The sequence below is a fragment of the Felis catus genome, chromosome C1 (assembly GCF_018350175.1).
Source record: "Felis catus isolate Fca126 chromosome C1, F.catus_Fca126_mat1.0, whole genome shotgun sequence".
Classification (NCBI taxonomy): domain Eukaryota; kingdom Metazoa; phylum Chordata; class Mammalia; order Carnivora; family Felidae; genus Felis; species Felis catus.
This window is the reverse complement of record NC_058375.1, coordinates 71,793,633-72,017,771: the sequence shown is the minus strand read 5'-3', so window position 1 is coordinate 72,017,771 and position 224,139 is coordinate 71,793,633. Positions and strand designations below refer to the sequence as shown.

The window sequence follows — 224,139 nt, the reverse complement described above, 5'->3', positions numbered from 1 at the left end:
ATATTCATTTTGCATCCCCAATGCTGGCATCCAGTAGGCATGTGATGGTTGAATGAATGAATAAATATACACTCTGGCCAAAATGTTAAAGACAAAAATGTCATAGTAGCCTATAATAAAATCCGAACCAATGCTTAGGGAAAATGCCTCACAGGAGGATTCTAACTCTCTGCACTGCGATTGTGTTATTCAGGTCCTGATTGACTTATAAGAGCTGAATTCTGTCAGGACCATTTTTCCATTAGCCTTTTGCAGGGGGTTGGGGGGCTTTCAATTTTGTGGATATTTTGTGCATGTTTTGAAAACTCTGCTGGGCATCCCCCTACTAAGGTATCTCTTTGAGGATTTCCTCTGTTTAAGAGCATTTTATTTCTAACATTTTAAAGTATAGATGGCAGCTCTCATTCCAGTGGATTTTCATCCTTATCTCCAGAAAACCATATTTTGTATGCTTTGTGGCAAAGTAAGTTATGCATCTATAGAAGGTCACCCCGTGGAAGTGAGCCTTTGGATAGAAGGCTCAGCTCCACATTTGCTTGCCAGAGAGTAGGTGATCTCTGTCACTTTGTAGTAGGTATCTTTCTCATGTAACTTTCTCAAAGATGCTCTTTTAAAATATTGAGATATTTGCAGAAAACAAATCATGAATATTTTCTAGCTAAAAGAATTCACTTGCCACCTTTTGGAGGGTTTCAGCTGTGTCAATATGGTACTAGGGAGACAGATATTAGAATTAGGCCCATTATCTTTTTTTAATTCAGTTTACCCTGGACAAAGTAAATTAAATGCTTGAACTCCAGCTATTGAGACATGCTTGTATAAACATGGCCTCATAATAATTTGCTCTCAAAGTTCATTGACTTTTAAGTGTCTTACTGATGCTGCTAAAATGTGTCCATTTATATATCTAATGTATTAGCATTTATTTTCTATATTATCTTGAAATCTCGTGTATAGCATGATGAGTGTAGTTAACAAAACTTTATTGTATACTGGAAATTTGCTAAGAGAGTAGATTTCAGGTGTTCTTGCCACACACACACAAAAGAAAATGTATTTGGGGTTGCCTGGTGACTCAGTCAGTTGAGCGTCTGACTTCGGCTCAGGTCATGATCTCAAGGTTCATGAGTTGGAGCCCAGCATCGGGCTCTGTGCTGACAGCTCAGAGCCTGGAGCCTGCTTCGAATTCTGTGTCTCCCTCTCTCTCTGCCCCTCCTCTGCTTTCTCTCTCTCTCTCAAAAATAAATAAACATTTTAAAAATTTTATTAAAAGAAAATGTGTTTGGAGATGAACATGTTTTTTAGGTTAACTATAATTATCTCACTATGTATATTTATATCAAACATCACGTTGTACTCTTTAAATATATACAATCATTATTATTATTCTTTTTTAGAGAGAGAGAGAAAGAGAACATGAGCAGGATAGAGGAGCAGAGAGTGGGGGGGGGGAGAGAGAGAGAATCTTATGCAGGCTCCATGCTCAGTGCAGAGTTCAACACAGGACTTGATCCCACAACCCTGGGATCATGACCTGAGCCAAAATCAAGAGACTGAAACTAAACCAATTGAGCCACCCACTCACCCCTATACAATCGTTATTTTTTAAAAAACAAGATTTGCAATAGATTGCAGAAGATAGAGGAATCCAGCTGTCCTCCATTTGCAAAAATGTAAAATAATGCCACTCAGTATATATTTTTTGTTTTGGAGATTATGGTTACTTTTTCATAAAAATACATCATTTGTGTTCGCTTAAAAAAATCCAAAACATTTTCTATAGTAATGAGCACCATTGAAGTCTGAGTCCGATATACATTTGAGCACAATCCTTACACTTTTCTCCATATAAATAGAACATTTGTTCTTAGTGACATGTGGCTGAAGGCAAAACTTAAATCCAACAGAATTTGCTGGATCTTAGTTCTGATGCCATTTCTTGCAACCTTTGGATATAAAAATGACAGAAGTCTTGGAATATTTCTCCCACTCCAGAATTTTAGTTATTTTGCAGTCACAAATCTGCAAAATCTCTAGATTTTCCCTCCTCCAGGAAAGAGAGTCTTAATTAAATAATTAATTAAGCCTTTTAAAAAACAAGCAGTTCCCTGTGGATTGCTTTTATAATTGCCTCTACACTCCTCAGCTAAAGGTCTACCTAAGCGAACTGCCTCATTTGTTCTCAATATAACATTTTACCAATTTAATTCATCCCATTGTTTACTATAAAGCTCATGTGTCTCTGTTGTCATCATCTGTTCAAAGCCATAAGGTCCCAGAAGAACCAAGTATCCTTAATTTATTTTCTATGGGGCCTAACCAGGATTATGTGATATTAAACAGGTAATAATTATGTTTAATGTGATGGTGATAAAGACAGGAATCTATAGTAGACTGATAAAATATGAATTTAACATGAAAACAGACACTTATTAAAGCTCTAGTGCTTTTTATAGCATACAGTAGTCTATCAGTGGCTCGGAAGAATTTAGTATGATGTGAAAACATGGATGAAAAGGTGCAAAATAGCCAACTTCCAATGACTCATAGGGTACATGTGTCCCTTAAGTTGCTCGCCTGCCTTTGCCCTATGGCCATGTTTCCATTTTTATGATTCCAGCCAGAGAAGGCATAGAGGAGGTCAAATCAGTGAATTCTCTAAATAGTGATAGTTCTGGTAATAACGTTACTCCAGGAGGGGCACCTGGGTGACACAGTTGGTTAAACATCCGACTTTGGCTCAGGTCATGATCTTGCAGTTCATGAGTTTGAGCCCCGTGTTAGGTTCTGTGCTGACAGCTCAGAGCCTGGAGCCTGATTCAGATTCTGTGTCTCCCTCTCTCTCTGCCCATCCCCCACTCAAGCTCTGTCTCTCTTTCTCTCTCAAAAATAAATATTAAAAAAATAATGTTACTTGAAGAGAAGGTGGTAATGACTGCTAAATCATTATTTTGAGGGATTATTGTAGAATTAGATCTTGATGGAATTAGATCTGGCATTAATAAATCAATATTCATTGAATGTTTAGTTGGTAGAAACATGGAGGAATTCCTTTTTCTGTCAGAGGCTCTGTATGGCAAGTCTGACTGTGGAAGATCTTGTATCCATGGGAGAAAGTCAAATGGTTGATCTTCATGAACTAGCTGAGCTTGGAGGAGCAAGCCTGAAAGACAAAGTAGTTTTCTAAAAATGAAGGATTTAACCTTTGTTCTAGTCCTTTCTGTCAGCAAGAAAACTGTCAAGGTTGATTTCAAATAAATCATCATCCTTGGCATTTCCCCCCCAAAACTGCCCGTCACTTCATAGAAATCGCTACTTGTCCTCAGTTGTATGTAGTATTAGCTCAGACATTGCACACAATTCATTATACCACAGAAATTGAAAAAAAACCACATCATATATTATAACATTATAATATAATATAATATAATATAATATAATATAATATAATATAATATATTTCCCCTGAACTGGCTATGTATCAATAAACTCAGGAGTATTAGAGTTAAGGTCTGAAACCACAGCCACTTTGTCACTTAGCGGTCAGTGTTCTTCCAAGAGAGATTAGGAAGTGTTTGGCTTAGAGACAAGCTTTAAAAATTACTGAGAAATGCATTTTTGCCAGGTCTATTAATATTACTTCTACTTAGATCATCATATTTCTTCACATCTTTTAGATGTTTGTGAAGTGTGTTTATGATAACATTTCTTTCACCTTTAAAACAACCTCAGACCTCTTAAGTACATGTGTCTTCAAGACAGAATTAGAGCATTTTCACTCCTGGAGTGCATGTATCTATGATCAGATATGATCACATGCTCTAACAGTGAATTGAAATCAGTTTTATGACTCCTACCATCAGAGCAAGTGCTGGGCCTAACGAACTGGGGGCAGAGAGGTAGATGACCAACACCACCCTGCATGGGGTGTGGTGCCGAGCCCCCACATTTCCCATCCGGGTCCACAGTCTGCAATTCAGAAATCCAAATGGCTCTGGAAAACGGGACTTTTTAGTAACAAATTTGGTGGCCTAGACTCATGAGAAGCCTTAGAGTTCTTATTCTAATAATCCCACCTCACTAAATGGGACTATCAATATGTTAGATTATGGAGTGCTGGCCCAGGCCTATTAGGGGTGTTATGTAAGTGCATATACTCACATTACCTTTCTAACTGCGCCCCCCCCCAAAAAAAAAAAAAGTCTGAGTTTTGAAACACACCTGGCACCAAAGATTTGTATCAGGAATTGTGAGCTGTACCTTTCCTTGTGCTAAAGTCTTTAACACAAAATCATTATGGGCAGTCGCTGTTAAATCCTCTATCACCTGTGTATATGGGTGATTAGTTGCTCTTACAGAAAACTATAACACTTATCATAACATACTAATAGTTTGTTTTCAATCTAGTATCTTCTGGACTAGACCGACAACTCTTCCAGAGAGAAACTGCCTTTAAAAAATAACGTTTATTGTTTATTTTCTGATTATAACACAAATGTATGTTCCTTAGTGAAAATTTGGGAAGTACAGAAACATGTACAGAAAATAAAAATAATATATAATCCCACATATTAAGGACAAAGTTCCTATTATATTTCATTATGTTTTTTCCTATGCATATTTTTAAAAATAAAACTGGGACCATACTAAAGCATATTCTTTTTTCCCCCCAGTTTTATTGATATAATTGACATACAGCTCTGTGTAGGTTTAAGATGTATGACATAACGACATGTGTACAGATTGTGAAGTGATTATCCACAATAAGTTTAGTTAACATCCATAACTAAATGGATGGAAGCATTATTTTCAAAATCTTTATTTCTAGTGGCTGCAAGGTATTCCATAGGTATGGAGAACCATGATTTACTTAACTACTGCCTTATTGGAGGACTTCCTACTCGTTCCCAATTTTTTAAATGAATAGAGAAACAGTTTATTTCTTTTTTTTAATTCTTTTTAACATTTATTATTTTTGAGAGTCAGAGATAGAGAGCAAGAAGGGGAGAGGCAGAGAAAGAGAGAGAGACACATACACAGACACACACACACACACACACACACACACACAGAATCTGAAGCAGGCTCCAGGCTCTGAGATGTCAGCACACAGCCCAACGTGGGGCTCGAACCCACAAACCATGACATCATGACCTAAGCTGAAGTTGGTTGCCTAACTGACTGAGCCACCTAGGCACCCCTAGAGAAGCTGTTTCTTAAACAGATTGTTAGGCACAGTGCCTAGCACTTCCTCACTCAATAAAAAAGTATTGAATTGATTAAAGCTATTTTCATCTACTAAGATCCTAGCACAAATAGGCTTATTAGGTTTAATCAGACCCTTAGGAGGAATCTGAAAGAATGAACTCCAGAGCGAATATATTTTGATTATGAAGGGAGCAGTTTAAGCCTGACTGAGAGAGGCAGTGCAGGGATAGGAGTTGCTAACAGTGTGTGGGATGGGGAGAGGAAGCTTTGAAAAACTTCTAAGATGAATTTTGACTATGTCACAGTTTGACCCACTGAGGGAAGTGTTGAACCATCTGCAATGGTTTCATTCTCCCATGCTTCTCAACAAGTGGCTGTTTTGTCGCGTGTTTCTGTTTTCTCTTTTAATTGCTCATAGTCGTTCCTTTGAGGGCAGACATGTGCTCTTTGAATTTAATTGAATGTCTGCTTTAGAATAATATGACAAGGGGAAATAGCATCTTCTTAGATTCCAGTATGTGTTAAGATGGGTATCGTCATTTCTGGAAACTCCCAAATCAGATCTATGTGATGTCTTCCAGGAAATGTAATTAGGCCAGCTCAACAGGACTCTCCCCCAAGCAAAGTCAAGCAGATGGAAGCCGGAAGCACCATTTTCACTCTAACATGATTGAGACAAGACCCAGCAAACTGGACTAGCAATATTTGATGGTCTGCTGGTGTTTTGATGATATTCGCATGGGCTCCTCCAGAATGCCTGTTCCCATACCATGTAGAACGAACACTGCCTTTTTTGATTTGGGGCCGAACCTACTCTACATTCAGATTATCTGAAAACTGTCAAAATACTCAATAAGCAATTAATGGTGCAAATACTGGAGCACCTGGGTTGTTTAGTTGGTTAAGCATCCAACTCTTGGTTTCTGCTCAGGTCATGATCTCACAGTTCATGAGTTTGAGCCCAACATGCTGACAATGTAGAGCCTGCTTGGGATTCTCCCTCTCTCTCTGACCCTTCCCCACTCGCGCTCTGTCTCTCTCAAAATAAATAAATAAATACACTTTTAAAAATGGTGCAAATACTAGTTATGGTAATGCTAGCATTCAGCAAATTTGTTTAATTTAATTAAGCATTTAATTTCCTTCTGGTGTTTTTTATAAAATAAAAGAGGGAGGAAAACTAATCTCAGTTATTAACTACTTAAAGCTTTTCAGTTACTACCTCTTGGGCTATAGCAAACCATGAATCTTTTAAAAGCAAGACACTAGGGTGCCAGGGTGGCTCCATCGGTTAAGCATCCTGCTGTTAGTTTTAGCTCAGGTAACGATCTTGAGGTTTGTGAGATCAAGCCCCGAGCCCTGCGTAGGATTCTGCACTGGTTGCACTGAGCCTGCTTGAGAGTGTCTCTCTCTCTCTCTCTCTCTCTCTCTCTGTCTCTCCTGTCTCTGACCCTCCCCTGCTCATGCTCTTGAGCTCATGCACTCTCTTTCTCTCAAAATAAACTTGAAAAAAAAAAGCAAAGCACAATTTAAATTACAATAAAAATTGTTTAAACTTTCAAAAGGCAATGGAAATACAATTCCTTTGAAAGGGTATTTACTTTCATATTCCTTAGAATAAATATTATCAGGTAATATAAAGCTATATAGAATACAATATTACAGAGTGATATAAATCCTGAGGACTATTCCCCAAAATGTTAGCCCATTCATCATCAATTGACATTCATCACTCTTTCCTGACAATGCCCAGCCTCTTCCCTTGATCTCCTCCTTACCAGTCAATGACCATTTCTGATGAGGATCAGAATATTACAGTGAGGCAGTCAGTATTGTAAAGCTCAGGAAATATTAAGTCAAAAGGAAGGATACAACTAAAAGGATAATCCCTAACATTAATTAGGATGTCAGAAAGAGTTCTTGGCAAAAAGTAAATTAGAATTGAAGCATCTTTCTTTTCTTCTTAAAGATGCATAAAAATACAATTCTGATTTTTCTATATAATATGCTTATCCCCTTTCCCCCTAAAGTGATGTAGCTGTCACATGATGTATGCCCACCAGGGGCAGGGGGCAGGGAGGGAATGTTTTCCAAGGTAATCTTGCTTTTGTTTTTCTTTCTGTATTTTTGAAAAAAATCTTTGTTTAAAAGCCCAATTTTTTTCTACTTCTGAGTTGGCAGATGACATAGTTAATTAATTTTTTCTCAGTTATAAGTACATTAAAAGTAATTTAAGAACTGAACAGAGAATTGAAGCCCACATGTTAGGATATAGAAGCATAAAATATCCTAGACTATCAAATTATTGATGATCTGTGCAGCATTTTATACTGATGCATATATTGATTTGATGGAATGTTTAAATAAATTCTCAGGAAAATTGAATAAGTAGCTACATGTATGACCTGTATGAACACAAATTTCCATTTTTCTCTAGCTTTCACATAGAAATTGAAATTATACATATATAACGGGGATAGTGTGAATCATGAATCACATTTAGAGTTAGATAATCTTGGCATGACTTAGTCTTGATTTACATTTAAACTATACTTGTATCTGTGATATCACCAGGATGTATTATATTTTCTGCAGATGTTTTCTTAGGGTGATTTTTCATGCTGTTTTCTCTGAATCTGGGTGATTCTCATGTGAGACATCATTAGGTTTGTAGGGAGTGCTTTTCTAGTTGTAAAAGGCTGTAAAAGAAGCCTGAAGGCAGGTTGCAAACCATTGGCAAACTCCCCATTATTGAGGAAACACACTTAGTGGAGCCCTTAACCTTATATGAGCCACCCAGCTGGGCACTGACACTCAGTTTCCTCACTTTTAAAGTGAGTTAACACTATCACCCACATTCCAGCTGTAGTACATGGATTTCTTTTCTGTTTCCTCAAACACATTAAGCTCCCTCTCACTTTTTATCTTTGCTAATATGATCCCTTAGTTTGGAATATTCTCTCCAATCTTAGTTCATACTTGCCCATCCTTCAAGTCTCATCTCAAAATTCACCTCCTCAGGGGAATCTTTCTTGATCCCCCAGATATTTCTGTCATTGTATGTTCAGGGAAACCAGTCCTTTGCCTGTATAGCACTTATTTTATAAATATTTAATTGTATGATTGATTAATAGTTATCTTCCCTGCTGGACAGTAGTAGTGTCCAGCACTAGTCAGTAAATAGTGCTAGTTGCATAAGTAAATGTATATGTATGGACCCTGATTTTAATTCAGGAAGTGAAAAAAAACTTCAGGAAATTGAAGGCAAGTTATATAAGTACTTTCCGGAATAACAGAACTTGGAGAATAAAAATGTGGCTGATTAATAATGGGCACTCCTTCCATCAGGAGGTAGTGTCTATTTCTCTTCTGTTTGATCTGGACAGGACTGTGACAGCTTTGACCAATACAGGATGACAGAAATGATGCCATGCTAGTCTCATGTGTAGCCCTTAAGTGGCGAGCCCCCCCCCCCACTTCTTACCTCTAGGAAGCCAACTATCAATTAAGAAGTGAGACTACTCTGAGACTACCATTCTGTGAGAAGCCCAAGCCACCTGGAGAGGCCCTGGAGGAAGAGACTCAGAGGAGAGAGAGGTCAGACAACACTGAGGCATTGGAGATGTGAGTGAAGAAGCCATCTTGAAAGTACATCCTCCAGCTCCAACTGCCCCAACCAATTCCACATGGATAAGACATGAACCACCTAGATTAGCCCTTCCCAAATTCGTGACTTACAAATCATTGGCAAAATAAAATGATTGTTTTAAGCCACTAAGTTCCAGGATAGTTTATTATGCAGCAATAGATAACTGGAACAAAGAATAAGAAAAGCAGTTCATGATGATGAGGAACTGAGGAAAGATGATTCAGAGGAGAAAATGTGTAAAGGGTAAAATAAGGAAATGTGTAACAAGCACCTCAGAAGTAAAAGTTCAGGTAATAGAGATGGTGAGGCTTTGTCCATAAAAACCACTGGAAGTTTGCAAGCTACTCATTTATACACAATGCAGGTCCCAATTTAAGAGACCTTCTACTATAATTTTATAATGGTGCTGGCAAGTAAAAAGTGTGGGGAAATAATCTGACACCATTTTTTACATGACTTTATAAGGATTGTCCCTGTATATCATCAAGCACATGGAATATAAACTAGTTCATTTAAAATGCAACAAATTTTCACCCAATATTCAACATAAGTTTCCCATTTGTCAGGGGAAGTTGGGCAACAATTTTGTTATAATGAGATTTGGCCCTGGAATGGGTATATAAAGCTTTACCCAACCATGAATGGAATGAGGAAAAGGAAAAGGAGTAACCTTCATTGAAAGCTAATTATTGTCAGGTTTTGCATATTTTTTTTTTCGTCTTCTTCTCCTTCCCCTTCTGGTTCTTCATCATCATCATCACAGAAGCTGATAATATTTGTTTATCAGTGCTTACTCTAACTATATTCTATAAAGCTTTATTTACATGGATCATCTCAATCTTTTAAAACCATAAGGTAGGTGTCTATATTCATTTTATAAATTAAAAACTCAAAGCTCTGTGTGTTAAGGTGATTTATCAGGATTGTACAGAAGCCAGGATTTGAACAAAGAGCTATCTGAATAAACCAGTGAGAAGGACAGGGAGTACATGTGTCCTATTTGTTTAAGGTAGTTTTTTTTTAATGTTTACTTATTTATTTTGAGAGAGGGAGGATGTGAGCAGGGAAGGGCAGAGAGGGAGAGGGAGAGAGAGAGAGAATCCCAAACATGTTCCATGCCACCAGCACAGAGCCTGATGTGGGGCTTGATCCCATGAGCCATGGGAACATGACCTGAGCTGAGATCAAGTCAGATGCTTAACCAACTGAATGACCCAGGCACCCCTAAGATAATTTTACTTAATCCTCTTAATACCCATCTAAGATGAGTATTACCATTCCTATTTTGCATACAAGAGTCTGAGGGTCAGAAAGGTTAAGCAAACTGTGCAAGATCACACAGCTGTAACAGAGCCAGATTCAAACTCAGACCATGAACTCTACTGCACAGCAAGTAGCAGGCATCTGGAGCAAAAGAATCATAGATTCTTGAAGCTGGAATAGGGCCTGGTATAATTCTCTTATTTTATAAGAGCTGAAAACCATTCTTATAAAGGTGGGCTGATGGAAATACGGAGAGGTGCATGCTATCCATTGCTTTAATTAAGCCATTCTCTAAACACCTGAATTAAGGGCTCGGCAATAAAAAGATGTGTCTGTCTGCCAAGAGATCCTCAATTAGCAAGTAATACAGTATTGTGATGGGAGTGAAACTGGATATAGGTTTACCACATCTAGCCTAGGGGTTCGGGGTAGTCTTCTTACTGGGGGTGATGCCTCCACTGAGTCTTAAAGGAGGATTAGGAGCTACCAGAGCAGGGATGGGATCAAACATATTCCAGGTGTTAGAACACCGTGTACAGAGGCCCACATAAGACAAAGGAGGGGGAAGTGACCAGAATGAGGTTGTGGAGGGGTGTTTTGCAGGCCATGATAAAACAATGGGACTGAATTCTGAGAGTAGGAGTGGCCACTGGAGGATTTAAGCAAGAGTGTCATGGTCAGATTTGCATTTTAGAAATACCACTCTGGATAGGACTGTTGCAATAATCCAGAAGACCAATAATTATATTCTGGACTAGGTGGTGGCAGAGTAATTGGAGAGACATGGGTGGATTTTGAGCCATTTTATGAAGACTGATCTGTCAGAATAGGATGTTTGATTAAATGTGGAAGCAAAGGAGAAAGTTAAGCTAAGGATAATGTTCAGATTACTGGCTTGAGCAGCTCTCTGAGTGAATGAAAGGGGAGACAGATCCTGGGAGGAACATGATGAATTCAGAGGTGGGCATGTTGACTTTGGATTTCCTGTGGGACAGCCAAACATGGGTGTCTTCTAGGCAGTTCTGATGCTCAGTGGAGATTGCAGGACCAGAAATGAAGGTCTGGGCATTGTTGGCATTGAGAAGATATTTGAGTCACGGGTGTAGATTAGCTCCCACAGGAGGGAGCATATAATGTTTGAGGAAAATAGAGTGAGGGTAGACAACTCTGGGAAACACTAACATTTAAAAGCAGTGGAACAGAAAAAGAAGAAGGAGGAGGAAAGAAGGAGGAGAAGACAAGGATGAGGAGGAGAGGAGGAGAAGCAGCAGCAGCAGCTAGGAGAGAGCAGTACCACTGACGCAAAAGAGGAAGCAGGAAAGAAGACTCCTAGGACATGTGTGTTCTGATGTAATGCTAAAACAGGTGTGGATTGATACCACAAGAGCAAGCATGACCACTCCCTGGAATCACAGCTCTAGCAGTTCATTGTTTTTCATCAGGGAATGAAGCAACTTCATTTCATAAAGAAATGAAGAGGGCTTATCAAAGCCCTGGAGTGTGTGTGTGTGTGTGTGTGTGTGTGTATAACAATTTCAACTAGAGAAATGCTTTTCTTTTCTTGAACACTTAGATTGCCTAAAGTTTGAAAAGGCTTTTCTCGCAATCTTTTTGTGCCCCCACAGACATACATTTAAGTATGAAATAACCATACAAAGTAGTTCTGGAAAGACAGTGTTGCAAAAAGCTCTGAGAAATGGAAAATAAAAGGAATTATAAACGTTCAGGGCCACAGTAACCTTTGCAAATCATCATAATACATCACAACTTGTTCAGACTCAATACACTTACGTAGTATTCTGTACTGTTGAGGATACTTTGATTATCCCATTAGCTCCTAATGTGGTTGTAATGAAGTAGATGACTCTGGCATCAATGGGTTATTATGCGGCTAAGAGAAAATAATAAACAGCATAAGAGAGGAATAGAAAGGGTTACAGAGGTTTAGAAAGGCGAAATGTTCCTTGTATGGGAGGGGGGAGGGAGAAGAAAAAGTAGAGCTTTGAAGAGCCAAGAGCACCTATTGACTGCTTACAGTGTCCCTGTTACCGAGGTAAGCACTTTATATGTTATCTCATTTGAAGGACTTGGGTATTCGTCACAGTGCCTGACACAAGAGCAGAAGAGCTATATTAGTGGTTATCATTAATTGAATACTTCCTGGTGCTGGTCACAATAAGACCGTTTGTACATGCTATCACATTTCAGCCTCAAAACAACCTACAGATTAAGGTATTATAACTCCTACTTTACATATAACTCCCATTTACATAGAAGTTTAAGTGAGTAACCCAACAAAGCTCCCTGGTAAAAAAAAAAAAAAAAAAAAAATGGCATACTCAACTAAGAATTTTGAAGAGAATGTTTAATAAAGAAAATGTTCTTAGAGGTATGGGCAGGTTAAAGACAACCAACAAGGGATGTTGAATTATCCAGGGACTAGCAAAAATGGGAAGCCATTACCACCTCCAGATGTAGATCATTTAAGGAACACCGTTAAGCGGTTCAGCTGACTTGCAGCAAATTAGCTGCTTCTTTCTAGAAAATGGGAGTTAGGAATTCTAACTTTGCTGCTTTCATTGACATCTTTACATTAAACACATATGTAATGGTTGTTATGTTGGGTGGTTATGTTATGCTGGATCCCTTCTGCAGCTACTCTGATCAACATTCACAATTCCAGGAAACACTTTGAAAAACTGGAGAAAGTGGATGGCCCCAAACACAGCCTCCTTATACATTAAATATTGCCAAATGCTCTTTCTGAAAATGCTGAATTGACTTTTTTTTTTGCAACTTGTTTTTATTTATTTTTTTTTTAATTTTTTTTTTTAACCTTTATTTATTTTTGAGACAGAGAGAGAGAGCATGAGCGGGGGAGTGTCAGAGAGAGAGGGAGACACAGAATCTGAAACAGGCTCCAGGCTCTGAGCTGTCAGCACAGAGCCCGATGCGGGGCTCGAACTCACGGATTGCGAGATCAGGACCTGAGCTGAAGTCGGTCGCCCAACCAACTGAGCCACCCAGGTGCCCCTGCAACTTGTTTTTAAAAAGTATTCAATGTCATGTGCTTAAAAGTGGGTTTTGAAATGTGTGCTGTTTATTACTTCCATGTAAGTAGTTATCAGAATCCAGCCAGAACCTGGAATCACTCAGAAGGGGCCACCAGACAGAAGCTATGATTATAGAAGTGTGTGCATGGTACAGGACCATGAAAAAGTAGGAAGAGAGTGAGAGGAATCAATATGTTGACCTCTCTCTCCTCTTTCCCTCCAGTCTCCTGTAAGTGCCTCCCATTGGCCAAAGCCAGCAATAACGGATCCCAGGTGGTGCAGTCCATGCAGGTCAGTCCTCCAGGACTTAGAGCAAGACAGAAAATGGTGGAGCATGATTCTAGGGCACACCAAGTTTACACAACTAGAATGCGGGAAGGCCAGGAGCCAAAGTCAGGTTTATCACGCCTTAGTCACTGCTTATATATATTCCTCTACCACACATTGCAGGTGCTTGGTAAATATTTGTTTAGTGAATGAGTTCCCATATGAAAGTTGAAGAAACTGAAGTTAGGGGGCTACACATCTTGACTTTAGAAACCAGAGCCCTGACTACCCGGGAACCATCTCCCAGTCTATAACTTACTGCCTGCCCTCTTGATCAAACATCATTTACTCCTTGGATGTCAAGGAAACTCTGTAACAATGGGTGCCTTCCACAGTAAACCTTTTCACATAAAATTTAATGATTGCTATGTGTAAACACTCAGGACCTATTCTCAGAATATAGACTTATGGATGGTACTTACTTGATCCAGTATTCCTCGCACTGGAATGGTCAAGGACACCCTTGAGCCCTCATTCTCTTTTAGAATTCCCAAACACCCATCCCTAATGAAAGTAAATCTTGGGGCGCCTGTGTGGCTCAGTCAGTTGAGCGTCCGACTTCAGCTCAGGTCACGATCTCACAGTTCGTGGGTTCGAGCCCCGCGTTGGGCTCTGTGCTGACAGCTCAGAGCCTGGAGCCTGCTTCACATTCGGTGTCTCCCTCTCTCTCTGCCCCTTCCCTGCTCATGCTGTGTCTCTCTCTGTCTCAAAAATAAATAAACATTAAAAAAATAATAATAAAAAAAATTTAAAAAAAAAGAAAGTAAATCTTGAATCTTCTAAAAATAGAGTAAGAAGGGACTAAGGCAGGAATGTCTGTTTTAATCCTGAAATAATTGCTATCTAAAATTGACTTCAAATGTACGTACCAGCAATATTATCAATGGGAAAGAAAAGTTGCCTTTGTATCAGTGTCCACCTGGAGAACAGAAACAGCTCTAGGTATTTCAAAGGAATTAAACCAATTTCAACTGGTTATAAAAATCTGAAAATGTGTGGAAGAGCAAAAAGAACAAATTGACTATAATAAATCCTACATTCTCGTTTATGATTACATCTCCAGTGCCTAGCACTATACTTAGTATGTAGCAAGGGTTCAATAAATATGTACTGAATCTATGACTATACTTGTAGGTGAGACTTGGTCTGTCAACCTAGGAAAGCCATGGATTCAATTGGAAAGCATTAGGATACCTGTATGACTCTGGTAATTCAGTGAATATGGATATGTGGTTTGGCCTTTGGTACGAAATCACATTCAAAGCCTTCTGTTCACAACCTGCCAATGGATAATATTTATTAAACATCTACTAGATGCTAGATACTATTCTGGGCACTTTTCTAAGTACTTTGCATTATTAATTTACCTTCATAGTAGCCCTGTGATAATGAATTCATTGTTTCCCATTCTACAGATGAAGATGAAACTGTGGCAAAGAGCGCTTTTTTAATGTTTATTTATTTATTTTGAGAGAGAGAGAAAAGAGAATGAGGGAGGGGCAGAGAGAGGGAGATAGAGCATCCCAAGCAGGCTCCATGACAACACAGAGCTCAGTGCAGGACTTGATCTCACAAACTGCAAGATCATGAACTGAGCGGAAATCAAGAGTCAGATGCTTACGCTACTGAGCCACCCAGGCACCCCAGACAAAGAGTTTTTAAGTAACATGTCTAAGATCATACAATGAAATAGCAAAGCCATGCTTCCACCCACAAAGTTTGACTCTAGAAGCTACACTCAATCTCCATGTCATTTGTCTCTTCATTGCTCAAGTGAGGAAAGCTTATTCTCCCATTCTACCTTTATTTTCCATTTTTCCCATTGTGCTCTGAGGCAGAACCCAGCTAGGTGTTTCTGCAACCTGTTTCCTCTTCTTTCTGGGCCCACAGATTTTACTTCCTAGTTTTTCCCTGTGATTACTGTAGCTGTGTGACTGAATTCCAGCCAGAGGAACATGAGCAGAGGTGATATGCATCACTTCCTGGCCTGGCCCATTAACCCTCTCGCATATGATGCTGTATGTGCTTTCCCTTCCTTTCAGCTTAAGGAAGGTAAGCATGGTGAGCTTGGATGTCATATTTTGAAGTGTTGGAGCCACAAAATGGAAGAAGGCTGGATCCCTGCATGTTTGGGGGAAAAGAGTCAGGAACCAGCTAGGAACATCTGTGTTAGATTTAAGGGAACAAAAGATAAACTTATGTCAACTTTGTGCCGCTATATTTGTTGGGGGTGTTTGTTGTAGCAGCTAGAGTTATCTTAACCAATATATATGTGAATTGAGCTGATCTGTTATCCCTGGAACATGTGTCTCGCTTCTGCACATACTTTTCCTTAAAATCTCTTTCTCCCATTCCAGTTATTCACATCCTAAAAATTATTCAAGGCCTAAACCAAGACCAATTGCCTCTAAGCAGCTCTCTTCCACACCCATCAGCCACAGTGATATCTCCTTCCCTCAATGCCTATATCACTTTGTTGTCTATGCCTTTCATGTGCCCTTGTCATAGCTTCAATTTTGGATGTCTTGTTTTCCCAATGCGGTTGTAAGCTCTTCAAGGTCAAGGATCATGTTTTTATGCTTCTTGTATGTCTCTGAAGTATGTAATACGGTGTTGAGCCTTGGGAATTTTCAATAAATATGTGTGGGGGAAATGAATTTATAGATGCATTAGGCTCAATAAAATCTGCTTTCCTAAAAACGACCCTTCATTACTTCAAGCAGGAAGGCATGTAAACTATAATTTACTGGAGTTGGTGTTTTTATTCTTTTCACTGACATATACATTCTAACACTTTTTGACAACTGCTTAGAGGAGACAGAAGGCATGCTCATCAAATTTCAGTTGACACAAAACTAAAGGTAATAAATAATGCACAAGATGCCAGAATCAAAAGTAGGCAAGTGGGAATGAAGCAGATAGCATTTAATAAGGATAACTACAAGATTAAATTTTTAAAAACCAACAGCCCAGGGGCACCTGGGTGGCTCAGATGGTTGAGTGTCCGACTTCAGCTCAGGTCAAGATCTCACAGTTTGTGAGTTAGAGCCCTGCATCAGGCTCTGTGCTGACAGCTCAGAGCCTGGAGCCTGCTTCGGATTCTGGGTCCCCCTCTTTCTCTGTACCTCCCCCACTCACTCTCTGTCTCTCTCCCAAAAATAAATAAACATAAAAAAAAAAAAAAAAAAAAAAAGGCCAGCAGCCCAATTTCAGTATGGAAAGACATGGCTAACAGAAAAAAACTTTTTAAGTTTTAATTGGCTGCTGGGCTGACATGAGCCCAGGGTGGTATAGAAGACGCCACGCTAAGTTAGGCTCCCGGCACCGAGTGGCAAAGTATTCAGGTTTTAACAGGGCACTGGTTTTAACAGGGCATGAATAAACGTCACTAGGTGGAGGCCAATTAGAAGCGGATGTAGCATCAATGTTGGGTAAAGGAGGGAACGAAGGGCAACGTCAGCGCATGGGTTAGCTTTCAGCTGTAGCATTAGTGGGAATCTCCTAAGGCCGCCATTAAGTGATTTCTGACACTAAGCTACCTGGGGCCCCTAAGAGTTTTGCCCCCAAGTAGGTCTTAAAGGTTTGTTATTTTACTTTTGGCCACACTCTCCTGTGTCAGAGTCAGAGCTGCCCTTCACTTAAGACACTTCACTTTTGAAGCTGAGAAGTACGTCATCTGGGTAAATTCAAGTCAGCTTTGAGACAGGTGAGAGAAAGCAAATCACATCTCCTCCAGGCTCAGTTGGGACAATCATTCCAGGATCCTCAGATCTGCTTCTAGAAACCCACATTTGCTAAAAACTTGCCAGAATTCTGGCAAGAAGCCTATGGCCTAAGCCTTAGCACTGGATCATTTAAGAAGTGAATACAATCTTAGGCAGTGCTAACAGAAGCATAGCATCTGGAACAAGGATCCTGCTGTCATCTGTGCTGGTCACAACACACAGGAAGAATTGTTTCTATTCCAGATACCATGATTTTTTTTTCTAAATAACATTTATTTTTGTTTATTTTTTTTAAATATGAAATTTATTGTCAAATTGGTTTCCATACAACACCCAGTGCTCATCCCAACAGGTGCCCTCCTCAATACCCATCACCCACCCTCCCCTCCCTCCCACCCCCCATCAGCCCTCAGTTTGTTCTCAGTTTTTAAGAGTCTCTTATGCTTTGGCTCCCTCCCTCTCTAACCTTTTTTTTTCTTCTTCCCCTCCTCCATGGTCTTCTGTTAAGTTTCTCAGGATCCACATAAGAGTGAAAACATATGGTATCTGTCTTTCTCTGCATGACTTATTTCGTTTAGCATAACACTCTCCAGTTCCATCCACATTTATATAAAAGGCCATATTTCATATAGCAGCACTTTCAACAATAGCCAAATTATGGAAAGAGCCTAAATGTCCATCAACTGATGAATGGATAAAGAAATTGTGGTTTATATACACAATGGAATACTACGTGGCAATGAGAAAGAATGAAATCTGGCCAGATACCATGATTTAAAGGGATACAGGCGAACTGGTGTGTGTCAAAAAGAAGATGACCAGAATGTTAGAAACCAAATCACTAGTTACTTTTTGGTGGTTCTGGCTCAAGGCCTAGAAGGGGTCAAGATGGTGGGTGGGAGGGTGGTGTCAGGCAGTGTAGATATTAGAACTGTCTTCAAGTGATGTGAAAGAATACTAGCCTATTAGGTAAGGCTAGAAGACAGAACAGGAACCAGTGGGTTTTAAGCCCACAATGAAGATTTTAACCATTATAGCTCTTCAAAAGTAGAATACGCTTTGTAAGTAAGAGAGGTTTAAAATGTTTTAAGATCTGGGGCACCTGGGTGGCTCAGTTAGTTGAGCATCTGACTTCAGGTCAGGTCATGATCTCAAGGCTCCTGAGTTTGAGCCCCATGTCGTTGGGCCCAAAGCCCGGAGCCTGCTTCAGATTCTGAGTCCGACTCTCCGCACCCCTCCCCCCACTTGCGTGGGCACTCGCTCTCTCACTCTCTCTCTCTCTCTCTCTCTCAAAAATAAACATTAAAAATTTGTTTTAAATAAAATGTTTTAAGATCTGATGATTTTCATAGATGTTCTAGCTGGAATTCAGGACCACTGGGTGGGAAGTTAGAGGATTTCTGATGTCTCATTCAAATCTATTGTTCTATGAGCTAATCAATCTTTAAATTAGAAATGTGCTACAGAATATGAGGAAACAAGATTATTACCTGAGATTATTTTGGAGCTAGGGTCTGGGTTTTGAAGTGGATCTTCCCCTCAAAAGAAACAGAATTCATGGATGATTTAATCTACGATATGCAAGACGAGAAAAACAGACATTAAGTGCCATTAAGAAGAGAAAGACACTCCCTAAGGTGTATGGAAAAAGAAACATTCAACAAATATCAGGAGAAATTGCACGGAGCCTGTACAGGCGTGAGGGGAAGGCCAGGGCCTTTTCCAGGGATGAGAAGTTGTGATACTATGTAGTCTGACGCTGCGCAAGGTGAGCGCTTCTCTGTAGTGGGGAAAGCGTGCTTGGTCTTTGCCTCCCCTAGTCTGCGGCCCCTGGAGACAAACACACCAGAATCACATTGTTCGTGACAACGGACTGTCCTTGAAATACTGTGAGTTTCTATATGTCTCTTTTTCTCTACGTGTGTTTTTGGACTCTTCCTCTTTCTCACAGACGGGAAGAAACGCACTCTTTTTATAATCGCGAGTCTCACCTGGGGTGAGGGGTCATTGGCGGACTTGGGTACGAAGAGAGAGAGATTCTCACGCCAGGAAGTGGGGGTGGTACCACGTGCTGGGCAACCTGGGACCAAGAGAGTAGGGAGAGAGGTCAAAGTATTTAACCACAGAGGCATCATCCTATCCTTTGCCTCTTGACCCCCGAGAAGCCCTCCAGTGACTCTGCCCAGAGCACTCACTGCACGCTCTCCACGTGCGCCTTGGGGCTGATGTGAGGTGTGCACCTGCGGCGGAATACAGGTAACGTCAGGGCCGGGTCCACCGAGGTCCACCGAGGTCCCCCACCTGCGCACGGCTCGCTCGCTCCCCGCTCCCTCCGCCGCCTCCGCGAGCCCACTCCTCGTGCGGTGCTCGCCACTACAACCCCCACCTAGGCTGCCGCAAAACCCGAGAGCGCCGGGGTGGGCGCGCGGGCTGCGCGCGGGCCGGCGCCGGGAGCTCTGGGCATGCTCAGTCGCGCGGGCAGGGCTCCGGGCGCGAGCGGGGCTCTTTCTGCATCACATTCATCTGCTGCCAAGGGAAGCCGCCGGGCGCTCGCAGGCTCTGCGCGCTGCCCGCGGGAGGACCCGGCCGCCGCGCCCCCGCCGCCGCCCCGCAGCCTCCTGGAGCCATGGCAGCGCTCGGCCACCCCGCCGCCTTCGGCCGGGCCACCCATGCCGTGGTGCGGGCGCTGCCCGAGTCCCTCTGCCAGCACGCGCTGAGGCGCGCCAAGGGCGACGAGGTGGATTTCGCCCGTGCCGAGCGGCAGCATCAGCTCTACGTGGGCGTGCTGGGCAGTAAGCTGGGGCTGCAGGTGGTGAAGCTGCCAGCCGACGAGAGCCTCCCCGACTGCGTGTTCGTGGAAGACGTGGCCGTGGTGTGCGAGGAGACGGCCCTCATCACCCGACCCGGGGCGCCGAGCCGGAGGAAGGAGGTGAGTGCCCGCCCGGCCACGCGAGGGGCGCGGCCGGGGACGCGCACCGGTCCCTCCCCCGCCGCCCGCGCCCCAGTTGCCAGCGGAATCGCGGAATTGGCCCCCGGGCTAGTTTAAAACTTCTCATTTGGGGGAGAGGGTGTGTCTGAGAGAGAGAGTCAGAGAGAGAAAGAGAGAGAAGTTCATTGTTCACGCCTCCGGGCTGTCGGCACAGCTTGGGTGCCTCCAAGACGACCCGACTGAGTGTGGTTGTGCGGACTCCGGCAGGTGGGTGGGGTGGGGAATCCACCTCACAGACATTTTTATTTGGAAAGATTAAACAGTGGCAAAGACGATGCAACTCGGAGCGTTTCCGAGGGAGCAGGGGCAGGGAGGGTGGCTGTTCCAGGCGGGCGGGCGGATGCCGGGCGAGGACTCCCGGAGGGGGTGGGGGGCAGCGTCAGTTGGTGACACTGAAGCCCCCTAGCCTTGCCTAGGGTTTTCGGACCAGCGCGGGGCAGATGAACTAAGCGGGTGTCGGCGCCCACAGACCTAGGGCGTCCCGAGTTACTTTTGAGTGGTGAGGAGTGAGTCCAGCAGATTGTAAGGAGAATGGTTTGTTGGTGAGCTGTGAATAATGTGTTCGTGAATAGGCTAGGTGTGAAAAGCTGTACTCAGGGTAGAGTGCTGGGGGTGTGTGTCTGTGTTTAATTAGAAATGGTTGTTTCACAGATTCCATGATCTTTATTCTCTGTGTTTTTAAACTTCTAACAATTAGAGCTTTTTGTGTTCTCAAGGAAAAGAGACTCCTTTAAAATATTGCAGCTTGGGAAAATGGCTGTGATTGCTTTAAACCCGAGGTAGGTTGGTGGAGAGAGACGGAGTGAGAATGGATTTTAAAAAGCCATCTGGCCTGGGATTCCCCTTATTGCCCGGCTAAGAGCCCAGGCTCAAGACTCTCCGTTGCTATTGCATCGAGCGGCAGTGCAAGAAGCTGGTGTTTTCTTTCATATCTGGGCGGTTCGGGATTTTTTTCTTCTATTTTGTCTTTATTCAATTCACATTGGAAATGCCCCCATAGAGCTTATGGTTAAAATATGCTTGTTCTAAGGGCGCCTGGGTGGCTCAGTGGGTTAAGCCTCCGACTTCGGCTCAGGTCATGATCTCAAGCCTCGCATCAGGCTCTGTGCTGACAGCTCAGAGCCTGGAGCCTGCTTCGGATTCTGTGGCTCCCCCTCTCTCTGCCCCTCCCTGGCTTGCTCGCTCTCTTTCTCTCTCAAAAATAAATAAACATTAAAACAATTTTTTTTGAATATGCTTATTCTACACATGCTTCGCTAGTTAGTTGATAGAACCATACATGGGCTGAAAGAATAAGCATATTCCACTTAATTCTTACTGAGACAATTTATCTTTTTTTCCACCCTGCCTTAGCAGAAAACAAAAAGAGTAATGGGTCTTTTTCACTTTACCTTTTTATTTTCTTGCCACACCTTTGGGTTTGTGGCCCACTCTATTTTAAACCGATAAGCATGTAACGCCATTTGAATACTAGTATATCCTAGGCCATATGACACAATTGTGGTTTGTGCTTAAAAGAGTAAAAGATTTCAGAAACCTTTTCAAAATCGTACTCATTTGATGAAAGTAATCCAATTTCCTGTCAACATACTGTCACATATTTAATCATCCATTTCATTTTATTCCTGTAATAAAACCTTCCCAAGTTTGGCCTTCCCAATGCTAAAGTGGGCAGTGATCTTTCTCTGTCAGTTTTTGAGGCATACATTTTGGAACGGCTTCAGTCTTATATCGGTCTGGTGGCCCCCTGCCAGAGGCCACATGGTGTAGTGGGTAGGATCATCAGACTGCATCCAGTTCTGTGGCCTTGGGTAGTGTCTCTTGCCTCATTTTTCTCACCTGAAAAGTGGACATAATAATACCTATTTCATAAAGTGGTTGTAATAAATTTATTAATCTATCTGAAATTTATAGGATAGGACATTTCATGAATGCTGGTTATTATTCACTTAATATTAGGTCATGGAAGATTTGCTTCTTCTTGAGCAGTGAGAAGTCTACTATATAGTGATGTGACATTACAGTGACATTTCTCCTTCCTAGGGTGAGGGGGAGTCATCTGCATACCTTAGGATCCATCCTAATCTGCTTTGTAGCACTTCCTCCCAGCTTGAGCTTCCTGCAGGTACACGTGGTCTCCCAAAACACCTTTGCCATTGCACATGATCTGAATCAGCAGACTAGCAGACCTTCCAGCTGGAGAGAGAAATATGGGCAGTTGTATTAGATGGGGTGCTTCTGGAAAGCAGGGCTATGCAGGGTGACTAACACTCTTTGAAACTGCTCACAATACCAGTTTACTGCCTTAGTTGTTGAGTGAATAAATGAATAAATGAAATCCTAACTAGCCGATATTAACAAGCTGATAATAATTACTTCAAGGCCTTCTTTGTACTGTTGTATATATTTTTCATGCGATACTTGACTCTCTAACTGAAATTCCACAACGACTAAGGCATTATTTTAAGATTATTGCCACTGATATCCTTGCCTTCTGTCTCCTTATTCTCTATTCCGTTCTTCACACTGTGACTAAGCTGGTCTTTCTAAAACTCAAATCTGATCCTGTCCCTGCTACGATGAAACTTCTTGAGGGACCCCTATCAAGCTTTATGAACCCATTGAACTGGACTCTCTTGCTTTTCCAGCTTCAGTTGCATCTCTGACCCTATCCCAGGTGCCTACCAACCCTTTGGCTCAAGCCAGCTTCTTTCACTAAAGCTCACCATGCTGTTGCTTTTCTAGGCATACATTTCTCCTTTTTCTGGGACATTCCGCCTCTTTCCTCTTCTCCATTTTACCTAGCTGTTCCTATTCAGGCAGCACTTCTCAGCTTACTGGTATCATTAATATTACTAGCTATTCTCTCTCGGGTGCTTGCCATCTGCCAAACATTGTGTCAGATTTATGTCACAGGTTTCACTGAATGCTCACATCAACTCTTAGAGCTCAGTGCTGTCACTATTCTTACTTTCAAGTTGATGGAATTGAGGCTTAGACGGATTAAATCATTGGCCAGGATCATAGAGTAGAACCAGTGAAACCAGGATTTGAACCCAGGTTTGTAGGACTCAAGCTCTGTCACAACCACTGTGATACTAGACAACCAAATCTAGGGTTGGCTCTCCTTTTATGAGAGCCTATGACTCTCTGCAGTCCCTTCTGTGGTATTTGTCGTACGTTATGATAATGGCCTGTTTTACCTTTCTGTATCCCTCCACTGTTATGAAAACTGTCAGGGCAGGGATCACATCTACATTCTTCAACATTTTATAACCAGGACCTTGCACACAAGAGTCATGCAGCAAATATCTTTTTGAACAAGTGTGTCCATGACTTTAGGTCAACCTTAGATTTCCCTCCTTATGACATATTTGGTGTTTTGCAAGCATTCTCAATTAATAGAGCCCCAAAAGTTTCATTATAAGTGCAGGTGACTTATAACTGTTTTACTCTTCCTCTCCTTTCCCCTGACTCTGTCTCTTATTATTTTGCTTGTTTTTATAAAAATTCTGAGAAATCCTTCTTTATCAAAGCATCATGTTATATTTAATGACTTTTCTTTCTTGGAAGAAAGGACTGAGAACCGAACTCAAGAAAATAACCCTCTGTGAAAGCAGTGTTTGCCACAATGGGGCCTCCCAAGATTAATAAAACACAGACACTATCTGCAGGAAGCTTAAGTTTTAGTGAAGAAAACTGTGTACAGAGTCAGCAAATAATGTTAAGTGTCTCATAATTCTATGTCTTCATGAATAGGAATATTTTAATGTTTAATACTTTAAAGACAAATAAATTAGCTTTTAGAACTAGTCTTTTTTTTTTTTTTTTTTTAGTTTTTGAGAGAGTGTGTGTGTGCATGCTCATGTATAAGTGGAGGAGGGGCAAAGGGAGAGGAAAAGAGAGACTCTTTTTCCATGCCCACCGTGGAGCCCGACCAACACAGGCTCCATCTCGTGACTGTGAGATCATGACCTCAGCTGAAATTAAGAGTTGGATGTTTAACCAACTGAGCCATCCAGGCACTCGGAGAACCAGTCATATTTTAAATGAATCCAGCTTAATTTCTGAAGGAAAAAAAGTCAGTTTACAAATGTCAATGTCCTGTAAACAAATACCTAAGAGCTAATGTAAGACAAGTGACAGGGTGTGAGAATTGGGTTTTTAAAAAATTAAAAATTTTGGATAAATTATACACTTCTGCAATACCAAAATGAAAAGGTGTAAGAGGATAAATATGCAGTGAAGTTGTCTCCCTGCTCTTGTACCTGACTACCTGGTTCCCTTTCTTAGAGGCAACTTTTAATACCATTTTCTTGATTTTTCCTTCTAGCAGGTTTTTAGTACCTAATAAATGATTAACTGACAAAGGCTACTCAAGCAAAATTGTAAAGTATATCCTGTGCCCTTTAACCCCTCTTTGAGAGTTATTTTATCCTTTACCAGGTATCAAGGATTGGTATGTGGAATATTTTGTCTAGGAGAGAAAAAAACAGAGACTCATTCTCACAGTGTGAGAATGGCTTTAATTATCCTTTCCTGGACCATTTGCATTTTTAGGGACCTCTTTAGGAAGGCAATGCATAGCACAGTAATAAATCTCAAAAGTGGAATTAAACATTAAGGTAGGGCAGGGAGGTATAAATGGAAAGAGTGAGCAATACATATTTCGATAGAAATTCCCCTTTTATTAGAGCACTTAACTGTTTGGATCTACATATTTTGGCCCTGGGTATATTCTTTGGTTAGGCTAAAAGCATAACCCTTTTGATCCCAGAGGCAAATTGAATATGAAGCCAATGTCTAATGACTAGCTAACATGTGCCAAGTTATGTGTGTGTGTGAATTGCAAAACATGGTATTATTATTAGCTCTATTTAAAAGAAGGAAACTGAGGCTTAGGTAACCAGAGTTAAGTAAGTTGTCCAAAGACACACAACTAATAAGTGACAAAACTGAGGTTTTCATGAAAATGTGAAGGTCATTTTTGCTTGAAGTGCTTGTAGCCGGTTGTGGTTAATCAGAACATTAAATCAATACAAAACAACTACCTGAATCCCATTTTATACGGCTAACAATACATAATCTCAGTTGGCTATTAACGAAGTGAATGTTTTACTTCCGTCATCTCATAAATGAGAGTAGATTATTTTCATTTTAGTTAAAAAATAATTATCTGGTCATTTACATGAAACCCCAGAATTATTTTATTTTATTTTATTTTTTTATTATATGAAATTTATCATCAAATTAGTGCTCCTCCCAAAAGATGCCCTCTTCAATGCCCATCACCCACCCTCTCCTCCCTCCCACCCCCCATCAACCCTCAGATTGTTCTCAGTTTTTAAGAGTCTCTTATGCTTTGGCTCTCTCCCACTCTAACCTCTTTTTTTTTTTTTTACCTTCCCCTCCCCCATGGGTTCCTGTTAAGTTTCTCAGTATCCACATAAGAGTGAAACCATATGGTATCTGTCTTTCTCTGTATGGCTTATTTCACTTAGCATCACACTCTCCAGTTCCATCCACGTTGCTACAAAGGGCCATATTTCATTCTTTCTCATTGCCACGTAGTACTCCATTGTGTGTATAAACCACAATTTCTTTATCCATTCATCAGTTGATGGACATTTAGGCTCTTTCCACAATTTGGCTATTGTTGAGAGTGCTGCTATGAACATTGGGGTACAAGTGCCCCTATGCATCAGCACCCCTGTATCCCTTGATGAAACCCCAGAATTGCCTAGGCACAATTTGTCCAGAATTGTGTTGTTTACCAGGAGGCTGGACGATTGCTTTTTTGAAATGCACACATTTCCTCAAACTTCTTTTTTTTTTTTTTTTTAATTTTTTTTTCAACGTTTATTTATTTTTTTGGGACAGAGAGAGACAGAGCATGAACGGGGGAGGGGCAGAGAGAGAGGGAGACACAGAATCGGAAACAGGCTCCAGGCTCCGAGCCATCAGCCCAGAGCCCGACGCGGGGCTCGAACTCCCGGACCGCGAGATCGTGACGTGGCTGAAGTCGGACGCTTAACCGACTGCGCCACCCAGGCGCCCCCCCTCAAACTTCTTTTTAACATCAGGTGAGAAAACTGCCCTAAGCCATAATTAGAAATTACTCTTACTCTCACCAAGATGGAAGGTGAATGTGCTGGAGGCTCTTTCCATGGCAGCGGATTAATAGTTCGTGATAAACTGTCACCTCCAACTGGATAGAACAACTGCTCCTTTTCAGGATGTTTCTTTTTTGACTCTACTTGGCCTTGGCAATGAATGTTTGGAAATTGATATGTCTTGGAAACTGGAGTACATCTATTATATAATGCAATCTATTCCCATGCAGTTGATCTTGAAAGCCTTGAAAATAAAGAACGTAATGATGAGTAGGGAGTGACTTCTATTAGATACTATTAGCTGAAAATGAGCTTTCTGCAGAGATTCCTAGAATCATTAGAGAATCGTTATAAAACTAAGAAGGCAGAGATGGATCCCTATAATTCAGATATGCTGGAAAATTGCTTTTGCATGTATTTAAATTCTTGTTGAGCTCATATTTCTTCAAAATTAGTTTTATTAGAGTAATGATGTGTATCTATCCATTACTATATGCCTCAACACAGAAAAATGTACTTAAGACTTTCGAACAAATAGATTTACCTTCCATTGATTTTGCCTCATAAATAAATTATTCATGGCCTCTTATGAATCTCACTATAAATTTGGAGATGCATGTTTAAAAACTGAGTGCTGGTTGTTACTTATTTTACTGGCATTTGCTGTTCAAGTCTGTAACGACTTCAGAAAGCCTCATTTTCTAACTGGACATGTGGTAGAGTTCATTCCCCTGCTCAAGGGGTATCATAATTAAAGTTAAAATAACTGAAATTTTAATGAGAGAAAGAGAAGTTTCATTCGTATCTTGTATAGAACATGGCGTGTTGTTCATTCCAGATAGTCAATAAATATTTACCATAGGGGCGCCTGGGTGGCGCAGTCAGTTAAGCGTCCGACTTCAGGCAGGTCACGATCTCGCGGTCCGTGGGTTTGAGCCCCGCGTCAGGCTCTGGGCTGATGGCTCAGAGCCTGGAGCCTGTTTCCGATTCTGTGTCTCCCTCTCTCTCTGCCCCTCCCCCGTTCATCCTCTGTCTCTCTCTGTCCCAAAAATAAATTAAAAAACGTTGAAAAAAAATTTAAAAAAATAAATATTTACCATAAATAAATCCCCAGTGTTCCATCACAATGCTCCCCTCACCTTTGAAGTTAGCTCTTATTGCTTTCCCTAAACTGATATGAGGTATTAAATCTGTTAGAGTCCTCAGGTCCATTTCATAAGTAGGCACTTTTCATCCAAATGGACAAGCAAGAGTAGTCTCAAACAACAAATCCCATTTAAAATGCGTGCATATGATGCCATCCTAGTTCACTTCATCATTGTCAAACAGTTTAATAATGTACATTGTCTTCCTGAAGCTGAGTGCTGAAGGAGCAGTAGTATCACATGGAAAGAATAAATCATCAGACTTTAGACTCCTGTTTCTAAATGTTTAGGTCATCCAAGCAAGTATGACCAGAGGAAAAAGCACAGCAGACTAAAAAGATGAAAGTATACATTATTACAGGGTCGGTTTAAATCACTGTGGGCAAACTTAACTTAGTTTATGTTAGCAAATTAAAGAGAATACAACCTCTAAGCTGCTTTTGCAAGTAGGTGCGCTCATAGGAGGAAATTGTTATTATAGTGAAGATGAATACATCAGTATGTTGCTTTATTTGAATATGTGTGATTAAATAAACCTTTGCCTTAATTAAAAATATGTATTTGATTTCTTTGTTCTTGTTTAAGAAATATTAGAGTTTTCTAATTTGCTTACAGGTCCTGTTCAGATGGGACATGGAGGGTGAGAGAAGGATAAGAGATGTGGAAAAATTGTTGGGGCAGTGTTGATAACTTACATTTGTGAGATGAGATGAGGGTTTGATGAATAAAAAATACTGGTTTTTATTCAACCTGAAACATTATACTTGTCCTACTTAATTAACCAATCATATAAACTCATGCCTTGCTAATGATGATCCATTATGAGATGAAGCTGAATTATGAGTGCATGATTGCATTAAAAATGACTGTGCTTTTGAAGGTAAAGCAATAGTAGTTACATGACTCCTGTATGTTTATGCATTCAACAACTGTCTCCTACATGCCAGACCCAACGTTTGGTGCTAGGGAGACAGAGATGAATTAGATCTCACTGCTGCCCTCAGGATCTCACAGTTCACCAAGGATGCAGACTGGTGGCAGATGCTTGCAGAACAAGGGGAGAGGTTTCACGACAGAGTTCTCTCTGGTGCTATGGAAACTCCGAGGAGGTATATCTGACCCACACCAGGACTTCTCAGAAGAGATTATTGAGCTAGAAGTAATGGGAGAAGTCAGAGAGGACAGCCTTCCAGAGATAGAGAGCACTATGAAGTAGAATGAGGGTGATACTCCAGTAAAAATTAATTGCATTAATGTTGAAAAAGGATGCAGGATTGAAAAAAGCCCACCTATGCCCTCAGAACTTTGAGATTTTGGATCTGTAGCTCCAAGTTCACCAAGAGAACTATATCCTTAACTATTTCCTGTTTGGGGCCTAAAGGGATTTGGTTCCCTAGCACAACCTATTCCTAATTGTCCACTTATTTCTTGAGGTTGCTAGCATGCCATTTTGCAGACGCAGTAATTTTTCCTCTTTGGCCCCAAATTTGTCACATTAGGATGTATCAGGCAAATATGACATTCCCATAGTATATAGATATATATAACATTATCCAGTCAAGATAAGAGAAAACTATTTCCTCTTTGCTGTCAAAATGTGGTTTTATTCACAAATCTCTCCATCTTGGCAGAGTTGAATTTTGTACATGCTGTGAAAGGCAACGTGGTAGGGATATAACGCCATCCTAGAGGCTAGGGGGTGCCGGTTTTGACTTTTCGCCTTGATATGAATATCTAGTATTCTTTACAATTTGGAGATGCTCTGCTTTCTTTCTGGATCTCAGGTCATGTTGAGATGGGACATGGTGGGTGAGAGAAGGATAAGAGATGTGGAAAAATTGATGGGGCAATGTTGATAATTTACATTTGTGAGGTGAGATGAGGGTTTGATGAATAAAAAATACTGGTTTTTATTCAACCTGAGACATTATATTTGTGCTACTTAACTAACCAGTCATAAAACTTATGTCTTGCTAGTGATACTCCATTATGAGATGAAGCTCAATTTACTCTGTTTCAAAAGCTCAGCTTCCTTAACCATTCATAACATACTTGAAAAGTAGTTTTTTTGTATAGAAAGCTTTAGATAAAAGCCATTGGAAGAGTATAATGTCCCTAGACCCACACAATTTCTATCATCCCATGACTTTCATCAGTGTCTGCTAGTTGATGTGTCTGTGGCAAACGTGAATCAATGGCCTGAAGAAATGAAGAGCAAGTGGATATGAAATATGTTCTGGAAGCTGTGTTTTTTGCTAGACATGCCCATGGCAGTTCTTTCCTATAAACTCTTCTTACATATGTGTTGACTTCCACTCCTGGTGCTACATTTGGAGCTCTGTTTTCTAAATTTTGACTTTTGTCTTCCAAAACTGCATGTTATTTTTCTGAATAAAGAAAGAAAAAAGATACCCGTTTAAATGTAGCTTTTCTGTAGTTACCTATGTATAATTTTTAAAATATAATTTATTGTCAAATTGGTTTCTGTACAATACCCAGTACTCATGCCAGCATGTGCCTTCCTCAATACCCATCACCCTCTTTCCCCTTTCCCCCACCCCCCATCAACCCTCAGTTTGTTCTCAGTATTTAAGAGTCTCAATGGTTTGCCTCCCTCCCTCTCTGTTTGTAACTATTTTTTCCCCATCCCCTCCCCCATGGTCTTATGTTAAGTTTCTCAAGATCACACATGAGTGAAAACATACGGTATCTGTCTTTCTCTAACTGACTTATTTCACTTAGCATAGTACTCTCCAGTTCCATCCACGTTGCTGCAAATAGCCAGATTTCAATCTTTCTCATTGCCAAGTAGCGTTCCATTGTATATGTAAACTACATCTTCTTTATCCATTCATCAGTTGATGGACATTTAGGCTCTTTCTATAGCTATGTATAATTTAATATTGTTAACAGTAAGATATTGATGTAATTATTTTTAAAACTTGGAGATATGCTTGTGGTAAACTTGGACATTCTTTGTCTGAAATCATTCAAAGAGCTAAAATTAATAATCTTGGTGCAGTTAAAAGATACTAATGGAAGAAAAACACATCCACTTTATTCTCTTAATTGTTACTTTTTTTTTTAGTCCTAGGGAACCATCATTTTACAAAGAAAGAACTATAGTTCAGCTTTGGGTCATATTTTAGGTCACTTGTGATATAAACATATTTTCCAATTCAAGAGTTTTCTGTGGAGAAATTAAAATCTAGTGGTTTATTTTGAGGTAGTGAAACCATTTTGCTCTTGCTTTTGGTATTCTTCTGACTTTTCTTATGCCATCTTAGTCCTCTAGCAGGGACCCAGGTTTTCCAGCTCCTCTTTCTGCAAAAAATACAGTGTTGAGAGAGAGAAGTACCCTAGTCACAAAGGGTACTGATTTCATTTTTACATTACGCTCAAACTAAGCATGTCTAAAGCTTTCAGCCTCCCCTAGTCTCCAAGCTTCCCCAGGCCACCCCATGTGAGTAGTTTAACAATGAATAGAGCACAGCTTCAAGACAAGGCTTCTTGTATAGTTGTGTGTGTGTTTTCAAAGTGCTGCTCTCCAGCCATCATAGAGGGGTCATGAAATCAATTCAGTGGGTCATGACCAGCCCTTTTATTTTTATTGTAACGGAATCAATAGAAAATGTCAGAGTGCACTGCAACATAGTAGGATAAATACAGTGTCCTGAAACTTTTTTTCATTTTGATACATTTGTGTTTGTATGTATACTAATTACGTATATAAAATACATTCCTTGCTGTAGATAATTGGCAAAAAAAAAAAAAAAGGTGAAAACCCACTGTATCTCCTTTCAACCAGATTGCACCTTTCAGCCTCTTCATAGAAATTCTGGAGGACCATGCCTGTTGTCCAGTTGGGATCTGGGAATCATGGCAAAAATCCCAAATGTTTATGTATATCAAGTCACATTTTATTTCCATTTACCTAGGTTAGAAATTGAACCTTCTGGCTATTTGGACCCCTGTCCATTCAGGGGAGAAAAAAAAAAAAACTTACTTGAGGAACATGAGGAGGAGAAAGACTGTCAACTCCACCATTCTCTAGAAACTGATTCTGCCTCTCCTTTGGTAACATTCTAAGCCAGTTAAGGGAAGGTTACATTGATTAAAACAGGCAAGCATGGTTTCCATTTGAATGGGCACCTTTTTCATTTTTTTGAGAGTGGATTCTGTGGTGGCAGCACAGAACTGAACCACAGAGTTCCTTGCGTCCAGAGGGGTGACTCCTGACATTTTCCTGCCAGCAGCCTCCAGGTGAAAGCTATCTGCATTGACCCCAGGAAGCCTCAGTGTCTAATGTCAGGATTTCCATTCCACTAGAGATGGAAACTCAGAACACTTTTTTGTTGTTGTTGTTCAAAGAACCCCAGAATATGTCAAAACACAGAATGTCCTAAAACATAATTTTAATGTTCACATCATTTTCAGACCACTGACTAAAGGCCTAGCAGGGACCTTGAAAATCACTGGTTTCACCATTTTTCTTTCACACTTGTGCAACACTGAATAGGTGTAAATCCAGCCTTTACAGAAGAACGCCCAAATGAAATTTAATTTTCTTCCTCAAGTAACCCATTTCAGCAATATTTGTGAGTGTTGGTGCTCATTAAGTATGAGTCATTTGGACTGACATACAGGTTTGGGTTCATTCTGACAAAGTGTATTTGGTTAGGAACAAGTTAGTCTGTGATTACAGGAAAATGGTATCCGATTTTCAATGGTAAACCCCACCCCCACCCCCTTCACAGCTGAGCAGCCTAGTCCTGAGAGTGGAGTGTACTCTCACACCTGCTCTTTTGTCCCCCTCAAAAGGAGTGCTGTCAAGATTTCGGTAAGGGAATGATAATAGAGGCAAACAGTGTGTTGCTGTGACTGGAGAAATTGTGTGTTTGTAGAAAAGGGGCTTGGAATTGTGCATCTTGGAACTATGTTTACGTGAGAAAAAATGGGTAGTGCAATTGTCATGTCTATGACAACATTTTTCTTTGTGAGCACTGAGCTGGATAACTGAAGCCTCAGAGTGGTTTGCAAGAGAACTGAGGACGAATATTGCTTCTAATCTGGTCCCCAGAGAGAAGCTTCTTGGTGAGGGGGAGAAGGAATGGGGATTTAGGCTGGAACACTTTTTTGAAAGTAAATGACGAAAAACATACAAGACATTGCCCGCTGGCCTCAACGTGGCTGAGGGCTCAATTAGGATTCGATCCACGCTCCCTGAAAACACTTGCCTGCCCTGAGGTCAGCCTAATGACTGGAAACTCTGCAAATGTAACAGCTACTGTCCCTTGGACTGTTTTCAACACACAACATATGCACATACAGTTTATACACACTCAGTATCAAGTTGGGATAAAATCAGTTTTCTAACAATGTCTTCCTTGTGTATAATGCTTAGTAGTGATGCAGATCATCAAAACCGATTAGAGAGATTCTTGAGTTACATTATTTTGGTGGACCACTATCCAGGAGAAATATTTTTTTTTAATGAATTCTGCTTTTTCACTGGGCTCTCTCAGCCCAGGATCACCTCCATATCATCCTTCCTTCCTCTTGATGTCACCCCTTTTTAGAGCTGTCAATGGAGGAGAAAGGGTGTATGCAGTTCCTGGAACTTTCTTACCCTCCCTTACCCTCCTCTTGTTGGGGAGTTCCTTTAACACCATGGATTTATCCTCATATTCTGGGTCTGGATAGTGATTTTCATATTGCAAGTTTCAACTCATAGGTGGATCATAAAGTCCACCTAACAGGTCACTCTACTTTTTGTTTGCTTTATTCCGAACGAACTAGAATTGAAAATACCAGAGCACGTTCATTACCCATAAGACAGCCAGGTGTTTTTTTCATTTATATACATACAAATATATACATGTTCACTAGTGTGTTGTGGGTTGTGATGTAAGATGTATTTGCCATTGAAATCTGCTTATCTAGGAGACCAAGATAAAACTTTAAAAAAGTACTAAAATTACCTTTTATTGATAGTCTTTGCTGTTTGCAGCAACAATAGAATTTTGGCATGTGTCAGAGGCACTGACTTTCATTGAGCAAATAGGCTGTTTGTCTCCTTTTATTACCTAGTAGGAAGGTAAAGCCACTTGTGTAAATGCAGCAAAATGCAGGAGATGGAAAGGAAGGGAAGAAAAGTAAACAGTGTAGATGGTAGGTTTTGAGTTCTTCTCAGTAAGTAGGCATTTCAAATATTAAGGACTCCTTCACATAAATGCTATAGAGTATTTCCGTATTCTTAGACATATCTTCATTTGTACACCAAATTATGATGATGTGTTATTACAGGCCAGGATGGCAGGTGTTTAGAAAGCACACCTGTTATTAAAAAAGCCACATTAGGGACGCCTGGGTAGCCCAGTCAGCTAAGTGACAGACTCTGGATTTCAGCTTGGGTCATGATCACATGGTTTGTGATTTTGAGCCCCCACGTTGGGCTCCACGCTGACAGTGAGGAGCCTGCTTCAGGATTCTCTGTCTCCCTCTCTCTCTCTCTCTCTCTTTCTCTCTGCCCCTCCCCACTCACAGTCTCCCTCCCTTCCCCCCGCCCCAAGAACAAATAAACATTTTTAAAAAATAAATAAAAGGGCCACATTAGAACCCAGTGCATTTTTATGTTTTGTTGACCCCAGCCTCACTTCTACCGATTCTACTTTCCCATGCCCCGCACTGATCTGCCCATCGGCATCTTCAGTGTGCCCCACTCCCTAAATCCATCATCGCTTGAGGTGCCAGATCATCTCAGGTGCCTCAGTCATTGTCATTCCCAACATACATACCCCTCACACAAAATCCGGTACCTAGAGACATGTACTTTTAAACTGCCTCAGGAGGCAGACTGATTCCTGTGACATTCCTTGAGCTGTGCTTTTTCCTCCCTTCCATTGCCTTCAGGGGTGGAAGAGGACAGCTATGAATTTAAATTATGGTTCCACTGCTTATTAGCTGTGTAGCCTTGAGCAAGTTGAGCTTCAGTTTCATCCTCTGTAAAAATTGGGGGGGGGGCTGACCATCTGTAACTTTGTTAGGATGCCTATATGCATTAACATGTTAAAGTGCCTAGCAGTACTGTGCACAGAGTAGCTCTTCTGTCAGTGATAGTCCCTCCTCTTATGTTATCTGCTTTCTGTATTTCTAGAGAGAGCTGTCAGTCATTTAAGCCCCTGAGGTGGAGACTGTGCTTTACTCTTGCTACTTTCCACTCTGAAACTAAAGATCTGCATCCCTTTGGCTTCAGCCTTGCTGCCGTAACCCTTTAGACAATAAGACTCTGCCTAGCAATTGGGATTTGTGGCTCTTTTTGCACCCCTATGCTGGCTTAACCTGAAACATGTCAGAAGGTTGGGAATACCATTAGAACATATGCTTGAGCCTGCTTGGGCAGCTGGATCAATCCCCCAACACCTATGTAGCTACTGTACAGGCAGGTCTGATGAGGGCACTAGCTTTCTCTCCACTTCACTTTTGTAGGAGTAAGTCATCCTTAACTGAATCAAAAGATACTGCCCTTTCCATAATGCTTCTTCATCCCCTGATCTTCTAGGTAAAAGAATACTTAGAGAATCTCTTCCTTTCAATTTACCATTTGATCCTGAACTATTCATTTATGGGTGTTTAGATTTGAATTCACATTTCTAGTATCTGTATATTTAATATGTTTTCCATTTTTAAGGACTTTATTTTTTTTGTTTTCTTAAAATTGTTTAATATTTTTATAGTATGTTTTTCCACCTGTTTTTATTTTTTTATTTTTTTTATTTTATATATGAAATTTATTGTCAAATTGGTTTCCATACAACACCCAGTGCTCATCCCAAAAGGTGCCCTCTTCAATACCCATCACCCACCCTCTCCTCCCTCCCACCCCCCATCAACCCTCAGTTTGTTCTCAGTTTTTAACAGGGACTTTAAATTTTTATTTTATTAAATTTTTTATTATTACCCTTTTTATTGAAGTATATTTAACATAGAATTTTATATTTTAGGTGCTACAACATAGTGATTCAACAACTCTATATATTGCACAGTGCTCAAGAGGAGAGTAGCCACTATACAACATTATTACAATATTGTTATTATTATTTTTATTTTAGAATAGCTGACACACAGTGTTACATTAGTTTCAGGTATCCAACATAGTGATTCAACAACTCTATATATTGCACAGTGCTCAAGAGGAGAGTAGCCACTATACAACATTATTACAATATTGTTATTATTATTTTTATTTTAGAATAGTTGACACACAGTGTTACATTAGTTTCAGGTATCCAACATAGTGATTTAACAAGTCTATATGTTATGCTATGCTCACCACAAGTGTAGCTACCATCTGTCACCATACAGTGTTCTTACGATACTATTGACTGTATTCCCTATACTGTACCTTCTTTCCCTGTGAATTATTCATTCCTTAAGTGGAAGCCTGTGTCTTCCACTCCCTTTTACCCATTTTGCCCATCCCTCTACTCTCCTTTCTGGCAAACATCAGTTTGTTCACTGTATTTATGGGTCTTTATCTGCTTTGGGTTTGTTGTTGTTGTTGTTGTTGTTCATTTGTTTGGTTTTTTAGATTCCACATATAAATGAAATAATGTGGTATTTGTTTTTGTCCGACTTACTTCATTTATCATGAATGATACCCTCCAAGGCCATCTGTGTTCTCACAAATAGCAAGATCTCATTCTTTTTTATGACAGAATAATATTCCATTATATATACACACATACACACATATACATTATATACCTTATACACACACACACACACACACACACACACACACACACACACACACTTCTTTATCCATTCATCTGTTGGTGGTGACTTGGGTTGCTTTTATATCTTGGCTGTTGTAAAGCTGCAATAAACATAGAAGTGTGTACATTTTTTTTGAATTAGCATTTTCATTTTCTTTGGGTAAATAGCCAGTAGTGGAATTACTGGATTATATGGTAATTCTGTTTTTAATTTTTTGAGGAATTCAACTGCTTTTCACAGTTGCTGCACCATTTTACATTCCTGTCAACTGTGAAGCAAGAATTCCTTTTTCTCCACATCCCTGTCAATACTTGGTATTTCTTGTCTTTTTGGTCTAGCCATTCTGATATCTTATATTGTGGTTTTGATTTGCATTTCCCTGATGATTAGTGATGTTGAGCGTCTTTTCACGTATGTGTTGGCCGTCTGTATGTCTTCTTTGGAAAAATGTCTGTTTAGGTTCTCTGCCCATTTTTTTGATCAGAGTATTTGTGTTTTGGTGTTGAGTTATATAGGTGTATATCTTGGATATTAACCCCTTATCAGATATATAATTTGCAAATATCTTCACCCATTCAGTAAGTTGCCTTTTTGTTGTTGATGGTTTCCTTTGTTGTGCAAACCAAAATAAAAAGCTTGAGCACATTGAGCATGATGTTAGCTGTGGGTTTTTTATATGTGGCCTTAATTATGTTGAGGTATGTTTTCTCTAAACCCACCACTTTTTTGAGAGTTTTTATCATGAATGGATGTTGAATTTTGTCAGATGTTTTTTCGGCCTGTATTAAGATGATCATGTGATTATTATCCTTGATTTTGTTAATGTGGTGTGCACGTGGATTGATTTGCAAATATTGAACCATCCTTGCATCCCTGGAATAAAATCCACTTAATCATAGGGAATGATTTTTTTAATGTGTTGTTGAGTGTGGTTTCTTAATATTTTGTTGAGGATTTTTACATCTATGTTCTTCAGGGCAATTGCCCTGTAGTTTTTGTTTGTTTTGAGTTTTTTTTGTTGTTTGTTTTGTTTTGGGGAAGTTTTTGGCAGTGTCTTTGGTTTTGGTATTGGGGTGATACTGACCTTATAGAATGTATTTAGAAGCTTTCCTTCCTCTTATGTTTTTTGGAATAGTTTGAGGAAAATTGCTATTGACTCTTCTTTAAATGTTTGGTAAAATTCACTTGTGAATCCATCTGATCCTAGACTTATGTTTTTTGGGAGTTTTTTAATTACTGATTGATATGTTCACATTTTGTATTTCTGATTCAGTTTTGGAAGATTGTATGTTTCTAGAAATTTTTGCATTTCTGCCAGGTTGTCTCATTTATTGGTGTATAATTTTTTGTGACAGCCTCTTATAATCCTTTGTATTTCTGTGGTGTTGATTGTTACTTCTGTCCTATTTCTGATTTATTTATTTATTTATTTGGGTACTCTATTTTTTCCTTTAAGAACTTTAAAAATTCTTCTTTCATTGCAAGGTGAAATTACACCTGGAAATGAGTCTTGGTTTCACTTCTTAGTTATATCATCTTTGGCAATTCACAAGTTTTAGTTTCTACTGAAATATTTCTTCTTCCTTCCCAAGGATGTTGAAGACCAAAGTATACTGAATACTATGATGCCTTATAAAAATGTGATTACACTAGTAACATTGTTATGGTAAATGATAGACTGTACATAATGATTACAGTAACTTTATTACTTATGGACTAGAGATGACTAGCTTATTCTTGAAGATGTCTCTGACTAGATCTGAGCAGTGTCACTTGCACTGTGACCACTAAGCCCTGATACCCTTTTAGGAGGAGCCCTGATAGAGGCACTCTTAAAAAGCTTTAGTCAACTCTAAAAACCCAGATCTACTCTGGAAACTCTGAACTCAGGCAGATAAACTTTGGGTACAGTTTTGTCATTCTGTAAAAAAAAGATAGCATGCCTCTTATTCATTTAATTGTTGAGTGCCTGCTGTATGTAAAACTGATAAAGTAAACAAATATGATGTCCACCCCAGTGGAAACTTATCAGGGAGTCTAAGTGGGGAGATAACCATAAAATAAACAATCACAAATATATGCATATTTAAAAACAGTAAATACTGTAAAGGAAAAGGATGTTTTACTTCATAAGGTTGTAAAAATAAGAGACCTTTGCTGGAAAGGACTTGAGTATCAGTTTTTACATACACCTCTTATTAAATAGTAGGTAGTAAATGTTCATTGATCAAATGATAAATAACTGGTCTAATATAATGTTACCAGAGATACTCCCTCAGGCAGTAAAGAGGTAGATTGGCATTGAGGGGGCACCTGGACTAGGAAGTCTTAAAACGTCTCTACTTAAAAGCTGTGTAGCTAAGAGCTAGCAGATGATTGCTGTGGACTTTAGGGTTCCCATCTGTTAACTGGGGATAATGCTGCTCTTTGTCATCCTCTATTGTCTTGAGCTTTAAACAGAGAAGTGGGGGTGCCTAGGTGGCTCAGTTGGTTAAGTGTCTGACTCTTGATTTAGGCTCAAGTCATGATCTCATGTTCATGGGATCAAGCCCCATGTCGGGCTCTGTGCTGACTGTGCAGAGCCTGCCCTGGGTTCTCTCTTTCCGTCTCTCTCTGCCCCTCTCCCACTCATGCATACACCTGCGCAAATGTTCTCTCTCTCAATAAATAAATAAACTGTAAACTTAGCACCTGTAGGAATTGGGCCACAGCCTGCCCTGCCACAACATCACAACATCTGGAGATGGGTCCCTAGTCCCATGGTCCTCTCTGTAGAAATCTTAGAACCAGCTCTTGAGGGAGTCCCATAGCTTGCCTGATGTGGGTCTCAGACCTTTGATAGCAGGATCTATAGCAATGGCACTGCGTATGGCTAGCTTTTTGCCACGTGTTAAAGGGTTACCTATTTTATGGAATTTCTAGGGAGAGCCCTCTGTTAGACCCAGGAGACTAATTGTGTGAGAATATGCACCCTATTAAAGAGTTTGGGAGCTAGATGGGTTTCAAGAACACATGTAACCACCACTTATTGTGTACTATGTTTGCCACTTTGTCTACCCCACTTCATCTTACCCGTACAGTTTCCTCCATTTTATGAATGGAGAAACTGAGGAGAGGCTATATGACTTGCTTAAGGTTACATAGTTACTAAGTAGTGAAACTGAGATGGACAGCCTGGTGTTTCTGACTCCAGGGCCTGAGCATTTGGCCACTATACTACAGAAAACACACAAGCAGCCATGCCAACCATTAGAGGATTTGGGTTAGTGAGACCCTCCCTGTTGATATAAAAACCAAAGTCACAGGTTTGATATCTCCAAAGGGCAATTGTCTAATCCACCAGTGAGGGCACCAAGAAGAATGAGAGACAAGGGATTCTGTGGCTGAAGACAAGGTTTCAGCTCAGCAACTACCTATCCTTCTATCCCTCTACCCCCTAATCCATGAGGCTAGCCCAGAAACCTTGCCCACCTAGGAGAATCACAGAATCTGACCAGCATCTCCAGCCATGGACTTAGTCTGGGCTTGATATTTGTTGGCAGGGTTCCTCACCAAATAGTTAAGCAACCCATGGAGAACCTTGATCTTAACTTACAAACACAGAAAGGCATGCTGAGTAAGAGTCTGAATAGGAATCCTAAGATGGCCCCAGCTCAAGGAAGGAAACTCCCCTGCCTCTCTAGAGTAAAAAACAAGGGTTAATTCTATCCATACACCCACACTAACTCTTGCTCTTCCTGGAGACAAATCAAAGGAAAAATTATGTGAGTTATGCATGAAAGAGACAGATTATCACTTTTATTGACACAGATGTTATTCTAACTCTGTGTGTGTCTCAGCTGACCCCAGGTCAACAATACAAACAATAATTAACACAAGCAGGCTGCAAACCTGTCTCATTCCTGTGCACCTGAGTTTTAGTTGAAGGAGCAGGGATACACATAGAAGCATGCCTGGATCTTACTGTCTTTGTATCTTAGAAGAGGGAGGGTAGGATGACATGCCTGGCTTTAGGTTCCAGCATCCCTTAACCCCATTAACTAAGACACTTGACTTCTGTGATGGCTTAGTTAAGCCATTGGCTCCTTACCCTTCCTCTCTCTCCAGTCTTGCTCTTGGGACTAGTGTAACCCATATTTAATAAAATGAATACATTACCCACACTGTACAGCTCTGATTTTGTTCTTTTGAATATTCCTTCTCCCCTCTGTAGAGGACTTGAGTCCTGGCCTTGTACTCCATCCCCATGGGGACTTGCCTCTGGACTGCTCTGACTTCTGCACCCCGCAGTGTCCATCTCTCCACCACCATCACACATTTTTCCTAACCCTCGACCTCACCACCCACTTGTTCCTGCCACCATGCTTTCTGGATATCCATTCTGTCCACCTGCATAGATTTCAACCTACCAAATGTGTGTCTCTTCATGCCTGGAACTAGTTTTCAGGTTTATAGGTTCCTTCCAGTGCAACCTGCCTTCTCCTGGTTAATCCTTTCCCCCACAACAAACAACAGCATAATAACATTTATCATGTGTTTATTGTGCATCAGCACTTTAAATCCATCGTTCTCATCAGCAGCCTTGGTCTTGTTCCTAACTCTTGGAGCAGTCTGGCTATTAGCTGAGGAATTAGAAGACTCCTTAGTCAATAGGTCAATAGTCAGTAGTGAGTCAACCTCATCATTTCTGCTGTTGGCCTTGTTCTGACATGACCCTTGCTTAAGTTGTGCCCCAGTTCCATTAACTGCATTTATATATTGATACCCTTTGCTGATTTCCTGCCTGGATCCCCGGTGAAAGACTTCAAGACTGACCTACAGTCCTATATGGGAGGCCTCCTTAAGCTAACTGCCAAACCCTTTGGCTCCATGTTGTGCCAGCCTTCTCATATATCTGCCTGGTAAATGTCAGGCCAGACACGAGCCTGCCTTATGCTGGGGTGAGCCCATGAGCATGCTCCCTTTTGCTGGAGTCTCTGATGCCACTGCCATTATGACTCTTCTTCCTTCTGCTCACAGTTAGAACCATCCCTGGTCACTGGTCTTGCCCTGGGGGACCATTCTACTCTCTGGACCTCAGATGGAACACATGCTCTTATATTTTAAAGTATCTGTTAGGTCCAACCTATTGGGAAGTTTAGGGTAACATGACTTAACTAGGGCACACTCTTAATTTTCCTTCTCCCTTCCCACCTCCTATAGTAATTAGCTATCAATAAATGCTACTTTTCTGACTCAATTTAACAAATCAGTCTGTTCTTGGAATTCTCACTAAACTGACTTTAGTATGATTTAGTAAAATGGCATTTGCTGGTAGGAAAGTAATGTTACAGTGTTTAAGCAGATTAAAATGTGATTATCTCAATTGTCAAAACTGTTTTTGTAGATTTCCTGTGTTTTCTGTTGTTTTCTGTAAAAGAAAGATTATTCACATTATTGTAATTCCATACAGTGCAAAACTAGAACAAAGGAAGTGATGCAAATCCTTTAGCAGAAAGGTCATTTGAGTCATTGGAGTGTCCTGAACCATAGAGGGCACTTAGAGCCATTGTTGATGCACAGCACATTTCTTCAGATTATGACACCACTCATTTATGTAGAGGTTTTTCATGTGAATATTGGCACTCGAGACATACACTTGTAAACAAAGGCAGGTAGTGTGAGGAGGAAGTGAATCCTTTGTAGAACTCTAAAATAAGCCAGATCCTCAGAACATCTCACTCTTAATAATTCCTGACATTCTTTATCTTTTAGAACAGAGAGGATGGGGAGAATTAAAAAGTAGGATTAACAATGCTAGAAACGTGAATTCTGATTGATAATCCAGGATAACAACTTCAAACTAACAGATCTTGATGTTCTCACAAGAAAGGATGATGAAGATTCTGGCTCCCAATCACAATTGGTCGATATTTGTTGCTGAACACAGCACTGCACAAGCTCTCCATGTCTTCCTTGGGTTAGAGAAAGTGATGAATTCAGGGGCACAGCTGGCTTGTTTTGATGATTGACTGTGAGGAAAGAGGGTAATTTTGCAAAAGAGAAATCTTTCCAGAGTTTCCATTGAGGATTAGCCTGTTGAAATTCAGAGAACAAAGGCCGTGTAACTTTTGGTTAGCATTTTGCATAACTCAGAGTGACTAAATCTACAATTCCTGGTAACTCAATTTGAATCTTTGGCAAGCTTTGGAACTAGATAGGGAGCTATCAGATCTACCTCCAGGCTAAGATTAGCAATCATATTACTGGGTCAATGATTTTGCATTCTAGTCAGATTATTTAGATTGTTAAAAATCAATCATGTCTGCTGAATGAAAAAGGAGGAAATTGTAAGAATATACTCAAACTGAAATCCCAAAATCATTTGGAACAATGGAATCCCTCTTTTCCTCATGCTCTCTATTTTCTCTGTGGGTCTGCTGTATCCTATCATGTTTTCTAATAACTTTAGCTTGCTTGTGGTCCAGAATTACCTTATATCCCCTTAACGTAGCTGCTGTATCAATGTAACTCAAATTTCTATTTCTCCGTTTCCAACTCCCAAAGGGGGAGTCTCATGGCCCATATTAATTTTTTGAGCCAGGCAACCAAGTAGGTAGGTAGTTGGCCAGCCTGAGAATAGACTAGTTTTGTGTCAGGTGCCCATTATTGGTTCGTTCAGCTGTGTTTTAGGGTCAAAGACCAGAGTAGGTTTGCTCAGAGCAGCAGAGTCTGTAGACAGGGCAGATTCAGGCATATAAATAGGCAGTGGTTGGTGTCTCATATATGACTAGCTACCACCTGCTTTAAGTGAATCTGAACACTAAACTGTAGTGAACGAAAAGTGCTCTGGATGAGGAGACCCCCAGTCTGGTCTTTTTTCCTTTTGAATTTTTAAATTCAATGAAGATGACCTCCTTTTCTCTCCTGGTGAAAGGTGGCCTGTCCTATATCCCTTCTCTCCTGCCTCCAAGTGAAAATTAAAACATAATATAAAAAACTATTGCTGCAAAGAGAGTGGCAACTGAGAAGGAGAAGAGCAAATGGGAAGAGAGAAGGAGAGAGTGGGGGAAGAACTGACTAGAGATGGGATCTTCACTTTGCACCCATAAACTTAATACATTTCCATGACGCTAAGCCATAAACTAGATGATTAGGGCTGACGTTGGGAGGTTTGAAGGAGATGGAGAGGGAGGGAGATGGAGTTTAAATAAGGGCGGAAGAATATGAAGGAGACAGTTTGGGATATGGGGCCTTAGTAGGTGGAAATTCCACCTTGGTGTCTTTGAAGTGCGATTACCAAAGGATAGGATGAAAGGGGGACTAGAAACGAAGGTGAACCAGTGAGCAGGGCTGGTTTTCATCTTTCCCTCTTTCTGAAAGCACTCCAGGAGCCAAGTTCATGAGCAATCTCTAGGGCCCAGGGCTCAGCATGAGTGTCTCAATTTCTAACCAGCCCCAAAAGAGATGCACCAGACAACAAGCATCTGGGTATTCCAGACATCTTTACTGGGCTGTAATGTTTCGGTTTGCCATTGTAACAAATGGCCAGAGTTGCAGATGACATTTAACTGTTGGGAAAGATTTATTTGACTTTAAAATGTAACCTGATCTTTTCAATTAGCATATCCCCTTTGGGAAGGAGAAAAGAACCTTTTTATTCTTTGGTGTATCTTCACTTGCTTTTTTTTTAATTTTTAATGTTTATTCAATTTTGAGAGACAGAGAGAGACAGAGCATGAGCAGGGGCGGGAACAGAGAGAGGGAGACACAGAATCCCAAGCAGGCTCCAGGCTCTGAGCTGTCAGCACAGAGCCTGACACGAGGCTCTAACCCACGGAACCTGAGCTGAAGTCAGACACTTAACTGACTGAGCCACCCAGGCACCCCTTCACTTGCTTCTAACATTAACCATCTCTCCTAATTTGCTATCCTATGGTCTGGCCTGCAAAACCACATATATCAAGCTTCCTAAATATTTGGTCTTGAATGCAGGGCTTACATTGCACATATCAGTAATCTTTTACCTTTCTTTCTTGGTGATTAAAAAACAGGGCCTACTGAACTCCTGAACTCATTCTACTAACGTAGCTCAGATGCCTTATTCCTTGAAACTTTCACAGATTCTTAGAGTTATTGTGTCCCCTATACTTGGGTCAGCACATACACTCTTACCGTAGTTACCTATTTGCATGATGTTCTCCCTCAGTAATCCATGAACTCCTTTCCTGTATCACCACTTCTCATTTTTTTCACTTCTGAGCTTCCAGCCCTGAGCACAATAACTGGTACACAGTAGATGCTCAATGAATGTTCATTGAATTGAGTAGACTGTGTTCAATACAGTTTAGCATGCATAGTATTCATGGGAGCCATTCTGTAAGGCCATGCAATAGGTGACAACTTTGGTGTGGTTGGAAGAACAAAGGAGTTGGAATCAAGACACCTGTGTTCAAGCCCTCACCTTGTTCTTTATGGATATGTGGCTTTGGTCACAGTCTCCCTGAACTTTGCATGTAAAATACAGATAATGATTCCTGTTCCTCAAGGCTTTTGTGAAGAAGAAATTTTAAAAAATATGAAAAGTCTCTGTAATGTTAAAGTGCTATATATAAACATGATATCATCAAAAGATAACATCCTTCTGAAAATTCAGAAAATAATCCCCCTTAGATATGTGATTCAAGACAGACCTTTATTCTGTAGCAGACCAGCTACCTTTATTCTGTATACAGACCAGCTCTGTAGCAAACATGTCATAAAGTTAAAAGCTATACTGTTGTGAGAATAATAAATACGAAGCATCTAGTATAATGCCTAGCATATAGTAATCATTCAGTGAATGATAGCTATCATTACTGTTTTCACCCCTACTGTTATTAGGATAATGTAGCATTCCCTCAGCTGGCTGGCTCAGAAGAAAGCAGTTGGGCTATCAAGGAAGGGTAATGAATCTTCAGTCCTCGTACAGTTCTATAACCCTCTATTTCTGAACGAGCATCTGATTTCTTGTCTTCTTTAAACTCTAATTTTCACTTGTGTACTGTAGGATGGCTTCAAGCTCAGAGAAGAGGAGCTCTAAAAATTGAGGTGAGCATAGCTATCCTCTTGAGCATGCACTTTAATTCTCTCATTATCTGTTTGTCAGATAGCAGAACCTCTACTGAGAATGGCAAGGCTATAAAAATGTCTGCATTTATCTACAAAGCCAATATCCTACTTTATTTGGAAGTTGAGGTGGAGATGGAGACCTTTCAAGTACTTGATGCCATTGAGCCTTGTTAATTTGTGAAAGGGTTTTGTACTTGCCCTCTTTTTTTTTTTTTAACCATTCTTAATTTTCCAGTCCTACTTTCTTGTTGGCTTCAAATGTGCTCATGAGAGTCCTGCCAGCTTTAGTTGGAAGGAATATATTTCCGAGCTTAGTTGGACATCAGTTTTTTTTGGGCCCTGCCCAGACTTTTGACAGAGAAGGTAGTGTTAAGGGGGTTGATGGTGTCTAGACAGTAAAATCAGAAACTGTGTAATTTATGTTCTATTACAGACATCCACTTCCCGGATTGGAAAAAGGAAACTGGTTTTTATCTAAGGAAGTTACATTAAAAACCAAAGCCCCTGGGTATTTCTGACCTATGAAAAGTTGAAGCTTGAATAGTTTTATATAACATTCTTTAGTCCCTTCAAAGACAAGAGTTATTGAGAGTATTACTATGTAGATGAGAAATAAAACTTCTAAGTTCCAGGAGACAGTTTGTAGAACTATATAGTGATCCTTTGCTGCTGCTTACCACAGGTTGAACCCCTATAAACTCACAGTACAGTTTAGGTATTGCACATCAGTTTTAGAGGGATGTGGGAAAGTTAGAGAGGAGAAAGGCTAATAGCCAAAGATGATGGAGTTGTTCAGACCTGTAAAGAAGATTGCAGATCTGACTCAGGAATTTAAAAAAAAAAAAAAAAAAATCAAACTTTGCTTTAAAGAAAAAGCATGCTCTTGATTAGGAAAAAGTATAATAGAAATTTAAAATGTCTTAAATCCACAGTATTTTGTATTTCTTTTTAGATTACTTAATGCTCAATGATAAACTAATAATGTTTATAAACTAATGATGTTTATCAGGTACTCAATATTCAGTAATGTCAAAAGTAATGGGATGACAAAAATCTTAATAAGCTGGGCAAAATCTATGTGGAATTAAAGGATTTTAAGGCCCATGATAGCTTTTGTTTTATTTAACCTGGATAATTATCCAGGTTTTTAATGAAATCTCTCCATTTTTTTTCAGAAAAGTATAAACTCCTCTATGTAGCACTATGAGACATTATATCAAATTCTGCTCTCTGAACTGTTCAGAACACATGCATTTAAAATGCTGTAGTCTTGGGACACCTGAGTGGCTCAGTCGGTTGGGCGTCCGACTTCGGCTCAGGTCATGATCTCACGGTTCGTGGGTTCGAGCCCCACGTCAGGCTCTGGGCTAATAGTTCAGAGCCTGGAGCCCACTTCAGATTCTGTGTCTCCCTCTGTCTGCCCCTCCGCTGCTTGCACTCTGTCTCTCACATTGTCTCAAAAGTAAATAAACATTAAGAAAAAAATTAAAAATAAATTTTAAAATAAAAAAATTTAAAAAAGTAAAATACTATAGTCTTATTATTATTTTTTTAATGTTTATTTATTTTTGAGAGATAGAGACAGAGCATGAGCAGGGAAGGGGCAGAGAGAGAGGGAGACACAGAATCTGAAGCAGGCTCCAGGCTCTGAGCTGTCAGCACAGAGCCTGACGCAGGGCCCAAACTCACAAAATGTACAATTGTGACCTGAGCCAAAGTTGGACACCCAGATCACCTTAGCCATCCAGGCACCCCTAAGTTGCTTCTAAATTTTACATAGAAAGAACTTTTTAGTATGTAGTAATTAGGTAATTAAAATTTGTTTTAAAGAGCAGATCATTTCAGAAATTATATATTAATATTAGATATTAAAATTAGATATCAGAAAACAGAGAAGAGTATCAAATGTGTAATGTATTGATTGCTACATATTCATGATATGTGTAATATGCAGAAATCTCTGTAGCAGCCAGAGATTGTGATAAAAGCCTTTTCCACAGCACCATAGCCCTTTGGCAGGAAGACTCGGAGGGTCGTAACTGCATCAAATACTTGGGAAGCTCAAGTCAGTTGTTCAACATGCCACTCCAGTCTAGGATGTTTAGCTTGTCAGCTTCCCAGGGTGAGAGTCTACACCTTCTGCGGTTTCCATGGTTCTGGCACAGTGGTGAGAATGTAGAGGACACAGTGGGAAATTCTCAATTAATTGGTGGAATTGTCTGTGTAGAATGTGTTGGTAACCAGCATACACTGGAACATTGTATCCCACCACTGCTAATTATGGTCAAATGCAATTATCGGAAAACTGCATAAATAATAATAGTAATAATAATAGTGACCATTAATTAATGGTAATAACAATTACCATTAATTAAGCACTTACTGTCAGCTCATTTAATCTTTCCAACAACTTTATGAATTTGATTTTATTTTCACAGTTTTCTAGATGGGCAAGTTGAAGTTAAGTAACTTGACTAAGATCACAAACTTAGTAAAAATTGGAGTTGTTTAGATTCAGATTTGTCTGTCTTGAGTCCAAAACCTATCCTTTTCATTATCATCCCATTCTAGAACGTTTTATTCATCTTTCCCACTAGCTTCTCATAAGTTATAATTTGGCCTACCCTAGGGTGCTCAACAGAACTTTCCAGATGTCCATGTTTCATACCTCACAGCTAAAGACCCTTTGAAAATCTTCCACCATCATCCTGATCCTTGTTCTGATTATTTCATGCTGTATAACAAACTATTCCAAAACTTAGTGGCTTAAAGCAATAACAGAATTTAATTTGCTCATGAATCTGCCGTTTGGGCCGGACTTAGAGGGGATAGCTTGTCACTGCTTTGCTTGGTGTCAACTGGGGTGGCTCAAAAAGGAATAAATAATTATTTACAATTCTGGCAGTTGGTACTGGAAAGACTCAATAGCTTCTGGCTGCCACAGCTGAGGCTCCACAGGCTTCTCTCCCCATCTGTATATGGATTTGCTTGTGTCCTGTATGGTGGTACCAGAGTTGCTGGGGTTCCTATATGTCAGCTCAGGACACCTAAGAGAACAGGGCGACAGAGAGAGAGAGAGGGAAAGCCAGATGGAAGCCATATTGCCTTTTTTAACCAAGTCTCAGAAATCATGCAATATCACAGTTTATTCGTTAGAAGTAAGCCACTGAGCCTGGCCCATATTCAAGGGAAAAGAAATTAGATTTTACCTACTGCTAGAGGAATATCAAAGAATTGGTGAACTTGTTCATCATGGTACCATGTGCCTTTCCTAAGTAGGTTCACTCCTATCTCAATTCAAGGCAGTAGGGCTGGGCCTGGGCTCAAATGTGCAAGAAGCGCAAGTTGTCAACAACATTCATTGCTTTGCCTCTTTTAGAGCCTCTTTTCCCACCAGTAATAGCACTGTACAGCAGTACAGCTCCTCTGCTCTCCCAAGCCCGGAACTTTCCAGCTCTCCCACTCCACACCCATCCTCATCTCCATCCTAATACTTATCTAGATGATCAGTTCACCCAGGATAGTGAAGCCCAGAGAGGTGCTAGGCACCATTACCAACCCAGCCAACAGAACTTATACAGTGTCAGCACTGCCTGGTGCCTGAGCCAGCTCTGACCAAGGTTCACAGTGTGCCTGTATCGCTATAGCACATATCTGCACATCACCAATCGTACATTATTGCTTCCTCATCATTTGTATTAATGATCTTTCCCAAGATGTTTCTGCCAAAACCTTCATTACCCACATTATACCACACTTTTGTGTTCTCTGAAATACTAAATCAACATGGATGGCATTAATAGAACACACTAGCTCTGGTGTAGCGAACACCTGTTTGATGGCATAGGAAAGAGTGGGTTCACCTTCCTAGGAAGAGTACAGTGGTTGTAGAGACAAAGCAGGAGTTTTCTTTGGCTGTCTTAGTGATTTTCATGTGCTAGAAAATAAAATATAGTATCTCAGTATTTTCATAAATCTTGCTGCATATTTTTCTCAGGTTTATGAAAATGCACTTCTAAAAAATTAAATTTAAATACTAAAAGCTTCTTACATCTTTGAGAGATAATAGGGAATATTATTTTATGTGCTAGTAAAATAAATTATTGTAGTTTTGTCTGGATCTCCTCTGCCTTGTTTCCAAAATATCATATTTTCACTGTGTTCTTAAAGTTAAAATAATCTGCAGGATTTATAGTGTGAAGGCCAAGGACTCTGTACCTTGTTTCTAATCGTCTTATCAATTGCATGGCTGTCTATAAAGGCACCAGCAAAGTACATTTTTTGATTTTAAAATATGGTGCATCATTTGGGGAATGCAGATGTGGCCCTTAACTCCTAATTCTGAGGTTACTTCATCTTACATGAGCAGTGGGGTCTTATGCTGCTTAATCTTACTTCCATAAGTAGCTGTCTCCAATCTTTGGTCTCCAGGAGGATATAGTAACCAGTACCAGGGATCCTGGTACATTACTGCATGCCAGGTTATAGGGCTAAACTCAGACACTGTTGACTATGACAATCACCAGTGGTCATTTAGGGAGTGTTTACTGTGTGCCAGTGACTTGAGAGTTCTTATCTCACTTAATCCTTGGAGACAGTTGTTAATATCTACATTTTATAAGCATCAAAACCAAGACTTCAAGAGGTTAAGTAATTTGACCAAGATTGCACACTAATACATGCTGAAAACTTGATTCTAAACTGGGCCTTTTTTTTTTTTTAGCTTATTTATTTATTTATTTATTTATTTATTTTGAGAGAGAGAGAGAGAGTGAGTGAGCAAGTGGGGGAGGGGCAGAGAGAGAGAGAATCCCAAGAAGGCTTCACACCGCCATCAGTGCAGAGCCCGATGTGGGGCTCGAACTCACGAACTTAAAGATCATGACCTGAGCCAAAGTCAGACGTTTAACTGACTGAGCCACTCAGGCTCCTCTAAACTGGGTTTTTTGACTCCCCAGCTCTTGCTTTTGGCCTAATTACTACAACCATTGTTTGCCATTCTTTTTCCCCCCTCCCATTACCTTATTGAAATTCAAAAAAGTCTCAGTTGCTAGAGGATGCTTTTTCTTTCCAGTGGTATTGCTGTGATATGAAATTCTTTTCTCTCATGCACTGTGAAGTACCATGTATAGTCAGAAGAGAATGCAAATAGACATCTGAGAGCTTGCAGAGTTTCTGTTTGCATGTGAATCAAATGAGCCTTGTAGGACTCAGTGACATTGTGTTACCACATAATGAATATCTTTATATAATTGAATTGAACTCACAGGAAACATTGGAATTGATGACCAGCCCTAAATTGAGATTGTGCGGCAAGGAGGAAGGACCCAGGCTGCCTCCCACTTTCCTGTGTTCATTGGTCTATTTTATGAGCAAGCTTCTGGAGGGCTTGTGTAGAGCTCAATGAGATGATATACTATGAGATACGGGAAGAGCAACCCTTATAAATGGAGTAACACTAAGCAAGAAATGCCTATAAAATTGCGAACCTAGAGGGTGAAGGGCACTGCTTGCATCTCACATGAAAGCTACTGAAGAAAGGAAGGAGGAGAGACTCCCAGAATGGTACCCCTGTAGAAACAGTGACAATCAAGATTCAGACTTTGTCCACTGACTCTAAAATTGGTGGCAATGAAATTAGTTTACTCCACAAGTTCATGGTAGTTGAGGTTCTGATGACAGTTCCCTTTTGACTTTAGATTGTGTTGTTATCCAGCCAACTCTTAAAATAAAACTCCTACTTACATGAGGTCAGTGTGCTAGACACTACACCATAGTCTACTGGGATTAAGGGTAGGAAAAAAATAAACAGACAAATGTAGCAGTGATAAGAATTATGACTGAGAGAAACACTGAGCACAGTGGAATGGGGGCCCTTGTCTAAAATAGATAGGTCCAGGAAGACTTACCAGAAGTGGTGACATCTGAGACAAGATGAGCATTTATTTGCTTTTTAAGATAATTTTATTGCTTTTAGGGGTGTGTGTATGTGTTGTGTATGTTTGTATGCATTTATCCCAGATGAATGAAAAACCTAAAAAAAACTTATGTAGTGCTGTGTTAAATAAGAATGAGTGGTAACAGTGAATACCCTTGCTTTGTTCCTGATCTAAGAAAGAAAAGTATTGTTTAGCATTGCTTTAGCTGTATCCCCCAACGTTTGATATTTTATATTTTCACTTTTGTTTATTTCAGTGAAGTCCTTTCACTTCTCCTGAGACTTCCTCTTTAACCCATTGACTATTTAGAAGTATGTCATTGGGTTTCTACATGTTTGAAGCTTTTCCTGTTATCTTTATGTTACTAATTTTTTGTTTGATTCCATTGTGGTCAGAGAACACACTGCATATTTTCAGTTCTTTTAAATTTGATGAGGTTCGTTTTATGGCCCAGCATATATTAAGTTTAACATATCTTAGTATATGTTCTATGGGCACTTGAAAAGAATGGATATCCCACTGTAGTTAAGTGTCCTATAAATGTCAATTATATGCTGTTGGTTGATGGTGATATATTCTTCTGTATCCTTGCTGTTTTATGTCTTATTGTTCTATCAGTTGCTGAGAGCAGGATGTTGAGTCTCCAACTATAATTGTTGATTTGTCAATTTCCCTTTTCAGTTCTATTAGTTTTTGCTTCACATACTTTGCCACTGTGTGGTTTGGTGCACAGCCATTTAGGATTGCTGTGTCTTCTAGATGGACTGACCCTTCTAGCATATTGTAATGTCTCTGTCTGTGTTTCTTGTAGTTTTCTCTGCTTTGAAGTCTACTTTATCTGACATTAATATAGCTACTATTTTCTTTTGACTAAGGTTTGCATGATATATCTTTTTCTTCCCTTTTATTTTGAACCTACCTGTATCATTATGTTTGAAGTGAGTTTTTAGTGGACAGCATATAGTTGTGTTACTTATTTTTTTATTTTTTATTTTTAATTTACATCCAAGTTCTTTAGCATACAGTGCAACAATGATTTCAGGAGTAGATTCCTTAAAGCCCCTTACCCATTCAGCCCATTCCCCCTCCCACAATCCCTCCAGCAACCCTCTGTTTGTTTTCTATATTTAAGAGTCTCTTATGTTTTGTCCCCCTCCATGTTTTTATATTCTTTTTACTTCCCTTCCATTATGTTCATCTGTTTTGTATCTTAAAGTTGTCATATGAGTGAAGTCATATGATATTTGTCTTTCTCTGACTGACTAATTTCACTTAGCATAATACCCTCCAGTTCCATACACATAGTTGTAAATGGCAAGATTTCATTCTTCTTGATTGCCAAGTAATACCCCATTGTGTGTGTATTTATGTATGTGTGTGTGTGTGTGTGTGTGTGTGTGTGTGTGTGTGTATACACACACACACACACCACATCTTCTTTATCTATTCATCCATTGATGGACATTTGGGCTTTTTCCCTACTTTGGCTATTGCTGATAGCACTTTTATAAACATTGGGATACATGTGCCCCTTCGAAACAGCATACCTGTATCCCTTGGATAGATACCTAGCAGTGCAATTGTGGGGACATAGGGTAGTTCTATTTTTAATTTTTTGAGCAACCTCCATACTGTTTTCCAGAGTGGCTGCATGAGTTTGCAGTCCCACCAGCAGTGCAAAACAGATCCTCTTTCTCCTTATCCTCACCAACATCTGTTGTTGCCTGAGTAGTTAATGTTAGCCATTCTGACAGGTGGTATGAGGTGTGAGGTCGTGTATCTCACTGTGGTTTTGATTTGTATTTCCCTGATGATGAGTGATGTTGAGCATGTTTTCATGTGTTGGTTGGCCATCTGGATGTCTTCTTTGAAGAAGTGTCTATTCATGTCTTTTGCCCATTTCTTCACTGGATTATTTGTTTTTTGGGTGTTGAGTTTGATAAGTTCTTTACAGATTTTGGATAGTAACCCCTTAGCTGATATGTCATTTGCAAATATCTTTTCCCATTCTGTTGGTCGCCTTTTAGTTTTGTTGATTGTTTCCTTCACTGTGCAGAAGGTTTTTATTTTGGTGAGGTCACAATAGTTAGTTCATTTTTGCTTTTGTTTCCCTTGCCTCCGGACGTGTGTTGAGTAAACAGTTGCTGTGGCCAAGGTCAGAGAGGTTTTGCCTGCTTTCTCCTGGAGGATTTTGATGGCTTCCTTTCTTACATTTAGATCTTTCATCCATTTTGAGTTTATTTTTGTGTATGGTGTAAGAAAGTGGTCCAAGTTCTTTTTTCTGCATGTTGCGGTCCAGTGTTCCCAGCACCACTTGCTGAAGAGACTGTCTTTATTCCACTGAATATTCTTTCCTGCTTTGTCAAAGATTAGTTGACCATACGTTTGTGGGTCCATTTCTGGTTCTCTATTCTGTTCCATTGATCTGAGTGTCTGTTTTTGTGCCAGTACCATACTGTCTTGATGATTACAGCTTTGTAATACAGCTTGAAGTCTGGGATTGTGATGCCTCCAGCTTTGGTTTTCTTTTTCAAGATTGCTTTGGCTATTCGGGGTCCTTTCTGGTTCCATATAAATTTCAGGGTTGTTTGTTCTCACTCTGTGAAGAATGCTGGTGTTATTTTGATAGGGATTGCTAGTTCTTCTTTCCAAAGATTTCAAAATTCCTTCTTTTATTATTACCTTTTTACCTAGAGAATCTGGTTTAGCCATTTTTTAGGGTAGGCCTGCTGGTGACAAATAATCTTAGTTTTCATTTACTTGGGACTGTCTTGATTTTCCCTTTATTCCTGAAGGACATTTTCATGGATATGGGATTATTGATTGACAGTTATTTTTTTCATCATTTGAAAAATGTGTCATTTCCTTCCAGCCTCCATAGTTTCTGATAAAAAATTCATTGTCATTTGAATTGTTTTCCCTCTATAGATAAGTTGTTATTTCTCTGTAGCTGCTTCTAAGACTTTTTTTTTCCTTTAGTTTTCAGAAGTTTGTCTATGATGTATCGTGGTTTGGATTTTTTTTTTTAATTTATCTTGTTTGGAATTTATTCACCTGCTTGAATCTGTAGGTTTATGCTTTTGCCACCTTTAGGAAGTTTTCAGCCATTATTTCTTTGAGTGCTTTTTCAGCCTTGCCTTCTTCTCTCCATCTGGAATTCTAATGACAAGAATATTATAACTTTTCTTGAGTCAGTCTCATAGGCTCATTTGGTCCTTCTTTGTATCTTCTGTTTCTTTGATGCAACTTTCTATTTTCTCATTTGTTTCCAGCATGTTTGTAATTGCTCACTGAAGTATTTGGTGCTGGCTGCTTTAAAATCTTTGTCAGGGCACCTGGGTGGCCCAGTCAGTTGAGCGTCCAACTTCTGCTCAGGTCATGGTCTCGCAGTTCATGAGTTTGAGCCCCACGTCGGGCTCTATGCTGACAGCTCAGAGCCTGAAACCTGCTTCAGATTCTGTGTCTCCATCTCTCTCTGCCCCTTCCCATTCATGCTCTGTCTCTCTCTGTCTCTCAAAAATGAATAAACGTTAAAAAAAAAAATTTAAATCTTTGTCGTATAATTCTAACATCTCTGCCATCTCAGTGTTGGTATCTGTTGATGGTGAGTATCTGTTTAATGTAATTAAAATTGTGGTTTTCCTTGTTCTTAGAGTGATGGGTGATTTTGAATTGAAACCTGAACCTTTTAGGTATTATATTATGAGACTCTGGATTTTATTAAACCTTCTATTTTAGCTGGTTTCCTCTGACATTCCTTTGGCAAGGGAAAGGTGAGGGCACTGCTTAATTATTGCCAGGTAGGAGGTTTTGTATTGGCTTATTTTGCTCAGCATAACCTTTTGAAATTACTTCATGCTGTTGCCAGTATTGGTAGGTTGTTCATTTTTATTTCTGAAAAATATTATGTTACATGCATCGTATGCCTCAGTACCTTTGAAAATTTTTCACAATTTTTTTCTCATTTACTGTTTATACATTGTGTTTATTGTATTGAATCTGTACATCAATTTTGGGAGAAATGTAATCTTAGCAATATTGAATCATACAAAGAAGACCCAAATGCATATTTAGGTCTTATTTAATGCCTCTCTGCAATATGTTGTAATTTTATAGTCTCCTTAACTAGTTGATTTTTGGGGGTTCTATTATAAACGGTATTTTTTATTTATTTTCCAATTATTTATTGCCAATACAATAGTCCCCCCCTTTTCTGTGGTTTTGCTTTGCATGGTTTCAGTTACCCAACAGTCAACCATGGTTCAGAAGTAGACGATCCCATTTCTGACATATTATCAGGTCATTAGTAAACTAGCACTATGTCATACTGCCTGCATCATTTACCTCACTTCATCTCATCACCTAGGCATTTTATCATCTCACATCATCACAAGGAAGAGTAAGCACAGTATAAGATATTTTGAGAGAGAGAGGGATATTTTGAGATTTTTGAGAGGCAGAGACCACATTCACATAACTTTTATTATGATATATTGCTATAATTCTGTTATTTATTACTTGTCCCTTACCGTGCCTAATTTATAAATTAAACTTTATTATAGGTATGTGTGTATAGGAAAAAAACATAACATATATGGGGTTCAGTATATTCAAGGTTTCAGGCATCCACTAGGGATCTTGGAACATACCCCCATGGATAAGGGAGACTACTGTATATAGAAATACAGTTGATCAATTGCATCTGCAGTCTTGCATCGTTTATCTGCAGCCTTGCCAAATTCACTTATTCTCGCACTTTTGTTTTTTGTTTTTTTTTTTTTTTTAATTTTTTTTTTCAACGTTTATTTATTTTTGGGACAGAGAGAGACAGAGCATGAATGAGGGAGGGGCAGAGAGAGAGGGAGACACAGAATCGGAAACAGGCTCCAGGCTCTGAGCCATCAGCCCAGAGCCCGACGCGGGGCTCGAACTCCCGGACCGCGAGATCGTGACCTGGCTGAAGTCGGACGCTTAACCGACTGCGCCACCCAGGCGCCCCTATTCTCGCACTTTTGTGTGTGTACTTTCCACATACATGATCATGTCATCTGAAAAAACAAGTTTTACTTCTTCCTCTCTGAATATGCTTTTCTTTCTTTCTTTCCTCCCTCCTCCTTTCTTCATTTCTTTCTTTCTTTTCTTTCTTGTTTTTATGAGAGAACATGGATGATTTTAATGATATTCTTATCAAAGAATGGTATAAAATATAGAAGAATGAGATTTTTTTAATTTGCTGTTTTTTTCTCTAGCTTGAGAATTTGGAACAAGGTTTATGTATATTATTTATTTGCCTAGTTGTTGAATTGACAATACCTGCGAATATCCTTATAATTCTGTATGCTAATTAGATTTGTGTAGAACATCCTAATTATGTCCTCAGTCTGTATACTAGATGTATATTATTGCAGTTATCCTTGTTGTTTAGCATTAAGGACAGGAATCTCTACAAATATCAACCAAATAATGCATTTTTCTGAAGCCATTAAGGGGAGGTAGATTTCATATGCAGAGGTCAAGAAAAAAAAAAACCCTGTCTTCGTCCCTTCAGCCAAGCTCAAACCCACACTTCTCCTCTGTTGGCCCAGGTCCCCTCCCAGGTCTTTGGTGTTTTATTTCCTAATTGTACCTCTTCTTGGTACCTCAGCCATTCCATGAAAATCCCTAAGTGGCACCTACAGGAACTTAAAAACAAAAACAAAATTGAATATTGTACACACACACACACACACACACGTCTGGCATCCTGGCCCCAGACCAGTTTTGTTACATAGATTTGTATCACACAGTATAAATATCAGTGTCACAGAGTAGATCTCATAGTTTGGAGTCATCTTCTCTGAACCAATAAGTTTAAGCCAAAACTGAATGGGGAATTATAAGGTCTAGAGTATTGTTTGTTTTACTGGTTTTGGTTTGTAGGAATCAGCCCAGGTCTTGATCATTTCAGGCCCCTAATTTGCTTTCACCACATTGTACCTTCAAGATGCTAAAATACCAGAATGAAAAGTGAAAAATTCTGTTGTTTTTATAGATGCCTTAAATACTGAACATTTGAATTAACTAATAGAAGATTGAATGGGTGAACCAAATCATCAAGTAAACTATAATTCATTTGTATTTGCTTCTGGAGTGTGTCATGTGATATTTTCCTGGGAAGATTCATATTCTTAATTATGTTTGGTTTACAATAATATTAAAATAACCACATTTCCTGAATACAATTCAATTGTGCCATTAAGGGATATGGTGTTCCTTTATCATTCCAGTTAGGGTAGAATTTACTGGAAATAAAAATTGGCCATGAATAATCCATACAAAAATAAAATAGATTTCACTATATCTAGAAGCCTCTATACCAACAGAATTTACATTATTTCTGTGTGCCAGTGTTTCTCAGAATCCTAGCTTTGGGAGGGATATGGGGTGCCTTCTCACTGGTTTAGCATAGGTTAGCCAAGGGTCTGCTTTATTTCATGCACTGTGTTAGCCCATGGGGAAAGGGAAATGGGACCTGGAGGAGAGGTCATGCCCTCAAAGAGTTCTCTGTTTGGTGATGCTCAGTCTGGCTATCTTGAGCCTTTGCTTGATCATCCTGAATAAAGCACTGTTTTCTTTGCTGTCCAGGCAAGCAGGAGTAAACAGGCAAGCTGGTGGCTGTTTGTGTTGTCTGGGGTTACTTGTCTTGAGTGTGCTGCAGGAAGCTGGTGGGGAACAGACCATTCCCACTGCCTTCTCAGATATCCGTTCACAGACCTGGCAACAACCCTACCCTTCTTGAATAGTGTTTGTCTCTGAGAAAACATCTGCATAGGCAATAATATCCCTCTCCTGAGCCTTGATTCTAAGAAGTCTGGAAAGGCAGATGGATAACTTAAAGGGTCTTGGGTGACACAAACTACTTGGGCTCTTAATATGGGTAGACAAGGTAGTGGCAGTTAGCTAGGACTCAGCTAGTTAAAATCTAACTGCCAAGTAGTTTATAACCTTCCCCAACCAGTAAGACTGGAATAGGGGTTGGTGCCAAGAATGCTGTAAGGGTTGGGCCTCAGTACCTCGGCTTATAGTTCTTTCATTCGTGTTCAGATCTCAGTGTTGGGGGAGATATATATGACAGCTGAAGGACAGCCTTTCCTACCCCCTCCCTCATCTAGGATATTTGGGAGGACAGTTCATTAGGAAATACTTAAATGTTTATGAGGTGGGAGGGGTACTAAAAAGAAAAAAAAATATGCCCAAATATCAAGGACCCACCCCTGTTATGACCTTTTCTATCCCATACACTTTTTCTCACTCTCACTTCCGTAACATCCTTAGACAGAAACAAGGTATTCCACCATGTTTATTTGTTTGTTTTCCAAGAGCAGTTGACAACAGACAGTCACGTAAACACACCCAGTTTAACAATCATGTAAGGAAATAGATGACTATTCCTGTCTGTCCCTTTGAGTTGGCCCTACATGGACCGGCAGGACACAAGCATTTTGCACATGTCATTTCTATATAGAGGTCTTACAGCTGTAAAATTCTTCTTTGAATCCAAGTTACCATATGAACCAATTAGAATAAAACCCCCAAACAAAGTTCCGTAACTAGCTTGTTTGTTCTGAGCAGGCTTCTTGATGACTAGAAGTTTGGAGCTTCACATAAAAAATTTCAGAAAATCATTAGATTTTCCAACATGCCATAATATAGAATGCCCTCTTTTCTAACTTGCTTTCCGTTGTCTCTTGCATTTAAAGAAACAGAACTGAAAACAAAACCAGAACCACAAGAACTTTACACACTGTAAAGTGTAAGCTCTTTACACACTGCAGAACCAAGTAGGGTTTAAATAAGAATTGGAGACCTGTATTCTGTTTTATGTGTGAGCGTAGCATGTACTTGTCTTTGGTTAAATGTGAAATGGAAACTAACTAGCTATGATCCTGAGAAATTTACCTAACTCCTCTGAGCCTTGTTTGCCTCAGCTGTAAGATAAGGAACTTGAACTAAGATCATTCATAAGGTGTAGTAAGAAGGTTTCAAAATTTTAGCCCAAGTGGGTGTGCAGAGAAAAATATGTTTTTCAACACTTTTAAGATATCAGGTAACTTACTGATAGCCAGTATTAAATTAGCAGAACTTGTTTGAGTAAACGAGTAGCTAGTTACCAAGTTGTAAGTGTCTAGTATCTTGGGTCTTAAGCATTTGGGGATTTCTTGATCAGTGGCTATGCAGGTACATAGGCAATAAACTGACATCTAATTCAGTAAATGTATATTCAAGGACTTCTGACTGCATGGACTTACTTACTCTAGGAGGTGAATAATGACATCTTTAATCTTTAATGACAGCTTTGATAGTTTATGAAGCCCTTTCATGAGTTGTCTCACTTGATTTTTATACCAACACTATGGAGTGGAGAGGGCAAGTATTATCACCATTTTACAGATGAAACTGAGGCTCAGTGATGTCGCATAGAATCCTAATTTCAATCTACTGTTCCTGGGTTCCAAGGATACGAGGGATGGAAAAATATAAAAGGCAAACTTTTTTGAAAAATAACTATCTGATGATGATGATGGCAGTTAACATTTAATGAGCTCTCACTGTGTGCCAGACATTGTTCTAAGTGTTATATATATATTAACTAATTTAATTCTCACAACAATCTTATGAAGGAGATACTGAAATTATTCCTACTAGTGATAAATATAACGTGGAATTGAGTAGGGCAGGATTTCTTTTAATCTGCTTTGTTCACTGTTATAGCCCCAGCAGTTAGAATAGTGCCTAACACAAAATGGACACTCTGTAAATATTTTTTTAATGGTTACTTATTTTGACAGAGAGAAAGAGCACATGTGAGCGGGGGAGGGGCAGAGAGAGAGGGGGACAGAAGATCCCAAGTGGGCTGTGCACTGACAGCACAGAGCCCAATGTGAGGCTCAGACTCACAAACCATGAGATCATGACCCGAGCCGCAATCAGATGCTTAACTGACTGAGCCACCCAGACACCCCCGTAAATATTTTTTGAAGGAATGAAAGTTTCTGAATGATTTGAATGAACGAGTCTCTGTTCTTCCAACAGAGAAACTGAGGCTTGGAATAACTGGGTAACTGTTCTTGACTAAGATCACTCAGCTGAAACAAGGTAGATGCAAGACTTGAATTTAGCTAATCCAGAATTCTTTAAGGCCACAAGCTATCCTTGTATTGAAACAACCCACCAACTATACTAACTGTATGTGCTTTGGGGGAATTTTTAAACTTCAAAAATCATAATAACTTTACTTATCCTTGGATTTAGGTTCTTTGCAAAGAAACATTTAATTGATGTAAAATCCTAGATTTGATATAAAACCCTTATATTGTATTGATACTGATCAGGCTTGGAAGACAGTTGTTTAACTGAGTATTTTGATATTTCTGCTTAAGAATGCATTCTCTAATTAAATGTGTGATGTTTCGTTTGTGTTGCCTGAGGCACTCATTACAAACTGGGAAAGTCTAGTTCTGGTTTATCCATCATAGAAATATAAATGTCTGAGAAATGGTGTGACTAGCCACAGAAGCTTGAAATGGGAGGGTGTTAGTGGGTGGGGGGATGGGTATGATTGCAAGTTCAGGTTAGTTAGAATAAAATACTTAGGAAAAATTGAATTACTAGAAGGCTGCCAGCTTGCAAAGATGAACCTGTAAAAATCTAGAGGAAAATAAGACACGAAGTGATACATTACTTTTGAAAAGTACAAATGTAAAACATACAATCCCAATGTGAGATTTTGGCTTCACAGTGAAAGAATTGCAGTGTGAAATGCAATGCCTAACTTCACCCAGTAGTTAATGTGACATGACAGCTCACCTGGAAATGAACTGTAAAGAAATGCTTAATTTAAAAATTATATTGTATGATTTCCATAATCGAAATGTTAAAAGCTTTTTAGCAGAGCATAAGTAAATGTTTCAGTAAAAAAAGTGTACTCTTAAAGTATACTCTTTCCTTACAAATAGCATGCGACAATAGACTGAATGATAATTTTCATTATTGTTTGCGTATAACTAATGTAATTCTTACCCATTTCTTGTGTGTTTACACTTGCTTCTTGTTTTACATTGATAAACTAGAAAGGAAAGCCAAAGATGGATTTCTCTTTATTTTGCAATGTTTTCTAATCATAACACTAATTAATACATATTCATTGCAGAAAATTTGGAAAATACAGAAAAATTTAAAGTTTTTAATATCAGAGCTTAGAAATTTCCTTTAGAGGGATAGTGTATATGCCTATGTTCAGTCCTTTAAGAAATCAAAAAAATTGGTATTTTCTAATTATATACCCATGTGAACTAAAGAGGAGAGAGATGATGGTACTCATTTTATATTTGAAAAAATGGAGATGCTGGCCAAAGAAAGAAAGAAAAACAGGTGGAGTTTTAAAAAATTATGCAAGAGTCGCCTCGTGGCTCCTTTGGTTAAGTTTCCAACTCTGAATTTCACCTCAGGTCATGATCCCACGGATCATGGGTTCAAGCCCCACATTGAACTCTGAGCTGCCAGTGAGGAGCCTGCTTGGGATTCTGTCTCCCTCTCTTTCTGTCCCTCCCCCTCTCTCTCTCTTTCTCTCTCTCTCTCAAAATAAATAAATGCACATTTTTAAAAAATGAGTTAAGTACAATATTTAGCACATGTTCACTTTATATTTGTGAGTCATGATAAAAAAATAAATAAAAATTATGTTCGCTAGATATCTGCATATATAGAGAGCTTCTTTTCTGTACTTATAGCTATATTATGTGTTGACAGATGTCACTTTAGTTCACATGTGCGGAGTAAGACGTGGGTGTATCAGTTTGCATCATACATACTATACCCTAGTCTCATTAGTCTCATAGTCTCTTTTCCATCTTGATCCCAGTGTGATTATTAACCTTCAAAAACAAAATAAGGGATGCCTGGGTGGCTTAGTTGGTTGAGCATCGGTCTCTTGATTTCAGCTTAGGGCATGATCCCAAGATCATAGGATTAAGCCCCGCTTTGGGCTCTGTGCTGAATGTCGAGCCTGTTTGGGATTCTCCCTCTCTCTCTCTCTCTCTCTCTCTCTCTCTCTCTGCCCCTCCCTCTCTAAATAAATAAATAAATAAGTAGACATTCAGAAAACAAAACAAAATAAAAGCAGAGTACCAGCCCCAGTTAGTTTAATTGGTGAATTCTCTTCTACTCAACATTTTAGGAAAAAATGACACCAATTCTCCATAATCTCTTCTAGAAAATAGAAGCAGAAGAAACACTTTACAACTCATTTTATGAGGTCACCATTACCTTAATACCAAAACCAGGTAAAGTCATTACAAAAAGGGAACTCTATAGGCCAATATATCTCATGAACATAGATATAAAAATTCTCAACAAAATATTAGCAAATTGAATCCAACAATGTAGAAAAAGAATTATACAGCATAATCAAGTGGCATTTATTTCAGTTATGCAAGGATGATTCAGTATTTGAAAATCACTCAGTATATTCGGGCATCTGGGTGGCTCAGTTGGTTAAGCGTCCAGCTTTGGCTCAGGTCATGATCACACAGTTCATGGATTCGAGCCCCACATTGGGCCCTGTGCTGATAGCTTGGAGCCTGGAGCCTGCTTCAGATTCTGTCTCCCTCTCTGCCCCTCCCTGGCTTACTCACTTGCTCTCTCTCTGCCTCTCTCTCTCTCTCAAAAGTAAATAAACATTAAAAAAAAAAATCACTCAGTGTAATCTACCACATGAACAAGTTGAAGAAAGAAAATCATATGATCATATCAATACATGGAGAAAAAGCATTTGACAAAATCCAACACTCATTCATGATAAAAGCTCTGAAAAACTAGGAATAGAAAGCAACTTCCTGAACTTAATAAAGAACATCTACAAAACAAAACAAACTTAATGGTAATAGCCTACATTTTTTTCCCCTAAGATCAAGAAAAAGGCAAAGATGTTCTTTCTCAGCTCTGCTATTCATCATTATACTGAAAGTTCTAGCTAGTGCAGTAAAACAAGGAGATAAAAGATATACAGATTGAGAAGAAAGAAATAACAGTGTTATGTTTGCAGATGATATAATTATTATTATCTAGGGAGGAAAATCCCAAAGAAACCAAAAAATAAAAACAAAACTCCTAGAACCAATAAAGGATAGCATAGTCTTGGGCACAATGTTAATGCACAGAAGTTAATTGCTTGCCTATATGCCAGCAATGAACAATTTGAATTTGAAGTAAAACAAAAAAAAAATTTACAATAGCAAAAAAAAAGAAAGAAAAATGGAAGGAAGGAAGGAAGGAAGGAAGGAAGGAAGGAAGGAAGGAAGGAAGGAAGGAAGGAAAACCTACATATAAATCTAATAAAATATCTATAGGATCTATATGTGGAAAACTACAAAATTCTGAATAAAAAAGTGAAAAAAGACCTAAGTGAATGATTCCATGTCCATGGATTGGAAGATTCAATATTATTAAGATATTAATTATTCTCTAATCTACCTAAATATTTGATGCATTCCCAATCAAAATCCCAGCAAACTATTTTATAGATATCAACAAACTGATTCTAAAGAATGTATGGAAAGGCAAGAAACCTAGAATAACCAACACAATACTGAATAAGAAGAACAAAGTTGGAGGACTCACAATACCTGATTTCCAGACTTACTATAGATAATAGATAATAGATAATAGAACCCAGTAGGAAGCCTAGAAATAGACCCACACAATTATAGTCAACTGATCTTTGACAAAAGAACAAAAGTTACTTGTCTTAGTGGGTCGCCATGACAAATACCATACATTTGGTGGCTTAAACAACAGATGTCTATTTTCTCACAGTTCTAGAACTGTAAGTCAGGGTGCCAGCATTGGTTCAGTTCTGGTGAACTGTGCTCTCACAGCCTTTCCTCAGAATGTGTGTGGAGAGAGAGAGAGTGCAAGGTCTCTGGTATCTCTTCTTGTAAGGGCACTAATCCCATCATGAGAACCTTATCCCCCAATAATCTCATTAAACCCGCATAAAGACCCCATCTCCAGATGCTACCACATTGAGAGTTAGAGCTTCAATGTATGAATTTTAGGGATATGCAATTCAGTACATAGCACTATTCAATAGAGAAAGGATAATTTTTCAATAAACAGGATGGGAACAGTTGGATGTCCACAAGCAAAAACTGAACCTAGACGTAGACCTTACATTTTTCATAAATATTAACTCAAAATGTAGAATGTAAAACTATAAAACTTCTTGAAGAAAATATAGGAAAAAACATAAGTGACTTCAGTTTGGCAACAAATTTTTAAGCACCACAAGCATGATTCATGAAAGAAAAATGGGATAAATACACTTTATTAAAATTAAAAACTTGTGCTTTGTGAAGCTGTTAAGAGAATGAAGAATAAGGCACAGATGGGAGAAAATACTTGCAAAACATGTCCAGTAAAGAAATTGTGTCCAAAACATACAAAGAACTCTTAAAACTCAACAATAAGAAAACTGACAACCCAGCTAAAAAGTGGGCAAAAGGTCTGAAAAGACTCCTTACCAAAGAAGATATACAGATGGCAAATAAACATATGAAAAGATGCTCAATATTATTTGTCATTAGGAAATACAAATTAAGACGAGATACCACTACCTACCTACTAAAATGGCTAAAATCCAAAACACTGACAGTGCCAATTACTGGCAAGGATATAGAACAACAGGAACATTTATTTGTTGCTAATAGGAGTGTAAAATAGCACAGCCATTTTGGCAGTTTCTTTCAAAGTTAAACATAATTTTACCATATAATCCAGCAGTGATGGCCTGGGTATTTACCCAACTGGCTTGAAAACTTATGTCCACACAAAAACCTGTATGTAAATGTTTATAGCAGCTTTATTCACAGTAACTCCAAAGAAGATACCAAGATGTCCTTATTAGGACCTTTTTATGATATATTCATATAAAGGAATGTTAGTTCTCAATATGGAGACATGAACTATCAAGCCATATAAAGCCTTGGATGAATCTTGAATACATACTGGTAAATGAAAGAAGCTGGTGTGAAAGGGCTACATGCTGTATTATTCCAATTATTTGACATTCTGGAAAAGGTAAAGCCATGACAGTGAAAAGATGTGGTTGCCAGAAATTCCAGGAGAGAGGAGGAGGGTTGAATACATGAAGCACAGGACGATTTTATGGGGCAGTGAAACCCTTCTGTATGACACTATAATTATGGACACATACACTATGCATTTGTCAAAACCCATAGAACATTGCAACACAAAGAGTAAACCTGAATGTATGCAAACTTAAAAAAATCATTTAGGAGATTGGGAGTCCCAGGATGGAAAACAGTATGATTAAAACAAACAAACAAACAAACAAACAAAAAATCTAACCATTATAAGGTATGAAACCACCTCACTGAAGGAGGTGGGGGGGAGAGCTGCTGACCTGTGTAATTTTGGAAATGTGTGGAATCTGTAAGATTAAAAGCAAAGCAGGGACGCCTGAGTGGCTCAGTCAGTTGAGCATCTGACTTCGGTTCAGGTCATGATCTCACAGTCCATGGGTTCGAGCTCCGCGTCGGGCTCTGTGCTGACAGCTCAGAGCCTGGAGCCTGTTTCAGATTCTATGTCTCTCTCTCTCTGCTCCTCCCCTGTTCATGCTCTGTCTCTCTCTGTCTCAAAAATAAATAAACGTTAAAAAAAAAAAAAGGCAAAGGAAACAGTACATACACACTGAACCATAGTGGACAAAATTGTTTGCCTTGAAGATGCAGGTTAACAATTCTGATATTTCTATACTGGAACTGAACAATTAAGTAAATGGATGGCAGTTGGTAGAAGCTGGGTTTCTCATTGTTGGAGAGTTTACTGGTAACAAGAAAAGCTAGAATGATCTCTATGGTAATAGATCAGAGTTGGAGACATCAGTATGAATTCATGTTTAGCATAATATAAATACAGATGGTTACATATAGAAATATTTATAGATATGTGTATATACAAGAGCTAATATATGCAAATATATTTTTTGCTCCTCAGCAGAAAGGGTCTGGAAATAACAACACTCCAGCAGTAACAAGCATACTTAGCACCCAGATCTTGGTTTCTTACACTGTTCTCCTATAAAAGGAACCAGGACTCTTTGGAGAAATATCTGATTTTAGCACTAGATCAGGAAATATACAAGATGAATCTGGAGCATCTTATAGTGCCAGAAAGTAAGGAAGTATTTTTAAAAATGCACACATGGAGGGATGCTTGGGTGGCTCAGTTGGTTAAGCATCCAACTTCAGCTCAGGTCATGATCTCATGGTTCATGAGTTTGAGCCCGGAGTCAGGCTTTGTGCTGACAGCTCAGAGCCTGGAGCCTGCTTCAGATTCTGTGTCTCCTTCTCTCCCCTGTTAATGCTCTGTCTCTCTCTCTCCAAAATGAATAAACATCAAAAAAGTTTTTTTTAATAAATAAAAAATAAAAATGCACAGTGGGGACGCCTGGGTGGCTCAGTCCGTAAAGTATCCCACTTCAGCCCAGATTATGATCTCCCAGTTCGTGGGTTTGAGCCTGGGCCTGGCTGTCTGCTGTCAATGCAGAGCCCGCTTCAGATCCTCTGTCTCCTTCTCTCTCTGCCCCGCCCCTGCACGCGTATGCAAGTGTGTGTGTTACACATGTGCACACCCTCTCTCAAAAATAAACATTAAAAAAATGCACACAATGATAGAGTGTGTCAAAGGGATACAAAAAGCAGTTGAAAGAGCTCTGAATGGCTAAAGATGGAACAATTTGAGCAACAAAGTAAATAAAACACTATGGGATTATAACCCCAAGTATAAAATAAATACCCTTGAGTCTGCACTGATATAAATAAATGATTGAATAAATACTTGTGGGAGAAAAGACAAATCGTCCATGCAGAAGAATTCCAAATAATTTATGTAGATACTCTGCCTTCAAGGAGATAGAGCAAAACTTCCCATACCTTAAGTGTGACTGTACAAACTGACTGTCTTCCAAAGAAAGGGGAGAAAGTAACTTCACCAGGGAGAGGCCTGACAAACACTGAGCCAAGTGATCAAGGTCAATACCAACAGTGATAAGTCATGCTGATAGTATGTACACTTGATAAAATGTAGCACTTTGCCTCAGCAGTCCTGCTCCCCCAGACCCATAAACCCAGTCTAATCATGATAAAAACATCAGACAAATCCAAGTTGAGGAACATTCTACAAAATACCTGACCAGCCCTCTTCAAAAACACAAAGGTCATCAAAAATAAGGAAAGTCTAAAAAATTGTCACGGCCAAGAGAAGCCTAGGAAGACAGGGTGACTAAATACAATGTGGTGTCCTGGTTGGGATCCTGAAACAGAAAAGTATGGGTTTTAATAATTAAAACTCTGCCAGTATTGGTTCATTAACAGTGTACCAATATACGGTAACAAATGTGCCATGCTAATGTAAGATGGTCGCAGGGATACATGGGAAATGTCTGTATTAGCTTCACAGTTTTTTCTGTAAATCTAAAATTGAACTAAAAACAAAGTTTGTGGGGGGGGGGGGGTTGTTGTTTTTTTTTTTATTTTTATTTTTTTTCAACGTTTATTTATTTTTGGGACAGAGAGAGACAGAGCATGAACGGGGAAGGGGCAGAGAGAGAGGGAGACACAGAATCGGAAACAGGCTCCAGGCTCTGAGCCATCAGCCCAGAGCCCGACGCGGGGCTCGAACTCACGGACCGCGAGATCATGACCTGGCTGAAGTCGGACGCTCAACCGACTGCACCACCCAGGCGCCCCAGTTTTTTTTGTTTTTTTTTTTAATGTTTCGAAGACTTTCTTGCTGTTGCGGCTGTCCTCATGGTCACTACATTGCACAACTCCAAGAAACACCACTCATATAAAATTCAGTGCGAATGGTTTCCCCTAGAGTTGTGCTAGGCTGCAACTTCAACGGTTTTTTTCCTAAGAAAACTTATCATGTTTGCCATGTGTCAACTTATGTGTTCCCAGTGAAACTTTCCCTCCATTGATTATAGATCCTGTCCCACTGGTTTCCTCAGAAGGGGAAGTTTGGACTGGATCAGTGACCAACCTTTTTCACACGGAGGTAGGGAAGGCACTTTCCCTCTTGTTTAAGCAGGCATCAACCCAACTAAATGTGAGCAGACAGGGAAGATGTAGCCAACTTGGGTAGATCTGGTTGGCTTCTCCTGTCCTGGCCTATGATCTATACTCCACACTTTGACCCACTTCTGACCTTGGTTATGGGGTAGGAAGCACAGCATGGCAGACATGACGATCCTGGTGCTTCAACCTCCTGAACCAGGAATCAACCCAAATGGGCCAGGAAAGCCCAGGGAATGTAGTAGGAATTGTGTTGAAAGTGGCAGCAGAAGCATTTTTGAATAGAGAAGGGCTTTTCCAACATCCAAAGAAATGCTACATTTTCTAGCCTGCTTCAGTGAGAACCTGAAATACAAAAATTGTTGTTGACTACTCTGAAACTCGGGCATTTAACTGAGATATGCAAATGAAATATTCAATCCCTATGAAATGTGAGGCCTTCCCCTGGCATTTAGTCCATAAGTTGTGTTCCACCAGATTTTATAGCATCAAGTTCCCCCATTCGAAACCAATGGTCTTTCATTTACTTTCTTGTAAATTATAAACCAAATTATGTAATGCAAACCATATAAAAAGAAATTTATTTTTTGAAAGAACTTCATACATTTCTTAGTTTACTGAGGTTTATTGGTCCTGTTAATGAGACAGAAGAAAAATTGACCTTTCATGTTTTTACTTTTTTCCACACTGAAGGGAGACCTTGAACTGTTAGGGCAAAAAGGCAAAAATACTTGACTTGGGCCAACTTTTTTTAACAGAGTAGGTCCTGTTGCTGAGATAAGCCTCTTGCTAAATTAAATGTGTGTTTTTGTGTTTGGTCTTGGATCTTATCTGCCTGCAGCAGCAGCAAAGCTTAATAACAAATGAGGTTCAAAGAGGTGAAGCTGCTGTCTCAGCCTCTTACACCAGTGTTTTCAAAGAGTTCTGTAGATTTGGTCACTATGCTCATCCTAATCAAACTCTTTGAAAGCTTATCTTCTGCCACCGTTTCCTACAGTCTTTCCGCAAAGCAACCATTATTTGCCATCATTAGTAGAATGGTATGTGGTGCATAAATGTACTTAACAGTTAAATGTCTAAGACATTGTTTAAGACCATCTTTTAAAGAATCTCAGTTTGGCATGATTTTTTTTTCTAGTTTTAGTTTTCAGATTGGAGTATTTTGCAATTATTTTCCACGCATTGCAGTTGATTTCCTAAATTTGCTCTTCAGTTCATGAAGGATATGGTTTCTATCGCACAAATAAGTTAAGTAGCTGCCATTTGGTAATATAGGTAACAGAGATGGTTTTCTTCTTTTTGTGCTGGGTAATTCTATTTAAAAAAATTTTTTTAACCTTTATTTATATTTGAGAGACAGAGAATGTGTGAGCAAGGGAGTAACAGAGAGGGAGACACAGAATTCAAAGCAGGCTCCAAGCTCCAAGCTGTCAGCACAGAGCCTGACATGGGGCTCGAACTCATGAACCACCGTGAGATCATGACCTGAGCCGAAATCAGATGCTTAACCGACTGAGCCACCCAGGCGCCGCTGGATAATTCTATTGATTACCGGAAGTGTTATGTATATGAAGGTTGATAAAGAGGAACATTTTTAGGGCTGTAAGATCTCCCTAGAACAAGATAGGATTCACAGTCTAACCTTGGTTTTCTTCAAAGGTCCCTGTTGGCTGGAACTCTCAGAAAATATGATTGTGCTCCTCGGTCAATGAAATTGTAAAAGTGATCAGGAGCCCTGTCCTGAGGAGGAGGGACTGTCTACATTTGGAGTGTCTGAGGTGGTAATGTTGAGACTCAGACTGGCATGATGTAGGGATGGGGACCAACATTCCTAGAACACAAGCAGAATGAGCCCACTTGCCTCTCTGTGAGTGGGGCTCTTGACCACAGGCCTGGCTCCCAGTCCCCTTCCTCTCCTCTCCTCCCCCTCACCCAGCAGAGGTCTGACCCATCCCTGCGAGAAGGCAGCTGTCCTTGGCTGGAGCCAGCTCTTAGCTGCACGCTGTGCTCCACACAGCCTTCCAGCCCAGCCAGCTTGGCTACAGACGCCTCAGATTTCATCTCCCAACTAAAGACAGTTCAAACACTAAAATCAGATTTTCTCACCTGGTAATTTGATCATTTCTCAGTTGGTAGATTTCATCCATAAAAATTGTCTTCCTGACAATAAAATAAAATCCAATGTTATCTAGCATGGTGTTACATGTAGGAACACTATCCAGTGAAAGCTCTTGAGAAAATGAGAATTAAAAACAGCAGTTTAGGGGTACCAGCCTGGCTCTGTCAGTAGAGCATGCAACTCTTGATCTCAGGGTTATGAGTTTGAAGTTTATGTTGGGCATAGAGTTTACTTAAAAAACAAAAAAAGTTGTGGTGCCTGGTGGCTCAGTCAGCTAAGTGTCTGACTTTTGATTTAAGCTTGGATCATGATCTCACGGGTTTGTGAGATCGAGCCCCACATCAGGCTCTGCACGAACAGTGTGGACCCTGCTTGGGATTCTCTCTTCCTCTCTCTCTACTCGCCGCTTCCCTGCTCTCTCTCAAAATAAATAAATAAACATTAAAAAGAAAAAGAAATCAAAACTTAAAAGGCCCCTGGATACCCCTTCTCAATCACAGTCCTCCCAACAGAGGTAACTCCTCATCTGAATTTTATGTTAGCCCATTCCCTTGTTTTTCTTTATAATTTAATCACCTGTGTATTTTCCTTCAAAACAATATAGTGTTTACTTTTGTCCTTTTTGAACTTTACACAAAGAGAATCACAACTCTGTATTTTTAGTGTGACTTCTTTTGCTTAACACTACTGTGTGCTGTATTCCAGTATATGAATATATCAAATGTATCCATTTTACTGCTGATTTACATGTGAGCTGTTTCTAGTTTCTTGCTATTGTAATGAGCAATCCTGCAGTTAGTAGTCTTAAACATGCCTTCCAGGCCACATGTGCAAGAGATTCTCTCAGATTGATACCTAGCTGTAGAGGTGGATTGTAAGGTATATATATTTCCAGCTATACTAAGTACTGCCAAAATGTTTCCCAAAGTAATCATTGCTATTTATGTTCCTACAAGCAATGGATGAAAGTGCTTATGGCGTTACATGTCCTCCAACATGTGATATTATTTGATTTTAATTTTTTCTAGTGTAATGAGTAAGAAATGGTATCCCACTGTGATTTTCATTTTTATTTTCCTGATCACCAGTGAGGTTGGATATCTTTTCATATGATTATGGGCTATTTGTGTTTTCATTCATTCTGTTCGAGTACCTCTCATGTGCCGGGCACTGTTAGTGTCTCCTACTTCTTTGAAATTTCTGTACCTATTGATTGCCCATATTTTCATTTGTGTTGTTTTCTTTTTTCAAAAGAATTCTTTATATGCTGTGGAAACATCCCTTGTTGGATACATGTTTTGCAAATATTGCTTCCAAGTTTATGGCTTGCCTTTTTACTCTATGGTATTTTTTGATGAACAGAAGCTCTTAACTTTAATATAATCAGATCCTTTTTCTTTATATTGTTTTTTAAAACTTTAGAGTTTTGCCTTTCAAATTTAAGACTTTCCTACTATTTGAGATGTATTCTTATACATTATATGAGGAAGGGATCCAGTTTCTTTCTATTTTTTTCCCCATATGGGGAACTAACTCATTGTGACATTATTAATGAGTGGTCTCTCCTTTACCTACTAATCTATAGTCGTCTTTGTTATGAGTCATGTCTTTATGTATATGTGTAGGTCACTGTTCTATTTGTCTTTCTCTGTGCCAGTTCCACTGTATCACTGTATGCATTACTTACCATTTAAAAAAAGATAATACAGTTGATCCTTGAACAACATGAGTTTGAACTGTATGTGTCCACTTATACATGGATTATTTACAGTATGGTACTGTAAATGTACTTTCCTTATGATTTTCTTAATAACATTTTTTGTTCTCTTGCTTACCTTATTGTAAGAATACAGTATATAATACATATAATATACAAAATATGTGTTAATCAACTGTTTAGATCGTTGGTAAGGCTTCTGGTCAACAGTAAGCAATTAGTAGTTAAGTTTTAGGGGAGTCAAATGTTATGCACAGATTTTCAATTGCACAGTGGGTCAGCACCCCTAACCCTCACATTATTCAAGGGTCTACTGTAACTATTTTGGAAGTTAAATGCACAGTACATGACACATGTGAAGCACTCAGTAGATGTCATCTATTATTATATTAGTAGAGAACACATTTTGGGGGAGAATATATTTCAATATAGTTTTTCAACAATATCCAAAACTCTGTAGAAAATTAGTGAATGTTCGGTAGAAATTTTTTTTGCATTTGATCCAAGTTACCTGGCTGTCCAGAGACTGAAGAAATACACGTGCTCTGGGGTGCCTATGTGGCTCAGTCAGTTAAGCAATCAGACTCGATTTCGGCTCAGGTCATGATCTCACGGTTTGTGGAATTGAGTGCCATGTCGGGCTCTATGCTGACAGCAAGGAGTCTGCTTGGGATTTTCTCCCTCTCTTTCTGTCCCTCCCCTGTGTGTGGGCACGCTCTTTCTCTCAAAATAAATAAACATTAAAAAAAAGAAAGAAAGAAATACACCATCAGTCATTGTCTTTGCCTTTTTCTGAAGCATGTAGGAAAAGGTGAAAGGTGAACTCTCTAGATTCTCTAGTTATCCTCACTCAGAGTCTCTTAGGAAGGCTAAATGAAGGAGGCTTTACTTTAGTAGTTTGTTTCTTTTTCAGAATTGAGTTTTGGAAGAGAAAATGATGTGAAAGAATATAGAAGCATATGCAGGGGAAACTTCCATTGATAAATATCTACAGCATCCAATTTTCTACACCTTGCTTCTATTCCATACTTTTCTTATTATAAACCACCTCAGAATCTTTATAAAATAAACCCATTTAGTTGATGAAGAAGAAGGAAGTGCCACATTTTAACTGTTACTGAAAGAAATGTTCTTTGCTCTGTTGGTCTTGGACTTCCACAAAATACTTGATTCCAGATGTTAAATTGTTTTTTCAGAAGCCTTGTTAAAGTGCCAGAGCATTAGATTTTTGAAGGCATTTCCAAACCCCAGCTGATTATCACAACACACAGGAATCCAAACTTTCAAAGCTCAGCTTTGGCTCTGAAGTATATCAGCAGCTGCAAAAAATATGTGCAAAGGCACAGGTTCACAGGACTGAGGTTCAGTATCCGTATATGGTAAAATTGTAAGTAAATTTCCTTTACTTCCTGGTTATCAGAGATTCAGCTCAGTTGTTTAAAAGGCTCTAAATTTCCTTGATCCTATAAAAAATAATTGTAGCTCAATAATGGTAATAGTCATGTAGCAAGGTGGTATGTGGATTCATTCCATTAGCTAATGTCATATGGGTTTCTCAAAACTTCCTTAATTTTATTTTCCCACCAAAGCATTGACAGTGATGAACTTATTTTACATCTTACTCCAGCTGTATATTTCAGAATATATTAACAAAGTCACCTTTCCTCCAATTATTTTATACATATTCACTATTTGTGTTCTTCTTAAGAGGCTTGCTTCATCATTCCCTAGGGAACCAACCCAAGAATGGAGAAAAAGTCCTCTCCATTCATCTTATCTCCCTCCAGCCTAAGGCAGAGGGATGGATCTTCAATAGAGGCTGGAACCTGACGAAGGTGGGGAGGGGAGTTTAGGAGAACCAAACGGAGATGTTTGAGCTACATCTCTTAATTGTGTTCCAACAGCAGACTGATGATCTTTGCATTCAAATCATTTAACAAATAGCATTAGAGCATCTAGCATAGTATAGTAGACTCCACACTCAATAAATTGTTATCCTCAGATAGAGTAGAATTATAAAGACAATCTATAATAAATGAGAGATTGTCCTGGGCCCTAAAACAAAATGTTTCAAATTAATTAAAAAAAAAAAAAAAATATATATATATATATATATAATATATAAATATAAATATAAATATTCATTCTATTTCATACCCCTGGCACTACACCTGGAATTTGGTATAAGTAGGAATTAAAAAATCAGTCCAATGCCTTTCTCTCCTAAATCCCACAAGTACATTCTACATTGGCTTGATCATTTAGGAGGAAGTCCTGATGCTGTCAGTGTAGAACATTCCTCCAGGCCTGGGTGGGGTAGAAGTTCTGCTTTCATCCCTTTCTAATTCCTTTTCCAGCTATTGATTGGCTTCTGCAGTGCTAAGGGCAGAGGTGTCAGCTGATCTTTCTCTGATTTCTTAAGATTCCTCCCTTTCAGAGCAGAAGCCAGCAGGGCCAGAATACTTCTAAGGAATCTTCGGCAGCAATCTCCATGGGGAGCCTCAAAATGAGAGTGAAACACAGCATTTACCCTCAAATGGCTCAGCAGTTGTCATCATGGCAGCTATCAGGAGCTACAGATGTCTCTTTCACAGTCTTTATATTTAGGGCCCAATAGAATTAATTGTCTGCTGTCTTGGCATCTGGATCTAGACAGATGTACACTGAGCAGCCATTTTGCTAAAGGCTGGGATGCTGAAATGAAAGACACAGTGATAGCTTGATGTGATAATCAACACTGCATCAATCCCTGCCCCCGCCCCCAATCAAGGTCCGCATTTACTTTGTCAGGCAAAGGAGCATTTTACTTAAGGCAGGTCCATTACCTTTCTAATGGCTCTTCCAGTGGTGTGAAGTCTTTTCTTTGTCTTATTTGACCTCAATACTTCTAGTTTGTTTTTAAAATCTTAATTCTAAGCTACTTATTGCAATTGTGCCAGATGTTTAATTCATAATTCTTTGTTCCAGCTCCTCTACTTTGTGAAGGTTAACTATTTATAAAACCATGCCAAAACAACAACAAAAACTCCAGCCTACCTTTCTTGAAGCAATAATTCTATTCTAAAAAAAAACATGTGAAAATTTAATTCAGATAATTTATAACAGTTTACTGCTGTCTCTTAGACTCCTCCTCTCTGTCAAACTGCTATTGGTCTGTTTCATGGATAATGGTGTCTGAATATTTTCACATGCACTACAGTGGTTTTTGTGATGTTGTAATAACTTGTGGGCTAGACCAAGACTGGCTGGTCGAGGTCCTGGCCAGACACACTTAGTCAGAGGACCTATGAAAAATATAGTTAGATAGAGTTGGATCTCACGACATCATTTCAGCCCCATAGGCGATATCTACAACAGCCTAACCCCACTTTGGTGGTGACTCTCCACTGTTATAATATCTCCCTCACACATCAGAGTGTCTGCTCCTTGTTTTGGTCCGTATTTCCAAAGGTTGTTATACCAGATGCAAGGGGATATTTCTCATTGGTTTGCTTGCTTCAGTGTTCCATCAGAGAAGCAAAGACTTAATTATTTATGAGATAAAGTTAAGTAAAATCGACAATCAGAATATCCTTGGGACTAAGCCATGCCTACCACTACAAAATTATCTTTTAAAATGAATTTAACTTATGCATTCTAAACTGAATCATATTCACCTAAACCTAAAAATACTCATATAATCTCACTTTCCCTTTTCTGAAAAGGAGATTAACATTAATTTTGAGGAAATTTTTTCAGATCTATCTTTTTGTAATCTCTCCTGGTATACACATAAAGAAAATTGTTATGATTAAATAGGCATTGAAATGGCCTAGTTAACTTTTAGTACAACATTTCAAGTAGGGAGTGAAGACTAGTGAAGCTATGAGTTTTGACCAATAGCTTGGGTTTTGGTAAAAACTTTAGCATATGGCCCTCAAAATTGGTTTTAACCAATAAGTAGCATTTGCTATACACAAAGTTGAAAGCTCATCTATGTATTTCATTAATGCTGTTACAGCATGAAATGCCATCATAGCAGTGAATGCAAACTGCTCTGGGAGCACAGAGCTAAATACCTGCTGTGGAGTTAAGTAGCCCTTCACAAAAGGTGCAGTGTTTGAGCTGGGTCTAGAATGAGGAGTTGGGAGTTCAGATGGAGAAAGGTGAAAGATATTGTAGGCAGTATGTGAAAAAGCATAGAGGTGTGACAGAGGATCTCTGCAGACCAGTAGGGAAGTTTGATGTGACTAGAAATTTAAGTGACAGGAGAAACACTGGGAGGTTACACTATGAATGCCAAGCTGAAATGGTGGTGCTTCATCCAGTATTATAGTTTAATGGGAAATAATGAAGAAGGTGTTTTATTAGGGCAATGATGTATCAGATCTTGATGTTTGGGGATATCTCTGTGTAGATTAGAAGTTCAAAACACCAAACTCAGGGAAACCACTTAGGGCTTCTACAGTAGTTGATGCCAGCCATGTTGTGATTCTGGACTCACAGTGACCATGGGAATGTAGAACAGGAGATGAAGTTGGAAGGTATTTGGAGTTAGGTTATTAGCTCTGTGAGAGCAGGAATCATGTGTGTTTTATTGGATTTTGCCCCATAAAGCTCTCTGTACCTGTTGTGTGATCCCAGAGTCGACAAGACCCCTTTCTTCCAAGATCCCCACCCTTTCCACTTTACTACTCAGTTTTTACTAGTTGGTCCAAATTGTTCACTGTAGTAACCCCACTCATTGTTCCTGCTGCTGTCAGATATATAGACTTAACATCAATGAATTGAGTAAAAAATTAAACTAAATATCCTCACTCATTTGTACTTTTTCATATATTTCTGTTTCATTCTGTTTGTCCATCTAGCCTATGCTGGAAGAACAGCTACATTTTTAGTGGATGTGTGTAATTAGCGCAATCAGAAAGGAAGGTACATATTATGAGATACTTTTTAGCCATTTTTAAAATGAAGTAGATGTACAAATATGGAAACATTTCTAAGAAGTGTTTTTTTAAAAAAGGAATTTATAGAATAATGTGATAATACATTAAACAGAGAAACCACAAATCAAAATTGTAGATCTTATTTTATATGTATATATTATTACCCAGATAACGGTATGAAAAAGAATACTCCAAATTGATAACGGTGGTTACCTCTCAGAGAAAGACCAGAAGTAGAGGGGAGAGGTGAATTTTTTGGTTAATCTTTACATTTGAATATTCCCCTCCCTCCCCTAAAACAAATGCAAGAGAGAGGGAGAAGGAGAGGAGGAAGAGGAGGAAAAGGAGGAGGAGGATGGGGGCCCCTGGGTGGCTTAGTTAGTTAAGCATCCAACTCTTGATTTGGGCTCAGGTCATGATCTCAAGGTTCCTGAGATCGAGCCCTGTGTTGAGCTCTGCCCTGTTTGGGATTCTCTCTCTCTCTCCCCCTTTCTGTGCCCCTACCACACTCCTGGCTCTCTCTCTCTGTCTCTCTGTCAAAATATATAAACACTTAAAAAAAAAAAAAAAAAAAAAGAGGAAGATAAAGTAGCCAGAGCAAAACTCTTTCAAAGCAGAAAATTCCTTGTTCTGTACTTATGTTTGTCAAGAGCAAAAGAAACTGAGAAACATGACTTTTTCCAACACTGGGAGAAAAAAACAATTTGATTTCATGAATTATTTTCCTTACTGAGGCTGAAGTTGTGATTGGTGAAGTAGTGCAATGAATCTGATACCCAATTTTAAACTAGAAAAATCCATATTGTAAACCTGGACCTGCCTTTGCATAGCTATGAACTCAAGCAAGCAATTTAAATTCCATGTGCATTGTCTTCTAACTCTAAAGCAGGAGAAATAATACCTATTTCTAAAATGGATGTTGGAAGAGACAAATGACAAATGCAAGCAAAAGAATTTAACTCTTTTGAATTTTATGTAAGCATAAGATAGGATGTTCTGGTATAATCTCTACCTATATACATATACTGACAGACACTGGGTATCTGTTGCATACTGTTTACCAATTTTAAATGTGCAAATTATTGTTTAAGATAATCTTGCATAATCCTTGGGTCAATATTACGGAAAAACTAACAATCAGTTCTTTCAGTTTTCTGATTTCAAAAAGCCTCCTTTCAGATTTAAATTGAATGGGCAACCATTATTTCTAGTGCTTAAAAACACAGTGGCATCCCCTTGGAAATCCCTAATTAGTAGTAGCTGTGGTCTAATTAGGTGAAAATGATAATCTAAGAAAGTCCATTGATTGTTTTAAAAGCAAGATATTGTAATTCAAGCATATTTCCAGATGCCAGTGAATTGCTGGAAAGCTGCAAGTTTAACTTTCCGCTCTGATAGAGTTTTAAAAGAGGTCAGAGTACGTTTTACCATAGTGTCTAGCAATGTGAGTTTGTGCAGACCTTTTGGCAGACATTCCTGCACACTCAAGCTAAATCAATGAATCATCCATTGTTGGCCGGCCCCGCTCTCAGTTGCTAAGAGATTTTTCAAGCATACTGAGGCTGCTTCATTCTACATGGTCTGTAAAAAGAACAAAATGTATTAAATTTGTAAATGTCTCCTCTTTCCTAATTAAAACTTTGCCCAGGACTTTAATATTTGGGGCAAAGAGAAAGTCAGTGTGTAGCTGGAGGGTTTCTACTGGGGAAAAAATAGGAGAAAACTTCCTGTTAATAGCTCTTCAGAACTATGTGTGTGGAGGAAATGGAAATATTTAAAAAGTGGACGCAGACACCAAAAACAAAAACTCAACTAGGAAGGTCTAAACTCTTTTAATGAAAAATTGTGTGTGTGTGCGTGTGTGTGTGTGTGTGTGTGTGTGTGTGTGTGTGTGTATTATTATGTTTCAAATGAATAAGGTTTTCTTCCGGTTTTATTAAATGTACTTTAATTTTCATTTCTCTGAATCATACAGACTTTCTTTCTAATTTAGCCTATAATTTTAAAGCTTTGATGTAATAGTTTTTAAATGTAGAAATTTAAAAATACCATAAAAATAAAATGTAGCTTTTTTCAACTTACTATTTATGAATGTATAAAGTCTATTATGCTTTATATATATCCTTACTGATATTTCAAGTTTTAAAATATATAATAATTGTTTTCCTTATGTTCTTTTGGGACTCTGATAATTTCACATTATTGAGAATCCCATAATTTATCATAGAGGCTAGTGATTCATATGATGAGAGGAAAAGGATGTTTGGACTACAGATTTTAAAAGAGAAAGAAAGAGAGCATAACAAATCTTAACTTAAAAACAAGCTATTTTTTTTTAATTTTTTTTTTAAGTTTATTTTTGAGACAGAGAGAGACAGAGCATGAACGGGGGAGGGGCAGAGAGAGAGGGAGACACAGAATGGGAAACAGGCTCCAGGCTCTGAGCCATCAGCCCAGAGCCCGACGCGGGGCTCGAACTCACGGACCGCGAGATCGTGACCTGAGCCGAAGTCGGACGCTTAACCGACTGAGCCACCCAGGTGCCCCAAAAACAAGCTATTTTTAAAGTTATTGGATTTGAGTCTGTTCTTTAGTTTCCCAGGATAAAATGCTATTCCAGAAATCTCTCATAAAGATGAAGCTTTGGAGATAAGAATGTGGGCTTTGAAGTTGGACAGGCTTGAATTATGATCCTGGCTGCTCTGTGTTCTAGATGGTGTGACTTTGGGCAAGTTACCTTCTTTGGGCTTCCACTTCCACATTTGTAAAATAACATAACAAAGTACATCACAACAGGTTGCTATAGGATTCAAGTGAGGAAACGTCATAGCCTTGTCACATAGTGGGTACTCAGCTCTCAGCTTCTCTAGAACTGTTGGGGACTGGTTATTGATATGCTCTTAAATGCTCACAACCAAACCTTGTTTGTTTTAAGTTGGCAATATTACTATTTGTTTTACTTCTAATTTCAACAGAGATGTATTCAGATGAGTGGATGAGAACATTGATCTCATGTTGCGGAGCTTGGGATAAGAGCGCATGAAAAGTCTTACACCTTGGCCTTCTTTCTTGCAGAGAAACAAAACATTTGTGATTCGTGGCTTCCTGCCTCCCCTCTCTCTATGAGGTCCTCTTTTTGTGGACCCCACCTTCTTTCAAGACCTCTATTCCAACATGCCATCTCCAGTTTACTATTCACTGCTATAAAGCAGGACTTCATCGAGGGCACTTGCGTTTTAGCCAAAAACCAAGTATTACCCCAGCCAAATGCAGAGTAAGGAATGAACTGTACCTTAGTACTACTACCAGCCCTGTTCTGTTGACCCAGAACATTACTTTTTAAGACTTCAAAGCAAGCTTACAGAAAAATAAAGACTGACCCTATTTATGTGTTTAAACTTCCTGACACCTGTGTTTGTGTAGAGGAAATAACTCAATGTCTGTACTAACAATTTGATGACATACACCCTTTATAGAACCAAGTACATTATTTTTACAGTAAGTTTTTTTAATGTCAGGGAAAAACAGTATCTTTTCCTCAGGTGTTTGAGTGTTTTCCCTCTGTAGTCTTAGATACAGTTTTAATCCTATTTCTTTTAGGTAATCTTTGTTATGCTTGATTGTAGATCAAATGGAAACGAACCCATTTGGCCTATCATTGAATTAAACTGAAGAGACTTGCTAGCATCTCTGCTCTCAGAATAATATGAAGTGGCAGCTGTATAGAACTGATAGAGAATCTGGTAGCCCCCGCATAAAAAGAGAAGTCCTAATGTAGCTGAACAGTATCCACAAAAGAACGTGTCTGTCCCTGCCCAGAGAGGATAAAACAGAGGTAAATGACAGAGTGAGGATGTAATGCTTAGGCTGTCCTAGGGCAAATGGTAGAGCTGGACATTCCCTGGCAAAAATGAAGCAAAATAAAACCCAAAGGAAAGAACTTTAGGTTTAATACATAAAGAGATTATGGTCCCCCAAAATAAAAATTAAAAAAAACCAGCATAAACTGACTTAAATTGCAGGGGTGGCATTCAGTAAGCACTACAGGGTAAAACTCTTGTGGTTTCCTGTTGGAGTTTCACTTTGCAAATACTTTTCATACAATTCAACTTGAGGGAGAGAGAGAGAGAAGGAGGGAGAGGGAGAATTTCCCTCACTTTCTAAATCATGGCTCAGTAGTGTGTTATAAAATACTGAGAACGGAAAAGCCATTACGTGGAATATAAAGAAATACTTGAGTCTACAATATCATTGAACTCTTGGATTCAGTTTCAGCAGACATGTTCTGTATTCCCACAAGAGTCTGGAAAATTAACTTCTATTTTTTTCTGTCTGGAGTTGCAGTTAGTGTTATTATTTGCTCCATGGCTCAATCCGGGTCAGACTGTTCTGCAGTAACACAGGTGGATGTTAAAACAGGGAATCTGTTGAAAAGATTGTGGAGGAACTGCTTCCCTAAAGCAGTTTTGGATGGCAGTTTGGTGGCAGTCAGCTATGGTAAGGACAAATGAAGCCTAGCAGTACCTTCTAGAATGGGGTCTTGCAAGGTTTGTCACCTGCAATCTTTAGGGAGAAGTTTCATGTAAAATGGGTCTTTAGGACCAGGTGGCATCCTCTAAGAAGTGGATCCTAGAAGTGGAGGTTGTTGAATTCTCTTAATATTTGTGAATTGTAATGTTGTTCTGCATGTCTCTAATTAGCCTTATTTGTGAAATACAATACGCATTTCTTAAAGGAAAATTCCATAAATCTTTTGTGTAGGATTTAAAATATTGTAGAAATTTACTGTTAAAAACTAGTTGTAGAAAGATTTCTTATCCTATTGAAGGTAGCAGAAAGAATATAGTTATGATTTAAGGTATAGAAATTGTTTTGTATTACATAAAGTGTTTTATTGTCAGCAATTACATTGTTAAAATGTAACATGTAAATTTTGCCAAGGGTACATATATCTACTTGTAAGCGATCACACAAGGGAAACTATGTTTTATGTGTTCAGCCCATTGAATTATTTTTCTAGTAAACAACCTAACATAAAATAGACTGAAACATCCATTTATTTTAGCAACTATGTTAAATTACAGATTAATGGTCCAAAATAAAATTTGAACTGATTTAATACATAATTCAGCATTAGGGGGGAAAATAGATCTTTTTCCAACTGAGAATAGACATTTTTTTTTTCTTTTGTGACTAACTTATTTTCCCCTTAATAAGTTTAGGACATGCCTGAACCACAGCCAGCCTTAAGAATCCCTTTGTTCAGAAGAGTTCAGTGTTATATTGACTAAGGAGCAACTTGGGGGTTGAAAAATAGATCAGTGTTTCAATTTCTGACTTTAGACTATTTTTAAAGTGCGGAGAGTTCCAACTGAAAAATTGCAAATGCTCCAGGACACTGGGCCTGGAAATAAGATTCCTGAATAGTAGAGCTTGGGGATGTTTAGGCGGCCCTTACAGAAATGAGCCTTCAAGTACATTTTAAGTACACGGTGTCTCGCACGTTTTGAATGGTTCTTCTCAGATTTTTCTTGGATATAACGATTTCATTTTGTTTTGCTTCTTTTCTGTAATTCTATTTGTTAAACCCAGGAGTTTCCATGCCCAAGGGAAAAATTTTCCTCAAACTTGCTATCATTCCTCTCCAGATCAAACCCCAGAAGCCCTAGGGAGGGTCCCAGCTCACTGCCGACTCACAGATTCCCTTCTTATCACTTGGAACAGACACTCCTCTGTGGGCACATACACTGCTGTCTTAAGAGAGCAGATATCTGTTGAGGTTAAACTAATATTTTTTGGAGCAAAAACAAGAATCCTGAGATTTTTATTGGTTAATTGTGTTTTCTAGAAATGGAACTTGAGGTCAGTTGTATTTACCAGAAAATCCAGAAAAGCATTTGATATCTTGGTATTTGTAAGAAATTACAGATTTCAGAAGAAAATATCAAATTAATCTGAGTCTGAAACAGTGTGGGAAGTTCATATATACTATCTTTTCAAAATATTTTGTCAATAAAAAATTTGGATGGCAGTCTCATTTGTTATTAGGTGAAAGACGGGATTGAGGAGAAAAAAAAATTCACACTTAGACCCTAGCTGGAAAAGAGAAACAGGAGGTGAATTTTTTTTTAAAATGACACTTTCAGGGAACATTAAAAAAGAACTAGGTGCAGAACAGTTTATGAAAACATTTTCTTTCAAATAAGATAATAGTGTTTCTTTTTAAAAATTTATATGTAACAATATCTGATTCTATAGCTAAATGAAAGGAATTTTAAAATAGCTCAAAAGCTGCTTCTCTTAAAATTCAAAGTAAAATTATATTTCAGCCTCATTGCAACCTTTTTTCCTTAAGGTAGTTATGAACCATGCCCTTCTGTATATGCTTTAAAACTGTCATTAGTATTTTGGATATATTTAGTAGTTCTTTTCTGCCCCATGAAAAGTGAATAAATACAAATAAAAAGAACCTGTTGGGGCACCTGGGTGACTCAGTAAGTTGGGTGAATGACTTCAGCTCAGGTCATGATCTCACAGTTTGTGAGTTCGAGCCCTGCGTTGGGCTCTGTGGTGACAGCTCAGAGCCTGGAACCTGCTTCGGACTCTGTGTCTCCTCTGTCTTTTCCTTCCCCCTGCCCCCCTTGTGTTCGCTCTGTCTATTCAAAATAAGTAAACAGTAAAAAAAAAATTTTTTTTTAAAGAACATGTCAATAATGGAGGATTTCACTTTGAATGAATTTCAAGTTTTCACAGTAGTCTCTCTTCTCTCTTAGCTCTAGACCTGTGGAAAACGGGAACATTGTCATTTTATTGTCAGATGGAGTCAACACAGTTTATTATCATAGGTACTTTTAAATACCCAAAGGCAGTTTCTACACAGAAATTTACTGATGAAAGAATAGCAAGTTAGTGTTCTGAGAAGTATTGACTTTTCAGCTCATTGTTCTAGAATTGTATAGATAAAACTTTAGAAATCCCAGATATTTGCTTGCTGTGTCTTTGAAGAGTATAATCGCATTGTGGGTGTGGATGATGTGTCTGCTTACATTTTTATATGTTTTCCATTTTTGCATCCTCATGCTGCTGAAGGAATAGAAGACAGCTTAGTAGGATATATAAAATGCAAAGTAGAATCAATCAGAATACTGATAAAGGAAGAAAATAAGAATAATTGCCATCAGGAAGAGCCAGGAATGCAGTTTATGATACACATGGTCTAGACACTGTTACAGATGGGCTACAAATTCCACTATAAGCTTTCTACTGCCAGCAGTAAGAGGTGGACCTTGTAGGTGCTTCAGTCTGAGGACACAAAGATGCAGGCAAATCAGTTCATGAGAACTGATAGTGTTCTTACTACTAAGCTCAGAATTTCCTCTTGGGGCCCCATGTGACCAGAGTGTGATGATGTAAATACCATCATCCATCACTTTTCTGTGGTAGGTGCAACTCACTGAGTTCAGTATTACAGTAGGTAAACTCTCTTGATTTGGGTGTACATTTTAGTATTTCTGGAAGAGTAGTAGACTGTATGTTCTTCAGGCAGTCCTCCCTGATTGTTTTTAATAAATTGTGCCAATGAGCACATGATTTTATTATGAAAAAGTAGCAGAGATACAGCAAAACAAAGCCAAGATTTTCCTGAGCAAAAATTTTGGGTTTACTCAGGCACATGGACCAAAAAACAAGAACAAAAAACAAAAGTAGGCCTTCACAGCTCCCTAGTTCTGTTCCATTATTAACAGGGCTGACATAAATACCATCTCTAAAAACTGTGAGGTCCTATGGGGCGCCTGGGTGGCTTGGTCGGTTAAGCATCCGACTTCGGCTCAGGTCATGATCTCACGGTCCGTGAATTCGAGCCCCGCGTCGGTCTCTGTGCTGACAGCTCAGAGCCTGGAGCCTGTTTCAGATTCTGTGTCTCCCTCTCTCTCTGCTCCTCCCCTGTTCATGCTCTGTCTCTCTCTGTCTCAAAAATAAATAAATAAATAAATAAATAAATAAATAAATAAATAAATATTAAAAAAAAAAAACAAAAAAAACCAACTGTGAGGTCCTATATCTACACTCCTTATGACCAAAATAAAATCTCAACAAAACATGTATTAAACATGTCTTGAACTTGGGTGATACTGTTTCCTTGCATTGACTTCAAGATGAACTATTTGAAAACTGCACCCCCAGGCAACTAACAGATTTAATTTCTCCCAAATTATTACTTATAAGACATATAAACAATGGAATAACTTTGGTTTTAGGATATTTGAGTTACAAATATTTGAGTCGTTTTTTTTTTATTTCTCTGTTTTGGTAATTATAGGTTATAAGCTTGTCTTATCAGGCCATTCCTAGTGAGAGGTAAAATAAACCAAATCAGGAAGCTTGGCTTTCTGCTGTCTATAGCACAAGAACAAGAATCTATTTCATCCAAATAGCATCCTCTCTTTCCTAAGTAAAAAGTTGCACGTGGAGTACAAAATTCAGGAACTCTTTATTTCTTTTCCTCGTGTTTCCTGAAAGGAGCCCATTGCACTGAACCATTCTGGTCCTCTGATCCTTGTCAGCAAGTTGCTAATCCTGTTGTTGGTCAGCCACATTTTTTAGTGGATTTGCAGGTCACTTTACTCAAAGTAGGAAGCAGATTCTACCTTTCTCTCTTTGCTCAACAAAGCATGCCCCTGTGTTTCCTCTTTCCTTATGGAATGTCTTGGGACAGGTGGGTGAGGTGAATATTGGTGCATTGGGTTTTAAAATGACATTGGCCCAGCTCATGGATCAGGTTGTTCTCAGTTCTGATTGGAAAGCAGGAGACCTTGCCAGTTCTACAGTTAGATTCTTACCAGGGGACCCCGTATAAAGTTCATATCTGATCCCCATTTCCCTTTGTTTCTTCCTAATTAGCCATAGTGTGGAGAAGAGGATGGGGTAGTAATTGATACCCCTAACCGCTTGCAAATAAGGCAAGGACACTGAGGTAGGATTAGGCTTGACCAGACCTAGAAAAGTATGTGACAGTATATTCTTTTCTGTCCTTTGACTTCAGATGTAAAGTTGGCCAGAGTTTCCTTTCTCTATGGTAAGTAATAAAGATATTTCTTGGGGTTTTTGTTGTTGTTGTTGTTGTTGTTGTTGTTGTTGTTGTTGGAAGTTAAAAGGTCTAGAAATGACAAGTTCGGTTACACATTCTTTTGTCATTACTGCTGAATTATATTAGCATAACTGTAATAGAAATTTTAGGTATTTTACTCCTGGTGATCCTGCTACCTGCAATATCCTCCTTAGGCCCTCCCCGCTTTCATTTTCCTTTTGGAGGGCTAATTCCGACTTTAGCTAGAATGTGAGTTCTCTGAGGTCAAAGAGTTCATCTTAATCATTCTTGTATCCTGTCATTCGGTTCATTCATCCCTTATGTATATATTCATTTAAAACAAACAAACAAACGAACAAACAAAAAACAACTAACTTGTTGGCATCTCCAGTGTGGTAGGCTTGCACCAGGTCCCACAGTGATGTAGCCACCAACATGAGAGCAGAGATGCTGCCCTCACAGTTTCTGGTAAAGCCCCTCATGACAAAAGGATTTCAAATGAGTAACTAAAACATTGAGCACAGGGCCTCATGGCATCTGTCACTCAGCACACATCTGTTCAGTGGATGAATCCATCAGTAGTGATGGAAGTGGCACATAGTCAGTGTCCTGAGTTTTTTGTACGGATCTTATGGATTCCAAGACTAGAATTTAACACAGAGTGAGTAATTAATATTCAGTAAATAACATTTACTGTGGGTAGGGCACCATGCTAAGTGCTTTATATATACCATTTTCTTCATCACAAAAACCCGGTCAGGTACAAACAACTTTTAATGTCCATTTTACAAATGAGGAAACTGAGGGTCAGAATATAAGTAACTTGCCCAGTCAACTAGCAACTATCAGAACAAGGATTCGAATGGAGTTGTTCAATTCCAAAGCTAGTGAACCTAAGCATTTTGCTGTACAACTTCCCAGGGGTTATCTATTTCTATTCCTTTTAGTGAAACTTGGACCAGTGGGACCTTAACAAAGAAGCCATCTATCAGTCAGGAGACCAAATATTCCACATTAAAAGCAGATAAAAATAGCTTCATCAGGAGCACAGTGAAGGTCATGCTTTTTTTCTTTTTTGTCATTTTTTTCAGAGAGCCATTGATGGTCTTAGAGTGGTAGTATGTACCAGGACTTTCCTGAATGCTACATCCAGCTAAGCTAAAGAGGAGTTGCCTATGGATTCTTATAATGAAATTTCTATGAATTTTAATATAAAATGTAATTTTATAGTTTACTAAGGGATCTAATGATTCTGGACAACACATTTAGAAATGGAATAAGGGAGGGGGGAAGTGAGACAAATTAAATATATTGTTCCCTCCCACTGTGCCTCCAACTTTACTTCTTAGGGGAAACAGTAAAGATAGGTTAAAATTATGTAATTACTTTTCATTCAAACCATGCAGATTATTTCCATAGTCTCATAGTTTATGACATTTACTGTCTATGTAACTTGTATTTACAGAGCTAATGTTCAAGAAGCAGTTTGGGGTTTTTTTTCTTAACAATAGTAGCCACAGTAACAATACCTAAAATTGTTTGCTGTGTGCCAGGCTTTGTGCTGAAGCTTTTACATGCATTATTTCACTTTATCATCTCCGCAACCCTAGGAGACAGTTATAATCTCCACTTTAAAAACAAGGACCCAAAAGTTGGACAGATAGAGTAATAGCTCAAGGTCAAGGAACCAAGATTTGGAGAGGTTGAGGATTGTCTCAGGGTAACCGACCTAATAAGTGCCTGATTCCAGTGTCCATGGACTCAGTTACTCTACTGGCCCACCCTCTTGAGAGGTTAGCCTGACTGCTGGCTAAACTGCCATCAGGTAAAGCCTTGCAGTCCATACATAGGAGTTTCCCAGGGCAAAGTGATCTGGAGAAGAGAATGACCCATTTTCCAACTTGATAATACTCTCGTAAAGTGGTTTTTAAAATGAGATAGTCCTCCTAAAAGCAAATTATTAAGGAACACCCGTCATTGAAATTATATTTAATACCTTTTTACTACTTATTTTCTTCTAAGAGGATCCTGGTTTCCTTCTCCAGGCCTGAATTTTATGTTTTTTCCGAAGCCATTCTGAATTTTTGTTTGCTTCGGGTTAGAAAAGCTCCCTGGGTATAGCTGTGGTTCGATGTTTTCAGCTGCTTTGCTCTGTGCTGATGGTTTTGACTCCTTCAGTAAAGGTACGCTGGCCTACCATCATGGCTCTCTTATATAGGAGCTCAAATAGATATTGCAGAGGAGAAGAATCACAGCAGTTATGAATTGTGTTTCTGGGTCTCTGTAAATTTTAATATAATGGTTACATTTTCTTATTAATCATTTTGCTACAGGTTCATCTCCTAAACACACTCCAGAAACACACTGCTGCATAGTTTCAAATGGCCTTCTTAATTAGTTTCCAAGCTCTATTAGAGTTAATAGCTATATCAAAGCATAGCACTTAAAAAAAATTTTTTTTAAGTTTATTTGTTCTGAGAGAGAGAGAGAGAGTGAGAGAGAAAGCACACACAAGCAGGGGAGGGGCAGAGGGAAGGAGAGACAGAATCCCAAGCAGGCTCCAGGCCATCAGTACAGAGCCCAATGCAGGTCTCAAACTCATGAACCGTGAGTTCATGACCTTAGCTGAGATCAAGAGTTGGCCACTTAGCCAACTGTGCCATCCAGGTGCCCCCCAGAGCATAGCATTTTAAATAACATTTAAATAAATCCTAAAGGAGTTTTATCACACTTAGTAGTCTGTTCCCTTTCATGCCATTGTCACCAAAATCATCAAGAATCATTATACTTGTTCTTACAGAAGTATTTTCTAGACCATCCATTTATTTGTTAAAGGGGAGGATGTTGGTCCTCACTGTTTTAATGAGAAAAAACAATCACTTGAGTTAGGAGAAATTACAGAATGTTGTCACATAGGTTCAGGTAAGTAAAGTTACAATGTTTTAGTGTCTGGGCTTGAGCCTTTTACTTCTAGCCAGTAAAGCCTCCAGGAATTTCTCTTTTGCTGTAAACAGTTAGAAAACTGGACCAATTATGTGAAACACTAGTTTTCAGACAATGTACAAGAAGAAGTATAGGACTGTGATCCTTAAACGGATGGAAACAAATGAAGTGAGATGTCCGGTTGCCCCAGGTCACTGTCTGGAGTCAGTTTCCAGAGGGAGGGGGAACAGAACAGAGCCCAGGGATCTTGCTGAGTTCACAGGACAAAGATCAGAGTATGGGGAGATCAAGATGGTAGAATTTTCAGGACAAAGTACTGGGGGTGAGGGAGCTTCATGACGAGAGCATTCTAGACATCTGCAGAATTGTTCCTTCAGTCTTGGGCTGCAAATTTATTAGTCTATGCATACTTAAGGGCAACTACTTAACACTGGAGAGAGAAACACTAGAAAATAGACCAAAAAATTCCTGGAACTCACAATACATGGGAATAGTTCATATTCATATCAGCCAGCATAGAGAGATCTCAAAACATGTATATGAATGAGAGAGACAGACAGACAAAGGAGAGAGTCAGTAGTGCAAAGGGATCTTATGATCAGGATTGGAATAAATGGCCAGAGAAGTCAACATGGACAATGTAACCAGTGACCAGTGGGAATATGACCATTTCAGCTATGACAGCGCCAGTGATCAAGAATCTAGGACCATGGTGACATGATTGTATATCCTGGAATATTCCAGCACAAGACTCTCTATAAATGCTCAGTGTGAATGTTGCCTAGAAAGAAAGGTGGCAGGGTGCTCTAGTGGCTCAGTCAGTTAAGCGTCCGACTCTTGATCTTGGCTCAGGTCATGATTTCATAGTTTGTAAGCTTGATCCCCACATCTGACTCTGTGCTGGCATTGCAGAGCCTTCTTGGGATTCTCTCTCTCTCTCTCTCTCTCTCTCTCTCTCTCTCTCTCTCTCTCACTCCCCTTCTCTCTCTGCCCCTCCCATGCTCTTTCTCTCTCTCCCAAATAAATAAACTTTGAAAAAAGAAAAAGGTAGAGAAGAAAAGGAAAGACCTAAATTTAACTTAGTTTGAATTTTAAATGATTAAGAAGTTACTGGATTTGACTACATGTATCTGAATTGTTTTCTGTCTCTAGAAAATGTGTTCAATTATAGGAAAATAAAATCATTTATATATAACAATTTGTAGTTTTTAAAATTGTCTACTGGCATATTATTTAATGTCATGGGACCTGATTGATCATCTCTGAAATAGGGAAAATAATATAAACCTCATACAACTGAATAAGATTTCAAAGGATAATTTATGGTGGCGGCAGGGGGGGGGGCGGGCATTTATACATTTAGAAGAAAATTTCCAGTGTGAATGTTAGGTAAGCTTAGGTTTTCTTGGGTTATTTTGTGGGTTTTTAAAAAATTTTTTTTAATGTTTATTTATTTTTGAGAGAGAGAGAGAGAGAGGCAGACTACAAGGGGGAGGGGCAGAGAGAGAGAGGGAGAGACAGAATTGGAAGTAGACTCCAGGCTCTGAGCTGTCAGCACAGAGCCCAACTTGGGGCTCAAACTCACAAACTGTGAGATCAGGACCTGAGCTGAAGACGAACGTTTAACCGACTGAGCCACCCAGGCGCCCCAGGTTATTTTGTTTTTTATGTGAGCTCTACACCCAGCACAGGGCCCAGATTCATGACCCCCAGATTAAGAAAGAGTCTCATGCTCCATGAACCAGCCAGGTGCCCCCAGGCTTAGGTTTTTAAACCAATGTGATTTCTGTTATTTCAAGAGGCTTGCTCTGGCTACCATGAATATGATAACTTGAAGAAAGGAGGGCCATTAGGAGGAGACCAGTTAGGAGGCTTTGTTCAGACAACAGGGAATGAGGCCATATTTAGGAAATTGCCGTGTTTTGGGTTCAAGAGCCTTTCCAATGGTACAAATGTGAAGAAGGGTAAGGAATTAGGGAGGAGTCAGAGATGACTCCAAGGTTACAGGCTTGATGACTAGGAGGACAAGGATGATATTAACTGCGTTCAAAAGTAAGGATGTCAGCAGGTTTGAGAAAAAGATGAGTTCAGTTTAAAGCACACTGAACATTGAGTACAAAGATGCCCTCCAGAAAAAGAAGTCAACAGTATTGTAATGGTTAAGAGTGAGGGTGTGGTGTGGCTCTGGAGGCAGACTCTTGGAAAAGTTACTTAAGCTTTCAGTGCCTCAGTTTCCTTTTGTGGAGAACAGTGGTGAAAATAGTGCATACTTCATGGATTTGTTAGAAAGCTTGAATATAAAGTCATCCAGGAGGAATACTTAGAAAGGCACCATCTTTGAATGTAGCTACTTTGGCCACTGTTGGTGGGAGGATGGTACAAAGGGCATGAAGAAAGGGCACTTCCCACTGCTGTGGATGACAAGAGATACAGCTCTGAACATTTAACTAGCTGGTGACTTTGAACAAGGGATTCAGCCAGACCTCAGTTCATGTGTGAAAATGAGGGATTAGGTAATTCTCTATAAGGCCTCTTAGAGCTCTTACCATTGTGTGATTGTGTTGAGGCTGAAAGTAAAATTTGTCACAGATAAACCATAATGGAAATAATTTATTCACAGATAATGGAGCAGTCAATGGTGTTCATCGCATTTTTGAGTACCTGTGTGTCCGTAAGTCATATTTTTGCATTTAAAGCACATTAGAAATTTAAACATGGTAAAGGTAAAAAGCTTTTTGAAATTTGCCTCTGGAGATTTTTTTTTTTAATTTAGAATTTCAAGTGTGCATTGTTCTAGTGGCTTTTCTATTTACCTGTCACTGTAAATTTTCTGCAGAGTTTCTGGTAAATGTATGGAGTCTTCTCCTGTTATGCTTGGCTTAGTGATGTCACAAAATAGCTGTCTGGACGCTTACTTCATCTGCAAGAATAGGGTTTTTCATTTGCCAGGATTTTCACTTGTTAAAAAGAGTCTCAGTCTCCATAGACAGGGTATTAATTTGCTGTTTTTAGATAAGCCTTCTAGAGCAGAATGCAATCCTCTTCCCATTAGGTTACTAGAAATTTTTATTAATAGAAACATGCTAAGCACATAAACAAAGTTAAGATTTGCATGTGGCATACACAGGGGAAAGTTTATGAAGGAGGAGCTATGAGGAAAAGATACCAAAGAACTCCCTCTTAATAGCTTATACCTCCCCTATCATTTTACCTTTTAATAGGGGAGGTTTTCTTCACCCTTATTTTCTTTAACCCTTTCTGGTTTTCAAAATCTGATACCTACCCATATGTATTGAACAAAATCATTTTTCACTTATGTCCTTTTTAAATTACAATATGCAAAATATGGCTGAAATAATAGGATGAAGTCCAGTTAAGTCACCTGTAAAAATCAGCCTAAATTACTTTATTATCTCATATTCATGCTGAAAACTTTCTTCATATGACACATGTTTAGTATTCACTTTAGATACATTTTCAAAATGTTCGGCTATCAGAATAAGAAATCAAATACAAAAACTGTATCACAGTTTATACTACATATTTTCCAGTTTTTCATGTGAGTAGGCTTCAAATATTAATAAGAGGAAGAGAGGTTGTTAACTTATTTGGGAAGCCAGATATTCAATTCTCAGATTACTCAAAGGTCTTATTGTACATGGGTGTGTATGTATCATGTATGTATGTTGGCGAGGAGGGAGTTATGTTTTGCTTTGGGAAAGAACCGTTTAGGGAAAATCTGGCAGACACTGTAAATAGCTATGATTTAAAATTTTTTCTTATCAGTTGAAAAATACCTGGGCCACTAACTGTGCATTGTTTGGAAACTTGTAAAAATGTGCCCACCTGGATAATGTCACAGAGGGCTATGGTCCCCACTCTTGTCTTCCGATGCCAAGCCACATGTATTCTGTAATCTTGGTTTTGTCAGATGACAGATGCTTCCTCCTTTCATGCCACAAAAAGTGAAATTCAGCTAATATGAAAACTTTATAAATGAAGTCTGGTAATTGTACTTGAGTCTAAGAAGACAATTTAAATTTATATGTATATATAATTAATTATGTATTAATTATTTTCAAACTGTTTAAGTAGAAACTAGTTTACATTAGTAGTCTTAACATTGACTTTTTGTCTTAAAAATTTTTTACTTAGTCAGGAATCTTGTTATAGTATAAACATGGGCCTTGGGTCCTAAGTCCTGCTTTTGCCCCTATGACTGAGAAAAGTTAATTAAACCTAATGGAACTTGGTCCCTTGATCTGTATGACTGCTAAGACCTCTTCTGATTTTAATAGTCCATGATTCTATAAGTTATATGATGTGCTAGTTTCTTTCCATTTAGTTCTCCAGTTCAGAAATTTATCACACATATATCTGCATCTAGCTTTGACATCTATTAGGTGATCAATAAATATTTATTAAAGTAATGGTATGTGTATTTTGCCGTTTTTGATGGGTTGTGAAATTACTGTAATTTCACAGCTTTTTATATCGGGCTGTTACTCATCTTTATTTTTGCTGAATGATATTATTGCTGCTTTAACATTTACTTACTCTCTACCATAGTTTTGTGCATGATGTAGAGTTGTTTTTATGTGTTTCAGAGAGGAAGCTGGAGGAAAAACTTTTTCACTACACCTAATCTTAGTCAACCTAAAAAGATAGATACAAATACTATCATAATCGTAAAATAATCCAGAAAGTAAAGTTTACTTTTATTCAGCTTGACTTTACTAGTGAGGAAAACAAAAAACAAAACAAAACAAAAACAGTCTGTTACTGGCCAGTTGCCCTATGGAAAGAAATTGGAGATACCCATGCTTTCTTCTAAGGCTCTTAGATGGATATACTGAATAGAAAAAAAAAATACTACAGGATATAAATTGTTTCCTGTTTAATATAAGAGTTTTTAAATTAAAACATTTGTTCCCTTAACTTTGATTTTTTTTTCCATCATAGATTTTCAATCAGTCTTTAAATGAGGGATAAACTATTTAACTCAGTCATCAGATAGTACACATAGTATATTAGTTCTTTAAAAATGCCTAGTTCTACGGGATATATATTCAGCTTCATATATTTTCAGTATTTAACACTAACACCACAGTGGCTTAATATCCCATTTGTAATGCAGAGAGAGTTAATGAGTTATGCTAGTAAAAAGCAAACTTTAAAGCATTTAATACATTTCATATTATTATTTGTTCTGAGAGACTAACTCAAGATTTATAGGGTTCAATTTTGAACCTCAGAACAAATAAAGAGAAGGAAAGCCAAAACTTCCCTGGTGTTGAGGAAAAACCCTTGCTTTCTAACTTCCTATGAATGGCAGTATTGTTCCCCACAGTATAGGGGAGCCGGGACCTTGCCATTCCATACTAAGGCTTGTTTTTATTTTTAAGGAATGTCGGAAAATTGTGGAAATGAATGTTTTTTCTTTTTCTTCTTTCCTTAATACCTCATGGATCCTGACCTTTTCCTTTAAACTGGTTTAGTATGTGTTTCCTTTAAAACTGGTCACTGACCCAAAAATAAGTTTTTCTTTTTCCATGATCTTCTCTAAAGAATTCTGTTAATAGCACACTAAACTGGATTACAAACTTACTGAATAAGTGCTTTGAATTCTGGGCAACCTTGGAATAAAGGGCACAGAAAGAGTAATACTGCATAAAACAAAATTGAGCAAGTTAGTATAAAGGAAAGGAATGCAACTGTATGGTTGATGTGATCAACATCTTCTAGTAGGTTTATTAGCAATTTAATGGAATATGGTTATTCAAGCATAATAATAGCCTCAGTTGAAATGTCTGCTCTGCTCTTTTTCCCATACACTTTGGAATGAGTCGAATGTGACAGTTGAGCTTTCAACGAGCTTCATGAATTTTAAATCCTTTTGAGTCATAAAATGGGTTACATGGCATGTAGTCAGTGTGGACAAGGAGTTGGCAGCCTCGCTGGGTGTTATGGGATATCAGGTGTCTTCAACATACTGAGGACCTGGGTTCACTAGGTGCATTCAGAGGTCTGCTCTGCATATCCACAAAGAACAGAGGACCTCTTTCTGTCCAACATTTAATAATTAATTATTTTGCAATTGTAAAGTTACTTTCCCAGCAATTGGTTCAAGACTTAAACTTCATGCCATCACAGAAGAAAATCTTTACTACTGTCTCAGAACAAATTATTTTGGGGCAGCTAAATATTTCTATGTTTGTTTCCTTCTCCTGTCTGATTCATGTATATTTAAAGAAGAAAACCTCTGTGAATTGTGACATGGATTTGTACCCTCAAATTTTAACACATATCCTAATTGGTCCTAAAGTTATTCTCAATTTCTGTTACCACTGTAAAAATCTGATTCTTTGCTTAGGGATAAAAGTATTGAAATAATCTGAAATTCAATACAGGGAGCTTTACTATTTGTATCTGGAGCTACCTTACAACAAAAGTCTGTTTTCCGAAGATAATTTTTCAGGAAGTCCATTTTAAAGCAATCTCAACTTGAAGTGTGAGTTCATTTTTAAACTACCTTATAACAGTGCCCCATATTTTATTTAAATGTGGCATGTGGGTTCTTCTAGTGTAATTTTATAATAGCATGAGGGAAAAAAACAATTTCCTTAACAATTTCCGATAGGAAATTTTGGAAGTTTATGTGACAGATTATTAGTAGTGGTATCTATACATGGTGTTGGGATTACAAGAATTTTTAATGGTTTTATTTTTACTGATCTGTAATTTCTAATTTTTTCTGCATAGAATGTGTGGGATGGGATGTACTACCTTTTTCATCTTGAGACTAGGGAGAGTGGGTTTTACAGAGACCACTCAGAGTTGATAGATATTCCCTGTATTTGGGAAATGCCCTGGGCACTGGTCTAGGAGATCTGAAGAGCAAGAAACTCAGTAACTAACGGCTTAGATATGGAGCCAAGAAATTGCTGCTTTGTTGGGCACAGATACACTGCCAGAGTTTGTGGAAGTGTTTTCATGGACTAGAAATGTAGGAGCTAAAGCTAGGCTGGGGCTGTTTCAAGTCCAGTCCAAAGGTATAGATAGCTTGGTATACCAAGCAAGGTAGCCCCACAGTGAGAGCCTGAATGGAGCAAACCACTAGTGAACTAGGGGTTGGTAACTCAGGCAAAAAAGACTTCTGAAATGTGGCTACAAGTGGTCTGCTCTTCCTTACCCAGAGTCACATTAGTACTTGAACGTTTAGAATAGTAGAAAGCATGCATTGACAAGCCATGTCCTCTATGCATAGATCTGCCTTGGCATCTGCCTCGGGAGTGATTACTACAGTTGTAGATAGGTAGACAGAGTTTTAGGCATTCAGCTTTTTCCACCAGTGACAACAATCATTATCCACTGACCAAGCAGGGCCCTAAATCATTTTTGCATATTTCCTTTTAGCCTTTGTTAACAATCATACTCACAAAAAAAATGTTGCAATCTAGTTTTTTGCATAGTCTTCTAACTGCTAAATTTATCCATGTTCTTATTCTTAGAAGTATCTCTTCGTTTCTCCCTGGGTATTTATAAGGATATGCTTCATTCAGTTCATTGCACAAATTCTAAATGACGTTAGTCACTAAAGACACAGTATGTGAAATTACGCTCTTAAGATCTGAAAGAGTTAATCTACTTTTCAGAGTTCCCGAGGTACTATCTGAGAGAAGCTGAAGCAACAAGAAAATCTGGCTAACTATATAATGTCAACAAGAAATACTTAAGGAGTATATTTGCATAATACTAAAATACATTTAGCTTTGCGTTTAGCATAAACATTACTGTGTTCACTTGGTATTTACTTCAAGATCTGAGTGTCAACTTCTGTGATACTAAATTTAGTTCAGATACATTCGAAAACTTTACAAACTATACCCACTATTAAACAAAGTGGTTTTTGCCAACAGATTGTGTGCTTTGTTAGACTATAAGCTTTGTACATTTTATAATAAGCACATTCCTGTTGTGAAATGGAATGCGTCTGATCCATAATAAATCTAGTTGAGAGACAATGGAACTTAGCCAGCTCAGCCCTGGTTCAAGGAAAAAGACAATAAATAGGGGTAATGACATTTATGAGAATCTAATTTCATCATGCACTGCCTCATAAGAAGAGAATCTAGATGGCATTAAGGTTATTGTACTTTGAGAATTACTCAAAACCAGATACAAAGTGCCTTCCATCTTATAGAAGGGACTAGTAGCTATTCCTCAGATAAATGTTTTATTTAAAAGTTAGTTAATACTCAGTGATAATTGGAAACATAAATAAACTTTTTCTTAAAAAAAAGAAAATCATAAGGATAAGAATTCTACCATATTTTTCCCTAAAACAATTTGGGAAAGGCAAAACTCACCAGCTAGACAATAATTAGTTTTCCTTGGTAAAACGTTGACTGGAATGTTTCTATTAGGAAAATATTATCAAACTGTTCCAGTCTCAGTCCAGCCAAGGATGCCCAGATTTGATAACAGAGAAGAAAAATTATTCACTATTTTTGTTACCACTGTGTTAAAATTTGGACAGCTGTCAAAAACAAGAACAATTTCTTGAAACTAGCCATTTTGTACAACTACGGTTGGAAATAAGCCTTTACTTAATATTCATAAGCATACAAATATTCAGCTGGTGGTTTTTCAGTAACACATTTTAAATAAGCTCTAGGAGAAGCAAATGTTTGAACATATGACAAAGGGTGAATATTTACAAAATCACTTGCCATGCTCCAGCCAGGAATCAGAAGGCAACTTCTCAGAATGAATTACTATGTCCTCTACTAACAATGACTGGAGCCTGTCAAGCCATTGCTAATGAAGGCTTCAATCAAAACACATAAAGTAGTCTAGGACTAGGAAGGAAAAAAGAAAAGCAGTATTCCCAAAAAAATCATCCCAGCATTCCAAAAACCATCCTGAATATTGTGTTCAAACACTGGGCAATGTGGTACAGTTAAAAAAGCACCAGCTTTGTACCAGTTGTGAAGAAAATTAGTTTCAATTGGTAAAAAATTAGTAAGTACAATACTTTTAAAAGGTATTCAGCCTTATTCATTTTTAGCACATACAACAGTCATTTAGAATATACTAATGGTTTCTAAATTATATCAAACCAGATACAAATCACTTGAATAATTGAATAAGAGTATTTTAATTAGCACAGCAAGCATCCATTTAGTCCTATAGTTGCTTTGGTATGAATTATTTTGGACTAATTGATCTAAAATGTGTTTGAAAGTTGTTCTTCCTATAGCCTTGCTAACTCTATTTGCTTAATGAACTTCACCCTGTCGCCTGTTCAAAGTGATCACAATTCCAAAATTGATGGTTTCTGAAAGAATGAAATCTTATACCACTGTTGTTTTATAGCTTCCACAAAATTGAATCTAACAAAAAACATACCGATGTTTAACAAGTATAGCATTTGAAGCCTTAACATACATTACATCCAGAAAGTTCATCTCAATCCACATGTGTTCCAGACCCTTTATCCTGGTGGTATCTGTGCAGTCATAATGTATGTGCATTAAATAGTCTTTTCCTGCCAAAGGGGGATTATTCCTTCCATTGCTGCAAACAGCCACCATATTGTGCAACAGCAATGGCCCAAAAATATCTCCAAGAGTCTGTTTCTTGGAATACAGTTGTTAAGAGGAATTGTCAAGGCCAGATTTCTCACATCACTTCCTACAGAACATAGTTTGAGATAGTTCTAATTTCCTTTGGTTTAAATACTGTTTTTATGTCTTACTTCCAGTTCTGACTACCCTCCCAGAAGTCTGGATTAATATAGTCAAATGTGTTGATCTCTCCATATCTAGAATATCTGGAAGATATTTCAGAATCAACTTAGCTAAAACAGAACTCATATTTTCTCCCTAGATTTGTTCCTTTCCTCTGACTTTACTGTATCAGAAATTAGTACCATCATCCACCCAATTGCTCAAGACAAAAATCTAAATAATTTTTGATTTTTTTTTTGCTTCACTCCCATATCTAATCTATCAGAAAGTCCTGTCACCTCTCCTTCAAAACACATTCCAAATTCTTCCCATTTTTTTTGTCTCCACTATCATCACCTTGTCCAAGCCACCATTATATTTTGCTTAGACTACTACAAATGCCTCTCAGCTAAATTCTCTGCTTCCATTCTTGCCTTCCAATACATTTTCCACAAAGCAGCTAGCCAGAATTATCTTTGTAAATTAGATTATGCCACTCTCCTCCTTCAAATTTCCAGTGGCTTCTAATAACACTTAAAATTCTAACCCTTTATGCTAGTTTACTAAGTTTGGTATGGTCTGTTCCCTGCCTACATCCCCAGTGTTATCTACCACCTTGCTGTATTAGTTTTCTAGAGTTGCCATAACAAAGTACCACCCGGTGGCTTAAATAATAGAAATTTATTTTCTCACAGTTCTGGAGCCTAGAAATCTGAGATCAAGTTATGGGCCAGGTTGTTTCTCCTGAGGACTCTCTCTTTGAGTTGCAGATAGCTACCTTCTCCCTATGTTTTTACATAGTGTCACCTTTGTACCTGTATACTTCCTAATCTCTTTTTATAAGGATACCAGTCATTGGATTAGGACCCACACTAATGGCCTCATTTTAACTTAATTACCTCTTTCAAGGCCTTAATACAATCACATTCTGAGATACTGGGGGTAAAGACTTTAACATATGAATGGCAGGGGGTGGGGGGGAGAGAGTTCAGCTCATAACACTTGTCCTATCCATTTAGCTCCATACTGACTATCTTTCTGTTCCTTGAACAAATTAAGCTTGTTCCTATCTTAAGACTTGCACTGGCTCTTGTTAGAACATTCTTCTCCCTGATGGCAACAGTGTTGGTCCTCTTGGTCGACACATACATGTCACATGTTCGGAAAGGCTATTCCTGAGCTCCCAATCTAGCCCATTCATTTTACAGGCATACTTCAGAGATGTGGCACGTTCAGCTTCACATCACAATACAGTAAGCCAATTGAATTTTTTGGTTTCCCAGTGCATATAAAAGTTATGTTTATATTATACTGTAGTCTAATAAGTGTGTGATACCATTATGTGTAAAAAATATGCATACTTTAATTGAAAAATATATTATTGCTAAGAAAAAACTGCTAGCCATCATCTGTGCTTTCAGTGGGTCATAGTCTTTTTGCTGGAGGAAGATCTTGCCTCCGTGTTGATGGCTGCTGACTGATCAGGGTGATGGTTGCTGAAGGTTAGGATAGCTGTGGTAATTTCTCAAAATAAGACAGAAATGAAGTTTGCAGCATCGATCGTCTCTTCCTTTCACCAACAATTTCTCTGAGCATGTGATGCTGTTTGATAGCATTTTATGGACAGTAAAACTTTCAAAATTGGAATCTATCCTCTCAAACCCTGTGTCTGCTTTATCAACTAAGTGTATGTAATATTCTAAATCCTCTGTTGTCATTTCAACAATCTTCACAGTATCTTCACCAGAAGTAGATTCCATCTCAAGAAACCACTTTCTTTGCTCATCCATAAGAAACAACTCCTCATCCGTACAAGTTTTGTCATGAGATTGCAGCCATTCAGTCACATCTTCAGGCTCCACTTCTAATTCTAGTTCTCTTGCTATTTCCACCATATCCACCACCATTACTGAAATCTTTAGCCCCTCAAAGTTATCAATGAGAGTTGAAACCAGCATCTTCCAAATTCCTGTTAATATTGATATTTTTACCCTTTTTCCACGAATCACAATGTTCTTAATGGCATTTAAAGTAGTTAATCCTTTCCAGAAGGTTTTCAATATATTTTGAAAACCTATTTTGAAAATATATTTTGATCCCATCAGAGGGATCACTATCTTTGGCAGCTGTAGCCTTACAAAATGTATTTTTTAAATAATAAGACTTGAAAGTCGAAGTTATTTGTGAATCCATGAACTGCAGAATGGATGTTGTGTTTCGCAAGCATGAAAACCATATTAACCAATTTGACAATAAGTTATATTAAAAAAATAATAAAATTTTAAAAAATGTTTCTTCACTTTTGAAAAAGAAAAAAAAAGAAAACCATATTAATCTCATTGTCCATCTCCATCAGAGCTCCTGGGTGAACAGGTGCATTGTTAATAAGCAATAATTTTGTTAAAAGAGTCTTTTTTTCTGAGCAGTAGATCTTAGTAGTGGGTTTAAAATATTCAGTAAGTCATGTCTTAAACAGATGTGCCATCATCCAGGCTTTATTGTTCCATTTATAGAGCATGGGCAGAATATATTTAGCATAATTCTTACGAGCCCTAAAATCTTCAGAATGGTACATGAACTGGCTTCAACTTCAAGTCATCAGCTGCATTGGCCCCTAATAAGACAGCCTCTGCTTTGAAGCTTTGAAGCCAGGCATTGACTTCTCTAGCTAAGAAAGTCCTAGCTGACATCTTTTTCCAGTAAGCTATTTCATCTGCACAGAAAATCTGTTGTTTGGTGTAGCCACCTTCATTAATTATCTTAGCTGGATCTTCTGGATAACTTACTGCAGCTTCTACATCAGCACTTGCTGCTTCATCTTGCACTTTTATGTTATGGGGAAGCCTTCTTTCCATAAACCTCATGAACCCACCTCTGCTGGCTTCAGACTTTCCTTCTCCAGCTTTCTCACCTCTCCTAGCCTTCAGGGAATTGAAGAGAGTTGGGGCCTTGCTCTGGATTAGGCTTTGGCTTAAGGGGATGTTGTGGCTGGTTTGATCTTCCATCCAAACCACTGAAACTCTCCATATCAACAATAAGGCTGTTTTGCTTTCCTTTCATTTGTGTTCACTGGAGTAACACTTTTAATTTCCTTCAAGAACTTTTTCTTTGCATTCACAACTTGGCTAACTGGGTGGTACAACAGGCCTAGCTTTCTGCCTCTCTTGGCTTTAGACATGCCTTCCTCACTAAGCTTAATCATTTCTACCTTTCGATTTAAAGTGAGATGTGTGATTCTGCCTTTCACTTGAACACTTAGAGACCCTTGTAGAGTTATTGATTGGTCTGATTTCAGTATTGTTGTGTCTCAGGAAATAGGGAGGCCTGAGGAGAAGAAGAGAAATGGGGAAACAGCTGGTCAGTGGAACAGTCAGAACACACAGAACATTTATTAAGTTCACCGTCATATATGGTGCGTTTCATGGCTTCCCAAAACAATTACAGTAGTGACATCAAAGATCACTGATCATAGATTACAGTAACATATAATAATTATGAAAAATTTTGAAGTATTATAGGAATTACAAAAATGTGACACAGAGACACAAAATGAACAAATGTTCTTGGTAAAACAGCACTGATAGACTTGCTCGATGCAGGGTTGCCACAAGCCTTCAATTTATAAAAAAATGGAATAGAAGTGAAGCAAAATAAACTACCATAAAAAGGGGTATGCCTGTATATCACATTCCCTGAATTCTCTGCCTAGTACCTACTACTACTTAATATTTTTTCCTATTTATTATTTATGATCTATCTCTTCATATCCCCACCAGAATATACACAAACATCTTCTCTCTTCACTGATGTGTTTATAGGACCTAGAATAGTGCCAGATGTGTTAAAAATGTTGAATCAATATTATTGAATGACCAGAAAAATGAATGAAATTATTAGAGAAGGTAAAGAGAAGAGTGGCAGTTCAGTTAGTGATTATTGTGACAAATAGACCAAGGATGGTTTTCTCACTTGGGGGTCTTTAGAAATAAGATGAATCTGCTTACCCTTGAAATGTGGTAAGAGCTGTCTAGAAGAGGTCACCTCACCTTGCTACTATGCCTTAGCTAGACAAAGTGGATATTTTTAAAGGAAGCATAAGTTTATTATAACATTTCTAGAAATTATGTGTAACTTGCAGAGTTTTTCAGCTACTCATTCACTAAATATATGGAGAGTCTATTGTGGCCAGATCTTTTGTTAGTAGAGTGCCCTGGGAAACATGGCAGCACACAGAAGGCATATGTAACCCAGCCAGGGCCTGCAGTTGGCGTGGGCCCAAGGGTCTCTTGGAAGGCTTCTAAGGCAGCTTAATACCTACAAGGTATTAATTGTGTTCTGGACATACAAAATATTTGTCACGGTTTACCCCTGTTTGCCTTTATAATGGCAGCTTGCAGCTTCTCTGAATTTACAAAAAATTATGGGCCCTTCAAGCTCTATGTCTGGTGCTTATTTTGAATGGTGTGCACAGCAAATTTTTATGGTTCTTGACTTTTGGGAAAATTCCTTTAAAATTTTAGAACCTTGTCAGTTCCCTAGTTTTTAACATACTAGATTTTGCAAACCTTTTGGCAGCTGACACTTATTTTTATTTGGTATTTGGTGGTAAATCATATTTCTGTTTGTTCTCTGCAGATAGAATGTCAGTGGCTCTTAGACATTCAGTACATTATCGTCAACAAGGAAATGGGCCACTTGAATTAGTGCATTATATGTCAGGAGAGTGACAAGACCAGCGGAGCTTCTGCCTTGTTTTTCATTTTAAAAGTTAAATGTTGCTTCCAGCCTTCTTCTGGGAAACTCTCATGTTGGCATCTTTATCAAGGGGCCTCTGTTGTGTGTGTGTGTGTGTGTGTGTGTGTGTGTGTGTGTGTGTGTTGAGTTTTGGGGTTTTTTTTTCTTTTAGCATAGTTGACACACATGTTATATTAGTTTCAGGTGTACAACTCAGTCATTTGACAGGTTTATACATTATGCTATGTCCACCACAAGTATAGTTACCATCTGTCCCATTACGTCCCTGTTAGTGTCATTGACTCTTCCTTTCATTCCCATGACGTACTCATTCTATAACTCAAGGTCTGTATCTCCCTCTTCCTTTCATCCATTTTGCCCCATCCTGCCACCTCCCTTACCTCTGGCAACCGTCGATTTTTTTCTCTGTATTTATAGTTCTGATTCTGCTTTTTGTTTATTCAATTTTTTAGGTTTCGTTTATGAGTGAGTGGAATCATACGGTATTTGTCATTTTTGGTCTGACCTATTTCACTTAGCATAATTCTCTCGCGGTCCATCCATGCTGTTTCAAATGGCGCAGTCTCATCCTTTTTTATGGCATGTTTGATTTTGTGTGTGCACGCACACGTGCATACCACATTTTCCTTATCCATTCATCTATTGATGGATACTTAGGTGGCTTCTATGTCTAGGCTATTGTAAATAATGCTGCAATAAATGTAGATGTGCATATATCTTTTTGAGTTAGTGCTGTGATTTTCCCTGAGTAAATATCCATTAGTGGAATTATTGGATCATATGGTATTTCTATTTTTAATTTTTTGAGGAACCTCTATACTGTTTTCCACAGTGGCTTTACCCTTTTACATTCCCACCAATAGTGCACAGGGTTCCTTTTTCCTCCACATTCTCACCGACACTTGTTTCTTGTCTTCTTGATTTTAGCCATTCTAACAGGTGTGAGGTGATATCTCATTGTGGTTTTGACTTGCCTATCTCTGATGATCAGTGATGTTGAGCATTTTTTCATGTGTCTGTTGGCCATCTGTATATCTTCTTTAGAAAAATACCTATTCAGGTCCTCTGCTCATTTTTAATTTTTTTTTTAATTTAAGTTTTTATTTAAATTCCAGTTAGTTAACATACAGTGTAATGTTAGTTTCAAATGTACTATATAGTGACTCAACACTTCCATACATCCTCTGATGCACCTCACAAGTGCACTCCTAAATCCCCTTCACCTATTTAAACCAACTCCCCTCTGGTAACCATCAGTTTGTTCTCTATAGTTAAGAGTCTGTTTCTTGGTTTGCTTCTCTCTCTGTCTCTCTCTCTCGCTCTCTTTTTCCCTTTGTTCATTTGTTTTGTTTCTGAAATTCCACATACAATTGAGATCATATGATTTTTGTCTTTCTCTGACTGACTTTGTTTAGCATAATATTCTCTAGCTTCATCCACGTTGCTGCAAATGGCAAGATTTCATTTTTTATGGCTAATATTCCATTGTATATATACCACATCTTCTTTATCCATTCATCAATCGATGGATACTTGAGCTCTTGAGTAATCCAGTTTCATTCTTGTATGTGCAGGTTTCCAGTTTCTGGGAGGGGCCTTTGAATATCTATAACTTTCCAGATAATGAGAGCACTCGTTCCCAGTTTTCTTCAGAGATGTTTTGTTTTAAGATTTTGTACCCCCCTCCTTCTTTTATAAATGTTTTTATTTTTATTTTTGAGAGAGAGAGAGCATGCGGAGGGGCAGAGAGAGAGGGAGACACAGAATCTGAAGCAGGCTCCAGGCTCTGAGCTGTAAGCACAGAGCCCAATGCGGGGTTCAAACTTGTGAGCCACGAGACCATGACCTGGATTGAAGTCAGACGCTCAATCGACTGAGCTACCCAGGAGCCCCATTGTTTTGTTTTTGTTTTGTTTTGTTTTGTTTTGTTTTGTTTTGTTTTGTTTTGTTTTGTTTTGTTTTAAGTAGGCTTCATGCCCAGTGTGGAGCCCAACACAGGGCTTGAACTCATGATCCTGACATCACAAGTCGGATGCTTAACTAACTGAGCCACCTAGGTGCCCCTTCAGAGCTGTTTTTAATCTTTCCTGCATACTCTGGCCCTATCAGTTTTCCTTCTGCATTTCTGCCAAACCTTTGCATTCACATGTCCTCCAGATCTGAGCACTGGTTCAGAGATGAGAGTGTCAGAACATCAATTTCCCACTCTGACATATGAAGCTATAACAATTATGCTTAATCTAAAGAATTGAGGCAGTATAATACTTCTTTTTGGCTTTAAAAGTTATTATTTACAATCTGCTTTCTTCTATAAACAGGATGGTCTTAGTGTCACTAATGGCATTTAGTCAAAATTCTTGTCAGCCACAATAGCAGTTATTATCAGTTAAGATAACACCTTACATAATTGTGTACTTTATTGAATGGCAAGTCAGGTGTATTTCTAGAGAAAGAAAAACCCTCCATTTAACAGTTGTTTCTACATCAGAACTTAATGAATTTTAGTAATGTAGCCTATTGTTATGAACTCTTTGGATATTGCTTGTCAGGTTTGTTATATAAGTAAATGAATTGTTTTTAGCTGCAACTAACAGAAACTCAATTCAAATTGATTAAGGAAATGAAGGATCTCATATGCCAAGAATTTCTGTGCTCCAGAGTTGGTTGATTCATCAGCTCAATAATGTCATCAAGGACCCAGGTTCTTTCCATCTTTCTGTCCTGTCATCCTTGATGACGGTTGGGCTCTCAGACTAGCACCAGTTCCACGTACCATATCCAGACAGACAGTATCCAAAGGAAGAAGTGAGATTATGTTTCTTTCTGTACCTCCAGGAACTGTCAACAGACTTCCTCTCAGTGGCCCAAATTAGGTCATGTGTACCAGTCCCTGGCAAGAGGGATGAAACTACCTTGACTGATTCAGACTAGGAGGGATATGTTATTATTAATATGAGATAATCCATGTAAAATCAGTTAGCACAATGCTTAGCACTTAGCAAGAACTTAATAAATTTTATTTATTACTAATGATGATAAGTCTGTGGCATTAATATTGTAAAAGAGGGCCAGAGTTATGAGTGATTAAGAGGTAGATTCCTCAGCCCTTGGGGTTACTGATTCTATGTTGAGGAGATAGAGAGAGGTGACCAGTACCACCTATGTGTAGTAGGTACACCTGGAAAGGCCATCTACAGTGCAGGGTTGTAGTTTAAGGCTCAGATCTTTAGAGAGAGCACAGACGAGGTCCCTACTCATAGGAAGAGATTGGGATAAGTTACTGCCACAGGACTCCAGGGAAAAGAACCAAAGTCACACCTGGGTTTATAGTCTAATGTGGAACAAGGTATAAAGAATGACTTAATGCTGAGCCTCAGAGGATTGGCCTGGAGCTTGTTAGATCCTCCTTTTTTAGATGACAGTTGATCCTGGTAGGGATGAACCCAAAGTTGAAGTTTCCTATCCTCCAAATGGTTAGTATAAGAAAGTGTGCAGAGGTTAGCAGCTAAGCAGGCCCTGATATGTGTTTTCTCATAAGAAAGGCATTATTGACGCTCTACATGTGTAATTATTATCATTGTTGGCAGTAACCTTGGGTTACTAAGAAACAAAAAAACAAAAAAACATGAAGTATCATAAGTTAGTGTTGATACTCACACACCTTGTTTTTTAGATACAGCTTTTCCCACTGCAGCAGAATCCTTCTGTTGGCCTCTGAGGGTTTGCATCCTTCTCAGATTTTTTCATCTACTTTTGGGTTTCCCATGTCTTCCCACCGCCCTCCTCCCCATCCATATACTCAGCTTCTTGCTTCTGATTGAATTTGGTTAAAATCTAGAATACATTATTCATGAATAACCATCTGGAATGTTTTCAGTAAACTATCTTGGAGGGAAATAAAATTACAGTTAAAGTCACATTTATGAATGCCAGAAACTGTTTTGAGATTCCAACTCTTCGAAATGTAGAGCTGGAATGACTTCATTTTTAAGCTGACCTGTACCCCCTCATCTTACAAGTATGGGAACCAAGATGCTAAATATTGTGGTTAATTTTTAGATCTTGTCACTAGAGATAAGCCAATAAGTTTAGAAGTCTATATCACAAGATAAACCAATAAGTTTAGAATTCCAAGAAATCAATGGTAAAAATACAATGGATATTAATTGTCTTTGGGAAATGTTTCAAGAGATCTTATTCGTGTAACAGTTATAATTATCAAAGCTCAAAAAAAGGAAAATGAACTAGGTAGTTATAAAACTTTCACACATGTTGACCACGAATATCATGAGTTCCCAGAATAATCAAAGGATTAATGACATTTACTTGACTCTTCCTGATAACTTCTGAAGATTTTAATGCAGTGAATAATTTCCAGTTCTGTTGACCATATTCTTAGTATAGTAAGGCCTTAATTAATTTTTCATAAGTTAAAGTGAGCTGTTTGTGATCTGAGAATTATCCAGAAACCTGTTTGGTTTCTAAGGAAGAATTCCAGATGACCCACCAGCAGGAAAGATAACCATTATAAACATTTTTATTTCTTAGTTTAAACGTTACTTCCTCAAAGTGACCTTTCTTGACCCCTGAATCATGTACCCTTCTTATTTCTCAAAGCACACTATTGTTTTCCTCCATAACCCTTATCATAATGTGTAAACTATATGTTGATTTGGGTGAATCTTTAATATCTGTTACCCTAAGGGCACTATATAGCAGGAGTCATGTCTATTTTTTGATGACCGCTCATTACTGTCTATTGTGGTATCTAGCTCAGAGCAGATACTCAATATTTACTGAATGAATGAAACTGAGAATAAGATTGGGATGGCTCAAGGCACATTTGTGTTCTGCATTACTACTTAGGTATATACTTCTATCATTTTCATTTCTATGAGCATGTATTAGATTTGTAACTTTAAAAAAACAGTATTGCAACTTGCTTTCTATATTTTAAAATCTAACTGTACAACATTTTAGTAAATATTGGATTAAGGAAGTTGGTGGATCTAAAACTTTAAACTCCGTTAAAACATTTTCTTTTTCTCGGGAATTTCTTAGGAACATCTTAAGAACTTTTGCATCTTATTCTGAATAAACAACTTAGAGATAAGTTCAACATTTTGCTTCTGACCAAAGGCCTTTATAGATAAATTTTTAAAGTAAAATGTTTAAATTAGGAACTTTCTGTATTAGTTTTCCATTGCTGTGTGACAGCTTACCATAAATATAACACTTAAAAGAACACCCACTGGGGTGCCTGGGTGGCTCAGTTGGTTAATCATCTGACTCTAGATTTTGGCTCAGGTCATAATCTCATGGTTTGTGAGTTCGAGCCCCACATCGGGCTCTGTGCTGATGGCATGGGGCCTGCTTGAGATTCTCTGTCTCCCTCTCTCTCTCTCTGCCCCTCCCCCACTCTCACTCTCTCGAAATAAACAAACATTTTAAAAAAATAAAAATAAAAGAATACCCACTATAATATTATCTCTCAGATTTTGCAGATTGGAAGTCTGGGTGTGGCATACCTGGTTGTGGTTGTTGGCTGGGCTCTGTTCTCACCTGGAGCTTAGGTCTTCTTCCAAGCTCATTCAGGTTGTAGTCAGAATTCATTTCCTGTGGTTGTAGGATCAAGGTCCCTGTATTTTTGCTGGCTGTTGACTACGGGTTTCTCTTAACTCCTAGAGGCAGCTCTGCGGGCATATCTCTAAAGGCAGTTCCCAACATGGCTGTTTGCTTTTTTTTCCAGACTAGTAGGACATCTCTCTGACTTCTTCCATCTCTGACCTCTAAACCCCCGTTTAAGGGCTCATCATATTAGGTCAGGCTCACCCAAGATAATCTCCCTTTTAATGAACTCAAATCAATGGATTAGAGACTCAGTTGCATCTGCAAAATAACTTTACCTGTGCTATAAAAATGTGCCTAATCATAGGAGTGATATCTCCTCACATTTATAGATTCTTTTAACACCCAAAGGGAGAGATTTGCACATGGTATATACATCAGACAGTGGCAGTCTTGGGTATTGTAGAATTCTTCCTCCATAGTTCCCAATGTGGTAAATTCTCAGAATCTTTCCCAGTTGATTGAACTGGTTTGAAATGTGTGTGGTGACTTGGTTTGGAGTGTATCTTCATGTCTCTGTGCTTTTGTAATCTCATTGTAATTAAAATGCTTTTGTTGACTGTCTGAAGATTTCTCTACAAATAACTCCTTCTCACAATCTGATCTAGGAATTGGAAAGATGAAGTAGTGGTTCTCAAAATTCATTAGTTTATATATATGCTTAGGAAAACAAAATTTAGGGTAGGATCTTTAAACCAAACCTAAGTTCACATTGCTGCAATTTGTAGCCTGTCCCTCCTACCCCCGTTCCTCCAGCCTGTCTGAGTTCACATTTTTGTTCATACAAATAGAGTGAACATAATCTGGTTTTTTTTTTAATGTTTAGTTATTTCTTTTTTTTTTCTTTTTTTTTTTCTTTTTTCAACTTTTTTTTTTTTTTTTAATTTATTTTTGGGACAGAGAGAGACAGAGCATGAACAGGGGAGGGGCAGAGAGAGAGGGAGACACAGAATCGGAAACAGGCTCCAGGCTCTGAGCCATCAGCCCAGAGCCTGACGTGGGGCTCGAACTCACGGACCGCGAGATCGTGACCTGGCTGAAGTCGGACGCTTAACCGACTGCTCCACCCAGGCGCCCCTGTTTAGTTATTTATTTTGAGAGAGAAAGAGAGCAGGAGAGAGGCAGAGAAAGAGAGACAGAGAGACAGAGAATCCCAAACAGGCTCCACAATGCGGGGCTCAAACCTGTGAACCGTGAGATCATGACCTGAGCTGAAACCAAAAGTTGGACGCTTAATGGACTGAGCCACCCAGACACCCTGAACATAATCTGTTTTTTTTTTAATCTTTTCTTTTTTTTTTTGTTGAAATTTTTAATGTTTATTTATTATTGAGAGACAGAGAGACAGAACATGAGCATGGGAGGGGCAGAGAGAGGAGGAGATACAGAATCCGAAGCAGGCTCCAGGCTCTGAGCTGTCAGCACAGAGCCTAACGCGGGGCTCGAACTCACAAACTGCGAGATAGTGACCTGAGTCGAAGTCAGACACTTAACCAACTGAGCCACCCAGGCGCCCCCATAATCTGTTTTTAAGAGTATTATAAATGCTTACAATCTCTTCTAATATTTATTTTTGTCTGACTGCATAGTAGATATATAAATTATCTTGTTAGTGACAAGTTGTACAGGAGAGAAGAACACAAACTGCAGAGTAAAGTTCCCTAAGTTCATATCTCAGCTTTGCTGCTGTAAGACCTTGGTCAAGTCACTTACCGTGCTTCTGCTTCCTTGTCTCTAAAACAGATAATTCTTGTATGACTTTTATTGGGTTATGAGGGTTAGATTATTAAAGATGAATTCTTAAGATAGTGTCTGATACAGGAAGACTATACAAATGTTTGCTTTTATCATTGCTAAGTAAATTCCTCCTAAGAGTTTTGTCCTAAAATTATAGCAGAGGATTCCAATATGTTTTTATTTAGGAATTTTTCAGACTCAGTCATTTAGTATGTTATGCCTCTCTCTGATCTTTTTTTTTTTTTTTTTGGTAGTTCTGGTTAATTTTAGTAATTTAATTAGCACACGTGGGAAAGTTAAGGAATAAACCACTGAACAAACCTCAGGCATCCCAAAGTTGAAGGGTGGTAATTAATATGCAGGCTGTCATTGGTGAACATTCCTGATGTGGTTTATACATTCTGTTCATATTACTTAGTGTTTTAATTGTACTGCACCTTAGCATTCTAAGACCCTAGTATACAGAAATATCACCCATCTCTGAAATGAAGAGGCCATGGAATCTGGATCCTCTTAAATCGGATCTTGTAATACCAAGTGGACTTGAGTGTACAAAGTTGGAAAACAGAAGGCATGAGCTTCATTTCTGATGTGGGCTGTGCTTTGTGTGGAGGCTTTGGGAAAATCATAATCACACAGTGCAGTGAATAGGAACACAAAACAGGAGCATGGGCTCAGAAAGCTTGACTCAGCAAGTCAGTCAACTTCCTTTAGCCTTAGTTTACTCATATGTAAAATGGGTATACTGATGCCTGCTCTTACTTCCTTTTCAAGTTAGTGTGAGCATCACAACAAATATTTCATTTTATTATCACTATATATTCATAAGGTATATCTGCTCTGCTGGCTTGTTAACTTCCCAGGAACAGGGACTATGGTTTGGTGTTTAAATATTTGTAGCCGGGTTAAAAAAAAAAAAAAAAAGTTGGCATCTACTAAAAGTTTGCTGAACTGAAATGTTGACTAACTGAGAAAAGATATATAAAAGTATGATAGAGACTTGAAGTATTGTTATAAAATCAGCCAAATGTACACTAGTCCAAGTGGCCACAGGATCAAAGATGTGCTGATTGACAAAGAACATTAAAGTGGCATAAACAAATGGAATGTGACCTTTTGAGTGTGACCAGGGACAACACAGTGTAACTTTGATGTATCAACAAGTTTCAAGCCAGCTGTGCCTTGACATGATAGAGGCATCACATCAGCTTCTTGAGTGGCTTCCTCAGCATTATCTATGACTACCAACAAAGCTATGTTGCTGCTATTCAGCTCTTAAGAGCTAGATAAGAGTGTGAATAGGATGACAGTGTAATTTTAAAGCTCTTATAATACGATGAGTACTTGGAACATTGAAATGGGCACTGAAAACCTAGTGGTGATAGTACAGCTCCTAGCACATGGCAGATCTGGGGGGAACAGAGTTATGTTGGCCACAGACAAGCCAATGCCAGTGTCCTCATTCGTGGTCATAACATCTGGCACCCCACTGAGCAGAGCACCTAAAGGGAAGCAGCTTGGCAGACAGGTCGGTGCGGACTCTTAATGGGACTGCAGCACAAAACTGTTCATCAGGCCTTGTGAGCACATTCACCACATCCAGATGGAAGATATGAAACATCAGAGTGGTCATTGTTGAAAATAGGCAACAAAAGCAACTTTGGACAGGGCCAACGTGAAAATATTGGCATCTACGTAAAGAATACTGAACTAATGACAGTGCTCTTACAAGCTATTGGGAGTATAAATTCCCAATACAATGTGTAAGGTTTTATAATTATTTTAAAGATAGACTTTTTTTTTTTTCAACGTTTATTTATTTTTGGGACAGAGAGAGACAGAGAGAGACAGAGCATGAACGGGGGAGGGGCAGAGAGAGAGGGAGACACAGAATCCGAAACAGGCTCCAGGCTCTGAGCCATCAGCCCAGAGCCTGACGCGGGGCTCGAACTCACGGACCGCGAGATCGTGACCTGGCTGAAGTCGGACGCTCAACCGACTGCGCCACCCAGGCGCCCCTATAATTATTTTAGTATTTTGTATTTGGGGGAAATTTTGCAAGAAGAGTTGGGATCAAATGGTATATTTGTATCTTTTATTTCTTTTTGAAAGGTGGCCAGAATCCAAACCAAGCACTGAGTTAATTTAGGGCAAAACAATAACATCAGCAGCTACTGGTTTTGACCACAGTGTGCCAGGCAGTATATATTAGCTTATTTGTTACATAATTCCTGTTAGAGTGGAAGCACTATCCAATTTGCAGATTAGAAAACTGAGGCTCAGGAAGTATAATTCGTCCCAAGTTGCATACCTAATAAGTGGTAGAGCCTGAGTTCAAATCCCCAGTTCTTTCCATTCACCATGAGAACCCAAAAGGGGTAAGATGAGAAGACAGGAAGATGATGTAAACATGAAGGACACAGGACACATGAGGGAACAGAAATGAGGGCCATGAAAGAAGGTAAGAGAGTAGAACACAAAGGGTAAGAAAAGGGACCAGGCATTGAGAAGGAGTGGGAGTTCTTTTGACTGAGTCCTTTAGAGTGGTCATGTCTTCAGGAACTGTCATCATTCTGTATCATCTTGGCTGATGCCCCTTTGAGTCCTGTGGGACAGCTTAGCAGACAGGTCCACTTACCGCCTTATCTAGTACATCCAGCGGGGCGGTTTTAAAGCAGAGATTAGACAAGAAAGCTACCACATAGCCTGACAGCTTCCAGGAGCTGGAAAGAAATTAAACTGGAATGATTCAAATTTAAATGTGTCTTCAGTGTATGTGCTCTAACTTTACGTTGGCTTTGCAGAAAACACGTGTCATTTTAATTCACTGGAAACCAGGTGGAATCTGTCATGGGGTGAAACATAAGAAATCTGTCCAAATGTAAGAAAAAGCAACAGCTTCCTTTTGTGCGTCAGCTTCATAGTACAAGTATATGTCACTCGGTCCACATAAGCTGATATTCACCAAAATAATAAAATTCGCATCTAATAGTCATTGAGCAATTATAGTGTGCCCAGCGCGTTACATGTATTTAATCATCAGGAGGAGCCTAGGGGATTGGTACTATTATGACCAACCACCCATTTTAAAGATGAGAAAACTGAGGCTCAAAAATTAAACAAGCTATCACTGGCTAATAAGTAGCTGAGCTGGGATTTGAATTGCAGGCCCTTGATCATAACACTACACTATGAAGTGCCTGTGACTTGTGTCACCCCATGATGATATGAGTACTCCAAAAAAAGAGAGAGAGAAGGAAAGGGAGGCAGAGAGGGCACTAAGAAAAGGAGAAGATAATGACCTCAAAACTAGTACCAGCTCTGAGGAAGACATGTGGGTTGGATGGTTGGAAGCCATAGAGGTGATCTGAACCTCTGACCTCTGTGGTCAGAGAAGGAATCTATAGCGAAGCAAAGGGTAGGAGGAGCCAAAGGGGGGCAAGAAGAAATGGGAGTACAAAGTAAAAGAATGAAACCAAGTACACGCAGAGTGGAAAGGGGAGGAAGAAAGTTCATGTAAATCTTTGGGGTATGAAAATAACGTAGTTAGATTTTAAATTAAAGTTGTTTCTCTGATTTACCCTTTTATTTCCAATTTCATGGGTGAAAATGACCTATTCAGCTCAACCTTTAGAATTAATACTGTTTGTCTGACAGTTTCTCTCCACCCTGAGTAACACTAAGTTCCACCCTGCAAGGTTAGCATCTCAGTAAAAGGTGGGTGTGCTGTTTAGTTGGGTTTTTTTTTTTCCTCCTGAAAGTTAATTAAGTCAACATTAACCATGGCTATGTAACCACAGAATGGGCAGTTTCTTTGAAGGCTCATGGTTTGGATCTTTTCCTGCAAAACTTCCCACTTCTATAGCGATATTTAGTGTGCTAACTGCCTGAATAACTGGCTTGCTGTGGGTCCCTGTGTCACGGCAATACTGGGCCTTGTTTGCCTCCAAGTTTGCTTTGTGGAACCATGATGCCAAGAGTTTGCAGTTCTCAGTCGACAGCCTCTGGGTTCAGCCTCTCCTGTTTCTTCTCCAGAAACTTCGCTGGAGTTAGCATTGCCGATTTGATGCCATATGGTTCTATGATTCTCAAAACTATTTACTTAATATTTAATAAATTTTTAAACTTGTCCATACCCTTAACTCTGAAAGTAATATGGTATCATCAATGTTTGTATCCTGACGACTTTGTTTATATAGATGTGACTGAATATTTAAGGAGAAAAAAATAAAGTACTGGCCTTGCGCAAAAGCCAGTTTTCTCATGTTGGTGCAGCTGTTTTAACTTTTAAGAAACCACAAGCATTTTATCCTCTAAAACTTTAATTTGAAAGACACAGGACTTTTAAAGAAATACAGTGTTTCTGAAACTGGTATATATTAGCCTCCCTACTTCTGTTCTCTTTAAACTCTTAAGAATTGAATAAAGTTCCTGAGTTGATATTACATATACATTTTTCAGAAAAATACATGTAATTGCTGTATTCCTAGTAATCTTTGAAATGTTAAGTTATAGTAGAAGCAGTAGCATCATAAGAGAGACAAAATGTAACAATAGCTGCTTCATTCTCTTGACCTCTCTTCAAGCTCAGAGAATTTTCCATAGACCCAAAGGGAGATGCCAAAAGGAAACAGTTGTGTGTTTTCTTGGGTTCACTGTAGCCCAGCAAGCCCTGGTAGTTGTTATTCGGCTTCTTTTTTTATGCTACAGCAATGATTCTCCTTCCTGTTACATAGAAAAACCTATTCTCCTGTTAAAAGAGAACACTAGATGTGTTTATTACAACATTAAGACCGTTTGTCCATGGAAATAATTTTTTATTGTTCTGAGTCACTCTGGTTTGTGGAATTTTTACATGAGTTCCAGCACAGGGATGAGATGATATATTTATTTTAATTTGTATCCTCTTTTTTTCTTGACTGCATGAATGTCAGGCTTGTTGTCAGAATATCCCCATATTTTTATTACTTTAGAAGTTACACTGCTGTAGTTGTGTCTCCTAAATTCTTCATTGACAATTCACTCTGTGTCCTGGGCATGCTGAATTTTGGCAGGACTACCTGCTTCTCTCAGTGTCATGGGATCTTTTGTTTTTCCATTAGCCCCATTCATGTTGTCTCGACATATGTCTTTACCATGTCAAAGGTTATACAGACCTTCAGAAATACTTGAATTGTTTTGTTGAGAGGTGGCTGGGTGACTCAGCTGGTTAAGCATCCGACTCTTGATTTCAGCTCAAGTCATTATCTCACGGTTCATGGGTTCAAGCCCCAGGTCCGGCTCTGTGCTGACAGCAGGGAGCCTGCTTGGGATTCTCTGTCTCCCTCGCTCTCTGCCCCTCCCCCACTCATTCTCTCTCTCTCTCTCTCTCTCTCTCTCTCTCTCTCTCTCTCTCAAAGAAGTAAACATTTTCTAAAAATTGTTGAGCAGCTGGAAAGACTTGAATTAAACTGTGAACTTCAAAGGGCATTTGTTATGCCTTAATTTTTTTTTTCTTGCGTTAAAATAAACCTCACTTAGAAGTATTCCCTAACTCAGCTCAGAATACCTCTGCTTTAAACTATACCCTGGAATCATAGAAAGCCCCTAAAATTCATTTTCAACCATTCTTTGTTTTGATTGCAATTATTGTATGTGTTAATCACCTCTAGGATCATAGGTTAAATTTAACTAACAGTTCAGATTTACAGAGTAGTCTTAGATGTTCTGACATTTTAGAAAATATTTGAATAGAAAATAATGACTATCCTGTGGGCTGAGATTTCAAGTTACTGGTTATTGTCATTAATATTTCTTCCATATATTACTCTGTGTGTATGCAATTCTGACTGACTTACTAACTGACTAACTGACTGACTTAAGATTTAAAATTAAATCTTGTACTTTCTGGCAAGAATTTGAGGATTGGGTGTTGCCTTCTACCTTTTTTGACTCATATGTCCTAACTAGTCGGCCTCCAAAAGAAAAAGGGGCTATAATACTGACGTGAGCATAGACTAGACAGAGACAAATTGGACAATTTCTAATAGATAATTTCTTCTCTTACAATAATTTCTCTTACAATAGATAATTTCTTCTCTTTGGTCATGGCTGGTCCAAACTATACTACCTATATTCATATATTCGCAAGGGTTTATGTGTGTGAGTGCGTGCACACGGGAGCATGATTCAGCATTCATAAGTTTTAGGTGATTTGTTTTCTTGTCAGAAAATGGTAGAATATTAATCTGAATCACTTTCTTTTCAACAGGTTGACATGATGAAAGAAGCGTTAGAAAAACTTCAGCTCAATCTAGTAGAGATGAAAGATGAAAACGCAACCTTAGATGGTGGAGATGTCTTATTCACAGGTATCCTAGTCCTTACTTTCTCCTATCCAAAACTATTTCTGATACCTGGCTTGTATGCACTTGTTTAACTATAGGTTTTTTTTAATTACCAAAGTAAAAATGCCAAATGCAGAGAAGCTGGAAAATACAGGAAAGCACAAAAGAGAAAAAAAAAATGACCTTTCATCCAACATTTGGGTGTATGTCCTTTTAGGACCTTTATATGCATGTAGTATTTGCATATTTTTTACAAAAATGTTATCAGGGTGTAACCTATCACTTCATAGGTTGCATCTACTACAGTCTGCAGGGTGCATTGTTTTGCATTGTGATATAATATCTGGTTTGTATTTAAAAGATTCTTAATTCAAGATGTGTCATTTACACATAATTTTCTTCCTGGACAGCAAGATGAATTTAAGTAATTTTCAGTGTAAATTGATTTGGCTTCAGTGCCAGATGAATAATAGCAGAACTCAGCCAAGTATAAACAGCTAATACTATTATTGATCTAACTAGAATCAGTTTTTATAGTGGGTATAATATGGCTGCTAAAAAAAACAGTAATTGTAGCATTTAATCTTTCTAACTCTTTTATGATCGTATTATTGTTTTGCAAAAGTCATGTGCTAAAATTTGGATCCCCAGATTGATTCTACTTAAACTGACAATTTGTAACTTATAGTGAGAGTTTACTTTCACTTGAATGTCAGAGAATAAATACCTGTTTCACGGATGGATCCCTACCAGCAAGGACTGGTTCCTTGGGAATGTAGCCCAGGTGCCCCACTGAAAGCATGAAGTTTCTCAGAAGTCTAAGGTTTTAGCTGATATGAATTTTATATTGAACCCCTTGTATATAGGCAAAATATAGCCATCTTCATTTTAATGCAAAGATAATATTTTGTATTACATTTTGATACAATGAATTTTCTTGGAGAAGAGGTATTTATCCTGTGACATTTGAGGAGTTCTTTGCTCAGTGTCACATACCTTTAGGTGGAGCCACTGTGTTGCTGAGCTCCAGGGGGCACCTTTCTTATCACAAGCTTATGCATAGTACCCCCTGGAGTTGTGCACTGCACAACCTGTGCTACCACTGCCTCTGGGGCATTGTATGTACACCCATTGAGCCATAAGAATACAGAAAAGGGGGTCAAGGAGGCCTACGCCACATTCTCAGCTCTGGCCATGTCTGAGCAGACTCAGGCTTTCTTTCGAATCTGCCTAGTAAGTTCCCCTGAGAATATTCTTTGTGCCTCCCATTGACGGCACTTTCATTCTTTTTGGCAGCACAGAACAACAGCCTGTTTCTCTTAGAAAATAGGCTTTTGTGAGCAGCTAGATGTGTAAATCACACTTCTTACAATAAAACTCTTCTTTACCAGAACACAGCCATATAATAAATAATGTGTAAGCAGGTACTGATAATATTTGAAGTATACTTTAAAACAAGCTGTGCTCACAGCCACCTAGTTATCTCACCAGCTGAACTGAACAGATTCCCTGAGATTTTCTCAGTGTAATGGCACAGTTTATGCCAAGAACCTCTTCCTCTGGTCAGAGGTCTTTCCACAGCATTTCAACCTTAACGTTTTTGCCCCAACTTCTAATTAAGCACCTAAGCATCGAGGCTTGCCTCTATCACTATCTGTAAGCACTTTTTTGGTAACATTCAATCCTTAAGTTAATATCTTGAAAGTTATTTTATTCAAAACTGAGATCCTGTTGGGATATTAGATCTTTATCTGCTTGGCACCTCATTTACACCTGATGTCTGGTCCTGCCTTCTATTTCCTACCTCTCAATTAGTTTTTCCTTTTTTAAATTGTGGTAAAATATATATAACATGAAATTTGGCATTTTAAACATTTTTTTAAGTTTCTTTATTTATTTTGAGAGAGAGAGCTTGAGCAAGAGAAGGGCAGAGAGAGGGACAGAGAGTGAGAGAATCCCAAGCAGGCCCTGTGCTGCCAGCACAGAGCCCGACCTCACAAACCATGAGATCATGACTTGAGCTGAAACCAAGAGTCGGACACTTAACTGACTGAGCCACCCAGGTGCCCTTCAATTTTTGGATTCAGCGGAGTCAGGTAGCACTTTCCACATTTTCTGGGTCCTCTTCCTTCTGTAACTCAGAGCTTCATTAACAATTGATTGAAGGGTGCCTGGGTGACACTTGATTTCAGCTCAGGTCATGATCCCAGGGTTGCAGGATGGAGCCCTGTGTCAGTCTCCATGCTGGTGTGGAGCCTGCTTGGCATTCCCCCCGCCCCCTCTCTCTCCCTCTCTCTCTCTTTCTCTCTTTCTCTCTCTCTCTGTCTCTCTGCCCCTCTTCCCTGCGCACACTCTCTCTCTCTCTCTTTCAAATAAAAATTAAAGAAAAAAACAAGGAACTAAAAAACAAACAAACAAAAAAACCCACAACTGATCAAGAAATGGACAGAAGGAGAGCAGATTTCCCACTCCAGTTCTGCTGAGAATCTTGTCAGTCAGGCGAGCAGCTACTGGAAGAAATTATTTCAATCCTATTTCTCTTACATAATCATGAACTTACCTCTACTTTAATTTTTCTATTTTTATGGAATATGGAGCAACTAAAGAAGAGTTATAAATGTTTATGTACAACTTAAAGACTAACGATAAAATGAGCACCCGGTGCCTGCCACCTGGCTTAAGAAATTGCCAGGACCATAGGAACCCCACTCCTCCTCTTTTTTTTTCCTCTTTGTTTTGCTTGTCTTACAGGTTTGTATGATTAGAGTCCTACTATAGGAACTATTCTGTGATTTGTGTGTTTTTGATTCAACTTGGTGTGTGTAGCTAGTGTCTTCACTGCTATATGGTATGCCATGGAAAAACTACACCACGATGAATTTATTCATTTTACTGCTGATGTATATTTGAGTGTTTTCCAGTTTTTGTCTGTTGTCTTCAGTGCTGCTATGTACATTCTTGTGTGTGTCTCCTGGGAATGTGTATAAGAGTTTCTCTCAAGTAAACAACTAGAAATGGAGTTTCAGGTGATAAACTTTTTACTCCAGTGAAATGTGTGTGATTTTTTTTCTTGCATCTACTGATGTGATTAATTGCACTAATTAATTTTCTGATATTGGTTAGTCTTGCATCCCTGGGGTGAAGTCAAACTCCATTGTGATATATTCTCTTTTTACTACAATGTTGGATTTAGTTTGTTAATTTTTTTTTTCAAGACTTTTGTTTCTGTGACCTGTAATTTTTCTTGCTTGCTATCTTTGTCTGGCTTTGGTAAAAGAGTTATCTTAACCTCACAACATGTATTGGGAATATTTCCTATGTTTCCATTCCCTAGATTCAGTACTATTTGAATTGTTCATTCCTTGAACTTTAGTAGAACTTACCTAGAAACAGGCCCTAGTTTTCTCTGTCGGGAGATTTTAAACTGATTTAGTTCCTCAAATGATTGCATGACTGTTGAGGGTTTTCTGAGTCAGTTTTCGAGAGTTCTGTTTTCTAATACTTTGTTTTTATCTAACTTCTCAAAATGTGGGGTATAAACTTATTCATATCTTCTTACTATCTGTTTTAAGCTTCATAGCACTATAGCTATGTCCCCTTTTCATTCATAATGTTTATTTGTGCCTTCTCTTTTTTCTTTTGTGTCTGAGATCTGTTGATTTCATTAATCTTTTCAAAGAACCAATTTGGGGTTTTGTTGAATCCTCTTTCTTGTATATTTCTTTTTCTCTTCCTGTTTCTATCTTTAATTCCTTCCTTCAAATTTCTTTGTTTTTATTCTGTTCTTTCTTTCTTATATTTCAAGCTAGAACTTTGTCTCTTTAATTTTGAAACTTTTCTCATCTTTAATGCAAGTAGTTAAAGCTGTTGTAACTTTCAAGTACTGCTTTAGTGGAATCCTTCCTGTTTTTATATATATTTGCTATCATTAAGTTTTAAATGTTTTCTGATTTCCATTACGATTTATTCTTTGACTCGTTTGTGTTCTTTAAAAAAATGTATCGATCATTATTGCAAGTTGCAGGGACACCCACCTCATTACCCTGATAGTTCATAAGGGAAGGAAAGATTCAGGCATTTAGCTGTGTTTCCTTTATGCATTCTATTTCAAGTAAACCAAATACTTGGCTAAGAAAGTTTTTCTTTTTAGAATTCTAGCCCGTAAATGTAGATTCCTAATAAACTAATGGATCTGTGTAATGATGGTCACACGATGTTAAAACCTTTATATGAAAGCTTGATGGAGAACTTTATAATGTAGGAATCAGGCTGACATTTATTAAGCAGAGAATTTTTTGTTGGCCTTTCCAAAATACCACTGGAACACACAGATTATTCTAGTATCACTGAAAACGTGGCAGTCAGTCATGTGCCTCATGATGTGCTGCAATAGTGCAGCCCCACCTCAGAAGTAGTCCTATCCAAAAAAAATCTTTTGAACAAGGATCTAATTAAGCATCTACATGAAACTATGAGTTTACTGAAAATACAAAGGGTAAAGGAACATTTTCATGTTAGATGATACATGAGGAAGCAACCAGCCGAATCCAGGCTGTAGGATCATCAATAGGACAAATGACCTGGCTTCTTCTGTAAAAGAATAAGGTGAGAGGGTGAGTTGATACAGAAAAAAAGATGACATAAGAAACGTAACGACAACAACAATTTTTTTTTTAATCTTGCAGTTCTAGAAGTTATTACTTACATCAGAAAGGCCATTTAGGGGATATAGTCTACCATACTGCTAGAAACAGAAGTCCAACTTACTTTTTAAAGAGACAAGTTTGCTTTTCTTTGTACTTTGCTACCTTAGTCTTTTAAAATAGAAATAGTATGCAAGCCCCATTATAAATTTGTTTAAATTTGCTTAATCCGTTAGATGTTTTTCCTAAAAATTGTGTATAAATCTAATTTATAAATCTATTTTTGTCTTGAAAGAATTAAAGAAATTTGCTTTTTAAATTTCAGCTGACTTTTTTAGTAAAGTGAGTAATACTTTTGTCAAATAAAAGACCCTTTCCCTTAGTTAAGTTTTGATTTGTATGTAGCGAGTTTTCTCAAGGGACAACATAAACATACCATTACAAAAATGAACAAACAAACCAAAACATACATGTCAGTATACCACCAATGAATCTTCCCATCTTCCAACAGAATAAGCCATTAACTTGTCATAACATCATTTGACCTATGTCATTTACCTATTTTATAAGGACATCATGAGGATTAAAGTTGTAACATTATAAAGTCTATCAAGCAATTCTTTTTACATGGTTTCTCTTCTTATACTTTACCCTAATGTTCTGGATCAAACTATATACTGATTTCAATTTGAATATTTTTTCACATATTATGTATAATTCTTTTTCAAAGTATTCAGGGAGATTAAAAACCCCCACAATTATATATTGCCTAATGCAATCTACTATAATTGTTTGCTTGCCTCTAAGTTGGAGACCATTTTTATTTAGGGTTTTGCCTTCTGAGAAGAATATTTATGGAATTTCAGAAAAGCCAAATAAGTAGAACGTTCCATTCTCCTAAACTGTAGTACTTTGTAGATAGGCATTTTGATTTGAAACGAAAGATAAAAGTTTTAAGGACATCTCTTAGAAGTCAGACCTGAAGACCAGTCAGCCCTAAACTTGCTTTACCCAGATAGTTTCTTCAGCCTTTACATCATCATTATAAGACAGGGAATCCGACTTCATCACAAATGCCTAGAATTATTAATTGGGGGTGGGGGGAGGGGAAGGAAGCATTCCTCACATGCCATTGCTATTACTTAATTTTTTATTACACATTAATATGTTTAATTCTATTATTTCCTAAGTGAAAATTTTATTCTTTTGTTGTGGTAAAACATACATAATATAAAATTTGCCATTTAGCTATTTTTAAGTGGACAGCTCAGAGACATTAAGTACATCCACACTGTGTTGCAACCATCACCACCATCCATCTCCAGCACTTTTTCACCTTCCCAGACTGGAACTTCATAGCCGTTAAACACTGACTTCCTAGTTCCTCCTCCCCTCAACTTCTGGCAGCCACTGTTCTACTTTCCACATCTGTGAATTTGAAAAAGGTTTTTCTAAGGACAATATGGGTTTGCAAGCATAATTCGTTCTGGAAACATGCTTATAATCCAAAGCACTTGTATATCAAAGGGAATTTCGAGAACCATTGGCTCAGTTGCGATCATGACATTCAGCGTCTTGTACTGCTCATATTGCAAGACATCACTAGTTTATCAAATTAAAATTTATTAGAAATGTTTGCTCATCTTACAGAACACTTGGCAGAACAAGCTTCTTGCAATCCAAGGTTTTACTGTGGTTTGAAATCAGTTTAGTGTAAAGAGAGCAGGGGTCAGAGTACAAGCAGAGCTGCCTTCTGTGATAGGAAAGAACTGTGTGGTGCTTTAAGGTCATTATTTACAGATAAAGAAATAGTGTGCCGTCACTGGTGCCACATACTCACTATGTTCCATGACATTTATTATAGGCAGAGAATTTTTTGTGGGCCTTTCCAAAAGGACAAATCAACGAGGTGCTGAAATCTTGGCTGATACTTTTAAGGTAGGTAAAGGATAATTTATGCCCAGCATACAGTAATTATTTAATAAATATTCATAGACACATTGAATCAGTATGTCATGAATAATGGTATCTATATGTCACCAGCTTTGCAAAATAATGCCTAATATTTGTACATTTGCTAGAAGTTTTAAGAGTTATCAAATTCAAATTTCTCAATAAATAAGCTGCATTGGGCTACCATAGCCACAAAAGACAAAGTTATCATGGACGTCTTCTGTTTTCTCTCAGTGTATAATCATGCAACCACCTGGCAGATTTCCTGGCACAATAAATGACTTGAAAAAAATTCTGGGGACCCAGCTAACTCTAACATGAAGTGTAGATTTTTCGGATTGGAATCAAGGATCACTTGTACTCGGGTACCTATTATGTGCTGGAAGCTGTGCTAGATATTACACATACATCCTCTCATGGTCCCTTTACTCTATTGATTATTAATAGATTGACTCACCAGATGGCTTAGGAAGGGATATAACCCCCAAGAAGCTCTTTCCATCTTGAGGGTGTGAGGTTCTAGTTTGCACAGGATTTTCAGACATATCCTTCCAGAGTAGCCCACTCCGTAGATCAAGCAGCAAAGCTAGGTGTTGACACAGTCACACATGTGAGAGAAGTCTCTGCACTTTCTTCTTAAAAGTAGTCTTTATTTAATTGGCAATACCAAAACCTACAGGTCCCAGTTCTTCTTCCAGATATTCAGGGCCCCTGGCACCCTCTTTAGAAATAGGCATATTTGAGGCAGGTTTAAATCGGTTTTAGAATTATTCTGCAATGCCAAACTGCTTGTTTCTATTATACGCATAGGACTATGCAGTCTCCACAGTCCCGGTGGCTGATGCTTTGCATTTGAAGAGTTTCTGCAGCATGGCTGGGCCTAACCTAATCGCAATTGGATCCAGTGAATCTGCACAGAAGGCCCTAAAGGTAGAAACAAAACTATGCTTCTTAATGCAACAGGCAATGCCTACCACATGTTTTTTTCTAATTCTGTCTACTGGGTGAGCAGCAAGCAGGATTGGGGGGAAGAGAATAGGCTGGTACTGGAACTTTCTCAGATATACTATCGTGACCTCAGATTCATTGAGAACCAGCAACACCTAAGTGTTGGAAGAACTCATCACTGGTGAAGCATTCTTACTCATCCACCAGGTTTCCTAGGAAGGCCGTGATTCAGACAGAATAAGAAATACCAAACTCAGGGCGTCTGGGTGGCTCAGTCGTTTAACCATCCGACTTTGGCTCAGGTCATGATCTCACCGTCTGTGAGTTCGAGCCCTGTGTCAGGCTCTCTGCTGTCAGTGCAAAGCCTGGAGCCTGCTTTGGATTCTGTGTCTCCCTCTCTCTCTCTGCTCTTTCCCCACTCATGCTTTGTCTCTCTTCCTCTCTCAAAAATAAGTAAACATTAAAAACAATTAAAATAAAAAAAAAATACCAAACTCATCACAATTATTTCCTCCTGAAAAAAGGAAGGCATGCAGCCAGTAGCACTTTTCCTAAGTAAGATAGTTGGTACACAAGGGGTTGTTCTATTATTCTTACCCTTTTGTATGTCTGAAATATTTGATAATGATCTTTTAGAAAGGCACGATTGGGAAGTACATAAAAACCATAACTTCTTTGTTTGCATTTAGAACACTTAAATTTTAGGACAGGAATTTGTCTCATTTCACAGGTGAGAATAGGAAAGCACAGAAAAATTGTGATTTGCCCAAATCACACAGCTAGGTCAATAGTGGAAGTCATTGATAATGAAGAAAACCTTCCACTGCTACAGTGCTTTATAGTCCAAAGACCCATTCCTTCTCTGTAACTAACAGCCCCGTGAGATCATCTGGACGCTCTTTCAGGGCAAAGACTATGTCTGTTTTGCTCACTATTGTTCTCCTTCGTGCTTGGTCCATTGTGGGCCCTTAATAAAAATCAGGTTAATGGATGAATAAATAAGTGAGAGAGGCGATAGTATCTCCATTTTGCAGATGAAAACTAGATCAAATGACTCACCCCAGGCCCCGAGGCTAGCACTAAATGGTGGGCTGGCATTACCACCCCCTCCTCATGATTTACTGAAGGACTAAAGAGAGTTCTTCTCAGGCAAAGAGAGGAAGTCTGTGCCCCAAGGTGCACAATTAATCTTTGTGCCCTTTTAGGTCTTTACTTGTCTACCTGAGTGCTAGACTTGGCGCAGTTTGTCTCAGAAGAAATCATTGCCTGCCATTTACTGAATTTTCCCCCTGCATTTTCGGCAGCTTCTTCAGCCAGCTCTGCTGGCCTTTCCATCCTCCTTTTCTCATACCATATCTTTGATTGTATTTCTAGGACTTTAACAATTGTTGCTAAACAACCTGCCTCAGAACTTGAATTTGGTGGCTTTTTCTATGCTCCCTTTTTTGTTCTGCTTCATCTGGATGGCTATGTCAACTTTACACGTAAAGAAGGTGGTGCCTTGAAAGAAAGTATTTGATGGATGGTATCACTGAAAGGATCTAGGAAGATTATTTTTCTCCTCAGGGTCTAACTGTGGTGTTTATCCATGGCAACTGGGTTGGTCAGCACATGTCTGAAATTGAGTATAAGGGAGGGAGAGGGCTGAAACTGGTTTATACTGTGCTCTTGTGTTAATTAGCAGAAGGAACCTCTTCTGGGTAGACAAATTACAAAAAGTAGCCCCATCTGCCATTCTGGGTAGACTAGATCCCTAACTCAAGTAGCTTGGTCCCTAATTCAGATAGGTCACTTACTCAAATAGTCTGGAGAAGCAAACATCTAACAAATTAAGAAATAATACAATTATGGTTAAGTAACAAAACATTCTATGAAGTAGTCCTGACTGCTTTCACAAGACAGGATGGAGCTCCTTGAAGCCTAGATATTGGGAGAAAACTTCACAGACAAAAATGGGCCTAGATATGGGTCTTAAAGGATTTGGCAGGGTGGGATTCAGTGAGACAGTGTTCCAGGTGGGGACACAGTATAAGTAAAGACTGAGCCAGACACATACAAACTAGTCTAACCAATGAAGAGTTTTCCTGTGAGCTCCGGGAGATACAACTGGACGGAGCAGATGAAGTCTGAAGAAGTAGGGACTTAAAAGTGAGGAAGAAGATGAGTTTTTCTCCATGAAACATGGCTTTTGAACATGGGCTTCTGAAGAGAAGGGTTTGTATTGCTTTAGAGATGTTGAACCAGCATTCCTTTTGAAAAAAAAAAAAAAAAAAAAGATGAAGGGGAAAGACCTTGCAATCCGAAAAGAGGACCACTGATAACCTGGGAAAAGAAAGCCAAGCCCCAAGTCCCATTGTGTGCCTTAGTAACTCACCACCTTTTTTTTCTCCCTTCATCTTTCCCTTCCCATTGTCAAGTCAAGTCCTCTAAGGTCACATCTTTTAAGGGCCTCCTATGTGGACTTTACAGTCCTCCTTCCTGTAGAGTCTATTTGAGTTAGTGTTAATAATGATGCTCACTCTATACTTGAAACCTTCTGTGTCAGAAGCTATAAATAATCCTCACTAGAAAGGCATTCACTCTTTGGAGATCATGTTTTCCATCAGCAAATGTGCTTCCTAAGCCATAGGCCTGTAGAGTTGGCTAATGCCTACCTGCCATGTTTCTAGCATCAAAAAGATTCTCTTATTTGTAGTGAAAGCAGATGGACAAAGTAAGAATAGTGAGATCTCCATGCAGGCATGTTCTCAGGTCGGAACTAGGTGGGTTGGTGAAATTCAGATTTAGTGAACTGAACTGTTTATTTATTTGAGAACAGTTTTGGCTTCTGTATTAGAAAAGTCAATAAAATTGATAGTGTGGCAAGTCCTACTACTAATTTGGAGATATCAATACTGATAGAGATAGGCAGAAAGACAAATGGATAGAAACAAATAGATCATTTGCACATAGTGAACACATATTTTTTTCCATTTGACAGGTGAAAATACTGAGATCTGATGAAATAAAACATTTTGAATATGATCTCGGGGTTTTGGAATCAGATTTCCTGGGCCTTAATTTTCTTCCCCCCAGTTGCCCACCTCACTCTATACCTGTTCTTTTTCAATTGGAAAACTTTTCCCAATTATTTTGCCATAAAATTATTCTGGCTAGGCTTCCTCTTTCTCCTTTCCTCTCTCCAACTACCCACTACCTCTTCCCATTTTTTTTTGCTGCAGTGTCCAGGATCTGACCCATCAGGAAAGATGTGAGTTTGGTCCCAGATGTCTGTTTTTCCCTTGCAAATCTTGATGTCTCTTTAGAGAAGCCTGTGGCCATTTGGGCATCTCGTTGAAGGGCATAGCACTTAAACAGGTGAATCATGCCTTCCTGTGCCACACACTGAGAGCTTGAATACTTCCCACATCTGTCACTGCTTGTGGAATACTTGCCTCCTTCAGAGCCAGAAAACTATTTCTTACATATTCATGCAAAGCTGAGAGCCCAAGGGTTTCTGGTTAGTCTTATTGCATTTGAAACACTTTGTAATGGGTTGCAATCAATTTTGGTTAATGAAGTGGGATCTTATGGAGATAGTCATCATATCTGTCTAGGTTGTAGTAGATTTAACAGTGTATGCATTGTATATTTAAATGAAATCATCAGTCTAGGAAGACTTGAGCAACTCTCTGCTAAAAAGCCAGAACACATTTAATACAGGGCACATTTAATACACATTTAACACAGAGTATATTTAATGAAAGGAAGGAAAAAAGGATATATTATTACTGCATTTTCCTGTTGATATGGCCAAGGTGCTGGAGGTTAGGTTGATTTGAACAAATACCTAAAGACATTTAACATCAAGTTTTACCCTTGAAATACGATTATCTAAGCAAAATTCATCTTTAGAGCAACCTGTCCATTTTATAGTTTTTTCCCCATACTTTCCATAATTCTGCTCATGCCTTTGGGCAATTATACCTTCATCCTGCCCTTCTAACTGCAAGAGAATTCAATCACCAAAAAATACGTATTCTATTATTTCATTCATTTAAAGTTAAACAAAAGACAAAACTTTAAGAGGTAAGGGAATTGTGGTCCAGTGGGCTATTTTGTATTTATAATTTTTAAAGTTACAGAATTATGTATATAATGTATTATTGGAAGTGGGCTGAAATTAAGTTACATAAAGTAATTTTCCAAATCTGGGTCTAACCCTTAAACCCTTACTTTACCTGCTACGTGATTCCTGTCTTTCCTGCAGACAAGCTTGTTTTTTATTTTATTAATGAAGAAAAAAAAGACAAACTTCATACCCCTTGAGCAACATCTTCCCATTTTCCCTCCCCCCAGCCCTTATACACCTTAAATTTATACAAGTTTTGTCAGTTATACCTCAATAAAGTTGGGGAGGCAAAGACATGACAACAAGTAGATTTGTGCCACATCTCATCCATTTTTTTTTTTCTAGATCCATTCCAAAATCGACTTGCTTTCCAGGAACTTGGATTAATTACATGCTCTCTGTCATAGGAGGACAGACTGTAATTCCTGCCCTCTGGAGGGACTCACTGTATTGATTTTTAACTCAATCTCCTTGGTGGCATTCAGTCCTCCAGTCAATTAAGGGGGGGGGGGGAGTGGAGAAAGGAAGGAAAGACAAAGGGAGGGAGGCAGAGTAAGAGGGAGGGTGACATTTAGCTGAAATTTTCCCAAAACTAGGGAGATGAGGAAGCTCAAACCGGGAAGCCCCGTGGAACTGACAAGCTGGGGGGGCTGTGCCATCTGCTGGCCAGGCAGCAAGCGGAGTGCTCTCACCTTCCTAACACCTCAGGGAAACCAGTTATTTGCTCCTTTTGGCATCTACAATTTTGTTTATTGGCCTTTTTTAAAATTCCATTCTTTTGTATCACAACAAATTATTATTTTTAAATGCTTTTGATAGAAGTACTAAAAGGATGTGGTAAGAAAAGAATTATGAGTTCACCACTCCTTTTTTTGGTCCTTGTCATGTAAATGGAGCTGAAATATAGTAAGTGGAAATCCAGTAGACTTGTAATTTTAAATTAAGATGCTCATAACGTATCTTGATGGAAATGTCTTTTGGTTTCTTATCTAGTTCCTGAAATAACTAACTGCATTTGTAAGATTTCTTGAATGAGGACATGGGCTGCTTCGCAGAGAATTTAAATTCCATAGCACGAAGCATGTTTTTTCTTTTGAATGACTAACTATATAACAGAGGTCACTCAGACAGTATTTCCTCTCATTTTGACTCAGCGTCAGCATTGATTTTTTGTCCAAAAATGTCCATGTTATTTTATAGATGGTCACATAAAGAAAGAAATGGAAAAACCCTTAATGTGTTTGGATTTTGTATGTTTTTTTTATTGCCTGGAATTTCCTTTGATGATAACTGGAACAACAAATAGCAAAAACCAAAAGACAGAATGAGACCTAACTAGTATCAACAGGGTGATTGAAATGGAAAAATAAAGACTTTGCATTTCTAGTTGTTGTTGTCACAGGGAATTATGGTGTGTAGCCACAAGATTTCCCACTTTGGGTCTCTTCTGTGAAATATATGCTGACAGTCCCATTGTAGGTTTAATTTAGTCTTATTTGGTTGTCTGTTCTAGTTGTATTCATGAGACCCACAAAACAATGACTTAAAAAAAAAAATCTACCATGCCTGAATTAAGAAATTAACAGAAAACCAAATCGCCTCTGAGTTTGTAACAACTGTTTATGCTTTTTTCCTGGCAGCGGTTGCCTTATCTGACGATATTCCCAGAGCTGTATGCCAACAAGGCTGGGGTGGCCAAAATAAAATACTTTGGCATGATAGGGCCATAAATAATCTGAAGCTGTGAGACCAAAACAGCCATGCTGAATTTCAGCACTAGTTCCAAGGCAGGAAGAAGGCAAAATTAGCCAAGTAGGAGAAAGGGAATAATAATAGGGTTTTATTCTCTTGAGGTTTCAGGAAAATTTCAGAGGAAGAAATTACATTTAAAGGGCCATTTATTCTGTCCATTATACGATGGGACATCAAAAAATACTCAATAGACTTTATGGGGTGTTATAGGGGGAAATCAAGCATCTGTTGTGTGACTGAACAAATGTCCTCTGAATGGGCCTTTGAATCCAAGACTCTTGCTTACAAAAGAAAAGGCCTAAGTGACTTTAAATGAGTGTTTTCTAATGAGAAGTGTGGTTTAAAACCACCTGCGGAACTTTCTGAAAACACACTGCCCTGGACCTATCCCAGAGAACCCTAACATTCTGGGTCTGGGTTCAAGCCCCAGCATCTGCATTTTTGAAAAGCTCCACAGATGATCTAGGAGCACAGATGAAGTTGAGAGCCACACTGCCCTCATGGATTTCTGCAACTTCCAAAAGCACCTAGCTTAGAATCCTGAATAACACACACCTGAAGAATCCAGCCACTATGCATTGTAGGTGCAAAAGTATGCATTCTGCGTAGCAATAAAAGTAGAGAAAGTGTCATGATTAAAGCCATCAAAAGCTAGAAACCCCTTACCTTTTTGCTGCCTGGAGTTCAACATTGCATAACTTAAAATATAACACCTAACTGGGCAATAGCTTGAATGCCAATATTTAATCCATTTGGCATGCTAAAATTCCTTATTAAAATATTCCAAGTGACCAAAAAAATCGCTGTTATCATTTTCTGAGGGCAGGATATTTGCATTTGACTCACGTTTCCATACCCCCTCCCCCAACACACACACACACACACACACATCTAACAGGACCTGATCTCAAGGTGTGAAGTTTTGTGCCAAAGAGGCAAAAAGGTTAAACTTCACACACCATTACTGATATTAAAGAATGTACCTTTGAAAATAATAGTATGTTGGGACACCTGGGTGGCTCAGTCGGTTGAGCGTCCAACTTCAGCTCAGGGCATGATCTCTGGGTTCATGAATTCTAGCTCCACATTGGGCTCTCTGCTATCAGCCTGGAGCCTGCTTTGGATGCTCTGTCCTCCTCTCTCTCCGCCCCACCCCACTGATACTCTCTCTCTCAAAAAAAAATAATAATAAGCATTAAAATAAATAAATAATCATATGTTGATTCTAGTAAAGAAGCATAGTTGTCCAAAGGTCCAAAATGGCTATGAGAACTAAGCAGATAACTTTGTTATCTCGGGTAATCCATGGGTTGTCATTCTGGCTCTGCCACCAACTCTCCCCATGGGTGACCCCTGTCTCCTGTACTCAATCTCATTCTAAACAAAGTTGAATCAGCCTCACTAGAGAATGAGAGCTTCATTCTTTTCCATTGGAAGTTTCAGGGTAAAGGACTGTGTCTTGAACATGTGGATGTGCAAACACTTGGCAAAAAGTAGCACCAGAACAGGGATAGTTCCAAAGTGGGTTGACTGTAGACTCTTTGATCACTGTGACATTGTTCTTTCGATGGCTGTGGGTGATTGAAGACTTGTGCTTAGCTGAATATCTTCATGCCTGTTTGAGGATAGAAAACCACAGCAGACTCCAACCTAATTCCATCTTTCTTTGAGGAGGCATCAATGGCATCCAACTATCAAATTGGATATCTAACAAACATCATTTTGTAATTTATACATAAAAATCTAATAGGAAAAAAAGGTGAAGCTCCCCAAAGCCCTTGTTACTGTCCCTTTTGCAGAAAGGCTTCTTTAAAGACAATTGAAAAAATAAAACTGGGGCAGAGGAAAAGAGTCACAGCTGAGCTTGAAGCTTGAGCTTCCTATTGCTGGATGAGCTTCCAGCAACTCTTTATTGAGCAGCAACTATATGAAAGATAGTTCCCCACACACAGGGGACACTGAGATGAGTGAGAAACAGTCTCTGCCCTCAAGGTCCCTCCAGCCTGATTGAAGAAATAGGACAGGACATGAAGATATAAATGCTGTCACAGTGTAACATAAGATAAATGAGTAATTAGTACAGGGTCCTCATAGAGAGGATGGGAGTACTAAGGGGGGAGTGATCACAGGAGGTAGGAGTCAAAGTCTGAGTAGACCAGAGTGAACAGCAAGCCTGCCACAGAGAAGGAGTGGTTATTACGAACAGGAGAACTAGGGAAATGTCTATCTTATGATCCATAGACAATGGCTGGAGCAAGGGCTGGGTGCAGGGAAAGAAAGTTAAGTTTCCAGACATAAGTTGGGGCTGGTCCAGAAGTCAAAGAGTGAGGGATTTCTTACCTGCAGGCTGTGGGGAGGCACTCAGAGTTTTTCGCAGAGGTGTAAAAGCTGAAGGTGGTGTTTCAGAAAAATCTATCTGGCAGCATGCCTGTGATGATTTAACAGGGATAAAGATTAGGAGGAATAAAATTAGTTCGGTGCCATCACACGGTCCAGAAATAAAGAAGAGGAGGTCTGGACGAGGGAAATAGCCGTGAAAATAGAAAGGGCTGTACAGAAGCTGAGTTCTATTTGGAAAAGTAATAGAACACTGTGACTGAGGGATGTGAGGAGCATGGGAGAAAAAAGGAGCCGATCAACACTTTGACAGATATTTATAGAACTCCTACTCTGTACCAGGCATTGTACTAGGTCCTAGGGGACAATGATGAACAAAATGACTTCAGAAATGACTACCAGATGGGTGACTTTGGTGGAATTTTGGGAAAAGAGTTCCAGTTCTCCCTATCTGGGAGGACCTATCATGAGGACCATGAACTCAGTCCTCCCCTTCCACGCAGGAACAAACTATAGAAGATCAGTGGGCAGAAGTATGTTGCTGGATTTCACTGACCTAGATTCACATTTTGAGAACTGAGCTGTACTCAGACGTACTCGGCTGACAGTGGCTCGGGTAGACATCCGATGTCTAAGCTCGTAAGACACTAACGGGGTTGGCTCCCATTTCACTTTCCATTGGCAGCAGTCTGTGGCTCATCCAAATTTGGAGTCTCTGTCCTTTACTCTTTTCCATTTATTTATTTTTTTATCTTTATCTACTCACTCTCAAGGCACACCAAAAAAATCACTTCAATATTTACATGCCCTCCATCTCCAGCAGTGTCCTGTTGTTTTTTTGGCTGAAGTGAGTTGGCAAGAGACTGGCCCCCTCCTTTGAAAAAAAAAAAAAAAACAGGATGATTTCTGTGTCACAGGCTGAAATGATGCATCACAGCACGGCCTATGTGATACTCTGGGCCATGCCAACACCAGTACCCTTAATGTTGAAGGGATTAGGAAATGTATCAGTTGAGCTAGTAGGGAGGATGGTTGAGTTTTAGGTTACTGTTTCTCTGTGGAAATCACATGTATTACATGCCTTAGGTGTTAATGAGTATCCTATTGCTTGGCTGAAGGTTAATAAAGCATATGGTAAAATATAGACCCTAAATTAGAAGTGACATGTTAACCATGAATTATTCTCCAGCCTCTAAGGAAACCATCCATACCACCTCATACAATACCAGAATTAGGCCATCCTTTGAAATAATGACATGCAAGAGAAACAAATTAAATTTGCCACCACCTTCCTGCAAAACCATTCCACTAGTGTTTCTAGTGCTATTAAAAATCACTCTCTCTCCTTATTTTTATCTTTCAAAATGTCATATTAGTCCAACAATCTGTAAGAATATTTCTAGATCTGGGGCACGTGGAGGGTTTAGTTGGTTGGGCATCTGGCTCTTGATTACGGTTCAGGTAATGATCTCATGGTCATGGGGTCCAGCCCCACATTGGGCTCTGTGCTAGGCATGGAGCCTGCTTGGGATTTTCTCTCTCCTTCTCCCTCTGCTTCTCCCCAACATGCATGTGTGTGCACATACACTCTCTCTCTCTCTGTCTCACTTTCTCTCTCTCCCTCTTTCTCTCTCTCTCTCTCTCTCTCTCTCTGGGAAAGAAAAAGAATATTTCTAAACTTACTTTTCATTTATGATCACTGGATGCTGCAGTTGAGGCCCACTATTACTCAAACACTATTTGTCTGCAGATGTTAAAAAAGGAAACTTTGGAAATATGTTACAACAGCCATTCCCTTTTAATCTCTTTCTGAAGTGGAATTAAGTTCAAAGCTGTGACCACAAATCCAGAGGTGACTCATCATACAGAGTTCAACCAAAAAAAAAATAAAAAAATAAAAACAAAAAAATGGCAATTGGAAGCTAAATGAAAGGTGTTGAATCTATTACATCTCATGCACATTTTCTAGTCACTCATTTGTTTTTCCATCCACACTCCGGCAAGTGATAAGAGCTCAAGATAGCTCACATGTAGTTGTAATATCAGTAGCAGTAATAATACCTTTTCGGTGTGAAAATCATGTTAATTTAATTTGAGAAGTCTAAGTTACTGGGTTTTAAACTTTAGTATGCCCAAGGATCACCCAAAATGCACATTTGAATGCATGTCACATTCCTGAGGTTCACCAGGAGAAATTCTGATTCAGCAAGACTAGGAGGATGGAGCCCAGGAACCACTGCATGGTTTGGATGCAGGTAATCCACAGATCACACTGTGAGAAATACTGGCTCTGTCTGGAATCCACAGAGTGAACAAAAAATGCCACCTGCTATCATTCAGAATAATATCACATTGAGTAGAAATAACTGGCACTTGAGAGAAATAGCTCTCGTGGGAAAGAAAACAATGCAGAATTCCACTAGATGATTGAAATACAAATGCTTATGAACAACTAACTTTTCTCTAAAATGATGTATCTTTTTGGGGGGGGGATGCTTACAGAGTAAAAGATACATATCATGTGTTATATCTGGTGCCTTTCTCTCTGTTGATAACACTTGCCTATTAAAAACAATGTATCGGAAGCAAGTTCTAATTCTCATTAGGCATAAAGGCCATCAGACTTGAATAGAAAAGTGTACATTTCTTCTGAGCTCTACCATCCTCTGGCTTGAAAATAAACATGATACTAAATTCTTCAAGTAGGAATAGTGGAAGGAGGAAGGAAACCCAGATCTCTGTTTGGGTAAGAAGTTTGGTCCCATCCTTCAGCTTGTTAGGGAGAATTTGAGAAGGGCTTCTGGAGAGCAACTAAAGCTGACTAAAGTCAGAGATTCAGTAACCAGTGTTGATTGCACAGGATATGGCACAAGTGTTGATGGGCAACTCTTCATTGCTCTTCACTAAAGGTTGAGCTCTGAGTAAGTGTGTCTTATAGGAAATTGCCTCTGGAGACTTTAGGAGTATTTTAATAGTTACTGAAATGTTGAAATGCATTGCTAAAAGATTATTCATTCATTCAACATTTAACAAATGTGTATTAAGCATCTACCATCCGCCAAGCACTGCTGCAAAACACTGCACAAACGGCCAGTGGTGTAACTGTGCCTCTCTGGAAGCTTTTCAGTAATCGTCTGTCCTTCTGGGATGACTTGGATACTCTGACTTAATCGCATTCAAGTAGTATGTCAATCACCCAAGGGATCAAAATATATATAATGGAAAGGTAAAACTATGTATATTACTTTCTGAATCAATCAATGACTCTCAGCTAGTGGCCTTTTCCAGCTTCTTATCCCACCCTTCCTTTTAAATGAGCACATTGCCACTTGGAATAGTCATTTCTCAGCTTCCTTTGTACTAGTTATAACAATGAAACTAAGTATTACCAATGAGATAAAAGTAGAAGTGCTGGCTGTGAAATCCAGGATCTGGACTGAAAGGGAAGAGTTGTACCCTTTTCCCTTTCCTGAATTTTACTGCTTGAAAAGGGGATGTGATGGTTGGAGCATCCAGCAGCTATTTTATACCACGAGGACAAGGGCTAGATCCTAGGTATGGCAGAGCAAAAAGCTAGAAGGACCCTGGACTCCTGATGACACTATAACCTCAAAACTCCCATATCAGAGAGAAATAAACTCTTTAAAGTCTCTTTGGAGAGCAGGTAGTTTCTATTATAGCCAAATTTAGTCCTAATTGATGAAGGCTGTTCGTGTTCATTAGGCATTAGGAGAAAAATTCAAGCTGTCAAAACAACGGAGATTTATTGGTCCCCGTAGTCTAAAGTAATGCAGACTTGACAGTAGGTTTGATTGATCTGCTCAATGATGCCATCAAAGAACCAGATTCTTTTGTCTTTCTTCTTCACCTTACACAGATGCACTTCACCATAAAGCTGGCTCCCATTCAGGGCAGCACAGTGACTGCCAGCAGCTTTCTGACTACATGCTTGCTCACCTGTATTCAGGAAGAGAGACATTAATCTTCTTAGAAAAGTAAGGACGCTTCCTTCGGATCTTGTCCATTCTTATTAGTCTGAATTGGGCATCTGCCCATCCCTGAACCACTAACTATAACCAAGGGGTGAATTACACTGGAGCTACAATTCCCTGATTGCACGGAGGCCTGCTGAGACACTGCAGCAAACTCACAGGGGGGGGCCCCATGGCCTATTTTAAATTTTCAAAAATAGCACAGATGTACCTGTCAGACATCACACACAATTCTACTGTTAGATTGCTTGGACCTAACTACTTAATAAACAAAAAGTGTTAGGGTATTCTTTGGACAGGAGTATTGTGTTTATTTTGGTTGTGATTAGGTTTTGTTGGCCTTGAGGCACCATGAAAATATTACTGAGACACGACGCGTTCTGAACCAAGAAAGGAGTCCCTGGCCTAGAGTCAAGGGTAGAAATAATTTCCCCTTATTATGTGGGCTACACTGGGCTGTGTGGATATGCAAATGAAAAGTGGGGTAGTTAGGAAGATAGCAAAGAACAGATGTGGGGGAAGCAAATCCTGAATTGCTCTGAAGGAGGGAATTGTCTTTATTTAGAAACATACAACTCCTTTGGGGTGAAAGGTGGGATCCTTGAAGGCTTGGGGTCGCCAGACAATACAGCAAGAGAGAAAGCAAAAACAAATGTCCTTTGTTAGAAGCACTAGGAACGTGGAGACAGGGAGAGAGAATTAAAAAGGGAGTGAGGAGTGACCTGAGGCACAAGGCAAGGTTGGCAAGTCTTTGAAGAACACCAGAGTTCTCTATTCTAAGTGTTCTTATTACTGCAGTACTCCAACCTGCCAGACTTGAGAAAAATCTATTACCCTATGTGAATAAGATTTTTTGAGGCAATCAAAGGAAGCCTGAGGTCCCTGTTTATGTTGCCATGGTTTAAAAGAAGGGTAGCACCTATAAAATAACTGTACCTCTGAATGGATCTAATTCACTGGAAGCTAGGACAAGAGATAACATGAGAATATAAGCTGCCTCCTTTCCCCTCTCACTCTTTATTTACCCCCAAGATAGGTAGAGATTATGGAGAGGGCACAGAATACTGGTTCTCGATCCTGTCTACATAGTAGAGATACCTGGGAGAAGTGTTTAAATAGAAATACTGTTGTTTTGTCTCCCTCCAGACCAACTAAATAAAAAATCTCTATGGTTGGGGTCCAGAAATCTGTACTCTTTAAAAAGCTCCCTGGATGATTTTAGTGTGTAACCAGGGTTGAGAACCACTGGTTCTCTATAATGTTACACAAATCAAGGAATAAGGTGCAAGACACTCTTATCTAGATCTTGTAGAGAAAAGAGACCCCCTTAAAGTGGACATGGAGGAGGAGACAGGGGAGGAGTTGATGTTGTTCCTTCTTGTCCCACTTAAATTCTCTCCACCAAACTAAGACCAGTAGAAAAGCCTGGACTGAGGCAGGAGAGCTAAGATCTAGTCCTCACTTTGCAGTTCACTAATTTTGTGTGCTTTTAGGTAAGTCAGTTTTTCATCTCTCTGAATTTCTGTAAGGGGCACCTGGGTGGCTCAGTCAGTTGAGCGTCTGACTCCGGCTCACATCACGATCTCCCGGTTCAGGAGCTCAAGCCACACGTAGGGCTCACTGCTATCAGTGCACAGCCTGCTTCACATCTTCTGCCCCCCAATCTCTGCCCCTCCCCTGCATGCACTCTCTCTCTTTCTCAAAAATAAATAAACATTAAAAAAAGAGAGAACTGGGCTTGATAATTTCCAAATTCGTGCCTAGTTCTCAAACTTATGATTGTCAGTAGTCTATAAAATGACACCACTTCCCCAGCTGCTCAGATTATTTTATCAACATTCACTGTCTGACACTAGTAAAGGCCATATCCAGAAGGAAACAAGGTTTCTCCCCCACCCCATTTCAAAACATAAAACTTGAAACACAGAAAGCCAGGTAACTCCCCACACAAGAGTAGGAAAAATGAGGATGGCTGTTTTCTCCATTAGCCATGGTTTGGTTGTAGTCATTTACAGGGTATTTTGGTTTCTGGGAAAAGATATATGGGGACAACAGCTGTTTTCTTAAACACTAATCTCTTTCTTTTCAGGGCTCTTGTTAATTCAGAGGAAGAATTGAAGAGTAAATAGTATACTTATTTGGAAATTTGATTTCTTTCTTTTTCTGGTTAATTTTCCTCCTCTTTCCCATAACCATCTGCTCTTTTCCTAAAATATAAATAAATTTGATGACTTTATTCTAAAAACAGTGGTTTTCAACCAGAGGCAACTTTGACCCAGGGGACATTTAGTAATATCTGGAGATATTTTTGTCACAGCATGGTGGGTGGGAGAGTGGATGCTGTGGGCGTGTAGTATAGTACGTAGAGGACAGGAATGCTACTAACCGTCCTACAGTGCACAGGAAGCCCCCATAAACAAAGAATATCCAGAGTGCTGAGGTTGAGAAACCCAGTCCTAAAATATGAATGAGATTTGTCCACCCTATTTCACAGAAATTGTGATTTCTGAGCACATGATAGTTAAGGTGCTTATGCCTGATGAAGGACAGCAGTGACTCCTGAACATCAAGTAGCCTGTGCTAGCAAGAGTGTTTTTCAGGAGCCAGGAATTAAGTAGCTGTATACAGTACCAACGTTTATTAGATTTTTGTGTAACATACTATTTTCAGGTATTGGAACCACTTCGTACACATGGGCAAAAACGTAATAAATATGAGATGATTATAGAAACTGAGTAACAAGGCCACATGTAATTGCCTTCGTGGGTACAGAGCCTCTAGAGATTTTCTTTTTGTTATGTTTGTCTACTTATTTTGAGAGAGAAAGAGAGTGCATGTGTGGACTTGCATGAGTATGGCAGGCACACAGAGAGAGGGAGAGAGGGAATCCCAGGCAGGCTCCATACTGTCAGCGCAGAGCCTGATGTGGGGCTTGAACTCAACTAACCATGAGATCATGACCTGAGCCGAAATCAAGAATTGGATGCCTGAGCTACCCAGGCGCCCATCTCTAGAGATTTTCATTACCAGCCTTTGAAGGAAATGGAGTTGGAGCTTCTGGACCTGTGATGTTCAGACTCCTTTACTGACAAATTCAATGGAGAGTAAGCAGATTTTGTTTCAAGTATGTATGTTTAAAAAAAAAAAACAACAACAACAACTGAAGGAGACGCCACGGTGGGTGGCTCAGTTGGTTAAGGAGCCAAGTTTGGCTCAGGTCATGATCTCACAATTCATGAGTTCGAGCCCCGCGTCAGGCTGTGTGCTGATAGCTTGGAGCCTGCTTCTGATCCTGTGTCTCCCTCCTTCTCTCCCCCTTCCCCGCTCGTGCTCTTTTTCTATCAACAATAAATAAACATTAAATTTTTTTAATTAATTAAAAAGATCTGATGAACCCATGTCGCTACCATATAGGAAAAAGGAGACAAGTAAGATGTGGCAGAGAGGGGAGAAAGAAGACTTCAGTCTTTTTTATTAGCTTTATTGAAATATAATTTCCATACAATAACACTTAATTTTCATACACTTCACACTGTAAATGTACAATTCAATGAGTTTTGACAAAAGTATATGGTTGTTTTAAGTTCACTAGAATCTTAACTTTTCATAGTTGATTCTTTTACAAAAAGCTTGTGTTTTATGATTTTCTTCATAATTAGTTTTTTTGTTTATAATTTAAAAATATGTTTCTAGAAGAACTGTCTGAAATTATATGCTCCTACCTCACCTCATTTTGTAAAAGTGGCTTACAAAGATGCATGAAGGATAGCATAATAACCAGAAATAAAACAGAAGATTTAAAGGGAAAACAATGATTTAAATCGGTGCCAAGTTTAAGAATGCAGACCATGGATTCTCATTTCATTCTTGACATATAGGACAATCAGACTTTAGGCTTCCAGTTAGTATGAAAAGGGGAAAGCCTTTCCACGTTTTCTTGGCATGTTTGAGAGCATCAGTGAATTTAGGCTCCTCTTTAGCAAACCCAGTTGCCACCCTTCCAAGAGTTCTTGAGTTTCATAAGCCCACTGAAGGTTAATCCCCGATTGTTGTTTGCCATGAGGAAGCAAAAGTTATATGAGCCAAATTTTAAAGCTAAAGTTATCTGTGTCATTAACAAAGAGGCTGTAGGGCTACTTAAAGTAACTTTAATGAAAGCCAACTCATACTAACATCCAGGAACCAAGTCTTCTAAAACTGTGAAGTCTCCTGTGTAGGGCAGTGGTTCGCTGGAACCACCTCCTCCCAGCTTATGAGAGCCAATTGTTAAATTTTCAGAATTTTGCCAGCTGGTTGTTAAACACAGCCATTATTAAAAATTAAGTTATGTAGGGGTGACTGAGTGGCTTAGTCGGTTGAGCATCCTACTCTTGATTTTTGGCTCAGGTCATGATCTCACAGTTTGTGGGTTCAGCCCCTTGTTGGGCTCTGTGCTGACAGTGAGGAGCCTGCTTAGGATTCCCTGTCTCCCTCTCTGTCTCTGCCCGCCCCCCGTCCTGCTTTCACTCACTCTCTCTCTCAAAATAAATAAACTTAAAACATTAAATTATGTGAACTTAAGACTAAATAAATTATACTAAAAACAATACTAAAAACTTATCACTTCCTAATTCCTGTACTACACTTTACCATTCATTAGCTGTGCTCTTAAAGGTTATTTACATCTGTTGTGTACATGCATGATGGTAATATTCGATAATGACATGCCATTGCATATCTCTTCCCAACTCTGTATTCAATAATGTTATGTTGGTAACTGGGAATTGGCAACAGTGGGAATGTGTGCATCACAAAAATCAACTTAATTTAGCTTTTTATTGATTGTCCAGACATAAGAAACTGATGGAAGAAATTTTAATCCCACAGATTAAACTTAAAAGTGTGTCACTTGTTGGGGCGTCTGGGTGGCGCAGTCGGTTAAGCGTCTGACTTCAGCCAGGTCACGATCTCGCGGTCCATGAGTTTGAGCCCCGCATCAGGCTCTGGGCTGATGGCTTGGAGCTTGGAGCCTGCTTCCGATTCTGTGTCTCCCTCTCTCTCTGCCCCTCCCCCGTTCATGCTCTGTCTCTCTCTGTACCAAAAATAAATAAACGTTGAAAAAAAAAAAGTAAAAAAAAAAAAAAGTGTGTCACTTGTATAGCCATTACAGTGAGGGAGTATTCTTCCAGTATTCAAAAGCTTTTATGTAATTCAGCAAAGAAGTCACCCATATCATCAGCAAACAAACGAAGTTCCAATGTATGTTTTCATTGTTTCACTTGTCTCATTAGGATAAACAAAAATATCAACCAATAGCCATGTTGGAACTACACTGGTTTGTCAATTGCAACAATAGGTTGGCGTCAGATGCACGAGCTCTGCAAAAAATCAACAGAAGCATTCTGTTGTGAGAATCAATTGGCAATACAAAATTTACAGTAAGGAATATTAACTGTTTTATTATTATTTATAAATTGTGTGCTACCTATCCTTTATACCAGTAAAATTTATAATAAACTTATGTGGGTATATTATGCATATATTTTCCCCTACATTTACCAACACACTACTTCCTGGAGCTAAAAATCTCAGAGTACCGAACATACATTAAAGATTTTTTTTTTTTTTAACCACCTAGTCTAAGAGTATACATTCAGGTAGAGTGATATAACTGGAGGTCCCAATGATGAATTTCTTCATCTTCTTCCAGAAAGGGGGGGGGGAGCTCTTTCATGAGGACAGATTCTTCTCTAACCCCTAGGCAACCCTTTCACAAATGGGTTTGTGCCCAGCAGACTGGGCAGAGGATTTTGAATGACTCAAAGCAAAGCAATCACAGTTATTGCAAAAGAAAATTTAAATGTATGCCCTGCTGATGAGATAACTAAGGAATATTTACTCACACAGAAAATAAGCATTAATCCACCAGTGCTAGGGTCAGAGTGAACAGGGCTGATTCTGGATGTCATTGCAAAGTGTGTGTGTTTGGCCATTTCTTATCTCTCACTTTAGAGCCTGCCCATCTGCTGCTCTAGAAGCAATAATGCCTCTTTACCCACTGTTTGTTTTTTTTTTTTTCTATCCCCAAAGGCTCTACTCATCTTTCATCTACTTAAAGAACATAACAGCCAGCTTTAAAGAAACCAATCTATGGAGTTCAGTAGCGAACTCAGATGGCTTCAGGAGCCAGACCTTCTCCATCTAAAGTGCATTTAAATGCAAACTGTAAAAAATATATGCATGTTAAATAAGTTGTATCTACAGGAAAAATTAGCCCAAAGGCTGCCAGCTTGTGAGCTCAGAGTCTAGTCTTTTTTTTTTTTTTAATTTTTATTTATTTTGGGGCACCTGGGTGGCTCAGTCGGTTAAGCATCTGACTTCGGCTCAGGTCATGATCTCACGGTTTGTGGGTTTGAGCTCTGCATCAGGCTCTGTGCTAACAGCTCAGAGCCTGGAACCTGCTTCTGATTCTGTGTCTCCCTCTCTCTCTCTGCCTCTCTCTCTCTCCCTCAAAAAAACTAAACATTAAAAAAAAATGTTTTAAATAAAAAATACATATTTATTTTGAGAGAGAGGGAGTGTGCATGTGCATGCACCAGCAGGGGAGGGGCAGAGAAAGAAGGAAAGAGAGAGACTCCCAAGTCGGCTTCACGCTGAGTACCTGACTCGGGGCTCGATCTCCTGACCGTGAGGTCATGACCTGAGCCAAAATCAAGAGTCGGACACTTAACCAATTGAGCTACCCAGGTGCCCCTCCGAGTCTAGTCTTTCAAGGGATGTTGGAGAGGTGGTAGTTTGACAGGAAAAAGGTGGGAACTTGGAGGTTGAGGTACCTAGACTTGAATCCTGGATTTACTGTCTTAACATGTGACCTTGGACAAATTATTAAATTTCTAAGAACTTTGGTTTCCTCATGCATAAAAGTGAATTGTTGTGAGAAATAAATGAAGAATAGATGAACCACCAATAAATAGAAGATAGCTCAATAAATGCTGCAGTTGTTTCCTGCTATCCAGTGACACAGGGAACCTGAAAGATCACCAAGCCTCCAGTACCCAAGGGAGTTAATTTTCAAAGGTGAGATTAGGGTGCAGGTATCTGGGGAAGCATAGTCAGGGCATGACTTCAGTAGCCAAAGAGGCAACAAGATGTATCTTGGATACAACATACAAGGACTAGACTGTGGGAGATCTGCTTCTGTGACAGAGCTAGTCTTAGAGAATGCATGGGCAGGGGTAAGAAAGGAGATAGGATCCCAGATTTTGCCTTTTGGAAGGGGTGCTTTGGTCTGAATTTCTTTCCCCTGCACCCCTGAGATTAGAAAGTGAGGACTATAACTCACCCAGAGGCTCTCCCTTGTTCCTCCTGCGTATACGCTTCTCCCCAGCCCTTCACAGAGCTCAGAGCGGTCCTCCCAGTGTGGGAGTTTTTCCCAGCCTTCCACAGAAACCATTGTTTTTGAGGATCCCTTCGAGAAATGGTTCATACAGTTTATGGTTGTAGTTTGAATAACAGAAGTCTTTCATCCCCATATTCAAGTGGGCCTTATGATCTGAACAAAAGGAGCAGCTCCAAATAGGAGAGAGAGTTGTGGAGAAAATGGCAGCTAGCTTCGAAAGGAATATTTGGCATTGAAAGTTGGCCCAGCTTTAACTAAAAAGAACCATGTCACTTCAGTTTTAGGATATGTACAGCCCATCAATTCAGAGAGGATGTTTATTTTTTTTTTTAATTTTTTTTTCAACGTTTATTTTATTTTTGGGACAGAGAGAGACAGAGCATGAACGGGGGAGGGGCAGAGAGAGAGGGAGACACAGAATCGGAAGCAGGCTCCAGGCTCTGAGCCATCAGCCCAGAGCCTGACGCGGGGCTTGAACTCACGGACCGCGAGATCGTGACCTGGCTGAAGTCGGACGCTTAACCGACTGCGCCACCCAGGCGCCCCAGAGAGGATGTTTAAAAGACAACCTCTCTCAGGTTCTGTTCATTTTGAGTTGATCCACTGTAAGACTATAAAAAAAAAAAAATGAAAACATAATAGTTCTAGAATGTTATCCGTAGTTATATTGACCCAGCCTTAAAAGGACTGCCTGGGCTTAATGCCTGGTATATTGTCAGCTCTCAATAAAACCTTGATGGATGTATAAACAAATGAGGGATTTTAGGTATCCAGTAGCAACAAGTAGTGGGCTTGAACATCATATATCATACATCTCAATAGAATCTATAATCTGTCCCTTTTAATATTGACTGTTTTGATACATTGAGATGGGTACATATGTATATTTCATAAAAGATCAATTGTGAGTGAGCCAACCGTGCTCTGAATATTTCCTAAACATCTCTAAATACCTTCTATACACCTTTGCTTCAGTATTTGACCAATAAGTCCTAAACCGTTCTGTGAAACAACATAGCCCAAGAATTTTTTTAAGTAATTGATGTAATACAAAGAAACCATGAGTAACAAGTGGGAGAATGTAGCTGTCTTCCAGTCCTTTGAATGAGAAAATTCCCAGAAACGTTAGGACTGACGGAAATGCCTGGTTGTTAATGCAACTAGCCATGCAAATTGTCTTGGGCTGAAAGCCAGACATTTCCCACTCTATTTTGTGACAGCTCTACTCTGGGGAGCAAGACCGATTCCTCCAACCCCACAGCTGTGTAACAGACCACGGTGATGCAGCCAAGATGGTCTTCAGAACCATTTCCACTCTGCCGCGTGCCTTCTTCAGTAAGGGGGTGTCTGTAATAGAAGTGAAGTTGACTTTCTTTTTACTGCTGGCATCGCCTTCGTGTGCTCGTCCTGCTTTAAATTATAGGTTGTCATCTCCTAAAGGCAGAGTCTGCAACTGAATTATCCTTGAGTGTCTTTCTCTTTGCCACCTCTCACTGCCATCGTGTCTAGCCCAAAGGGGGCCTCCGAAAAGGACTGTTGGATTGAACTAAACACCATTTGTGTCCAATCCCAATAATACTTACTATGTTTTGCACAAAGTGGAATAATTATTTTGGGAAATGGCAAAAGTCAGAAATGGCACGTTAGAGCAGGGACTTGACTTCCCAGATCTTCCAAGCCATGTAGGACTCATAGATATTAGCCAGAGTCTAGGGTCTCTTGGGAATTTAGAGTGTCTATAGAGGGTTTCGGTGCTTTCTCCTTTCCCTTCTGGCTTGGGACACAGTGAGAAGCAGGAAGTACATCCCCTGGGGTTCAAAGAACACTTTACACAGCATTCTGGAGCAGTACACCACCTCCACCCTTTTAGGAAAAATGTTGGCACATAGAACTAAGCAGCCAACAGCCACATTCTCAAGATATTTGAAATGATGCTCATCTTTTAACAAAGGCTTCTGTGCACCCACAAAGAGGAAGCAAGATCTCCTCCCCTCACTGTGACTGCATCTTCCTCCTTGGGAGCCTGAGCTCTCTGAGGCGATGCCCTGCCAGGCAGGCCACATGAGCACATCCTCACAGTGCCAGTTCCAACAACAGAGGAAAGATGTTAGAGACATGGTCTTCTGAATCTTTTTCTGTGTGTTCCCCTCCAAATGGGGAGCTGTGCACCCTGCCTTGTGTGTATATATGTATTTCCTGAACCCAGCTATAAATAAATGGCAAGCTTTCTTATTCAGACAATAGCAACATATATGAGAAAGGAAAACAATCACTCTCACAGGAAAAGAGAAACCTGTTCTTTGTTCCAAAACACAGAAACTCTTTGTGTTTAGAATCAGAACCTTTAGCTTTTTCAAGAAAAAAAAACAATGTATTTTTTGTTTATTACTTACAGTTACCACTTCCTAAATCCTTTTCATTTAGAAAGACTACGCCTGGCATTGCTTTTGTGTTTTCTCCTTTCCACAGTTAAACAGAACCACTCACTGCTCCAAATGGGACCTGTTCTATTATTAAAAGTCATTTCTTTTGGCACATTTTTAACCTGTCTTAAAATGATAACCATGGGACCTTGATAAATTGATTGAAAAACTTCTCCTAAGGTGGCTTTGTTAAGACATTTATTTTAAGAATAACTCTCAGTAGAATTTATTGGTGAGTTACTTTATCTATTCCTAGTATTAAATTATTTCCCCACCAAGGGTGTTATTATTCCTTTCCTGACAGTAATGAAAAAAAAAAAAAATGAAACTATCCTCAAACAATGCTATGTTGGCTACTGGCTCCGATGTCAGTAATTTTGAGAATACTCCCACCAGAAGCTATAAATTATAAATATAAGGTCCGGAAAAGAGAGAAACACCAAAGAGTGAGGAAAAGCAGTGATTACAGTTTCAAATAAATGTCAACAAAGCAAACACATAGGCACCAAGGGGGCAGGATTGTTCACTCAAGGAAGTGAGAGTGGGGGATGGGAGAGAGGGTGGAAAGAGATGGAACCCAAGTAAATAAAGCATACCACGAAAGGAAATCTACAGTCTCCATTACTCAGAAGAAACTGGGCACTTTCTGAAGTAGGCACAACCTTGGAGATTTTAGTTTGTTCCCTCACTGATAAACAAGAAGTCAGCACTGATAACGATCCCTGATAACACTTCCTCTGGAATGTACAACATTCCATGTTTCTACTTCATTGTCACCACCGGACATGCATGAGTCAGACTGCGAGGTGGGAAAATTGGCCGGGCTGCTCTTGGGACCATTGAAGGTATAGTCAGGCCTATCGGTGTGATTTTGCCATGCTTCTTTCTCTTTCAACTCATCTCAGGAGGGATAGGTGATTTCTTTACCTTTGGATAAAGAATGCAGCGAATCATCTGTAGAGCAGATGGAAAACCAACTGGCAATTATCTAGTGCTTATGAATGGTGGGAGCAACTAGCCTAATGTGATAGACTAAAATGGGCTGCCCACAATTCTCCCAGTTGATTAGAAAATCGGGTCAATGGAAATATTCAGTTTTCTGGATTTTGTTTTCTTTGTGTCTGAGCTTGACCAGGTAACAATGGCTGTACATACCATGTTTTTTAAGGATCTTTGGGAAGTCCTTGAATCACTGAGGTCCCACTTAGTAAACCTCTGGCCCAGGGAACTGTCTCCCGGTGGTCTGGAAGAAATCCTAAACTTCTCAGATAAACTGTATCTAATCCACATGAAGGATGACAGTTCTAACTGTAAATGAGCAGACTAACCATCTTGGCCCACCTTCAACAACACACAACAGAGATTCAGACGTGATGCAGTCCTATTCCCTGCACCCAGAAAGAAACATGCTGGCCAGACTGACTAAGAGAAATTGATGAGAAGTTTTATAAATCCTAGTTTTTGTCTTGCATTTAGAGATAGTTCCACTTACATCTTGAAGAAATCAAACTGCTTATTGAGCTTCTGGACTATTTCACTAAATCACAGGTCACAAACTGACAGAGACATGTATGTGTTCAGTTTGATATACGTAAGGTTTTTTCTTTTCTTTCTCTGTTTTAATGCTTTCAGGTCTAGTTTGCCCCAGGTCCACCACTTCCTATTATCTTACATCCAAAATCATTTGGGTTAGGACCACAGGGTATAGTGTCCTATTGTACAACATAAGGAAAAAGACAAACATTGGCCTCACTGGTTTAGCCCGGTTCACATTAACAAATGAATTGTGTTTCTTTTTCTGGATGTAGATCGTACCTCATTTTTATACATGCAGTTGTTCACATACATAATTGTGAACATCTCAGTATAGTCTTGAAGTTTGCTATATCCTTTGAAAGGGGTGAAGAAATGAATCAATTAGCTGCAAGCATATTTTGATCTCCTTCTAGATGCCAAATGACTTGCAAGAAACAAAGAGGGAAAGGTGCACATTTATTACACATTGAATATGTACTAGGAACTTGTGCTAAGCACTTTACAGACATAATCTCTTTTGCTTTGTCTTTTAAAATAACCTTCAGAATTACTCTATAGGAAATAGGTATGACATTGTCATCCCATTTTACAGATGAGGAAAATGAGCCTTGGAGAGCTTAAGTGACTTGCTCAAGGTCACACAGTTAGTGTATAGCAGAGCATAGATTCAGACCTACCTCTTTCTGATTGCAGACTAGAAACTTGACCCCTACTTGGCTGGTCATGCTGCCATAAAATACTATTAGCTTATTAAGGGCTTATTACTATGTCTCATTATATACGTTATCTTCATGTACTTTCACAATAAGTGTATCAAAGGCTTTTATTATCCCAGTTTTATAGTGAGGAAACCAAGAAGTCAAAAAACAAACAAAAAGCTTAAATTTACATTTAAAGCCTAGAGCTGAGACTCAATCCCAGGGGTCACTCCAGAGTTAATGGTTTAATGTGCCCCCTCCCATACAGTGAAAGCTACTATTAATGTGTTTTGAAAGCAGCCAAAAAGAAAGTCTGCATAAGATGTGTTTACATAGAAATTCATAATAGAAGAGAGCTACTTGGATATGCATTGTTTTTCTCTTAAATAAGCCTCTCCATTTTATTTCTGGACATACCCACTTTATAAAGAGGGCTAAGTTGAATATGTTTTTAATTTGCTTAGAGTAGTTACACTTTAGGAGTGTCTTTAACTTCTCATTTTTATACACTTTTTCTTCATTTTTATTTTTTAATTTTTATTTCATTTTTGAGAGAGAGAGAGCATGAGCTGGAGAGGGGCAGAGAGAAAAGGAGACAGAGAATCCAAAGCAGGCTCCATGCTGTCAGCACAGAGCCCAGCATGGGGCTCAAACCCACAAGCCGCAAGATCACAACCTTAGCTGAGGTCTGACACTCAACTGACTGAGCCACCCAGGTACCCCAGGAGTGTCTTTAACCTCTTAAATGTCCACATATCCAAGTAGATCTAAGATTTCTCAATCAGGACTCTAAAGAAGAACCAACCCATCGGATGACACCCTCTCTGGATCCATCCCTTTAGGGAACAATTTAAATTAAAAAGTGCAAGAGAAATGTCCAGTCAAGTCCTATAACTATACCAAACTGTACCATGTCAGAATAGGATTACATATGAAAGAAGAGTTAGTGATACCACAGGACAATAAATAATAAGTACCAAATGAGTACAGAAAAGGAGATGTTATAGTAGTTTATAGGAAAGCGAGATGTGCTGCAGCTCTGGAGGTCAAGAAAGAGAGCAAAATAAGATGATTAAGAAAGGTTTTGAGTTGCACAGATTTGGGTTTAAATCTACCTGTATGACTTCGAGCAAGTTATTTGACTTCTCTATCAGTCCTGTTTGTTCATCTATAAAATGGGAATTTTGAGACTAGATAATAAATTTTCAATGTTTTCCATGGTGCCCTGCTTGTTCTTATTGTAGTATAATTGTTTGCCAGTCTCCTCCATTAGCCTGTAACCTCTGCAAACACTGGATCTGTGTCTTACTCATCTTTGTCTCTCAGCCTTTGATATAGTGCTTAAGCTCATCCCCATTGCTGATGTTTCCTTCTGTGCCAAGGATATTCCATTATCAGATTCCTCTTGCTCTTTCCCGGCTCTTGACATATTCCACACTAGGAGAAGTGAGCAGTTGACCTGATTGGTGGGTCAGTAGGAGCTTGCCATATGCCACCCTTCACGTGGTCTTTGGAATGAATTTTCTGCAGGGAACGTGCTGTCTCTTGCACTCTTCCATACTGTGAATCTTGCTGTCCATTGCTGCCACGAGTGAGTGGTCAAGGCTTCCGAATTCTGAGGCCTAGTAATATGAAGCACATTTCCATACAAATAGTAAGGGATAAAGGGAGACCTGGCTGGAAAGGTAGATCAAGCCAGATTGTGGAAAAGATATTGGTATACTGTTATGGCATGACATTTCAGCAAATTCCTTATAATGTATGGCTATTGATAAAGAATGGAAAGAGTCTGCATAGCGAAGCCCAAAATATATTTAAGTTGTTGTGGGGTTGTTTTTTGTTTTCGTTTTGTTTGTTTGGTGTTTGGATATTTTTGTAGTGAGGTTGTGGTTGTTTTTTGGTTTTTTGTTTTCATTTTTTTTTTGAAAAGACGAGAATGAGATCAATTTTTAAATTTTGTGCAAAGTTCATTTTTGTGATTTTTTAAACTATTTTTATAGTAAGGCATTAATAATCCCATCATTTGATGAATAGACCTGTTATATCAGGTTTTTTGTTTGTTTTTTTTTAACCAGGTGTGGTCTAGGGACCATCTGCCTCAGAATTACCTGGAGAGGTTTAGAATGCAAATTTTCTGTGCCTCACTTCAAATCTGACAGACCAGAATCCCTGGGGATGAGACCTAGTGAGACCTAGGAATAGGAGTTTAACATTCTCAAGTGATTTTTACGTTTATTGTATTAAGGACATCACCTGTAACAGACAGGTTAATTCAATTTAAATGTATCTACCAGAGGAAATTGGGGGGGGGGGGGGACGGTTATTACTAAATCAGATTATTGACCAGAATGATTACCACTAGAGACCCTTTTTCCTATAGAGCAGGGCAGCCCTTCTTACTCAGCCAAGAATATCATCAAAACCCCCACTGGGCCTTTGTATATGTGTCCATTTCATGTCTTAGTGATAGATCTTATGAACAAAAACAAAAAATTATGGACAGTTTTAAAACCTTTTTAAAATTACACACAAATGCACACTTTCATAAAACAAAGCAAAACAAGAAGAACCCTTCCAGCTCTTCCAAAGAATCATAGCTTCATCGAGTTTTCCTCCTGGGATTCTCAATGACTAGAGGAAATAGGCAGGAACTTGACAAGCACATTCTTAGGCATCCGTTGCAAGCTTATTCCCACACACTGCCTTCCTTCTGTTTGAAAGTGTGGGGAAATGCTCTGCTTAAACCTGCTTTGTTTCTCTTTATAGATCATGCAACAGATGAGTGACCACCGCTATGACAAACTCACTGTGCCTGATGACATGGCCGCGAACTGTATATACCTAAATATCCCCAACAAAGGCCACGTCTTGCTACACCGAACCCCAGAAGAGTATCCAGAAAGTGCAAAGGTAAAAAACCCTCCTTCCTGGCCACTGCAGCTGAATAGGCCTCCATGACAGTCTTCCTGCCTAGGGAATTTTTTCATGATGGAGTGGCAAATAACAGGCACTTCCTTTTCCTCTATACACATCAAATCATTATGAAAGCAGAAAGGATAATATAGGTCACAAGGAAAGTTTGATTTAACTCACGCTTCTCATTCATGTCATTGGTCACTAAAGTGTGCACAGTAGTTGAGGTGATTGTGTCTGGTATTCAGAACTTTTCAAATAAGTACTTAGATCTCCCAAGTCTGTGCTCCAGCTCTGATTACACATACCTCCCCACACTTAAATACCCATTAAGCATAGACACCTACAATTAGATGGTCAAACTCGAATTGTTTTCGGACAAATGTGAGCTGCCCTTCCTCAGAACGTCATTAGCTTCTTATGGCAGAGAAGTATGAATGACCCAGAGGTGGGCGCTAATTGTCAGGGCTACAAAAAGAAGGGCTTTGGGCTGCACACCCCGGGTAGCAAAGGATCAGAAAGAGCAAAAAGAAAATATACTTGCAGTCAGGCACCTACCTGTCCCTCTGAGAGCCTCTGCATTTATGTGCCAACAAGGGAATTGTCCCTAGATATGGAATTCTTTCTGGTCTTAGAAGATGTTCCTTTGTTTTTCAGGGCATTCTGCCAGTCTCATTTGTATACTTTAGCAACTGCAGTTTACTTTAACCACGGAGACACAACAGTGCTCATCCATAGACCCTCCACATGTCCATATCTGTTTTAGGCATTTCAGCATCTTCAGCTCTGCCTGAAGGAATAAGATATTCATACTGAGCATTACACAAGAGCCTTTGATAACCACTCATCTTTTTTTACATCTAACTTAAAATTTTACATCTTTAAACATTTTAGAAAATGTTTTGGCTATCTTTTAAATATGTGACATTGTGTAATTACTAGGCTTATCTTAATTAGTCACCTTCTTGGCAGATTAAAAGAAAATGGTGGGGAGATACATAGATGATTTCTCTGTTTCCATGGCGGAAAGTGTGACGCTGAGGAAACTATAGGACCCCTTACCTCATACTGGGGCTTAACCATCTCTCAGATGAATAGTGGGTCTCATATTTTATTGTGCCTCAGGTTTGTTAAAAAAGCATGTTCCTAGATCTAGAATCTGCACCCTAGAATCCTAGAATCTGCAATACCAACAAGTACCTAGGTCACCGCACTCACTTGGAGAAACACAGCTCTGGATCGTTCCTGCTTCTCCAGCCACAGTGATCATCTGACAACCAGACGATGATTAACCTCTTCTGGATTCAGTCCTGTGTCTATCAACAGTAACGATGATAGCATCCATGTTCACTAAGGCTTCCCCTGCTCCAGGCACTGGGCCAAGTGCCCTGCGTGCATTATCTTATTGATTCCTTACTGCGGCCCTGGGAGGGCGCTCTTGCTACTCTAATTTTACAGAGTAGTAACCCAAGGCTAAGAGGGGACATGGCATTTTGGTTGAAGTTACACTTTAGGTGGTGAGTTGACAGAACTGGGTTTGGAGCCCAGCTCTGGCTCCAGCACTCTTAATTAACCACTGTACTGAATTTTAAGGAGCAAAGTGCTTACTGAAGAAGCATGGTAGATTGCTTTTAGACAGTGTGTTTTCAAGGGATTTTGTTGTTGTTGTTTTTTTTTTAATGTGCTTTGTTTGATCATCAGAGAACAATCTGTGGACTGTTAATTTGAAGTTTTGACACATGCTTTCTATTAGTGTCAAAAGATGCTATAAAATTCACACCTGTAACTTAAAAGCAGTTTGACCTGAAATACTTCATTTAAATTCTGTTTTGTCAGGTTTTTCCAGTGGTGTTGGTAAGGAAAGAAACATTAAAGGAAAGAAACATTAACAGTTAAGAGGGTTTTAAAGTGTGGAGAGGGAGAGTACTATTGAGTCTGAAAACACTGCCACCGGCTTTCACGTATCGCTCAATCTCCCAGTCACAACGGCAGAGTGAAGGCATCTCTAGTAACAACCACATTTTTGACACATCTTTGCCTTTGAGGTTAAAGCATTGAGCTAGTGGTTAACCAGTGCTGCTAGCTCCATCAGTATGGCTGTGGGCACATATGTGGTCTAGATTGCATGCACATCTTGGGGTTACATGGCTGAGATGCCTAAACTTGCAAGCCACGTTAATTCTCTGCACTAGGCAAGGAGGTGGGGGTAGGGTAAGACAGAGGCAGAGGCACAATCCTTCTTCTTTACCTTTCCTTGATTCCTGCTCTAGGTTTATGAGAAGCTGAAGGACCATATGCTGATCCCCGTGAGCCATTCTGAACTGGAAAAGGTGGATGGGCTGCTCACATGCTGCTCAATTTTAATTAACAAGAAGGTAGACTCCTGAGTTGAAGTCCCTCCCTTGTAGCCAGCAATACTGCACTCACAAGGCCGATAACTGTACCACTCCTATCGTGTTCATTGACAATCTACTGTGCCACTGTGCTACTAACTCTGGTTTACAAAAGTCTGATTCCAAGTTTGCTTCATTCTGCACCGCCCCCCCCCCCCCGCCCCTTGCGGTGGTACCTAAGCCGTGGGTTTTGCTAAATGAATTAAGCAATCTAGAAAATATAGAGCTAATGAATTATTGAACTGTGATTAATAATAGTAAAGAAACACTCATTTTAGTGTTTGTATTATTGGTGTGAAATATATATATGCTGTTTAGTTGCCAATATATGCTAAAGGGTATCTTCTTGATCAGTCAGATAGGCTGGGTTGTTTTGTGTTTTGTTTTTTGTTTTTCTCTGTATCATTAATCATCTTTGGTTCCTGAAAAATTCCCTCATTCCTGGATCCTCTCCGTTTCCCTCTTTTTTTTTTTTTTCCTCTGAACTCTGGAAATTTTGTTTCCAGTTATTTTCTTTTGCCTTTCCCACTTCTATTACCTTAGGTAAAATCCACTGTCTTGCCTTCTGGATACCTTCCTGCAGGCCTCCCCCATCTGCCACATCCGTCTCCTCTGGCTCGTGGCGATGTATTTGGCCACCACCTCCATTCTCCCCAGGAAAGGCAGACAGGTCCCTCAGCAGAATTGTGACCAAAATCAGAGAGACTATTTGGGGAAGAGTTAACTACAAAGAAGCATATCCTGATGGGGTTTGCCCCAGATAACTAAATTCCGTAAGTAGGACACCACAGCTAGGAAGATAAATTCAGCTCCATAGGGTTGCTAGGATCGTAGATCAAGACACTTGGAAACACCATATGGGTACAATGTCTTAGGAAGTCTTTTAAGTCACATTCCATGAATTTTTGCTTTATCACTAGCCATTTACAGACCTTGGGGAATACTCTTATTTATTCCATCAGCTCATTTCTATTCCCACCCCCCCCCCCATCGTGACTCACCCTATTTCCAGCCTTCTACCCCCCTGCAATTATCCTGGTCTAACAATGTTATTTCTTTCAAAAGAGACATTGCATCTAAAAGTGATTATTGATGGTCTAGTGAGAGCCAGATGGAGCATGTACAGGAAGTGATCCGCTTGGTGCTTGAAACCGCAGACAATGGACAATTCTGCTTTGAAATATCTATGATTATGTACTGTGGAATTCAATTAACACTTCTTTCCTCTCTAGCTTTTAAATTACACAACCTAAAACTGATGCCAGTCTCTTACAAAGAACAATGCCGCAGTGAAGGGAGAGATCACTGTCTTTTACTTAAACCTGAAAGAAACAGCCGCTTAGCAGGCCAAGGAAATGGTACTTTCCAAGGAATGGTGACTGATCCAGGCATGTTATCAAACTTCCTAGTCATCTCCACCTTTCCGGTATTGCCTGTAGCTTGTTGTTCAAGATTAACATTCAGGGAGATTAAGAAATATGACTGAAAGTCTTGCTCTGCTTACCTATGTATTTCTAACCAATCATTTCTTAGGTTTAGTGACCAAATGGAAGTGATAAGCCTCTGAGAAAACCAAGGCATCCGTAACTACTGTCTTTTTCATTTATTTGATGATCTAATGCCAGGATTTGAAGAATTCCTTTCCTCTCCTTTTTGCTTAACTTTAAATTCATTTCACATGCAGATATCTTATATAGCATCCCATGAATGAACCATATCTTAGTCACTGTCATATTTGGAATTGTCTCATCATAGGTGAATAGTATGTTTTTACCAGAGAGAAAATGAATGTTACCCACATGCTCAAGTTAATAAGGAAAAATTGTCTTCCACAATTATGGTTGCCCTTTTGGGTTAAATCTGGCTCTGAGCTGGCAAAATCAGAACTTCTCCCTGGAAGAGTTCAGCATCTCAGAAACAATCTGGGGAAAATTAACCTAGTCAGCCACATGAGGCTTACTAGCAAGTGGCATATAATTTTTAATATCTTTACTTCTGTCATCCCCAACTGAAGAACTGTATTATAGTCGATTGCAGGTAGTTAGATTTTTCTTCTGAACAATCTGTTCTGCAGAAGGCTGTTTTCCACCTTTCCTTTCCTTTGCTTGCACTCTTTGCTCCTCTGTCTGAAGAAGTCACTTAGAATCTGTGTGCCTCTTCTACAGAATCTCATTCTATGCTATGTCAACTGACTAGGCTGTCTTCTTCGGACTCCCTACGTGATGATGTGAAAACCCAAAATATCTGCAGCATAGTAGTAGTATTTTTTGATGTTCTCGTAAGCATAATGTTCTCTTTTCGGAGGAAAGATAACCTGTTATTACATAGGTTCCCCTCTGGCCCGTTGTGATTTATAAGGATAAATAAACTAACAGAAGCTGCTCTTTGACATTGTGAAGACAATAGGAATTATATTAAAGTAAGGAAAAGTTGAGTCAGAATTACTTGGTCGGTAAGATTCAATCTAATAGGGGCAATATAGAGAAAGTACATTATTTAGCATTATTTCTTCAACTCTAATGAATCGCTATAGAAATCAGCAGGCAGATCTCTAATGTGTATTGATTGCTCTTTAAGCTACTGTGAACAGATTACTAAGGCTATCTCTTCATCTCTAAGGGGGAAATAGTCTGTAGATGAATAATGTGACTTATATAGAGTTGCATGTTAGTCTTTGTAATTATTTAATCTTTAACATTCTACAGAACTCAGACATGATTTCAACATGGTGTTAGATGTGTGCATTTTGATTTGCTGACCATCACATTCCAGCCAATGTATGGTTATCCACTCTGTGTGCCAAAACCAGTAAATGCCTTTCACGGCTCTTTAGTCCAGAGAAGTTCACTGATTTTGGTCTCTTGTTGTCCTGATCCTACAAGTATACAAATCACGATGGAATAAAGTGTGAATTGTACTGTGACCAACAGCATGTGTCTCTTTTTTGCAACAAAAACTGCTGTAGTAAATGAAGTCACCATTGCCTTGCTGTCAGAGATGGGAAGTTTTCTCTGTTGCCCCATAATTAGAAATACTGTACCTGTAAATCCACTGCCATCAAAATCTTGGGTTGAAATGATATTTGAAGTGATATTTCATACTTCAGGCACTAAAAAGTGTGCATGAAACCCAGGTGAGGTCAGGAGATCTTGATTTCACATGTGCTCCTCCTTAAGGCTTCCTTTGTTCCCTTTCACTCCTAACTGTGGTCAGCACATTATACGGTTCAGTCATGGAAACCATGCAACAATTTTTTCCTGTGTTCATGCAAGAGTTTAGTTTTGGTTTTTGTTTGTTTGCAGTAAGCATCTTTTAGGAAATTTGAAGATTTTTTAATGAGTCTTTTTTATTTCCACCAATTTTTTTTCTAGCTGAAAGCAGCTTTATTGTTTTCCTTTTCTGATTGTAAAAATAACCACTCACTGTAAAAGTAAAATTCAAATCATACAAAAGAAACTATAAAAATAAAAGTAAAGAAAAAATACCCAAAATTTCATAACCTAGAGATGCTCTTCTTAATATTTTGAAGAATATCCACACATCTATAAAGAGGTACAGATATAAATGTGGAATAATTTTACATAATTATGCAGTTCAGTAGCCTGCCTCCACTTAACAATAGATTGCAGGCATCTCCCCATGTCAATAAGTAGAGATCTACATCATCAATTTTAACAGCCCTGAATATTCTATGATACGGTTGTCGAAGCAGTTCTTTCTAATTTATATGGAGTGTTATAACACAGATGTTCAGTATGCCCATGTTGCTAGTAGCCCGGGGTCTTCAAGCCGTCAAAAATGTGCTGCGTATGAGGTTTCACACACACCCAGAGTCAGTTCAATCTGGTGTCTTCTCGTGGTAACTAAATGGTACGTGCCCTTGCTCATTAGAAGCACAGAGTAATTAAAATTCCTTGGAGACATCATTGTTGTACCATATCTTCTCAACTTGATTAGTTCTCCCTTATCTAGGCCAGCATTGAAATGGCATGGAAGCTAAAAAGAAAATGCCAACTACCACCCTGGCACATCTGCCCAGGGCCCCCGTAGGCAATGGAACCCTCCACCTAAGTGCCAGAGTACTTACTCCTCACAGAAGAGAAAGGAGAACTTTTTAAAGGAAGAGTTGGCAGGGCTTGCCTGACTGATCTTCCTCCCAGCCTTCCAGAAGAATGGCAGAAGGTAAGAATGAGAAAAATCCCCTCTCGTGACAAGCTACAGATTCTGGAATTGGGACTTTTAGCTGAATGAATAATGCTGGCCAACAATATTTTTAGACAAGTGAGCACATATTTAACAAATGCGCACACTGCCAGGCTCTGGGGTGCAGCTCCTGTCTTTCCAGAGCTGGCAGTGTGGGAGGGCCAAGGAAGACAACACAAGATCACAAATGATTATGACACAAAAGAAGGTAGGGTAAGAACTAAAAAGAACAGCACCATGGTGGTTCCCAAGTAGGGGAGACCTGACGGAGGAACCAGGGTTTGATCTGGACTTGGAAGGACAGCCCAGGCTTCAGTAAGCCAAGATGGGAGGCCAGGTATTTGAGGATGAGGAAACAGCATGAACAAAGGCATGGAGGTGGGAGAGCATAGTATGCACTTCAGAAGTGCTTCTCGTGGGGGCACCTGGGTGGCTCTGTTGGGTTAAGCATCGAACTCTTGATTTCAGCTCAGGTCATGATCTCAGGGTCATGAGATGGAGCCCTGTGTCAGCATGGAGCCTGCTTGGGATTCTCTCTCATTCTCTGTCTTCTCTCCGTCTCTGTCTCTGTCTCTGTCTCTGTCTCTCTCTCTCTCTCTCTCTCTCTCTTTCTCTCTGTCTCTCCTTTCCTGCCCCCCTCTCAAAATAAGTTAATAAACATTAAAAAAAAAAAAAAATGTGCCTATCGTGTACCAGTTAACTATGCTAGACCCTGGGGGCACAATGGTGACAGGACCTGCTTTGCTGGAATTCACATTCACAGAGGAAGACAGACATTAAACAAGGGATGGCAGGTGTGATGAAGATTGTAGAAGGAGAATGGGGTGTGCAGAGCAGATGGTAGGGGTAAGCAAGTAGATTTGTTGGGCTGAAACACAGGGAAATACAACAGTGAGACCATGCAGGTTGGGATGTCAAGAGTCTTGCCTGCTAAAAGGGGATATTAGACTGAATCAACAGTCTGTGAGGATCTCCTGATGACTTTGGGGTCAGGGAGTGATATTACTGCATATGGCAGCATCATATAGGATGATGGGGACTGAGACTGGCATTTTGCTGAGTTTAATTTCCCCTGGTTTAATTTGTCATTTAAATATCTCTTCTCACCACCAAAATGGAGCCTGAAAGCCAGGCAATTATCTCTCTATATGTATTTTCTCTCCTGAAAAACAGATTAATAACACCTTTACCTCCCAACTCCAAAGGGACATTTTCAACACAAATGAGATAAAAAGGACTGAAGAGTTCTTTGGAAGAAAGGTATAATGTAAATATCATTATCATCATCATTATCCTCATTAACTCCTATCACAGCAAGTCTGGATCCCATCAAAATGTCATCTTCTATTTGAAACATCAATCACCGCTCCAGAAATAACAAGATTTTCATCATTGATGCCTGTAAGCTAGCCTGACAGCTTCCATGGCGAATTCACAGGTTTCCTTGGTAGCCGACATGGCTGTTCTGAAGACATACTTGCATGAGGCAACTGTTGGCAAATCAGAATGTTCCCCATCTCCCTTCCCCCTCCAAACATTCATTTCTAACTCAGTGAAAGCTGGCCACTTATAGCACAAGATAACTGAGGTTATCAGCCTTTTAGGAGAATGTGTAAGAGCCAAATATGTTACTGTCACTATAAATAAGTACAAGATTCAAACCAGTATGCCAGCTAACCTCTTGGTAAAATATAGCTTGGGCTGGCTTGTGACATGAATGCCTAAAAGTAATGTTGGGTCTCTAGGTCTTAGGAAGCCCCCTCTGTTTATAAATAGAAAGTTTAGTCATCTAGCTATGAATACAAAGAAAGAGTTTCAGTGAATTAACATAGACCTAAGAAAGTAGCTTGCTTTTTCCTATGCTTAAGTTTTAAAAGTAATTTTTTTAAGTTCCTGCTCATGGACAAAGAAACATATTGATTAGCTAGGACTTTGGGATAGAACTCATAGGATGACAGCTCAAAGTTAAATTAGGAAACCATGTGCTATGTGTTGAAATTTTCCACTATCTCTCAAGGGTGCAAAAGACTCTACATACTTCACATTGATGCAGGAAACGTTCAGGAACCAAACCACTTCTGATTCTAAACGACAGCCAAGCTATGTAGAAATGTTACCTTTTCTACTTCTGGAAAGAGCTTGTGGAATAAACACATTCGTGGATGCAACAGAGGCTTCAAATTCCAGGGCAGGACACGAACAAAATCATCTGTCTTGTTTACATGGGACCCATGTGAGCATATGAGGTCCCCTAGAGTTAATTCTAGGACAGCAACATGGGGCTTGCTTCCTTTTTTAGGCTTGATAATAATTAGGGGAGACCAAAGGAACATTGTTATCAATGGAAGGATGGTAACAAGAAGTTTATCTGACAAGAAATAGAATTCACCCCTCCTTAGATCAGATAAAGAGATTTGAATGATGGTCTGTGTCAAAGGTATGGATGTTCAGGGTAAAAACAAGGGGTGGTGACACCCAGAAACCAGCTGTCAGCAGCACCCTTATGACCAGCAGAACAAGGACAGAAAATCATACTACTGCATCTGAGACAGAGAAAGAAGGTTCACAGCTCCAGCCAGAGATCAGGTTCCAGAACAGGGAATCCAACTTCAGCCTCTCTTTCCACTCTCTGATCTGCTGGTGCCTCCAATGACTGAACAAAATGGCAAGATGGCCAGTGGGGGAGCCCAGGCAATGCCGTCTTCAGAGGTGAGCCTCCTGGGCCATAGAGCTGGCAGAGAAGGGCAGAGAAAGGATCTGGAAAGGGTAGAGGATATTCAGCACAATGCCACACTATGAAAATGAGCTCTTACCCCTTCAGAAAGGGCCATCACCAACTCTGTCTCTCAAGGTTGGCATTTAAATCATTTTTCTTGGCAAATTGCTCAGGCACATGCCAGTTCTATGGTCTGGTTCTCCCTCTCAACATCAAAAAATGGTTGGAGCAGAATCAACAGTAGGACAGGAGTCTGCATAGCCTGAGGGTGAGAGTACATCACATTCCAGACCCATGAGTCCTGGACCTCTTTAGTAAGCACTATGTTAATTCTAAAATTAGAGCAGTCCCTTGGGCACCTGGTGTTCAAAAACAGCTAGGTGCCTTTTTACAGCATGCTCATGACCTGCTGGTGACATAAAGTTGTTTAGGATTCCAAAGAACCTATTTTCTGTTTCCCCTCCTGTTTGTACACACAGCCAATCCCGCTAGGCTCAAGCTGTGTTTGGCCAGGGTTATGTTGTTCCTGGGGATAATATTCAGATATTCAGTCTAAACTAATAGCAGCTAGCTCCCCATTCCTGGAGGTGTTCAAGCAGAGACTAAAGGACTACATCCAAGAGTGGTTGTAGAGAGATTACTCAAGCAGGTAAAATCTAATATAGATAACATCTAACATCTTTTACCACCCTTCAATTCTATAATTAGGTTTTGTGCTGTTCTGATCCTTGGTGACTTTCCTTCCCACTCTGGGCCCTACCCCCCAGTCTCTTGAACATATGAACATTGTTCTCATCTATTAAATAACAATAATAAAAGTTCCACGTCTACCATGATTGCATGAGATCCGTGAACTGACTCTCCAACAAAACTGAGGAACATTTTTTTTTGATGGGTCATTTTTTTCCAGGTTTATTCAGGTATAAATGACAAAATTGTAATGTATTTAAGTTGTACAGCATGGTAATTTGATATATGTATATATGACGAAATGATTCCCACAGTCAAGTTAACACATCCATTACCTTTACACAGATAATATTTTTTAGTGAAGTACTCAAGGCCAACTTACTTTTAGCAAATATCAAGTATATAATACAGCATTATTAACTACAGTCTCCAATCTGATCACTAGATTTTTTTTTGAAGAATAGTTGACACAGATTTTATTTTTTAAGAAACATTATCTGGAAATGGTTGTAAGTGCATGAATCAAGTGAAGAAACAGTCAAGAAAATCTGCCCAACTTGGTAAGATCACTGAGAATCTATGGTATTTGCACGTTTCTTCCTCCCTTCCCAGCTCAGTGAGAGAGACCTCCCACTCTAGACTGAGAGCGAAGAACACAGAGCCCTTTCTCCCCACAGGTGAGAGGAGAGACCTCTCCATTTCTCACCTGCCCCACGCCACCTGTTGCTGAGATTAACTTCTGGGCAAGTGTGGCTGCGAAGTTGGGCTCCCCTCTTCCTCCCAACCTCAATTGTATGGGACAGAGGCTCTATGTTGAGCCCTGCACCAAGAAGAATATGAGACCTCGAACACCCTTCCCCCAGCTAATGGGATGGGGGTTCTAGCCAGAAGAGGCAAGCCAGAAGACCTGAGGCTACAGTCCCCCCTCCACCAAACATTCGTCAACTAAAGCAAAGGCCTCAGAGAAGAACTCACCATTTTCCCTGCCCCCAGCTAGAGCCAAGCATCAGAGATTTTGCCCAGGGGGAGAAAGCAGGCTATAGAACAAAGAATTCCAAATTCCTCACCAAAGAACTGACTTCATTTGCAAGTTCAAGTCTAAAGGTGCTCTCAGCAGACAAGCCTCTCCTCTGCGATCCCGCCAGCTGCTCCCTTGAGGGGTATTCAGGAAACTTCTATCTCCTTTAAAAAATAATAAAAAATAAAGGCACCCTCAAAAACAGTGGAGGTTGTCATGAAAAGCAGTTGGGAGGAGATTGGTAGATTACTTGAAGATCCAGGCTAAACTTTAGGCAGCTAGCTTGGAAAGGAAGAAGTACCCCTGTTCACAGATAACATGATCTTGTTTATATAAAAGCCTAAGGAGTCCACTAAAAAATGGTTAGACCTAGTAAAAAGAGTGTGGCAAGGTTGAAGGATACAAGACCAATATCAAAAATTAATTGCATTTCTATATACTTGCAATGAACCAGCTGAAAGTGAAATTAAGAAAAAATTATTCCATTTACAATAATATCAGAAAGAATAAAATACTTAGGAATTAATTTAATAGAAGAAGCACAAAACATACTCTGAAAATGATAAAATATTGTTAAAAGAAATTAAAGAAGAGTTAAATAAGTGGGAAAATCTCTCATGTTCGTTGATTAGAAGACGTAATAGTGTTAAAATGGTGATACTTCCCAAATTGATTTACAGATTCAATGCAAAACCTGTTAGAATCCCAGCTGACTTCTTTGTGGAAATTAACAAACTGACTCTAAAATTCATATGGATTTACAAGGAGTCCCCTATAGACAAACGATAGTGGGAAAGAAAAACAAAGTTGGAGGATTCACACTTCCCAATTGCAAACTTCAAAAGCAACAGTAATTAAAACAGTGTGGTACTGGCATAAGCATAGACATATAGATCATTAGAATAGAACTGAGATTCCAGAAATAAATCCGTGTTTTTATAATCAATTAATTTTCATCAAGGGTGTGAAGACTATTTAATGGGGGAAAGGATAGTTTCTTCAACAAATGCTGCTGGAACATCTTGGATACCCACATCAAAAGAATGAAGTCGGACTCTGCCCTCACACCATATATAAAAATTAACTCAAAATGGGCCAAATATCTAAGTGGGAAAATATAAAACTCTCAGAAGAAAACATAGGAGCAAATCTTCATGACCTTGAATTTGGCAATGGCCAAATACTTTAGTTATGACACTAAAAGCATAAACAACAACAACAAAATAGATGAATTGGACTTCCTCAAAACTGAAAACTTTGTGCTTCAAAGGACACTATCAAGAAAGTTAAAAGATAACTCACCAAATGGGAGAAAATATTTGCCAATCACATATCTGATAAGGTATTACATGTAGAATATATAAAGAACTCTTAAAACTGAATAGCAATTAAAAAAAAAAGATAACCCAATTTTAACATGGGGAAAGGATCTGAAGAGGCATTTCTCCAGAGAAGATATACAAATAAGCAACAAACACATGAAACATCATCAGTCATCAGGTATGTGCAAATCAACATTACAAGGAGATACCATTTCATACCCATTAGAATGAGGAGAATCAGGGGTGCCGAGGTGGCTCAGTTGGTTAAGCATTTAACTTTTGATCTCAGCTCAGGTCTTGATCTCGGGTTTGTGAGTTCAAGCCCCACATTGGGCTCTGCGCTGGGCATGAAGCCAAGTTAAAAAAAAAAAAAGAAGAAGAAGAAGAATGAGGAAAATCAGAAAGTCAGATAATAAAACATTTGCAACAATGTGGAGAATCAGAACCCTCATACACTGCTGATGGAAATGTAAAACACAGCCACTTTGGAAAACAGTCTGGCATTTCCTTAACACTTAAACATTCAGTTTCCAAATGACCCAGCAGTTCCACTCCCAGGTATATACCCAAGAGAAATGAATACACATGTCCACACAAATATTGTGTACCTGAACACTTGCAGCAGCATTATTCAAAATAACCAAAGGATTAAATCAACCCAAATGTATACCAAATGAGTGGATAAACAAAATGTGTTAGCTCCACACAATGGAGTATTATTCACCCATTAAAAAGAATGGAGTATTGATACATGCTACAACATCAATGAACCTTGAAAACATTAAGGGAAAAGAAGCCAGTCACCAAAGACTACATACTGTATGATTCCACTGATGTGAAATTCTAGCATAGGCAAATTTGTAGAGACAGACTGGTTGCTTACTGGTTGCTTAGGGCTAAGAGTGGAGGAGGAGGGGAAAGAGAGACTAGAGGAAGTGACAGCTGGGAATAGAGGGTTTCTTTTTGACAAAATGAAAATGTTCTAAAATTGATTGTGGTGATAGCTGCATGTAACTGAATATGCTTAAAACCCCTGAATTCACTTTAGGTGGGTGAATTGTTTGGTATATGAATTATATCTCAATAATACTATTTTTTTTAATAACAGTAATAATATTCTTCATATCTCAAAAGGTAGTTGGGAACATCAAATGAGAGAATTTATGTGAAAGTACTTGGGATCCTATGCAGTGCCATACAGATGTCTGTAGCCTTTTATATTCTTGAATGAGATCAATCAGCTTTTCACCAGCACCTGTCAGTACAAAACTCATAAGCTGCCATTCCTAAAACTACCTTAGCCCCCAATTAGATTTCCTTTACTTCAGTAGTTAAAATTCATGGACAAATTCATTCATTTCACCCTTGAAATCGCTCTGCATAATAATTGCCGTGGAATGCTTCTTACCATCACAGCCTTTTTAAAAGAGGAAATAACATTTCTTTTATATGTTTTCCTAAAATTCAGCTCAAGTGTGCATAATTACCACTCATCCCAAGTTCCTCGTTGTGTCAACCATGAAGTCTACATAGTGTATATAATAATTTGCTAACTGGTAATCATTCCTTTCCCCTCAAGTTCCCAAACCCCTCATTATATTTTGGCCATCACTATGCTTTTCTGAGCTGCGGTGAACAGCAGTCTGAATAAAGCAAAAGGAGATGAGATATTTGCTCGAAGTGGTGAGGCTGAGAATAATATTGAAAGAATCTGGTTCTTGGCCAGGTGAGCCTATGAATGCAGCATCACTGCACCATTTTTAGACAGGAGAAGGAGAGAGAAATCAAGTTACCCTTTCTGGCGGCATTTTCTTCGCTTGGCTGATTTGGCCAATCCTGCAGTCTAAATAACCCTAGCTTCCTCATGCAATTATACAGCCTTGGGGCCCAGTCATGTTTCATTTGGCATGCAAGCAACTGATGCCCTCTTGCTCTCTTTTTTTAAACTTTGCAAATAGTATTTAATGATAAGAGCTTTTTTAAAAAGCTCTATGTGCCTAGCCTGGTGCCAGGAAGTGTTATGTGCCTCCTCACAAGTGCCCTATGAAGCCGATGACAAAACTGAGGCCCAGAGAGACTTAGTCACGGCACAATGTCACGCCACTAGTGAATGTGGCACTAAGGCTCAAACCCTGATTCTGTTTGAACAGTGTGGCCTGTGCTCCACAGCATTATTCTGTGCTGCACGCTGGAAAACCAGTACCCTAGTAACATTTCAAAATTGTTACAGATCAAGGCATTTTTCAGAAGGCAAAAAGTTTTCCTCTGATTTTCCATATTAATCTAGATCTGGGAGTATGTATTGCCCCTCTCTCCCAGAGACATCCCTTGGTTGAGACTTAAAAACAAAGGAACCCTAGACATCTTTGGTTGCGGACAGCGGCTTTGTAGAAAAAGTGTGGAGTAACAGCACCCTCAGGTGGTCATTTGCATTTTCTCATGTGGCCTTTAGGCAAGGAGACCTGGGAAGGAGGCTGCTGGGGCTGACCTGGTGGCCTTCCTGGTACACATGACCCCCAAGGACCTGGCTGTGGGCCTGACCTGGGCAGAGTTCATGGCCTGGGCCCTCCCACTTTGACTGAAACCAGAAGTGCAAAGTCCCAACAGAGGTGTTTAAGATCCATGCAGACCTATATGAAGTCTGGAGGCTTTGTGGCCAGGAAACTGCCCCCCTGCCACTATTCCTTGGCCCATACGTGCATTTCTTCCCACAAAACACCAGCTCCAGATGAAGCTTTGTTCCCTTGCTGGGGGAAAAAAAATCACCTACCCTGGGGTAGAGGTAAGACTTTAATTTTTTTTTTTAATTTTATTTTTTTAATTTACATCCAAATTAGTTAACATATAGTGCAACAATGATTTCAGGAGTAGATTCCCTAATGCCCCCTACCCATTTAGCCCATCCCCCCTCCCACACCCTCTCCAGTAACCCTCTGTTTGTTCTCCATATTTAAGAGTCTCTTATGTTTTGTCCCCCTCCCTGTTTTTATATTATTTTTGCTTTCCTTCACTTTAATTCTTTAATTAAACAACTAATCACTTTAATTCTTAGTAATTATTCACATCCTCCTGTGAAATATGTAGATCTGACCCTTCCCTGATAACAAGTGTTTTAAGGAAAAGAGAAGAACCTAAAGATAATGAGAGCCAGGGATTGGTGAGAAAAGCAAGAAATAGAAACAGAAAGGGAAGGGGGGAAGGGCCCAAGAAGACAGGAGAGGTATATCCCAGACGCCTCTGCAGTCTGCCTCAGTCCTCATTGCCCTAGGCTTCAGAAGCATGATAAACACTCAGAGGCAGTGTGTTCAATACACAAGACATTTCAATGGCTCCCCACTGGGCTCCCATCATTGCTTGGTGTGTAGTCTGGGCTCTCCAGAGAAACAGAATGAATAGGCCAGAGAGAAGTAGATAGATTTACTATAACAAATTGGCTCGCATGATTATGGGGCCTGAGGATTCGCATCCACAGCCAATGAGCTGGACACTCAGGAGACACAATGGTATCTGTGTTCCAGTCCAAGGCTGAGGGCCTGAGACCCAAGACAGTCAATGATGTAAGTTCCATTCTGAGTCCAGGTGTGAAGGTGGGAAAAGACTGATGTCCTAGATCAAAGACAAGCAGAGAGAGAGAGAGAATTCTTTCTTACTCAGCTTTTTATTCAATTCAGGGCCTCAGTGTGCTGAGGCCCATTCATATGGAGAAGGGCAAGCTGCTTAACTCAGTCTACGGATTCTAATGTTAATCTCATCCAGAAACATCCTCACAGACACACCCCAAAGTAATATTCAACCAAATATTTGGGCATCCCATGGCCCAGGCAAGTTGACACATAAAATTAACCATCCCATTTGGCAACAGCCCCTGTAGGCACACTACTTTTTGGTTGTCTGTGCCCAGGCTGTTCTCACCTTAGACAGTAGAGGCTAAGAGCAGAAACAGCCTTTCCTAGCATCCTACCCCCAGTGTCTGACACATAGCAGGTGCTCCATAAATATTTGGTGACCCAGGAATCATTGAGTGATCCCCTTCTTAGAGAAGGGGCAGGCTTTGCTTTTCACTTGGAGCTGACCAAAACCACTCTCACTTCTTGTCTAAGTTTGAGAACAGGCTGTTACCAATTGGTATCTTTTATGTTCTCTTCAGGTTTCAGAAATCTTTGTTTGTAAAATCCCAGCCTTGCCTGTTGTCACCACAGCTACCCAGAAACTGTCAAAGTCCCACAGGACCCCTTAGGGAAAGCCAGGAATACTGTGCAATTAGTGTAATCCGTAAGCAGCCAGCAACAGCACCACGGGCCCTTCCAGGGGAGAATGAAAAGCCTGATTCAATGGAGACTGTCATAGCCCATAAGCCTGCTGAGCTACAGGAGAATTGTTCTAATGCTGTGAGACAGGTTTCTAGAACAATTTGGAAAAGGGTGAAGAGACCCATCTTCACTTCATCTTACTTGCTGCAAGTCTCTGCTATTCAGAAAATGCAAGAAAGAGAAATCTACCTTTTGGGTTTCTGTGTCTTAGTTTTGCTTGTGGAAAACAGTGATAGTGGACCCAAAGACTCACAAAAGTATGGGAGCCCGTCAATCCCCAACACCTCAGGCAGGATGCCGGGCTCAAGGAAAACCAAACCCCCAGCGAGTCACAACTACTGGCTGCTCACAGAAGTGGCACAGGGTAGTAGTAAAGACTTAACCCCTAAATCAGAACTGCCCTCTAATCAAGAGTCTATCATTTGCTGGTTTGGACCATTATAGTGGTGACACCAAAAGGTAGCTTAGAGGGGCTTTAGCCACCCATGATCTCCATCAGATTTCAAGCTATTCCAAACAAAGGCAACAACAATCGGTGTAATGAACAGTTGAAATATACTTGATCTGATGTGACTATAACCATGTAAGAAAATGTAGGGTTTTTTTTTATACATGAGCCAAGTTAATGCAGTGTGCATTTTACACAAACACAGCTGCAAGACAAATCCCCTATCAGTCCCCCCGATATCCCAAACCAGGTCAGTACCCTAAGCCAAATTCTGGAGCCAACACCAGCAAAGCATTTGCTTTCTGTAAGACTCAGTTTCTTCCTCTGTTAAAATAGTAAAAGTTGATATAGCTATTGAGTACTTTCTGTTTTCCAGGCTGAGCTAGATATTTTTGTGGACTTTCTTATTTAATCCTTACAACAACAGTGCAAAGTCAGGCCTTTCCTCTCTGTGCCTCAGTTTCTCAGGTTGTAAGATAGACATATAATGCCTACTTCTTGGGGGTAGAGTAAAAGGTAAAAAGTTACTTGTTCATCTCAGTTAATCTGCCTCATAAAATACTCCATTCCCATATTACTGTAATTTCATTCTGGGTTCTGTGCTAACTGGTCATCTCCCAGCAATGATGTCAAGACTCAAAGTTTATTCCATTCTCCATATCTGGGTGGTGGCTACCTTTGGGCTCCCAATCTGGCACCCTTTGCTCCCTTCTCAGTGGCTTCTTCTCAGGAATACTTCCCTCTTGAGCAACTTTCTTCTCAGACAGACTCTTCCTCACTGAATTGCTGCAAACGTAATCAATTATTGGGAAAAAATCGTATAATATTGTCCCTGATATCTCAAAGTAAATCATTATACTCCATGACTCTGTAGCTTTCTCTCTACCTATTTCATCCCTGTCTTCAGCAAGTACTCTCCTTTCCTTTTGCTAACTCCTTTCATTAATCCTTTTATTGAAGTTATTTTATTATTTTATTTTATTTTATTTTATTTTATTTTATTTTATTTTATTTTATTTTATTTTATTTGAGAGAGACAGAGACAGTCCGAGTGGGAGAGGGGCAGAGTGAGAGGGAGAGAGAGAATATCAAGCAGCCTCCATGCCACTAGCACAGAGCCAGATGCAGGGCTCAAACTCACAAAACTGCGAGATCATGACCTGAGCTGAAACCAAGAGTCAGACACTTAACCAACTAGGCCACCCAGGTGCCCTTCCTATCGTTAATCTTAATGTTTGCCCAGTTCCTCCTAGAGATTTCACATGCTTTCTGATGCCAGAGTTGGATTGGAGAAGTCAGCCTCCCAAAGGCTCATTTTTTAGAAAATGGCATTACACCTACCTTGTAGGTCAGTATGAGAATTTTAAAAGATATTACACATGTTCCAATTCTGTGCATTTTTAATATATCAGAGGTTCTCAATAAATGGAACTTTCCTTCCACCCTTATCAGGCCTGTCCCAGAAAACCCCAAAAGGACATGTGTGGAAAAAATCTAGCTCTGGTCTGCCGGCCCTGATTTGAGAAGGCCCAGAGCCAGCACAACAAAGACTTTCAAGGCCCAGTACCTGAGTCCTGGCAGTGTGGCCTCACCCAATAGTATAAGTGATTGTTGGAATCTGATGTAGTTAGAGACATAAAAGACAATCATCTCACATCTCTAGATCTTTCTACCTGGCAGATATCTCTGAGACCACCAAATATGACTATACAGCACATAGCCAGGCACAGCTGCGCACTGGGGGCCTGGGCATCTCTGTGCCCTGCTCCCCCGGCCTGGTCTAACCCATCTCCTGTCTCCATCTCTCCAGCCCCTTCATTCTTCCCATTCTTCTTCCTCTTGCCATCCTTTCCTGTAAATGGAGATTGTATTAATACCATGAGGTTGTTAAGTACATCAAAGTACATGTGTCTAAAAATGCCTTGTTAACTGTAAAGTGCTATACAGAATTTATGTTTCCTTGTTTTACTTTTCAGTACAGGAACTAGCCTGTATGTGTCACATACCATCAGTTAAAGTGCTGGTTTTAGTTGGGGGTGGGAGGTTGTTTGTTTAGTTTTAGGGTCTTTGGCTTGTTGTTTTCTTGTTTTTGGGTTCTGGTTTCTGTGCACATTCCGGTTCCTAAGGGAATTGGTGGTATTTTAAAAACCTAGCTGGCCTCCCAGTGTGGCTGAGATAGAGACATGATTCTCTGGAGAAATAATTCACACTGTGCAGCTTGCTACATAGATTTGCTCAGGTGAGAAGTGGTTCAACTGCAAACTCACACCTGGCACTCGGAGTGTCTGTCCTTGTGACTTTTGATTTGGGGATTGGATCAGAAACCACAATAGGATTCCTTTGTCCTAACATAAAGACTTGGCAAGTTCACAGACTTCTAACTGAATGTCAAATGCAGCGGCTCTAGAGGACCCTTTAAGGTGCCCCATGATGAGGGAGCATGAGGCAGGCTGAGGGGTAAAGCACAAGCTAGCACCCCCCTCCCAGTCCAGGTGGGATCTGTGTGATATTTCTTGGACACTCCCAGCTACCCAAGAACAAAGGAGAGGGGTTTAAGTGCTTGCCATGGTAATGTGGGAAACTAAGGCAAATGAAAAATTAAATTCTCTTACTGCCTATAGCCCACTGACAAGTCCTTGAAACCAGCAGAGTGACCTCCCTCTGAGGATCTCAGCTGCCTTGATGATGACACTTTGCTAGGGGCAAAAGAGACCCTTAGCTTAACATTATCCCAACCTCAAGGATCCTGTAGGTCAACTTCCTTTATCTCAGCTGCCCCAAGATATATGCTGGTGGTCCTACTCCAAGCTCATGGCCCCATGATATACATCTAAAGAGTCTCATAACTGAGGTTTTATTAAATGGTAATAAATGGCATTTTCCTAGCAACAACTAGCCCCTCAAGGTCCTGGAAACCTTGCTTCCAAAATTCCTTAGAGATTTACTCTATCACTGACCACCTCCCAACTTGAGGGTATATAATGAGTTACCCATCATGACCCCAGTGTGGCTCTTACTGCCCATGGCTCCTGTCCCCATGCTTTAATAAAATCACCTTTTTACACCAACGACATCTTCAAGAATTCTTTCTTGGTCGTTGGCTCCAGACCACCCCACTATCATCCCAAAATTTCATCACCCCACAGGACCCTGCTGGGGACTCGGTAACAATGCTTTGCTTCCCAGCCTGAGTTCTGAACCTATTGAGAAATAATACAAAAGACCAAGTCGTTGGAGACCAAAATGTCTCATTTATTACTGATATAGCTTAGGTTGGAAGATCTGACTTGTATCTATTGGCAAATGGAACCTTAGCTCCAGGCTGGACCCTTTCAAGGCAGTGCTGGAGCAGAGGGAGCCTCTCCCAGCAGGGCGGGGGCAGAGCCTGCCGAGAGTTGCTGAGCAGAGCATGTGCTCACAGCAGAGAAGCCTGCTCCCTAGAGGAAAGAGTGAGGCACTGAGCCAAGCTCCCATTTTCTTCCCAAATTCACCAAGTAGAAGGAACCCTGCCATAGACTAATTCTAGTCAAGGACTACTCTTTTCTTTCAAAGTCTTCTTGAGGCAAATGCTTGTAGAATGACAATTTCCTTCAAGAGGTTACCTTGATCTATTCTATTCTGTTCTATTCTGACACAGTAATTAACACATCTCCATTCCATGCTCTTTCTGGTGTTTACCACAAACCCCCATTGTGTTCTGGCATTCACACCTCCCTCCACTGCAGTCACTTCTTCCGTTTACCTAACACCCAACACCCACTCACCACCAGCTGTAGTCTGAAGGCACGCATGACATAGTGGCTTGAGTTAGCATTTCCTCTTAAACCGTTTAAATGATACGACCTGTCTGTCTTTTGTCCTTACATAGGCAGGTTCTGTCGGTGGTTTCCATATTTTTGGACTCCAATGTCAGTAGTGTTACATGAGCCCACAACAACAATAAATGGAAAACCTAATCATTGTGGTTTTTCGCCTAAGTTTGTTCCATTTAAATGAGTCATACCATTAAGTAAATACAGTTTCCTTTAAGCCCTTAATCAGTTACACAAGTACCAAAGAGTTCACTCTGACCCTGTGTTGTGTGAAGGCTTTTTTTCCTTGTTCTGTAAAACTTTCATTCTTGGATTACACATTTTCAGGGACGACTGCCAATTCCTTCCTTTCCCCTCTGTCCTTCTCTGATCATTGTATGTGTATATTTTCATGTCAGCATCCTGGTCCTGCAAATAAAAGCCACCTTTCCGGTTTTTCTCAGCAAATGGAATCAATTCCAACTTTGTGCTGGGCTTCCCCATTAGTATTTGGTGTGGGTGCTTTGCTGGATTGTTCCAATAAGCTTCCCACTCTGTTTCAAAGGCATCTAAGGTAAAGACCAATATGCTGGAAAGGAACTGAAATTCCTGAGTTTCAGAGGCTGGTCTTCTCCTGTGGGCCCCAGCAGCTGGGCAGGTGTCTAAAGGGACTTGGCAGGTAGTTGCACTCTCCCCTGTGTTCCCATTATCTTCCCAACAACACTTTATACTTCCTTCTGCTATGTACACACCATCTGTATTTTCGTGACTTACTCCACTTTCTCCTTACCTACTCAGCAAATCTGCCAAAGCAAAACTCTGTCCTATCCTTTGGGTCTGTTCCAGCTAGCTCCTGACTCCTAGCGGGAGCTCAGTTACTATTTGAGGAAAAGGGAAAGAAAAAGAAAGAAGTGAGGAGCTCAGGAGGGGACCCATGCATATGCTAGTACCCCTTTCCAAAAAGCTGTCTCCACACATTTTCTCCACATGTCTCCACACATGGCCAGCTCCTTCCTTTCTATCACTCCCATGTCCATTCAATCTCACCCCCTCAGAGTGACCGCACCCTTCCTAAAGGAGCCACCAAATAGGCACACATGGACACATACACACAGTTACCTTCTGTCTTCCTTCCCTGATTTATCCACTTTTGGCTCTTCACTATCAGAAATTATTTTAGCTGTATGTTTAGTTATTGTCTGTCTCCCTCCACTATGATGTAAGCTCCAGGAAGTGCCTTAGCTACAGTATCTAAAATAATGCCTGGCATGTGGTAAGTGCCTAAAGAGTTCCAATTAAATGAATAAATAGAGAAAGAGAGGGAGGGAGGAAGAGAATGTCTCCCCTCCCCCTTGCCCGATTCAATCAACTTTTCAATATAGAGCAGTGAGAACCTCCACGGAGAAAAAGGAAACTGTTCTTCTGCCCTTTGCTTATCTTCCCCCTGGCTCTTCAGTGTAGACTACAGGGTCCAGAAAACCTCTTTGGTGGGAGAACGGGTGAAGGAAGTGAGAAGCGTCTCCAGCCATTTATCCTTCAAGATGCAAAGAAGAATGCAGGAAGGAATGTGGCGTCCAGAGATACGGAGCTGTCCTGGAGACATTCCAGCCATGTGCTGCCCGTGTGCAGTAAGGACCTGCTGAGTGTCAGAAAACGGGGAACACGGTTTGCACAGAGAGCCACGGGCATTTTCAGTACGTCTCGGCACCCATGAAACAGGTGGCACACTGTGGCCTCAGAAAGGTCAGGGGCCAGAGGCTGCGATGCTGTTGCTCGTCCCACTGCGTTGTCAATCTCTCCTTCACTCCATGCATCTGCTTCCTTCTCTCACTGCAGACCTGTGCACAGGAGCCAAATGTGGCTGCTCAGGAGCCCCACAGACCCATTTCCCAATTCCAGGAGGAGAAGCTGACAGGGCCAGCTGGAGTCAAGTGTCCACATCCCTTCTCAGCAGCTGTGGGGCAGGCTCACGTTGTACGGGCGTGGCAGCTGGAAGTGTTCAGAGACGGTGGTCTGTGGCTGAGGAATACCCCAAAGGATGCTACCAACTTTTTTTTTTTTAACGTTTATTCTTTTTTTGTTTGTTTGTTTGTTTGTTTGAGAGACAGAGTGTGAGCAGGGGAGGGGCAGAGAGAGAGAGAGAGAGAGAAACAGAATCCGAAGCAGGCTCCAGGCTCTGAGCTATCAGCACAGAGCCGAACGTGGGGCTCCAACTCATCAACCATGAGATTGTGACCCGAGCCAAAGTCCGAGGCTTAACTGATTGAACCAACACCCAGGCGCCCCTCATCTTTACCTTAATCAACAGGTGGTATGCTCCAGACTGATAACATCTGAGAAGAAGTTTATTGTCGTTTCTTTTCAAATGTCCAGATATTTTCCATTTGTTTTCTCTGTCATTAACCCATAATCATCTAGCACTGGGAGCATAAAATATAAAAGGTCACCCTATGAAATGTGTGCTGGGTCACTAGGGCAGTAAGCACTTGTTTCCAGTGTTAGTGGATCTAAAGCAGCAATCATAAGTCAATGACAGAGAAATATTTACTGACCGAACATAGCCTAAAGAAGCCACATGTGACAGAAATCCTGTGGGCAACTTTCCACCTTCCTCTTTCATTGATTCTGGGGCCTGAGAAAACAACTCCTGGAATGTACCCACTGAGTGCAACCACCTCAACAGAGTAAGATAGTGTATCCTGAGTGCATCCAAAACACATTTTTCCATGGGCAATTATGAGGCCAGCTCACATAGCCTTATACCTCCTCTTTCACTATTTCTGACTCATTCAAATGGTTTTCTGGCTATTTAGCCCAGGGGTACGTGATACAAGATGACCCTAGGTGAAATCATACCTTGGGTGTTTTGAATACTTGATATTGTGTGTGTGTGTGTGTGTATTTTGTTTTTTTGTTTTGTTTTTTGAGAGAGAGTGAGTCCAAGCAGGGGAGGGGCAGAAAGAGAGGGAGAGAGAGAGAGAGAGAGAGAGAGAGAGAGAGAATCCCAAGCAGTCTCCATGCTATCAGCTCAGAGTCCAACTCAGGGCTCCATCCCATGAACTATGAGATCATGACTTGAGCTGAAATCAAAGAGTCAGACACTTAACGGACTGAGACACCCAGGAGCTCCACTTGTTGTTAGTTTTCAATTGATTGACCTTTGAGCAAAGTTGTTCCTTTATTGTGGAAAGTCTTCAATAGACTGGGGTTGTGGGGAGGGTAAAACATGTTGGCTTCAAGGAGAGAAATTGCTGTGCACGTTAATGTAAGATTTGTCATAACTGGGCAGAAACATATCTCCAAAAATGATGATTCCTTTGGAGAATGTTCCTGCCCTAAGTGTAATGCAGTTATGTGTCCACCACTGTCCTGGCTTGTGGACAGGTTCGGGGCCAGTTCTGTCTGGTTCCATGCTAGTATGCACCCAGGTACTGCTCCGTGAAGATCCCTCTAGGTGACCAAGACTTCGATCCTGGAGCTTTTAAGTGTCCTGGGCTATTGGAAATGGGGCTTCCCACATAGTATGAGGGAACAGCTGAAGGAAATCCTGGGGCACAGGTGGTCGCTTCAGACCTAGCTAATCACAGTAATTCAAGCCAATGATCATTCCTCACCACAGGTGAACAGGACATCTAATCTAGGTGCTCAGGACAGGTGGAAGACTCCAGGGGTGTGAGCTGATGAGCTGGGAACCATGTTCCAGTGGAGTACAGGTATCTCTCTGTCCTTGAGGTCCTTCCTCTCCCCCATCTCCCAGCCTATGGAATCTTTAGTCTGGGGACAGAGCTCTATTTGCAATTATGCAGCTATGCATCCGGCTCTTTCTGTGTTACACCTGTACCAGGGACTTTTGAACTTAAACATTACTAATTCACCTCCTTTATTCTCTGCCTCAAGAGTAACATCCTTCCTCTAAAGCACTGGATGACTCATATCTAGTTTTCTGGGCTGGAAGAAAGATCCTCAGGGTGCAAGAGAAAACGAGAGAGGGCAGAGTTGGAAGGATTGTGAGGGTTGAGGGGTGGTGAGAACACGAAAATAATTCCTTAAAATGTTACCCTCTTCCATATGGGTTAGGCATTGTGCCCATACCATAATGCTTGTTACTATGGAGTTTTGTGTTCTTGTTCATATGGTTTCCTGCAGGGTTACAGGACAGATAAGTGGACCTGACCCTGAGGAGAAAACAGGGAAAGTGGCTGGATTTGGCTTGGGGCAACACAGCGGGGGCTGAACCGTGGCTGTCCTGCTGCAGAGTTGACTAAGGGGCCAGATCTTGGGGAATGTACTGATATTAGGCTTTATCTCCTTGTGCTTTTTGAAGACCATAATGCCAGGCCTCACCTCCAGCAGTGAAGGTATGTTTCTCCCCTGAAGGGATGTCATTTGAATTATTTCTTGGGTAAGCTGACCTAGAGCTGAGTGAAGGGGACAAAAATAAGCAAATACCTCCTCCTTTTCCCGGGGGTGTATCAGGCCTAGATTCTGAGGATGAACACAAGTGAAAACCTCCTGTTTGGGGAGGTGGGGTTTGTTGGTTAGGATGGCCTTGGGAGGTAGAAATGAGAAAGTGTACCCCCAAAATGCCTTGGCACCCACCGCACCTTACCGGCTCCCTACTTAAAAGCTTGGAAGCACACCCTGCCATGCACGTGGCAGCCGGAAGTACCAGGGAATTAACACCCCCAGGGGAGTGTCCGGCCAGTGGTGGTTTGGAGCAAGTGGATAAATATGCCCAATTTCTTCAGTCCTCAGGACAATTCTGAGGCATGTCTATACCAGCACTGTCCAGCAGAAATGTAACGTAAATCACATGTGTAATTTTACATTTTCTTGTAGCCACATTAAAAAAGAGTGAAATGAGAGGCACCTCGGTGGTTCAGTCAGCTAAGTGTCTGACTCTTGATTTCAGCTCAGATCATGAACACACGGTTCAAGGGATCTAGCCCCAAGTTGGGTTCTGCACTGACAGCACAGAGTCTGCTTGGGATTCTCTCTCTCTCTCTCTCTCTCTCTCTCTCCCTCTCTCCTCACCTCTCTCCCCCTCCCCTGCTCATGCTGTCTCTTTCTCTCAAAATAAATAAATAAACATGAAAAAAATTTTAAAACACGGAAAATGATATAGGTGAAATTAGTTTAATAGTGTATTTTGTTTAACCCATATATCTAAAATATTATCATGTCAATATATAATCAATATAAAATTATCAATGAGATATTTTACATTTTTGGTAGGTTAAAATCCAGTGTGTGTTTTAGAGCACATCTCAGTTCTGATTAGGCATATTTTAAATGCCCAGCAGTCACACGTGGCTAGTGATTCTCATATTGGCCAGGCCAGATCTATACTGTCTCCCAAAGGTTCCCAATGTGACTGAGTCCCAGCTGCCTACAGTGGTAATCTTCTTATGGATGCACCCTATTGAGACTTCCTTCCCTTGGCCCTTCCCTTCCCTGAATGACTTCTCCAGTCTCTTACGAATGCTGCCTGAGTTCATCTTCCAAATGAACCACTTGCGCTCATATCCGTGTCTCTGAGTCCGCTTCTGGGGACCACAACCTAAGACGTGATGGATCTAAGCCTACAGGCTCTAAACGTTAGCTACATTCCATATTAGTTATTAAGTTGTCCTCAATTTTGAACTTTCCTTCTGTTATTTTTTTTTTTAATTTTTTTAATGTTTATTTTTTGGGGGGAGATAGAGCCGAGCGGGGGAGGGGCAGAGAGGCCGAGACACAGAATCCAAAGCAGGATCCAGGCTCCGAGCTGTCAGCACAGAGCCTGACGCGGGGCGTGAATCCATGAACCACGAGATCATGACCTGAGCCGAGGTCGGACGTTTAACCGACGGAGCCACCCAGGCGCCCCTCCTTCTGTTATTTTTACATGCAATAAATACTTGCTAAAAGTTATAGCAAGTTGTGTTCTGTGCTGTGACAACCTGGGGGGAAGGGTCTGCTGTTCCTGAGCCTGAAGAGCAAAAGACAGAACAGTGTCCCCTCCCCTGAGGCCAAAGTGGTGGTAGCAGTGTCAGTACCCATGGGGATAGCTATGCCCAACAGAGGGGCAATTTCACGCAGGTCACCAGCAGCAATGTAGCCAAGTGACAAGGAGGCTGGCATGGAAGAATACAAGGGACTCATTTGCTTTCACACAAGATGGTGCTGGGGACTCCCAGAGAGGCCAGAAGACAGTTTCTAGCCACCAAACCAAGGGAAGGGTGTCCCAGCTACCACAATTTTATATTTAAAAGGAAATTGAAATTTTTATAGGCATGGGTGGTAAAGTCTGGACACCTGAGTGCCTTGTTAGTTAAGTCTCAATTTGCTGGCTCAATCAGGATGACTTCAGAGACTCCTCCATCCATGCCTCTGAAAGTAACGAAGAAAAACAGGTTGAGATGCAGACAGACTCCAGCACTGGTTATAAATTCTGCTAGAAGAGGTGCTTCCTTCTGGAAGAGGTGCATTCTTCTAGGAGTCAGAGCATGACTTATGATGTCAAATAATACTAGACACATAAAACAGCCCTATCAGGGTATGGAGCAAAGATGAGAGAGCAATTTTATGTCAGCAAGCACTGAAGTATCCCTAGAAGAAACCTGACCCCAAAATGTCCACATATATTAACAAAACCTATTGTTTTGTATTTACCTAATGAAAACAGAAAATTCCTTCCTGCTTATTTGTACTCCATCTCCGATTCTCTTAGGCAGAATGGAACTAGCTGTTTTCTGGGCATATTTCCAGGCATATTTTTTTCTCAAGCCATCATCTTCACCAAATACAGGCCAATACATTTTAACTTTGGTGAGCCAGACATGAGAAATGACCAAAATATCTTACAGAAGACTAGTCTAAACTTGGGGCTTTATATCCTTACGTCCTAAAACTATGTGCTTTCACTATCTTTTCCAAAAAATGAATTTAAAATGACAATGGTAACATTTTCGTGGCTTCCACAATACACTCTATTCCATTACTCTCTCTAAGGTCACAAATGAGCTCCTGTCCCAATACCTAACCAGGGATTCTCGTTCTACTTGAATTTTTTCTGCAGCATTCAACATATTGAACAACATTTTCTTTGTTTATTCCATTTCAACAGATATTTTTTATCACTTACTATAAACCAAGCACCGTTGTAAGCACCTTAGATATATCAGAAAGTAAAACAAAGACCTGTGCCCTTTTGGAGCTCACAATGTAGTATGGGGAGACATCATTAAACCATAAGCCTCCGTTACTGATAGTTTTTAGAAGTTGGACACCAAAATACCCTTTCTGAACAAGCAAGGAGAGGTCGTAGGCTTTGGAGGCTGGAGAATATGAGTCAGAGGCTGGAAGATGACAGAAAGCTGTGGGGCAATGTGTGATTTTCACCTAAAGTATCCCCAAACAGCAAATTCCTAAGCATCACGAGATGCCAAGTGTAACTGGATTTCTTATGGACAACAGAGCTGGGGTATTGCTTACATCTCGACCTGGCGGTTCCGCTGATTCCCTCAAATCCACACCCTCTCTCCCACCGCTGGTACCACTTTGTGAGTTTGGGGCCTCAACCTTCAAGCTGCTCTCCTCCCAAGCTCTAGTCTTACTCATCTCTATCCTGGCCCCCATAGTGCTTCCTGAGGGATCGTTCCCTAAAATACAAATCCTGTCACTGCCTTTCTCCTGAATCAGGCCTTCCAAAATTGATAATATGCTTGCCAAAGATCCTTTGGTAAAATATACACTGAGGGACACAGGTTTATTGGTCAATAGAATCGTACTTGCAAAAAGCACAATGGAATAATTCTTTCTCCCAAAGCAAGAGTGAAATGCTCTTTCTGTTTAGAAAGGTCGACACACTTTTCACTGCTGTAGGAATTAGCTCAGAACAGCAATAATTCTGAGAAACTGTGGATGGTTGACAGAGCTAAGCTAATCTTGACAGCAACCCCGATAATCACAAGTGGTTGTTTGGGGGTTTTGAGAGTTAGCACCAAGCAGTTTAAAGCATGTGAAGCTGGTTCATTGCCCATTCGCTGAGAAGCTGCAGGTTACTCCTCACATCCAGCAGCTTGATGTGTCTGAGAGCTGAGTAGGTGTGCAATGCCCAATCAGAAACACAGGATCAAGTTTTGCGTCTGCTCTGAAGGTGGGTCCAGAGGGTATGGGTGCTGCCGAGAGAGAACCAGCACCTAGAAAGGCAGCCTGTGGGCTGAGTTTCCTCAAGGCAGCATAGTTGGGGGAGAAACCATATTGTGGCTGAGGGGAATCAAGGTCATCATCAAGAAGATGCTGACAAGCATCAGATCTGAAGGATGACTTAATATTGACAGCATGTCTCAATAACAAAAGTGATCATTATTAATATTTACTGCCCATTTGGTATACAGAAACTAAGCACTTGGGGGCGCCTGGGTGGCTCAGTTGGTCTAGTGTCAGTCTCTTGATAGCAGCTCAGGTCATGATCTCATGATCCGTGGGTTCGAACCCCACATTGGGCTCTGCACTGACAGTGTGGAGCCTGTTTGGGATTCTCTCTCTCTTTCTCTCTCTCAAAATAAATAAATAGAGCTTAAAAAAAAGAAACTAAGCACTTTACATGCATTCAATCTATAAGATAAGATGTTGCTCTTTCTTATCCTTTATATGTTAGTATTTCCCAACATTCCACCTCTATTCCTCCTCTCTTTACATATTTAAACTTTTCTACTGGGTGGATGAGAAGCTTTGGGCCTATAGCAATTAGGAAACTTGCCTGAACTTGAACAGTAAGTGGTAAAGGGATGACTCAAGGCCAAGTGAAGTAAGGCTGAAAATCAGACAGTGAGGTGTGAGTCAGAGACCACAAGATGGAGGTCAGAATGGAGGACAGACAAAGGATGGGTTGAGGCAAGTAGGTTAGAGCTAAGGTCAGGAAGTTCCAGAACACGGAATTCTCCTTTAGCCGTGTCTTGGTGTGCCATCGAAATGAGAGTGGCTGCTGAGGGGAACTCTGCAGGACTGGATGGGGATAATGGAAAAAGTTTGCCGACGTAGAGAAGAATGATTATTTTATTTTGCTTTCATTTATTCTGTGGTGGTAAGAACACTTAACGTGGCATCGACCCTCCTAACAAAATTTTAGGTGTGTGATACAGTATTGTTAACTATAGGCACAGGGTTGTAGAGCAGATCTCTAGAACATAATCATCTTGCATAACTGAAGTTTATATGATTGAAGAGCCGTTAGCCAGTCATTCAACATGTATTTATTGAACACCTCCTATCTTAGTCCACTCAGGCCGCTACAACAAATTACTACCGACTGGGTGGCTTATAAACAACAGAAATTTATTTCTCACAGTTCTACAAGGTGTGTGACCGAGATCAGGCTGCCAACACGTCCGGTTCTGGCGAGAGCAGACTGCTGACTTCTCACTACATCTTTACATGGCAGAAAGAGCAAGGGAGATCTCTGTGGGGTCTCTTTTACAAAGGCACTAATCCCATTCTTGGGGGCTCCACCCTCATGACCTAATCACCACCCACAGACCCCACCTCCTAGCACTCACATTGAGGGCTAGGATTTCACACATGAGTTTTGGGGAGACATGTTCATTTAATAACACCTATTATCTACCAGGCACTGTTATAGAAGCAGCATTGAAAAAGTAGATAAAATGCTGGCCTTATTGAAGCTACACTTTAGCTGAATAACAATAGATTAAATACTAATCAATAAAAATAGTAGATCTGATGTGGTGTGCTATCACAGACAGTCCTTTCCAAGGAAAAACCCCACTGAAACTGGATTTTCAAAAGTAGGGGAGGGTGGCTTAGTCGGTTAAGTGACTAACTTCAGCTCAGGTCATGATCTCACAGTTCATGAGCTTGAGCCCCGCGTTGGGTTCCATACTGAAAGCATAGAGCCTGCTTCAGATCCTCTGTCTCCTTCTCTCTCTGCCCTCTCCCCCACTTGTTCTCTCTCTCTCAAAAATAAATAAACATTTAAAAAAATAATAAAATAAAAATTAGGGGAAAGATAAAGAAAAAAAATAACTTCCTATCCTGCAGGCCAGCCCCCTACCTCTGTTTAGCAAAGATTCTCAAGGTTCAAGTGGCTCTGGCAGTAGGAACATGGCCTCCCAGAGGCTTAGAGTTGGTAGCACTGTCAAAATCAGTTAGGCAAACCACCTTGCCTTCCAGTTTGTGAATTCCCTCTTAGAAAAAGTTATCTGGGGTATGTATGCTTGAATACCTTCCCAGAAAGAAAACTTAGTATTTCTTAACTCAGTCCACTCCAGAGAAGTTCAGTTTGGATCTGGATCCCTATTTTTCAAATGATGCTCTGGGAAGCCCTGGGTATCATTCCACTCTGGGCACTCATATGCTATGCCTTCATTAACCCATCCCAAATTATGCCTGCAATGGAGCCCCACCTGGAGTTTGCAAGTACCACCTTCTTTCTCCTTCTGCGACTTGCATTTAAGCCCCTTCAATGTTACCCATGGATCTTTGTGTCTCATGGATCTTCAGCAGGATCAGGCATTCTCATTTACAAGATTCCTTACATATACCCCAAGGTGCCATCTGACAGAACTACGAACCTCTGAACTCATGTGAAGCTGTTTTGTTATCATCTCTTCATTCACCAGAGGAGGGTCCATTTGTAGAAACTCATTGTAGACTAAGAAGTCTTCTTACTAGAATCCTGAGCTTCTGCTCAATAGTGTTGATGCCACCTTCTGGAGTCATGCTCCATCACTTACATCCTTAGGCCTTGAGCAGTGGACCCATTCCTTAGCCTCCTCACCTTGGCAGGATGTTCTTGTAAGGTAGCAGTTCAGGATCTATCAAAAGCTGGAGGACTCTTTTCCTGACAATCTCAGGATGCTCTCTTTCACATGTAGGGAGTTGGACAATCCCACCATAAATTTCTTAGCTTTTCTTTTTCCTGCCTCAGGCACAGAGAACAGACCTAAATGCATTATATCTTTGGCCTTGCCCCAGGGAATGTTCTAGTATCCTAGCTCCTCTGAATCACCGCATCCTAAAGCAGTTAGCTCAGTCTGCAGCTAGCAGTTAAGAGCACTGGCCTTGTGATCAGACATGTTGAGTTGGCATCCTGATTCTGCTACTTGGTAGAGGAGTGCCTTGGGCAAATAATGTTTTCTAAGCCTCAGATTTCTCCTCTGTAAAGTGAGGGTAATAAAGCCTACCTGAAAGGATTGTTAACAGGTATTAAATTGCAACAGCAGATGTAACGTGCTTGGTTCAGAGTGAGTGCGAAATAAATCGATAGCGAATATTTCTTCCTAGGTATTTGTATGCCTGGGAGATCTAACCGCTCCCTCAAGATCTCTCTGCTGGTACATAGGATATTGCCTCTCCTCAACTCTATTTAAGGTACTTTGTCCCATAAACATGTAAGCCTCTAATACCAAATTCCTGTTTTTCCTCCCCAAACAAATCCCCTCAGCACAAGGCAGAGGGACTAATCCCTTCCTTCAGGTTCCCTCATCAACCCCAACAATGTCCTAGTCTCAGGATGTACTTATGAATGTCCTCCTAGTATTTGTTTAGGCCCATGCTTACCTGCACCCTCCTGGTCTTTCTTTCCTAAACTGGGAGCCACTTCTGGGACAGACTGCTTGGAAAGTTCACAAAGTTCCTGAGCTAAACTGTCTGAATTCCACTACAGATCGTCTCGCCATTAAAACCCAGAAGTGTCTGGCTCAGAACTGGCCACTTTTTTCCTCCAACTATTTAGAGGAAATGTGTAATTCACAATCACTTGGAATAGAATTCATTGCTCAACCTGGCACCTGGTATCTGGCAGAAAGTGTTGGAATAAATCATTAAATAGCAGTTAAAGTGCCATCTATTAAAGTCCTCTTGTCCAATTTAAATATACCTCAGTCAAAAATGGTTTCCTCTTCCCTCCCTCTGCATCCCTATGATAGTTATGGGGATGTTAGTTAGTTAATGAATGCTTATTAATTGTTCTCAGGTCAGATAGCTGATAATTGACAAATTTAGAATCCAACTGTACTAAGTTGAATGATGTCTTCCCAAAATCCATGTCCATTGGAACTTTGGAATGTGACTTTAGTTGAAAATAATGTCTTCACAGATGCATTCGAGTTAAGATAAGGTCATACTAGGTTAGAGTGGGCCTAAATCCAATGATTAGTGTCATTATAGGAAGAAGGAAATTTGGGGGTGCCTGAGTGGTTCAGTCAATTAAGCGTCTGACTTCAGCTCAGATCATGATCTCATAGTTTGTGAGTTCAAGCCCTGCATCAGCTCTCTGCTGTCAGTGCAGAACCTGTTTTGGATTCTCTGTCTTCTCCCTCTGTGCTTCTCTCCCATGCGTGTGCAGTCTCTCTCTCTTTCTCGCCCACTCAAAAAATAAATAAACATTAAAAAGAAGATGAAGAAGGAAATTTGGAAACAAAGATACAGTAGGAAAACAGAGAAGGCCATGTAAACACGGAGGCAGAGATTAGAGTCATGTTGCCAAAGCCAGGGATTGCTGGCAACCACCAGGTGTTCAGAAGAGGCGAGGAACCAGTCTTCCCTGAAGTCTTCAGGGGAAACATGGCCCTGCCAATTTTGAACTTTTAGCCTCCAGACCTGCGAGAGATGAAATTTCTGTTGTTTTGGTGGGTGGTTCAGTCGGTTAAGCATTTGACTTTCGGTTCAGGTCATGATCTCACCATTTGTGAGTTCAAGCCCCACTTCAGGTGAGCTTGAGCCCAGTTTCAGGGTCTGCACTGACGGTGCGGAGCCTGCATGGGATTCTCTCTCTGTTCCTCTCTCTCTGCCCCTTGCTCAGTTGTGCTCTCTCTCAAAAATAAATAAGCAAATAAATAATGTTTAATAAATGAATAAAGATAAATTTCTGTTAAGTCACCCACTTTGTGGCAATCTGTGACAGCAGCCCTAGTCCTAGCCCTAGGACACTAATACACCAGCCTGAGTCTGTCAGTGGCTAACTCTTCATATTTAGCCACTATGACATGCTGTCCTGCGTCTGCAGCACCTAAACTGTGTCCTTCATGGTACATTTCTCAGATGCCTCGTATTTCGCAGTAGGAGACGGATGGTGCACCCAGAACTCAAGGTGGGGATGGAGGGGGGTGGGGAAGAGGTAAAATGATTGCAAGGTAGAGAATGGGCAGGGCTATTTCTTGGAAAGGGGCCCAAACTTGATTACAGTCTGAACCTGTGGTTTAGCAGAAAAGGGGAAATACATACGACTATGAAGGAAGTATCGTGCACTAGAAAGAAAGCCAAGACTGGAGACTGCAAGGCCTGCCATGAACCAGCTCTGTGATCAGGCACATGACATTCAGATGTGGCTGCTTTGACACAGACTATTCCACTTGGGAACATTGAGGCATGGCCTCAAAAACAAAATATTAACCTTTCAGCTTTAAAAAATTCCCAAGCTCCTCATCCATTCCCACTCAGTCCCCAATCCTCTGTCCATAACTCCTGCTTCTGACATAGCAGACACTTAACTTTTGAAAAAAGAACTGCATATGGAGGATAGAAGGAGGTTAGAGGTGTCAGAAATGAAATAATGGTCAACAGCAAGAAAAGAGATATATAGCAAGGGTCATGAAAGAAGTCTCAAGAATCAGAGATGTCACTAACATTTGGTAATCAGTAGCCGTAACAGAAGCAAATGTGGCAAAATATCAGTATTTGTCAAATCTTGGTAGTGAGCATAGGTGTTTGTAGTATTTTTCTTTAAATAGTGTGGTGTGTTTTAAATGTTTTCTTTTTACAAAGAACAACAATAGAAGAGCAACCACCTCCTAATGGCTGGCCCAAAATGGATGTGTCAAAGCAGCATCATTCAAATCCCTTTACTTTGATGGGTGCTAAATCCCCACCTTTGTGAGCAGAGCTTGTATAGTTGTGGCAAAACAGTTCATTCCCACACACGGCTGGATCAATACGTTGAAAAGAAGCTGTGGAAATATAAATGAAAAGACATTTCCTTGGGTTCTGTGCTCCTGCTCCTGAGAATTTATGCAAGAGAGACGATCATTCAAAAGAAAAAAGGATAGGGTGCCTGGGGTGGCTCAGTCAGTTGAGCGTCCAACTCTTGATTTCATCTCATGTCATGATCCCAGGGTCGTGGGATCAAGGCCCACATTGGGCTCCATGATGAGCATGGAGCCTGTGTGAGATTCTCTCTCTCTCTTTCCCTCTGCCCCTCTCCCCTGCTTGCGCTACAATAAATAAATAAATAAATAAATAAATATAATAATAATTTTTTTTAATTTAAAAAATAAGAAAAAAGGATGGAGGATAGGTAGATGAAAACATTGGGGACAAAATTGTTAATAACAATGAAAAACTGGAAATAAAGTAACCCTGGGGGAGTGCTCACCACTGTTCCCACTCTGGTCGTGCCACCTTTATCTTCCCCTAGATCACTGTGGTAGCCTCTGGCTGTCTCTGCTTCCACCCTTACACCTACAGTGTACTCTCAGCGGCCAGAGCAATCCTTTTAAAAGGAAATGAAATCGCGTCCCCACTTATCTTCCAAAGGTTCCCACCCCCCTCGCTGCTACTACCCCTGGCCTGAGCCACCACCTCCGGGGCCTGGATTTCAGGGACCGTGCCCTCACTGCTCTCCCCCTTTCCGTATTCATTCCTTCCCCTCAAAGCAACAGTGAAAGTGTTCCTTTTTCAAATCATAAATCGGATCATGTCACTCCTCTACTCAGAACCCTGCAGTGGCTTCCCGTTTGACTCAGAATACACCCATATGACTCAGAGTAAAGTCAGAGTACACGTTCAGAGTAGCACACAAGGACCTCATCTCCTGCCCTGCCCCACTGAATCCTTTTCATTGGCTGTTTCCTCTACTCATAATGTTCTTTCTCCATATGTCCACATGACTCGTTCCTTCGCTTCCTTCAGGTGATAACTCAAATCTCCCCTTCTCAGTGAGGTCTTCGCTAACCACCGTATTTTAAATGTTACTACTCCAGCACTGAGTGCTGAGTAATGTATAGAATTGTTGAATCATTACATTCTACACCTGAAACTAATATAACACTGTATGTTAATTTTACTTGAATAAAAAAAATTAATATTACCATTCCAGACACCATCATCTGACTTTTCTGTTTTGTATTTTCTCTTAGCATTTGTCATCTTCTAACATAATAAGATAACTTTACATATCATTTTTCAAGTGTCTATCTGGCCTGCCCCAAATACATGTATGCTAGAATTAAACTCCAGGAAAAAAAGAATTTTTATCTATTTTGTTCATAGCTATTTCCCCAGGACCTAGAACAGTATGTGGCATATAGTTGACATTCAATAAATGTTTGTGAAATGAAAGCACAAATGGTTAAGTAAATTGGGTTATACCAAGATGTGGGAAGATTAAGCAATCAGATAAAATTGTACCCTACTGTGTAACAATATAGAAAAGGACATATGATGTAACCTGTTAAAAGCTTATGATGCAATGTTATGTGATCAAAACTACATTGATATGGGTTTGGCAACATTGTTCTTTTCTGGTTCTTTTGTTTCCCTTCCCTTAGAGTTTTCTTTTTTTTTTTTTTTTCAACGTTTATTTATTTTTTGGGGGGGACAGAGAGAGACAGAGCATGAACGGGGGAGGGGCAGAGAGAGAGGGAGACACAGAATCGGAAACAGGCTCCAGGCTCTGAGCCATCAGCCCAGAGCCTGACGCTGGGCTCGAACTCACGGACCGTGAGAGCGTGACCTGGCTGAAGTCGGACGCTCAACCGACTGCCCCACCCAGGCGCCCCCCTCCCCCCTCCCCCCCCCCCCTTAGAGTTTTCAAGAGATGCCTGACTAGCTGTCTCAGTGGGTGGAGTATGGGACTCATCTTGGTTTGTGCGTTTCAGCCTCATGCTGGGTGTAGAGTTTACTTAAAAAAGAAAAAAAAAGATGTTGGAGTTCCCAAGTTTGCCTTTGGTCCTCTTGTCATTTCTATCTACCCTCACCACTTCAAATACTATAGCTTATTTAGCATGTCGTCCAAACCACCCTCTCGGGCCCAGGCTGTTTTCAGCTTACCCACATTATTCATTACTCATGTTGTTTTGTATACACCTCTATTGGTAGTTAGATACCATTCTGGGAATAGCTATCAGTCTGTTGCATAAAAATAAGATAACTCTTCCAGGATAAGATGACCAGAACATGTTACTAAGAACTCAATAAATGAGTAATACAAGACAGTAATAAATTTTAGAGTTCATACTGTGTGCCAAGTACCTCTAAGAACTTCACATATATAGTATCATTTAATTCTCACAGCAGCCCTGTGAGAGGTGTAAGGTAGACATGTCTTTATTACACAGATGAGTAAATAAGGAAATAGGATTATAAAAAACAGTAACCAAAAAGTATGCAGACGTTAAATTAAGTATTAAAGCGGGGGAGGAGGATTATGAGTGTTTTTTGTCTTTCAAAAAAGTTCTTTAACATTGTAGTTAAGCTGCGTCTGTGTGTATTGTGTACGCGTATGCGGGCGAATCTGTACGCGACCAAATAAATTAACTACTTTAGTGGGCAAACACAGCAACCGGATATTGTAGGGCAGGGTCTGGGAAAAAGGGAGGAACCCAGAGGTACAAACAGGTCGAGCCCGCCTCCACCAGTGAGCAGCCTGCCGAGGCGGGGGCGGGCGGCAGGAGGAGCAACGGGCCCCACCCACGGAAACGAGTCCTTACCGGGAGGCCAACCGGCCTCTCCTTGCAAATAGAGTGCGGGGGCTGTGGGCGGAGCCACGCCTGAAAGGATCCAGGGGCACAGATTGGCTGACGCAGAGATGGGGCGGGCTCTAAGGCTGGCCCAGCCTCGCGGAGGGGAGGGACCTGCGCGCGAGTCTCCTGGAGAGGAAGGAACCCGGCGCTAAGCGCGCTTTGAAACGTAAAAGTCTACAGCACCCTGGGCCCTAGAGGCGGAGCCGGAAGCTCTACGGGTTTCAGCTCTGAGCCCCTCTGTTTTCGAAGGGGCAGCCCTCTTCCTCTAGCCCGGGGCTGCCTCCCTCCTCCCCCTTCGCCCGGAGGCCGAAGCCCCCAGCCTGGCCTGGCGGTGCTGCGGCAGCTCCCGGACCCGGAAGAAGCATTAACTCTCGTCTCCGCCATGGAGCCCACCGCGCCGTCCCTCACCGAGGAGGACTTGACAGAAGTGAAGAAGGACGTAAGTAGCATAACCTGGTCCAGATGCCGCCGAGGGCCGGGGGTGGAGGGGGGGCAGGGGCAGGCTGCGGCCCGGCGGGCAAGGAAAGCGGAAACCCGGAGTGGGAGTCCGAGTCGGAAAAGAGCCTGCGGGTCAGAGAAGCGGAAGGTCTAGACACCGCAGGACTGCTGGGAGCCCTACATCCGAGGGCCTTGGTGGAAGTGATCCCCCGTGACCTGTTAATCTACGTTTTAAATCGCTAAAAGCAGGGCTTGGGTTTCTGAAACCTTGTCCAGTGGAGCGTTTCTTCGCAGTCAGCTGTTTGCCCACTCTTCACTCTTCCTCTGGTGTTTTTTTTTTTTTTTTACCCCCGCTGTACTTTGGAGCTGCGTTGTTGGGAATCGACTGCCCAGGTTCATCCTTGAGTCAGACTCCTTAGGCCGTTGGCTCAACCTGGAGCAAAGTCAAAGGATCCCAAAGCAAATATGTGAAACTCTTTTATAAAGGGGGTTGGGGGAAGCTCAACAGCTGAAAGCACAACCTGGAATTCCCCTAGTAGGCAAACGCCCACATATTTAAATTGAGGGGGGGGGCGGTGTAGTCGAAAATTAATATACAGGTAAATGCTGAAAATACTCAGTACCTAAATTAGTCTCTTTTGCTTGGATGTTGTAGAACTGCACACATCTTAATACTTATTTGCAAAGAATGACTTTGTTAAGGTATTTCTTTTTCTCTTTTGCTTTTAATTGTTTTGCCATGTGAGACCTATAGGAGTACCACTAAAATACTTTACATAATTTCAAATTAAAAACAGAAACTCAAAAAAAAAAAAAAAACCAACCTGCCAAAACAGAAACTCAACAGAAAATGAGTTCTGGTTTAACACTGTAGTATGTATACAGAATCATCTTTGTGAACTGGACAAAACAGCAGCTATTTAAATGTTAATCTACCTTAAATTCTTCCCCTTTCCCTCCCTTGAAAGGTTTATTACGCTGAACTCACAATTACAATTGGTATGACTCATCAGTAGAAGGAAACTGGCTATGACTGGGATTTGTGCCTTGGGTTCCTCATTCAGACATTTATGGAGCACTTACTGTATGGATAAAGTACGGTTCTTGGGCCTGGAAACAAAAAAAAAGGACAGTCAGGCCTCTGCTTTACATTCTATTTGAGATAAGACTGGGACACTGATAACTACTGTACAATACCTGAATGTTGTTTTATATAAAATTTGTGCCAGTAAAAACAGGAATGTCAAGAATTAAGCCTTCAGTGTTCCAGGTTTTTTTGTCACACACTTTGCAATGTTTCCATTTAATCTTTACAGCAGCCTCTGAGGGAAATAGTTATCGTCCCCAATTTACAGCTGATTAAAAAAAAAAGGGTTGTGAGAGGTTAGGAGTGGGCATAAATATAAAACCTGTACACAATCACAGATATGAGGAGTGTCTCCCAGGTCTTTATTCATTTTTTTCCTATCAGTTCATTGATACTATCCATCTCCATGATTTCAATTTATAGCTATATCAGAAATTCATAACCTTGAGAAATCATGAATGGGTTTCGGGAAGTCTATTAAAAAAAAAGTATGTGCATATTTTTTTCTTAGAAATTTTTTTCATGCTATTTTCAAAACGGTTGATGGCTTCAGAAGGTTTTAAAATTATCATACACAGGGGTGCCTGGATGGCTCAGTTGGTTAAACATCCGACTTTGGCTCAGGTCATGATCTCATAGTTTGTGAGTTCCAGCCCCACGTCGGGATCCATGCTGACAGCTCAGAGCCTGGAGCCTGCTTCAGATTGTGTGTGTCCCTCTCTCTCTCTGGCCCTTCCCTGCTCGCTCGCTCTCTCTCTCTCTCTGTGTCTCGATAATAAACATTTAAAAATTAAAAAAAATAAAATTATCATACACATATTTGGACTTCCTTATCTGTCAGCTCTAGGTGCTTATTTCCAAATATCTGCTGGAAATCCACTTCTTTTTTCTGCACACTCAAAAACTGAACTTTTTATTATCCCTTCCCCAAAGCTGCTTGCTGTCCCTGCTGTATTCTCTGTCTTGATGGATAGTGTACCACCACCCATCCTCCTGGAAAATCCCACTTTTTCACTGTGCTCCTTCCGTCCCCACCTCCTGCCCCCATCTAGTTCTTTACCTCATCTTTTTGGTTGAATTTAGTTCTGTTTCATAAATATGGATTACATACTGCTGTGAAGCATGGGTGATTCTAACAATTCAAAAATTAAAAACTAAGACACAGTCCCAGTTTGAAAAGCTTGATTTCTTGGAAGGAGGGAGATAGACATAAAACGATAATCTCCAATTACAGGATAAGTGCAATGTATTTTACATTCATCTATAACACTACTTGACATTCTGATAAGTGCAAGATATACAGAGTTGAACAAAACATACCTGGTTTTTGCCTGCTTCAAACATACAGGTCGTTAGGGTTGAAAGCTAATAAATATATGATTACAGATTAAGCTAAGTACTATGAAGGAGACAGGTGTTGAGACAATAGCAGGGAGGAATCTACTTGCAATAGGATGGTCAGGGAAGATTAGATTTAAATTGGCTGCTGAAGAATATGACAGAACTGGGGGAATAATTCTATTCTAGGCAGAATAGAATTTGCAAAAGACCTAAAGCAAGCGAGACCTTGATGACTTGGGGAAATTGGAAGAAGGCAGAAGGCAGCAGGTGCCCTGAGGTGAAGTTAGAAAGGTGGGCTAGAGCTAGATCATAAAGGGTCTTAGAGACGGTAATAAAGTGTTAGGATTTTTTCCCAAGTATAATAGGGACCTATTGAAGAATTATATTTTTAGTCTCCTTGCGTATTGTATGAACTGAGGAGAGCAGAAGTGAGAAGAGGAAAACCGGTGCGGAGATTCTTAGAATTTATATAGTTGAGAGCTAATGGGTGATTTGGGTCAGGGTGAAAGCAGGGGAAATGGATGGAACAAGGGAATTCCAGATGGATTTTTGAAGTAGAAATGATATCACTTGGTGATAGATTTAGTTGAGAAAGAGAGTGGAATTAGATTGGTAAGTGAAAATGTCAAATCAGCTATTAGACCTACAAGTCTGAAGATCAGAAAGGAGATCTGAGCTAGAACTATAAATGTGGGATTGAATGAGTTCACCTAGGAAGTTGAGAGCTGGAAGGGAAAAAGGAGATCATAGGGGAGTTTTACAAAGTGAAAGGTTACAGCCACAGAGATGAGAATGAAGCCAGGAGAGTGTGGTATTCCTCTAAAACAAGAAAAGAGTATTTTAAGGAGGGAGTGGTCAACTGTGTCCACCCCATTGAGAAGATGAAGACTGGCAAGTATCAGATTTGACAGGAGGTTACTGTAGCTGAGAAGAGTAGTGAGACAGTGGAAATGAATTGTGGAGTCCTGCTATATAGAAGAGTGAAATACATGCACAGGATGCTACAAGGACAGAGGAGAGGGGTGCCTAACTCCGTCTAGGGAGTTTAAGCAAAGCTTCCCGAAGGAGATGCCCACTGTGCTCAATCTTAAAGGATAAATGCGGACTTTGGGTATGAGAGGAGAAAACAAGACAAAGGTAAAAACACAATGAACTGTAGAGTGATAAACAGCAATTTTAGGTAGAATATGATGTACCAGGACACATGGAGGTGGTGATAGATTAAGCTGGAGAGGTAGGCAGGATCCATACTATGAATTGCCCTGTCTGCCATTATCAAACAGCTATTATTTATTGAGTACTTACTGTGTATTGGGAACTGTGTCAAGCCTTCATATTCACTTAGTCCTTCTGAAGGTCCTGCAAGGGAAGTGTTTATCACTATTTTTTCAGTAAGGAACCCAAAGCTTAGAGGGGTTAAATAACTTACCCCAGCTCTTACAGGAGTATATGGCAGATTTAAGATCCAAACTGAAGTTGGCCTGATCCAGAGCCAAACTCGACCTCTCCACTGTTCTGCCATAGTTGAGGAACTTCATCTTTTAAGTTGGTGGAACACACTATTTTAAATTTTTACAAAATTCACTGACAGTATTTCAATATTAGTAAAATTCATATGGTACTTTTTTTCTTGAAAAACTGGAAGATCTAATAGATGTGTGAAGGAGACATTTGAGCGGGAGGAAAGAACTAGGAAGTACAGCTAGGTGTCTATTCTTAATAGTCCATGCAGCATATGATAAAGACCTGAACTAAGGCAATGCTTATAATAGAGATGAAGTGAAGGGGCAGATTCAATAAAAATAAGGAGTAAATTGGCAGGACTTGGTGGATGGGTGATCAGATATGGCAAGTGAGTGAAAGACAGGAAGTCAAGGATGAGTTGTAGGTTTATTGTATGATTGGATGGGTGGTGGTACTCCCAAATTAGTTAAGAATATCAGAGGAGGGGCACCTGGCTGGTTCACTTGATTAAACATCAGACTCTTGATCTCAGCTCAGGTCTTGATCTCGGGGTTGTGAGTTCAAGCCCCGCTTTACAGTCCACACTGGGAGTGGAGCCTACTTAAAAAACAAAAAAAGAATATCAGAGGAAAGGGGCAGGCAGAGGTAATAAATTTGGTTTGGGACATGTTGAATTTGAAGTACCTTTGGAGGGGCGCCTGGGTGGCTCAGTCAGTTAAGCGTCCGACTTCAGCTCAGGTCATGATCTCACAGGTGGTGGGTTCGAGCCCCGCATCCGGCTCTGTGCTGACAGCTCAGAGCCTGGAGCCTGTTTCAGATTCTGTGTCTCCCTCTCTCTCTGCCCGTCCCCCACTTGCACTCTGTCTCCCTCTGTCTCAAAAATAAATAAACATAAAAAAAAAATTTTTTTTTAAATGAAGTACTTTTGAAATGTCCAAGTACCTTTGGAAAGTCTTGATTGCATATACAAATTTGGGAATGATCAGCATCTAAGTGGTAAAAATGACAGCAGATGGAGTTTTTCAAGTTCAGCTTTTTTTTTTTTAATTTTTTTAAATGTTTTTATTTATTTTTGAGACAGAGAGAGGCAGAGCATGAGCAGGGGAGGGGCAGAGAGAGAGGGAGACACAGAATCCGAAGCAGGCTCCAGGCTCTGAGCTGTCCTCACAGAGCCCGACGCGGGGCTCGAACTCACAAACTGCGAGACCATGACCTGAGCTGAAGTCGGACACTCAACCGACTGAGCCACCCAGGGGCCCCTTTAATTTATTTTTTTTAAGTTTGTTTGAGAGACAGTGCGGACACCAGTGGGGGAGGGGCAGAGAGAGAGGAAGAGAATCCCAAGCAGGCTCCACTCTGACAGCACAACTCTGATAGTGCAGCTTTATCTTATGGACCATGAGCTCAGACCTGAGCCGAAATCAAGAGTCTGTCACTTAACCAACTGAGCCACCCACGTGCCCCTCGAGGAGTTCAGCTTTTAAATCTATTGTCTCCATCCCCACAGCTTAAATTCATACACTCAACATAGCTTATGTAAAATATGGCAGCAATCTTCTTATGGGTCTCCCAATTTTTGCTCCCCCCAACCCCCAGTCCTCTGCAGAAGTTTTTTTATTGCTTCTGATTTATAAACCTTTGATGACCCTTTTGGCTACAGGGAGATGTATTTTCCTCAACATGTTATAACAGTTCTTCCCTACTCTGACCTGTTTTCCTTTCCAGCTTCATTTCTCACCACCCTCACATGCACCCCTCATCCCAACTACCCTAGTCTTGTTAGTGTTTCCCTCTGTGCACCTTCATGCTACAAGTATAGCCTCTGTAAACTTCCCAGGTCTAGAGGTACAGTTAGTTGCTTACTCTGTGCTTTCCCAGTACTTGTGTTTTGTTTTTTTTTTTTTAATTCTGGGTCTTTTCACATTGTTTTATAATTACTGGCTTGAGTTTGTTATGTATTCTCCCAACTAGACCATGTGCCCTTTGCATGCAGGATCCAAGCCTTGTTCATCTTTGTATGCTCAGCACATAGCATAGTAGGTATTTAGATATACGAAATGTTTGTTGTGTGAATACATAAATGAATGTGGGAATTCAGTGGCCTGAGAACTATAGAAACCCTTCACCTAGCTTGCTTTCCTGCCACCATGTACTAGGTAGGGTATTTCTAAGATCTTCCATTCCCTTTAGCTCATCATGATACCTGTGAGTCCATTTAGTCATCACTGTCTTCATCACTAACATTTATTGACCACTTACTATTTACCAGGCACATTTCTAAGTATTTTACATGTATTTATTTCTCATAATATTCTGATGAGGAGACTGAGGCACTGAGGAGTTAACTTACCCAAGATCACATATCTAGTAAATGAAGGAGCTAGAGTATAGTCAGCAGAATCAAATTATTAATGCTATTTATTGGGACCCACATCAGTTTTCTGCTAATTAAATTTCCTGAGGCACTTCTCAGATCTAGGTCTGTTTTCTGTGATTTCCTTTTCATTTCTTTAATTCCTTCCAACATTCACTATTTCTTTAGCGTTTGCCTCCCCACCCCCACCCCCACCCCCACCCCTTCTGCTTTCCTTCTCCCAACTGACTGACTCACTGAGTTAGTCTTTCCAACTGACTCCAAAGATAGATACATTATGAGTCCTTTTAGTGCAGGGTTTCTGTTGTTATTATTATTGTTATTATTATTGTTACTGTTATTTTGTTTTACTCTAGAAAAATGGAAAATTAACACTGGGTGGCGCAGTCGGTTAAGCGTCCGACTTCAGCCAGGTCACGATCTCACGGTCTGTGAGTTCGAGCCCCGCGTCGGGCTCTGGGCTGATGGCTCAGAGCCTGGAGCCTGTTTCCGATTCTGTGTCTCCCTCTCTCTCTGCCCTTCCCCCGTTCATGCTCTGTCTCTCTCTCCGTGTCCCAAAAACAAATATAACATGAGAAAGTTATAAATTATGAGACCTCACTAAGCTCTCCTCTTTGGTCCTGACTAATCTCGGATTCCTTGTTAAATGGTAACTAAAATGTATGGAAGCCTCTGCTCTCATCTGTACCCCTGAAGGTGGAGGCGCGCAGCAGACTTCCCTATTTCCACGACCCAAGCCCTCTAGATTCACCCCCTCCTCATAATAGCCTGGTCTCGGTGTGTAGGTGTGAAGATGAGATTAAAGCAGCATAGAAACTGAGCAATGTTTAGTCTAGGACCTACTTCTGTCCGCTTGGCCGTTTGTCTTGATAACATAGATCTTAGTAGGCCTGAGTTTCTTGACTTCAGTACATTTTCTCCCACCAGTTAAGATTCTAATAATAGTCACCTAATAATCAGTCACCTATGTGATTTCCTCTGGTGTTTAAAAAAAAAACAAAAACACTGAAGCATGGTTTATATCTTTTAGGCTTTAGAAAATTTACGTGTATACCTGTGTGAGAAAATCATAGCTGAGAGACATTTTGATCATCTACGTGCAAAAAAAATACTCAGTAGAGAAGACACTGAAGAAATTTCTTGCCGAACATCAAGTAGAAAAAGGGCTGGAAAATTACTAGACTACTTACAAGAAAACCCCAAAGGACTAGATACGCTGGTTGAATCTATTCGGCGAGAAAAAACACAGAACTTCCTGATTCAGAAGATTACAGATGAAGTGCTGAAACTTAGAAATATAAAACTAGAACATCTGAAAGGTAAACTATTTTAAGTGGCCAAGAATTCATTTAAATGTGACAATGCTTTCATTTATTTGTAATGTTTATTGAATTTTAAATTTTTATTTATTTTTGCTATTTATTTACTTTTGAAAGAGAGAGAATGTGAGTGAGCGAGGGGCAGAGAGAGAGGGAGAAAGCGAGAATCCCATGAGGTGCAGTTAGAAAGAGGAAGAGAGAGCATAGGGCCCGGAGCAGGGCTTGAGCTCACCCGGTGCGGGGCTCGAACTCATAAACTGTAAGACCATGACCTGAGCTGAAGTTGGATGCTTAACCAACTGAGCTACCCAGGTGCCCCTGACAGTGCTTTTAAAAGTAAAATACAGAGGTTCCAGGCTGGCTCAGTCAGTAGAGCACGTGACTCTTAATTTCAGAGATGTGAGTTCACGCCCCACATTGGGTGTGGAGCCTACTTAAAATTAAAAAAAAATTTTTTTCTTGAAAAATACAAAACAGAAAACCCAGAAATGATCATTTTGTTTTTATTCAAAAAGTTTCAGCTTCAGAATTACATTTGATTTACATTGTTTTTACCTTTTATCATGTCATTTCACTGGAAAAGTGGACGACTATCACTCAGTGTTCTGAGTGTAATGAAATCTGAGTTCTAACTGTAATGAAATCCCGGTATACGCAGGAGCTGTTTTCTGAAGTCAGCAGAATGTCAGTTCAATCTATTCAAAAATAACCGCTGAAAATGCACATCACACACGAAGAACAATATATAGACGAAGTTTTTTTTTTTTTTTTTAATTTTTTTTTCAACGTTTATTTGTTTTTGGGACACAGAGAGAGAGAGACAGAGCATGAACGGGGGAAGGGCAGAGAGAGAGGGAGACACAGAATCGGAAACAGGCTCCAGGCTCTGAGCCATCAGCCCAGAGCCCGACGCGGGGCTCGAACTCACAGACCGTGAGATCGTGACCTGGCTGAAGTCGGACACTTAACCGACTGCGCCACCCAGGCGCCCCAGACGAAGTATTTTTATAGTAAGTCCAACTCTGATAGTTCTTCTTCCACCTGCTGATCACAGAATGAAGTGGGCGGCATGTTTATAAGAATCATGTTATAGAAGTTATCCGTAATTTTAAATACTAGAGTCACAGTCTGGTAAGACAGGAGGGGTGTGGGAATGGAGGTTGATTAACGGCTTAGCAAATTTCACCGCCCACATCTCACCCTCACCCTGGAGTACACCCTGACCCATTGGAATACTTCATAGAATTACCCGCACTGTTTAAATCCTCCTCTCCCCACAAACCCCATCTCTCTCTCTCTCTCTCTCCTGCTCTCTCTCTCTCTCTCTCTGTGCCTTTCTGCAGAGCACTTGAGATAAATGTGCATGTGATACAGCTCTACTCCAGCTGTTCTAGGCACTGGGGATACAGAAATGAGTAATTTAGGACTCTGCTCTTAAGAAACTCACAGTCTGTTAAGTCCATACTGGGACACACTGGAAGTCTTCCCTCCTGAGCACATTTAAGAAGATCATTTAGGTGCGCCTGGGTGGCTCAGGCAGTTGAGTGTCTGACTTGGGCTCAGGTCATGATCTCATAGTCTGTGAGTTCGAGCCCTGCATTGGACTCACTGCTGTCGGCACAGAGCCTGCTTTGGATCCTCTGTCCCTCTCTCTCTCTGCCTCTCTCTGCCTCTCTCTCTCTCTCTCTCTCTCTCAAAAATAAATAAACATTAAAAAAGAGAAAGAAAGAAAAGAAAATTGTTTATATAGCATGGAACAGAAATGCTGAATGTATTGTGAAGCTGAAAAGCTAGTGGGGGAAAAAATGACATATAAATGTACTTTATAGACTTTGCAGATTTCCCATAAAATTTGTCAACTCAGGATGTTCTGTGCCTATAGACAGGTTAAATATTTGCTAAGCCGAACAGATAAAATTTGTTTGTGTTCATTCTTTCACCCTGAGGCTAATTGATACCTATACCCATTGGATATGGTAAAATTCTTTGATCAGAAGAGCCACTATCATTTAAACTCTAAGGTTGGGAACCAGAACATTATTTAATGTGAAGAGACCTGGGTTCTAGTTCTCACTTTCCCATGAAGTAGTTCTAGAATGCTGGGCATGACTTAACTATTTGAGGCCTCTATTTTCTCGTCTCTGATAGTGAGAAGCTATCCCAGGGGACCTCTAAAATTCCTTCTACTTCTAACCCCCTATGACTCAGGAATCTATAATTGGTATTAACTCATAGAATTTTAGCATATGCCCTGTTTACAGTTTGTTTCTTACTGCGTTTGTGCCAGAATGCTAAAGAATATTAGTTGTGAAAGCTATTTCTTACTTTATGAAAAATTTTAGGGGCTACATAATTTTTTCCAGGTCATTCAGTAGTTAAGTATATGAGTACACAAATTAAATGTGATTTACAGCATGTCATTTAGCTTCTTTGAGATGACTTCCTTATCTAGGAAATAAAAAATAATGGTGTACTTCACGGTTGTAGGGAAAAGCAAATGAAACATGAAACGGATTATGACAGAATTTATAAACTGCTATTTAAATTTTTGGTTGTGTGGTAACCAGCTTGTAATCCTTCAAAACTTACAAGATGGGTATGGGCTGGAGTTTTTTTTGTATGTTTGTTTTGTTTTGTTTTAGTGACTTTTTCATTTACATCTGAATAATTTTATTGTAGGACTGAAATGTAGCAGCTGTGAGCCTTTTCCAGATGGCGCCACAAACAACTTCTGTAGAACAAATTCAGATGAGAGTAATTTCTCTGAAAAACTGAGAGCATCCACTGTCATATACCATCCAGAAGGAGAATCTAGCACAGCCCCCTTTTTTTCTACGGAGTCTTCCTTGAATTTGCCTGTTCTAGAAGTGGGCAGAACTGACAATCCCACCTTCTCTTCAACTACGCTTCCCAGACCTGGGGACCCTGGGGCCCCGCCTTTGCCGCCGGAGCTGCAGTTAGAAGGAGGAGGAACTTGTGGAAACTCTAGTGAGATGTTTCTTCCCTTACGATCACGTGCTCTTTCGCGTCAGTGACTGAGATTACAGCCTTCTAATTTTTTTTTAATAATGACAAAAAATATTTGAAAGGATATGAATCTTTTTATAGAATTGCTATAATGACTTAACATTTGATATGCGTCTTTTAAAATGCAATGGAAGCATACTTTGTAAATAGAGTCTTTTAGAATAAAAGAAGCATACTTTTAGATAGCTAAAGAAAATCATGTTGATCGTGTAATTTTCAGTGTTTTCTGTTCTTTCCATTTTTGAGGTATCTTGAGTGTGTTCACATTTTTATGTTTTAAGACTAACAGAGAACATTGCTCTATTTGAGAGTAGAGTCTCAGGCTGGGAATAATGTCTCAGTGCAGTTGTGCTAGAAATTTTCGAGGTCTAATAGTCCTCTCCAATTCTTCAGCAGTAAATTTTCAGATTAAGCTATTTCTGGATGGAATAAAGCCAATCGCTGACAGGAAAACTGCCAGTGTACTGAAAAGAATCTCTTTCCCACTCAGTTGGTCTTAGGGACACTTACAGAGTCCCCTTCTTTTTTTTTTTTTTTTTTTTAATTATTTTATTTTATTTTTGAGAGGGAGAGACAGAGCACCAGCAGGAGAGGGGCAGAGAGAGAGAGGGAGACACAGAATCAGAAGCAGGCTCCAGGCTCCGAGCTGTCAGCACAGAGCTCGACATTGGGCTCGAACTCACAAACCCGTGAGATCACAACCTGAGCCGAAGTCAGATGCTCAACTGACTGAGCCACCCAGGCACCCCACAGAGTCCCCTTCTAATGTGGGGTGACATCAGAGAGAAATGTTGAGGTTGGAACCACCAAAGATCTCAATTTGCCAAAATACATTTCTTACTCGCCTTACTAATAGTACCTTCTTAGGATTTTCACAGTCTTTGCTTATCATTTTAATTCCTACATAAAAATCTTGACAAAAGCCTGCTATTGCATATAATTTGATGAGATTTAAAAACGTTTTTCTGTGCTTTTCATTCGCTTTTAATGAAGACCACTGTACAAGTTGAAATAACTAGGACAAAGTGTGTGTGTGTGTGTGTGTGTGTGTGTGTGTGTGTGTGTGTGAGACAGTTCTGTCTTTAATATTGTTTGGAACAAGTGGCCATTAGCCTTATCTGTCTTTTTGTTACATAACAAAGTTTGACTAATTTTACACCTTTATAAATTTTATGCTGTCACTATTTTTATTTAAATTATAATTCTATTTTCCTGATTATATGTCTCATATATTTCCATTACTTTCAAAAAGCAGAGATGGAATATGCTATTAACAATAAAAGGTTTTAAATTGTAGTGCGGATGTTTTGGAAGTTTCAAGTATTTCATTAGGAAATAAATACCTAAAATACTTTTTTATATATGCCAATATTTATACACACATTACTTCAGGCTGTGAGATCAAGTTGCATTTCTGGATAGACTAATGAATTTATCAGTCATGAAGAAGATTGGCATATTGGCTTTAAAATTTTTTTCAAGCCTGGATGATTTTTGTAGTGTAACATTTTCTAAGGATTATAGGGAAACATCTCACCTTCAGCAAGTCATAAGAAAATAGTAACATTACATTTGAAGAAATCTCTTTAAAAAGCAGAAGCAGACTTTTCATTCATTAATGAAAATAAAAATTTGATATGTGGTTACTTTTTAAAATTTAAATAGAATTTACTCAGATCGAAAAAATTTGGATACGCTGTATCACCTACATTTATGGTTTATAACACTGAGTTTTCTTTCAGACTGTTAACTGTACAGATAATAAAATTAATGTTTTAACAAACCTAGCCTTTTGGGCTTTCTGAATCCTGTGATGTCAATTTTCTTTCCTTCAGACACTGAAAACCACCTATTGCCATAAATGTATAAATTAGAATGACAGATTGGACAGGTTGATGAATGCAGCAATGACAAAGTTACTTTTTACAGATACCATATTATCACTTCATACAAAGACAACAATTCTGAGCTCACTTTTTAATTTTTTTTTTAATTAGTAGCCTTTATTTTTTAGAGTGGTTTTAGATTTATAGAAAAATTGAGCAGAAAGCACATAATTCCCATATACCCCATCTTCCTCTGTTTTCCATTTTCACATCTTGCATTACTGTGGTATATTCATTAGAACTGATGAACTAGTTTTAAGACATTATTAATAGCTCACGTTAGGATTCACCCTGTGCTGTACAGTTCTATAGGCTTTGACAAACGCATAAAGTCATGTATCCGCCAGGATAATATCAGACTAGATAGTTTCACTGTCCTAAAAATTTCCTGTGTTCCACTTACTCATCTCTTCCTCTTCGCTCCCCCTTCCAACCCTGGCAACTACTGATGCTTTTATTGCGTCTCTGTTTTATTTTTTCCAGAATGTCACCTGGTGGGAATCACATAGCATATAGCCTAAGTTTTCTCCATGTCTTTTCGTGGCGAGCACACTTTTGCATGAGGTAATTACGCATCTTTGGTCAACATGTTACTCTTGGTGCAAGGTCAGACACTGGCAGATTAGGAACAGGCTATGATAATGGCAATTTTTTTTTTAAGTTTTTCGGTTCTGTTTGGGAGTTTTGGATTTATTTTGATACATTTTTTTACTTTAAGTAATTTATCAATCTTTTGTGCTTAGTGATTTTTGTCTCCTGTTTTAGAAATCTTCGCTTATCTTGGTGTCATGATGATATCCCATTTTTTTCTGGAAACTTAGTTGTTTTAGTGTCACCCTTGGCTATATAATTCATTAAAAAATGATTTCTGTGTATGGTATAAGGTGGAAGTTAAGTCTTACAGGTACTGTCTTATTCCCTAAGCAATATAAAAGGGACAGAAAGTTCCAGGCTCTGGCCTTACCTTGTATCAGTGGATAAACATACCCACTTATGACTTTGAGGAAAAAAAACAAACCAAGAAGCAAATTAGTCTGTAGTTGTTCAGTGTAATCTCATGAAGGCTTTCTGAAAGCAGAGGTAAAGTAAACTCAGGATAAAGTAAATGAGTCAAAATCACACAGCTATTTAGGATTAAAATCCAGGACTGTTTGGCTCTACAGTCCATGGTCTTCCCACAACTCCACGCTCTTAGTGAAAGGCAAAAGAAAAAAGTGTTTCAAGAAGGAGGCCTACCTTGTTAAAAGGTCAAGTAAGGGGGCGCCTGGGTGGCTCAGTCGGTTAGGCCGCTGACTTCGGCTCAGGTCATGATCTCGCGGTTCATGAGTTCAAGCCCTGCGTCGGGCTCTGTGCTGACTGCTCAGAGCCTGGAGCCTGTTTCAGATTCTGTGTCTCCCTCTCTCTGACCCCTGTTCATGCTCTGTCTCTCTCTGTCTCAAAAATAAATAAACGTTAAAAAAAAATTAAAAAAAAAAAAAAAAAGGTCAAGTAAGAAGCAGCTCTTGGACTTGATCACACAAAGGCTGTTGGTGGCTCTGATAACAGGGACTCATGTTAAACTGGGTACCCCAACTCCAGAGGCACTCAACAGTGAGCCAGTTTTAAAAGCCACAGGATAAATGTGATAATCTTAGTGTCAGTTTCACTCAATAATAAGTAATTTTTTAGTATTTTTTATATATTAAAATAAAAGCTGTATTAGGACTAGTATATAAAATTTGCATACGTTTTCAAGATATTATACTGTATTTCCCCCAAATTTTATGCTCATGGGGTTCTGGGCCACACTGTATCAGCTTTACCTACAGAGGAGCTGGAGACAGGTCAGCCACGTAAGCAATCAACTGTCTATGTAGACTGAACCCTAATTAAAACTCTGGACACCAAGGCTTGGATGAGCCTCCTGGGTGGCAATACGCCATGCATACCGTCACATAGCTTTGCCGCAAGAAGTTAATACAGTCTACACCTCAATGGGGTGAGGACATTGGAAGCCCTGTGTGTGGAAGTCTCCTGGACTCCACCCTATGTACCTCTTTCCTTGGCTGATTTTAATTTGTATCCTTTTGGTGCAATAAACCACAACCAAGAGTAAAACAGCTTTCAGTGAGTTTTGTGAGTCCTAGCAAAAACTTGCAATTGGTATCAAAAGGGAGGATGCATCAGGGAAATACAAATCAAAACCACACTGAGATAATACCACCTCACACTGGTCACAGTGACTAAAATTAACAACTCAGGAAACAACAGATGCTGGCGAGGATGTGGAGAAACAAGAACCCTCTTGCACTGTTGGTGGGAATGCAAACTGGTACAGCCACTCTGGAAAACAGTGTGGAGGTCCCTCAAAAAATTAAAAATAGAATTACCCTACAACCCAGCAATAGCACTACTAGGAATTTATCCAAAGGATACAGGAGTAGTGATTTGTAGGGGCACATGTGCCCCAATGTTTATAAGCAGCACTATCAACAATATCCAAATTATGCAAAGAGCCCAAATGTCCATAATGCATAAAGAAGATGTGGTATGTATATATATAATGGAATACTACTCGGTGATGAAAAAGAATTGAATCTTGCCATTTGCAACGACGTGGATGGAACTGGAGGGTATTTTGCTAAGTGAAATAAGTCCCTTAGGGAAAAATAGATACCATATGTTTTCACTCATATGTGGAATTTGAGAAATTTAACAAAAGAAAAATAAGTTACAAACACGGAGGCAAACCATAAGAAACTCTTAAATACAGAAAACATACAGGGTTGATGGCGGGGTGCTGGGGGTGGGCAGGAAAAATGTGTGATGGGCATTGAGGAGGGCACATGTTGGGATGAGCACCAGATATTGTATGTGATGAATCACGGGAATCTACTCCCGAAGCTAAGACTACACTGTATACACTGTATGTTGGCTAACTTGACAATAAATTTTCTTTAAAAAAGTGAGGATGGTTTTGGGTACCCCCAAACTTTGCACTTTAGGGCCATCATTTTCCTTTGTCAACACAGGTACTTGGATGGAAAATTTTGAGAAAACCCATCCCAAACTACACACTCATAAATTACTATATATTCCACATTATTTACTGATCAATGAAAAGCACTGAGCTGGGTATCAGGAATACAAAAATGCACAAAACGCAGTCCAGCTCCTCCTCTGGGAAGGAGTGAACAAGAAAGACATAGCTCTGCCCTCTGGAGCCTACCTCCAGCAGGAACAGCAAGTTATGAATGTGTGTATCGTCTGAATGAGCAGGCATCCTTCCCCGGGTACCGTACAGGTTCACAACCAACTTTTTCACTTTCATTTAAGTATCATTCCCTCTTAGATCACCAGAAGAAATAAAAGATTTCTAGTTTCAGTGGTGACTAGGTTATATCATTTACTAAGAGAGGGAACACAGGCAGAAACAAGCCATATGGAAAGACAAGTTACTGATGCAGTAATTGAGTCTTTGAGGCTTCATCAGGAGGCTCCACATGGAAAGTTTAAGAGCCAGGTGGAGATCTGGTCCAGAGCTTGGAGTGAAAAATTGCGGCTGGAGACACAGATTTGGGAGTCACAAGCATAGGTAGCTAATGCCATGTAAAGAGATGGGCTGATTTGCAACTTTGTAACACCCTCTACAAAATTATATTGTATTGTTGAAAGATGGCATAATATGTTGGGACACACCAGCGCTTAAGGGCCATACAGGGCAAAGCAAGAATGGAAGGAAGCTGACAATGAGAAGCCAGAGAGTTTGAGACCCGCTGAATCGTGGATGCAATCAATCCAAGAGGAATTTCATTAAAGAGAGTTGTTCAGAGTCCACTAGAAATGAGGTCAAGCAGGAGAGGATTTAGTTTGTGATGTGATAAGTCCACAACCCATAGAAGTGTTCCAGGACGACTGAGGGAGGCAAGCATACTGAGAGTAATCTTCATTTTGAAGAAGCGATGTAGTGGGATCAGAAGAAATCCTGGTGTCTCTGAGCAATGGCTAAGGTGAAGCGGCAGTGAAAAAAAAATTCTTATTTCTTGTCTGCCTTTAATAAATTCTTATTGAAAGCTGAGAGCTTTGTTGAGACCACTGGTTCAGGACCTGCCTCTTCTCAGGGTTCCTCAGGAAGGAGCATAAGCAGACCCTGCTCGGCAATGTGCGCGCCCCGCCTCCATCCTAAGACCCTGGCCGAGAAGCAGGAACGCGTCGTAGCCGCTGGGGGGCGCAGGCCCCGAACTCCTCTGCGAGACTTGGGGCGGAGCCAGCCGTGGGGCGGGCCCTTTCAGCAGCTTCCGGTTTCCGGCGGAGCCCACAGTCGTCGCTCGCAGCCGTCATGGCGGCCGAGGAGAAGGACCCCCTGAGCTATTTCGCGGCTTATGGGAGCAGCAGCTCAGGCTCCTCGGGTGAGGAGGATAACAGCGAGCCGGAGGAAACAAGTCGCAGGGCCCCAGATCCTGCGAAGTCGGCGGGAGGCTGTGGGAACAAGGAGGAGAAAAGGCTGCCGGGACCCGACGAACTATTCCGGAGCGTGACTCGCCCGGCCTTTCTCTACAACCCGCTCAACAAACAGATAGACTGGGAGAGGCACGTCGTTAAGGCGCCTGAGGAGGTGAGGTTCCCGACCCGATTTCCCGGTCGTAGTCCCGGCCTCCGCCCCCTTCCTCCTGAGCCCTCTCCTGGGGACCGGCAGTCTGTTCCCCCACACGCAGTCACCTCCTGCGGGTTGCCGCACCGCCCCCTCCCACCTCCAGCCCTGGGGAGCCCGGGTCCCCTTCCCCAGCCTGGTGGGTGTCGGACCGACCTGCAGCCCCCGCCCCCTTGTGAGGAGACCCAACCTCCGCGCTCGGTGCCCCGACCCCGCGCTGCGAGGACTAACGGTGGTGACTCCCCCGCCCCCCCCGCTGCAGCTTCTCCCCGAGACCCCTTCCCTTTGACGCCGAAGTGCCTGCGGTGCTGCCTCCAAGACAGTGTCTGCTGCAACCTCCTGAAGGGGTCAGCCTTGCCGTAGTATCTCTGAGACTGGATTCTTCTTTGGTAATTAAAAGTTATTAGCTTTATTCATATAGGGAACCCTTTGGCTTTCACTTAACAGTATTGTGATTTTAATGGAAAAAAAAATGTGTCTTTAAACCTTAAGAAAAAAAAAAAGTCAGCCTGAACAATAAGCGAACGGCAGGGAGGTGCATGTGCCCATACGGATTGCAGGAACCTCGGTTCGTCACGGTGCGTCTTAATGTGTTTGCTTAACAGCCTCCAAAGGAATTCAAAATATGGAAGTCAAACTATGTACCACCTCCGGAGACCTACACTACTGAGAAGAAACCTCCCCCTCCAGAGCTGGATATGGCAATAAAATGGTCTAACATATATGAGGACAATGGTGATGATGCCCCACAGAACGCTAAGAAAGCTAGGCTCCTGCCTGAAGGGGAGGAGACAGTGGAATCAGGTAAGGCGAGTCAGACTCCTGTGATAATACCTTTTGGTCCCTGTGATGAGTTTTAAAAGGAGACATTTAATGAGTGAAATTTAAGTCTAGCGGTTTAACAAATTAATTATGGTGTATGACTATTATTTTTTGCTGTATTTTTGAGAAAAATCCTGCACGGCTTGGAAGTGAGGTCTCTGAAAGCTCAACCAGTAGTATTTACTGTGTTTTAGAAAAAGATCATGTTAGGGGCACCTGGGTGGCTCAGTTGGTTGAGCATCTGACTTCGGCTCAGGTCATGATCTCACGGTCGGTGAGTTCGAGCCCCGCGTCGGGCTCTGTGCTGACGGCTCAGAGCCTGGAGCCTGCTTCTGATTCTGTGTCTCCCTCTCTCTCTGTCCCTCCCCTGCTCACGCTCTGTCTCCCTGTCTCTCAAAAATAAATAATCATTAAAAAAAAAAAAAGAAAAAGATCATGTTATTCAGGCTTTGAAGCAAAATCCCTAATATCCCAACCAATAGTATATGTGATTTATGGTGCCTTATTAGAACAGTCAGTTAATGCATGGATTCTTTCTTGTGATTGCAGCTTTGAAGCGCTGAACGCTTCATTTTATATTAAAGCAGTCGTGATTTGAAGCCAAAATTAGCGTGACAAAGTGAGTTTAATTGAGTATCCCTGCGTGGTAATAGGAAGATAATGACTTAGTTGTTTATGATATCATAATTTCATCTCTTACTTAAGAGTGTAACCACAGTAATCTCTGCTTACACACTTTTACCCTAACCACCTCTCAAATTCCATCCTTCACACTGCAGCTAGTGATCACTTTCTAAAAGTCCTATCTGATTATGTAACTCACCTGCTTAAAACCCTTTACCAATAAATAGCATAGAGTCAAAGCCTTCTGATGGCCCTGCCTTTCTCTCTACCTGTATTTCGAATGGTGCTTTTTCTAGCACTTTAAGATCTTAAAATTGAAAACTGAATAGACCATGCTATCTTACGGTTCCATGCCTTTCAGTATATGTTGCACATTAGTCTGGAATGTTCTTCCCTCCCTCCTTACCTTTGGCTGGTAAACTCATTCATCCTTCAAAATCCAATTCAAAGAAAAAAATGTCAACACCTTCAAAGTATTTGTTCCTCTGTACCTTGTATGTGCTAATGCTGTTGATTGTATTTACCATTCTTTATGAGATGATTTGTTCATAAATCTGTCTCCTTTATGAAAAGGAGTTCCTGTACAGTTTATAGTACATTTTAAATACTCAGAGGATGGGCGCCTGGGTGGCTCAGTCAGTTCAGCATTAGACTTCGGCTCAGGTCATCATCTCTTGGGTCTGTGAGTTCGAGCCACACATCACACATTGGGCTCTGTGCTGAGAGCTCAGAGCCTGGACCTGCTTCGGGATTCTGTGTCTCCCTCTCTTTCTGCCCCTCCCCCACTCATGCTCAGAGGTCTCTCTGTCTGTCTCTCTCTCAAAAATAAATAAACATTAAAAAAAATTTTTTTTAATACTCAGTGGATAATTGTTGAATTATACTAAATTTTTATGAAAGGGCATGCCAATTAAACAAATTTCTGATGGTTTCATGAATCAAGGGCTACTTAGCTCCTTTTACAACCAGGCAGAGTGTTTTAAGAGAAAGGATAACTGGTAGTTCTTCAGTTTTGATTCTACTTGGCTTTTCTGTTTCTTTTACTGATGTCACAATGTGGATTAGAAGTCACTAATGAGGGGCGCCTGGGTGGCGCAGTCGGTTAAGCGTCCGACTTCAGCCAGGTCACGATCTCGCGGTCTGTGGGTTGGAGCCCCGCGTCGGGCTCTGGGCTGATGGCTCAGAGCCTGGAGCCTGTTTCTGATTCTGTGTCTCCCTCTCTCTCTGCCCCTCCCCCGCTCATGCTCTGTCTCTCTCTGTCCCAAAAATAAATAAAAAACGTTGAAAAAATTAAAAAAAAAAAGAAGTCACTAATGAAGGCATATCTTCAGTAAATGGCATCCTTTTAGAGATGCCAAAATGAAGTTGGCATTTAAAAAACTTCATAGTAGGGTATTTTATGTAATTAATAAAAACACTTTTGCATAAATAATGTTTAATCCTTACAACACCTTGTGAAACCACATAGGGAAATATGGAAATGAGAACTTCATGTGACTTGTCCACAGTCACAAAATTAGAAAATGCCAAGATGCAAATAGGTACTTTCACACAATTTTTAGAATTCATTGTCCTTAGCAGCCTAGTACAGAAATGGTACATGATTCATTGTTACTATTTTATAGACAAGGAAACAGTCTCAGATTAAAGAATTGGCCTAAGCAAATTCGCACGACTGGGAAGAGGCAGAAAAAGAAAAATTCAGGTCTTTAAATGGAAATGGTGCCTCATTAATTTGGGGTTTAGTCTCACTGTTTTGCAAGCTGTAGTGCTTGTAGCTGTTTTGTAGAAAGTAAGACCACTAAAGTTGATAGTCAAGCAAGGTACTATAGGTTGGTGCTCTGTCTTTGTTCCTATATGGAAACAGTGAGGGTTATATAGCAGGACAAACAAAGAATTGTCTTTTTTCCAGCTTGCTTATTGAGTTCAGATAGGTAATTCAGAGTTCAGTTAGGTATTGAGTTCAGATAGGTGTGGGAATATTGTAATTCCCATAGATGATATCTGTTCTTTTGATTATATGATAGTCCTCCAACAGCAAGTGTATATATATACAATATCAACAGAATCATAAGGTTAAAAGTTTAATCCTGGATCATAAGGTTAACATCTTTATTCTTTATTTTTTTTTTTTACGTTTATTTTGAGAGGGGGGTGGGGGGAGAGAATCCCAAGCAGGCTCCACGCTATCAGCACAGAGCCTATCAAGGGGCTTGATCTCACAAACCGTGAGATCATGACCTGAACCGAGATCAAGAGTCGGACACCTTACCGACTGAGCTGCTGAGGTGCCCTGATCCTGAAATTTTTAATTTGGACTCTAATGTTGGTTAACCATTCAGAATCCCATACCATGTTCACAGAGTCACTATAAAATTAATCATTTTTTACCTGTATTTTTTTAACTTATAAAATATCTTGTTTAATAAATTCCATTCTCTGAAATTATTTAATTTTTAGGTTATTAAATTATTTTTACTTTTCCTTCTCATTTTTTTAAATGTTTATATTTGAGAGCGAGAAAGTGGGGGGAGGGGTAGAGAGAGAGGGAGAGAGAATCCCAGGCCAGCTCTGTGCTGTCAGTGCAGAGCCCAGCACGATGCTGTATCCCACCAACTGGGAAATCAGAACCTGAGTGGAGATCAGGAGTTGGTCACTTAACCACTTAACCAACTGAGCCAGCCAGGTGCCCCCTCCTCATTTTTTGGACTTTAGCCTTTTTTTGCCAGTTAACTTATTCCAGATTTTTTCAAGTTTTTTTAAATATTTATTTTATTTGTATTTTTTTTTAATTTTTTAAATATTTATATATTAGAGAAAGAAAGAGAGAGAGTGCTAAAGGGGAGGGACAGAGAGAGAGATACAGAATCCAAAGCAGGCTGTAAGCACAGAGCCTGACGCGGGGCTCGAACACACAAACCTTGAGATCATGACCTGAGCCGAAGTTGGACGCCAACCAGTTGAGCCACCCAGGTGTCCCAATGTTTATTTTTTGAGAGAGAGACAGAGTGTGATTGGGGGAGGGGCAGAGAGAGGGAGACATGGATGAAGCAAGCTCCAGGCTCCCAGCTGTCAGCACATAGCCCAGTGCAGGGCTCAAACCCAGGAACTGTGAGATAGGACCTGAGCTGAAGTCAGATGCTTAACCAACTGAGCCACCCAGATGCCCCCTTTTTTTTTTTTTTTTTTTTTTTTTTTTTTTAAAGATCTGGGAAAGATTCAAAACTCACCAAGTCTTGCTACTTGCCAGCACTTCTTGTTTGGTAATTGTGAAATGCAGATCACTAAGGCTTAGATATTAATTGTAGCTTTATTGACGTGTACTTAATCGTGAAATCCTAGCTAAAGTAGCTAATGCTTTCCTTTCCTTTTTTTTTTTTTTAAAGAATTTAGAAAGTTCATATTAATGTAAACTTATTTACCTCAGGTGGCATGAATTCCATATAGAAGAATTGCTTCCTTACTAGTGCATCATCTGTGATATATGGCACAGACTAGAAACTCACTAATCTTGATAAATGAACATTTCAGGGTGGTTTTGTTTCTTTTGTTTTTCCTGTTCTGGTTTTTTAGGTGATGCCTTGTTTTGTCACTAGGTGGCACTAGCTCTTCAAATTACTGATAGGAAATCATTTCTCGATCCTCGGTAGTTTGTGTTTTTGTTAATTCAGTAAATATAATTGACAGATTAAAAGCAGAACTGTCTCAGGATCATCTTTTTAATATGTCAACAGTGGATTTTATAGCAGAGTTAGAAAGTAATTTCGGTTTTTATACTATTGAAAATAATCTCAAGCAATGATGATGATTAAATAATTTAAAAAAAAACAAAGGCCTTGGAGTATTCGAGCTGTGTGCCACATCAGTTGGTTTGTACATTATTTTTGTGTATATATGATAAACTACTGATTAAAACCCTCGTTTGTAAATTCCTATGATTCAATTAATTTTATTTTATCTTACTGCTTATAATATAAATATATATATGTAAATCCATAAGTGCTTTATGAAATATAGGAATAACATCGCCATACTGAGCTTGAAGATGAATGCAGATGAATCACCTGCAGTTGTTTCTAATTATTCTCCACATCAACAAAGGAGATATTCCGAGTATGGTACAGTTAGGAGAAGGGAACTGAAGGCTTAAGGTTGTAAATGTATTTCCTCCATAAGGAGTTTAGGGTGTGATATCAGCAGCTTCCCCAATTTTTTATTTTTAAAAAATTTATTTATTATTAATATTATTATTATTATTTTATTAAGTAAGCTCTACTCCCAACATGGGGCTTGAACTCATGATCTCAAGATCAAGAGTTGTATGCTTTACTGACTGAGCCAGTCAGGTGCCCCTGCTTCCCCAGTTTTTTCATATAAAGGCCCCTTTCAACAAAATATTTTATAGACCACCATATGATAGTTGTTGAACTTTCGGTATCTGTTGATTGAGAAAGTAAAGCCAAAAATGCAGTGAGTTCAGTAATGTGCTTAAAATAAATGTATATTTTAAAATTAATTCCTTCTACATAGTATTCTATCTAAATGGAGTTCTTAAAGCCACACATTTGTTCAGAGAGAATACAGTTTCAGTGAAACATCTACCTGTGAGTGCTTTTTAAATTTCAAAATAATAAGAATGGGGGTTGTAAATAGAGAGGGGAGTTGTTCTGTGAGGAGAGAAAGCAGATTTGAAAGGAAAGAACAGCTGATCACTGCTTAAACAGTGTCATGGTTGGATCGATACTCTTGGTAAAAAGAGTAGAATGTGTTCCATTGTTACAAGGTGTAGATTATTTAAATATATACAGTATATAAGCTGTAGAATATATTTGGGATAGCTTTCTTTCAGAACAGATCTGGTTTTCTCATTTTAAAGTACCTGAATCCAGCACTAACAGGTCACTTGTGAATTTTGTGTAACACTACAATTAATTTCTTATTTCTACCTGCACTTTAAAATCAGAGATCTAAAAGTTAATTTTTGGTTTTTATTAGGATACTGAAAGAAACATAAGTTGAAGATAATGATTTTGGTCTAAAGTGAATGAAATTTTAATACTTAACTTTTTTTTTTTTTTTTTAATTACTGATTGAAACTTTTCCTTTCCTGTTTAAAGATGATGAAAAAGATGAGCATACTTCTAAAAAGCGCAAAGTAGAACCAGGAGAACCAACAAAGAAGAAAAAGTAGAAAATGACAAATCACAAGAATTTCTGGACTGCGAAACTTGTTGAAACGGTTTTTTGGGGCAGATTAAGTTGATATTTTAAATTATTATGAAACAACATCTCCATGAAAGTACATGTTAATTAATAAGTATTGCTATGGGAACTTTCCACTGTAGAATTCATTTTTTTTATTTAAAACTTTATTTAAAACTCAAGTGGTGATTTGTGATTGTGAAATTGACAACACTTGGAAGCATTCTTGCTATCACAGAGTTGGTGACATACTTTGAAAGTTTTGTCACATGTCGACATGCCAATGTTCTATGAACCTTTTATAAAGGAATATATTTTTAAAGTAAATATATTGTAATGTACTGTGAACTTGTAGGGTGCTTTTCAACAGTGTTTGTACAGTGTAAATAGATCATGGAAATAAAATTACTTATTCAATATTGCTATTATTGCATAACATTAACATTTGAATATTTGTCTGTGACAAGTAACCTCTTTGCCACATGGTGTTTTAATAGTAGGTATTACCATTTAGGGAGTGCCTCTTGTGTTCCAGGTGCTTCGTGGGTGCTTTTTCTCTGCTCTTCAGACAGCCTGGTAAAGCAGAGATTAGTGGCTTCGTTTTGTAATAGAGATTAACTTATTCAAGTTTCCGTAACGAGTGAGCAATGATTTTGTGATTTAACTCAGGATACTTGACTTCCAAAATCATCAAATTAAGCCACCTACCCACCACTTAAAATTTAGTTGTCTTCTAAAGGAATTGCACTTGTCCTCTCTTCTAGGTACTCTCTGTGGTAAGTAGGGAGATCTTCCTCTTCCCTGATTGTATTACTGCACCTTATCATGTAAGTCTTATGTGATGGTTTTTCCTTAATTTCCCTGTTAAATAGTTTGCTGAAGATAAGGATTCTGTATAAAGAATTGCCAGATGTAGCAAACAAAAATACAGGATACCCAGTTAAATTTGAATTTTATAGTAACAACATGTTTTTGTATGTGTAATATTTGGGACAGCTTACACTAAAACTTTATCTGAAACTCAGATTTAACTGAGTATCTTGTGCATTATCTGGCAACACTACTTCTATTGCATCATCTTTACATGGTTCCTATTTTAATGCTTTGCATATAGTAATAAACAAGAAAGCAAGGGGTGGTCGAGAAGTGAATAATCTTTGATTTTACTTCTACAGTCCGAAATGCAGTGCCCTTATTTGTAGCATTTTAAACTATAAAAAGGAGAGGTTATACATTGTATCAGTCATTTCATGATTCGTAATGCCTTTAAGAGACAAGACTTAATTACAGGACCTGCACATTCAGTGTATGAGAAAAAGACTTTGGTCTTTGAGTTAAAAAAAAAAAATCCCCAGTCCAGTTGTTTTTCTCAATACTGGAAACCAGTATTTGAAAAGCTGTAAAATTCGTTTAGTTAGAACATGGATTAAGTAGACTAAAATTTGTGAAAGTCATTAAAAAATACGATACTAGCCATGGTGTTTTGTGGAATGAGGAAGGAACATAACAGTATGATGGCTTCAGTAGATCTCAGACTTAAAAAAAAATAATTATGTAGCTGCTTATCCTCTAGGTTTATAGCTATATGATTCCCAAAATTGAAGTAATTTGTAAAGCAAGAAGTTTTTAGTTTAAAGCCTTTGTATGTGAATAATTTGGAGGGCTGCGGTATCATTAAGGAATGGCATCAAGTGATAAAGCATGACTCCAGTATGACACCAAACTAAACAAATAGAATTATAATTCTGAGGCTGTGATTCCCAGATCTGGAGAAGTCTGTAGTCTGGATACATGTGTTAGTAGAGCAGATATCTCAAGAAGCTACCGAAATGCAAGATTTAAAAACTAGCATGAAGGCACACCTCGTACAAAAACAAAACAAAACCAGCAAGCCACTGTCTGGAAATCTAACCTCTTTATCACCCATTGGTTCAACTCCCAGCTCTCGTTGATTTGTTTATGACAGCAAAAGCTCATTAGATCAGTCCCTACTGGTGCTTTGAGCCCCCCTTCTAGAAGATAACCGAATTGGGGTGGCGGGGAGGAATAAATACCACTTTATTAGAAGAGGGATTGATACTTTAGACAGGACAGGTAGTGGCTACACTTGTGAGATCATTACGTAACCGGCTGGGAGATGTATGCCTATGTGAGTACAGGTCAAGGTAGTTCTAATTTAGGAAGAAGGAGGCTAAATATTTTTGAGCAGTCTGAATCTGCCGTATGTGTTTCATTGGGTTTCTTTTCAGAATATGGCCAAAAACAAAAGGGGAGAGGGATCTCTATCCAAGTTGTTTCTTTTTTTAGAGAATCAAGTCACTTAATATTCCTGATTGTTTCCTCATCTTTAAGGAAGTGAAGCCACATCAGGCATAAATGGCTTTCTTTTGTGCAAGGATAAAATTTGAGAAGAACTAAGCATTTGTGGGTCATATTTTAAAATTCGATGTGTGAATAGCATTATGGAGTTATGTGGAAAACATTCTAACTGGAATTGAAGAACATTACTGAGAAAAATTGACACTGCTTTTTAACCATTAAAATACAAATATTACTGGAACTTACTTGCAAACTTGCAACTTCCTAGTTTAAACCGTTAATGCTGTGTAGTGCTTTTGAGTTCACAAAGTTTAATCATAGCATTTTATTTTCCAAAAACCTAATGAGGTAGGTTTTATCATTTCCAAATTACGGAAATTGAAAAACAGACCCAGCCAGCTATAGCAATATACCCACAACTATGCTTAGTTAGCTTCAGGATCTGCAATCCCATTCCATGTAAGGTTTATGGAGTACCTCTTGGTGTAAAGCATTGTGTTAGGAACAAAGGGTCCATCTTTAAGCAAAGTCACGTTGGTAGCCATTAGGAAGAAGGACATGCAGGGACTGAGTCTGACCAGCTGAGCAGTTCAGTAGAGCGGTAAGGACCTGCTTGAACTAAGGCGTCGGGAGAAGAGACAGGGATATGAGGAATAGTACTGCTCAGCTGGATATAAAGGCAGAGTGAAATTTTCTTTTATTGCCAACTCTACATATATTTAATTAAAATATAAATGGGCTAATGCAGGTTTGAACATGACCTACATATAAAACATGTTGCCACACCAGACACAAAGCCCTACTAGAGATATTTTTAAAATATAGTTATTTTTACAGGTATCTGAATAAACTCAGCAACTTTGAATAAGTCAAATTTTTGACTAATTAAAACCATAGCTGGACTTTAAAATATGTCATTGGTGGTATTTTGGATGTTCGTGTTTTTGTGTCCATATTGAACTGCTCTATTTTACTACTCCATTATCACTTAGTACAGAAGTTCCAGGCATTCTTAGAAAAAAAAAAAAGTGGTAAATTCCCAGCAAGTGTTTTGGACTTTTCATTAAATTCTAAAGCTTTCTCTTTTTGCTTTACACAGTTTTCCCAATATGAAACATGGCATTGCATTGTAATGGGAAAAAAAAAGAAAAAGATACCAAGAAGCATTTGTATGTATAGTCCACAGAAGAGGGACTCTGCCTGTTCTGTCATTGACTAGAACAATGCCTGGCACATAGAAGGCACTCGATATAACTCCTAATTGGTGATGGTGAACTGAATTTTCCCCCTCTGGTTTAGGGGTGATCCTCCAGAGGCTGTGTTTCCAGTTATAGAGGCCAATAAATCTTAACAACTTAAACCAGTTTGAGTTCAGTTTTGTCATTTTCCATCCAAAATATCCTAATTGATGTGAAACTCTACTCCCTTGGTTTCTTATAAGGTCCCGTGTTATCCTGGTTCTCTTCTTTATTTCTTCTCTCTGGCTCCTTCACTTCTGGTTGCCCTCGAATGCCAGTGTAGCCTATGTTGTTGCCTTCTCGTTGTCTACACTGGTTCTTGACGATTTCAGCCAAGTTCACGACTACCACAGTAACACTATGATGGTTCCCTACACTGTATGGTTTGTCAGAATGTTCTTGTAAAACCCTAGATTTGTGTATCCAATTGTACATCTCTGCTTGAGTCTCAAGGGCCACTCACATTATGTATGGCCAAAACCAAACACATGGTGTCAAAACCCATACCACCTCCTATATTTTGTTTCTGGCTAATAGAGTTACCATCAACCCAAAAATCTGCCCTCTGCCTCACATGGGTTTAGTTACTAAATTCTAAGGGTTTTCTCCCCTCGTTCTCACATACTTAATAATCCCCCTCTAATGATCCATTTATAATTTCCCAGGTATGCTAGTTTCATAGTTCTGTGTGTTCAGTTGTACCATTTGTTTAGCCTGGCCTTTCTCATTCTACTTAGCGAACTCCCTCTTATTCTCTGAGATAAGAATCCAGGTACATATTCCTTCTGTGCACCTTGCTCTTTATGTCTGCTTCTGCACCTGTTCATTGCTCTTTCCTGTGCTCAGTACTAAATAGCTGACATTAGCTGAGTACTTAATGAAACCAGTAACCAAAGGGTTAATGGGACTACTCACAGCTGCAGACTAGTAAGTGCAGCTGCAACTTTTTACTCAGACTTTTTTCATACACTTTTAAGTCTTTCTGACACTCCAAGAGGTGGATTTGAGGCTTGCCCTCCAGTCTCCTTGTTTGGCTGCCTCTCAAACCCCCTCCTTGCTACATACTCAATGATTGTCTTTCCTGCGAATTGGGCGGATGAACTTGGATTTGATTACATTACTATGTGCCAGGCATTGTTCTTGGTGCTTTACATGTATTAACTCATTTAATTTGATGAGGTAGGTGCTAGTCCTAGCCCTACATACCCCGGGGGAGAAAACTGAGGTACAGAGAGGTTAAGTGATTTGCTCCAGGTGGTAGAGCTGGGACAGCGGGCAGTCTGGCTTCAGACCCAGTGCACTCCTGCTGCTGCACTGGAGGGGATGAATAAACCCATAGATTGACTTATTAATTTGTATGTGTTTCATTCAAAGGATGTCTTACCCCTAGAAGGCACTCAGAATACAAATATTTGGAGAATTAATGAATCCCAAACCAGTTCACTAACCAGAGGCACAGCATTTGTTTAATGCTATGGAAAGTCAATAAATACATGTTTTAGGAAGATTGATGCCTATTTCAATGACTTAGTAGCTTATTTATCACATATTTGGAGTATTTTAATTGAAAACCTTAAAGTAATAGGGCTGAGGATATACCTCTCTCCCTCCAAAAATATTTTTTAGCTTTTCAGCTCTTTTTCAAAGTCTACAGGTTTTTAAGCAAAATGAAATAGCTGTAAGTCATAAATTTTGCCTCAAGTATTTTTTCTACCCTTTCAAATGATAGCTTGAGTTTAGAATCATCGCACCAGGGTGTGGGAAGGCCTCCAGAGGCCCTCCAGTACAGCCTTGCCAGAACATAGGATTGTCTTCCCTGTGATCTTTGTCTCTCATTTCTAGGTTCACAGATGAGCCCACAAAATGACAGGTTTACAGGCTGGATTTGAAAAGTCATTTCCTGTGTGTCTGTAATATTTTGGTTCCCAGGGTCTGGAACTCCTGTTCCTTTCCCTGTGTTTACCATTTTCTGAAACAGAAAAGAACAGAGTGTTTGGTGCATATTATTGAAGTAAAAGTGCAGCTCCATTCCTGGCATAAGTACCTGTCTCTCTTTCTAGTGGGACCAAAATTCTAGCAACCTTCTCTAGTGCACACTGGGGAACCTGCATTAACATTTTAAATTTAGAAACTGCAATGGAGTCACAAAAGTCACTTCCCGAGAAGGAGGTGATTTGCCTGCAAGCAGAGTTACAAGCAAGAGCCAACTTGGAATTAACTCCTCTGAGGCTCACATGCCAGGAGGAACTTAAGACCCTTTTGCTAGTTTTTGCTGGTTTTCAGTTTGGACACACACACAGGATTTAACAGTCAATAGAACCTTCCTTTCCTCTTTTTACCAAGTTCTGCCTCAGGCCTTCCCCTCCAACCCTCTCCTCAACTGCAAAAAGTGGCCTACTTAGTAGTAAAATTTCTTCCATAACATCTGGAATCCACATGTCCAAAATGTAAGGCATAAACTCTTCGTTTTTTTTTTTTTCTTTTAATTTAGGCTTAATTACTTGAGCTCCAAATCCTGCCTGTCCCTGCCTCCCTCCATACCAAACTAATTAGAACAATTATCTGAGCCATCCATGGCTACCGATCTGTTAAAGCCTGTTATTGAGGTTAACAAATGAGAGGGTTAATTTCTCTAGATTGCTCCATAGTTGGCGAAGAAAGATAACACGGCTTTACGTTAGTAGAGTGCTTCTGAGTTTTCAAGCTATTTTTTCTCAACACCAAACTGCCACCCAGGAGAAGAGCTTACTTAGGGGTTCCAGCCGGTCTGGAGGTAAGTGACTTAATTCAGAACTGAAGCACTTGGAATTCACGACTGATTGTGAAAGAGGGTCTCTCCCCGCCCGGCTGCTTCAACTGTGTAAAAAAGGTTTTGATGTTTTTTAAAGGAAATAGGATTGCCAGGTAGTAACCACTGGTGCCAACTTGGAGCTGTTGACTTAAAGCCTTAAACAGTAAGCTGCTTTTTATAGATAATTAGACCAAGGCCCTGTATATTTTTAACTTAAATTCATCCAGTCACTTTGGCTAATTATAAATTACCCAGGTTTTTCTATTCTTTTTCTACATTTGTTTCCCCTGTAACAGTAGCAAGGCTATCCTATGTCAGTCTTACTGGGTAGCTAAACTGGAGTTCTTTTTTATTTTATTTTATTTACGTTTATTCATTTTTGAGAGACAGAGCACAAGTGGGGGAGGGGCAGAGAGAGAGGGAGACACAGAATCTGAAGCAGGCTCCAGGTTCCCACCTATCAGCACAGACCCCGATGCGGGGCTCGAACTCACAAACCACGAGATCATGACCTGAGCCAAAGTCGGATGCACAACCGACTGAGCCACCCAGGCACCCCTAAACTGGAGTTCTTAATGTAATCTTTTTGCCCTGGAGTTTTTTTTTTAGATCGCATAGCCTAGTGTTGAATTTTCTTTTCTTTCTTTTTTTTTTTTTTTTTTTTTAAAGCCCAAGAGAGTTCGTTGAAAAAAGGATTCGGTTTTCCTAGTATTACCACGATTTCAACTGATTTTTCCAACAGAGATTTGTGAAAAATGTGATAAAAAGTGATGGGGAACAGGTTTTCAACGGCCTCACTTAAGTGCCAAAGGTAAGAAAAAAAAATCCTTACGTCACAGAAGCACAGAAAACAAAAACTTACATGTTTTCTTCACTGCAAATATATTTTGTCTTTTTTCAAGGACAGGATCAATGGTTACACCAAAAATACAATAACAATTGAGTATATTCAAGACACATTGTTCCAATTAATTCTCATAACATTGATATATAAATTGTTTTAATAGTAATGTTCATTCAAAAACATTTTTTAAATTTATTAGTATTAAAAATTTTTAATGTTTATTTTTGAGAGAGAGAGAGAGAGAGAGAGAGAGAGCATGAGTGGGGGAGGAGCAGAGAGAGAGGGGGGGAGACACAGAATCCGAAGCAGGCTCCAGACTCTGAGCTGTCAGTACAGAGCCTGATGTGGGGCTCAAACTCACCAACCATGAAATCATGACCTGAGCTGAAGTCAGATGCTTGACTGACTGAGCCACCCCGATGCCTGTCTTCATTCAAAAAGAACATTTCTGATTATGAAAATGATACATGCTCATTGTGGAAGTTCTGGGAAAAAAATAAAATGAAATAAGAAAATAGCAATCACTTTTAGCAGAGACATTCACTGGTAACATTTTGATACAGAATATTTTCTTAGAGAGGTTTTTTTTTCTATGCATATATGCACATATTCTAAACAACATAGATATTCCATATTTTACTTCACATTAAGCATTATCAGTTCCCTTAAAAATTCTTCAAAAACCTATTTTTATTTTCATTTCTCTAATGGACATTAAAATTATTTCTGTATTTTTCACCACTATAAATAACGCTAAGATGAATATCTTATAATTAATTATTTGGTTGTAGAATTTGATTATAGAACTACTTTTGTAAGAATTTGAGTCATATGTAAAGATCTAGTTTCCTTGACTTAATGCCCTTAACCTCTTGAGACCACATTTCAACAAATATTTTAAAAGTTTTTGTACATCTCCCTGAACTCCTACACGTTAAGTCTCTTGCCAGAAAACAGCTCTTTATAACAGCAATTTGGCATTCCTAATATGTCCTCTTTTTAGCTGCTCTGAAATACCACGTTTTTTTTTAGACTGCTCCCAAAAGCTACTCAGATTCCAAAAAGCTACTCACCAGGGCTCAAATTGAGAACCTGGTTATTTTGCCTTCAGCAAAAGGAATTTGTGGCCACTCTGAACTAAAGACAGATTTAGAGATGGAAAAAGGACTGCGGGTGGGGGGCGGGGGGAATAATAAAGCAGACTGGGCTTTCCCCCCACCCCATTCTACCTTATTGACCATGTAATTGCAATTAACAGAGAAGGACCTTAGGTGGAGCCAAAGGCTACTGGAGAAATCCCCTCCGCACTCAGGCAGGCCGTGCCTCTCAGATTCCGCCAGGCAGCTGGCTTGCCTGGCTGCGGGAGACATCCAGAGCCAGACAACCTAGGAGGGCGAGTGCCAGGAGGCACCTCCTCTCAAAGAAAGGAAAGAAAAAAAAATGCCTTCTTATCATGGTTTGTGGAATTGGGGAAATTCCACAACCAGAGCTCCCAGTAAAGCTTTACCAGAGGCTTGCAAACAAAGCAGACTCCCAAGAGAGGAGCTCCCTGGGAGAAGTAGCATTATCCTCACTCTCATCTTGTCACTTAATCACACTTATATTGTTACCTCACTGCTGGGCACATCTTTTCTTCCTCACTGGATTCGGAGCTGCTGGAGAGTCTGCAGGTCCTTACAGTTCTCGTGGAACAAACTCGCGGACCCAGCCCAAAGCAATACAGTTAGAAGTTGTTTAATAACTAATTGCATACATGAACCAACACTTAGCATCTTAGAGCAGTGTGTTATCAGGTCTTTTCCTGCCTATTTTTTAATACCTTTAAAAAAAAATGTTTATCTATTTTTGAGAGAAAGAGAGCGAGCGAGTAGGTGCAGAGACAGAGAATCCCAAGCAGGCTCTGCCCTGCCAGCAGAGAGCCTGACGCGGGGCTCGAACTCACATGCACTGTGAGATCATAACCTGAGCCAAAGTCAGATGTTCAACCGACTGAGCCACCCAGGTGCCCCTTCCTGCCTATTTTTGATGGGGGATTGAGCAAAGTAACCTGGTCCTGGAAAGAGGACCAGGAAAGAACAGTTCACCAAGGTCTTTATTTCCCTGGGCTGGTTCTGAGAAAGTGACCCAAGCCCAATTCTGATTCCTGTACTTCAGTGAATCCAATGATTGATAATCTTCAATTAACTGAGATCCTGTCCCACTTCCTCAATTTTGAGGGAAAGAAATAAAAAAACAGGGATTTTTATTTTTTCTTAAATAAAACCATTTCTCAGTGTTGGCCATGGACTAGGTATAAATCCATCTCAGTCTCCTAAACCTTCCCCATCAATGTTTCCAGAAGTTTGTTCCAAGAAAACTGCTTGCAGATGCTCTGAGAAAAGGTTTCCACAAAGTCTAGGATTCTTCCCTTCTAGGTATCCACAATGAGCATGAGTGTTACAAAGGTTCTTAGGTGTCATTCAGTTAAGAAGCCTCTGTCTTCTCTACCCCAGAGTCTCAAACTTACCAGAACTATTTTGAATAGAATCAGAATTATTTTGAAGAGCAGCTGGTAAAACTTTATGGAATGAACTTGGAGACATGCTGCTCTCCGCCAGGTGGAATGACAATACTCATTTGGGTTTACAGTGGACGGAGGGGGGAATTGGTCATTGATTATTCAAGGAGTATCTTCAGTAGAGACTATTTGCTAAATTATTTTTCAAAATAGCTGTAGGTTCAAAGATATTTTTAAAAGAAATGCAAGTTAATACTACTAAGGGATACTATTTCTCACTAAGTAGGTTAGAAAAGTTACACTTGACAATACACTCCGGTAAGGATGTGAGGACACAGCATTCTCATACAATGCAAGTAGGAGGGCAAAGTGATCTAAACCCTATGGTGAGCAATTTGGCAAAAGCTACAGAAATAACAAAAATATTTACCTGTTGACCCAGAAATCTCACTTCTGGGAATTTATCCTTTAGTTATGCCTATATATGTACATTATGATAGATGCACAAGGTTATTTATTGAAACATTACTTAT

General features: G+C 39.8%; 3 protein-coding genes across 6 annotated transcripts; all 3 read left to right on the top strand.

Moving 5' to 3' along the window:
- Positions 1-19,730: 19,730 nt before the first annotated feature.
- On the top strand, positions 19,731-157,383 carry DDAH1 (dimethylarginine dimethylaminohydrolase 1). 4 transcript variants are annotated; one of them, XM_023258868.2, is made up of 7 exons: positions 19,731-20,154; positions 91,827-91,877; positions 117,308-117,407; positions 123,891-123,964; positions 124,790-124,909; positions 151,921-152,064; positions 154,338-157,383. In XM_023258868.2, the coding sequence occupies exons 1-7, from the start codon at positions 19,852-19,854 to the stop codon at positions 154,452-154,454; spliced, it is 909 nt and encodes a 302-aa protein (XP_023114636.1). In that variant the 5' UTR covers positions 19,731-19,851; the 3' UTR covers positions 154,455-157,383. The 4 variants fall into 4 exon arrangements, with proteins under 4 accessions (XP_023114636.1, XP_023114637.1, XP_006934940.1 ...); XM_019837353.2 differs by lacking the exon at positions 19,731-20,154 and adding an exon at positions 20,321-20,421; XM_023258869.2 differs by lacking the exon at positions 91,827-91,877 and having other exon boundaries at positions 19,733-20,154.
- Positions 157,384-189,808: 32,425 nt separating this feature from the next.
- BCL10 (BCL10 immune signaling adaptor) lies at positions 189,809-202,540 on the top strand. Its single transcript, XM_003990271.6, has 3 exons — positions 189,809-190,142; positions 197,438-197,726; positions 200,406-202,540. Exons 1-3 carry the CDS (start codon positions 190,086-190,088, stop codon positions 200,759-200,761), a joined length of 702 nt encoding a protein of 233 aa, XP_003990320.2. The 5' UTR covers positions 189,809-190,085; the 3' UTR covers positions 200,762-202,540.
- A 4,376-nt stretch (positions 202,541-206,916) lies between these two features.
- CC1H1orf52 (chromosome C1 C1orf52 homolog) lies at positions 206,917-217,596 on the top strand. Its single transcript, XM_003990270.6, has 3 exons — positions 206,917-207,233; positions 207,875-208,073; positions 213,833-217,596. The coding sequence occupies exons 1-3, from the start codon at positions 206,958-206,960 to the stop codon at positions 213,904-213,906; spliced, it is 549 nt and encodes a 182-aa protein (XP_003990319.1). The 5' UTR covers positions 206,917-206,957; the 3' UTR covers positions 213,907-217,596.
- Positions 217,597-224,139: the final 6,543 nt, after the last annotated feature.

Excerpts from the sequence above, each read along its gene's own strand:
- DDAH1 (XM_023258868.2), top strand. The coding sequence starts at position 19,852 with ATGGCAGCGCTCGGCCACCCCGCCGCCTTCGGCCGGGCCACCCATGCC. Across the intron at positions 91,878-117,307 it reads TTTTGAGTACCTGTGTGTCC|GTTGACATGATGAAAGAAGC; the intron begins GTAAGTCATATT and ends TCTTTTCAACAG. Across the intron at positions 117,408-123,890 it reads TGGAGATGTCTTATTCACAG|GCAGAGAATTTTTTGTGGGC; the intron begins GTATCCTAGTCC and ends CATTTATTATAG.
- BCL10 (XM_003990271.6), top strand. The coding sequence starts at position 190,086 with ATGGAGCCCACCGCGCCGTCCCTCACCGAGGAGGACTTGACAGAAGTG. Across the intron at positions 190,143-197,437 it reads TGACAGAAGTGAAGAAGGAC|GCTTTAGAAAATTTACGTGT; the intron begins GTAAGTAGCATA and ends TATATCTTTTAG. Across the intron at positions 197,727-200,405 it reads AAAACTAGAACATCTGAAAG|GACTGAAATGTAGCAGCTGT; the intron begins GTAAACTATTTT and ends ATTTTATTGTAG.
- CC1H1orf52 (XM_003990270.6), top strand. The coding sequence starts at position 206,958 with ATGGCGGCCGAGGAGAAGGACCCCCTGAGCTATTTCGCGGCTTATGGG. Across the intron at positions 207,234-207,874 it reads TCGTTAAGGCGCCTGAGGAG|CCTCCAAAGGAATTCAAAAT; the intron begins GTGAGGTTCCCG and ends TTTGCTTAACAG. Across the intron at positions 208,074-213,832 it reads GGAGGAGACAGTGGAATCAG|ATGATGAAAAAGATGAGCAT; the intron begins GTAAGGCGAGTC and ends TCCTGTTTAAAG.